This window comes from Delphinapterus leucas, chromosome 2 (assembly GCF_059928025.1).
Source record: "Delphinapterus leucas isolate spDelLeu-1000000601 "Yukka" chromosome 2, BTC_Dleu_Yukka2, whole genome shotgun sequence".
Taxonomy (NCBI): domain Eukaryota; kingdom Metazoa; phylum Chordata; class Mammalia; order Artiodactyla; family Monodontidae; genus Delphinapterus; species Delphinapterus leucas.
The window spans coordinates 36,780,148-37,051,733 of NC_143130.1; the positions used below are offsets into that span (position 1 = coordinate 36,780,148).

Genomic DNA, 271,586 nt, shown 5'->3' on the forward strand with positions numbered 1-271,586 from the left:
AAAAGCTGAGCATCCTCCAAATGCTTGTGGGTCCTGGAATCTGGGGGGTCCTCTTAAGAAAGAAATCAGGACTTAGGGTATGGCGTGGGGCACTTGGGTGGGTTCCTTCTAAATTTGCTGGAAAGGAAAGGCTGGGGAGGGAAACCTACCATAGGACCCAGCTCATTACCTCCCAAGGAGTCAAGAAAGAGAATCCCGATAACGGACCTAGTGACGGTCAAGGTCAGCTTTCTGAGAAAGGCCTGGAGAGAGAATGCATCGCTTCCCTAGCTTAGCCAGGTAAGCAAGGCTTCTGTCCCAGTGCAGAAAACATGGACACAGACTCCAGCAGCTTCTGTCTGACTATGGCCCCAAAGCCCAGACATGGATTCACGAAGTGGTGTGTGCTGCCTAGAATGACGACTGTCCCTGCCCGGTTGGTTCTCACATGGCACTGGCTGCAAGGGAGAAAGGAATATATCTCCTAGGAGGGCTCCATTTAAACAGGTGAGGGACTGAGTTGTAAGCTCCAAAAAAATGGGAGGGAATACAACAAACAGAGAAGGAGAGTAGAGGGCCCCAAGTCACAGAGTGAGTTAGTGGCGGAGTTGAGAGGAGACTCCACGTGCCCCAGGGACCTGCTATGGGCTCGTTCCACTAGTACTGCTTCCCCGGGCAGGGGAATATCTAGAGCAGTCATGCCTTCTTGCTCTGACCCTTGAGGACCTCAGTCTGTCCAGTTAGAGAGGTACAGAGCCCTCTCCCATGTATGGGAAGGATTCTAACTTACTGAACACCTGCCGTGTGCTAGGTACCTGTACTATTGTGACCTCACTTAAATCCTACCAGTCAGTAAGGAAGCATCAGAGAACGCATTTTCCTGATGAGGAAACTGACACCCAGGGAGGTTAAGACCCACGTGGGCAGTCACATACCTGGCGTGTCTGACTCTGGTTTCAACCCAAGGCCCCACGCCTTTTCCTCTCAGAGGGAATGCTAGGTCCTAGACCAGGATCTCTTTCTACAGCCACTGTCTCCTTACCAAATGCAAGCTCGTGTACCCCACGCACAGTGAGGCCAAACCAACCGAAATGTGGGAATTTGGAGCACAGAAATGTTTATTGCAGGGCTATGTAAGGAGACAGGTGGCTTGTGCCCCCCAAACCCAGAACTCCCCAAAGGGTTTCAGCAAAGCATTTTTAAAGGCAAGGTGAGGGAGGGGCGTGGTTGGTTATTGCAAACTTCTTGGTGTAGGAATCCCTTGTTCCTGCAGCTGTCCACCTAGGTCAGGTCACGATGTTCCTGTAAACCTCCAACAAGACAACTGTTATTCTCTGTTCTGCAACTTTGTATCTCTTTATGCATGAAAAAGTGTCATACTCTTAAAGGTCAGAGGTTTATCACGGGCTGTCCTGTATATTTCAGGCTACAGGCAACAATGTTAACTCGAAGCAAAAGCAGTAGAATACACAGGTTAAAGTAAAAGAAACAGATCCAATATTGGGTCAGATTTGTTCTTCCCTATTACACCCCAAGTTAAAAGAAGATTCTCAGGCTTAATAACCCTGAACCTTATCTCCCCGCGATTCTGCTCCAGACGCGGGAGTTTCTCCTGCATAGCCTCTCCTACCCCTGGACGCGAGTGGGGTTTTAACCCTGCGCACCGGCCACCCTAAGCCCTCTGAGTCCGGAGAACAGGCTCTGGGCGGCCCACTGCGGCTGCTCCATCCGAGTCCTGGGCTCCAGCGCCCTCACCCGGCTGCTGCCGCTGGACTTCGCGCGCCCGGGTTCCGCAGGCTCGGGTCTGCGTCTCCCAGAGCGGCCGCCAGAGCCCGCCCGGGTCCGGCCGGGGCGCGGGGCCCCCGCCCCACTTGGGCAGGCGGGGAGCTTCAGCGGGGGGCGGGTCGGTGGCGCGCGGGCGTCAGGGGCCCCGGGGAGGAGTCAGCCCGGCGCGGCCAGCTGAAGCGGCAGCTCGCTATAAAAGCCGCCGCTCTGGCCGGCGGCTGGGGAGCGCGGGCGAGCGCAGCGCGTTGCAACCCGGCTGAGCCTGGCGAGCGCAAGCGGCGCGGCTGGCGTCGGCGGCGGGGCGCTCGGGGCCGGAGGAGCTGAGCGCGGTCAGGGGCTGAGCCCCGCTTTCCCAGACGAACTACCACTCCGCTTGCTCACGTCCCGGGAGATCGCAGGGCCCGTCAGTGTGCCCCCGACCGCTCCGGCCGCTGCGCTTCTGGCCCGCGAGGCGTGCCACTGTCTTGGCTACCGACCGGGAGGTAAGAGGGCCGGGCTCGGCGCGCCAGGGCTGCGCGTACTGCCCAGCCTCAGAGGGGAGGGCAGACTGGGGGTTCAGCGCCTCCACCAGTGATAGGGAAAACGTTACCCGTCATTGGCTTCTGTTTGTCCACTCAGTGCTGTGCGGTCCGCCTCTGTCTGTCTGTCCACGTGTCTGTTGAGGGGCATACGTCCTTGTCTCTGTCCGCTGTGGGATTTCTCTGAGGTCGTGTGAGCCTTTGGAAGCAGCAGGTGCCAGGGGCTCCAGTGTCCCCGGAGCGCATCCAGCCGGGAGCAGATACCCGTTTTCCTTAGAGTTCCCCCGTTCTGAATGTCTCGGGGGGGCTTGCGCCCCAAACAGTGTCTTGCCGAGGAGGGACCGCTCCGAGGGTCAGGTCGCGGAGTCCAGCCCACAAGGAGCCGGCTCACACTGTGCATGAGTGGGCATGCATCTGGCAACAGGTCTGCGCCCTGCTGCTCGGCCTTCAGCACGGTCTTCCTTCTGGTGTTTCCCTCCGCCTCCCGCTGCCTACACGCTCGTGCACTCCCCGACGGCGCTAGGCACCCAGCATCGCTCTGGCACGCGACGGGTGGAGGCAATTGAACGTTAGATGACACGAGGGCCCCTACTGCTGTTTAGGCTGAGAGCCCCAACCTGCCATCGCTGCAAGAGGGTTCGGCGGTCCCTGGCAAGGGTCGTCGGCTCCAAGAAAGGTCATATTAGGTTGGGAAGAAAGTCAGGGACCTGGTGGAGCGCAGGCCAGGGCCGTGGCCAGGTCTCCAGCTCGCCGCTCTGGGAACCAGGGCCAGAGACATTCTGGAATGGACCCGGCCGGACGCATGTGCTCTTGAGAAAGGAGCTCAGTGCGCCGAGGTCCTCCGCCGCAGACTCGCTGTCCGCATTCTCAGAGACGGCCGCCGTTCCCCAAGGGTCCAACACTACTGCCGTCCCCGGCGCGCCGCCAGGAGCCGGATTTGAGGTCCTGAGTCCTGCTTCATGCAGCCAACGCTGCCCACAGGTGAGAACTCCCTTTTTAAACTAACCTTTTGATGTGTGAGCCAGTGCCTGGCTGCAGCCTGGGAGCGAGTCTCTGTCTCCATTCCGGCGGTCTGGAGCGTTTTCCCGGGCGCGCCCGGGGGCGGGAGCCGGCGGCTCTGCGTGCCCAGGCGCGGAGCCACCATGGACAGCTCCCAGCCGCTTCCTCCACTCCCAGCCTGTGGCCCTGGGTCTCCCGGGGAAGTCGCGCGGCTTTCCTCCCAGAGTCAGAGTAGGGGCACAGGGCAGGAGGAGAGGGACCACTAGTCTGCGGGAGCCCTCGGTGTCCGGTCCCAAGGCGACGTGAGCCACTCAAAAGGAAGATAAAGGGGGCCTGCGTGGTTTGTGATCGGCTGCTAGATCAGCCTGCAGCTGAGCTCTGTACAGGACCTCCGGCATGGTGCCGCTGGTGGGCTTCTCTGGCTTTTCAGCAGCCCCCCGGGGCCCTCCGAGGTGTTACGATTGTGCGACGCCTGAGCGTTCGACTGAGGCAGTGACATAACGCCAGACCTAATTAGGGACCTCCCTCAAACTGTTTTCTGCGCATGATATAGGGTCATGTTCCGTTTCATTAAATTATTTAGTAAATATGGTACTGGGAGGCGATATTAGTTTCACAGTTACAGTGACAGAATGGAGAAGAATCAGACAGAACACGTGCACAGAGAATGAGTTTGGAGGCACGTGCAAAAAGCAGCTCTTCTGTTTTCCAATCCTAATCATTTCCTCCCAGGTCCATAACACTTTTAAAGAAGCTTCCATTGGTTCCTCTTTAGCCCAGTAGAGGGTTTTTCGAGTTGGTTGCTTGGAAACAGGGTGGAGAGAACCTGTAGGGGTTAATCTGAGTAAATTAAACATCTCCCTTCTCTGATAAGAAATGACGTTGGCTGAGGCTCTTCTTTTTGTCATTTTCACCTACACAGAAGATGTATCTTCCTTCATTTTAAAATTGCAAGAAATTCAGAAGATCTGCTTCTGTTTGTGACTGGCGAAGGCCCATGGAGAGTAAAGACAATTAAGCATCTCTATTTATTTATTTTTGGAGCAGCATGTGTGACTTTTCAAAAGTCACTTAAGTTCTGTGTCTGTTTCCCCATCTGTAAACTGGGGACAACACAATCTACCTTGCAGAGTTGCTGATGGGAATTAAGTAGCACAGCGTAAAGCACGTATACCAGTGCCGAGCACAGAGAAATCTCTTAAAATGGTAGCGATTATAGGGATATTTTAAAGACGGTTGTGCACTGCTTTTGACTTACGTTCACCAGCCCTCTATTCTCTTTCCTAACCTAGTAATTGTTTGATAGGGACTCCAGCTCCGCTTTATATTCATGTTCGAGAACTTGTTGATGGAATTGGTGAAAGTGCTGAAGTTGATCACAATGCAAACAAACAAAACAAAACCAAAACTTGTTCACCAAAGAAAAATGGAAGAATTTTTGCATGAAACACATAAGTTGCCTGTTTTTCCCACCTGGACCACCTGGAGGAAAGATAAAGTAAGTAATTCTCAAAATCTTATCACAGCCCTCTGGTTGAGATGATCGATTCTTCCTGATTCTTCTCTCAAAAGAATGCAGGATCTTCCGAGGGGCCTTTTTTGTCCTCTTGAAGGTGAAGTTCCCTCGGGTACTGATGGAGATTGGCGTCCACAGCCCCATTTCTGGATTCCTGCAGGGTGAAGTGAGGGGTTGCTGCGCTAGGGCAGCACCTGGGCTAGGAAACCCCTGAGTGGTCGTTACCAGGCAGGAAGCGTATTCCCCTGTGCTTGAGCCTTGCTTGGCTGTGAGACCCTAACCAAGACACGCACTCACTCTGCCTGGTGCATTGCCACTTACTTGTTCTCAGATAGATTTGAAAATTTCCTCCAGCTCCACCTTCGGGGGTCTGTCTGGTAGAAATCCCTAATATGTGACACGCCACAGAAGTTTGGATAATGGAGTTGTAGTCGGTCCAATCTTACAGTTACATTTTTTTTTCCCCCACAAAATGTACGTGTGCATGTCTGTGTGTGTGTGTGTTTCTGCCAGTTTCACGTTCTGGGGCTCTTTAGATTTTCTATATTTTTTTTCTTTAGTCGATCAGAAGTAATCTTAGCTCCCTCCATCTGAAAGGAGTGGAACTGAAGGATGCAGTCCACAGATGCTGGGAATCTTTCTGTGACTTTTGTCTACCCGGTAATGTGAACGGAACAGGAGGACATGGGCCCTGGCTGACCTTTAAGTCCCGGTTCTCTTCTCTGGACTCCCATGCAGTTCCGGTTTCCAGCACACAAGACTTTCTGGTAGGAAAACTATTGAACTACAGAACAGTTTTGGAGTATAGGGGCCAAAGAGGGGAGGGACTGGTGTGAGAGGCAGAAAGGGGCTCTTCACAGATCCTGTGGCATTCTGCCTGTTGCAGCAGTGTCTGTGTGTCTGGGACGGACGGATCAAATGGCAAGAGTGGCATTCAGTGGGGAAGGCCGGCGGGATGACAGGGGTGAATTCAGTTACTCTCAGCCTCCTTTGAAGCCCGCCGCTTAAGTGACCCCCTTTTAGTACCTTCTGTGGTATTGACAGAGGAGCACAATTTGATAGGATAAAAACTTTTTGCACTTGTAGTTATAAATCAAACATTTTGCACTTGTAGTTATAAATCAAAAGAGAAATACAAGCGTGTGTGTTGGGTTCCTAAAAGGAACAAAGTTGTGTTTATGGGTTGCATTCACAAGAGCCTATATCCATGATCAATCTAGGCTACATCTCTCATTCCACACGACGGCAGATACCCAGATGGATCATCTCATCCGAGTAATGCATCAGTTGTCTCCTTTTGCTTGGCTTTTATCTTTACATGGAGGCAACTCAGTTTCCTCTGAACAGGGAACAGGGAAGGATCGCATTCTTACTCTTGTATCTGGTTAGGTTAGTAGGAGGTTAGGATGGTAATGGGTCGGAGGGAGACTTCTCAGTACTGAGTTCCCTTTTATTGTTTCGCCAGCTGATAGCTGGGCCCTGAGCCTCCTTTCCCAAAGGCCTGGCATGTGGATATTTCGTTAAATTGGATAGGACTCTGGTGCCTATCATAGTGACTCTCGTTATCTGCACTTCCAGGGGCCGTCCTAGTCTCTCTGGTAGGTTCCCTATCCTTCTTTTTCCTCTGTCTGCTTTGATGCGAGGCTTCGTTCAAACCTGGCTCTTCAGAAGAGAGGCTGCACGCAGAGAAATGTCATCAAATATACATTTGCTTTCTGCTTAGTTCCCTCGGTGCCGGGAAGCACACTTCCCCACCCGGAGGGAGAGGAACTGCTGCTCTCCCCTGCCCCTGTTATTTTCCAGGGCCCCTCTCTAGGCTCAGCTTGGTTCCAGGCATCCGAATCCATCCTTCACTTCCCACCCCCTGCAGGTGTGGGAGCCTTCGGTAGGGGAGGGTGAATGGGGCGCACAGGCAGCTGGCCTCCCCCACTGGCGCTTACTCAGAACAGGTTTCCTCTCTCTAGCTCCGGACAGCCTGGCTCCTTGCGTGGGGATATTGCTGAGGCATTATCTTTGAATCTTCTGCAAGGACAGCCACATGAGAGATCGAACTCGGGTTTAAAGTGCTTTGACCAGACAACTGCTTTTGAAAACCCTGTGTGTTTCTTTCCCTCAGCTGTCCATAAAAGAGCTTAGCCACGAGGCATTTTGTGTTACAGGGAAGGCACGTCTAGAAACTGGTCCTTCCGGCATGTAAGTATCTGTGCCAGACTTTTGCCTCTCCTGTTTCTAGGCATCACTGGAGGAGGGGGCAGGAGGGCTGCAGACTTCCCCAGGAAGCTGGGGACCTTTTCTGGGGTCAGGAGTTCATGCTGTTGGCCTGAGACTTTCTGGCTATAAGGCATGGACCCAGCCCATGGGACTGAGCAAAGTACAGTGGGCAGGACTTTTCAGACTTTCACAGGCAAACAAATCACAGGGGCGCTTGTTAAAATGCAAGTTCTGATCAGGTCGATCTGGGGTGGAGCCTGAGCATCTGCATTTCTCACAGGCTCCCAGGTGATGCTGCTGGTCTGTGGAGCTCCCTTTGGGTCGCCAGGGCTCACATCACTGCTGACCTTCTGTGATGCCAACTCAACTCTTTTTGGTATAATTTAAGGCCATTTCTGATGTCCGAGTAGATGGGGCCCAGCTGGCCTGTGTCCTCCTAATGACCTTCTAACGACCCTTCAAATTCTCGGAGATAATTATTGTCACTCCTAAGCTGTCTTATCAGTAGACTAAGTATCTGGAACCCCTTTGAGTTTCCCCTCTTCCTGGTCATAATAAATTCTCCAAAGCTCCCTGGACCGAGTTACTTTTAAGTGCAAGACCATTGTGCAAATGGTAATTTATCTTTGCCTGGCAGAGGCATTTGAATGTAATTTTGGTGGTATTAAGAGATCACTTGGGGAATTTCATCTCACTCTGGTTCCAGACACTGAGAATGCCTGTTTACATTTAAACAACTTCACTTGACTCTGAAGATCACAACTTTTGTTTTTTGGAACCTGAAAATGAAATTCAAGGCTCAATTGTCTTCCTCAGCTGCCCTCCCTGTAGGCTTCCTGTGGGGATGAGCTGGTAATCAGAGATGCCCCCTGCAGCCCAAGATGCAAGGGTGCAGTCGTACTCAGTCACCCACTGCCGCATCTGGAAGCCGGGAAGAAACTGAGTACAAGGTTTTGAGCATCTTCTACGGGGCAGGCCCTGCGTTAGCCACTGGGGAGACAGAGCTGAATAAATGGTCTCTGTCCTCCAGAGCTAACAGTCCCACGGCGGGGAGCAGACATCCATGTCAGCAGTTGCCATGCAGTGTGACCGAGGCGAGGACAGATGGGTCAGGAGGTGTGGTGGGCAGGGGGCCTGCCGGGGGAAGGCAAAGCCAGGGGACACCCCAGGAAGCTTCCCTGAGAAGGGGCATGAGAAGAGGTGCGTCTAGAAGGATTAGCAGTTTACAGGGATTTTTCTGGTGAAACCAATGTGGGGAGTGGAGTTCAGAAGGCATTCTACACAGAGAGGGGGCCATGGGGAAAGATCCAGAAGCATAGACAGGCTTAAACCTTTCACTTCTTGCAACCCCTCAGTTGCACAAAGCCCTGTACCTGAACTGCCCAGACCTTGGGCCACACCTGACCAAAGAGAGAGAGAGTCCTTCCGGGCAGCTTTTGTTTCTTGGGCCAGTGGTTTAAAATTAATTTAACCATATTTTTTCCATAAAATCTTACTAAATCCTAATGTACAAACCAGAGGAAATGTGACTGCGGCTGGGAGTAGGGGTTTGGTTTTTGTCTTGAGGTCCCCAAGGGATTCCACGGAGCTCTATGGGTTCCAAGGAACACAGTTTGGAAACCTCTGTCCTGGAGCATCTCCTTTTGCTCTTGGCAGTCACATTAAGACTGTTATCTTAGTCTTATCATGGTTTGTCTTGCTATATCTTCTTCACATTCTAGACATCTTGCTGGTTGTTGCGACAACAACTTTCAATGAAAAGAAACCAGAATTATCCCGTGTGACACTCTTAACGAACGTGGGGTATATGGGGTATGGGTGGGGAAGGAAACGTGGCAGGTGCTGTTTCAAAAAAAACTCCAGCCGTAGAGGACCACTGGAGGAGGACAATGGAGCTGTGAGCTTCTTGCAGAAATGGGCTTTTTATTTTCAACTTTTACTCAATCTTTTCTAATCTTACGAGGCATTTCAGATTCTCTAAAATCTGGCAAGAAAAAAAAAGCATATTTCTAGGGTATAAGACTCAACAAATTCTACCCAGGATCTTGCATCCCTTTTCATTGATGTAGCCAAGAGTGAGTTTTGAAAAGGGACTGTAAGCCAGAAATATAAGAATGGAAAAGTTCCACTGGCCCAGGGTGAGGCAGAAGGTTTCAGTTCGAGCTGGAGCTCCCGTGGGCATCTTACAAAGCTCTCTTAAAGGAGAAAATTGATACTCTAAATGGGACAACGCCCAAAGAGAGCCCCACCCCTCACTGATGGGTGCTGCCCGCCTTCAGAAAGGGATCTGAAGAGCTCCCTCTGTTCACAGAGCCAGCTCCAAAAACATCATTATATGACTGATTTAAGGTGATGAAAGTAAGGTATGTTCAGTCTGGAGAGCTCCACTGGGTATGTGAGGAACCCTGATGGAGGGAAGGGGCAAACGAGGGTTCCCTCCAGGACGGGCATCTGTAGTTGTCTGGGGCTTGTTTTGCTGCCAGACCAACAACGCATGGAACTGGGCAGTGTCCGGGAGGGCCGGAGAGCTGGTGGTCAGCAGCCTCTGTATCCAGGTGGCCTCATGTCCAGAGGTCTTGGTATCAGCCCCCATTGCCTTAGAAACTGGAACACCCGGAACTATGGCCTTGACTCCCAAACTGCGGGGATTCAGCTTCCCCTTGCTTCCTAGGGCGGGACTTAGGCTGGGACGGGTGACCAGAGACACTGGTTCCCTAGGTCCCACAGGACTGTCTGATGGGTGGCCAGTGATGAGCCTGAGCTGTCCACTTGGAGGCAGAGGCTGCTGCCCAGCTCTCACCATGCTGCATGCCCTCCTTCCCTCCACTCCCCTGAGGAGGCAGTGGTGCCTGCATGTGGGCAATGAGCACACTGATGCCCAGGTACAGAGCTGGTACCGGATGACATCTTGGGGGTCTGTCTAGCTCTTAGTCCAATGCATCACTCACCCGGGTGCCTTCTTTCCAGGGCTCTTGTCCGTGCTGAGTGGTGCGGGCCGTTATTCCCAGCTTGGTCTCCTTGAGTGCCCCAGATTGCTGGGTCTCCAGAGCCTCCCAGGGGACAGCGGGCATGCCAAACTGTTCTCCTTCCTGTAAAGAACAACGACAGTGAACCTCAAAAGGATTGAGCCGGGGAGCAGATTTAGGCAAACTGTTAAATTTTTTCGTTTTAAAAACAAACTGGTGGTTTATGACGAGCCTGTTTCAAAGCTGACTGTGTTACAGCCCCTGAGTAATTCACTCGTATGCTAATTTTCCAAAGGTTTGGGTTCAGGAAAACCTCAAACATAGTGGCTAAGTACTTTTCCTTTCCTTTAAAAATTGTGTTTATTTTGGGAGGAATTTAATCCATATGTTTCAGATCTATTTCCATGTTACTCAGCAAAAGGTTGTTATTTGCCCAACATTGCTAAGCCATGAGTGTGCTTGGGTTCTTTCTCTCTCCTTCCCACAGCCGTCCCCAGGCTCTACCCAATGGGTGCTCACAGCTGAGCCCCGGGCCTGTGGCTGGTCGATTCTGTAGCCTTTTATGAGACACAAGCAAATGTAGGTACTAGAGGTAAAAAGAAAAATCAGTAATACTGGTTCTGTCTTTATTTAACATTTCGATATTTGATCCGCGATAGATTTTTTGCATTAGTTTCAGTTTGTTAACTATTGCATTACAATATTAGCTATAGTGATGACTGAGTTCTCACCCTTCTCCCGACCGACCCCCTCTAGGGCTCCTTCCTGTTGGGAGGTCAAAGTCCTTACCATCGGTGCTGGTTCTGTTCTGATATTTTCTGACGCAGATATCGGTGCCAGAGACAGACAAACAAACTTTGGGGATGCTAAAGGCGCCTCCAGCTCTTAACCTACCTGTTGATCTGAACTAGGGGTGTAGAAGTCTTAGGGAAAGTGGAGAAGAGACGTATGTGGGTCCTCTTTAGACGTCCATGCGATCTGAAGGCGATATTTTCCCTTCTCCGTTCCTTAACTTCCTTTTTGGAGAGGGAAGGGATTGTGGTGTTCCCTTGTAGAATGTTTTGCCAGTTATGCTGGGCGGATGTGTCACCATGTCTGTGACTTCTTAAGAAGAAATTGAGTTTACCAGATTTCTTAATTCAGTACCTGGTAACAAAAGAGAAAGCAGTTGTGGGATTTGGGTTTCGGAACTTTCACATGCAAGGATTTCTTCTCATGTAAGTGATTTTGTAGAAATAGAAAGGCACAGCAATCTCGGTGGTGGTTCACAGCTTTGAAGAAGCTGGGAGTTTCCTTTGGCCACCTAACTGTGGGCCCTGCATACACCTGAGCTTTCCCAGGTGGCTGAGCTGAAATCTGTTTTCAGTTTTAAAATCGTTGGGCAATGTTGTTACAAATGGTAACATATAAACATATCCCAGGATTTTCTGAGAATGACCAGGTAGTGAAGTTCATTTTTCCTTTAAACATTCCCCACATACAGTTACTTTAAACAAGAAGCTATTTTTAACATGGAAAAAAGATGATGCTTCTATTGAATCTTGCCTAATAAGTATGAACTTGAGCTTCTGCTCTGCTGACGTTGCTTGAGGACATCACCTCTCCAAGGTCAAGGGGAACAGAGAGGGGTAGAGTCGCACTTTGAATGGGGAATGTCCGCTTCACAAAGGGCCCTTTGGTGGACTTTCTGGGAGACGTGGGGCAAGGCGAGGGTTTCCTCTCAGTGTGGAGCACGGGGCTGGCTCCCATCTCAGCCGCTCCCAGGATAAGACGGTCATCTCTTCATTCAGGGCTCACAGGCAGAGACTCTTTTATGTTCTGTTCTATTCCCAAGGACTAGCATATAGTAGGTACTCAAACGTGAATTAAATGTACAAATGCATGAGTCCTGCCTCTGAGTCCCAACCTGCGTCCCCCGCGCCCCTCCCTCTACCCCCCCCACCCCCCCCACACAAGCATGTGCTTTTCTCGGTGGAATAGAGTTGATGCTGAGTCTTGTGTATTCTGCTCTGGGAACGGAATGAACCCTGAGCCTGCCAATCACCTTCTCGGAGGTCTGTACTCTGGTGGCCCTGTGGTTATTCCCATCATGTTTATTCGTATCCGGTGCTTCTTGAGCGCTTACTAAGTTGAGGCACCGTGCAGAGAACTTTACATACATCACCTCAGTTAATCCTCCTGACAACTTTGAGGCAAGGCAAGGCCTCAGGTGGAGGAGACTCTGTGAGATCCACCTGAGGTCACTTGCCTGGATGTCATGGAGTTGACGCAGGTCTGTGTGAGTCCAGAAACCCATGCTCTGAATAATGACTCATGTTCCCTGATTCTTAAACTTGGAGAAAGCATGTTGAGGGGAATATCGTAATTCATAATAAAGCAGTTTGAGAATAATGGCAAACCAAACACACTTGTTGATTCGCCAATTCTTTCTGGGATTCAGAAATGACTCCGTGGCATCTCCCTGCCGTGGAGAAGCTCCCAGTTGAGGAGATGGACAGACAGGCATTCAGGTACCTACAGTCTGTGCTGTAAGGCAGGGGTGGACAATGTGGAAGCACTACAGATTGATGAGAAATAACTGCTGGGGAAAGAGACAAGGCATCATGGGGAACTGTTTTCTGATTGGGCCTTTTTTTTTAATTAAAAAAATGTTTTTCTTTTATTTTTGGCCACACCGTGCAGCATGCAGGATCCTAGCTCCCCGACCAGGGATCGAACCCGCTCCCCCTGCAGTGGAAGTGCAGTCTTAACCACTGGACAGCCAGGGAGGTTCTGAGGGGGCCTTGAAGGAGTGTCCAGTTTGCTGGCCAGAGAAGGGAGGGTTAGGAAGGCAGGAAGAGCCTTAACTAAATTTAGAGAATCTAGAAAGCAGATACTGGGGGGAAGGTCTAGGAGTTCCCTGTCAATGAGACTGTAAAAGTGGGGGCAGGTGGTGATGGTCCTTCAAAGCTGAGTCAGGACGTTTGGCCTTTCATGTAAGTGGCTTTGACGAGGGGAAGGGGTGTCGTCAGTAGTTGGACATTGGACCGTTGTTCCTGGTGGCAGGTGGCTTGGGTTGGGCTTGTGTTCCTCAGTCCTAAGGGTGGTCTTGGCAGGAAGTCCATTCCAGAATGCCGGTTCTCACTTGAGAATGTAGCTCCTAGGGCCCAGCAAAGGCAATAAGGAAACTGCACTGCCTACAGTGAATTATTGGTGCCCGGACAAGAGGGAGAACATTAAGTTGGAAATATTTCAGGGATCTCGTGGCCCGAGACCCTGCCAACGTGAGGGCTGGTCCTTCTGCAGGTAGGGCTCCAAGCCTTTGAGAAAAATGTCCTGAGACTCAGGAGTCTTCGGGATTATCCCTCCAGGCTGATGCACCCCTGCTTTCTGTATCCAGTCTCACTGTGGGGTCAGAGCGTTCTAGTCTTCATCCCGTGGCCTTTGTGCTGACTTTTTTGTAAGCACCTTCGTAATTCTTCACAAATTCTTGGGCAGATTCCTAACTGCTTTGTTTGACTGACCTGCAGCAGAAGTGGTGGAAGGAATGTGGGCGAAAGGGACAGAATTTTCACGGGAGGCCCACCTTGAGGAAGGAGAGAGCAGTCACTGTGAAAGATGTTAGTCCAGTTCAAATAGTCCAGCTTAAACTGGATGAAACAGATACTCTGAACGCTGTCTGGCCTGCAGGGGTGCCAGGGTGACCTTCCAACCTTCATCTCTCTCCTGCCCTGTAGCTGCAATTAGACATTCAGGTGATTTCAGTGAACTAAACCCATCCACAGATATTCTCTTAGCGTTGCTCCTGTACCCGGGACTGTATTTCGTCCTACAGCAAATCTAAGAGGGCCCATCGAATGACCAGAGGAGAGAGGGGTCATGAGGTCTGGGGCTCTGCCCTCTGACAGAAACATATTAGTTTAGATTCAGATCATCAATATCTCCAAGATGGTTCTAATCAGATGAACGGAGAGAAATATGAAGGAAGTATTTCAGGAAAGACTCCTTTAGATTTTGCTGACTACAGAATTAACTGTTTTTTATATTCCTTCCTCATCATGTTTTCAAGCTCTTTAGCTTATACTTCCCTTGATCAGAGGATGTTAGAGGTGGTGTCACGAGCTGAAAAGGGGCATGAGCTTTGGAGCCTCGCAGACCTAACTGCAAATCTGCCTCCGCCACTGATGAGCTCTGTGACCTTGGACAAGTTACTTCACCTCTCGGTGCCATCGTTGTTTATTCACCCCCTAAAACGGGATGAGTGTGTATTATTCTGAGAATAATCCATGGCAAATAATAGTGAAATAATACATGGCAAACTTCTCAGAGTTGTGACCTGGTGCATACGAGGTATATGGAGTGGCATTTCTCTTCCATTTGTCAACAGACTTGATTGAATTAGTAGGCATTTTAAGTGGAGAGGGCAGTGCTGTAACTTCTGGGGGCATTTTCAAACGTTCGGACTTCAGTAGACTCGGGGAAGTATCCAGTCCTGCAGCCACCATCTGAATGGCCCAGGCATGCGCTCCAGAGGTCGAGTGCAGAGGAAAAGATTGTGTGCCAAGTTCAGCATCCGTGGGGGCAGGGGACTGGGTCCTCCTGGCTCACCACTGCCTCTCCAGAACTGAGCTGGTGCTTGACACACATGTATGAATGAATGACATTTTAAACAAATTTAAAAAAATTTTATTGATGTATAGTTGATTTACAATGTTGTGTTAGTTTCAGGTGTACAGCAAAGTGTCACTTATGTTTATGTTCTTTTTCAGATTCTTTTCCATTATAGGTTATTATAAGATATTGAATATAGTTCCCTGTGGTATATAGTAGGTCCTTGTTGTTTATTTTATATATAGTAGTATATATCTGTTAATCCCAAACTCCTAACTTATCCCTCCCGCCTCTTTCCCTTTTGGTAACCATAAGTGAATGAATGATATTTAAGTTTTTTTAAAATTTTATTGAACTATAGTTGTTTACAATGTTGTGTTGATTTCCGCTGTACAGCAAAGTGACGGTTACACATATACATACATTCTTTTTCATATTTTTTTCATTATGGTTTATCACAGGATATTGAATATAGACCCCTGTGCTGTACAGGAGGACCTTGTTGTTTATCCATCCTATATATAATAGCTTGCATCTGCTAATCCCAAACTCCCAGTACTTCCCTCCCCTCCCCTCCTCCCTCTTGGCAACCACTAGTCTGTTCTTCTATGTCTTTGAGTCTGTTTCTGTTTTGTAGATATGTTCACTTGTGTTGTATTTTAGATTCCACGTATAAGTGATATATGGTGTTTGTCTTTTTCTTTCTGACTTACTTCACTTAGTATGATAATCTCTAGGTCCATCCGTGTTGCTGCAAATGGCATGATTTCATTCTTTTTACGGCTGAGTAATATTCCGTTGTATGTATGTACCACATCTTCTTTATCCATTCCTCTGTTGATGGACACTCAGGTTGCTTCCATGTCCTGGCTATTGTAAATAGTGCTGCAGTGAACATTGGGTGCATGTATCTTTTTGAATTATGGTTTTCTCTGGATATATGCCCAGGAGTGGGATTGCTGGGTCATATGGTAGCTCTATTTTTAGTTATTTTTAAAAATTAATTAATTAATTTTTGGCCGCGTTGGGTCTTCGTTGCTGCACGCAGGCTTTCTCTAGTTGTGGTGAGCAGGGGCCACTCTTCGTTGTGGTGCGTGGGCTTCTCGCTGCAGTGGCTTCTCATGTTGCGGAGCACGGGCTCTAGGTGCGCAGGCTTCAGTAGTTGTGGCACACGGGCTCAGTAGTTGTGGCACACGGGCTTAGTTGCTCCGTGGCCTGTGGGATCTTCCTGGGCCAGGGCTCGAACCCATGTCCCCTGAATTGGCAGGTGGATTCTTAACCACTGCGCCACCAGGGAAGTCCCTATTTTTAGTTTTTTAAGGAAACTCCATACTGTTCTCCATAGTGGCTGTATCAATATACATTCCCACCAACAGTGCAGGGGGGTTCCCTTTTCTCCACACCCTCTCCAGCATTTATTGTTTGTAGATTTTTTGATGATGGCCATTCTGACTGGTGTGATGTGGATGGACCTAGAGATTGTCATACAGAGTGAAGTAAGTCAGAAAGAGAAAAACAAATATATAATATTGCTTATATGTGGAATCTAGAAAAACAGTACACATGAACTTATTTGCAAAACAGAAATAGAGATACAGAGGTAGAGAACAAACGTATGGATACCAAGGGGGAAGGGGGGTGGGATGAACTGGGAGATTGGGATAGACATATTACGCTACTACGTATAAAATAGATAACGAATGAGAACCTACTGTAGAGCACAGGGAACTCTGCTCAGTGCTCTGTGGTGACCTAAATGGGAAAGAAATCCAAAAAGGAGGGGATATACATGTAGAGCTGATTCACTTTGCTGTACAGCAGAAACTAACACAACATTGTAAAGCAACTAACTATACGCCAGTTAAAAACAAAAAACAAAAAAGTCGACCAGTTTTTATTCTCAAAGGTCCTCTCAAAGCCTTTATAAACCACTGTGCAGCGTGGATCTCCAGGAGGGGAGTGGCCTACCCAGCACTTCCCGAGAGCGTTCTCCATAGAGGACTTGGTGAGACTCACATGCCGGGGAGCACGTGTTGGGGAAATTCTGGGCTCAATATTGATTAGTGGATGAGAATAAAAAACAAAGACTGAGTGTAATTGGGCCCCTCTGTCCCCAGATCCTTAATTGGTACTAATTACAGTTTTATGAACACAGGTGTTACCTTTGAATTTGAGCAGAAGGCTTTTGTCAAGTTATCTTTATAATCTTTATCATTTTATTTTGGGGACAAAATGTTGCCAAGGGGGTTCCTGGCTTGGGGGATTTGAACAATGGTCTAACCAGGGGTCAGAGACCCTTCAGAAGTTTATCTCTGCTTTTCTGCTAGTGGTGACTTTTCTCTGGTTTAACCACTGATGGTCTATTAGCTCTACTTCGCTTTTAAGAGGGGGTCCTACCTTGTTGTTCCAAACAGTTCCTAACCAGAAATTTCTCCCCCTTATTACCTGACACAAAGTAAGAGCACGTTTACAGACTTGCCGTAACTATATCCGTAGGGCTGTCTTTTCAACCACAAGTTTCTTCTTTGCTTACCTGGATTCATTCACTAGTTTCTTCATGCACTTAGCAATTCACTGGAATCAGCTCATACTACTCCAGATGCTGTACTAGGCCCTGGGGGATGCGGCAGTGAACAAAATGGGCCGAGTTCTGCCTTCGTGGAGATTGCAGTCTAGAGCAGTGCTGTCCCAAAAACAAATGTGTAAGGTGAGCCACATGTGGAATTCTAATTTTTCTAGCGGCCCCATCAACACAAAGTCCAAAGAAACAGGTGAAATTAATTTTAATACCATACTTTATCCCAACACATCCAAACTGTCGTCACTTCCGTGGCTAATCAATATAGAAAGTATCAAGGTAGTTTACAGTCTTCTTTTCATACCAGGTCTTTGAAACCGGTGTGATTTTACACTTATAGCGCATCGCCGTTGGGACCAGGTGTGTTTGAAGTGCTCGTTAGCCTCAGGTGGCCACTGTATTGAAGGTTTAGAGAGAGAGGTTTAGAGAGACCTATAAGGAAATGCGCATGCGTATGTGATTTCAAACCATGGTTGGTGATACGAAGCGAAGTTAAAAGGTACCAGGAGGGGCTTGCCTGGTGGCGCAGTGGTTGAGGGTCCGCCTGCCGCTGCAGGGGACACGGGTTCGTGCCCCGGTCCGGGAAGATCCCACATGCTGCGGAGCGGCTGGGCCCGTGAGCCATGGCCACTGAGCCTGCGCGTCCGGAGCCTGTGCTCCGCAACGGGAGAGGCCACAACAGTGAGAGGCCCGCGTACCGCAAAAAAAAAAAAAGGTACCAGGAGAGAAAACAGTCAGGGCATCTGGGGAGCTGGGTGGTGGAGGGGGGAATGGAAGGAGTTGGAGGGTGGGAGGAGAGTCTCTTTGAAAGAGCAACATTTAGGCAGAGCCTAGGAGGATGCTGTGGAGGTTTAGAGAGACCGAGAGTGGGGCAGGAATGCCTCAGGCAGCAGGAGTGCATCGAGGCCCTGGGATAAGACCTGAGAGAGGCCCAGTCTGCCTGGGGCAGGGAAGGAGAGGGGCAAGGCAAGACTGGAGTGGAAGGTAGGGGAGGGGGTTGGGGCAGAAGGAAGATCGTTGCAGCATCCTTCAAAGCACGTTCAAGACTGTGAACTTCGTTTAAATGCGATGGAGTCATTCAATGGTTTTAGGCAAGGGAGTTACATTGTCTGATACTTGTTTTTCAAAAGGGCCCTCTGGCTGCTCTCAGATGACTTCCTGTGGGTAGGGGGTGGCGGTGTGTGTTGCGGGGTGGGCAGCGGTTGGCAAAAGCAGGAAGAACACAGAGGAGGCTCTGGTGCTGGGCAAGGGGCGCAGAGATGGTGAGATGGCGGTGGAGGGAGAGCTGCGGGTGGATCCCGCTGGTGTTTAGGAGACAAGGTGGGCAGAACGGGATGGTGGTTTGGACATAGGGTGAGGGAGAGGGAGGTGTCTAGGGAAACTCCCAGGTTTGGGGGCTGAGTACCTGGGTGGGTGCTGGGAAGACTGGAGAAGGTTTGGGTTGGAGATACACATTCGCGACGCCAAGGGGCATGACCAAGCAAGAAACCTTGCATCTTTTCAATAGGGGTTATTCATTGCTTTCAAAAAATCAGTGACTTTTAAATGCTATGGAATGTTTAATGATTATCTCTGAGGGTAAGGTATGAAATTGCTTCTGTTCCATTTTGCAATTTATTATTGCAGTTATACACAGTTTGTACCAGAAAGTATTTCCATAAAGAGATGCGCTTTTCTCCCCCCACCACACTTTTAAAACACCTTGAAACAGACCTTAGCAAGGATTTTCAACAGAGATTTGGGTCAGCTTCTCTTTGCGGGTTACACTTAGCCCACAGAGTGCTTTGCAAATGGATAAGATCTGCGGCGAAATTCGGCGTCACTAATGTGTACCCTCAGTGGGTCCATTTTTCGTCTTGGATAGCTCTGATTGAGAACTTGAAACCCAAAGTTGTACTCAACAGGAGCCTGCCAGGAAATGAATGAGCAGGCTAAAGGTACTCTGGATGAAATGCTCTTATCACAGGACTTTTGGTGCGTGCTCTGTGTCCCACTTACATGGGTGATAAGTCAGCAGTGCTTTTATCAGTCTGACTTTTATCGAAACAGATACCAGGGCCTTGAAGCTTTGAGTCAGTGCCAGGTGAATCAATAAAACCAGGAGATATTGCGTTTGCTTAGCCAGTTTACTCAGCAAACACTTATTAATCAACCACTCTACACCAGACACGGAGCGCACAAAACACCATAATTCATTCCCCTACCTTACAATTCAAGGTGGGGTGGTCCTGTGAATAAAGGAGAACAGTAAGACATTCTATGTTCGTGCAAGGCACAGAGGGGGCAGAAAAGTGAGAGGACTCCATTATTCCTGGAGGACTTAATGCTCGATTTGAACCCTACGACATAGTGAGAATCTGTCCGTCAGTCAGAGAAGGGCTCTTTGGACACAGGGAGATCAGACAATGTGTTTCATGAAAGGAGCTACCAGCAGTTCAATACGGCGGGAGTGTTTGGACAAAGCCAAATGGGGCGAGAGATGAAGGTTTGGAGTGAGAGATGTCCAGAGAACGGTTCCTTTTGGATGATTTTGTAAAATATGTGAAATCTTTTCATGTAGTCCAATCTGTTGATCATCTCCTTCTGGATTTCTTCCGTCAGTGTACAATTCTAGAGTCTTCTGGTAGTCCTGTGGATTGATTTTTAAGCTCCTTGACCTGCATGGAATTTATTTCAGTTCGTGGTGCAAAGACAGATTCTAACTTAGTTTTCCCCTCAGTCAACTAACCTGTTATCCAAGCACAGTTTTCTTGAACAGGCTCTCCTTTATCCATTGGTTTGTACTGCCAGTGAAAGCTTAGCTGATCCAGTTACCAGTGTAGAAGATGGCAGAAATGTGATAAGGCTAGCGTGGCAGGAATTCAGCCAGACATTTGATCTGACCATCTGGGCGGACTTCAGAGATTCCATCTCAGTGGACCAGGCCTGGCTATGTCTCCAAAGCTCTGCAGGGACACGGCCAGCTCTGCCGGCTGTTCTGCTCTAAGAATTTAGCCAAATGGGGATCAGTCTGGTGGCACACTGGGCTGCTAGCCGGCGTGCAAGCTCTACATCTGGGCAGTCCCTGGGCAGCGCTGCCTGGGGAGAGGAGCTGGATAATTCCTCCTGGGGTTGGGTGGTCATCTCTGTGTCCCAGTGAGTCAAAGCCTGAGAGAGACCACTCACTGGGGTGCCCATGCTTACCCAGACCACGGAAGCCCTGGTCCAGAGGGATGCCAGCATCCTGGGTGCAGTCTCTTCCACGAAGTAGAAAGTTTTATGCAAAAATAGTGTAAGGAAATCTGTTCCTAGCCTATGTTGAAGAGGCAGCTGAAATCCCCTCACCGTCCTCTGGGTGCTCAGAGTATCTCTGTTATGACAGACCCCGTGAGTTATATGGTTGGATGTCCGTTCTCCCCCTCTGCCTGGGGGCTCACCTCTTACTTATTTATAGAGCCTCGGGGCCTACTGTAGGTTGTGACAGAGTCACTGCCTGTGACCTCTATAGAATGAATGAACGAATGAATGACTAATAAGTGAATGCAGCTGGCTTTTCCATGTCTTCCCACAGCTGGACTAGTTAACATTGGTGGTGGCAACTCCTTTCAAACTGTTGGTCTTTCTCTTTATTAAAGTCCTGGGAAAACCTTGACTGTAATGTCATCGTACTTCAGGACGTCTTCCTCATCCAAGGCTTTATTTTTCATTGAATACATGTGATAGTCACACTCTTGGGGTGTCTTTGCAAACCATATTTTCAAAAAACTTACTTTATATCCAAGTTAGAAAAGAGATTCATATTCTAAGAAGATTTGCCAAGTAATTAAGTTTCCTACTGTTTCTGACCCTATTGAAAAGATGTGTAGGGGCAAAGGCATTGAGTTTACCTCTCCTTTTAACTTTCCAAAAACCTGTTAGAAAGTGGAGCTGTTGGTCTAGAGGTTTGGGGGCCAATGGGGAAACAACTCAGCCTGGTGCACGGGGCCTTCCATGGCCGGACGGCACCTGCCAGCCAGCTGGCTCATCTGTGTCTCGATTCAACTGTCAGAATGGCTGGAGGCTGGCTGGTCTAGGATGTCCTTGCCCACATGCTTGGCGTTGGCTGACTTTCTTCTGAGGGAATAAGGGGCACTGGACCATGTATCTCTTATCATCCAGCAGGCTAGCCTGGGTGTGTTCTAAGGTGACTGATCCGGCTCTGAGAGACAGAGGGAAAGCATGCCTGGATCTCAAAACTCAATGGCATATCATCACTTCTGCTTCATTCTGAAGCAGGGCCAGCTCCTGTTCAAGGGGAGAAGATTTTGGTTCTACCTTGTGATGGGAGAAGCTACAAACCCATATTGCAAAGGACACAGATCTAGGGAGAAGAGCAAAGGGTGGGGGGAATGGGGCCATATTTGTAATCAATCCACGACACTTGCCTTGGATAGAATTGCTTCCTCCATAGTAATATTGCACTCGGATGTACTTATATGGTGACACCTTGCATGATTTCTCTCTGAGCCTTAATTGTGCAAACATGTCCTGGCACCTGCATTCATCTCAGCTGGCACCTGGGTCATCAGTTAACCTTTTGGGGATGTGTTGGCCATCCATCCATCCTCCAAGTACGGTAACAAGGACAGGCCAGCACCTGGGAGTGGGAGTACCCAGGAGGTAGGGGACCCTGTGGTGGGAAGGGGGCCATGCAACACAGGATCTTGGCTGCGTTTCCTGAAGGCTGGCTTGAGCCATCAGCTACTGCAGGGCAGGTCCCAGAGCCCGAAGGAAGCCCTGTTCACCCTTCCTGATGCCCTTGCCTTTAGCCGGGTGTGGGTAGGCAGGCTCTGCCGGCTGAGGTTCCAGCCCTTACCCACCCTGTCAGCAATGCAGCCCCCAGAGGACCTCCTCCAGGCCCTGCCCACACACCCGGATGTTGACAGGGGCACGGCTCCAGCACCAGCTTTCATGGATGGCCTCATCGCTTTTAAAATAATGACCGTGGGGTGTGGGCTGGCCAGAGTGGTGACATCGCTTTGCTGCGATCCTGGGTCAGTTCCTGCTGCTTTTCACCACATCTTTGAATGACTGAAATAAATCTACTGGTTGGGTACGTGTCCTGGAAGGTTTCTGGCATGTTGACACTTCCATCTTGTGATGTGAGCAGGAGAGCGATGGCTTTGAGGTCAGAGGTCCTGGGTTCAAGATTCTGTCACTGGCTTGCCGTGTGAACTTGGACCACCAGCTTCACTTTTCCAGGCCCGAGTTTTCTTATTTGTACAATGATGGATCCACCCCCGCTTTTGTAAAGGAACGGTGAGGTTGAACTGGGATCTTCCATCAGAGCCGCTGGGATGTGTGAACTGCACGAAGGTGCTGGAACGGGGGGGAAATGAGAGCTGAAATTCTCCCCCACTCTGCTCACGAAGCTGGGCGCCCTGGTAGGGGGGCTGTGTCTGCTCTGAGGAAGGGGGACGTTTCTCTTGGCACAGAGGTGCTCCCAACTTGCCGGAGTGCGTACCCTTGGGGCTGCATCAGCCCAGAGGCGTTGCCTCTTCCAGAAACTCACATAGATGCCCATGAGATGGCCCAGTCCTGCCTGTTTCCCCTCTGGATGTCTTCTCACTGGACCCAAGCTCACTGCTGTCAGGTAAAGGTTTTTCTCCCGAGAATACTTTTGGCTTTCAGTTGGTTACTATTTTAACAGACCTTTAAGATCCTAAACCTATAAATAGTAAGAAAGGGTCATTCCGGGGTCACAGATTAGGATCATGGAGATTGGAGTGGAGTGTTTCCATCCCTCCCACCTTGATTTTATCTTGAACGATACCTTGTGGGTATCTTCTCAATTACGAAATTCTGTTGAGTTTCCCCAGCCTTCCACCCACGAGAGCCAACATTCCGGTCACCTCTGAGACCTATGTGGTCCTGGCAGGAAGGAGAAAACCATCTGCACTTGTACTGGGTACAGACTTACCACACAGAATGGCTTCTCAAGGCCATTGTTCTCCACTGATGTTTCCCAGAGCCCTAAGAAGAGGGTGATTCCTGAGCCCCATTGTGAACTGCCCCTGCCCTGAGAGCTCATTCTGTATTTCCTCACATACCTTCCTCGCCCAGTGCAGAGGTGGATGACTTCACACAGCTATGAAATGACCAGGCAGGAGCGGCATCCTCCCCATAGATGTATGAACAGTATTCAGGTCAATTTTTTAAAGATAAATTTATTTATTTATTTTTGGCTGCGTTGGGTCTTCGTTGCTGCGCGCGGGCTTTCTCTAGTTGCGGCGAGCGGGGGCTACTCTTTGTTGCGGTGCGCAGGCTTCTCACTGCGGTGGCTTCTCTTGCTGTGGAGCACAGGCGTAGGCACGTGGGCTTCAGTAGTTGTGGCACACAGCCTCAGTAGTTGTGGCTCGCAGGCTCTAGAGCGCAGGCTCAGTAGATGTGGCGCACGGGCTTAGTTGTTCCGCGGCATGTGGGATCTTCCAGGACCAGGGCTCGAACCCGTGTCCCCTGCATTGGCAGGCGGATTCCCAACCACTGCGCCACCAGGGAGGTCCCTTCAATTCAATTTTGACCCAAACTTTTAGGCCAAATTGGATTAGGAAATGTGCAACCAAGAAGGTTTAATTTTAGGAGTTTATGTAAAAAAAACAAAAGCAAAACCAAAAAGAATCTTGCAAGAAGCAAATATAGTAATGGAAAATTCCCCGGGCCGGGAAGCAAGGCAATGAAGGTGGTGATAATGATGGTTATGGTTTTTTGAATACCTACTATCTTCCAGGCACTATGATCAATATTTGCGTTTCTTGCCTCATTTAGGTCTCCCAGCAGCTCCACGAGGTTGGGTCTGTGCTATGCAGACTACCTAGATGAGATAAAAGAGGCCTAGAGAAGTTAAGCAACTGGCCCAAAGACACACAGCGCATCTGTACGCGTGTGCGGTGCTGGGTGGATGGGGGGGCCTGCTGTTGGAGCTCAGGTCTCTTCTTTGCTTCTCACTCATTTTCTGTTGTGGGGAAGTGCCTCCCTTTGGCCCTCACACATCCCATCTGGAAAATGAATCTGTTGGACCCCAAGATCTCTCTTCAGCTCTGAACTACTCTGATCTCTATGACTTGCGTCTTAAGATAATGGTGCTTTGGGGATGCTCTGTTTGTAAATGATGTTGCTGCACCGCCAGAGAGCACGTGAGACAGCGTTGAGAGCGTAACGGTCATTTGATGGCGAGAGTTCTGGGATAAGGAGTACGAAGCCCAAGTTTCATTTTTGGCTTCCACACCAAGTGGCTGTGTGGCCTGAGACAGGTTGCTTCTGAGCCTCAGTTTCCCCACCTGTAGACAAGAAGGTGGAGTGGGATTTTCTCCAGGACCCTAAGAGCCCTGGAGGAGGATGCCAGCCCCTTTCCCCAGCTTCTCCAGACATCCGAGGGCAGATTTTCATACAGGATCAGACTTTTGAAGCATCTGTGTCTTTCCTAATGGATGACTGGGATTTCTTCACATTTCAAAACTTCTGGAAAGGACTCTGACATGAGAGCAAATGGATCTTCCTTTTGGGATAAAAACCAAGATCTTCCCTCTGGTGAGAACTAGCTGAGACAGATTTCTTGTCCTAGTACCTAAACCATGGGGCAAGCAGAAGGGCCGGGTAGAAAGAGTTTTGATGTTGCTTTTGTCATTGTCGGGAAAAGTTTTAGTTCCTCGCTAGCGTGGGAGGTAGCCCAGGCCTGAGTTTCTTGGAGAAACAATGCCAGAAGCAAGTCACATGGCTGAGCCATCGTTGCTGCCCCGCGAGTGTACGTTTGTCCCTGCAGGCGTTCAGCTGGTACGAAAACCCCAATTTCTGTGTCAATACCCATCCCGCCCCAGCTCCCACAACTGCATGAAAGCAGGAGAGGCAGACTGATACCTCTTACCTCAAGAGCCCAAAGAGCAAGCTTGGCACGCTGATAAAATCAGCTGAGAGATCCTATCACCCCGGGAAAAACCGGTCAGCTTCATCCTGACAAAACAGCTAAAGGCTGTTTGCATTCTGTATGAGTCAGGTCCAGAGCAAAGGAACATACAGATGATGGTTATGGGTGTTTTTAAAATCTGCCTCTTCCTGCCCGGCCCCGGACAATATTTACAAAGCAGACATGCAAACAAGAAGCCCTTCTTTTCGGGTTTAGATGGCCTCGTGAGCCAGGCTCTCCCCATGCTGGCGTCCTTGCCCAGCACCAAGGTAAGTGTTGAAAGAGCGCCTCTGCCAGCCCCCTGAGCCCGCCTGCTCTGTGTTGGTTACGGTGTGGTTGGTAAGTCCAGGGCAGCGTTGCTCTTCCTTGAATAAGACACAGACCCCTTTTCAGGAAAAGCATTCTCAAGGATGTCCAGTGTTGACCTAAATCACCTTTATTATTTTTGTTATTTAAATATGTACAAACGTAACACCAGGTGTAAATTCCTTCAGCTATAGATCTAAAACAAATTTACAAATGATATGCAAACAAAACTCTAACATGAATGAAATTCACATCGTCAACATTACCTCGATACGCTGCCTCTCGGTCTCTGACGCTGGGCTTCATAGGAAAAATGCTTTATCGCTAATGTCTCGTATTTCACTTGTTAGTGTCTTGATTTATTTGGTTTTGTGTATAAAGGACCATTGTTGGAGTTATCTTGTGTCATCCCCTGCCCCACCCCCACCCCCGCAATGTGGTAACACTGAACTCATTTGGAGCCACAAAGCCATTACTTTATTAAGCCAGTTTCATGCAAAAGGAAATCAATATCTAACATGGAAAAAAAATGTCACATACTGGTTAATGGATGGTCTTCATGGTGTGTTTACTGACTGCTAACGAACAATTGAACGTTGGCCTGGGCTAAGTCAAGGTCCAAGTAGCGCACCTGCTAGCAGCCTTCACAATATCCTACAATTTGGGGGAGACTGGCGTGCCCATACCAACGTGTGGTGTGAAGACTCACTTCTACCACTTATTCTAATTCGTGTGAAAACTTCTTAGAGGGCATCTAGACATCAGTTTGGTCATGTCTTGATCCCAGGTAATGCAAATGTTGGTGCTAAGACTGCGTGCAGCACTTCGTCATAATGATCCTGAACGTACTTACGTTGTAGAGCCCCTGAGACGATGTCCGTAGCGGTCTCTGAACCCCAATTTTGAAAAATATTCTTCTGGAGACAAGCCCATGGTACTCATAGAGGATAAAGAGATCCCCCCAACAGTGAAGGATGGTCCAAGAGAAGAGTTTTCTCCCAGGAACCAGGAAAGAGCAAATAGCATGAATTTACCCACTTGATCATTTATTCACTCCGTATTTTCTGGAGCTCCATCTTTTTCATATACCTAGCATAGGGGATATGAGAAAGGGCAGTGGTAAAATTAAGTACATCAGCTCCCTTAGACAGTGGCTTGGGAGGGTTTGAAGCTCTTTGGAACTGCTCTCTAAACTAGACTATAAGCCCCGGGAGAGAATTCACGTCTAAGCTGTAGAGTTATGGCACTTACTTTGCACAATCGTGTACTGTTTGATCGTATTTACTTTCCACTTCTCTTTGCAAATGATGTCTGGCCATTTCCAGGAATTGAATCCTAGAAAGAGTAAAAATTTGCCACCTTTAAGAAGTGTCGAGAATGTGCTGCGGCCTTCAAAGGCCACTCCCTGAAAAGTGATGTTAGCCTAAGTCCCCAGTCCCTTCAGAGGCTGCGTGGGATGAGATAATGACCATCCGGATGTCTAAGTTCTGGTGCGTTTGTTTAAAATAGAAGAGCCTCAGTTTACGATACAAGAAATAGCCCATGGAAGTGAATTGATGATCACTGAGTGACCATCAGAAACACAAAGTACCACGAGCTTTTGTGAGAGGTTTGGATTGTGGGGTGGACGTGTTCAGGGCAGCTTTAAAGAAGTGATCAACTGATCTGGGACCTTAATCTCATCTGCAAAACCCTTTCACAGCAGCACATGTGTTAGTGTTTGACTAAATAACTGCAAGCAGTTGCTGGGAATCTTGGTGGTGGAATCGTAGAATCCTGCCTACCGCAACTGATACGTTGAGTTCTTTCTTAATAGTCATATGGATGTACAGCATGGTGACTTTGTTGAGACCACCCTTAGTGTCTTATAATGCAAAAGAAGTCTTACAAATATAGCTTACAACTGTTTTACCTTTTGATTTGGGTAAGATTCGTTTTGGACTCTCCTGAAAAGCAGTTTACTATTGTTTTTGAATCATGTGTGCTCTTTGAACTTGTTCTTAAAATGGTTCATGACTTGGCTTCCTGGGAACTTGTCTGTTCCTTGTTCCTCCACCTACTTTCCTTGCCCATTCATCTACCCATCCGCTAGTCTCTCCATCTACCAAATCACTCACCAGTCCGTCCGTCCATCCACCCGTCCATCCATCCATCCACCCGTACACCCACCCATCCGTCTGGCCTTCTGTCCATCTGGCCACCTCTCCAACAGTCTATTCAATTATACTTGCCCCGTCCGTCTGCCTACTCAACCCGCCATCTACCCGTTCACCTATCTATCCATCAGCCTACAGCCTACCCGTCACCCAGACATCATCTTTGTTATTGATTTGTTAGAGCTGTCTTAACACTAATTACATGCTAGGCCCTGCAGTGGGCACCAGAATACTAGGATTAAAATCTCTTCCTTTAACCGGCTTATGCTCTAGTGGGGAAGGGAGACAGAAAAGCAAACAGATAATTCCAATTCCACATGAAAAATCCTTTAATAAAAGAATATGTTTGGTGGTTTAGAAGCCCAAAGCAGGTAGGAACTAATCAAGTCTGGGGAACTCAGGCAAGGAGAAGACATATGAGTTGGCCTTTGGAGGGTGAGTTGTCTCACCCAGAGTGAGAGCCTGTTGCCTGCTTCCCCATGCCATGGAGGATGCAAGCGCTCTAATTCCTTCTGAGTGTGTTGTTTCGCCCAGTGTGACTGATGTCCGGCAGGAATCCCAGAGCACAGCTCTGGAGGGCTAGATCAGTGGCATTTGCTCCACTCTCTCCTGGACATGGTCAAGTGTAGTACTGACATGAGCACTTGAGTCATGCCAGAGGCAACCTTGCTCAACCGACAGTGAAGAGTGTCTCACCCTGTATCACACTCTCTGGGAGCCTGATTTAAACGCGACCCACAGACACCTTGATCTCTCTGGCGTAATTTGTCCAGCTGCTTTGAGTGCCAGAGAATTCATGTCATTGTGCTTGAGGGCTCACAGTCGCATGGCTTTCACTTTGATTCCACATCCTCTGTTTTAACACAGGTTGTTTGTGGCCAACTTTGGCAAACCCCTTACGAGTGTATGTTGTTCAGCAGTGTTACGATTACCTGGGTGGCCAGTTCTGGGAACCACTTAGATGCTTTTCTCTTCAGGTCCATCTGAGGCTAATTTTTTTTTTTTTTTTTTGGCGGTACGCGGGGCTCTCACTGTTGTGGCCCCTCCGGTTGCGGAGCACAGGCTCAGAGGCCATGGCTCCCGGGCCCAGCCGCTCCACGGCACGTGGGATCTTCCCGGACCGGGGCACGAACCCGTGTCTCCTGCATCGGCAGGCGGACTCTCAACCACTGCACCACCAGGGAAGCCCCATCTGAGGCTAATTTTGATTCAAGGTTTCAAGGTCATTTTTTTCCTCTTACCACCCCCGTGCTAGTATTCCAAGCTGGTATAAAAGAACATTACTTTTGTAGACAGTTAGAGACGATTCAAATCCTAGCTCTGCCACTAGTCAAGTGCATGGCCACGTGTGAGTTACCTTTCCTTACTGAACCTCAGTTTTCTCACCTGTATAGTGAACCTAGTGACGCCCGCTTGTGGGCTTGTTATGAGGATTATGCGGGGTAAGGCACGTGAAGTGCAAAGCCCAGAGCATAGGAAAAATACTCAGAGAAGGGGACTTGCTTTTGTCCTCAGTTATTGTAGTTATTTCTAGGGACATTGGATATTTTCAAGTTGCGTTTTGAGAAATCTCATATTTTTCCACAGGCAGACTTGGCTCCCTGATCAGACTAACGAGCTTTACGGTAAACCATACTCATAAAAAACGTTAGGTCAGGTTTTGTTTAAGGCAGCAGGATAGCAAATTGCTGGGTCTAATTTATTAGGCTGAGAAAACACTGAAATGAATCGTGCAGTTAACAAACACTTAGCTTAGGCCAGGGGATAATCATGTGCGCTTTATCTTGAAAGGTTAACATGCCCTGTCGTGAAAAGGGATGGGCCAGAGGCCAAAAACAGCTCATATAAGACAGAGTTGAGCTCAGAGAAGCTTACACCAGAGCCAAGCTGAAACCCAGGAGGATGGGCTTCAAAAGAAATTCGCTGTTTTAACATCCCTACGTGTTTTTCCCTTTACAGCTCATGATGCGTTGTAATTTTATGAATGCTTTTGTCTCTTGGAAATAAAGGTGGAATATGAAGAATAAAAATGAGAGCCGATAATACCTATCCGCACTTGACTTTGAGCAAGTGACTTGACCCTTCTGTGGCCAGAAGCAGGTCACTTCTAGTTCCAGAGGGGTTAATAAAGTGGCAGCAATTTAGCACTTCCTTCAGAAGGTGGTTGTCAAGACTGAATGGGTGAATGCAGATGTTCTTAGGACAGCGGTTGGCACGTCCTGAGTGTTCTGTAAGCGTTAGCCACTATAATATCATTTGTGATAGGAGCAGTGGTACTGTTTTAAGAGTAGGCACCAGAGGCACCAGAAGGGTGAAGTAACTTGCCCAAGGTCAGACAGCAAGGGGCCCCCGTCTGGATTTGAACTTGGGCAGGTGATTTCAAAGCCAGCACTCTGAAGTATGCGTTTCAGAATAATTTTGCTATCTTACAAATATGAATTACAAATATCTTTCTCAAAGGCCAGTCTGATCGTTTTCTCTCTCACTTAAAACCCACTAGTCTCCTGGCTTCTCAAGGAGGGGAGGGTGTGTTTCATTTGCTGGAGTATCTCTAGGACCTGGCTTCTTACCTGGCAGCAGGAAAGGTTTACTGATCAAAGCTGAGACTCTGCCTCTCATCCCTAGCACCGTAAAGCCCACCGTCTCTGGCATGGCGGTCAGAGCAACTCAGGGCTTGGCCACTGTTGCCAACCCTGCCTGCTTCCCGCAGTTCCCTCTAGGCTCCAGCCAGGGCAGCATGCTGGCCCTCAACATAATCTCTGGTCATTTAGTCCTTTGCCTTTATTTATTTATTAACATCTTTATTGGAGTATAATTGCTTTACAGTGTTTAGTTAGTTTCTGCTTTGTAACAAAGTGAATCAGCTATACGTATACATATATCCCCGTATCCCCTCCCTCCCACCCTCCCTAAGTCCTTTGCCTTTAAAGGTCCTCTTCAAGTTCCATATGTCCCTGACAATCTCTTGTTTGTCCTTCAAAACCTGCTCAAGGTCACCACCTCTTACCTCAAGGCAGAGCATACGGGTGCCTTAGAAGATGTCCTCACCCACTGAGGCCCTTTGGTTGGACCTCAAAGGATTGGCTTTGGGCTTGTGAAGATGGGAAGGGTACCTGAGCCTGAGGGAACAGCATGGCAAAGGCACAGACCTGGAGTGACTTCCCTGGCGGTCCAGTGGTTAAGACTCAGCGCTTCCACTGCAGGGGCCGTGGGTTCGATCCCTGGTCAGGGAAGATTCCGCATGCCACGTGACCAAAAAAACCCCACAAAAAACCCCAAAATCCCAAAATGCACAGACCTGGAGAAATGCATGGTTCTGAGAGAGCCATCCAATACTTCCTCCAAATCATTATTTTGTCCAGTGTTAATTCTATGATTTTTCCCCTCCCAATGCAGATTTAAATTCTACCATTGCATTTTCAGTTTCCTTATAACCTTACAGGGTCCCCCTTTTACCTCTGTTTTCAGTAGCTGCCTTGCTTTTGCTCACCTTATAACCTTATCTTGGGTTTTTTGTTTCATGAAGCCCATGCGTTCCTTTTTTTTTTTGCTGTATGCGGGCCTGTCACCGTTGTGGCCTCTCCCGCTGTGGAGCACAGGCTCCGGACGCGCAGGCTCAGCGGCCATGGCTTACGGGCCCAGCCGCTCTGCGGCATGCGGGATCCTCCCGGACCGGGGCACGAACCCGTATCCCCTGCATCGGCAGGCGGACTCTCAACCACTGTGCCACCAGGGAAGCCCCCCTTTTTTTTTGGCTGTGTTGGGTCTTCGTTGCGGTGCACAGGTTTCTCATTGTGGTAGCTTCTCTTGTTGCAGAACACGGGCTCTAGGCTCACGAGCTTCAGTAGTTGCAGCATGCGGGCTCAGCAGTTGTGGCTTGCGGGCTCTAGAACACAGGCTCACTAGTTGTGGCGCACGGGCTTAGTTGCTCAGCACCATGTGGGATCTTCCCAGACCAGGGCTCGAACCCATGTCCCCTGCATTGGCAGGTGGATTCTTAACCACTGTGCCACCAGAGAAGTCCCCCCATGTGTTCTTAAAATTTGTTGAGGCTGTGAATTAGACACATTGTTAAGCTCATCCTTGTGTCTGGCCTCTGGTGAGATATTCATCTTCTTTTATGTTGGCAGAGTTTTTTCATAGGATCCTTTTAAATTTGTCTTGTTTTTCACTCATTTTTAACAATGGGAGGTTTATCTAGGCCTGAATAGCAGTGAGCTGTGCTTTGCCCGCACCTCTCATTGGGTATGGGGTGTGTCCAGTGACTCACAGGCTGCATGGAATGGGAGCATGGTGTGGGGGCAGCCTCCACCAGGGAAACTTCTCTCTGCAGGGGGGCTCCTACCCTAAGGGACCAGATTTCTGTATCCTGCTTTTGGTTTGGCCCAGCCTCCTTAGCAGGTACAATCTCTGATTGTCAGCCTCCCTTCTTTCTGGTGCTTATAGTACGTGTCTGTGTTCTACTTGTTGCATGCGTTCAGCCTCCAGGGCCCTCAGTCCTGTGGATTCTCAGGGTAGATGTTTGATGTGCGTGATCTTACTCAGACATTATACAGAGGTTTTAAAGAGAATGACAGTCATTTGCATGGGGGAAAAAAGGCAACTCTGGTGGCAGAATTCTAGGCTATGGGTGGGGGATAGGCAAAGACAATGGCATTGATTTTCTGTTTCCTTCTCCCCATATGCACACTCATGGGTCTGAACCAAGGGCCATAGGCCCTGCACAGTGGTGAGGTCTGCCTTATACCCTTCCTTTGATAACTGGCAGGTGGTCAGTGCAAGTGAACAGTTCCCCTACTCCTCTCCCTGAGCCCTGAGAAGGTCTTTCCAATGAGATTATAGTAGCAGTTCACTTGTTTGGGAGAACGAGGCAGAAAGGGGTTCAAGGAAATATCCAGATAATTCTTCTGCCTCCCTCAAGACTTCTGTGGCTTCGGAGCTTTCCTCTCCCTGGAAAATGGTCAGGGGTATCTGGTCTACCCTCTCCTGCCCCACGGAAGGGAAGATCCACCACCCACAGGCTCATGTGTAGCACTGACAAAAATACAGTGGGCAGATGTTGAGAGAGCTGGGTTCTTATCCAACCTCTGTCACTCACTAACTTCGTGACTATGGGCAACCCCCCCGCTCCAGCCTCTCTGCAACTCAGTTTCTTCATTTGTAAAGTGGGAATGATATGGCTGCCTGGTCCATCTCCCAGGGCTGCGGGGATAGCCAGAGGAGCTAAGGGATGGACAGAGCTGATCACTTCGCTCTGCTGTGGGCCGTCGTCTCTTGGACAACTCGGCTGCTCTCCATCCCTGAGCTGGGAGTTCAGGTAAAGACAGCATCTTCAAGCCAACCAAGAATGCTGCTGACTGAGCCTGGCCTTGAAGAACTCATGAATACGCCAGATGTTAGAATTCAGACTACATGTCAAGGAGGTTACCCCTCCTTCTTGCTCTGCCCTTCTCTAGTTGTGTAACCTTGGGAAAGAAACGTGGGGAAACATTGTACATCAAATTCTTTGATCATGAAAATAAGGCCACGAATACTTTCCAGATAGCTTGGTGATGAGGATGAAATCAGGTACTGCATGGAAAATGCACAGTGCAGTGCCTGGAATGGAGGAGAAACTCAATCTTCCCTCCCTCCTTCCTTCCCTCCCTCCCCCCTCCGTCCCTCCCTTCCTCCCCTCCTTTCTTCCTTCCTTCCTTCCTTCCCTCCTTCCTTCCTCCCTCCCTTCCTTCCTTCCTTCCTTCTTTCTCCTTAGCTATAAAAATGAGGAGTTATATATTCTCCAATTAAAGCAACTGAGTCTGTCCTGGTTTGAAAGTAAAAGACCATGTTTTATTAGTGAGCTATAACTCAGAAACCTCAAGAAATATGATTTTTTTTTTTTCCAAAAGGAGGGGAAAAATTCCAGATCTTTTCTGCTCTGGGAGCTCCAGGAGTTAAAGGAAAAATGATAAACATGTCAGAATGACTTCTTTATTTCTATTTATAATCTTTGCCATACAGCTCAGTGGAGAGTGAGGTGCTTTTTCCAGCATAGAAGCTTTCCTTGGCCAAGGAGAGGCAAGAATAAATACTTTTCCTGGGATGAGTCCATCCCTGGTGCCCTCTTTCCAATACTCTTCCAGATTGAAATTTATGCTTAAAATTCAAGTGAGTTAAGAGAGGATGTGACTTGCTAAAGCAAGTCTTTTCCATTTATATTCCATTCTTTTTCTTTTTTGGGGGGGGGTGGTGGTGGCCACATGACACGTGGGATCTTAGTTCCCTAACCAGGGTTCAAACACGTGCCCCCTGCAGTGGAATCTCAGTCTTAACCACTGGACCGCCAGGGAAGTCCCCTGTAAAGCAAGTCTTTTGCAATGCTGTTGTGCAGTGAAAAGTCAGTGCTATTTTTTTTTTTAAAGTGTGTTGTTTGCACATGGATTTTGGTACAAAGTATGCCTATGTTCGTCCTGAAGAATTGATCTGATCTAGCTGGCAGGAGAGAGAAAGTGAAAGAATCCTGCCGTACTTTCCCTTCTCAGCAGGAACCCTTAACCCTGAATGCTTCCCTTCTCCGTATCACCACTCAGTGGTGGTGAGGCAGGGTAGACCAGATAGCCCTCACCGTTCGTTCTCCTGGGAGGGGAAAGCTCTGAAGCCACAGAAGTCTTCAGGGAGGCAGGAGAGTTGTTTGGGTATTTCCCTGAACCCCTTTCTGCCTCATTCTCCAGAGGATCCCTGGAGGAGGCTGAAGTCCATGCCCACCGTCATGGTGGAACTGCCTCCCTCCTCCTAATCTGGTTTCTGCGTCACCTGGGCCAGCCGTCCCACTGCCCCACAGAGAAGCCAGGCTTCCCAGTCCAGTTCAAGCCGCAGCTCCTCTGAGATGCCTTCCCCGGTCACTCCAGATCTCAGAATGTCCTTTCCGGACTCCTTCACAGCCTCCACTGCAGGCAACGCTGAGACGTCCTCCAATGCTCTAACCTGGCCCCATCCGCCGGGTTTAAACTCTTCTCACTCTGTTTGTGTGAGGAAGGGAGGGTATGGGTCTTGGGAGAGGAGACGGGGGGAATTGGGGGAGAATGTCATGTCCTGTATCTGACCAGCCCCAATCACAGAAGAGTGACCAATTGATTAGGAACCTGCCACACACCCTGACTCCAGGAGAGGAATTACAAAGCAAGTGAAAGAGATGGCTTCCCCTCCCCATGACACATATTATTTATATGATTGAAGAGAGTAAGGAGAAATCTATGATTATATTTTTATGTTGGTAATATATACTCTGCCTACTTCCAGAAAAGAATGGAGCTGGCTGACAGTAAAGGGTTTACAATAGACCTATTTATGCAGAGACATAAATTGAAAGCCATACAAAAGGAAGGAAGAGCTAAAATTACGATGCATTAGCTAGTGTAATTATTATGAGTATATATAGCTTGGAACTGGGGATGTGGAAGGCCAGGGGGCAGGCTGCCCAGGAGCGTGTAGTATCTGCCGTTTGAGAGAGAAGAAGTGGAGGGAAACTGGTTTAAAGAATTGGATATTGCTTACAGGAAAATAGGATTTCCATAAATAACGCGTGAGCAGAGGCAGAGAGCATCGTGGGAACATTCAGGGGTCAGGTGTGGCTGGATAGGAGGATTTGGGTGACAGTTGCAAAGATGAGTGAGGGTTTTTTTTTTTTTTTTTTTTTGCCATACGCGGGCCTCTCACTGCTGTGGCCTCTCCCGTTGCGGAGCACAGGCTCCGGACGCGCAGGCTCAGCGGCCATGGCTCACGGGCCCAGCTGCTCCGTGGCATGTGGGATCTTCCTGGACCGGGGCACGAACCCGTGTCCCCTGCATCGGCAGGCGGACTCTCAACCACTGCACCACCAGGGAAGCCCGAGTGAGGTTTTTAATTTAAGAGGTTGTGGTGGTAAATTCTTTTTTTTTAAAGACAGAGTTTATTACTATTATTGTTTTTAATATTTATTTATTTGGTTGCGCTGGGTCTTAGTTGCGGCAGGCGGGCTCCTTAGTTGTGGCTCACAGGCTTCTTAGTTGTGGCTCTTGGGCTCCTTAGTTGCAGCATGCGAACTCTTAGTTGTGACACACATGTGGGATCTAGTTTCCTGACCGAGGATCGAACCCGGGCCCCCTGCATTGGGAGTGCGGAGTCTTAACCACTGCGCCACCAGGGAAGTCCCTGTGGTGGTAAATTCTGACTTTATTCTTAAACAGTTGTGTTGGGTCATCTTGGAAATAATTTTGGTGTTTCAGGGTCAATTTTCAGATAACGTTTAATTTTTCAGTGAGATCTATGACTTGCTTACATGCCCCACCTCTTGGGAAATATTCTGAGTAGAGTATATGAATTTCAGCAAGGAGGGACTGCCCATCGCAGTCACCCAGGGCCCCAAGCCGGTAGAAGGTCTGTCTCAATACGGACTTCAACAACCACCAGGCGGAGGGAAGGGAAGATGGTGACCACACACTGGTTCCTAAAACTTCACATGTGTGATGTACGTCACTTCTGCTCACATATGATTGGCCAAATGAACTCACATGACTAACTTCACAGGGGGCAGGAAAGCCCAAACTTACCCTGGGCCCAAGGAGGGGCAAATCAGAGTGTTTGTGGATGGTTTTGTTTGTTTGTTTGTTTTTGTTTTTATTTTTTAATTTTATTGGAGTATAGTTGATTTACAATGTGTTAGTTTCAGGTGTGCAGCAAAGTGATTCAGTTATATATATATATTCATTCTTTTTTAGATACTTTTCTCATGTAAGTTATCATAGAATATTGAGTAGAGTTCCCTGTGCTATACAGTAGGTCCTTGTTGGTTATCTATCTTATTATGTGGATGGTTTTAATGGGTAAAGTGCTTTATACTTGAAAGTACTTATTATTTGACCCCCAGACAAATATGAATGTTTCTATGCTTCAACCTGCTGTGTTTGTATCACAACAGAAACCCTGACCTGTAAGCTGGGGGGAGCATCTCCCTGACGTCAGAGTTTCTCAGCTATGTCCACAGGTCAGCCCATACATACAGCAAGGGATCCAAATGGAAGCCAGTATGCCCCTCACAAGCTGTTGCAGAGAGACTGAAGGAGTGTCGCCTCATGCCACCTCTTAGTGAGTTCTGGTGACTTCTGGAAGAGTTGTGTGAGAGGACTGGGTCAGGGGCTCAGAGAGAAGGAGAGCTGGGATTGATTAGTAATGTCTAACATGGGAACAGAAAGTGGGGAGTGGGAGCAATCGCCAGGCCTTTATCATTCTGGATCAGTTGTATCCCTCTGAGGGCTTCACAGTGGCTGGTGAAGACTGTTGCCTGCAGAGATTCACCAGAGGATGGCTTCCAAACTCCACTCCTTAGTGTGAATTCCAGAGCCGGTCCAGAGCTTATAAAGGATCATCCTATGTCTGCCCGGTCCCAATTTAAAATGCCTTTCTCTAATAGTTCAACCCCACGTGGGCATCTTCATTCCTCTTTGGTGACACTGGGTGGCACATCTTTCTAGAGACCCAGAGAGAAAGCCATTTTCTGAGTTTCCACAGGCTATCCAGAAAGGCTACTCTACAACTCAACCAGCCAGTTCTTTCCAAAAATACGCACTCCTATTTTTAAAAACAGAGGATTATATAATCCTTAAAGTGTCCTCGCCCATTTCCCCTCTTGCATAGATGCCATGGCTGTCACTGTATGGTTAGGATCTCAGGAAGCCACAGAGCAGCACAAGATTTGAACTCTGCAGCCTCGTAAGCCAGGAAGTTGATTCCACTCCTGGCAAGGTTGGGTACCATCTGGGGTGATGGTCACTCTTAGGGATGGTCCCAGATGTCTTGCTGGGTTCAGCTTGCCTATGATTGCTTTGTTCAGGAGGCCAGTGGCTGCAATTCAGAAATCGCTTTTCATCTGGGATCTTTGCCATACCCATTTATGTCTTGCTCCTGACAGGAATGGGAGCCCTGGTGTGGCTCCTCAAATTTATATTCACCAAGGCTATTGAAACACACCCTGTACATTCCCTCCTTATTGCTCTATAGCATTCATGACAAGAAATTGGGGCATGAATAATTGAGAATTATTGGCTAGATTTTTTCAGCCTATTATTTTATGGGGGAGAGAAAAGTATCTCCTCTGACACAGAGGGAGGGGCGGAGAATACATGGATATTTATTGAGCGCTTACTATGCACTAGACCTGTGCAAGGCACTTCTTTTACGTTATTCACTGAGCCTCACAACAGTCTCTGAGGTCATAGGTCTCGATTATCCTGTTTTGCAGACGAGGAAACTGAGGCTCAGTCAAGTTGAATGACTTGGTCAACTCGGTCACATTAGATCAGGGTCAGGATTCAAAGACAAGTCTGGGACCCCTGGGCTTCTGCAGGTAGCCTGAGAATTGGGTTGAGGGCGTCCCAAACTGCAGAGCATGGTGAGGGTGGGAAAGGGAAGCTTAATCAAGCCTTTCTCTTGCTCTTTTTTTTTTTTGCCACACCGCGCAGCTTGCAGCATCTTAGTTCCCCGACCAGGGATTGAACCCGTGTCCCCTGCAGTAGAAGCACGGAGTCTTAACCACTGGACCGCCAGGGAAGTCCCTCTTGCTCATTATTCATCCTTCATTCTCCCCTAAAGTCTCAGATCCTGCTCTGGACCTTTCCAGACATCTTTGGAGCTGTGCAAAAACATGCCACCTCTTCTTCTGCATGTGTGTATGTGTTTCTTCTTCCTGATTGATTTTCTTTTATTTAACCTGGAATTCTCTTGGGCAGTGGTATTCCGTGGTAGTGCTGTTACCCAGACTAGTTGGAGGAAAGTGGGCAGCCTGTTCCTTATAAATACCATGAGTCATGTGTCTCCCCAACTGCCAAAAATATTCATGAAGAACCCAAGTCCTTCTTCCTTTAGCTTGCATAAATTTCCCAGGGGCTGGTGGAACAGTGCATGCTTTGTATTCATAGACTCTCATGTTCTCCTGGGGTCTCTTTATCTTAGGAACCTGATTTTCAACTGGTTAAAGCTCTTTCCTCAGTCTACTCAAACCTCAGTTCTGATCACCAGATAGAGGGAGTGGTGGTGGATCGCAGCAAAGGATATGGAGTCAGGAGGCCTGGCTAGGCCACTTACCAGCCATGTGACCCTAAACAACTCCCTAAACTTTCTGAGCCTCGGTTTCCTCATCTGTAAAATGGGATGATAATTGTTACTAAAGGCATAGGCTATAGAAGCTGATGGCTCTGGACTTGATTCCCAGGGACTTGAAAACTAGGGAACTTTGGGCAAGTCCCTCACCCTTTCGCAAGCTCAGTTTTCCCATCCATAGAGTGGAGGTTACAGTAGTACCTAACCCATTGGGTTGTTGCACGCGGTAAACGAATCAAAACATGGGAACACTTAGGACAATAGTTGGCACTGGCAATGCTCAATGAATGTTGGATATGACCATTTTATTGTTATTATTACCTAGCTTACAAGGTTGCAGTGAAGTTCAAATAAGCTAATGGTTTGAAAGTATCTGATACAGAGTTTGGAATATAAGAGGTGCTTCAAAATAGTTAAATTAGGGAATTCCCAGGCGGTCCAGTGGTTAGGACTCGGTGCTTTCACTGCTATGGCCTGGGTTCAATGCCTGGTCAGGAAACTAAGATCCTGCAAGCCACACGGTGAGGCCAAAAAAGAAAAGTTAAATTAGGTCTTCATTATAAGGATGTGAAACCTTCAAGGAGGCAGCTGTCGGCAAGGACCTGTCCAATTTCCAGAGTTCTGTTCAGCCAACGTGTACTGGATGCCCGCTGTGCCCTGGGCTCTGTGCTAGTTGCTCAGAACTTAGAGATGAACTTCACCGATCCCCTGGCCCCTTGGAGCGCATCCTCTCACAGGGAAACAGCCATTGACTGTGTGATGTGAGGATGGAGGTGGCCAGAGCAAGGAAGACCATATTCTTCCCTGGCTTATTGTATTCAGGAAGTTTGGTTTCTATTTTATTCCTAGTGGTTTCATTGACTAGTGCTTTGAATGACCAGGAAGGGGAGCAGAGGCCAGTTTATAAAGGGTCATGCTAACAAGTTATGACCCATAAGCAACTGAGAGCCATGGAAAAAGTTGGAGCAGGAGAAAGGCATGGGCACATTTGCAGCTTAGAAAGATGACTGTGGCAGCCACATAGGTTGGATGGGAGAAGGTCGATAACGGTAGGGAGCCCCACTTGGAGGCTTTTTCCACCAACCAGGTAAAAATAACAGGGACCCAAAATAGGGAGACAGATTCAAGAGGTCTGTAAGAAATTAAGTTAACAGGTTTTATCCAAGAAGACAGGTTGACCAGGGTGCCACTTAATCAAAGTGTGAGATGGGGAAGTGGGAGGAAGTGAGGATGAGAGCTTGTGGGGAGAAGAGTAACACTTACATCCCTTTGGGTCTCCTTTCTTTCCATGGAATTTCCTCTCATGGGCTCCCTCTGACATGCCCGTGGGTCATGGAACACAGTTGGGGCTGAGAGGAGGCGGAGAACTAACTCGAGGTACAGCTCCGGGGTCCCCTGAAGGGGCCTCTGTCGGAAGTCCCCAGGTGGGATTAGAAGGGCTACAAGTCAGGAGGTCCTGATAGCTCTCGAACTTTCTAGAGACCACCATGTTGGAAGACTGATGTCTATTATTGAGCACAAGAAGAGTGACATCGCTGGTTTCCCTTTCCTCCTGGCTGTTGCAGCTTGAGACTCTGGTGCAGTGATCGGATGGTATTTCATCCTCAAGTTGAAAATAAACGGAAGTCTACCAACTTATCCAAATCTTCCCTGCCTCTGATATTTGGTGGGTTTGCTATAGCCCCTGAAGAAGCATCCAGTTGGCTTTGACAGATGCTCCCAGACACGGCTGAAAACTAGATGCTCCTTGTACTCGGCTACCCGGCTCCAAGGAGGTCCCTGATAAAGGTGTTTCCCTTCAGTCCCAAAGCCGAGCCCGTGCCTGGCTCCCCGCAGGCTCTCAAGGCATGGTGCCTGGCTGAGTATATGCGGCTCCTTGCTGCCCACCCCTTGGAGCCTCCACCTCTGAGCCCTTGCAGGAAGTGAGGGTGATTGATGTTTGTAATGGCCTCATGCTGTTTTGACGGTCTTCTCGTGTGTGCAGGCGCAGCTCTGTCCCTTTCCAAGCCAAACCCAGCCTGTGCCAGCCATCAGGCCTCTGAAACGGGGGCCAAGTTCCCCTTGGCGTGGGTATCATAAGCTCCCTTTTAGCTCCCGCTGACCGGTTCTCGTGGCGATTGTTTTGCACAAGCCCCTGTCTCTATCCTCAGCTTTCCACAGGAAGGACAGAAGAGATTGTGGACAAATCCAGAGCAGAAAGCTCTGACCCAGCATTAGCAGAGTCAACGCCACGTTTAAAGCAGTCACCTGCTCGGCCACGATGGCCATTACAAGGGGCTCCGTTTCTGCAGAAGGGAGCACGGCTGCTTGGCGAGCAGTTTGGTTTATTTCTTTCTGCCTTGTTGTTTGTGGTATAAAGTAAGGACGTTCCCAGTGTCCCTCCCCACAGTGTGGTGCCATTTGGTTTCTGTGCCTTGACTGACTTCCATCTGCCACCGCACAGAGCACCTCACTCTTCAGCTTTTCAAACAGATGGTCAGGAACCAGAGCCAAGTTTGGGAGATTGTCAAACCCAGAGAGAACATGGTGCCTGGGAGTCAGGGCACCAGAACCCAATCTTGGCTGGGCTACCAATCGATGGTGCGATCACCGGAAAATTGCTTACCCTCTCCGGGGCTCCACAATCTTGCATATGAAAGCAACAACGACGACGACGACAAAACACAAGCCTTTCTTGCACACATTTGAATGGGAGACAGCAGGATCCTGGGAAGGGAACTGGGGAAAGCAGTTTGTTTGAGTTCCTTGCTGAAGCGAGAGTATGCCTGTGTTTACGCCCCTGGGGAACGTCAGCCTGTGGGGTTTTCCAGACGTTTGTATGTGTTAATTCCCGCTGAGTTAAATATAAGTCATTCCATTGATGGCAGCCAACTTCAGACACTCTTGGGCTCCCCAGAGGATTGGCCGGTAGCAAAGCATCTACCTATAAGAGAGCCTTTGGAGAAGATGCCATGAGCCAGGGGAATCCAATCTTGGCATCCCAGGGCCAGGATTACTCAGGATAGGGAAGGAGACTCAGGACCCTGCTGGCAACAACAGAGGCCTCCTCGTGTGGCCCCTGCAGGACTTCTCAGTCCCAGGCTGACTCTCCAAGAGGCCCCCTTCCTCCCATGGGCCCTGGAGATTCCGTGCCATGCCCTCTTCTATAATCTGCACACGCCCACGCCATCACCTGGGGTCTCCTATTCTGAGACTAGACGTGAAGAGTCTCAGTTTTTCCATCTCGGCCCTTGTGGGATGCCCCTACTAAGACGTGTCTGGGTAAATCATAGCAGGCTTAATAATCATTAAGAGAGAGAGATGATAAGGATGTTCCGTGAGCTCTGTATTTGGACTGAGGTCAGATGAGGGAGCCTCCAGAGGGGAAATGATGGATACAAGAAAAGAGACAACTGACCCTCTTTCAACATATCCCAGGGGCGCGAGAAGCAGGGCAGGTGCGGGGATTCTCACGTGCCCCCGGGATGTATCCTGATCTCACAGATCGGGAAGGGCCCGGCTGTGAGTGGCAGAGTTGAAATTTAACTCCCAAAGTGCAGACTCCAAGACTCTAGTGTAGGCGTAACACAGATGAGGCTGACATGACCATGGACTTGGCATGTCCAAAGCATGGAACGCTCCCTCCTGTGAGGTCTTTCCTGTAGGCCTGGGGTAGCAATTATGTTTCGTCTTGCCTATGGACTCTAGGGAGGATTGTGATGGTGGGGTCCTTGGGAAAGGGTGTGGTGTTTGATTCGTGATGTCTGCCAGGCGGCCTGAGAAGGGAAAGGAGGGATGTTTGCTTCACCTCTGGCTGACTCTGGTCTAGCATCCCGGACAGCCCTGTCCACAACTCTGGCTCAGCCACCTCCTCCTGCTGGTGTTTTTTCCTCTCGCTCCCATTCACCTACTCTTGGCCTCTGCAGGCATGAGGCCTTTTCTTGTTTGGGCCTCAGATTCCCATCTCTTAAGCTTCAGGTTGACACTGCCGCCGGGCAAGGCACCTCTGTCTGACTCAGCTGGCATCCCTGCCATCTGCCCTCAAAGTTCTGTGTGTCAGTCTCAGCCTCTCCTCCTAAGACCCGAGTGGACATTCCCCAGCATCCTCTGCTCCAGGCCAGCAGCCTCTCCCCGTGGGCACTTGGGGCTGGCTGTGTCCCCAGCCACTACATCTGGAACTGCTGACTTCTGTTTGTGTTGGGGGCGGGTGAGGTCTCCGCACCAGTCTCCCCCTCCATCCTGTTCTGACATCAGCGGCCTGGCCAGCTTTCCTCGGCAGGGCGGCAGGCCCTCTTTTCCTGTCTCACTTCACTGATTTATGCTTCATTAAGAGTTTGAAAGACCATTACTGCATAGGAAGGACTCACTGTCTTGTTTTTTTTTTTTAATTAATTTATTTATTTTGTATTTTTGGCTGTGTTGGGTCTTCGTTTCTGCGCGAGGGCTTTCTCTGGTTGCGGCAAGCGGAGGCCGCTCTTCATCGCGGTGCGCGGGCCTCTCACTATCGCGGCCTCTCTTGTTGCGGGGCACAGGCTCTGGACGCGCAGGCTCAGTAGTTGTGCCTCACGGGCCTAGTTGCTCCGCGGCATGTGGGATCTTCCCAGACCAGGGCTCGAACCCGTGTCCCCTGCATCGGCAGGCAGATTCTCAACCACTGAGCCACCAGGGAAGCCCAGGACTCACTGTCTTTTATCTTTGATTCCTCTGACCCCTTTGAGCTGGGGGTGGGGGCAGTTCCTGTCTGGTAAGCAGACCACATGGGGCAGATGGAATCAGCTCACCTTTCTCCAGCTCAAAAAGTGACCTCCCTGGACCTGTGGGAGAAGGAGGTTGGTCCTACCTGTGGGCTCAGCTTTCATCCACTTGGGTTGGGACAAGTAGTGTTCTGGAACATTTTCCGAGTAGCCGTTACCAGGGAGTCTGAGTGACGTGGACACCTTGACCTCCATTTGGGTTTGTCCCCATCAGCTATAGGAGAAAAGAGCACCCCAGACTATTCACGTGGTTTATTTTATGGGCTGTCGTGACAAATCTGTGGTATGGGTTTGAGAGGCCTTGGTGTCCCCAGTTACAGATGAAGGCCGTCACTGAGTGTCTGCTCTGTACTGTGTGAGTACTGATGGTGTGGTGTGTGTCACCATGCTCTGTGTGTGTGTGTGTGTGTGTGTGTGTGTGTGTGTGTGAGCTCATTCAATGACTCTCACAACTAACTCATGGTGGCATTCCCTTCAATCTATGTTATAAGGAAACTGAGGCTCAGGGAGTTAAATGATGTCCCTAACGACTCATGCTAAGGGGACATACCTGAACCAGGATGAAAATGTAAAATTCCTAACTCGAAGGCCTGAGCCCTTTCTCCCACCCTCAGCAAAGCAGGCATTATTTTCTTCTCTTATTCTTGGAAATGTTAATAAGAATTTCCAGGACAGGGCTGGGCTGGGAAGGCCTCTGTCTGACCCGCTGTTTAAACCTCTCCAAGTGCTGAGAGCCAGCCAAGCCACAGCATAAATGGCCAGGGTTCAAACAAGTAAGCAAGGCCATCGCGCCTTCTCATTAACATCTGGGGAGGAAACAAAAGCAAGAGAACCCACGTCTCCATCCGCCATTGCACGTTGGAGCCAAGCCACAGGTGTCACTTGGGTCAAAGGTGGAGCAACAGGACACACGGCTGACCCTTCGGCTTTGAGGGTCAACCTGAAAGCCTCTCCCTGCACTTCAGAGCCTGCAGACCATCCTCCCCCAAAGCCCTGCAGCATTTCCCCCCTTCCTGACCCCGCAGGCCACCTGAGGGTGCATCCAAGCCTGTTATCGCCCAGGCCACTAAAACATCTGTGATAAAGGCAAGGACGACTTCCTCCCTGCTGCTGGGAAAGGCAGAGGCTCACCTCCTAGACTGTCCTGCCTGCAAGTGTGTAAGTCATCCCTTGGGAACTCCACAGTCTGCATGTCTTTCCTTTTCCCCAGGAATACCTTTCAGTCACTTTCATTCTTCTACAGTTAACCAAGCACCTTCCGTGAGCTCAGGCTCATGCATAGTAGGAGAATTAAAAGTATACATATGATCCCGCCTCCAAAGAGGGAACTCTGTTTTTTACTTAATAACACATTTTCTTCAGATGCTACAAATTTTGCATTATTTACAAAATTGATCTGCCATCAAGTCACCGGTGGGATGTGTTTGTCGTCTCCTTGGGTCGATGTCTGTGGGCGGCTCTTTACTCCCAGCATCTCCGCAGTCTTCCTGCTGCACAGTCAGCGTTGGCCAGCCTGGATTCTGTGGTGCTTCCCAGCCTTCCCTTAGGACTTTAGTATGGCCCGGTGAGCACCGGTGTGTGTGTGTGTGTGTGTGTGTGTGTGTTTGTGCTGTAACACTTCATGGTGAGAGGGAGAGTGGTCCCAGGTGATCTGTGTGTAAACTGAGTTGCTGCTTCATGTCCCAACTCATTACCTGCTCGGGGTGAGACTGCCAGAGGACTACGGCCTGACCTTGAGCTGTGGTCTCTTGCTTTCTGAATTATGTGGACCTCAAGTTACAGAACCTCTACCTTTGGCTAGTATTACTAAAGACATACTGTATGCCAGGGTGTGGGCTGGAGGTCACAGTCCCATGCAAAATCTAGCCAACAGAAATAATACCTTTGGGCTTTGTTATTATAATCGGAATGTATTTAAATGTGGCCTTCAGGCTCCAGGGTGCTCTCCTATTGGCCACAGTCCCTACCGCTCCTTATTGCCTCTCACCTAGTTTCCCTTCTTGTTTCTCACCTACCTGTTCCCGGATGGGTTTGAGTCTCCACCTCCTGATTAGCATAACATTCTCAGTTAGTCCTTTTAATAATTTGATGGAAAATATTTTGTAGATGAGAAAAACTGAGGCCTATCTGGAGGTTATGTACCTTGCCCAAAGTCCCACAGTAAGAAGCAGGACTGAAGGTGGGCTTGGTCTTCCTGCTGTCACATCCCTGCTCTTCCACACAGCTGTGCTGTTTCCAACCTGTTCATTCATCCATTAGACAGGCTGTTACTGCATATGCACAGTAGTAGTGGGCCAGGTCTGACCTGGAGACAGGGGGATGGAAAGACATGGCCCCAGTGATGAGTTTTTCCCATGACCTGAAACATATGATAAACTCAGTTCTCTGTAGCTGAGTGAGAGATGAGAGAGAGAGAGAGAGAGAGAGAATATGGCCCTGCCCCCCTAAGGCCGTCGCTGGAGAGAGGGCAATAAGATTAAGGAAACTGAATATAACAGAGACCATTGTATAGCCTGACGGTTTTCAGCCTGAAGACAGTGATCTGAGAAGAACTTTAAAAAACTCTCCTTAGAGTTTGGGATTGACATGTACTCACTGCTGTATTTAAAATAGATAACCAACAAGGACCTACTGTGTAGCACAGGGAACTCTGCTCAATATTATGTAACAACCTAATTGGGAAAAGAATTTGAAAAAGAATAGATACATGTATATGTATAATTGAATCACTTTGTTGTACAACTGATATTAATGTGACATTGTTGATCAACTATACTCCAATATAAAATTAAAAGTTAAAAAAAAAAAAAACTCTCCCTAGGCAAACCCCACTGAAACAACCAAACAAATTATAATGGGAAACATCACTTTGCCCACTGAGAATTAGGGAGGCTGCGTACACATACCTGAGACTTGGAGGGATTTTAGTAAGATATAGTGGAGGTCTCCCTCCATCCCCTCCACACAGCTGAATCTCTAAATCTCTAAGCTGGCAAAGTTCATTTACTGTCAGTTGACTGTTGGGCGTTTCTACAATAAATCTAAATGGTCCCCATCTCTTCTTCCCTGTCTTCAAAAGGTTTGAACAGAGGTCTACACCATCTCTGTGAGAATCCCAAATAGCTGGGACCTGTTGAGATGTTTGAATGTGAGGCATAAAGGAGAAAGGCATTACTGAAGGTTCTTAAAAAAGGATTTCGTGCAAAGAAAAAAGCACGTTGGTTTGCCCCAAGACTTCTTCAGAACACCGAGTACCAGAATCTAGAAATAAATGTTCTGGCCCAAGTATCAAACTGTCCAAAGTAAATAAGGCTTAAGTAATAAGTAAACAATTTGAATGATTCAGTCACTGAGCTTGATTTGAAAGACATATCTTGAACACTGGACCTTACTCTTTAAAGCAAACCTGTGCTAATCACTGGTAATGTGACTCCCCTTTTTGTATAGGCAAACATTTTCCTGAAAATGTACATATATTCTCCTTAGCTTATTGACAAATTTCACACACAGGGTTTCCTCAAAGCAGGGTGTAGCAGAATTGGATCTGCTAAAAAAAGTAACAGAAACTTTGAGATGACAGGTGATGGTTTTCTTCCTCTCACTTTCCCCAGCCTGGGTTGCAGGTTCCATAATTACAAATAAGCCTTTGGAGTAGGTGACACCAATGAGTGGGTCTCCGTGGGAGTGGTCTTTGGTAGACTCAAAAATGGCACCCATGTTTCAGTGCCAGGTGAACCTGTGTGAGCCGGGAATTGGGTAGGAATCTAGCATCTGGAATTACAGTCTGGTTCTTGCTTCTTGTTTTAATGGAGGGCAATGACCCAGCCTGCCCTTCTCCATCCACAGGAAGTGGTTTATGAAATTAAAGTGGAGAATGGCTGTGAGGAACCCACACTTTATGCCCCCAGAGGGATTCTCAAGCACAGCCCGTGGCTTCTTCTCTGCTCTCCCAGTGCCCTGCCTGCCCCGATGGATGCCTGACCCATCTTCCCAAGTGCCCTCAAACGTCCACCTTGAAATCCCTGTCATGGCCCATATCCCTGTCCTTCCCTCCGGTCTCAGAAGGACTTGTCCTTCCCACCTGGGCCCCTCCCTCCACCTCCTCTCATCAGGTGGGCTCCTGACATCTGAACACCCTCGTGGGATTCCTCATCCTTCTCCAGCTGCTGCCCTTTTTACGCCGATACATTTGGGAATGAGAGGCCTGCATCTGTCGCTGTCCATCCCACATCATCCAGTACCTCGTGACCTCCTGCTGTCCCACTTTCACCTTCACTGCCCCACTGAGATGCTTCTTTCAGAAGCCACCAATGTTTTTCATTCTTCTAGACCACCCTGCCAGGTGGGACCCATTTTAGATCAGCTGTTCCATGGAACCCTAGGAGTGACACACATGTCTCAGGTGTTTTGAGGAGAGGAGTGGCCAGCTGGCTGCCATCCCATTTCAACCGGGACACCTCTGTTCTTACCTGTAAGTACTGGGATTTTGTGACGAGCTTGTGCGAGTTGGGCGTTGCCCCTCACACTCACAAATAAAGTTTGAAAACCATGGTTGTGTCCACATGAAATGCTCCTCTCGTTTCCCCAGGTAGACCCACGTGGAAGACCCGCTCTGGGGCACTGCACTGCAGATGCAAGGGTTTCTGCAGGTTGACCAAACACCTCAAGGAGTATTAGGTTTTTGGAGGGAGTGTGGGAAGGCCGGCAGGCCAGCATTTCCTTTATGAAATTTCCTCAAATCCTACTGTGCGTGAATCCCCTCTCACACATCTCCAGGCTGTTATCTTTTATGAAGAGCCTCTTGTGAATGAATGCATCCTGACACAGCACAGCAGAAGGGATGTGTGTATGTGTGTGCCTGTGTGTGTGCATTCTTCCAGTGGGTAGCCAGGCTCCAGAGTCCTGGCCACTCCTGACCTGGTTTTAGTGTTCTGAGGGGATCTGGGACAGCTCTGCACAGAAGCCTATTTGTCTTACAGTCCCACGTGGGCCAGGTTTCCCGGTTTGGGCTGATGGCTGGTCACTTTCACATCCACCCATAAACTTTCTTTGTTCAACATTTCTGTTTGTCATTTGCTCCAGATTTGGTAATTTCGTTCTTTCATATTCATCTGTTGGCAACAAATCCCAGTTCAGTTTCCTGCAGTAATTACTGCAATCAGCGTGAAGCGTCAGCCCGTAACTAACTATGATCATGACACCTGTACTTAACAGTTTTTATGTCTTGTTAGTGTCACGGTGTTGGAGCAACATTGTAGGGAGGAAGTCCCTCCTCTTACTTGGGGACCTCCCTCAAGTGTCTTTCTGGTTCTAGAACCGTGATTTTTCTGACGTCCCCATTCTGTTCATGGCTGAGGCCAGTCTTGGGGGCCCTGGAACCTACCAGGACCAACCACTGTCCCCTCCCTCCTGCCTAAAGGGCAGTGTGGATAGGGAAGGGGCCCCATGGAGTTGCCCTATGGATGGATGTCTTTGGTTTCTTTGAGATTCCTTACCGTTTCTTTCTGCCATCTGTGAACTCTTTGGAAGGCTGTGTTAACTGGGAACAAAATTATCTTAATTATTTTTAGCTTCATTATGTAATCAAGACCCTATAGGCTGGGACTTCCCTGGCGGTCCAGTGGTTAAGACTTAGCCTTCCAGTGTAGGGGGTGCGGGTTCGATCCCTGGTCAGGGGAGCTAAGGTCCCACATGCCTCGTGGCCAAAAAACCAAAACATAAAAACAGAAGCAATATTGTAACAAATTCAATAAAGACTTTAAAAATGGTCCACACCAAAAAAGATCCTAAAAAAAAAAAGACCCTGTAGGCTGAGTCATGTTACTAGGTAGCAAGGTGGGGTGGATACTGATGACTGAGTTCAAGCCATGGTTTTGCCCCCTACTACTGTGTGACTAGGCTTGTCTGTTATCTTCTCTGAGGCTCGCTTTCCTCATCTGTAGAATGGGGGCAATGATGTCTGCCTTGTGTTTATTAAGTCATTCAACATTTATGAGTGTTTATGCATTTTTGTGTGTGTATACTAACCATGTGCGAGGCCCAGAACTGGGCCCTCATGGAGTTCATGTCCAGAGGGAAGTAAATCGAGAGGCAGTTACAATACAGGGGGGATTATGTACCATTAGGTTTGAGAATCACTAGGTCTAGAGGGCAGTGACCTCCTCTTCCAACCCAGAGGAATTGGGAGGTGTGAGAAATTGGAGGCCTTTGCTGATCTGTGTGCTTGGGAAAGAACTTTACATGCTTGGTCCAGGCAGGAGGTGGAAGGAACGTTTTGTGAAGGTGCTGAGGTTTAGGTAAGGTTGTGAATTACAAGGTGGAGCTCCACAAGGCACCATGGGGAGAGGCTCAGAAAAAGCATGAAGCAGCTGTGGGGGGGGGGGGGCGGCGGTGGGGAGTGGGTGGGAGAGGACAGAAAGCTTACGGGGATGCCTTTCTGGAAATATCCAAGGTTGCCAACCAATGAATGAAATGGCGGATTCAACTGATCACAGCATTTCCAAAACAATCAATACCTCTAGTCTTCTGGGGGTACTGGAGCGTGGGTGAGAGGTAAGTCGGGGGGAAGGATGTGTGTGGGGGTGTTGACTCAGGATCTATGAGAGGAGGCAGCTGTGGCCTGGGCTAATCACGCCACTTTGGGAACCAAGCAGCAGGTAATGGGTAGGAAAAGACCGACCTCCCTGAACGGGGGTCCCATGTAGAGGTAAAGAACGTACGCAGCTCTGAACACTCCATGCACTGATGGCTCCAAAGCCCAGGCGGGACTTTCTGGGCTCCCTGATCTCCCTGGTTCTTGATCGCTTTACAGAGACCTGCAGTTCTGGATGTCAAGAGGGTTTCATGCTGGGAAAGCTTGGTGGTGAGGGTCAGGTGTCCCCAGGTTGACCACCAGTTACAGCTTGCTTGTCCCTCCTCTCAGAGGGCCTCTGGGCACAGCTGCTGGCCACAGGACTCTTCCAAGGGCCGCAGTGCCAAATTTCCTCCTCCCTGGCCTTCCCCACTCCGCTCTGTATACAAACGGAGCTCCGGAGGAAAGGTGGTTTTAGAAACGGAGTGACCGCGAGGGTGACACAGGTAGAGAGAACCTGTTGCGAACATTTCCCATTGATTGTCATTCAGATGAGTCCTGTTAAGCATCACGCGCTCTGGCCCAAAGCGCCAGGAATGTGTTTGCAGAAGCAGCCCTGGATGCTGGGCGTACACCGGAGCGAGAAGCAGTCTTCCAAGTCGGCCTGCCTGTTTCGCAAAATCATGTTCAAAAACTTTGCCCTTTTCCGCATTTAGCAACATTTCAGTGGGTGTGACTTAGATAGTCATAGTCGTGAGTAATTCACTCTTTGATCTAAGTTGCCTGAAATGTACCATATCAGACACTCCTTGAGGTTTCTAAAGCATTGGTTTAAAATAATGCTTGGGGGGGTGGGTGGTTGGAAGGGTGCTTCTTATAGTAATGAAGCGTTGTTATTTTTCAAAAGAGGGATCTATTTGTGTTTTCAAAGTTTATGTTTTTTGGACCAAAAAATATTCTGAATCCTCACTGCAGAGAGAGAGAGCCTGGCATTCAGTGGGTTTGGCAATCCAGCTCCACCCTTCTGCCTGCCTTTCCTTATCCCACCTATGTATTAATTTTTTTTTTTTCCGGTCTTGTGAAGCTACTCTAAATTCCCTCAATTCACCATGCCTTTGCTCAAGCTGTTCCCTCTGCCTGGAATGTCTTTTTTCAAGGTGGCCCCCTGATAAAATCCTGCTTGTATTTCAAGGCCGAGGTCAAGAGTTCTGAGCAGCCCCATCCCTAAACAGAATGAATTGCTCCTTCTTCCGTGTCCCATAGGGTTCTTGTCACACCATCCGTCCTTGCGTTTGTCACTGTATGTAGGGGTTGGTGACGTTCTAGTCTGTCTCCTCCTTCGAGTGTCAGATGGGACTATGTTGGCAAACATTCACACGTTCATTCACTCATTCATTCATTCATTCACTAATCGTATCCTGAGTTTCTTCTAAATGCCAGCCCCTGTGCTGGGCTCCTGTGTTATAGAGAAGACTGAACCATTGACCCCACCCTCAAAGAGCTAGCAAACACACAGAGACAACCCTAGTACTTGTGGTACGCCTGGCGATACAGGCGGGCACCGAGGAGGAGAATTTAACACTGGACCTAGTGTTAGGGCTGTGGTGGGCGGTGTCAGGGAAGGCTTTGAGCAGAACGTGGCACCAGTGCTGAGTCTTGAAGAATGAGTAGGCGTTTCTAGGCAGAGAAATGCCTAGTGTCATTGGCACCTAGCCCAAGCGCAGACAGGGTGGGAGCTCAATCAGTATTGGCTCAACTGTGACATTTGTAACGTCCTGGGTCCGGGTGAAGGCCAGAGCCCTGCATGGCCAGCCTCACCTTCCAGGGGCAGCCAGTCTATGCTTGTCTGGCCCACAGAAAGGCCCAATTTGTCTCAAGCATGTGGAATCTACCAGGCTGTCTTTGGGGGTCTGAATCTACAGGGTGTCCACAAATTCTGGGAACAGATCATATTATTTTATTGCTTTATAGATGGGAGATATCGATGAAGACATTGTGCATGTTCCCTTGTCTTTCCAGGGTCTGTGGACACCCTGGATTTCTCTGGCATTCCCCCATCCCAAGGGACCTTGGGCGTGGTGCTACACCCTTCGCTGTCTCTCTTCTCTCTTCCTCTCTGCCTCACCCCTTGATCATGGCTAGTCTAGACAGATCAGAGCCTTGCCCCAACTGGAACCATGGAGTTTTTTTTTTTTTTTCGAAAAAACATAATAAATATCTAGGTGAAAATGGAAATATCTACATGTTTCTTTTTTTGTGTGTGTGGTACGCGGGCCTCTCACTGCCGTGGCCTCTCCTGCCGCGGAGCACAGGCTCCGGACGCGCAGGCTCAGTGGCCATGGCTCACGGGCCCAGCCGCTCCACGGCATGTGGGATCCTCCCGGACCGGGGCACAAACCCGCGTCCCCTGCATCGGCAGGCGGACTCCCAACCACTGTGCCACCAGGGAAGCCCTACGTGTTTATTTTTAAGTGTCCTTTTAAAATGTGAAGTCCCTTTGTTGGTTGGGAAACATCAAAATAGATCAATGTGTAACTTGGTCTGCTCATAAAAAGAGGCTCATACTTACTTACTATATTTAGAGAGGAGAGAGAAAAGTGATTTTTCACATTGAACTTTTCTCTATTTTTCTTTTTAAACCAAAGAGAGCTTGGAAAATTTCTCCACCTTCTCCACTGCTTGTGTATTTTCCTGGCTTCACAATGCTGGTGTGGTCTTTCGTTTCCTGAGCTGGAGAGTGAAAGATGCAGAGCTTTGTTTGACCTTGAGTTCTGCTACTCTCTTTTAAATGGAAAAAGCATCTTTTCGGGGCAGGTGTTAGTCATGAGCTGAAGGCAGGGTGCGGAAGAGCAGAAGAAGGACTTTCTCTGTGGGAAATGAAGGCAGTGGTGAAATAAAATGTTATTCTGACATCTACCTGTCTCTGCAAATTACCTGTTTTTTAAAAAAGTTTTTATTTTATATCGGAATATAGTTGATTAACAATGTCGTGATAGTTTCGGGTGTACAGCAGAGTGATTCAGTTACGCATACACGTGCATCTCTTCTTTCTCAAATTCTCCTCCCATTTAGGTTATTAAAGAATACTGAGCAGAGTTCCCTGTGCTATACAGTAGGTCCTTGTGTGTTGTCCATTTTAAATATAGCAGTGTGTACATGTCAATCCCAAACTCCCCGACTGTCCCTCCCCCGGCCCCGCCCTTCCCCGCTGGTAACCGTAAATTCATTCCCTAAGCCGGTGAGTCTGTTTCTGTTTTGTACAAAAGTTCATTTGTATCATTTTTTTTTTAGATTCCACATATAAGCGACATCATATAATATTTGTCTTTCTCTGTCTGACTTACTTCACTTAGTATGGTAATCTCCAGGTCCATCCAGGTTGCTACAAATGGCATGATTTCATTCTTTTTTATGGCTGAGTAATATTCCACTGTATATATGTACCACATCTTCTTTATCCATTCATCTGTCGGTGGGCATTTAGGTTGCTTCCGAGTCTTGGGTATTGTAAACAGTGCTGCAGTGAACATTGGGGTGTGTGTATCCTTTCGAACCATGTTTTTCTCTGGATATATGCCCAGGAGTGGGATTGCAGGATTATATGGTAGCTCTATTTTTAGATTTTTAAGGAACCTCCACACTGTTCTCCATAGTGGCTGCACCAATTTACATTCCCACCAACAGTGCAGGAGGGTTCCCTCTTCTCCACATCCTCTCCAGCATTTGTTGTTTATAGATTTTCTTGATGATGGCCTTTCTGACCGGTATGAGGTGATAACGTCATTGTAGTTTTGATTTGCATTTCTCTAATAATTAACGATGTTGAACATCTTTTCATGTGCTTCTTGGCCATCTAAATTAACTTTTTCATTCAATTACAATAAAAGCGTTAGTGAGCGTGGTGGAAATTTTACTGAAGTTTTCGTGGGGAAGGAGGGTTTTATGACACATACTTCATAAAAAACAGCTTGAAAACCGTTCTCCAACATGTCTGGGTTCCATAGTTCCTGCTTCCTCATTATCCCACCCTTTTAAGCCTTTTTCTCTTTCCTCCTGGATATTCTGCCAGCCAATCCCCTTCCCACCTCCCCCATCAAATCCAAAGGCCCCTCTCCTGTATCATGAAGAAAAATTTGGTCTGGTGTCAAATTCCATGCCCAGATGTTCATTTCCCAACCAACAGGGTTTTTAGCAAAAGGCCGTTACAAGAACCGTAGCAGTAGGAAGTTTCAGATAATCTTTTTATAACAAGTCAGAACAATAAGGTAGTACTGGAAGGACTATGCAGAGAAGTCCTAGGAGGATTTCTGAGCCCCTGGCTGCGCTGAGCCCTATTCTAGAAAGGTTATTTCCAATTTCTCCCAACCCCCAGCTCCCATCCTGCAGAGCTGGCCTAGGAATCACCCTCCCCTTCTTTGGGGACAGACCCAGCCCAGCGGTCTCTTTCTATCTGCGATCCTCAGCTGAACGTGGCCTAGGGCAGTGGTCCCCAACCTTTATGGCACCAGGGACCGGTTTCATGGAAGACAGTTTTCCCACAGACGGGGCGTTGGGGGATGGTTTTGGGATGATTCAAGCGCATTACATTTATTGGCACTATTTCTATTATTATTACATTGTAATATATAATGAAGTAATTATACAACGCACCATAATGCTGACAGGAGGCAGAGCTCAGGCAGTAATGGGAGCGGCTGTAAATACAGATGAAGCTTCCCTCGCTCCCCCGCCACTCACCTCCTGCTGTGCGGCCCAGTTCCTAACAGGCCACAGACTGATACTGGTCTGTGGCCCAGGGCTTGGGGACCCCTGGTCTAAGGGATGTGTCTGGCCCTAGCTGGGTCCCGCAGCCTGAGGCGCAGGTGTAGATGCTAAGACCTCAGAGCAGTGCCAGGCCCTCCTGACAGCCTGGGTCCTCAGGGAATCTGTGGCTGTTCATAGAAACAGCAGAACTTTCACCAGATACTTCAAGATGCTGCCGGTTGTGAGAGAATGTTGCCGTACCAGATTCCATGCTCGACAGAATGATAGATAGATGTGCAAATGGAATGGACCGAGAGACATGAGAGGGGTATAGATAACCAGTGGTATCGTCTAGAAACAGGGAAGCAGAGGGTTTCCCAGGTTCCTGGGGAAGAGGCATTCAAAACGGCAAGACTTGAAAAAATCCTCTATACCAAGACTTGAAAGCACTTCTCTATACCAGCCCGGTACAGGGCGCATCCCAGGTACCGTCTCTGTCTATCCTCACAGCTTCCCGGAGAGGTCGCTGGAGCCTAGAAAACTAAGGGTTGCCCAAGGTCATGCAGTCAAAACTCAGATGGAACGGCAGAGTTCACAGTCCTACCCACCCACCCCACCCCCCGCCATATTGTCTCCAAGAGGTTGCCCCTGGTTGGCTGGAAATCTTGTGCCAGATACTACCTGATAATGTTTTCCTTCTTTCCCACCTGCCTTCCATCAGGAGGAAGTGCCTCGATATTCCAGAGCATCTAAACTGAGCATTCTTGCATTTATCTCGGGGACATCATTAGTGCTCATTTCATTTCATTTAAGATGCCAGCCGGCGGGAGCAAGGTTGCCCCAGCTGAGCTCATGGTATAGACACAGAGAGTTGCTCATGGGAACCCACCCCACCTGGAGGTTTCACCTTGCACCTTGTGCAGACTGTGGTCTTCGTGGCCCTTCGCTGTGCCCTGCATCCGGGCATGCCAACTTCTCTGTGTCTAGGTGAGAAGACTCTTTCTCGCACCAAACTCTACAAGTGAGTTTTCCCTTCTGTCGCCTCCCACTGTTTCCAGGGCGTCCTCTGTGCTGCAGCACCCTCAGGTTTCTACTCTGCTCTTCCCTGCTCTGCCCCGGACTCTCTGCTTGTCCACACCCTCCTCAGGTTCAAGACCAGGCCAGTGCCACCTCCCCTCATGCCCAGATGCATTTGGTTGGACTGACTTCCTGGGCACATGCCCTGGACCCTCTAAGTAGCCTTCTTTCTTTCTTCTGCATTTCTCCATGGTTCTCACCTACCTCACTAGTCAGGAGGTCCTTTAGGGCAGAATCCCCACGTAGCTTATCCTGGTATCCCTAGGATGCATACCAATGTCCTATTCGATGGGAACCTGTTTTTCCACAGCTCTTTAAAATTCACAGAGGACTCCCACCTCCTTTCTTTGGACATGGGGCAGGAATTCCCATTTTACAGAGGAATACCCTGAGGTTCAGAAAGGTTGGGCAACTTGCTTTAAGTGACTCAGTAAGTAAAGGCCAGAGCGAAGGTTGGATTCTGGGCCTGCCTGGCTCCAGCACGCGTGCTCCCTGCTTCTCCCTGCTCTCTCGGGGCATCAGAAGTGGTGTGTGCATCTTTGGTGGCCAGGTATTGGGGCTCCGGTTAAGAGTGCCTGGCACTCAGGAGCTGAGACATCTTGGTTTGCAGCTGAGCCCTCGGAGCGGGGAGGGAGTGGAGGCTGCAGTGGAGGCTGTCCAAGTGGGAGGAGGCGGAGGGGAGCAGTTGATGGGCGGTGGGGGCAGCCACACCCACTCACACCCACTCAGGTAAGAGGCGTCCTGCCCAGGGGCCCAGATGCCATTTCTCCTCAGTCAGCAGGAACCGCATTCCACAGCACAGGAACGCTCTGTTCAAAGGAGGCCCCGTCAGGAGCCAAGGCTCCTCTGTGTGTGTGTGTGCGCGCGCGCGCGCGCGCGCGTGCGTGTGTGTTCTCTGGAGGCCAGACTTAAGAATGAGTTAAAGGGACTTCCCCAGCGGTCCAGTGGTTAAGACTCTGCACTTCCACTGCAGGGGGCGCGGGTTCCATCCCTGGTCGGGGAGCTAAGATCCCACATGCTGCGCAGCACGGCCAAAAAATTTAAAAAAAAAAAAAAAAAAACTGATAAAGAAAGAGTGAGTTAAAGAGACAAAGAAGGAAAGAAGGGAAGCTTGTCCCTAACTGAGGGTGAGATAAGTATGGAGCTGGAGGATATGAGCGTCTGAAAAAGTCAAGTGCAAAATCACCAGCGGCTCTCTGCACTGCTTCCCATCCCACATCTTTGCCCCAAGCTGGGCCTGCAGGGGGCCAGCACCTTCTTAGGCTGCAGAGCCGGCCAGACCAGCCGGCCTCCCTGGGCAGCAGAGGGCTGTTCCGCAAGGAGTCAGGCTGCTGCAGCCTGTGCGGGGCCGGGAGGGCGGCCGGGGGAGGAACGCTGGCCTTCACGGCTTCTGCAGCGTCTACGTGGGATGGAGAAATCAGAGCTTGCCCGTGGGGTGCTCAGGCTGCTCCAGATCACCAGCCTGGGGCTGAGCAAAGGGGGACAAGGATGTAAACTGTAAAAAGAGGGGCGGTGATGGGTCCCAGGTTACGTAGCTGGTAAGGGTGGGGTCTGGATTTGAAGCTGAGTCTTTTGGAATTTCCTCCTCCCAAGGGTTTCCCAGGCCAGCAGGGAAGAGAAAATCGTAAACACTCAGTTCTGGTAGAAGGTGGAAAGTAGGAAGGCGGGGTTCAGAGCTCAGAGAGACTTCAGAGGGGGTGAGAGGCTGGCCCCCAGAAGGCTGGTGTTTCCCAGGGCCCTTGAAGCGGAGGGGATGCCAGGCAGAGCCTCTGGGACCAGCCAGACCTATCCCGACCCTCCTCCGGGACCAGATCCCTCCAGGCACGTTGTCTGTGCGCCGTGCCTTTGTGCTGCCTCTGAGACTGTGGAAAGACAGCCATTTCCAAATATTTGTTTGGGTTTTCTGGAAGCTCCTTGAAGTGGAAATGGAATACCTACCTGGTGGCTCTGAAACAGGCTCCCCCATCAGCAGGCCTGGCTCTGACATCAGTCCCTGAGGCAGCAGACAGGCCTGAGCCCTGGGGAGCTGCACGGGCCATACAGCCGGGATTGCTGGCGGCACCAGCCTGAGGCATGGGGGCCCTGGGCCCTGCAGCCCCTGAATATTTGCCCAGGTGCCCTGGACAGAGCAGCTGGGGACATGGGGGTCTGGCTGCCTGAGAGGGAGCTCCAGGGGGTGCAGGCCAGGAAGCCAGAGGTGTTTTAGGTTACATTAGAAATTGCAGCAGGCTTCCTGGAGTGGACTGAGTCCAGTGGTCAAGAAACAGGCAGGCTTGGAGGCGGCCTGGCTCCCCACCGCGTGGCCACCGTGCCTCAACTCCATTAGCTGACAAAGCCACTCTCTGTCCTCACCAGCCACAAGTGGAGGAAGACGCAGATTTTGGAATCATTCAAGCTGCTAGCCCAGAGCATGGAGTCGTGGCCAAGGGTGGCTTGAGGGCCCCTCCCTTCTCTTACAAGAAGCGGGGGGAGACTGTGCCCGACGTGAAGGGGCAGCAGCAGTTCAGTGCCAGCTGATGGTTGCCATGTGGGAATTTGGACCCGAGTTGCCAGATCTTCAGATCTTCCAGGAAAGCTGAAAATCTAGAAATTCATGTGAAATTTCTCAATTTTTGAAATTCTTAAAGATGCTATGCAGGCTGAGCCAGACTTGGTCCCTCGGCTGCCAATTAGTGACCTCTGCTCTTGGCCTTTAGAATCCAAGGACTGCCTAAGCAAATGGTCCCCATACAGGTGATGGGATGGAGGTGGGATGGCGAGAAGGTTTGAAGAGGGGACCCAAAGTCCACAGGCAAGCAAGGCATAATCCTGCCCCCACTCCCCAAAAAGGGCAAGGAACTGCTCCAATTCTTCTTGGTTCTCACCTGCCGTCTTGGTGCAAATATAAGGGCAGGAGGAGAGGGGTATGATTTCCAGAACTTGGACCTTGTTTCTCTCTCAGGCATTTCCAGTTGCACTTGGCCTGACGTCATTCTGCTGGCTTAGCTGATAAAGTTTGCCCACGAGGAGGGTCTTTCTCCCACTCTGCTCCCCTCTCTGTCCACAGCTTCCCCCTCCCCCATAAGTCCTTGTGGCCACCAGAGCCCTCCCACTAGGAGGTCTGGCCCGTGATGAAGCTGGGAGGCTGGTGGCCAGCCAATCAGAGCAGTTGGCAGTATTGGTGGGAATTAATGACAGTTTAGCATAGGGGAAGACAGCACAAAATTTAGGATCAGACAGATCTGGATTCAACTCACAACTCTTTCTCCAACTAGTTCTGTGACTTTGAGACTGTTATCCAACCTTCCTGCAACTCTCTTCCATCATCTGTAAAATGGGGATAGTAATTTCTCCCTGGAGGAGATTAAATACAAAGGTTATGGAAAGTGCCTAGCACGGTACCTGGCACATATATTAAGAGCTAATCTATAGCTGTCATTGATCTCCGACTCTTCTTTTTTTTTTTTTTTTGTGGTACGCGGGCCTCCCACCGCCGTGGCCTCCCCCCGTCGCGGAGCACAGGCTCCGGACGCGCAGGCCCAGCGGCCATGGCTCACGGGCCCAGCCGCCCCGTGGCACGTGGGACCGCCCCCCCGGACCGGGGCACGAACCCGCATCCCCTGCATCGGCAGGCGGACCCCCAACCACTGCGCCACCAGGGAAGCCCCGACTCTTCTTGATTTGAATTTCTAACAGAAGATACAGTGCCAGGCTCTAAGCACCCAACTTATAAACACACTCTTGGAACAGAAACAAGTTGGATACCATCTGCCCATGTTTTGTAGATGTATTTCCATTTCATCTTTTACTTTCATCTCCTCTAAACAAAACCATGGTGGACCGAAAGGTAATAAATTATGTATAAAGTAGCCTTCCAGTTTTCTTCTCTTCCTGCTTGGCCTCGCTCCACCCACCGGTCTCTGGTGTTCATGACTCGTCAGCCCACAAATATTTATTGAGCACACATCTTGCTCCCTGCTCTCCTGGGACCCACAGCCAGTGAGGGCGGCAGGTAGGCAGATGGATGATTGTAGCCAGCATGGGGTTAGAGGGAAGCTCGTGGTGCTGGAGGGGCCGGGGGCAGGGAGGACGTCTGGTGATATCTGTAGTGAGGCTTCAGAAAGGATCAGAGCTGTGGAGGCAGGAACGGAGAGGAGACGGAGGCCCGAGACCTGCAGAGGGAGCATGGGGAGAAGGTACTGGATACTGAGATGCCAGGGATGAGGCAATGCGAAGAGCCGGGAGGAGCGCCCGTTTCTGTTTAGATGGCTGGGTAGATGCCACCAACTGAGGGTGAGGGCGGCAGAGAAAAAATGTTGCCCTGAGAAGTGTCAAGTTAGACTGTGCAAGGTGGCCTTTGAGGTGTTGGTGGGACATTAGGTAGAGCAATCCTGTAAGTGATAATAGTGAACCTGCCATGAGCCAGAATACAAAGTGTCTTCAATGCTCTCTCTTATTTAATCTCCACGATGGCCCCGGGGGGCCAGATTCACTTTTCCGGTGAATATATATTGAGACTCAGAAATGTTAGGTAATTGGGATTGACATATATACACTACTATGTATAAAATAGATTAACTAATGAGAACCTACTGTATAGCACAGGGAACTCTACTCAGTGCTCTGTGGTGACCTAAATGGGAAGGAAATCCAAAAATGAGTGGATAAATGTACACGTATAGCTGATTCACTTTGCTGTACAGCAACTATACTGTAACTATAACAGTAGTTATAACTGTAACAGCAACTATACTGCAATTAAAATTTATTTTAAAAAGTGTTCATGGCTAGTGTAAAATCAGTGATGGCTTTCACTTTTTCCTTAAAAATGGGTATGTTTTTAAAAAATCTAAAATTCTATATAGTCCCCCATCAAGTACACTATGGTTTTTGTTTTGGTCTCTCAAGATCTAAAAACACTTAAACTACCAACTTGTAAAACAATTCTTCCTCATAGAGATCTATTTTCTTAAGAACAGCTTATAATAAATATGTTTTAGATTAAAAAAACAAAAAAGAAATGTTAGGTAACCAACTGGTCCAAGGTCACACAGTGAGCCAGTAGCGTGAGTCTGTCTCAGACAGCCAGTCTTCCCACCCATTTGTTCATGCATTTGTTCAACTGCCGTTTATTGAGCACCTACTATGAGGCTGGCACACTTTTGGTGCTTTGGATTTATCAGTCAAGAATATCTTCCCTTATGTGGGTCCTCTTCTACTGCACATGCTGACTCTGCTCAGAGGCGGCTGGGTGTGCAAGACGGTGTTTCGGGGCTGGAAGAGCAGGCGGGTGCTGTCAGCACACCAGGGACAGCTGATCCTGCAGAGACTCTTGCCCTGGGTGCTTTCACCTGGCTCCCAGCAGCCCTGCCAGGGCTCAGGAGAGAGGCCTGCCACTCACTAGGGAGAAAAGCTACGATGACGGTGGCCCGACACGTGGGAAAGTAGGAGACCTCCCCTTATTTTACAGAGAGGGAAACTGAGGTAGGGAGGAACCAGGCATGGCCCAAGGCCTCCCAGGGAATCAGGGACAGAGCAGATGAGAGCACAGCCCTGTGTTTGCCTGGCTTCCCCTCGTTCAGGTCATTGACTTGGGGCCTGCCCTGGGGGAGCCGGCCTCACACACTCACCTCCCAGGAAGGCAGGGCCCCAAGGCTCCCACCAGTAGGCACTGGGGCAGGTCCGAACAGCCCGAGCTGGCCTCCCTGGGACCCACGCCCAACTCAGGAGCAGCTGGTCAGTGGGCGTGGACTTCCTGCTCACGTGACCCCTGCCACTCGTGTGCCCCCCTCCCCTTCCTGGGGATGAGCTGCAGCTGCCTGAGACCCCAGGCGGCCTGTGCCCCTTCCCTTATGGCTCAGGGTGTCCCGGGGAGAAGAGCCGGCAGTGAAACAAGCCGAATGCCAGGACGCAGGGGCAGGAGGGGGTGGAAACAGCTGCAGGCCCCTCTTCCACATTTAACCAGGCGACTGCTTTGCCCTGCTCCTTCCTCTTTTTGGGTGGCCACTGCCTCCACGTGGGAGTGTGATCCTGACGGCCACTCCCAGGATGACTCATGGGCTGTGGCGGCCCAGAGAAGAACGCCTGCTCCTGTCAGTGGAGGCTTTTTTAAGCCAGTTGAACCTGAGCAGCTGCTCCATAGGGGACTGGGGCTGAGGCCAAACGGGGCTGCCCCTCGTTTCCTGTATCCCCACCTCCCCTTCAGGGCCTCCCAGCTCCAGGGAGCCTACATGATGACAGCAGAGAGCAAGGGATGCCAGAGGCCGCTCTGGGAACGCAGCGAGGCTGGGGCGGAGAGCCGGGCCGGGCAGGCCCTGGGTGAGAGAGCAGGGGAGGTGCCAGACCCAGCGCCCAGAGCCCCAGAACCATCACATATCACAACCAATTTCTGTTCATTCTCTAAAAAGAATGTCCAAATCAGCTAGTCCACAGTGTCCCAAATATGAACGATTTGTGAAATGATTTCAAACATGGACAAATTTGAAGAAATTTTTTGACGTAATGAGTGATTTGACACTGATTTATTAGAGGATGGAGCTACTATTTGAAGAGGAATACGTTTAAGACATATATTAAGCAGGACGTCACTGGCGGTCCAGTGGTTAAGACTCCGCGCTTCCACTGCAAGGGCCACATGTTCAAACCCTGGTTGGGGAACTAAGATTCCACATGCCGCATGGCCCCCCCAAAAAAAGAAAAATAAAGGACATATATTAAGCAAATGTTGTGCTACAGCTAGTATATAATCACGTCATAAAGAAAAAAAACCTCAGGGATATATAAATGAGTAAAGGTTGGAAATGCTGACTGCCGCCTCCTTCTTCATTTTGGTTTTCTGGTCTTTCCCTCCCCTCCTTCCCCTGGTCTCCATCCAGGGAAGACAGGTGTCTGAATGTTTCTGTGAATTTGACTTTGGTTTAGTGGGACCAGGGTAGCACTTATTACAGCCTTCAAGAGTTCCATGGTGACTTGGGCTGTCACCTGGGATGGGGCAGCTGAGCCATCATCAGATAGAAAGTCCTGTTGGTGAGGTAGATAGAGTCACCGGGCGGGGCTGGATTAGAGCCAGGGAAGTGGGAGAAGGTTGTGATCCTGGACGCTCGTGTAGACGCTGATGACTGGGGAAACCAGCAGACGTTCCAGGGCTGGCCCCTCCTGCCTGCACCGTCCGGATCTGGGTGAGCCCTTCTAAAACACTTCATCCCACCCACCCCGGCGACAGCTCAGTCTGACCCTGTCCTGGGTGGGCATGCCCTTGGCTACACACCCATCCCACCCCGAAACCACTGCTGGAGGGTAATGGACAGGTGTTTCCTCTCCCCACCCACTGAGTCTGCACCTCCATACAAACCTTGTGCTTTGGGCCAGACCAGGTGGAACCAGAAGGATGGGCCTCGGAAAGGACAGCTGATGGAGCAGTTTTTGCCTGACGCTTTTGCTGGATCAGTGCATGCCTCCCCCACCCAGCAAGTAACGCACACAGTGGGTGTGGGACCCGCATTCACTCAGTCTCTCAGCCTGCCAGGAGCACCCTTCCCCTGCTTCCTCAGGCAGGTCACATGCATCTTGCAGGTCTGAGTATCCTGAGGCTCTCCCTGCCCACCCCCTTCCCAACCTACATTTACTTCTCCTCTTGTCCTCCTTCGTAGCATCCCGTGTTTTCACTGAACGTAACTCATTATGTTGTTCGCCATTGCGCGTTTGGTTTTGTGACTCTTTGATAAATGTTGGTCACCCCAATAGATTGTAAACTTCAAGAGGATGAGGAACAAGGTGGTTTTCTTGAGTATTGATTTCCCAATGCCTGGCTCAGAGCTGGACTGTTGAATGAATGAACGAATGAATGAATGATAGACTTTGGAGTGAGACGAGTCAAGATTTGAATCTTGATTCAGCTATTTCCTAGGTGAGGGGCCATGAGCCTCTTTCTGAGCGTCACCTCTCTCTGCACCGGTCAACAGAGGCAAAATTGTTCCCCGCGCTGTGCGGTTGAAAGGATTATGATACTGCGTGTAAATCCTGTAGACCGAGCCCAGCTTCATAGTATGAGTCTTATAATAATAATAATCGATAATAATAATGATAGTTCTGGTGTTTAATGAGTGCTCATATGTGTCCCATGATTTACAAGCACGCTCTAAGTTAGAGCATTCTCATCCCTATTTTTAAAAAAAATTTATTTATTTTTGGCTGCGTTGGGTCTTCGTTGGTGAACGCAGGCTTTCTCTACCTGTGGCGAGCAGGGGCTGCTCTTCGTTGCGGTGTGCGGGTTTCTCATTGCTGTGGCTTCTCTTGTTGCGGAGCACGGGCTGTAGGCATGTGGGCTTCAGTGGTTGCCGCTCGAGGGCTCAGTAGTTGCGGCACACGGGCCCTAGAGAACCTGGGCTTCAGTAGTTGTGGCTCTCGGGCTCTAGAGCGCAGGCTCAGTAGTTGTGGCACACGGGCTTGGTTGCCCCACGGCATGTGGGATCTTCCCGGACCAGGGATCGAACCCGTGTCCCCTGCATTGGCAGACGGATTCTTAACCACTGCGCCACCAGGGAAGTCCCCTCATCACCATTTTATAGATTAGAATATTGAGACCCAGAGAGGCTGACTTGTCCAAGGCCACATGGAGAGCAAGTGACAGTGCCTAGGGTTTTTCTTTTTCTAACAGCTTTATTGAGATTCTAATTTACGTACCATAAAATTCACTCTTTTGAAATATACAATTCAGTACTATTGACGATATTGACAGAGCTGCGTAACCATCATCACCACCACTATCTATTATTTTCAATTCTTAAATTTTTTGGCCATGTAGCATGTGGGATCTTAGTTCCCCGACCAGAGATCGAACCCGTGCCCCCTGCATTGGAAGCGTGGAGCCTTAACAACTGGACCACCAGGGAAGTCCCTCCACCACTATCTATTTTTTAAACACCTGATCACCGCAGTTAGCAGAGACCCCACCTGTTAGCATTCACTTTCCATTCTGCTTCCCCGGCCCCTGGCACCCAGAGACAGCATCTACTCTGTCTCCGTGGACTTGCCTATTCCGGACATTTAATATGTATTTCACATATTGTATGACATCCCATAATAAGTGGCCTTCTGTGTCTGGCTTCTCTCACTGAGTGTAATGTTTTCAAGGTTTATCTGTGTTGTAGCATAGATCAGTATTCCTTTCTTTTTATGGCTGAATAATAGTCCGTTGTATGGATAGACCACATCTTGTTTATCCGTTCATCAGTTGATGGATATTTGGGTTGTGTCACTCCTTGGCTGTTGTGAATAACATTGCTATGAACATTCCTGTGTAAGTCTTTGTGTGGAATATATTTTCATTTCCCTTAGGGATATACCTAGGAGTGGAATGGCTGGATCAGCGGGTAACTCTACGATTAACCATTTGAGGAACAAGTAGACTATTTCTCCAAGCTGCCTTACCATTTGACATTCCCAGCAGCTATGAGTGAGGGAGCACACAGACTTAAACCTAGCCTGTGCTTTGACTGCTGGGTGGATTACCCTGAGTGGTGCCTTATCCTGCGCTAATCGTGGTTGTGGGTCAGGGGCCTTTGGAGCAGCTATTCATGTGCCTGGCCAGCTGGACCAGCAAAACCGATGTTCAAATAGGATGTGTCCAAACTCGTCTTCTCCTTGGGGCCGTGGTGTTCATGGATTCTGAGAGCAGCGTATTTGGCAAATGCGTGATGGCAACAACCAACACACAAGCTAACAATTATTGAGCATGTACTGTGTTCCACACAACGAGCTGACTATTTCATGCAACTACCCTGGCTGGCAAAGTCTCTGTTTGGTGACCATCGGCAGCTTGGAGATCAGCTCATCTTTTTTTTCAGACACTCAGATGGAAATGAGGGAGGCTTGCCTACCGGAGGTTCTGATGCCATTGGCTGGGGAAGGATTTGTGGGGGCAAGCTTAAAATCTGAAAGATCACAGGCAGCTGAAATGAAAAGGAAGTTTCCTAAGCATGAGTGTGAAGCCCTGTTTCTTGGTTCAACTCAGCTACAAATATTAAACCTAACGATTATCCTTGTTCTGGTGAAATGATTGGGCAGGGGGATGGGGCTACAGGTAATTCCCATTTTCTGGCTGTGTATCCAAAGCCCTGAAGGCATTTTTTAAAAGATCGATTCCTGGGTCATATCCCAGTCGTATAGAATCAAGATCTCCAGGAAAGGGCTCGAGTATTTGTATATTTTAAAGTGCCCCAGGTGGTAATTATGTAGCTTTTGTGAGCCAGTGACTAGTGAACTTCAGACTCTGTGCAAATAAAAATACTACGAGTAAAGCTAACCTGAGCCAACAGAGGCTTCCTAGGGTGAGGTGGAGCCTGGGTGCTCCAGCATCCCCAGCAGCAACTCAGGACCACTTTATGAGGGGCCAGAGAGCTAAGAAGCCACGGCGGGTGGCAATCAGGTTTGTCGCACCGTGAGACCCGGGAGTAGGACCCTCAGCATCAGATAGGTTCTCCCCTTCCTCTCCAGCAAGATGCCTTTGATCGTGCACTGCAGTTGGTGGCTGCGTGATGATCCTGGTTGCCAGGGGCAGCGGCCAGCAATGCTACTGAGAAGACAGGTCCTACCTACTCCATGTGCTCAGAAGACCCACTCAGAGGCCGTCTTCTCCCAGCGTGGCAAAACCGTGGGCTTGTTCAGAATGCTACAGAGTGACAGGATGCCAAGGCAGGATGATCGCCGGCCAGGCGGCAGATGCTAAGCAGCCTGTCTGCCCAGACAAGAGGGACCCGAAGCAGCAAGTGCGTATCACGAGCTGCAGAGACACACGAGTCTTCCTGGGATGCCCTCCGTGACTTTCCTGAGATGGTGATGCCACAACGCAGAGCTCTCCAGCCTGTGTCCCCACCTCCTGCTGGGACAAAGGGGACTTGATTCCCAAGAGGGGGCCGTAGAGCTCTCCAAATGTTGAACAGGATGATCTTCAGGCCTTTGAGAAGGAGATGACCGCGATCAAAGAGAAAGTGGATTATTTAGCAGCAAGTTTGGGAAAAGCCTCCGAGAGAGCCCTGCAGGATACTACAGGGTCTGGGAGGGCTGATGGGAAGATCTCTGATTCTGGCCTCCACAAGCCACGTGAGTTCCTTCTACTCTGGCCTCGACACCTGGCCTCTGCCAGCTGCTTTCCTCTAGAGAAACCACGCATAACAGGGGCTGGATCCATGTATAGGCTGTGGTTCTGGGAAAGGCGCCCATGAGAGATTCGGTTCCCGGGCAGCCGCCCCTCAGCTCTTCCTGCCCTGTGCTCAACACCTTGGTTTGGCCTCACACAACCTGCATGACACCTTGTAACACATTAACAGGCCTGTTGGCTCAGGAACAGCTGGTGGGGAGCCTCAGCCTGCCAAGACCTAAGCCCACGGGGCTGTTTCTCCCGGGCCCCAACTCACGCGGTGGCTGGCATTTCCAGGGAGAGAGATGAAGTTCACATCCCCCGAGCTGTGGAGAATCTCTCCTGGGGTTACTCTTTCAATGCACATCAGCAGGAAAGGAAGGAAACCACCTCCTGATGTTCCTAGGGAGGGTCCCAGACTCCTCCTTGAGTCCCAACAGCCTGGGGCCGCTGGGAGCCCCGAGCAGGTGGTGGGCCTGGCTGGCAGCCAGGTGCTGGCGGCTGGACCGCCGGCCCCGCGTGCACCAGGCGGGGACTTCAAATCCTCTGACGGCTTTGCTGGCCCAAAGGGCACAGCCTGCCCGTGGATGGGAAGGGGGGCCTGGGCAGAAGGAAGGGCTGGAGGAAGCGGTTGAACAGAATCACGGCTCCCAGCCTCTGAAAGCAAGGCCAGCCCTGCAGTGTGGGCTGCAGCCACCTAAGAGGGGCCCAAGCGAACTTTGCAGGGTCGCCCCAGCTGAAGCGTGCTCTCAGGGCTCTCCCAGTCGATGTGTCTCCTGATGAGTTCACACCCTCAACCCTGTGGCTTCAGGGACTTTTTAGAACTGCATCTGCAGCCCACACCGCTCTCCTGATCTCCGGACCCACCCACGCAGCTGCCTGGTGCACATCGATGCTTGGACGTGAGGGCATCTCAAATCCAGCAGGCCCTTCCAGCCAGCGGAGAAACCTGCTCCCCATTCTTTTGGCGGGGGGCCCACCCTCCCTCCACCCTCCCTCCACCCTCCCTCCACCCCAGCTACAAACCCCTGAGTCATCTTGATATCCTCCCTCTAGCTCACCCTCTTCACGCAACAGGATGAATTACCGGCTCTGCCGGTGCCCAGCGTCCGTGCACACAGGAGCGAGATGAATGTGGAGGAAGAAGGTCATAAAGGATGTGTAGGGTGTCTCTTAGTTTGCAAGTCATGTTTGGTTAAGGGGAGTGAGCAACAGAGAGAGAGAGAGAAAGTGTATCAGGAAGCAAGGTGTCAATTAGGCTCACCGGGAAGTCCTCGAAGTCAGGCAGAATGGAAATAGGCGGAAGTAAGCAAGATATATGAATAGGTGGGGGGACTTCCCTGGCGGTCCAGTGGTTAAAACCCCATGCTTCCACTGCAGGGGGCGCGGGATCTAGCCCTGGTCGGGGAACTAAGATCCCACATGCGGTGCTGCACGGCCAAAAAAAAAAAGTAAAAAAAAAAAAAGGTGGGAAGGGCTTCCAGGCAGGAGGGACTGAGCGAGCAAAGACACAGAGGGAGATGCAGTCAAGGACCCTCTGTGGGACACTGTGGGACCCACGAGGCTGCAGATTCATTGACACAAAGTGTGATGAGTTAGGTTAGGGCCGCGCTCCGCTAAGCCATCGAAAGTTTGTAGGTCGTGTTGGGGTGGCGGATGGGGCAGGACCGGCTGCTTCTGAGCAAGACGGACACGTCATAAATATGTGTTCAGGGACGATTCTGGCGGCAAGATGGGCCGGGGAGAGAGGGGCCTGTTGTGGCTGGGCAGAGCGTGGACTGTGTCAGGGTCGGGATCGGCAGAGCGTGGACTGTGTCAGGGTCGGGATCGGCAGAGCGTGGACTGTGTCAGGGTCGGGATCGGCAGGGGTGGTAAGGGCGGGGGAGTTTTGGTGAGCATTGGGGGGGGAGTGATTCGAAGAGAGTGGGGCATCTTCTTCCTTTTTTTAATTTTATTTTTTCAAATTAATTATCATTGGAGTGTAGTTGCCTTACAATGCTGTGTTAGTTTCTGCTGTGAGGCAAAGTGCATCAGCTCTACGTGTACATGTATCCCCTCTTTTTTAGATCTCCCTCCCATTTAGGTCACCACAGAGCACTGAATAGAGTTCCCTGTGCTATACAGTAGGTTCTGGGGCAGCTTCTTTATCGGTGTCTTCTTTGCAGTCCTCCAAGGAGATAGACAGGTGCTGAAGGGTAGGGTGAGGAGAAGCCATATTTTTAGGAACTTTGCTGATACTAAGGGGGAAGGGAGAGCGGGGGCGGGGAGGGAGGCCCACAGCACCTCAGTGGGGCCACGGTACAGTGCCTCAGCCCAGCTTTCCTCCTGGTCTGTCTGTTCACCTCTTCACTCATCAGGGCTCTGGGGTTGCCAGTGACAGAAACCCAACTTGAAGTAACTTGCACCAAAAGATTCTAGGTAGCGTTGAAAGAGCAAATGGTAAAAAGAGTAGTAGGGGGGTCAGATCTCAGGGACGACTTGGAGCAGTGCTGAAATGCTTTCGAGACCTTGACCTGTCCCCCCTCATTGCCTTTTGGGTCCCTCAGGGTGGACTGATAGGGGACCAGGTCACTGCCAGGCCTGTTGCCTTGTATTGAATAGCTTCCCCCATAGCAGCAAGACTGTCCTCCATCTCGATTTCTAGCCCCAAGTCCACAATCCCAGGGAAGCGACCTGTTGGGTGGCTTGAGTCAGGTGCTGACCTGTGGACCAGTCAGCTGGGGCCAGCACTGGAGAGGTGTCATAGGAGTCCCTGTAGTGACCACATGGAAGAGGGAGGGCCAGGCTTTGCAAGAGAGGAGGTGGGCAGACAACCGTGGGGTCTAGCACCCCTTCACAAAAAAACAGGGAGAAATAAGAGAGGATACAGAAGGCAATGAGATGGGCCAGTGATTGGCTGACCGACTTAATCCCTGTCTGGATGAGGTTCTTTTTCAAGTTAAGACATTTGTTCATGGATCTGTTGGTTCATTGATTCTGTTATTCGTCCAACAAGCATTGACTGAATCCTTATTCTGTGCCAGACCCTGGACCAGGCATATAGAGGTGAAAAAAAATAAGATTCCCTTCCCTCCAGTAGCTCACATTTTAGCATGGGAGAGACATGTGATAAATTCTATAATAATAATAATAAATAAGTACTAAACAGAGATGGGAAATAAGGAAGAAAGTAGTGATTCATTCCTCTTGGAAATCCAATAAAGGCTCCAGGAAGAGGTGAACTTTAGTTGCCCTTGATGGGCGGGGTAGGGATTCTCCAGGCAGTGATGCAGAAGGAGTGCTATGAGGAAAGGCACAGACCGTGAGAGTGTGTAGGGCATTGGGGGGGGGGGGTCATCTGGTGGTTTAGGATCGCCAGAGTGTAGGTTAGAGGGTTGGAGATGGAAAGTGGCAAGAGGTAAGGTTGGCTAGGCGCCTAGGGACCACTTCTCGAGGGGCCTGAGACATCACAGGTTTCGGAAGGGTGTGAACTACAAGATGCTGTAAGACTATTCTGACAGCAGAGCGGGGGACGGATCAGAAGGAGGAAGAGACTGGAGACGGCAGGCTGGTGAGGAGGCCCCCGTGAGTGTCCAGGAAGGCAATACAGAGGTCTCATGCTCGTGATTGGAGAGGGGAGAAGCGGAAGGAGGTCACTGCAGAACTTCACCGTGGGCGGGATGAGTCCACGAGCAATGCGGGGAGGAGACAAAGTTTGCTGGGGAAGAAGCGCCAGTCTGAGAGTTCCCTGTTATCCTCCTGAGGAACAATCGGCTCCTTATAATAACGGAGCAGCCGGAAAAAAGGCAATGGCTTGCAAGCCAGACAGTTTGTACCCTAGAAGAGACGTGTCACTTACTGATGATGTGAATTTGGACAAATGGCTTAACCTCTGGGATATGGGGGGGGGCTAGATAGTGAGTAAATAGCCCAATGTCTGGCACATAGGAGGCGCTCAACAGGTGTCATTCGAATCAGAATCGGAACCTTTTGGGAATCGATGGCTGGTTTCAATATTGTGTTTTGGAAATTGGAGAGGTACAAATGACAACTAATAGCAGTTAATGGAATGAGTTGAGTCTCGAGGACAGCGATTCATTTTCGTGGCACGAGAAACGTTCTGACTGGCCATTTCCTCTGGTACCATCTTCCTTTGTACTGAAGCATATTTTTAAAAACTCTTTGGTCCCCATTCAAAGAAGGGTCTGACTCCTCTGCTTTCATGTCACGACACACTCTGAGGGATGCTCTCACCCCCTTCCTTTTTCCCTTTTATGCCAGGGGCCCTGGAGAAGAGACAAACAAGGTGGTGCTTATCTCGTTTGAAATCCTCAGAGAGAAAGAAGACAAAGCATGTGCTGTGCTAAGTGTCTGGAAGCTGTTTATTTGATTTTCGGCTTGTTTTTGTTCCAAAGTGAATTGAATTGTAGACACATGAGAGCAGCTCCTAATAGGTGCCGAAATAGCCAAGTGGTGGAATGCCCCCAACACCCCTCACTCACGTGTGCAGCCTCCATTAATCCTGCTCAGCTCGCTCCTATCCGGTCTTGGGATATGGAGTGAGTCGGGGGCATCACATCCTCTATCCTAACAAAGTCGTAGCTACCGGAGAAGGGATTGTGTAGCCACATAAGAGAGTCAATAAGAATAGGGTAGAGGGCTTCCCTGGTGGTGCAGTGGTTGAGAGTCCGCCTGCCGATTCAGGGGACGTGGGTTCGTGCCCCGGTCCGGGAAGATCCCACATGCCGCGGAGCGGCTGGGCCCGTGAGCCATGGCCGCTGGGCCTGCGCGTCCGGATCCTGTGCTCCGCAACGGGAGAGGCCACAACAGTGAGAGGCCCGCGTACCACAAAAATAAATAAATTAAAAAAAAAAAAAGAATAGGGTAGAAATCCATGCAGAAAAATGTGTTGTCTCTGAAAGTACTAATGCCCATTTAAGACCTTAAGAGAGCAAGGCCAGATCACTCTTTTATGGGCTGAAGAACTAAGACTCTTCTATTGCAAGTAACAGAAACCAAGTTGAGTTAAATTCAGCAAAAATGAAAAAAAAGCAGAAGGTTGGATATATTCTAAGGACACAGAGGTTGTCTCCTAGAATTAAAAAAAAAAGGCAGATATAAAGTCAAGCCTCTGGCAGGGACTGGAAGCAAGAGAAAAGGAATCGGCCAAGCTTTGGTCAGTTGTCCCCCCGGCCCCGGTCCAATCAGTCTGGCCTAGGATCCAGGACTTTTATTGAACAAGCATGGCTCCAGGAGGGCCCACCCTGTGAAATGGGATCACGGAGGGTCTGGAGCACAGAGTAGAGACCTTGGCTCAAGACAGAGATTTGGAAGCCTCAGAACATGGGGGTCTTAAAATATGATGAAGTGATGTACTCCACGTATGGTGTTGAATGATTCTGCAGCATTCATTTAGGAGTCTACTTTTAACGTAACAGGGATACATGAACTAACAGCTGTTTATCATTTCAAAAGATATTGTACCCCAGTGCTTCGTATTCAAACATCCATATTATAAATTGCTGCTGATAAATATTTTATAGATGATGTAAGATAAAATTGTACATCAAAAAAAAAAAAAAAAAGAACATGGGGGTCTTTGAAACTCTGAGAAAGTAATTGACCCAATTTACATGGTGTGGATCTCACTGTAAGAGGTAAGACTACTTAGGAAAGAGATTGCAATGGAGAGTGTCGATTAGAGACAGCAACATAAACTCTATGGGGAAGCACTGTTCCCTCATCTCTGGGCCCCTACCCTCACCTCCCCAACTCAAGGACAGCAGTGTACACGTAACAGGGGCTGGATACATGTAGAGGTTGAATCATATGAAACTACTATTTCTAAGTTCAAAATGGTTGAACAGCAACGATTTCATATTGTTCAACTAAATACACGATGCACGTATGTTGAATTGCACGGGGACCTGGCTTTGAATCTTCATTATGGGACCTTGGGCAAATCATGGGCTCCATGGTTTTGAAGGTCCTTCCTTGCTCCAAGGTGCTGGAAATACAACTTCCAGATTTAATCCTAGGGGCAAACTGACAGTCAGAGGCAGGAAAAAGCTGGAGTCAGAGAGCTCTGGGTTCACATCCCAGCCAGGCACCACCCCAGCTTCTGCAGGCCCTCGGTGAGTCAGGCAGGCCTGCCCCGAGTTGATAATGCCACCTCCTATCTGAGCCAGCACTCTCCCATTTAATGGTGAAAAGCAGGGAATAACTTTTTCCAGCTGAAGCCTCTGGAAGATCTTAGGCAGCACAGCCAAGTTGGGCTGAACCCAGGCCAGCATCCTGGACCACAGCTCAGCTCAGCTCAGCAGAGGAAGCCAGAGCTTGAGGTGGAGGCTTTGTGAGCTGCCTGGTAGCTATTCCTGGCTGTGAACCAGGTGTGGGCGGTAGCCCCCAGGAGATCAAGGGCCTGGGGAACGCTTCAGGCTCTGTGCAGTCCCTCCCCTTGAATCCCATCTTCAATAGCGTCTGTCGGGCAGGAAGCCCGGGGCTGACATGCACGCATGCCCGGTGTCCTGACTTCTCAGGGCAAGACTTTCTCAAAAGCATTCCTTGAGCATCCGCTGTTTTCAGCAAATATGAATCAGTTGCTGTTCTGCCCTTTCCAAGAGCGAGAGCACGGCCGGTAATGGAAGGTAACTTTTATAGCGTGCTAACTGCATAGCAGGGGCTCTCCTACGCTCTTTGTGGACATTATCTCTTTCAATTTTCTCCAAATCTCCCTTAGATGGAAGATACTAACAGCTTTGTGTGCTGGAGAGGAATCTTAGCCTACAGTGTTGAAGGGAGGTTGTTTTAAAAAGTTGAATGGGGAAGGGAAAATCAGGGAGAGGAAAAATAAATCCACAGGATACTATCATAAAATATTGAGCCACTACTAGGTTAAAAAGAACCTACAGAAATTTCCCAGAATTGCAGAGCCTTTTAGCGGCAGGGTTAAGATTCAAACTCACATCTGAAAATCAGAGCTCCTTCTCAGCAACACAGAGTAACATTTAGAACACTTACTATTTGTGCCACGGGCTCTGCCCGTCCCTTTGCATGTCTTGTCGCAGCCGTTTGAGGAAGTTTCCATTATTACCAGCATCTTACAGATGACGAAGCCTGGAGAACAGGGAACTACCAAAACGTGCCAAATTTCACATAGTTGCTAAGTGACGAAGTGGGGATTTGACCCAAGGACACCTGCCTCTTGTGTATCTTACTGGGTTTGAGGACAGTGGCAAACGTAGCATCGTCTGGCTGTGTTATAGTAGCAAAGTTGTTCCTCCTTTTTTCTCCCAAGCTCCATTTCACTTGGGGTTCCCTAGAACAGAAATATTAAAGCAATTATGGGGACTTCCCTGGTGGCGCAGTGGTTAAGAATCCGCCTGCCAATGCAGGGGACGCGGGTTCGATTCCTGGTCCGGGAAGATCCCACATGCTGCGGAGCAGCTAAGCCCGTGCGGCACAACTACTGAGCCTGCGCTCTAGAGCCTGTGAGCCACAACTACTGAGCCTGTGTGCCACAACTACTGAAGCCCTCGCGCCTAGAGCCTGTGCTCCACAACAAGAGAAGCCACCGCAGTGAGAAACCTGCGCATCGCCACAAAGAGTAGCTCCCACTCATCGCAACTAGAGGAAGCCCGCGCCCAGCAACAAAGACCCAATGCAGCCAAAAGCAAATAAATAAATTTATAAAAAATAAATAAATAAGTAAATTCTTAAAGCAATTATGTAGTGTAGTATACTCATGCGATCGATTACCCCTCAGCAGTCCTAAGAAGTGAACTATCGATACAAGTAACAGTATGGATGAATCCCGGAAGCGTGCGGAGGAAAAGAAGCTTGACATAAAAGACTACATATTAGATAATTCCATCTATATGATGTTCTAGAGCAGGCAAAACGAATCTATGGTATGATTCTGATATTACTCAGCTAGACTAGTGGTTGCCTCTTGCAAGAGGGAATTAACTGGGAAAGGGCGTGAGAGAACTTTCTAGGGTAATGGTAATGTTCTATACCTTGGTAGGTGCTTGGGTTACACAGGTACATGCATTTGTCAAAACTCAGCCAACGTACACTGGAGGCTTGTGTGTTTCATTACATGTAAACTTTACCTCAACAGATTTTTAAAAATGAAATGAATATTGAAAGTTAATAAAAAGCATGCTGAAGCGGTTAGATGGAAAGGTACTGGTGCTTACAATTTGCTTGGAAATGCAACAAAAAAATAAGGTTGATTTCTGGATGGATAGATAGTTATGTGATAAAGCAGATACAGCAGAATGTCACTGGTAGCGTCTAGGTCACGGGTATGTTGGTGTTTGCTGTGAAATTCTTTCAACTTGGCTGTATGCTTGAAATTTTTCATAGTAAAGTGTTGGGGGAAGCAGTAATGTGGAGCCCTGGGGTCCCCTAGTGGTGAAGCAGGGGGTCCCCAGAGCTCAGAGCTGTTCCAGGAGCATCTCCCAGCAGGCACCGTCCATCCTTATTCACGTCTGTTACAGCCCTTGTGCGGGACCCAGTTCTGAATAAGCACGAAAATACACATTTCCCTGGCTCTTCCTTTACAGAAAATAAAAAACGGAGGCCCGGAGGAGCCTTGCTCAGAGTCTCCCAGGATAGCCAGGACTGCTGATTTCTAGTCACTTCAGGTTTGTCAGAGCCCCTTTTCCCCCCCAAGATCACAGGCTTTTGTTTCATAGCCCAAGGCTGCAAATCACACCTGTGTGCAGGAATACAGGTAACTGATCCCAGGCGCAAGGAGCAAGTGGCACACAGGGCAGTAAAACAAACCTCGGTTGGGACTCTGCCTGGTGTTGTTTCCTATAGGTGTATTTGAAGTAGTAGGAAACCAGAGTGGTTTCTACAAATAAATAACCCGGGAAAAGACAAGCCCCTCAGATCAAAGGCGGACTCTGGCCTAAACTTGAACCAGAATCGAGCATGCTCTTTCGACTCTGATCTGGCGGGCAGAGAGAGGAGTGGAGAAAGTCTATCTGCTGTGCAAACATTCTCTGTCTCTGCCCTTCCTGGGTTTGTGTGAGCCTGAGAACGGGAGTGGGGAGGAAGGCTGCACTCTCTGAACTTCTGCCAGGCCCTGCCTCATGACATTCCAGCCCGGCTTCCAGACACAGCAGGTGCCAGCACATTGGCTCCTTGTTGTGTCCGAACCCAGGGGGCTCCCCCGTGGGCCACACGCTGGTCTCAGGGCTCTCACGTCAGCCTTCTGGCGCCCCCGGTGCTTTGAGGAACCTTTCACAGTCTACCTCCTTTGTCCTGAGTTTGGTAGCCCTACTGGTTAATATTAGTGCTCCTGGGGGAAAAGGGAGATGGAAAGAGATGCACGGAAAACAGCAAGTCTGACTCCGCGTGGCTAACACGCTTTCAGGTGATGCTGACAACGCTAGTTCCTGGACCACACTCTGCGCGGCACTACCAGTGGTCCCAGTGCCCCCCTGCAGGAAGCTTATGGACAGTAAGCAAACTCACAAGCAAATATATGATTATAAACTGTGGCAAGTGAAGAGAGGACACTGTGAAAGGTACTGTCCGAGAGGACCTTCTTCAGATGGGAAGAAGCTGTCAGGAAGCGCATCTCTAAGAACAGGGCTTTTCATCGATGGTTGTACTGCAAATAGTTGCGATTTCTGTGTGCTCGTGAGAGGAGGTGAACTCAGGGTCTTTGTAGTCTGCCATCTTGGCTGACTCCGTCTGGGCTTTAACTGAGACCCGAGGATGGCTGGAGTGGAGGAAAGCATTCCAGGGACAGCATGTGAAAAGGTCCTGGGGCAGGAAGGAGCTTGATATCTTCAGAGGAGATTATAAAGGGGCCAACGTGGCAGAAGTGGAGACTGGTGTGAGAGGATGCTGGAGAGGAGGCCAGGCTGGGTGAGGAGTTCTGACTTCATTCTACATGTGATGGGAGCCGTTAGAGGGTTTGAAGCAAAAATGTGCCGTGATCTGGCAGACTGACTGGTCTGTGGAAGATGGATTGGGGTGGGGATGGGGGGTAGGCCACTAGATGGTTCTTATGGAATCCTACAGGAAAGTCCTAGACCATGGTGGTGGCAGTGACTTTCTTTTTTCCTAATGTGGGTCACCTTTCCAAGGGACACGCATGTTTGGGGGACCTGCTACAATTGGAGAAAGGAAGTCCCTTTCCCCAACAAAGTAATTTGAGGCCTCATTGATTACAATGGACATCTTATGAGAGCAAAAAGACTTGTAAGAACTAATCTCCATCTTGCCCTTCCCTTTTTGTTCCTTATTAGTCAGGATTGTGTCTATAGCAAATGTCAAAGACACAACTCAAATTGGCTTAAACAAAAAGGAACGGTATTGGCTCAGGTAGTTGAAAAGTCCAGGGACAGCACTAGCTTCAGGCAGAGTTGGGTCTGGGTACTCAAGTGTCATCTCTCTCCACCTCTAGGCTCTGCCTTCCAATGTACAAGCTTCATTGTCAGGCAGGCTCTCCCAGCACAGAGGCCAAGATGGCCCCAGCGATTCCAGGCTTGCCAGCCATGGTAGGACGAGAACCAGCTGTCCCAATAGTTCCATGCCCTCTTTCTTTGTCTTGGGTCACGTGACCATCCCTGAACCAATCACAGCAGCCAGGGAAAGGAACATATTCATTGGCCAGGCTGGGTCACACATCTACCTCGGGAGCCAAGGTGGGTGAGTCAGCCCCACTTGAACCAGGGGGACTGAGATTGAGGGAGGATATAGCTCTCTATGCTGTACAGTAGGTCCTTTTTAAGTCAATCCCCCCGACTGGATAATTGATGAAGCACTGAGCCATGTGGGCCCTGCTGTGATGAGAGGCGCGGTTTCTCTCATCACCCCCGCCCCAGCTGTGTGGTTCCCTGCCATCCTCTGTCCTCCCCATTAAGCTCCAGTGCCTGGATTCCTGCTCCCGCCTGGCATGCTTCCCCTGCTGGGTCCCTCTGCCTGGATGTCCTCACAGCACCCCTGCCCTGTCCTTTCAGGTCTCTGCTCGTGTGGCACCTTCTCAGTGAGAACTTCCCTGACTGTCCATATATAGCAGCTTCTCCCCACATTATCTGTGAGACTTTTCTCTATAGCTCTTAACATCATCGGACACATACAGGGTGTGTTTATTTGCTCTTCATTCCTTCTCTACTCCCACCCCACCGCCACCACTAGACTAAGCTCTAACCTAACCCAGGGCAGGGTCTTTGCCTGAGTTGTTTCCTCTGTGGCCCAGTGCCTAGAACCAGCATACAGTAGGCACTCAATAAATATGTGTGGAATTAATCCAACTCCAGCAGAGTCCTCCGGGTTGCACTCCCATTCTTGCCCGTCCCTCCCCTCCGTCCCTGCCAGCAGCATCTTTATAAAATACATGTTTTCCCCTGGCTCCTCCACTCTGCCAGGGGCCCCCCAGGCTTTTAGGATAAAGACCAAACTCCTTAACTTCACACCGAAGGTGCTTCAGGAACCGGATCCTGCGCTCTGCCCGTCTCTGCCGTTCCTCGGCACTGGCTGCACCCTCACTCTTATTTTGCAGGGGAAAATGCTCTTTGAAATAAAGCTATTTGTGGGAATGAGACGGCACCCCTTAGTGTGGAGGATGGGTCAGAGGGGGCCAGCAGAAGACCCCAGGAGGTGGTGAGGAAGGGGCTGGAGCATTTCACAGGAATCTTTCTGGAGCCTCAGACACAAGTGGGCACATATAGGGCAACTTCAGGCCAGGAGAAGTGCCAAGTCAACTGCCGATGCTAGTATTTTCAGTTACAAGAACACAACGGATGCAGTGTTTATTGCTACAATCACCTACCCACTAGCAGACCACACAAAATGAGCGGGGAAGGTGTGTAGCCAATGGTTCGACTTGGGCAGCTCCAGGTTCTGACTCAGTCCCGGGAGAGGCTTCCCTCTGAGCATCGCTGAACTCTGTGATCAGGCTGCTCTGAGCATCACTTGAGTTTTCAGCTGCCAGCCGCGGGGGGCACAGGGCTCTGATGGCTGGGCTTCACGGCGTTTGCCCAGGACAGGGCGCAAGGGGTAAAAGCCCCGTAGCCGGGCAGCATCCCGGGCTCCCTAACAAGCTTTCCTTTGGCAAGGAGAGGAGTGCCAGCCAGCGGGGCTGCTGTGCCCTCTACGGATCACGCCCCGCAAAGCCAGAGTTGAGACCCAGGTCAACTTGTCCTTGAAGTCAGGTGACAGCTTCTGTCCCCAAAGACCTACTTGCATCCACTGATGTGTAAGGAGGCTAAAGAGGTTGAGGACGCTGGAGTGGACAGGTGGAACATACCCTGTCTCTCCAGATGAGGCTCGCTTATCTGTGGACCCATCTGATGCACTGGGAAGACCTGAGAGATGCTCAAAGGCAGGGAAGGGCAGTGAGGCTCCTGGGAGAGCAGTCCTGTACTGGGAGAAAGCATCATGCTCCCTGTAGACTCAATGTTGGGACCAAAGGAACAGGGTAGAGGGGACCCAGCTGCCCTAGCAGAGGGCTCTGCCCAGACCTGTGTACACTGAAAGAACCTAATACGTACCTTGGAAGCCTGGGCAGCTGGCTGTGGGAGCGTGACAGGGTGGACTCTTCCTCTCTGTGCGATGAGACGGGCAGCTCCCGTGGTGGGGACTCGCCCCAGCGCCCTGCACCAAGTTGGCAGCAGTGGGCTCGCCTCCCCTGCGGCAGGGGGGTAGGGGAGCGGTGCAGGGCTCAGCCGGCGGGGGGCAGAGATGTTGCTTGTTGCTCAGCTCAGCCCCGAGCTGAGTGGCTGGGGCATCCCGGGGCAGACAGGACTGATCTGTGGATGCGTGTAGGTGGCCAGGAGGAGTCTCAGACACCCTGGAGGAAAGAGGAACCAAGCAAGGGGCCGGACTTCCCCTGTGAATAAGGAGGCTCGGGGGTGTCAGGTGTCTAACGCCTGGGACTAAGGGTAGGGGATGCCGGGACGCTTGGATTACCTTGGAGAGTAGGCAGTGCCCTCTCCAGAGAGCGCTGGGGTTGGTGGAAGGGGCCAGGACCCTTCGCTGCAGCCTCTGGTCACCTCAGACAGCGGCAGAGGCAGGCTGGCCTTGGACTTGGTGAGTCTGGGAAGATGCACCCACATCAGTCATCTGACTTCCCCTCTTCCTTCGTGATCTTGGGGGAGAAAACCAGTTTTAAGAGGGAAGTTACTCTTTTTTCCTCAATTGAGGACTTGAAAGATTTTTTAAAAAAGAGTTATGATTTAAAAACTTATCAGCTTGTTAAATGCCTCCAGTTTCTGCTTCCATACTCCCACCTGTTTTTTTTAGAGAGCATTGGACACAGAGCCGAAAAGTTGCAGAGCAGGCAAATAGCCAAGTGGGTTGTTCCTCCAGCGATCGTTGGGCAAACCCATTCGCTCATTGTCTACGTCCACTGGGCAGCCTCCGTGTGTTGGGCTGCAGGAAAAGACAAATGGGTTTACATAGAGGCTGCCCCCAAGGAGCCTTCCGCCCAGTGTGGAAAACGTTGAGGAGCTCCAAAGAGAGAAGGAGATAGTTCAAAGAAAGATTTGATCATTAAGCTGTGAATGCAGAGGAAGAAGCAATTGCTATAGACTTTAGGGCCAGAGGGAATTCCTCAGGGGATTAGAAATGGAATCTTAAAACAAACTGCCAATTTCCAAAGGTCACACGTGGCAGCTGGGAGGACCGTGGCAGAGAAAGAATGTTTATATCAAGGAAGCAACAGAGCATGCGTGAGTCCATTGGGGGGCCAGTAGGGGGTTCGTGTAACAGTCTGGGACCAAGAATGGATCTGCTTTCTGGGTACTGTTTCCTTCTCCCCATTCACCACCTTTTTAACAGCCCCCTCACCCCACAGGTGTCGTGTCTTCATCCGTGGAATTCCCCAGAGAAGTGGTCATTTAATACTGGGGTGTGTCCACAAGTCATCTTTTATTTATTTATTTCTAGCTCCCTCCTCTTCCCTTTTGGGAGCTCTGGGTTTTTTTTGTTTTGTTTTGTTTTTTTTGCGGTACGCGGGCCTCTCACCGTTGTGGCCTCTCCCGTTGCGGAGCACAGGCTCCGGACGCACAGGCCCAGCGGCCATGGCTCACGGGCCTGGGAGCTCTGTTTTGCTTCAATGTTAGGCAAAGGCCAAGCCCTCGTGGAATAAAACAAGGAACCAAATTGCCAACCGAAAGGACTTCCTCCCACCTTCCCCCTCCACCCTGTCTGTACTCTTTCTAATAAGAAAGCTTCCTATTTCAGGACCCAAGACTCTGGCCTGCTGTGTCTGCCACCCTTCACATTATCCAGGCAGGACTTTTTGCCCAGAGCCCAGGGTGGGGCTTCCATTAAGTCATATTTGTGTTTCTTCCCCCACTACAAAAACACATTGCGCCACTGGGCGCGAGTTCCCTATGTAAAGTCCTCTAGGTCAAGCTTTTGAGGAAGCATCTCTTGTTTTGCGGCACCTCTCAGGGGATGGCATAGTGCTACAAATCTGTCCGTGAAAGAGGTTAAAAATCCCATTTAGTGAGCGAGGCTGGCGATCGGCTGCCTCAGGCAGTGAACAGAAACCAGACAGGGATGATGGTGATAAACTGACATTATGGCACCTTACGGCCCAGCGGACCACTCACTGTGTCACACACATGGCATGCATCTTTCCATCCCATCCAGGAGTCCTAGAAGGCAGCTGGAAGCATTCCCCCGTTTTACAGCTGAGGAAACAGAGCCTTGGACTGTTAAATGGATGGACAAGTTCATACATGGCTCTTTTTAAAAAAATTTTTTTAAATTATTTATTTACTTATTATGTCTGCACCAGGTCTTAGTTGTGGCACAAGGCATGCAGGATCTTTAGTTGCAGCATGCGGACTTCTTAGTTGCGGCATGTGAACTCTTAGGTGCGGCATGCGTGCGGGATCTAGTTCCCCGACCAGGGATGGAACCAGGGCCCCCTGCATTGGGGGTGCAGAGTCTTACCCACTGGACTGCCGGGGAAGTCCCCACACATGGCTCTTAAGTGGGAGATCTGAGACTTAAACTTGGATCTTGTGACACAGCCTGCATGCTTAGCCAATGAGCCGTCAAGTATTCATGAGTGACACTTAACTGGTGGTTGACAAGTGTCTCTGGACTGAATTGACCCTCTGAACTAGTGGCTCTCAAACTTGAGCAACGTCAGAATCACTGGAGGGCTTGTTACAACACAGGTGGCTGAGCCCACCCCCAGCGGTTGAGTCAGTAAGTCAGTAGGTCTGGAGTGGGACTGAGAATCTGAGTTTCTAAAAGGTGGAGTCAGGGACGCCACCATAAGAACCATTGCTCCTAACCGTCTCGAAGCTCTAGTTTGATCTTAAACCACTCTGAGTATTGAGGCTCTAAATCGCAAGTTTCTACAGTGATGGAAATGTTCCAGATCTGCGTGCCCAACATGGTAGCCACGAGCTACCAATGGCGATGGAGCTCTTAAAATGTGCCTAGTGTGACCGAGGCACTGAGTTTTTAATTGTGTCTGATTTGAATTAAATGTAAATGTCCATAGCCACGAGTGACTAGCAGCTACTGTGTTGGACAGCATAGCTCTAAACAAAAGGGCAAGTTAGATATGTCATTGTTGCTAAACTGTTTACTCCAGTGTTTAACCTCAAGTGAGTCAATGAGAGACTCTTCCTTAGGAAACATCTGGTTTGCGGGGAGGGTCGGGCTCATCATTTAGACCGCGATACCTGATGCATAGGGCGATGGGACCGGGGGATCTCTTTGGGGGCAGGGTTCTTACCTTCCTTTTCCACCAGGACCAGCACAGTGCCCACTCGTGAGATGCTAAGACCACGTGTGTTGCATGAACAGGAGGGAAGACTGGTTTCAGAGCTGCCTTCCTCCCAGCTGTAATGGGTGAAGGCTTTGACGCTCCCAGCCCCGGTAGCTGATTCAGTGATGAGATGAGAGATTTGGATTTGATGGCACAGCAGGACCTGACAGGATTTGTTCAAATATGCTTGGGGATGGGAGTGGTCCGTGATGGTGAATTTCTCATATCACAGGGAACTGCAGTGTCTCTCCTCCTTGGCTTTGCAGGTGGCTCCCCACTGGGGATTTCCCCTATCAAAGGAGGTATTTTGTTTGAGGAAGATAATTTAAGACTCTATGGAAGTATAAAGTGTTCCTGAGGCTATCCAAACTGTGACTTAAACCCTCAGTTGAAATAGGGGCAGGAACAGATGGGCCCAGTCTTCCCCCCCTTTCCCTTTCCTCCCAGGCAAGCAGGGTGGCAGGGAAGGCGACATATGTCTCATATTTTGGAGCCAGAGGGCAATTTTCCTATCCATTTGCTGCTCCTGATCATGAGCAACAGTCTTCTGCACTGTGGGCCTCAGTTTGCCCATCTGTAAAATGGGGAGGGTGGGATTGCATGAGATCCTTGCTACTCAGAGCATGGCCCACCGCCCAGCAGCAGCAGCCTCACCTGAGAGCTGGTTGGAAATGCAGAATCAGACCCCACCCCAGACCTGTGGGATGGGAATCTGCATTTTAACAAGTTCCCCCACGTGGTTCAGGTGCACAGCCAAGGGCTGGCTGGAAAGGGTCTCCGATTCCCATCAACTCCTGCGTTCTGTGAGCCTGACGCTAACTGGCAAGTGGCTTAGTCTTGAGGAATTAGAAGCCCAGTTTCTGGAGAAGAGACCAGGTTTTGGAATGTCCCTGGCCTTTGGGGAAGGTTTTTGATCTTTGCAGCAATGAGAGAGGTCGGGGCAGGTATGTTTCCAAAAGAAAGGAGTAGCTCATGCCAGCAGAGCACGTATCACGGGGTACCCTGGGAGACGCTCTGATTTGCAGAAGCCAAGGGTCTTCTAAATGCTTCTCTCTGAGGAGGCGGGTGGGGGTCCCTGTCCCTGGGGTCCCCAGCGTAGCAGCCTCACACTGAGAAAGGGCTCAGGGCTGCCAGGGTTCTCCTGTGTTTCTCTGTGATCCAGAAGGATACTTGGGCTGCCCTGTCTCCTGCCTCCTCCTTCCCCCTGGGGATGCTGCGTCAGGACCAGGTGACCAGAGAGGTGCCTTTCTCTTCTGGGGGGAGCTGGGCCTGGGCTGGGATGTGTGGCCGGCAGACCAGGGAGTTGGCTGCCCACTGCTTGGTTCAGGAGAGGAGTGGGGGGGCCCTGCTAGGGAATGTTATGGAGGGGGTTCTGCAATTCATCAGGGGAGCTTTCTGTCGAGAGGGAACGAGCTCCTGGGACTCTGCCTTTCTGTTTCCATGGTTTCTGGTAGCCACTGAGGTGGACCTGTGGTTTCCTATCCAGAGAAGGATCTGAGTCGAGCCTGTGCAGGTGACCCAGCCTGCACCAGCCCCGTTGGGCCCTCCAGGAACCATGGCACAGATTTTAGGGCCTGTGAACAAGAAACCTAGGTCATAGTGAAAGGGAACATCAGTGCTTTCCTGACCACAAGAGAGCTGGAGGGAGATTCTTGACACCTTCCCCAAACTTCGCCCCGGTTTGCTGTCAGGATCATTAATCTGTCCACACGGCTCAAATCAAACATTACCTCCTCCCACTGTGCCCAGCCTGGAGGTAGGTGGGGGTAGTGTTATTGTTCCTTTTTTTTGAAGCGTGGACTCTGGAGCCGGACCTCCTGGGTTCAAATCCTGGATGGGCCCCCTGCTGGCTCTGTGACCCTCAGCAGAATCCCAGGCCCCACCACGCACCTACCGAATCAGAATCTGCGTTCTAGCCTGCTCTCCAGGGGATGTCTGCGTGCAGTAAAGTTGGAGAAGTGCTAGCTGGGTTCTCTCTCACAATCCTACCAGCTCCTACATTCTCTTAGTTTGCGATGACATTGCAAATCATTTAATCTTTAGGAATTGGAAGCACAGTTTCCGAAGGAGAGAGCAGGCTTTGAACTTTGCCTCCTGCTAGCTGTGTACCCTGGCTACCAAAAGAAAAGTGACACTCTTTGTGCCTCAGTTTCCCCATCCATAAACTAGGGATTAATAACAACACCTAGCTACGAAAGACTAAATTAGCCAGTAGACGAAAAGTGCATAAAGCAGCGCCTGACACCTAGAAAAGGCTGTGTTAGTGTTTGCTATGATTATCATTATTGGCATTGCTGGTGAGAAAGCCATCAGCTTCAGACAGATTAACGAATTTACTCAAGGATGCCGTGTTAGCTTCCTGGGGCTACCGTAACAGAGTACCGCAGGCTGGGTGGCTTAAACTACAGAAATGTATTTTCTCAGTGTTTTGGAGGCCAGAAGTCCAAGATCAAAGTTTCAGCGGGTTTGACTTCTGAGGCCTCTCTCCTTGGCTTGTAGGTGGCATCTTCCTCCAGCATCCTCACATGGTCTTTCCTCCGTGTGTCTGTGTCCTGCTCTCCTCTTCTTATAAGGACACCAGTCATACTGCATTAGGACTCACCCACATAACTTCATTTTACCTTCATTTCCTCTGTCAAGGCCCCTTCTCCAGATACAGTCCCAGGCTGAGGGACTGGGGGTTAAGACTTCAGCATATGACTCTTGAGGGAACACAGTTCAGCCCGTAACAGGTTCAACCATAAAGTGGCATAAAAGTCAGTCAAACTGTGTCCGAGAGAATTCAAGAGGGTGTGGTTGTCCCAAAGCCCCCTCTGTCTCAGCAGGAGACAGAGTGGCCTATATACACGTGTGCCATCATAAGGGAAGTGTCCAGATCCATTAGGCTGAAATCAAATCTTTCCCCTGACCTCCGCTCGGTGAGGCAAAGAGGGAATGTCCAGACTGTTCTGTCTGGACAGTGGTACCATCTCTTTTATCTCCCTTTGCCCAGGAAGTGAGCAGCTGGTCATTTTGGAATATGGTGCCTAGTGTTCTTGTCTCTCTCTCCTCTTGACAGTAGGATATTCCGGGCTTGGGGGTGGGGGGCAGGATTCATATCTGATTCTTTTCTGTACCACTCACAGGACATAATCTGGAGACCAAGATAGATGAGCTGATGTTTTTAGAGCCAGCCGATCTCAGCTGAGCCTCATAACAGTAACTCCTGGTTATGGGTAGTATTATTGTTCCCATTTAAAAAATGAGAAGGCTAAGGCCCAGAGAGTTTGAGTGACTTGTCTAAGGTCACACAGCTGGTGAGGGCCGGAGTTGGAACTCTAACCAGGTTCTCAGCTCCATCTCCCAGGCTCTTTCACCCATCGTGCGGTGCATCTTTCAGAACAGCAGCTCCCGCAGCTTGAGCACTGACCACTGGTCAGGCCCAGAGCTTTGCGATCTTTGCATAGAGCATCTCGTTTGATCCTCACAATGACCTTGGAATTTAAGATGCATTATTTCAGTTTTTTTAAAAAATTAATTTATTTTTGGCTGTGTCCGGTGCTCGCTGCTGCGCATGGGCTTTCCCTAGTTGCGTTCAGTTGTTGTGGCACGTGGGCTCAGTAGTTGCGGCGCACGGGCTTAGCTGCTCGGCAGCATGTGGGATCTTCCCGGACCAGGGCTCGAACCCGTGTCCCCTGCATTAGCAGGTGGATTCTTAACCACTGCGCCACCAGGGAAGTCCCAATTATTTCAGTTTTACGGATTAAAATGCGAGGCCCGAGTGGTCACACGGTTTTCCCCGATGTGAACTGCATGGCTGGGATAGAAGACTCTGGAGCCTGCGCTCCTGGTCACCACAGTGTCCTGCTTGGCTGAGCCGGGCCTCGTCTAGGTTTGCATGAAATGAGAATTGCCTTAGTGCGGGTGTGACAGGGAGAGTGACGGCTGTCACTGTGCTGTCTCCTACCCCAAACTGGCTTCCGGATCACCCTGCAGTCCATCTCACCCGCGGCCTCAGACCTTATACTGACCCTCCCCACTACCCCCTACTCCCTTTCTTTCTTTCTTTTTTTTTTTCCACATCTTTAATGGAGTATAAGTGCTTTACAGTGCTGTGTTAGTTTCTGCTGTATAATAAAGTGAATCGGCTATATGTATACATATATCCCTGTATCCCCTCCCTCTTGCGTCTCCCTCCCACCCTCCCTATCCCACCCCTCTAGGTGGACCCCAGGCTTATCTCCCTGTGCTATGGGGCTTCTTCCCACTAGCTATCTCTTTTACATTTGGTATTTAATGATAATCCCTGAAGAAAGTTCTGGCTTCTGCAGGCTCTGCAGGCATCAAGAACCCGCATCCCCCTGGGGTCAGGGATGCCAGGGGGCATGTACTTGCTAACGCTGCTGCCCCAGAGATGTAGGGGCCTCTCTGGAGGCTTGAATAACACCAGCGCTCCTTTCTCTCTGCAGGTGACAGGTCCTACCCCAGGGCAGCTGAAGGAAGAGCAAAGCCCCAGCCCCTGGTGTGTGATGGCAGCAGCGAGGAGACCCGGAGACAGAGGGTAGCAGGCGACGCCTCTCGTCCCTGCTTTTCCTCCTGCCCCTCCACGCCCCTGTGAGGCCTGGCAGACACGGCATGGAGCTGCAGCTGGACGGGAAGGTGCTGAGCTCCTAGAAAACGTTAGCTTGTTCTCGTGAAGCCTCGTGGAGTATCCCGCAGTGCCGGCCCTTCCTCTTCCAAATGGCTCTGCCAGAGGGGTTCACCGCACCCTGTAAGGAAGAGGCCAGCTCAGGACCATTGGAACCCAGCAAGGGCAGCCTTCAGCCAGCCTCCAGCCAGCCTCCAGCCAGCAGCTTCCTGCGGAGCCTTCTAGCATTGTTAGCCAACCGTGCACTCTTCAGAGGCCTTCAGCAGCTGGGAACCCTTTCAAGACTGTATGTTGCCAGCTGGAGAAGCTGAATCCTAACTCGTGTTGCCAGAGAGCTTTTAGTGGCCAGCTGAGAAAGCTGTCCTCTCCTGGTGAAGAATTCCCAAGTGAAATTTGAGAAGCCTTGGGATTCACAGCAACAGAATGTTTCTCGAGGTTTCTGTACTCAGGCCCTGGAAGCCACTCACGGAGGACCACCCCCAGCAATGTGGGGTCGCGACCTCTTTGGAGCAGGGGGACCTCTCTGTATCCAGTGGTACTCAGATATAGCAGGTCTCTCTCTTGAATGTTGGGGAAATGAGGCTTTGAGCATTATCCTGCCAGTGGGAATCGTTTTTACATCCATCCCGAAAGTGATAACTTTTTTGTCTCTGAAATGGTCAGAAGATGTCAGGGCCACAGATTCCCCGTACTCCAACCTTCCACTCTGCACACGGGAAGTCGAGGCCCAGAGAAGGGAATGTCTGGATGAGGGTCACCCGGCAGTTAAGGCGGGAGGGGTGCCCGCACCCAGATTGCCCCCCGCGCCCGGGTACCTCCACCCTGGGTGCCGGCCGCGTTCCTCTGCCAGCTCACGGCCCAAAGTTTGGGTTCCCTTCATGGAGCCCCAGGATGATTTGGGGCTTCTCAGCAGCAAAGAGCAAACTACCTTTGGTTTTTCTAAACAGATGGAGACTCGAGAGCTGGGCTCTGACTTTCCCCAAGGGCCACAAAACACTCCTGTCCCGGTGTCCCCTTCTTTTTATTGCAAAGAGCATGAAAGCAGACACTCCTCTTCTGGGGGCCATGGGAAAGGCGCCATTCCCAGATGCGGTGACGCCTGACATCAGCGGCCCTGCAGAGGCGACTAGAATGGGTCCTGTTGTTCTCGGCATATCAGGCCAGGGCCAGGCAGGGTGCCCGCCAGGAGGACACTGCGGGCATTGACGCTGCGAGTATGGTTTCCTCCCTCCCCCGGCCTCCCCGGCGCACCTGTGCGGGAAGGACCAGGCACAGGGCCAGGGTGCTCTGTTTCAGACCCTCTTGCCGAGCTCACACAAAGTGCTTCACCAGGAGCTGAAAGGTCAGGGATGATCAGATTTGTCCCTGAGCTCGTTCAAAGGGAGGAGCCTGTGTGGGATGAGAGAGATTTCTTTCTCAGTGTGGGAGAATATCTGTTTGTTTCCAGGCATGACTACAGTCATGCTCTGGGGAGGACCTGGGGACGTGGGCATGGAAGCTGGAGCTGGTCGCTCCCCAAGCCCCTCCTAAGCACTCTTGTACGGCACACAGGACTTGAAGACAGAGATGTTTCTCCAAGGGCATTATATTATGAAAGGGGAATTGGCATTATATTATGAAAGGGGAACTTTTTTTTAAAGTTCCTATCTTGAGGTTTATCTAGACAGGTTCCCGTATTCACCTTCTATCTGAGTACAAGGGGGAGAAAAGTGGCTTTCATAAAATAGGAATGTAATAAAATTCATTTAATTCTGTCACACATAAAAATAAATCCACAGTCTAGGGCTGTTTCAGCTCTCCACAGGGTCAGAGCCTAGGCTCTTACTCTCTGCGTTGCCATCTTCAGCACATGGCTCCCATTACATGGCCAAAGATAGCTGCTGAAGATCCAGGCATCACATCCATATTCCAGCCAGCAGGAAAGAGGGAAGAAAGCCTTCCTGCTTTCCCTAAGGACGTATCCTGGAATTCACACACTGTACTTTTACTATATTGGCCAGAACTTAATTCCGAGATCACAACTAACGTAAGAGAGACTGGAGAAGGTAGCCTTTATTCTAGGTGGCTGTGTGCCCAGATAAAAACCCAGGGGTTCTTTTCCAGGGAAAAATGGATATTAGGAGACAATTAGCTATCTCTGCCCTGCCTTCCTCTTGGATGGGTAATATTAGAAGGGTTTATAACACACAGGCATCATATTTAGGATCTCAATATTATCATCAAGACTTGTTTTAGAAGCACAGACTTGTATTAGAAATCAGCTATAGTCCACATCCTCATTTTTCAGATTAGGAAACTGAATCCCAGAGAGGTTAATCAGATCAGCTGAGATCACACAGCAAGTTGGTGGCATCTATTTTCCAGCTCATGTTCAGTGGGAATATTTTTTGTTTTTCTCTGTTTTTAACTTAAGGGGAAAAAAAAGCCCTTCATTCTGGAGGGTAGTGAGCTCGAGCGCCAAGGATGAAATTCCATCCATCACCGGGTCTCTGAGCTGCAGGACACAGGCGGGACAGTGACAGGGCTTTCATGCCCTGATCTGCCCAGCCCTGAGTCATGGCAGCTGAGGACTTTGCATTGGCCGGCTGGAGTATGACCACACTGGCACGGCCTCTGCGTGTGCGTGTGGCCCTGTCTCTGTGTGTGTGTCTGCCCCACAAACCGACTCCAGCCTGGGGAGGCTGCAGGTCTGACTCAGTGTGCTTTTTTATTTCAGGGAGCGCTCTGCCAGAATGAGAGCGGCTCACGGTCCGGACGTCTCCTTTAAGGTGCTGCTGACAATCGGCTGGTTCACCCTGGCCCGCTTTCCTGGTGCCGCATCCACAGGTGAGCCACTGCAGAGCAGTTGGATCTCTGCATCTCCACGAGGAAGGCCAGGAGAAGGAGCCGCAGGGTGGGGTCAGGGTGGCTGGGCTCTGGCCTGCCCCTGCTAACTCGCTGATCCTGGGCAAGTCTTATCCTGGTCTTCAGTTTCGTCATCCACAAAATGAGGGGGTTAGACTAGGCTCAGGGGTTACAAACTCAGTGTCTACAGGAACCAGGCACATGACACAAAGCAGTGAAGCTGGCCAGGTAGAGATGTGGTCACCTGGGGAGTTCACGCCCCTCTTCAGGGACACCCACTTCTCAGTCCCGGCCAATTGCTACCACATGGGGAGGCGGGGCCCCTGTTGCAAGACCTATTGAATTTTTAAGAGGAGTCAGAAATCTAGACTTTCATGTAAAAGCTCTCTACTTGTTAAAGGATGGCAACCAATTGAAATTTTACCAAACGCTCAGGGCGGTGGTGGAGCAGAGCAAAAAACACATATCTGCCAGCTGGCCTGCCGCCTCCGAGCCACCTGATCTCAGTGTTCCCTTCCTGCTTTGCTGTCATAAGATCTGGGTGCATTAAAGCACCTTGTTAGCCGTGATGCTCTAGGTGAGGTTTAGATCTCTCTTTCTGATCTCGATATCTTCAACTTTTTCTTTGAGTGATTTTGAATTAAAATCCAGAAGCACTAGGCAAGTTTGCGTGGGCTACAAAAAAAGCAAAATCAAATACACCAAGCTTGGGGTAGAAGTTGAGAGATGGGGACCATTTAAAAATTTTGAATAGAGGTTGAGTAATAATACCATCACCGTGGATTGCTTTAAAAAAAAAGGCTATTATTATCACTTGAGCTGAATGCTTTTCTACAATAAGGATAAAGGACCTTACATTGTATTATATCTTGTTTTTCTCAACCCACTGGTGCAAGGAAGTCACCTCTAATCATAAGTAGTGAAATCCCTTCAATGTGATTCCTTGTAGAATCTTTTTGGTCCTTAGGGGACATAGCAAGCAAGCAGTATTTTCATTCTCAGTGCAACAATTGTCAATATTGCCTGAATTCATTCATTTCGTCCTTCCATCATTTATCCAGCTAATAACCACCAAGGGGGCACTGACCCTGTGCCAGGAACTGGGTTTAGGGTTCTCTTCTAAGGTGAATCACCTTGCGGCCTTGGGGAGGTCTCTGGGTATTTCCTCTTACATCCTGGGTCTCTCTCTTCTGTTTGACTATAAACCATTTGGAAAGGAGACTGTGCCTTTGATTCCCTCTTGCTTTTCTCTGACGTCAGAGGGATGCAGAAGCCAACCCCCTGCCATTCATGCTCCTAGTAGGGCTTGCATCCTCTCTGAATCCCACTTCCTGCAGCCCCTCCTGCAAAGGGTGGCTGCTGTGGTGATATCTCAGCAAAGGCCTTGACGGTTGCCAGCTACTCACTGATTCCTACAAATGAAGAGCCACTGAAACCAACTTTTACCAAGAGCAAAATCTCCAGCTCCAGCGAAGGGGCGTTCATCCACGGCCAGTCTTGTAACTGCTGTGCTTATGCTGTGGGGTCAGAGCTGCTGGAGCTCTGGGAATTGTGCTCCTGATGACAGGAGAGCCTACAAGTGTCAGGCTGACCGCTTCCAAACCCGGATGCAAAGACTGATGCAAACGCGTGCAGTTGGAGAATAAAGGGGCAGTTGGGATTCTCCTAGGAGATGTGGGTGGTGAGACCCTGGGCTTGGTCCCGTGGAGTTGGAACGATTCCTTCTCGGCACGCTTACGGCTCCATGCCTGGATCTCTGGGCTCACCAGTCGACACATGCATTCCCCGCATGGCTGAGGAGTCACCACCTTGGAAGCAGACACTCCAGGTCCAGGACTAGGTGGAGGGCAGCCCAGGGCCTCTGATTGACCTCTGCTGAAAGCCAGCCAAGCACTTGACCCATCTGAAGGCAAACCCAGGGATGGGCATTGGCCCTCAGAAGCCCCTCAGCTGGACGGAGGCTCCAGAGCCCTCGTGATCATCCTTGGCTACTGAGGGCCCAGGCAGAGGCCCCCAGCCCCCACCACTACCTCGGCCCATCCTGGCAGCTTGCTGGCAACCCTGCTCTTACATTAAAATGAAAAATCCACGGATGAGTAAATGCCACATTTTTTCATTGTTTTGCCACTATTTGAGTCCCATGGGGTTTACAGAATCTTGGAAGAGCTGCTTTAGCAAAACTCCAAAAAAAAGTGAAATTCTCTTCCTAATGAAAACGATCCAAAACCTGAGTTAGGGCTGACAGTGAGGCAGATGGGGCATAAAGGAGGATGTTATGGAGCATGGGAGGGGACGGTGGGGAGACTCAGGAAACACGCACCAGGTGCCTGCCCTGTGCCTTGCAGAGAAGAGAAGGGCCAGCCGCTGCTTTCAGGTGGGCCGGGTCGATGATGTGATGGGGGCTTCCGGAGTCCACATCTGGCAATGCTGAGTAGATAAAGGAGCAGCGCCCTTCCAGTTCTCTTGAAATATATAAACATGGAATCTTACCCTAGAGACAGCCGCATCGAAATCGAGTCACATTGAGAACTGACATGCTAGTAATTGTACTGAAGCCAGAATTCCTTCTGGGGTCCCACCCAATGTCGTGGATATTGTCCACTGCACCCACCTGGCTCAAGAGACATGGCTTCCCTTAGTGGCCCTTGCTCGGTGCCCAAGGGTGGAATTTGCATCCATTCCTTCCAGTACCTTCCCCAGGGTCTTCACCATCTGAAACCTTGCCCCCGCCATGGGTTTACTACACCTCACCTTCCTTCTCCATCCCGCTCCAGTTATTTAAAATCTACTATTTGGGCTTCCCTGGTGGTGCAGTGGTTGAGAGTCTGCCTGCCGATGCAGGGGACACAGGTTCGTGCCCCGGTCCGGGAGGATCCCACATGCTGCGGAGCGGCTGGGCCCGTGAGCCATGGCCGCTGAGCCTGCGCGTCTGGAGCCTGTGCTCCGCAACGGGAGAGGCCACAACAGTGAGAGGCCCGCGTACTGCAAAAAAAAAAAAAAAAAACAACTACTATTTCATGCTTGCTCACAACTTTCTAGTGAGAGAAAAAAAGGAGGGCATTGGGGCTCCATCTCTGAGGCAAGCCATTCTCATTTTGTTTTGCCTGTTGTCTCTTCCTGTTCCTTTCCCTCTGGGTTTTTCCCTGCTGTCCAGGGAGATTTTCCCAGTTTCTGAGACAGTCCTCCTCTGTTCACCATACATGGTACCCCACTGGGGTACAGAGCCTTCTTAGCCATAGGAGGAGAGACTCCTCCCACTGCTTCTACTTGCGTCGGGGAGAAGTCTGCAACACCCACCATGGGGGCTTTGAGTTCAACTAAACATTCAGACTCATGAGGCTACCACAGGCCATGCCTGGCATCAGGATAACTTCAAAGGGCCTAGGACAGAAACACTGCCCACCATCAGAGCAGCGTCAGGCGTTTCTCTTCCGTGAGAGTGGTCTTGGAAGCATTCTACAAGCCTCCAGAAGCTATCTTCTTTTGTTCCCCAGATGACAGCTCCTTAGATGAGAGGGAACAAGACTGTCATTGGACAGGTGTGAGTATTGCCCCGTCAGAGCTAGTATCTCTTATAGCAACTCCATAGATGTAACTTTCAGAGTTGCTGTGTGGGATTTGCCCAATTACGAGAGTCCCTGCACTCAGGGAAGCCTCCAAGCAAGACATCTCCACCAGGATCATTATAAATTTTGCATAGTTCCTCCCAGTTTAGATGCCATTTACTAATCAGGGGTCACTTTTGTTATAAGATGTTGCTTGGTAACATGCTTTATAGAATACCATCTTTCTCAGGCTTCCGGGGAAACAGAGAAAATTAACTAAAAGTCAAATTCTCAGGCAGAAGGGGAAAAGGCTTTGCCAACTTTTTAAACAATGCTTTCCAGGGGAAAGGATGCCTTGGAATACAAGTAATCTGGGTAAATCATTGCCTAACTTTAGATCTTGGAATGTCTTGAGGAGTCATCTGGTCTACCCTTCATTCTATAAAGGGAAAAACTGAGTCCAGAAGAGGGAAGTGACTTGTTCACAGATAAAGGATGAACTAATGAAGGACATTCGACTAAATCCCAGGCCTCCTGGCTCCTATATCAGGGGTTCTCTTTGCTTTCTAGGGCCCTGCTTTGAGCTCTAGTAGGGAGAAGGCAAGGGCCATGAAAATGCATGATAGACTCCCCACCCCACCCTGCTTGTGGTCTGTGGCAGTCCTTGCTTGGGGACGTTGGTGGGTGGTAGCAGTGACATCTCTCTGTCCTTTGCAGTGGCAGCTGAGTGCCCTGATCAGTGGCCTGAGCTGCAGCCCTGGAACCCTGGCCATGACCCAGACTACTACGTGCACATAGGCCAGGGCAGAGCACTGCTGCTTATCGCTTCTGCCACGGTCCATTCCATCCGCATCTCAGAGGGAGGTAAGCCAGTCTCCCTCCCCTGCCCCACCTCTCTCTGGTCCGCTGCCTCAGAGCCTAGCAGATGGGATGCAGGTTGCCATAACTGTAGATGGACAGAACAAATGTCACATGCCTTGGGTTCATGTCAGAGCATCTGGTTGTTTGAGCCCTGAGAAGTGGCTTGTCAGAGGTCCAATCTTAGTGAAAGAAGCATTTATAGAGGAAACTTCTTATTGGTGCTCTGAGCATTCCTGCTTATCTGACCTTCAGATGCTTGCTCATTGAATGCAGCACATGGAGCGATAGCAGTAAACCAAGCAGGCGTTATTTACACATCACAAGGCATAGAGAAAAGCAACCACCGTAAGCACAGCGAGCATAGAAGTATTGGAAAGACACACCTCTTTGCCTGCCTGAGGGATGACATGAGGGGCTTAGGAGGTCTGCCCTTGACTCTGCTATAATCTCACCACTAAGACTTGTCTTCCTAAACCTCACTCCATTCCTGCCTCTTCAGGAAAGCTAGTCATTAAAGACCAAGATGAGGCAATTGTTTTGCGTACCCGGCACATCCTGATTGACAACGGAGGAGAGCTGCATGCTGGGAGTGCCCTCTGCCCTTTCCAGGGCAATTTCAGCATCATTTTGTATGGAAGGTGGGTAGACAGCTTCCATGGGTCACATGATACTCTTGGATCTGACGGGAAGGAGGTTTTTCATGGAAGAGAGGGAGGCAAGACAGCAAGGCTTTAGTGCAAGAAAGGAATTATCATTAGGTCCTGCCAGATGGTAATCATGAACGAGACAGACAGTGGCGATTCGGGTGAGTTGGAGGAGTGCGTGAGGCATTTTATTTATTGTGGCTCGGGTCCGGACTTAAGTTACAGAAACCCCTGCCAGCCTTTCTGCTGCTTTCTAATCATGTCATGGCTGAGGGAGTCTCTGTGAATGTTTATTAATAGCTTATGATGGACAAGATAAAGAAAAATTCCGTGCAGTATTTGCCTCTGGTGTGCTCCCTCTTTAAGCAATTGAGAGTTCTCAGAATCAGTAACCAAGAGTACACACGGGTATGCAGTCCAGGTGATCCCACATCTGATATGGACCAAAATATGACATACTTAGAACTGGAAAGAAGTGCCAACATATTAACTATTGATAAGTATTTCTGCTTGGCCTGTTGGACACATTTTGGTCTGGTGGGGGACAACCTTGGTTGCCAATGCTATGTCTACTGACCTCGAGCAATCACCAGGTGTAACTGGGTCCAAGGTGGCCACAGTGGGAGTCAAGAGCAGTGCAGTCCCCTCTGGGCTTAGCATCCAGTAAAGAGAGGTGTCGGCCGACCATGGAGAGCTGTTCTGTCTTGTAGGGCTGATGAAGACGTTCAGCCAGACCCTTACTTTGGCCTCAAGTACATCGGCGTCGACAGAGGAGGTACCCTTGAGTTGCATGGACAGAAGAAGCTCTCTTGGACATTTCTGAACAAGACTCTTCACCCCGGTGGCATGCAAGAGGGAGGTTATTTTTTCGAAAGGAGCTGGGGTCACCGTGGAGTCATTGTTCATGTCATTGACCCCAAATCAGGGACAGTCATCCATTCTGACCGGTAAGGCTTGCCCTCACGTGAACACATTCATTCATTCAACGTACACTTACTGAGCATGCGTCCTAGCCAGACGCTGCTCAGGATGCTGGGGGCACAGCAGTGAGTGAAACAGACAGAAATCCAAGCTGAATTGAACAGGAACAGGCATGTTTGCACACACACACACACGTGTAAGCACAGCATAGTTTCAGGCTGTGATCATCGGTAATTAGGGGGAAGAGACATAGTGAGAGGGTAGAGGGTAACTAGAGGAGACCGCTTTGCATCACGCGGTCTGGAAAGGCCAGTGTAAACAAGCAGCATTTGAGCTGAGGACCGCTGGGTAAGGCTGAGTCAGGGAAAGAGTTTTCAAGACAGAGCGACAAGTGCAAAGGGCCAGAGGTGAGAAAGGGCGTGATGTTCTCACAGGGAGGAAGGGCCAGCAGAGATATGGGAGGGCAGAGGGATGGAAACGAGATGCCATAATGTCAGAGTTTTAGGCAGGGGTGGGTGTGGAGGCCTTGGAGGCCCAGTGAGGAGGTGGGTTTTATTCTTAGTGGGATGCAAAGCCACCGAAGGGCTTTAAGAAGGGTACGATCTGATTTAAAGGAACTGGCTGCTGTGTAGAGAGTGGATTGTTTGTGGAGGGCAAAAGTAAAGCCAGCAGAGGTGGTTAGGAGGCTTCTGCATGGTCAAGGCGAGCAAGGTCGCCGGCGAGGACTCAGGTAGAAGCAGTGGCAACAGAAGTGGATGAACTTGAGAGATATTTCGGAGGCAGATAGGGCAAGTCTCCCGCTCCCTGTCCCTTGCCCTGGCTCAGGTATCCTGGCAGATTCTGCAGAGGGGGCTCTCCCGGGGGCTCTTGCCCTGGCCTTGCAGAGGCTGTCTCAGGCCACTCAGAGAGGAAGATCCACTAGGAAGGGCACAGCTGGAATAGGCAAGCAGAGACAGCTTTCCTGGTCCTGCTGGAGGATGGGCATATGGAACTCCTCAGAAACAGGGCATGAGCTGTGAGCGTCCACAGGAAGGCAGCAGGGAATCAGCTGTGATATGGGACAGGGAGGGCAGAAGCACGCAGGACAGCCAACCTTGCCCTCTGGTGGATATTAGTAACAATAATACGATCACTGGACTTTGTGCAAAACCCTGTGTTAAGCACTTTATCTGCCGAATATAACTGAATCTTCAGAACCCCTGTCAGGCGGCTTCTGTTGTTACACAGGTGAGAACGCTAAGGTTGGGTGGAGCTAAATTTGCTCGGAGTCACAAAGCTGGGGAGTGTTGGAGCTGCGATTCAAACCCAGATCTGCTCAGGCCCTAAACCACTATATTGTCCCCACGGGGGCTGACAGCCACCTGCTTGGCCTGGGACGGAGCAATCCTCAGACCACGGTTAACGAAACCAGGCTGAGCTGATGGACACAAAACCTGTCAGAGAGCCTCTACCTTCACAGGAGAGAGAACAGTCTCCTCAGTTGTGTTCTGACTCCTTGATGCTGCTGCTTTTTTGTTTTGAATTTTATTATATTATATTATATTGATTTTTTAATTATTATTAATTTTTATTGGAGTAGAGTTGCTTTACAGTGTTGTGTTAGTTTCTGCCGTGCAGCAAAGCGAATCAGTCACAGGTATACATATATCCACACTTTTTTAGATTTCCTTCCCACTTAGGTCACTACAGAGCACTGAGTAGAGTTCCCTGTGCTATACGGTAGGTTCTCATTAGCTATCTATTTTATACATAGTAGTGTATATATGTCCCAATCTCGCAGTTCATCCCACCACCCCCCTTCCCCACCTTGGTAACCATAAGTTTGTCCTCTACATCTGTGACTCTATTTCTGTTTTGCAAATAAGTTCATCTCTACCATTTTTCTATATTCCACATGTAAGTGATATTATACGATATTTGTTTTTCTCTTTCTGACTTACTTCACCCTGTGTGACAGTCTCTAGGTCCATCCACGTCTCTGCAAATGGCACTATTTTGCTCCTTTCTGTGGCTGAGTAATATTCCGTTGTATGTAGGTGCCACATCTTCTTTATCCATTCCTCTGTCGATGGACACTTAGGTTGCTTCCACGTCCTGGCTATTGTGAATAGTGCTGCAGTGAACATCAGGGTGCATGCATCCTTTTGAATTCTGGTTTTCTCCGGATGTGGCACTGCTTCTTAAGTAGTACAGCATGGTTACTTGCAGCAGCCAACCTGAAGTTGAATTCATTACTGAAGTGCTTAATGAGATGTTATCCCAATAGCTGATGTGGAGGTTCCAAAGACAGGATACCTGCTCCTTCCTAATCTCCTTCGGGTAAAGTATGAGTCAGTGGGCTCAGGAATCTGAGAGCTGAATGTGTGTGAGTAAGGGTATTAATAAACCCTGAACACACACAGAAACGCAGGCTGTGGTCACCTGAGACCTGGCTACCTGGAGGTTACCTGCAGAAACAAGAACTTAGGTCGGCTCTTGAACGGTAGGAAGTATTTGATTGGCTGGATGGAAGGAAGTATTTGATTGGCTGGAGGTAAGGATGAATGAGTGAAGGCAGGAGTGGGCATGGGGTATGACCATGGGACCCTGAGCTCTACTACGCTCATAGCAGACAATTCCTGGGGCGGGGCACTGGAGAAGGAGGGGGCCTAGGTGGGGTCAGACCAGGTTATGAGAACAATTAAAAACCAGTTTGAGGACTCAGGAGCATCCATACATTCCCCCCACACTCCCCGTACCACCACTGTTTTCCTTTTCCCAAATCTTGGCTATTCATGCTGGTTTATTTTTCTAGACTCGTTTTAGAATTATTTTGCTCGTGAAGTTCTAAGACAGATTCTTTCGGAATTTCCGTTGTCATTGTACAAAATGTTTATACTTAACAAGTACACTTTATACTTAGAGTTGAGATCATTACACAACTGGGTCTTTCCTTTGTAAATTCTTGTCACCTGGGATACAGGTTTTTTGAGATCTATATTTCATAGCTATTGTACGTGGATGAGGGTGGGTTATCTTTGCCAAGTCTGAGATGATCGATTCTTGCTGTAATGAAAGCTTTTTTCTTTAAAAATCATAGCCCTTGAGATCTTTGGGTGGCGTGTGAGTTGTCATACCACAGGTAGGTGCGTAGAGTTCTCTTTTTGGGCCGCTGTTAGGACTATTAAAATCCCCTCTCTCTGCCCTTTTTAGGTTTGACACCTATAGATCCAAGAAAGAGAGTGAACGTCTGGCCCAGTATTTAAACACAGTGCCCGACGGCAGGATCCTTTCTGTTGCCGTGAATGATGAAGGCTCTCGAAACTTGGACGACGTGGCCAGGAAGGCGATGACCAGATTGGGCAGCAAACACTTCCTACACCTTGGATTTAGGTATCGCCCGTCACTTCCACCTCCCCAGGGCTCCAGAACACTGAAGCATCGCTACCCGAGGCTGACTTTACCTAACTTCCTTGCTCGTTTCCCCAGGCGACATCACCCTCAGTGGTGACCCTGGGGGGTGCAGACATGTGATCCATCCGCATTGGACACGTTAGGGCTTGTTCTTAAAGGGAGCCTGGTTTTCCTTGTAAGCATATTCCACTCTTCAGGCTCCACAGGTCTCTGTGTATATGAACTCATTCATTCAATCGGCCACTTACAAAATATTAATTGAGCATCTACTGTGTGTAAAAGCCGTGCCTCAGATGTACAGCTAATGGTCATTTTCCCTTTCTTTAGCAACGGGGTCAGAACACGCCTGGGGGGATTGGCAGACATCTGTTTAGAGACCACATAAAGTGCGTCTGCCCAGCCAAGCCCCCCCGGCAGAAGGGGCCCTTTGATGTGCTCCAGGGCGTGTTTTGTTTGCCTTGGATTGCAGCGTCATGCCTGACTTTGGCATGCGCACCTGTTGGCACCAAGAGGAAGCCATTTACCCCACAGTAGCCACGCCTTTTAATCGTGTTGAATCAGATCTCAGTTCAGTGGAAAGTTGAGATCATCTGTCCCGTAGCTATTGGAGATAGGGATGCACCTCCCTCCAGCTCTGTAGACCGTGGGCAAAATGGGGGCAGGCCAGAGCCTTTTCTGGGCTCTGAGCAAAGCAATTTTACTGCCTGGGCAGAGGTCCCCTGGGCAGGGACAGGACTCCGGGTTCAAGGGTGCTTTTTCTGACTGCCCGTGGGCTGCTCCTTCTGGAAGGGTTTGGGCAGGAAACTCAAGCAGCCAAAGAATGACAGTGACACTTTAGAACTGTTAAAACTCCTTTGTTAACCAAAACCAAGGGTGCTGCTGTTTCACTGTGTTATAAGCCAAAAGGCCAGTTAGTTAATTTCCAATGACAGGCAGAACCACAAAGGGACTGGCTACGTAGGGCTTCAGCGGAAGAAGGTCCAAGATCTAGCATCCGACTTGGCCTGAATTTGAGTCTGGGCTGCACCTCCTGCTAGGTGACTGCACAAGTGACTCACCATCTCTTTGCAGGCTTCCCGTGTCTGTACAATGGGATATTTGAGGAGCCAGCTCAAAGGGCTCTGGGGAGGGTAACTGTGATAATACGAGCAAGATATCTGCCACTGTGTGTAGCGCAGAATAAGAACTCAATAAACGTTAGCTACTATTCTCTCCTTATAAACAAGAGCCACGGAGGGATGGGTGCTAATTCTATAAGTGAAGAAGATAGGTAGGCAGGGATTACATTTTTACCCTTCATTTGTATAGACCCACTTTGAATGACAAACTCAAAGCACCTAAAATCAGTAGAAGATCTGAGACTTGGACCCATCATTTGTTCATTCACCCAGGAAGGGACAGTTGAGCAAATATTGCCATAAGGCACTAGGGCTGGACTAGCTGTACTGAGCTCTCATGGTAAGTTCTGACCTGTCTCTGGAAGTACTGAGCTCTCGCCGGGAGGCAGACATTAAATGGGAATTGATGATGGGGCGTGAAAGAACAAGAACAGGAGGGGTGAGAGGTGAAGCTGCCAAGGTGGACAAAGGAGGGCCTCTTGCTTTGGGCCAAGGAGCTTGCTTTTTATGCAGATGGGCAGGCACTGAAAGATTTTAAGCAAGGGTGGCACAGTCAAATCCCCAACCTCGATGAAGACTTACTTTCCAAGATAAGAGATCAAAACAAAAATAATCAAAGTTATTGAGGACCAAGACCTACTGACATCTCACAGTAAGCGAGAGGCTGGGTTAGGTATTGGGGGAAGACAAAAACGGATAAGAAAACCTTCCCACCCTAGAGCAGGGCACGCTTCAATGGAGAAAAGAGGAGTGTATAACTTTCCAAAGTGGTACCCCTTCTTTTTCTCCTTTGCTTCTCATTAGGAAGAAGAGGTATTTCTTTCCTTCCCAAGGCCCAATGCCGATTCCTGGTACTCAGTCACATCTGCCTGTGGCATTTTCCTCGAGATTAACTCATGAGAGAAATAAGCTTTCTCCCTTGGAGCATGTTTCCTTGTTTTCCTAAAGGAATCAGAGCACTTGCTTCACAACCTAATTGAGCCTGGCAGGTGGTACGTAGGTCTGTGGGCTTGTTTGTTATTTGTGATTCATACCCTGTCGACTGCCAGAATGGAGTTGCAGAGGTTCACAGTCCCCAAACATCAGGCCAGCCAAGTGGTTCGGAAGGCCAGGGCTTGCAGAGAAAGACTCTTTTTCTTCTGGAGAAAGGGAAGCCCAGCCTGGAAACTAATTTCCCCAAACAGCCTCTGTGTGACACTCTGCATCAACTCTACCTCCAGTACAGGCTCAGATGTGTGAAGAACTTTTTTGTTGTTTTTTTTTTCAGACACCCTTGGAGTTTCCTAACTGTGAAAGGAAATCCCTCTTCTTCTGTTGAAGACCACATTGAATATCACGGTAATAAATGGCGAGAGGCCAAATTCCCTCCAGTGTCTCTCTGACCAAGAGACTCAGGGGCTTTTTGAACCACGCTGCACCCTCAGAACATGGCTGATCCACCACCCAACACCCTGTTGAGTGACTAGCTGCTTAATGGCCAAGTTACATGAGTGGCAGAAGTCCACACTGATTTAAGGCCAATCACTAAGATAATATTTACATTTGCAAAGAAATTGTCATTGGTTTAATCCAAAACAAGTGACACAGGAAAGACGAGAACTGGGACAGAACCAGCAAGGGTAATATTTTTAGCTAAAAAGACGCTTTGGGGGCTTCCCTGGTGGCGCAGGGGTTGAGAGTCCGCCTGCCGATGCAGGGGACACGGGTTCGTGCCCCGGTCCGGGAAGACCCACATGCCGCAGAGCGGCTGGGCCCGTGAGCCATGGCCGCTGGGCCTGCACGTCCAGAGCCTGTGCTCCACAACGGGAGAGAGCACAATGGTGAGAGACCCACGTACCGCCAAAAAAAAGACACTTTGGGAAATTCCCTGGCGGTCCAGTTGTTAGGACTCCACGCTTTTACTGCCGAGGGCCTGGGTTCGATCCCTGGTCGGGGAACTAAGATCCCACAAGCCTTGCCGTGTGGCCAAAAAAAAGAAAAAGATGCTTTGGATGGGCTGTTACCACATAGCACCAGCCTCCTCTGCCCAGGGACGGTTTCGGAAGGTACTGCCGGTTCTAATCCTGGAGAGGAATTCACATGAGAAACCATGGGGTTCCAAAGTATAGTACTGTTGGAACACTGCAGTTAAACTTGCAAAACTGAAGCAAAAGAAGGAACAATAAATAATCTGCTCTGGAAAGATTGGCCTGAAATTTTTGTTTTTTAACAAAATGACTCAAGATCCATGTGTGTAGGGGGCTTTCTCTGCATTCGCATCACATCCTTCTGAATTTGGGGGTCGGTCTGGTTGCTGACGCCTCTGATCTCCTCTTTGACAGGACACCACGGCTCTGCTGCTGCCCGGGTATTCAAACTCTTCCGGACAGAGCATGGCGAGCTTTTCAATGTCTCTTCATCCAGCGAGTGGGTTCAAGGTGAGGAGTTTGGGACACCTTGGTAAAATTTCACAGGGGGCTAAAAGGCCAGGGCTTTGAAGAACGAGGACTTTTCTTTTGCACCAATAGGACCACTTGACTCTGGCAGTGTCGACTTAGTTTGCAACTGAGAGCTGTCTTTAATTAATCACGTCTCCGTGGTGAATAGCCCAGGGGGAAGTTTCTTCTCAGGGAATACCTCTTCTGTGCCAGGCGCTGGCACTGAACAGAGAACACGGACAGGAGGAGTAGGAACCAGGCTTCAAGGAGCCCACACACACGGGGACGGGGGCACGGAAAGAAGCAATCCTCACTGCCATCCTTGGATAATGGGCTCATGGATGGATTTCATCTTTCTCCTTTTGGCAGTAGTGAAGAGTATCTATTGCTTTTATAAAATAAGATAGTCAATAAGAGGCACTTTTAGGGCTTCCCTGGTGGCGCAGTGGTTGAAAGTCCGCCTGCCGATGCAGGGGACACAGGTTCGTGCCCCGGTCCGGGAAGATCCCACATGCCGCGGAGCGGCTGGGCCCGTGAGCCATGGCCGCTGAGCCTGCGCGTCCAGAGCCTGTGCTCCGCAACGGTAGAGGCCACAACGGTGAGAGGCCCGCGTACCAAAAAAAAGAGGCACTTTTAATAAAAAGGTGGAAGAGGTGGGGGAAGTTGACAGATGGTTTAGAAGCCTCTGGGTACCCAGCCTGGTGAGAACCTGGACAGATGGTATTCCATTCCCATTGTGCCAAGGCTGCTTGGGGGCTACACGGAGTGTGGCTGGCTCTCCTGCGCCCTTGCTCGTCTGACCCTGCTCTTTGCTTTCTTCCCAGATGTGGAATGGACAGAGTGGTTTGAACATGACCAAGTGTCTTACACTAAAGGTGGGGAGAAAATTTCAGACCTCCGGGCCACTCACCCAGGGAAAATCTGCAATCGCCCCATTGATATACAGGTAACCAAATAGTTATAAAGGCTTTGTCTCGAAGAAGACTCTGTAGATCACAGACTCTCGTGCCATTTGAGTGGTGTGAGTCTCACGGCCCTCCTGTGACGTTGGTAAAGCCAGAGACTGTTCTCATTTTAGAGACTGACATGGAAGCTGTGTATCTGCTCCAGGCTTCCCCACCAGTGAGTTTCAAAGCTAGGCCTCAGATTCTCTCCTGGGTTCTACTGCTGAGTTCCTTTTCCTTCTCCCCAGCTGCTTCTTCAGCCACAGCTGAGGGTGCCCAGCGTGGGGTTGGGTTTGCCCTACTCAGCTTCACTCCTCCGTTGGTCTCCTTTGGGGCCTCGAGTGCACAGGATCTGGCCGGGACTTGGGTGCCGGCGGAGCCTGGCCCAGGTGGAGAACACGTACAGCCTTGTTCTCCACTCAGTTAATGAAAGCCGGCATTTGCAGAACGGATGGTGTTTGCTCGGGATCTTCACTTGGAGTTAACTCTGTCCAAGGCGGACCTAGACTTTCTCAGCTGGCTCCATCATGAAAGTGTGGGGTGAATAGGCAGCCCTCACAATTCAGTGGCTCAGCTGGTAAGCTTCCGAGCTCAAAGGACCAGAAGAAAGACAGAGACATGTGCAAGGAAATGGAGTTTATTTCCTTATGCCTGGTCTTCTTCCAAAACAAGGTTTGGGGCCACTTAACTGTTTGATAGAGAATTAGGAGTCATTTGAGAAAGACCATCCCTGCCCATTTTATCCTCTTTCAGCCAATACAAATAGCAACATTTGTACACCACCTTCTTTCAGATTATCTAACCGCAGGTCCCAGGTCATCTGACTGCCTCCACCCCTCCACCCCCTGACCCCCACCCTGAGGCAGTACTTCTGCCCTCTGCCTTGCATCGTAGAGGGACTCTGGGACAAGGGACCAGTTTTCCAAGAGAGGACACTCTGTTCTGCGGTTAGCAAAGGCCAGGGAAACCTTTCTCATTGTTTGGCTAAGGCTCTCCGTTCACATGGCTCCAGCGTTACTGAGAAGGATTTACCCAGATTCAGTTACACGTTGGAGATTCTTCTTGGGTCCAACAGAATCAAAAAGTGCTGACCCCCCCAAAGCACATACTTCCCAGATTTAATTTTAATCTTCTCTTGCAACCCTGGATGTTCCAGCTCTCATTCTGAAAGAGCCATCATTTTATTCCTCCAGTTCACTTGGCTACAGGAAGTCCAGTCTTGTACCAGCACTCCCTCCCCAAGTATTTCTGGAAATCCTCGAGGAATGCTTCCATGCTCTGCAAATCCCTCTTGGTGTTTGCTCTGCCAGCTGCCTGGCTCCAGATCACTGTTGTTTAGAAGACCACTTCTCCATGCTAGGAAAATAGCTTTTCTTAGGCGTTTCTAGTTCTCAGTAACTTTGCTCCCAGCACAGATACGGGCTCTTCCCTGAGAGTGTCAAAGCACAATTAATCCCAGGCTAACACAGTGAATGAAACTTTACTAAAGGCTTGGAGATAGCAGAAGAGACTGGAGAAAGTATACATATTTTTCCATATGTTACATGTATAATCATATGTGACTGCTCACCAGCTCCATAATCCAAGACCTTCCACGGGGACCCAACCCCAGACTCTGTAACCACCAGTCTGCCGCCATATTGCAGGGCCCAGTTGCCTTCCAACAAAAGGAGTATCCTTGACAATGAATTCCCCGAGTTCAAGGTCTCAACTATTCGAGGTCCAGAGAAGAATAAAAGACCCAACAACAGTTTTCCCCATTACCCAGAAGCTTGGGCCAGCCTTCCCGCAAAAGTGCATTCTTTGACAATATTTTGCTGAGCATTATAACCCCTTATTAGGTCAAAACTCTCAATTCCAGAATAAAATCTTGGCTTTTTCTTGGCAAAACAAAGGTTCCTTGAGGCAGTCATCTAAAAACATGTCATGTGCCTCCAAAAGTGAATCAAAGCTCCACCCCTAAAGGAAAGGAGGAAGTGCTGCATTCTGGAAATGCCAGGTTCATCCCTTTTCTCCTCACCGTCAACCTTTAATCAGTAGTGACCCCAGACTTAGCCAGAACATCTCTTTCTAGTCATAAAAGACAATGAGGTAGAATATATTCTGGGCTTTTCTGAAGTCAGAAAAGCAAAGCCAGGCTTGTCCTATGTTTACCACAGGTGAGAAAAGCAAGATTACATCCTCTTTATAAATAGAGTGTCAGACATGTCAGCCAGGAGCTAAATGCCCTAGTTAATTAACCCACCAGAGAGACTGAAACAAAACTGAAATGCCCATGTGCCCATTTTTGCCACTATGGGAAATAACAGGTTACTGTGGTCACTGGCCACCTCTGACCACCGTGCAGGCCCCGGTGCACCTGAAGACTCTCCAGGGCTGTGGCCACCCCACACAAGGGATCCCCCAGATACTTGCTCTACCCTGACGTGGTCAAATCCTCTGGAGGGGGAGGGGGTGTTAAGGACATTTGTCACCTAGGCAGGATGGCGAGTTGGAAAGAAAGAGGAAATAGGACTCACACAGTTGACCTCAACTCAAGGAAATTTTTTCCAGATCTGATAGCTTGTGATTCTGCAGAATCAAAACCAAAACCACAGTCCCCTGTTCCCATGTCATCACCCTTCTTGAGGTTCTCCTGGGTTGAAATCTCCTCTCCTCCCACCTTCTCCCTTAAAACCCACCCGCCCTTCAAGGCCAGTGGAACCTACTGGACTCACACATCCTTGGGGCTGAGACCATACTGGGCAGTCCCCTCTTCTCCCTCATCCCCGGCACAGTGGCTGGAGGTCAGTCTGGTGGTTGGAAGATGTATTTTGAAACCAGATGGCTCCTAGTTTGCATCCAGCTCCGTCACTTGTGAGCTATGGCTTATCAGCAGTGACAGGACTACGGTTAGACGTGTGAGGTGCCCAAGGCACAAAATTTAAGGTGGCACTCACTCCCAGGTGCCGACTCTGCACTCGCATGACCCTGAGAGTGAGTGCTGCCTTAAATCTTGCACCCTGGGTCATCCTCGCTAGCAATCCTGGCCATAGATATCAGTCAAGTTATTTAATTTAGTGTCTCAATTTCCTCATAAGCAAAAATGGAGATAAGAATTGTGTCCCTCATGGGATTATTTTGTGGATTTAATGCAACAATGCATAGTGAGTGAGTGCCCATAATTTTTTTATTATTTTAAAATTATTTTCCTATGTTATTGTTTATTATGATATTGCTAGTTATTTTATAATTATTATCACGAGTAACAATCACATCGTGTCTACTTAAAGTGAAGATCGAGGTTCACTGGACAGTGGTAAAGCCCTTTTTACTCTTCTTATCCAAAGCTAAGGTCGTTCTTACGGTTAGAAAAAGGAAAACAAGAAAAGCAGCAAGACTGAGTAGAGGTTTCCCGAAATGTTTACCGGATGTTGCACCTTAAAAAACGTCCAGCTCCATTGGATGATGTTTTCAGGCTCAGTTCTCAATATTAAGGGGTGTCTTAACTGAAAAACATGCTGGCCTCAGGGGAAGAGATCCGGGGGTCAGAGGCATGGGCTTGACATTCAGGTGACCTTGAACTTGCTTCTAAACCCCTCTGGGCCTTAGTGTTTTCCTCTAAGAGCAAGTCCGCAATGCCTGCCTCTCTGCTGCGGAGGCCACCCCAGATAATGGCTGTGAGTGTGTTGCTTGCATGAAAGGGCTGAATTTTCATTCTGGCTGGACTCACGTCTCCATAGCTCTCCTTCCAAGCCAAGGGCAGCGGCTATCTGCTGGGTTCAAAGCAGGGTTTCCTAAAAGTTCCCCCCCACCCCGCCTTTTTCGATTGACTAAATTTTACCTTCCTATTTGCCCAGCCCTGGTCCCTTTGGTTTCTGTGCCAAAGAGGATAACAGCTGCAGCCCTTGCTCTAAATTGCAAGTCTCTGATGACAGCCACAGTCATGATGCAGACATACCCCGGCCCTGGGATGAGCCCCAGCTGGCAGGGATCATGCCCTTCTCTGAACCCACTCCCTAAATTCTCTACCTGGCCTTGAAGCTTCTCGCCCATCAGCTCTCAACAGCTGAGACTGTGCTCTGTGCCAGGCCCTGGGCTGGATGCTGGGATCAGGGAGGGAGGCAAAACCTGGCCTTTCCAGAACCCACCAGCCACTGGAAGGAGACAGACACTGAACCGAGGGCAGTAGGCAGTAGTGCCTGAGGGCAGCAGTGGGAGGGGCTGCGAAGCACCAGCCGTATAGTTGGATGCGTCCAGATTCAAACGGGCAAGTTACCCAACCTCTCTGAGCGTCAGTTTCCTAATCTGTAAAACCAGCAACAATCTCATAGGCCTCATAGCCAAGAAGAGGGAATGAAATAATGTATGTAGCCCCATAACTCCAAGAGGGGTTCTCAAACATGACTTCCCATTGGAGTCACCTGGGCAGCCGTTAAACGTCCTGATGCCCAGGCTGCCCCCTGGACACAATCAAATCTGAGACTCCACAGATGGGGCCTGGGCATGAGTGTTTTTAAAGACTCCCCACAGGACGTGGAGCCACATTTAGGCACCAGTGGATTGATCATAGTGAGTCTTCAATAAATGTTGGCCACTCTGGATGGTGCTGGTGGTGGTGAGTGGGACAAGTTGTAAGAAAGCAGCCAGCACAGCTCCTAAAAGAGTGTGTGCTGGCTGTAAATGCTCCAGAAAATGTTCACCAGGGCAGTCAGTCACTGGTTTGGATACCAAATACGGCAGGACCCCAGGCAAGATGTTTATCCATCCTGTGACTTCATGCTGTCTTTCTTATACAAAATCGAGACGGGGAAACGTCAGAATAATAACCTAAGGCCATTGTAAATAAGTTTTGCAGCAGGAACAATTTTAGACTCGTGCGTATATGTTTATAACATTAATCATCACTTTCCTTCTTTACAAAAAGAAATGACTTTGCTCTGTAATTTCCATGCTGTTCCCAGGCCACTACAGTGGATGGAGTTAACCTCACCACCGAGGTTGTCTACAAAAGAGGCCAGGATTATAGGTTTGTGTGCTATGACCAGGGCCAAGACTGCCAGAGCTACCGTGTGCGGTTCCTCTGTGGGAAGCCTGGTAAGCACCTCCTTGCTGGGGACAGAAATGCAACCGTGGCTCGGTTCCTTGAGCTGCCAGCTATGCATTGGGAGTTTTGATGGCTGGCTCAGCTGCCTCTGGGCATCTCAGTGACCCCGTGCTCCTACCAAGCTCGCGATGGAGAGCACTTCTGTGACACAGGAGCTGTGGGAGGGTCCTCGGAGTTGGCAGGAGCCATCAGAGCCCCACCCTGCCCACATGCCTTTCAGGAAGGGGAAGGGCCTGGTCCAAGAAAACCAGGGTGCAGTGGACAGAGCTGACCTTCCTGCAGCCCTCCCCTGCATAGACACGCAGCTCATGGCCTCTTTGGGTGATATTATTTTAAACCCGGTTCTCGAGGTGCTCGTTAGAAGGGATTGGAAATGGTCGGTTTGTTCTCAGGGGCACTTGGCCATCTCCCGAAGGCAGTCATTAGGGATGGAAGTTCTTTGGAGGGGAGGCTTACAGCTACTGAAAATAATAGTTGAGAGGGACTATATTTGTTTCACATCTTTTGCAAAACGGGTGTGGTGAGGCAGCCACATTTAACTCCAGCTAAGGAGTTAGTGGAAAATTCCCGTGCCCAGAGCTAATGAATGGCTCTTTTCTGGTAGGGTTTTTGTTGACTTCAAAAAACCTGTACCAAGACTTGGATGGGGTGAGCCTGGCGATTTGGGTTTTGGATAGGCAAACCTGGCATTTACTGATTTAGGGAGGGGAAGGGAAGAGGTGGGGAGTCAGAAGTTTGCCAGGAGCAGAGCTTTATCTCTCAGTCTCTCCTGTTTTGGGTTACAGTGAGGCCGAAACTCACTGTCACCATCGACACCAACGTGAACAGCACCATCCTGAATCTGGAAGACAATGTACAGTCATGGAAGCCCGGAGATATCCTGGTCATTGCCAGTACTGATTACTCCATGTACCAGGCAGAAGAGTTCCAGGTGCTCCCCTGCAAAGCCTGTGCCTCCAAGCAGGTCAAAGTAGCAGGTAGGACATTTCCTCACCCCTCCCTAGGCCTGATGAAGCTGAAAATTGTTAGGCTTAAAGTTGACTGAAATCAAAACAAATTTGTGTCAGTCAGCTATTGCCATAATAATGCTGCATGACAAAAAAAATCCTTAAAATTTCATGGCAAGCATTTATTTCTTACTCATGCATCTACAGGCAGTCTAGGGTTCAGCTTCTCCACACTAAACTTGGCTCCAGGCTGAGAGTTGGGTTCAGGTCAGCTCCATGTGAGTCTCATTCTTCCCAGGACGTACTCTTCTCACAGGGGAGAAGTGGACCGAAACGTGGGAGGACTCTTAAGGCCTTGCGGTCAGAACTAGCACCCTTTGACACCCACTTTCCATTGACCAAAACAGATCACATGGTCCAACTCAACATGAATGGGGAACTCTGTTTTTCCCATTAAGATAGAAGGGAGGGAATGAACATTTGCTAGGCAATAATTAACCTACCACAAAATTTTAAATCTCTTCTTTCTGTAGCTTTCACATTTTCCTTTTTCTTCTCCTAAATCTTGACTTCGATGCCCTGTCATTTATGTTGTGTGAGGTTACTGGAATTACAGATCGTTAGAGGTAAAAGAGACCTCAAGTATAGTCCAGGTCAATTATTCTTAGTTGGGGGAGTTATGTATCAGTTAGAATTCTTTGTTGTAAGCAACAGAATCCAACTTGACTATCTTAAACAAAAAAACGAATTCATTGAGGCTATTCAATTTAGAGAACTAAGTGAAAGCTGCCTGGCCAAGGTGCAATAAAGGACCAGGAACAGGGCAGCTTCAGGCGTCTGGGTAGCAGGAACGAATGGGAAGCATCCTTAAGACATCACTGTTTGCACATCCTGGGACATGGTGCTCAAAAGTTACCTTCCAGGGAGATGGCACTGATTGGGCTGGTGTCTCATGTGCTCACCCTCTGGCTAGGGCACCTTCAATGACTGTCCTTCTAAGACTGCATTGTATGGACAGAGTCGCTCCCCAAAGGAAAATTGGGATGTATTACCAGAGAAAGGAGAATCAATACTGGGCGTTAAAAATGTCAGCTGCTATGTGTGGAGTCTAAAAAAAAGGTACAAATGAACTTATCTACAAAACAAAGAGAGTTACAGATATAGAAAACAAACTTATGGTTACCAGGGGGTAAAGGGGGGTAGGGATAAATTGGAAGATTGGAATTAACATATACACACTACTATATATAAAATGGATAACTAATAAAGATCTACTGTATAGCACAGGGAACTCTATTGATACTCTGTAATGGCCTATATGGGAAAAGAATCTAAAAAAGAATAGATATATGTGTATGCATAACTGAATCACTTTGCTGTACACCTGAAACTAACACAACACTGTAAATCAACTATACCCCAATAAAAATTAAAGAAAAACAATATTGGCTGCCACAGAACCATTGCACCTGGAGAAGTATTAGAATTTGGGGGTAGAAGGAAGACTATGAATTGAGAAAGCGTTACCAATATATTCAGAGTATCTATTATTTTGGAAATAAAACTACAAAAGGTAAAATTCAACAGAATCTTTTTGGCTAGTGGAAGTGTGCTTGAGAAAGAATTTGGGGGCACAAAGGTTTAAAAAAGTGAGAACGTGTGATGGAGTCCAATGCCATTATTTTATTCATGGGGATGGGGACCCTGGAGGGCATGTAGCTGAGGCAGTCCACAGATGCTGCAGCTGTGATCCTGGGGCACCAACTCTAGACTCAGAACTGCAAAAGGAAGGCTGTAACCGTTTCCAGAGATTGTGATGTGGTGGGTGTGGCGAGAGACAGGGAAGGGGGTAGCAGTTTGTGGGCAGAGGCTGAGATGACCAAACGTTTGTTCCTTGACAAGGTAACAGAATGATATCTTAAATGATAATTTGTTTGAAACCCCTACCTTCTTCAAAAAAGGTTTCGGGGTCTCTTAGAATGAACACAAGTCCAGGTAGATCTTCCTCCAGGGGGGGGAAAAAAGAAACCAGAGTGAAAGATACATGTCTAAGTAATGAAAGACTGATGGATGGAGAATAAAGTCAGCAGAAAGGGGGGTGGGAAATGAAGTTAGCAGAAGCTACTGAAATAGACCATAAAATGTATCTCTGAGCTTCCTGGCAGCCAGAGCAGAGAAAGGAACTTCACAACTTACTTAACTAACATTGTCTAATACAAGGAAGGGGACCAGAAGCCAAGAGAGGCAACTTTCCCTTAGCTCTGGGCTACTGGGGAATCTGTCATAGGGGCTTTCATGTGATGGCTACTGCACAGCAACGTGAACCGTCACCCTGGAAACTGTTTGATGCAAAGATGCTCTCTGTGTGTGGCTATTTACGGTTTGATTTATCACGTTAGACGGAGGGTCATGCTGTTTGTCACATTTTCTGAAGACATTTTGAGGAAGACTTTTTTTTTTTTTTTTTGGTAAAATAGTTTAAAGAGGATTCACATTCTAGGAATGGCAGTGATTAGCCAAAGGACGTTAGACAATTACGTAACTTCCCTTTGCCCCTGTTTTCTCATGTATAAGATGGAGATAATGATCACAACTACTTCAAAGGGCTGTTGTGAAGATTAAAGGAGTTAAAGAGAGAGATACTTAAAGTAGTGCCTGGAGCGTGATAAGTGCTCCATTAGTGTTAGCTGTTACTAATAGTAGTATTAACGCAATAGTTTAGCAACTAAACTTAAGGATGGAAAGGAGGGAAGGGGCATGAGCCACAGGCCAGTGGTTGGAACCTGTGTATTTTATAGCTTATCGATTCTGCTCTTTGGGGACATGCAGCTTAAAGGAAGTTATAGAGGGAGAGGAGCAAGCCATTTCTGTCATTATTAGTAACAGACACACAAGGTCTGCCAGGCCTGCAGTTGTCTACGTGTCCTGATGCTTCTGGGTGTGGAGGCTCTTCCTGTGAATGTGTATGCCCCACCCTCCCTCCACCCTCAGGCTGGACAGGCATCCTCACTCCTCCATCACAAGGACACCTGCAGGGAGGTGGCAAGGAGCAGGTCATCATGTATTCAACAAACAAAGAGCACATAGTCTATGCCAGGCAATGCTCCAGGCTTTGGGAAGCCATGGTGAACCACATAGACAAGTTCTCTGCCCTTAGGCAGCTGTGAAAATGGATATCCAGCAAAGAATCATCCCAATAAAAACGAAATCCCAAATGTGAGAAAGGCCGTGGAAGAGGAAGATGGGGGATCGATGGGAGCATTGGAAACGGGGGTTTGACAAAGGCGCGGAAGACTCCCCAGAGGAATTAATGATTGAGCAGAGAGGTAACCAGGAAAGAGGGGAGGGGCAGCAAAGACCCTGTGCTGGGAAGAGCAGGCAATGCTCCAATTCCAGAAGAAGACCCAGGTAGCTTGACAGGGAAACGGGGGGCTGGAGGAAGCGGAGACCCCAAATGGCACCTTGGGGCTTTCTTCTGAGTACAATGGCTTATTAGACTTCCTAGACCCCCACTTACAGGACAGCACCAAGCGAAGCAATTCCTAGTGATTGTTGGACCCTTGGGTCTTCACTGGGTGTCTTCTGTGTCTCCTGAGGACAATACATGTGGACAGCCCTTCTGGGATGCCAGGTGTCCTCTGGGACTCTTGTCAGGAGTGGCATTCAGACCGTTTGAGGGGATGTCACTGCTCACTGTTTTTTGTTTTTGTTTTTGTTTCTTTTTGCGGTACGCAGGCCTCTCTCTGTTGTGGCCTCTCCCGTTGCGGAGCACAGCCTCCGGACGCGCAGGCTCAGCGGCCATGGCTCACGGGCCCAGCCTAAGTGACCCATGGAGCTGAGGCTGCCCTTGTGGCTTCTGGGAGAGTGAAAGCTTGCCTTTAAGGCCTTGCCTGCAGGGAGGTAGGAGGAGGGGCACCCCTGGGAGGGGCACTTTGTTCACACCGGCCCTCATCTGCACCTCATTGTTGAGCACCCTAGGCCTGGAGGGGAAATTTCATCTTGGGCAGGTCCTAATAGGGCAGTAGTGTGTGCCAAGAGCGACCCTGAGAATGAGGAAGCCGTGCGATCCTGGGGCACGCCCGCCCCGCCCAACGGCGTGGTTTGGGTGTGAATGATGGCGCGTTGCTGCAGGTGGCAATGTTTGGCCAACAGTTCCAGGGGCTTCATGAGGGCTGTGCAGGCTGGACAGAGGGTGAGATGGGGCTGCTCTGGGCCCTGAGTACCAAGGGAGGGAAGGGTAAGTGGAGGAGATGATGCATCCCTCTCAGGACCCTCCAAACGCCCTTGGTTTAGGACTGCCTGTGTCTGTATCTCCAGCAGCTCCCCAACCCTGCCGAGCCCCTCCCTCCGTAAAGTTACTAGGCTCAGAGTGGACCATCTTGCTCAGAAGCTTTAGGGCTTACATGAAAACAGCGCCTCCTGGTGGACAGCATCGGAAAAGCCCCAGGGAGGGGTATCTGTGAGGGGGGTGTGTGTGTGTGTGTGTGTGTGTGTGTGTGTGTGTGTGTGTGTGTGTGTCTTTCTGTTTGTCTGGCTGTCCTAGGGAGGCTCACATTTCTCCTCTTCAGCTCCAAGCCCATTCTCTGGCCCTCCATCCCCCACTGACATGGAGCAAGGACTCCACCTGCTTTGTTCTTTTCCAAAACTGTGCCCCCATCCAATTACCAATTCGTGTTCTCCTGCCCAGGCTGGCTTGCAGAGAGGGACACAGCCCTCCTGGATCCTCCTTCCTCACTGCCCCCAAATTCCAGTAAACAGGCCTTTTTGCATAACGATTTTCTGACGAGAAACAGATGGGGGTAACAAAGTCATGAAAATGTGTGAATCATCTAAAAAAATATTTCAAGGTTTTGCCAACCACAGTGTGATTTTCAACACCTCCCGACATGGCAATTAGAAATCTCCTCTTTATGATTCTTAAGCTGAATCTTATGTAATGGTTTAAAATAAATACATCCTTCGTCAGTAAAAAAAAAAAAAAAAAAAAAAAAAAAAGAAGAAAGAAATCCCCTCAATTTTCTACCCTATTTTCATTCTCAACTTCCCACTTTGTTTATAAGCCCCCCATCACACACTTTGAAGTACTACTACTAATTAGTATTAACATTGTTTGAGTTTCCCGTGTTATGCTAAAGCACTTTACGTACACCAACTTGCGTACTCTTCATGACAACCTGGCAAGGCGGGTGCCACTGTTTTCTCCATGACATAGGTGAGGAAACTGATATCCATGGACATTAAACGTCTAGACTCACGCTTTCCAATATGGTAGTCAGCAGCCACATGGGGCTGTATACATTTAATTGAAACTAATAAAAATTCCATTCCTCAGTCCTGCAGGGCAGATTTCAAGAGTCCACTGGCCACATGTGGCTAGTGGCTACCATATCGGACAGCACGGAATAGAGCATTTCTATCATCTCAGAACTTTCTAGTGAGGGCTGCTGGTATAGACCAAGCAAGTCTACTTGGTCGATCTGAGCCAGGATTCAAACTCAGAGCTCTCTGGCTCGAAGGTGATACGTTCTGCTTCATCCTTCCTCCAGGAGGGACCCTGTTCCCGACATCTTCTCTCAAAGATGACTGGACTGGAGGAGGGATCTGGGAGCTCTGTAGTTTAAATTTGCCTTTCTGGGACCCTCCAGCCTAAGTCCCTCTGGGCTTGTCCTCGTGGTCTGAGAAGGGCAGACCCCACTGCCCCCTCCTGCAGAAACCCTGGGCCCTGTTGGGTCTGAGCCACATGTACAGGGGTCTGTTTCTCCCACTGGAAGATCCTTGATGTTTTACCCTTCTCGACCCCAGAGTGTTTAGTGCCACGCTTGCCCTGTAGAGAGGGCTCGGAAGAGGGCGGACTGTGGAACCGGGCCTGTCGTAAGATGAGTACTTGGAAGGGTCGATGTTTTATTCCTGTGTGGGGCAACTGTGCAGAGCCCTTCTGCATCCCGTGCCTTCCCCACCCCTCATCTGTGCTCATGGCCCTTGTGGATTATTCGGGACAAATCTGGCTTGGTCTGCTTTCTCCTGGTTGGCCTTCCTGTATCAGAGCCTGGAGACAGAAGGGAGGGGTGAAGGCCGCGTGGGAGAATTCCACAGACAGGGTGGGATGCTGGGAAAGCGGGGTGCACAGCTTCCCTGGGATAGTGGCCTGGGAGTGGGCTGTAAATGCAGCAGCGGGACAGATAAACTGGCTGTAAGGTTTGTAAAATCCTGATAGGGAGCTCCACATAGGGGAAGGAGGCGGTGGGACCGGAATATTCTTTCAGCTCTCAGTCTGTCTTACTGAGTCTGCTCCCAGAAGTCTAGTCAGCACAGTTGTCCATCTACCTGGAAGTCACCCCTACCCCCTGGCTGCTTTTCCCCGTGGAACAAAGAAAGCTGTCGAACCTGTTATCTTCCATCCCCATCATTATAGGCGTGAAGCTAGCGGTGGGAGCCCTGGGTTCCAGCCTTCACTTGGGGACAGCTGCATGTGTCACTTCTGTCACACTAGCCCCCTGCTATGCCCTCGGGGCTGTTCCAGGCACATTCCATGGATTAACTCATTTCACAACCATAGCTACCTTTCGAGATATGTGCTATTGTTATCTCCATTTTATAGATAAAGGGTCTGAGGTTCAGGAGCTTAAATAATGCGTTCAGGGACTCACGGCTATGATCTGAGTCAGAATCCCACCCGGACAGCCTGGCTGCAGAGCCACAGTCCTCCGCATTTGTCCCACCTCTCCAGTTGTGTTGAGACTGAATCCCCGAGGAAGGCCCTCTGGCCACCCACAGGAACAGAAGCCTCTGGTCAGCACCCTGCCTGGACACCACTTTTTTTTTTTGCCGCGTCGCCTGGCATGTGGGATTTTAGTCCCCGACCAGGGATCGAACCCGCGCGCCCTGCATCGGAAGCTCAGTGTCTTAAACACTGGAGCCTCCAGGGAAGTCCCTGGACACCATATTTTACAGGGGGGATGCTGACAAATTGAGAGGAGACTCCTGAACTCTGAAATGCATACACTTTGAGGGGTGGTTGGAAATCTGGAGGTGCATGGCCTAGAGATGAGGAGGCTTGGCCTGGTTTCCTGGCCACCCCCCCAGCACCGGGGAGACCCCAAGATGCAAAGGCTATGCTGAGGGTAGTCAGGGGAGACTCCACTGAGAAGGAGCCATCAGAGCTGGACCTTGAGGGACAAGGTGATTTGCTCCATGGACAAATGGAGGAGGCTGTCCCAACTAGAGAGAGCAGCTTCGATAAAAGCTCTGAGATGTAAACGAGCAGAAGCTTGCTCAGGGAATGATGGGGTGCTCGGGTCTGGCTGGAGCAGAAGGGGACGTGTGGGAGTGATGGCGGGTAAGCCCACAAGAGTGTGGGTTTTACTCTGTCCATCCTGCGGGCGGCTAGGCGGCTGCTGTGCCCCCCGGAGCTGCATGGGAAGCTCCTTTCCCGCGCCTCTGGCTGGTAGGACGGAGCTTGCTGCCCCCTGTAGCCTCTTCTGTAACGTGCTGAGCCCTGGGTGGCGGGGCTCGGGGGGACATCCTTTTGGGAAGCAGGCTCTATGCTGTGCCTCTCGGGACCAGACCCTCAGGCCCCCATCACTTGCTTTGGCAAGTTCACCTCTGAACTGCCTCTAGGGCACTGGCAGGCAGTGCTTGCTTCTGCACCCCAAGAACGGCCCCGGGTGGCTTTGCTCGGTTGAGGAAGCCTTTGGAAGTTTTTCTGGGTGTTGCCAGGAGAGCTGTTCATTGGGGGGTCCACTAGTGAAGAGGCCTGGGTCCACCGTGCCCAGAGGCATGAGGCCCGGAAGACCAGGAGCCTGCAAGTACTTGGGGAAAGATGCCCAGCTCTGGGAAAAAAGAAGGGTCCATTTCTACTGACCCACTTACCTGCAGGGAGTGTTCTGAGCTGGGTGGTTCGGGAGACTAGGGAAAGGGGGGGGGTGCGTGTGCCTCCAAGCACAGCCTGCCTATCAGGGGATCCTGCGTGGGGAAGCAGCGGCCGGGCTCCAGGACCTCAGCTGTGCTTTAGTCACTGGGAGGGACCCAAGCAGAGCATGACCTTGGAGCAGACACAGGAGGCTCCTGAGCTGGAGGCCGCCTGCTGACTACCCCCTGGCAGCAGGTCCTCCCCGAGAGAGAGGGAAGGCACTGCACCCCCAGTGGCTGTCATGAGAGATCACTGCTGCCTGGATGCAGGTGACATGCTCAGCCCTCAAAGTCAGAGTCAAGGGTCCACGGAGAGTAAAGAGGTGCTGGAAAGACAGGTGTCACGTTTCATGTGCTTATGGCGAAGGTCCAGGCTCATGGCACTCACTGGGTCCCAGAGCCAGAGCCTGGTGGTGAAGAGAAAGTGCCCCCAGCACCAGTCATAAGGGCTTGAAAGGGCATCCTTTCCCGGGAGCCGTGTCCCCCCATTCTCGCCCTGTCTCCACCAGGCCGGCCCTGAGCACCGTCTGCCTTCCATTTCCTCAAATGTGAAGTTAGGGAGCTGGTGGCCTAAGTGACGACAGAAAGTCATTCTGGGTCCTTCCGGGTCTGACTGTCTATCCTTAGATGCAATTACGATCAATGCTCAGTGTATCAGTCGCTGGACCTTGGGCGTTCAGAGCTGGCGCGCGTGGGAGTCTCTTTCCTTATCAGCGTCGGACGGTGCTCGGGGTGCAGCTTTCTGTCCAGCTGGGGTCACTCAGAACCCAGGGCAAAGCTCTTTCTGCAGAAGACCCTAACCTCCCCCCAACCCGAGGGCCTCGTAACTGGCTGCTTGTAAAGGCCCCAGAGCCAATGGGCAGAGGACGAGCCAGGGGTGGGAGAGAGGCTCCTGCGTGGGTGCTAGAGGCGACTCTGCTTCTGGACCTTAAAACTGGACAGACTCGTGGCCCTGTGACCCAAACCAGAAGCCACAGTGGGATGTGCTGGAGGATGAGGCACCGGTATTCTGCAGCACTAACTTGTTTTAAACTCTTTCTACTGGTTGATGTCAGGACCCTGAATGAGACTGAAGGCCTGACAGCCCCCTATCCGTGGCATCCCTTTGATAGGGGACACAGACCTTCGGCTCAGGGGATAACAGTAAATTCCAGTAAATAGACTCTTTGAAAAGTTAATTTTTTTTTTATTACCTGAGACTTTTTAAAAGAGGGACTCTGTTATAGACTGACTAACAGCCCTCAAAGGTGTCCACGTGCTAATCTTTGGCAACTGGGAATGTGTTACCTTATGTGGCAAAAGAGACTTTGCAGATGTGATTAAGGCTCACGAGATGGGGGGTGAACCCGGATTATCTGGGTGGGTTCAGTGGACTCAAAACGGTCCTTAGGCTTCCCTGGTGGCGCAGTGGTTGAGAGTCTGCCTGCCGATGCAGGGGACACGGGTTCGTGCCCCGGTCCGGGAAGATCCCACATGCCGCGGAGCGGCTGGGCCCGTGAGCCATGGCCGCTGAGCCTGCGCGTCCGGAGCCTGTGCTCCGCAACGGGAGAGGCCACAACAGTGAGAGGCCCGCATACCACAAAAAAAAAAAAAAAAAAGGGTCCTTAAAAGGAGGGGTACAGGAGGGTCAGAGTCAGATGTGATGACATAGCAGATTGGAGGAAGGGGCCACCAACCGAGGAGTGCTGGCAGCTGCAAGGGTCTGCAAAAGGCCAGGAACTGGTTCTCCCCTGGAGCCCCTGACGGGACCAGCCCTGGCAACTCCCTGACTGCTGACCCGGTGAAATGGATTTTGGACTTCTGACCTCCAGGACTATCAGAATAGAAATTTCTGTTGTTTTAAGCCACTAAGTTTGTGGTAAGTTGTTACAGCAGCCAGAGGAGGCAAATACCAATTCCAAAGGGAATATTTTCTCAGCTTTGCCGTGCACCCGTCTCACATCTTAAACTGAGATGCTTCAAAGAAACCACTATCTCCCTGAGTCTGCAGAATTCCAGAACAACAAACATCCTTTAAAATGCTGCAGAGCCACCCACGGGATGTAACCTGGGTGAAGGGGTGGGCAGGGAAGCCAGCCTTCCCCGGGGATGAGAGAGCAGGGTGAGGTCACCATCAGTGCGTGCTGCTCAGGGCTTTTATAACCACAGCCTTTGCACGTGGGAACCAGTGGTGTCACGGGGCTGAGCCGTGCCCTGCTGCTCAAGTCAAGTGAAAGCCAAGTGGTTCAGGCTGCGAATCGACATGAGAGGTTGTTGCTCTCTCTACAATTACATCCTCAAAAAGAAGAGAAAGCACCTACGAGGCAGGTCTCAGGGACCAGCTGAATCTAGAGGCAGCCTGAGGTCTCTTTATTCCAGAGAAGAGTTTGGGATTGCTGTGGAGGCGACTATCAAAGACAGTTCCAAAGTTCCAAACTCCTGTCACCCTGCACCTTTCTTGTTTTCTTTTTTTGCGGTACGCGGGCCACTCACTGTTGTGGCCTCTCCCGTTGCGGAGCACAGGCTCCGGACGCGCAGGCTCAGCGGCCATGGCTCACGGGCCCAGCCGCTCTGCGGCATGTGGGATCTTCCCGGACCGGGGCACGAACCCGTGTCCCCTGCATCGGCAGGCGGACTCTCAACCACTGCGCCACCAGGGAAGCCCATGATTGTTAGTTTTTAAAGATAGGAAGGCCTAATTGTAAAGCAGCTATACTCCAAAAACAAAAACAAAAAACAAACAAACAAAAAACTTCAAAAATAATTATAACATCAAGAAAAAAAATAAAGATAGGAAGGCCTAGATGAGTCTCAAAACAGAACATGAACCCAAATGAGGGATGAAATGAAGCTACTAGAAGGGGAGGGCTCTTAAGATTCAAGGCTCTTGAGCTTATGGGAAGGGCTGGGGCTGAGGTCAGTGGTACAAGAGAGAGAGCATCCTCTCCTCCAAGGCCAGCGAGAGGGAGGGAGGGAGTTCGTGGTGAGGTCAACACAGAGTGGGGTGCAAGCTCTCTTTCATTGTTCTATATGCTACCATAGTGGCATCCAGAGCCCGGCAGTGCTGGACACAGAAGCTCCAATCTAGTTCTTTCCGGAAAATTCAGTTGTAGACACACACTCTACAGGAGGTTGAGGAAAGTAGAACATAGATTTGCTGACTTCAGCAGAATATGGATTTGCACTGCTTTAAAGCATTGGCTCTAAAGAGAGGGTTTGCTTTGTCTGTAAGACTCCCAACGGGTAGGCGGTCCAGGGCGTGAGCTCTGTGGGGTCATCCAGAGACTGGGTTTCTTCTCTCACGTTGCTCTGCCACCTCCAGGGTGTGTTCACACCCACATGGGCGAGGCTGGCCCACCTACAGCGTCCATATCCCAGCCCTATGTCAGAGCAGGGGCCACCTGAAGGGTGCACACACTCCTTCTGCTATCCTCTGACCACACTGACCTGCAGGGAGGCTGGGAAATGTGGCTGTCCCGGGGAGCCTTGTGTCTAGCTAAAATAGAAGATTCTAGTACGGACAAGCAAGAAGAGGGGACAGAAATGGAGGGACAAATAGTCATTTTTGCATGAGCTTCAGACATAAGCATGCATGGCTGTGAATCCTGCCTCTTCATTCAGGCAAGTCATTTCACCTCCCTGGGCTTCATTCTTCTATAAAATGGGACTCGGGGCCATGGGGACCACCATGCACCATGTAAGCAGCGGAAGCACCTGGCAGGGCCCTGGAAGTCAGTGGGCACACGCAGTACCTCTGATTTCCCACTTTCCCTCCTTTCTGCCCTAGGGAAACCAATGTACCTGCACATTGGGGAGGAGGTAGATGGTGTGGACATGCGGGCCGAGGTTGGGCTCCTGAGCCGGAATATCGTGGTGATGGGGGAGATGGAGGATGAATGCTACCCCTACAGCAACCACATCTGCAACTTCTTTGACTTCGACACCTTTGGGGGCCACATCAAGGTATGAGTCTGCCTGGCTGAGGCCATCAACCCAACCAGGAGGATTCCAGCGATGCCAGCCTATAGGCAGGGATTCTTGGTAGGGAAGGGGATGGAGGGGCAAAAGGTAGGACCAAGGGAAGGGTACCTTTCTGGAAATTGGAGGGGTCTTATGTATTATCCCTCTGTGGGCAATTCCATATGTCCATACTTGGGAACAAGAGAGATGACAGAGGAACGTCTCTTACCCTGCAGTCACATGGCACGTGTCACACTGCCTTCCTGATTTTCAACTTTCAATCATAGCTTCTGTTCCCTTTCTTCATTGTTTAACCCTGGCCACTTCCTAAAAGAACGGGCATTTAACTCACAAAAACTTGCATTTGCAATAGATCCATTAAAATACAGATAAGATGGGGACTTCCCTGGCGGTCCAGTGGTTAAGACTCTGTGCTCCCACCACAAGGGACGTGGGTTTGATCCCTGGTTGGGGAGCTAGGATCCCGCATGTTTCACAGCGCGGCCAAAGAAAAAAACAAAAACAAAAAACCGGAGAAGATGATAAGCAGGGGAGAAGAACTAGAAGTTCTAGCGTTACATTTACCTGTGAGTTTCCTGGTGGAGACTCAAGACCAAGACAGATATGATGAGCTGCAGAGTTCTCATTGCGCAGTGAAGGAAAGTGGTATCAATTCGTTGGAGCTCATGTTTTCCTAGCATTCAACTCAAAGAGGAATTCCTTTTGCATCTCTCTGTGAGGTGCCTTTATCTGGCATATTAAATACCGTACGACACCCCAATGTTCTCCACGAGGCCATTCCTTCCAATGATGTGAGATTAAAGCTGGTAGAATAACAATATTACCTTGGTGTTTTGTAAAGACAGTTCTTTAGAAGTTAAAATCATATGCTTTAAGGATGAGACTTTCTGGTAATCTAACTGAAAGGAATAATTGAGTGAAATTTACAGAGTTCATAATGGGGGCCCTACTGGCATAGGCAAGACCATTTTTTCTGTCATACGGGCCTAATATAAGATTTCTAGCATCCCTGGCCCCTGCTCATTAAATGCTAGCAGTGCTTCCCAGTCATTGCAACCTCCAAAAACTCTTCTCCGTGTTTCCAGTCAGTTTCAAGGGATGAGATGGGGACAGAGGTGGTGCTATAATCTTTAGCTGAGAAACTCATTAGGGAGACTAAAGCAGAAATAGCAGGTTTATGTTACACAAGCTGCTGCAACCCCATTTCCCATGTTGAGAGTAATCCCTAAGTGATCAGAGCACTCCTTCCCACTTTGCCCAAACTAGGCCTCAGAATCATTCTTAACACAGTTCTCCCGGGCAGCCACTACTGGAGTTGGCATTCCAGCTGACACCTAGTTTTGGAAGGCATGGTTAGCATGTCCTTAAGTCATCCTTCTCTAGTAGAAGTTAGCTGAACTCAGCTTGGGACAGGAATCATTTTTGAACTGTGCTTTTATGGTGAGCTCCTGGAGTGTAGACACTGAGTGTGATCAGGTGGTTCCTTTGGAATGTGTAGGAATGGCTCTGGGTATACTATGATGTGAGCATGTGAAGCATCCCACAACTCACACTGACAAAGACCCCGAGCTCAGCATCCCCTTCTTACAGCCAGGAGAGGGCCTCAGATGGTGGACCAAGCACGGGCTCTTAATGCCCCAAGGTCCAGCCTGTCCTGGATTCCTCAACCGTCCTAGGGCATGCTGTTTTCCAGTCTCCCCCAGATTACCTCAGGGTTATCCCTTCCTCATAACACTCAGTGGCTTAGGAGGCAGGAAAAGAGGGTTGAGGCAAGCCCCAGCCGCCGCACGGTCCCACTGCACCTCTTGATTCCAAGCAGTTCATTGCCTTGCAACATTCCTGTGTTATTGCAGCAGCCTGTCTCCCTTGAGATGGGAAGAGTCAGGCATCTTAACCCATTTGCAGAGAATGTCTTTGATTCACTGAGTACCCGAGGTGGGGATCAGCAAAGCACACTGAAGACAACACGTGTGCATTTCTGGAGTGTGGGCAGCAGCGAGGGGTGTCAGGGAGCATCTCATGGATTCCTTCTGACTCTGGGCTCTCCTCTCCCAGTTTGCACTGGGGTTCAAGGCCGCACACCTGGAGGGCGTGGAGCTGAAGAACATGGGCCAGCAGCTGGTGGGTCAGTACCCAATTCACTTCCACCTGGCGGGCGATGTGGATGAAAAGGGAGGCTACGACCCGCCCACGTATGTCAAGGACCTCTCCATCCACCACACGTTCTCTCGCTGCGTCACTGTCCACGGCTCCAATGGCTTGTTGGTGAGCACATTCTTCCCGGGGAAGCCAGGGATCCAGAGCCCCTTCACCCTCTCATCCCTTCCCTGCATGCCGGTCTGCTCACTGCTGGGCCCAGGGACCGTTAGCAATGGCAGTATGCTTAGATCTAGTCGCTTGGTCCAGGGCCATTGGGGGTTGAACCATCCTTAGCTCAGATTTTAGAACAGTATCAATTGAGAACAGGTCACTGACCAAAGAAGAAGGAGAAAATAGGGGTGTATCTTTGCCAAAGGCACCAAGCTACAGAGATGGGTGAGCAATTAGTGGTCACTGGGAGTCTAGCTCTTGCTGCACCTTGGTTTCCCCACGGATCATTCCAAGACTGTGTGCCACGGCAAATCTGTTAACTGCAGACGAGGCAGGGGTCACGCCAAGACGCTGTACTGTGGCATCTGCCTGGGTGGCAGCAGTGGCCCTTTCCCTTTTCTTCTGTTGAACCAAGTGTCATCAGAGCAAGCGCTCCTGGGAGAAACGCCTTCATTAGTAAATTGGTGTGTGTGTGTGTGTGTGTGTGTGTGTGGCTTGTCTTGATTTGCACAGATAATTTTTACACTAAATTGATCCTTCTTTAAATGAATTCAACTTATATCCTCCATAAATTTTTCAAGCTGGACATTACCAAATGGCACCCTGCACGCCGAATCCAGTTTGTGTTTGGTTTGGTTTAGAGAAGCATTTGATAATTTTACACGAAATGGAACTTTCTTTCAATGCACTAAGCTCATATCCTCTATGAACTTTTAAGCTGGATGTCACGAAACAGCACCCAGCAAACTGAACCTGGTGGCCAGACGTGCTTTGCTTGCCTTAAGTGTTTCAAGAACCATTTGAATTAGTTTTCATCATTTAGAAATGTAGAGATTTCACATAAAACTCTGGATTCTTGGCTCCTCTTGAAAAGTAGTTGGAATTGGCAACACGAGACCCGCATTCCCGCCTGGCAACAATGGATTCAGGCAAAGTCGTAGCTGGGCTTACGCTCTCTGGTTTACGCCATGCCCACCACTTCCTAGTACCCTACGGTGAATGCCCCAGTCAGGGCCACTCATCTCGTTGCCTGTTGGCCTCCGTGGGCATTTGAGTCTGTGACCCCTGCTTTAATCCAAACATAAGGAGCCTCCCACCACGCATGCGGGGATAGGAAGATGAGGACGCCTGTCAGTGTGTGGCGGGTGAAGCCCCTCTCAGTTCTTTTCAGTGTGCTCTTACAAAGGAATGCCTGCTGTTGCTGTATTTTCAATGCTCTGACTTAAAACCCACCGAGTATAAAGAAGAGAGCACTGGTTTGGGGGCACAGTCTAGAAGGGCCCGCTCCACAGGTCATGGGCTGTGGACCTCGGGCAAGTCGCTTACCCTCTCTCAACCTCAGCTCCCTCCTCCATCAGGTTGGGGACATAACACGGAACACATCGGGCTCTGAGGGGCCAGCGCCACGAGGGAGACCCAAGACCCGGGACCCTGCCCGCTGGGCTCACGTGCAAATGTTGGCTAGGAACCAGGGCCGGTTCCCCCAGCAGCGGGGTAGAGGGTTGCAGCTGGAGTAGTTGCTGGGAGACATGGGATTAGTTTTCGGGTCCAAGGAAGAGGCAAAGGAAGATGTTTTCTGGCAAAAGCAGAAAGATAACAGGATTTCGAATAAATTTGGAAGGTTAGGGATGCAGTAGAAGACACAGGATGAACTTGGGCTCTGGAGCCAGACACTGTGGCTTCCCATCTGGCTGCCACTTCCTAGCTGTGTGACCTGGGTCAGGTCGTCTCCATGCCTCTGTTTCCTCACATCTGTAAGATGGGGAGCAAAGGACATGGACATGCCGCGCCGAGGGGCCTGGCCCAGGTTGGGCCCTGGAAGCAGGCGTCCGGTGGTCCCGTTCACACGGGCGTGTGCCGAGTGAAGGCACCGAAGGCAGTTGGAGACTGAGCTGAGGACGCGTGCCGAAAAGAACAACATAGAGTTGGTGAGGAAACCTCACAGGGCTGAGCCTTAGGAGCTTGACCTGCTTTAAGCATCTGTTCTAAAGTTTTGTCCTTAAGTTTAACTTAAATTCGACTATGTCTAACGTTCCTCGAGAGAAAAATATGAAGATGACAAGAAGTCTGTAACTCCAGATCCGGGTTGATTTGAGCGGAAGCTGTTCTGAATCTCTGGGCAATCACATACGTGCGCACACACACACGCGCACACACAAACACACACATACTTGCCCTGTGGACATATGGCTGTGCTTTCCCACCCACTTGCTGTGTGATGATCTCGGGCAAGCTACTTACTCACTTAGGTCTTCAGTTTCCTCATGTGCGCTGTGCAGAACAGGATGGCAATCCCCCATGCCTGTTCGGTTAGAAACTATATATGCGATACTTTGGGCCGTCTTAGTAATACAGACCTTCCTCTGAGCAGTGATCCCAGGTCTCAGCCTCAGGAACGGGCTCATGTAGGGGGAGGCAGGGCAAGAAAAGTGCTGTGGGTGGAGCCAGAGGGCCCTCATCGGGGCAGCGCTGAAAGGGAGCATCTCTGTGCACATGCAGGCTGGGGAGAGGTGGGGAAAGTTAGCACAGGCCAGGCGTCCAAGTTCATGGATATGGGCAACGGACGGAGAGCGGTGTGGGGGGCATGGAAGGCAGGGGGCGAGGAGTGGCCGCGGAACTGGTGCCTCCGGAGCATCCAGGTGGGTGAGTTGCACCCACGGCAGAGATAGATTTTTGGAGCCAGAGCTTTGGACAACTCAGGACCCGAAGACCCCGCCTACCAAAGCCTTCCTCCTGTCTGGCCGCCAGGGATGCCAGTCACCAGACTGGGAGGGCGCATCCATCAGCTCCCTGGGTGTCATCCAGACGCCAGGTGGCCCAGGTGCTTTGCACAGGCCTTGCCGAGGTGCCAGCACAGCCTTACCTCGGTGGCCACACGGGGCTCCAACCACACCCCGCTCAGGCCCGCGCCTGGCAGCCAAGCTGGCGCTTAGGGTTTGGAGCGTTCAGATCTCTGTGGCCTGAATCAAGGGGAAACCAAACAGCCATGGCTTAGAATCTCGACGACGTACGGGCCTCTACATCTCTGAGCCAAAGAGGCAGCAGGATAACGGAGGGCATTCTGTGCCTTTCTCTGAGAGCCGCACCCCTGGACGGGAGTTGGGGTTTTATGGATTAGCACCTCACCCTATAAAGGCTCCATCACTGGGGCAGACAGTTCCAGGTTCAGAAAGGCTGCCTTGGGAGCTGCACTCCCTCCACCAGGATTTCACATTTGCTTCCTTCGTTTTGGCTCTAAGGATTTACCCACGGCTATGTTTAGAAAGATGTTTTTAGCTGATGCGATGAAAGGAGGCCAACAGCAGACAAAGACTGTATTCTCATTTAGAGAGCAGAGGCCACTCAGTAACATTGTGAATGCCTTTTCCCTCACGCCATCCCCAATCCGGAGGTGCCCTAGACCCCAGACAGGCAGTCACTGGCTTGTTGGAAAAAGGGGTTCCTACGTGTGCCCAGCTGGGAGGTGCTGCCCACCTCGCCACTGCTAGACACGCACTGGTACCCCCATCCTCAGAGAACAGCTTCCCTCATCCCCACCTCCTCCTGGGGCGGCCCACCTTTGGTCTTTCCCTTTCTTCACCACCAACTTTTGGAAGGAGTGGTCTGAACTTAAGATTTCTGCCAGCATCTGTTACCCAACAAAAAATGTGGGCTTCGCAACTTTTGTTCCCCTGAGCCCTGGTGACGGCTCTCAGTAATGTAACTCCACACACTAGCGCTCAGCTCCTGCCCTGCAAGCCCACTGCCCCCCGCTCCCTCCTCATCCGACTCTTACCCCTTCCCGTGGTGACAGTGATCGCCGTCAACTAGCGAGGTTAAAAGGATAGAGTCGTAGCAACCTGTGTTCTAATCCTGCCAGTGTGAACTTGACTGATGGATACTTTCTGAGCCTCAGTGTCCTCCTGTGTAAAGTGAGGGTGATGATAGAACCCGTCTCAAAGGCTTTGGGGGAACCTTAAAGCAGACAATGCCTGTGACATACTTAGCACTGATATTAAATAGTACCGTCACTGTGCCCCTTTCCCTGTGTTCTGTGTAAACCTCACTGGTTCCGTGAGATAGTGGTAGGTATCTCTCCCAGCACACAGAGTAAACCCAATAATTAAATGACCTTGGCAAACGCTGAGTATGTGTCTTTCCTCCCCATTTTAGGGATTCACCGTGCATGCTAGCATTGTCAGGGTTGCAGTGAAAATGCATTTAATGCTGGTGATCCTAGCAATGTCAAAACTCATTTCACCGCGGAGCCCTTTACTCACACAACCTTCGCCTTTCACAGTTAGTGTTCTACAGAGCAGAGCCTGGGAAACGCCTTTCCTGATGCTGACACTGTTGACGGTGTCCTTCTTGAAACCGGGGGGCTTTGCACCAGCATCCGGGATGCTGGCAGATGGGGGGCAAAGCCTGCCTTCAAAGGAAGGGGCTACTGCACATTATCTGCGGGGTGGACAGCTGTGGGTGTAAGATAGGCTCACGCTACATCTTACTGTGTGTTTCTGAGCTCTGAGGCAGGACACGGGGGTCACCGAAGTGTTCCTTCCTGGAAGACAATGAATCCATTCCAGTTCTCTTGAGAAAGGTAAAAGAGACTCCGGTATGGATTCTGCCTGTTTTCTCCTCTTTTCCTTTTTTACAGCAGAGTGGATGGGAGAAGTAAACATGTCCTGTCTTTCTTTCTCACCTCATTCACTGCTCCAGATGTGTTACCTTTGCTATAAAGGCCTCCAGTAGCAACCAGGATGTCCTCAACAGGCTGCCACATTGACTATGCAGGGGGCGCCCTACATGGATTGCAGCCAGTCCTCAAGCCCTCCAGCCTTAGGGAGACACCTTCCCTTTGGCTTTCCACTAAAGAGGAGTGGAGCTCCTTTACCTCTTTGGTGGGAAACTCAGTGCCCTCTGTTCCGGTCTCAGAGCTCTGGGGATTGTGGGCAAGGCTTCTGCTTTCCCTGGTTTCCCCTTTTGCCAGTTTCTTGAATTCGGTCTCACTCATTTCTTGCTTCATGAGCTGCTCTCATCTCTCCTTCCCTCCTGAGCCCAAATGAGGAACCCAGACTCCTGGGCTTGTTTCCCCACAAAGTTTCACTGGCCAGGGCTTCCGCTGGCAGAGTGGGAAAGAGATGGGAAGGAGGTAGGGGTGCGTCATAGGTCAGCACAGAAATCAACTGGAAATGGAGAAACAGGTCCCTCTTCTTAAACCCTCCCCTCCCCTCCCCTCCCCTCTACCTGGCTGCGGGGGTCCTTCCTTCTCCTCCCCCACTGCTCCTGGGCTGCCTTAAAAGCTCATTCTCGGGACTTCCCTGGCAGTCCAGTGGTTAGGACTCTGCGCATGAGTTAGATCCCTGGTTGGGGAACTAAGATCCCACATGCCATGCTGCAGGGCAAAACAACAAAAAACACATTCTTCTCCTTATTAGGCAGAGTGATTGGGTTCTCCGTTTCCTTTCCCAGCTTCTATTTGCATATTCAGAAACTCATTAACACACCCTGCAAAGCAAATTACCACCTACCCCAAGGCTCTTTTCTTTACCAGCTCAAAGAAAAAAAAAAGAAAAGAAAAATAGAAAAGAAAAGTAAACAGCAGAAGCTCAGAAATTACAGTCTCTCTTTTAATAGGATCCTATTTGTAGCCAGGTTTCTCACTAAGATGAATTATATCATACCCACCCTAGAAGGCAGAATCAGACATATAGTTCATTTCTGTGTGTATTTGTTTTAAACAGTACTTTCTTTTTCGTACTGTGTACAGGTTTCAGGGGGAAGTCATCACTTGGGGTGACTCTATGCCCTGATTTGCAAAGAACAGTTCCATTTTGCGCCTGCTATCCCAGATTAACGACCAACGGTACCCCCTTTCACTCTCGATAATGTCCTGCTTCAGACAATAAATTAAATGGTCACCCTAACTGAAGCAGTTCCTGAGAGCTGGGGAGTTTCATCCTTCACAATGTCATGCCTAGACTCCACCTAACAACAGCTGAAGACTTAAAACAGCTCTCAGGAATCGTTTTCATGATTGTCAGTCATAAGGGAATATGTCCAGAAGAACAAAGGGAAAATACAGTTTGTGCAAGAGAATGGCAGGGAGCTTACACACCGCTTCTGGATAGCATGCAGTGGGCACCCGTAAGTCCATACGTATGTGCCTGTTTATCCAGCTACTTACTATCTACCTGTCTATGTGTCGTCTCTCTCTGTCTGTCCATCTCAAGCTATGTCACAGTGTAAGTATCTAATTCTGGGAAATGTTCTAAGGAAGAACAATCGTACAATGTCAGAGCTGGAAGGGATTTCAGAAGTCCCCCTAAGGACACTCAGGCAAATGACACCACAAGTTTGTGATGAAACCAAACTTGAACTTGTGTCTTCTACTCCCAGCCCAGGGCTTTCTTCGACCTTATCATGCTTCTCTCTGGACTCTGTATGCCACCTCACCCCACTACTAACGAGAAGCAAGAAATGCAACACAAGATGGGAGGTTTCTTTTCTGGTGCTGTTGAGAATTGATTAGGACACAGGTTTTGGATCAGACAGATGGAGAAGCAAGTCTCAATCCGTCCTTGCAAGAGAAGTGACTCGGGCAACTTTCTAAGTCTCGGTGCCGTCAGTAGAAAGGGAATAGTAGTTTCGATAAGGATTAAGTGAGATAATGTATGTAAAACATTTCACAGTAAACAGTAGTTATTTTTATTCCTTTCCAAAAGGGTTTTTCTCTCCAGAGCACACCTCAAGGGGCCTGGAGGGAATTTCTTATTCAGGCATTTGTTAGAATAAGAATGTACCCAATTCATTACTCACTTGCATTCAAAGAGGACACCCCAAGTGTGATCCAGATGGTGGGCACCTGGGTGCCTAGGATTTAAGAGGAGCTATGGGCCCGGGTCTGAACACTGTTCCATGTCCCTCCTCTGGGCCTGAGCGTCCTCCTCTGTAACGTGAAGGCATTGAACTTGCTCTCGATGCCCACGTTGTCTTGCCTGTTCCTCCCATGCTTGTCTTTCCAGGCGATTTGCGACAAACTTTCCTAGCTCACTAGGAGGAAAGGAAGCAGTCCCATTGCATGACCTTGGTATTGACTAAAATGCTTATTGGTGCACCGAGTAGCATTCAAGATCACGCCCTTGCCTATTACCAAAGATTAAGGAAGCGATCCTCGTTTGAGAAAACGAAGAGCTTGCCTGGAATAGGGCAGTTGTGCCTGTGCTCCGTCCTCATGGGTGAATGGACACAGTCAGAAAACTGGGGTTCCAGCCCTGGCTTTGCACACGTGGGCTGTGTGACCTTGGGCAAATCACTCAACCTTTCTGAGTCTCATTTTCCTCATCTCTGAAAAAAAATTAGTACAGGATTGTGTAAGATTTCAGCAAGATTAAAAGATATAAGAGCCCAGGCCAGTGCTGGGACATAAAGGGTCCTAGTTCTGGATGCTTCTAGAGCATGTCTGCCTGGGACTTGGGGAGTAGGTAAGATTTGCCATAGAAAAGGCTCTGGAGGGAATTGGGGTGTTTACCCTTGATTAGTGCTTCTCAGGGACAATTTTGTCACCTCCCTTCCCCAATGAATGCCTGGAGACGTTTTTGGTTGTCACAGCTGAGAAGGTCCTGCTGGCATCTAGTGGGTAGGGGCCAGGGATGTTGCTAAACTTCCTACAATGTACAGGATGCCCCTCGAAATGGTAACAGTGCCAACGGGGGAGTTGTTTGGGGATGATGTGTGAATTTTCCAGGGCCTGGTGCAGCAGTGGGTACTTACTAGGTGTGGGTAGAATGGTGTCATAGGGGAGCAGCAGCGTCCCTGGTTGGGTGACATCACTGGGCAGTCAGGTCCCCGGGGGTGGGCATGAGGATGGAAGATCTCAGACCGCTAGTGAGGTGTTTCTCACCATCCTCATGCCCCGCTGTGGACAGGGCACCTTGGGAGGTAGCGAGCAGCTCACCTGTGGGGTGTTCAAGTGAAGCACGATGCCCGTTTGTCAGGGATGCTCGTGAACAGAGTCCTGCTTGAGAAAGGGAGCTAAGGCTCAGGCCAGAGGCCCTCTACCCACCTTCTCGTTCTCAGATTGATGAGTTCATAGACATTCAGACCCGGAAGGGGCCTTGGAGATCCCGGACTTGGACTCCTCCATTGTGTGGTGGGGAAAGTGTGTTGGTGAGAGGTTGGCAGACTTGTCTGAGAGCCTGTGATGCTTGTGGGCACAGCTAAGACCGTACTCCGCGTCTCTCCATGTCTTCAAGTGGTTTCTCCACTTGGCCCACTGACGCTGTGATTCCAAGAAGAATATTGAAGAGCTGGAGTTTGCAGCATTTTCTGGTTTTCTGCAAGTGTGGCTCGTTGTGGTTGCAGGCTTCAAAGCTGGCTTGCATCCACGGGAGACGGCACAGTGAGGAACCAGTCTTACTAAGAAGCCCCCCTGGCCTGGCTCAGACGGAGCTCTCCCTACCCCCCTTTCTGGTGGGACCTCTTGGTGAAAGCCTCCACGTAAAGTCCTCGTGAGCAGTGTACTCGCCGTGTCCTCACCAGATTCGGCTCACAAGGCCTCGTCCCCGGTCTCCAGCCAGGCCCACCTCTAGCAGTTTGTTCTTCTCCCCACCCCATGAAGGCTCAGTTGCAACACCTCCAGCTGGAAAGGACTTCAAAGTCACGGCTCTGTCGTACCCATGTCAGGCCCATCTCCAAACCCCCAGATCCCCTCTCAGCCTGGTGCCTGGCTTAGGCTGTTTAATGTTTGTCGAATGGATGAATGAGCACATGAGTAACGACGCTGGGCGAACTGTCGCTCTGTCTTGACCCCTGCAGGTCAAGGACATTGTGGGCTATAATTCTTTGGGCCACTGCTTCTTCACGGAAGATGGGCCAGAGGAACGCAACACTTTTGAGCACTGCCTCGGCCTCCTTGTCAAGTCTGGAACCCTCCTCCCCTCCGACCGCGACAGCAAGATGTGCAAGATGATCACGGAAGACTCCTACCCAGGGTACATCCCCAAGCCCAGGCAGGACTGCAAGTAAGCACCTCCCTCTCCCTGCCCTGCACCGCGCCGGGCCTTTGTGCATGTGCTCACACGACTTCCCAGCCCAGGATCTGACTTCTCACTCCTGGGTTCCCGAGTGGCTTAGACCTCACAGCCCTTAACCACCCAAGGCTCTCAGCTGCTCAGACAGAGGGCAGGAGTGTGTTTTCGACTTCTCCCTTCTCAGTGTGCCTCACGGGCATCGTTTTTGGCCAAAGATAACCACTGTTCTCGGGCTTTTCCTGAGGCCACACGGTGCTCCTTTGAGGAGAGGAAGCGGGCTGCCACCTCGGAGCCCACAGCGTGTACACGTGGGCACCAGCTGCACTGGTCTGTTTCTTGACATGAGAGAGTCAGAGACAGAGAGAGAGAGAGAGAGAGAGAGAGAGAGAGAGAGCAAGAGAGGGAGAGCTTCCCGTACAGTCAACCTTCTGGGTCCAGGGCCTCTCCCTCAGAGAGAGCCATTTTTATGGGTTCTCCTGACTTATATTTCTTCTAGGGTCCATCTCAGATTTAACCCACAAACGTGCTTATACCTTCAAGAGCCATGCCCCATTCAAATTCTGAACGTGTTAAAGGCATAAATGCACCCCAGTTTAATGAGAAAACTGGGTTTCAGATGAACAAATCAGGGGGCATCTCAAATCACTGATAAGAGGCTCATCAAAGCAATGTTAGAGTCCCTGACATGGGCCACCCCTCCGCCCCGGGCAGCAAGATGGGAGCCAGTAGCCCTCTGTCTGACGCCATTCAATCTCTGCCCCCCGCCCACAGTGCTGTATCCACCTTCTGGATGGCCAATCCCAACAACAACCTCATAAACTGTGCTGCTGCGGGATCCGAGGTGAGCGGAAACATCCCTTTTTTGGGCGGGGCTGGGGGAGAGGAGACGGCCGGGGCCAACCCTGAAAGATGTGTGCCCTGAGCCCCCAGTCTAGGTATCCACGCAGTCAGGCTTAGCGTGAAGAGGGAAGAGCCAGCTTGGGAGGCAGATGGACTTGCTTTTAAGTGATGCCTCTGGCCCTTCGTCACACTGGTGATCATAGCTAACGAGTAAGCAGTAGCATTATTAGATGCCTGGTACATCAGTGCTCTAAGCTCAGATTTTTTAATTGTGTTTTTCAGACTTTATTTTTTGTGTGTGGTATGTACACAAGCTCATTTACTTTTATTTATTTATTTTTGGCCATGCCACGCAGCATGCGGGATCTTAGTTCCCCATCCAGGGATTGAACCTGTGCCCCCTGCTTTGGGAGCATGGAGTCTTAACCCCTGGACTTCCAGGGATGTCCCATAAGCTCCAATAATTTAATTCTTGTGTCAACCCTATGAGGTTTGTACTATGGTGGGGAGGAAAGTTAGGCAGGGACATGCACAGGATACAAACACGGTATTCTGTCTACACAGCCCTGCCCTTACCCACCCCTCCGTGCTGCTTACCTTCCTGGGGAGCAGGTCAGGTGCCGTCTCTGGGCCTCAGCTTCCATATCTGCAGAATGAAAGGGTAAAGCCAAGGACACTCAGGAAACCCTCCCATTATGTGTCAGGAAGGGGAGATTAACCCTGGCAGTGACTCTGAAATCCAGCCATTTGGCGCCCATGGCTGATACAGTAGGACCACAGAAGGGTTTTAATAATCAGGATGGACGCCCACCCCCCAAAATATATCCGCCTCAAACTTCTCGCTGTTTCCCGCGGGTGTGTCTGGGAATGGGCGTTGGGGCCATTTGGGTGATAGCGCTAGGCCCACCCCTAGTTTGGGCCATCCAACAAGAAGCTCCCTGGTGCTGAATTCTGTGGCTTTCCCCCCATGTCCTCCTCCACCAGGAAACTGGATTTTGGTTCATTTTTCACCACGTACCGACGGGCCCCTCGGCCGGAATGTACTCCCCAGGTTATTCAGAGCACATCCCACTGGGAAAGTTCCTTAACAACCGAGCACACTCCAACTACCGGGTAAGTCCTTCCAGGCCTGCCCGCCCGCCCGCCCGCTGGTCCTTCTTCCCAGGCCTGCACGTGATGAGAGCCGGAAGAGCCACAGCTCCTCCTGGCAGCCCCAGAGCTGGGCCCCTGAGTTCGATTTCGCAGCTCACTTGGTGGGGATGGGAGCGGTGGTGACTCCGAAAAGCCAGGCCTGATCTGTGAGCTAGGGAAGGTCAGGACCTGGTTCTGCAGGAAGATGAAGGTAGCGTTAGCATCCTCTCCTCTGGTCGCTTTTTCTTTCTGGGAAGCGGGTCCTCCATCCATGCAGTGCTAGGGAGGCAGGTGGAAAACAGACATTTCTGTCATCTTCGTTTGCTCATCAGTAGTTCTGTGTGTCCAGCACCAAGCGAGGTGCTGGGGAAAGGGACTGGGCTCTCGGGTGTGTCAAGGGCCCCCAGTTGAGGACAGCATCCAGACCAGAGTCATGGGCACGTGGGAATGGAGCTGGGAAGCAAGGCTGAGACCAGAGATGCCGTGCTGGGGACAGAGGTGGTCTTGGGGACGCAGGGGCAGTGTGCAGGTAGAGGCCCGAATGTCAAGGCTGTTCTTCTGGTCCGCTCCCTAGTGGTACAGATGAAGAAACAGAGGGTCCTAGAGGAGAATGGATGCATTCAGGGTCGAAACCAAAGAGACTCAACTAGGGAGAAGCCCGTGAAGATGAGAAATAATTTCAGAATAGACCTGTGTATACAGCTAGGAGGTGGGGTGTGCCTGGGAGAGCCGTCTCCGTACAGAGCAGGTGCAGAGGCTCTGGGGGCTGTGGGAAGCAGGGGGCAGTACTCCTTGTCGAGATCCCTTCGTTGAGAAGCCTTCCTATGAGCCGCAGGTAGGCCACGCAGTACCCGGATGTTTGGAGAGGTTGGAAAGGGCAGGAACGCGTGAGGGAGGATGGTTTCCAACAGGGAACTAGGCAAGGACTCCTGGCCACAGATGGAGGGAGGGGCCCTCGGGGGTGGCAGGGTGGGAAAGGAGCAAAGAGGATCCTCGAGCCGGATGGATTCTGCTGCCTGGATTCTGGATGGGTTCTGAGCCAAGGAGGAGCCCCGCGCGTGGTGTTCACACCTGGTGAGCCCTGACTCCGTGCCACTGTGTAAGGGTCCTGCTCCCAGACTCTTCACATGGCTTCTCTTATTTGGTCCTCACAGCAGGAATTCAATGTTATCATCCCATCTTACACAGACTGCAACTGAGGCCCGAGATTTACCCGAGGTCCTAGCTCATGAGAGAACAACCGGGAATCAAGTCCCACTTCTCTTGACTCACATCACCACTGCTTAATTAGAAGTCAGTTGAAGATCACAATAGCCAGTGTCCAGTTCTGTAAAGAAGAGATAAGGAGTCCAAGCCTCCCTAGGAGGCCAAGGGAATCCAGCCCTGAAGGCGGACTGAATGGGGCCTCACTGGGCAGCCTCACCCCCACTCACCCATGGCTGACAAAGTGGACACCTTTGGAGCCAAATAAGAAAGCGAGGTTCTTTCCTTGGGTCAGGCGACAGCCAAGACAAGACTGGGGAAGGCTCCCAGACCCCTGCCCCAAGGTAAAGACGGGACTTAAGTTCGGCATCTTCTTTGCATCACTGCAGACACATTTCCCAAGAAATCATATCTGTCATCCTTAATTTGGGGCCTGGGCTTATAACTGCCCAATGCAGTGTGAGTTTGGGGCATGGACTTCGCCGTGTGGCCTTGGACAAGATACTTAACCCCTCTAAACCTCAGGGTCCTCATCTGTGCCTCCAAGAGGACACCTTATTCCAGATTTGACTTGAGCAATGCAGAGCAATGCAGGTTCTTCACCTCCCTCGTTGCAGACCCCCTACTTCTATTAACGCGTCCTGAGAGCGAAGCTGGTTTCACTGGAGCATTCGAGAGTACGCAGTGAGGCTGGGTGTGAGAAGATGCCTGCAATCTGCTGTCCGAGCTCATGTGTCCCTGAATGTCCCCTCTCCCCAGGCTGGCATGATCATAGACAACGGAGTCAAAACTACCCAGGCCTCTGCCAAGGACAAGCGGCCCTTCCTCTCCATTATCTCCGCCAGGTAATTCTATGGGCACGTTCTATGTGCTGCGCATGGAGCTCGTTGCTGGGTGTACCATGGTGAACATCTGAGCAGGGCCAAATCTGAGTCAGGGCTGAGGCTTCAGCAGCTGAAGGGAAAAGAAATTCTGAGAGGTTTCTAAAAAAATCAGCAAAATCCAATACCTGCTTTTTGATAAGTTGACAGGACTGGCCAGGGCCCCAGCAGGTTGGACCAGGATAAAAAGGTGAAGAGAAAAGAAGGGAGGAATTTCGCTATCAATTTAATAGGAAGGAACATTCAGATTGTACCTATAAGTACATCTGGAGCTCAGCCCAAGGCCAGGAGCTACTTTTAAGAGATGCTGTCAAAACCTCAAGGTAGTTAGGAAAATCAGTACCCTTTAAGGAGACCAAGTGCTTGGTCTGTGTCAAAAGTGGGTAACACCGGGGGCTTCCCTGGTGGCACAGTGGTTGAGAGTCCGCCTGCCGATGCAGGGGACGCGGGTTCGTGCCCCGGTCAGGGAAGATCCCACATGCCGCGGAGCGGCTGGGCCCGTGAGCCATGGCCGCTGAGCCTGCGCATCCGGAGCCTGTGCTCCGCAACGGGAGAGGCCACAACAGTGAGCGGCCCGCGTAACGCAAAAAAATAAATAAATAAATAAAAGTGGGTAACACCAATGACATGATCATGTCCATGGAAGACATGACGTGGAAGACATCAGGAGCATCCAGGCTCAGTGCTCCATTTGGTGGCTAAGATGTAGAAGCCCAGGAAAGGCACCAGGTCAAGGTTACCCCCAGGGGAGTAGAGAGCTGGGCACCTCAGACTCCCCTTCCCGGCCACAGGGCTGTGTTACATGCCAGGTTTGGGACTGGCTGTCTGAACTTCCTTCTGTGATTTGACCCCTCCTTGGGGCGGCGGGGCTCCCCAGTGGTGATGATAACAAGAGAAGTGACATGTCTGTAGGATGCTTGGGGCTGGACCCTGGGGAAAAGACCTCTGACTTCCTCAGCAAGCTCAGGAAGTTCCCTGCAGAGCCCAGGGGGTGCGAGTCGGTTGTTGTTTAGCCCGAGTCTTCCGGGCACCATAAGCAGAGAGAAACTCACTGCCCAGAAGGCAGTCAGTTCAGTGGTCCCCCCAACACGGCCACCTGTGCCCCCCCGTGCTGTGTTCCAGATACAGCCCCCACCAGGACGCCGACCCGCTGAAGCCCCGGGAGCCGGCCATCATCAAGCACTTTACTGCCTACAAGAACCAGGACCATGGGGCCTGGCTGCGTGGTGGGGACGTGTGGCTGGACAGCTGCCGGTGAGTATGGCGTTGGCACAGCGTGGGACGATGCTCCTCCCCCGGGCAGGGGACAGACATGAGCAAGACAGAGAGAGGAATCCAGACATACCGATGTTTGACCTTCTGGTCGCCCACCCAGGCAGAAGCATGGAATGGCAGTGGGCAGTGACCCAGAGAACCCCCTAGAAGCAGCATGTGGCTTCAGCCCACCATGCCAGGGGCTGTGGGGCATGACTTGCCCCCAAATAGTCACTGGGCTTGGCTGTAAGTCACATAACTTGTCATATAACCAGTCAGCGAAAGGAAGGAAGGAAGGAGGAAGGAAACCGACACTTTCTAGGCACCTACTGTGTGCTGGATCCTTGGTTGCGTTTATTTCTTACCATGTTTCTTGGAGATATAAATTCTCATCTCCATCTTAGACAATGAGGCTCAGTTGAATGAATTTTCCGAAAGGTGAATAGTTGAACTGGGACTTCAAATACCAGCACATCAGACTCCAAGGCGCAAAGGAAAAAGACAAGGAACACCGAGTTCTGATATAAGGTCCCCATGGAGAGCCACGGCCCACACTGGACAAGAGCCAGAGGGACCGGCAACTGAGTTGGGACTTCCTCTAAAGGAGTAGCATGAAATGTTCTCCTCAACTCCCTTTACTGTTAAAAAATGGGAATCAGAAACTCTACATGGGAAATAAGTGTATTTCTCCATTTTATCATGGCCAATTAAAGGAGAAGTGAAGGGAGACTTGCTTGTGAAAGGAGCAAGAGGAAGTGAGAGTGTGTGAGGAGAGAAACAGATTTCACACACACGCTCACACGCTCACACGTGTAAAGGCTTCTCAGGAAAGCAGAGGCCTGGGCAAGACAGACACTGACCCATGGATGGACCCCAGAGAGAGCCAGACACACACAGGGATGGAAAGGGAATGTCGCTGGCAGAGAAACGGGGGCGGGTTTTTTTGTGGGGTCAGAGAAGAGAGGAAGGGAAAGAAGAGGATTTTGAGAGTTTTGAGGAGAGGGGAAAGGGAAGAAGAGAGCCTCTTCTGGGCTTCTGAAGGGCATTTAGGGTATCAGACGGGAGGCAGGCTTGCTCTCATTGGCTCTAGAGAGCAGAAGTTGCAGATCTGGGCAGATTTCCACTCAGTAGCAGGAAGAACTTTCCCGCAACACAAGACGCTAGTCAATGAGAAAAGCTGCTCATCCCTAGAATAGAGGCCCAAGGACACTTGAGAGAGAAATTAGGCAAGAGGTGAGTGAAAGAGGAAACAGATGGGGGTCAAAGCTAAAATTCTCTGCGGTGTTCTGCCTCCAATGAATGTCTAGATTCTGGCTTGCTGGAAGTTCAGGTCCCCGTAGAGGGAGTGGATGCCAGACTTGGGGCCGAAAGACAAATTGTGAAGCGCTCCCCTGCCAGCGGGGGTGGATCTTCTAACCCTTCCCCAGCCTCCTTCCAAGGTAGCCCAGAATCTGGCTGGTGCAGAGGTTGTCGTCCCATGAGTGGGCACAGCCAGGGGCTGAGAGAAGATGGGGATCCCTTGAGAAGCTTTGAGCCTTTGGCCATGGTGTCCATTTCTTAGGAAGGTCGCTCCAGCAAACCACTCCATGGGTGGAGGCACTCCTAGAAGTGGGAGGGACAACTAATAAGACGGCAGTAGTCCAGAGGAGAAGGAATTACAGTGAGAACTTAGGTGAAAATGCGCTTCGGGAGAGTGAACAGGCTTGGGTGGACGGTAACTGTTTTGCTTTATGTGTGTTAAGTTTGAGATGCTTTTGAGATACCCCCGTGGAAATACACCAAAGTCTGGAAGTGCAGGGGGGAAGGGTGGCTGATTTTAGAGTCACCAGCAGACTGGTAGGGGTGGAGGCTGTGAGTCTTCATGCCGTCCCCAGGGGCACAGTGCAGAATAAGAGGACCTTGGGCAGAGCACTGGGGGACAGCGGTGGTAAGGAAAAACCATGAAGAGCCTGGGAAACAAAAATCAGGGAGTCCTGGGAGAGAACTAGAGAGCACAGGGCCCTGGAAGATGGGCCTTGAACGGTGAATTTGAACTGGATGGGCTTCAGACAGGGAGAAGTGCACGCGTCCCGGAGGACGGGGAACAGGGTACGCAGAAGCAAACCGGGAACTAGGGAGACTTCAGGTGGCCGGGACCCTCCCTGGAGCAGAGGGAAAGTGCATTCACTTGGGCCTGAAGCATGAGGGCAAGGATTTGGCTTAGGTTTATGGAGGCTATGAAGCCACCAGAGTTTCGGAAGCAGAGAGTCGCACTTCGAGGGGATGTTCACCCCTGGGACAAAGGAAGTGAAGGCAGCCGCCATATTTGGACCCACGGTCCACGGCAGTGCAGACCCAAGGCTCGGCTCAGATTCTGTGGGACCCCTTATCACTCACAACCAGACTTCCTCCAGAAGTGTGCTCCTCCTGGCCTGCAAAATGGACAACGGCCAAAGGGAGCTGACGAGATCGCTGCAGTGTAATTGCAAACTTACTTCTCAGGGCCAACGTCCGCCTGACTTCTGGGAGACTTAGAAATCAGCTATTAGGGTCCTTCCTGCTGTGGCTGAAACAGTGATGAGGATGGCTACGGGCAATGGAACTGCATCCATGTACCCCCACCGTTACCCAGGGCGGGCTGGTCCTGAGGGTAGCAAGACCTTCCACGTCCCTTTGGTCCAGTATCCCACTGAGCCCTGGAATCACAGGTGGGGGTGGGGTGGAGAGGGAGGCCCATGGAGTCCAGTCTGAACGCTGCTAATGCAACGTGGCACCAAACGCTGAGAGCCCCTGCATTCACTCTTTTCTCTTTGGAGTCAGACACTGTGTGGGTGGGGATCTAGGCGATCCCATTACGCAGAATGTGTAAGCCTGCTCCCTCAGCAAACCCGGTGCTTATGCAAAGACCCCTCCCCTACACAGGATCCACGGTATGACACCAGGGCAGGGAGGAGTCCTTCCCTCCACGACTTCACTGACTGTCTGCTCTTGTCCCCAGGTTTGCTGACAATGGCATTGGCCTGACCCTGGCCAGGTAAGGGCCAATCATTGCCCTTGGCACCCTGTGGGTTGCTGTCTCTGGACATCTCATTCCAGACATCTTCTCTCTACAGTGGTGGGACCTTCCCGTATGATGATGGCTCCAAGCAGGAGATCAAGAACAGCTTGTTTGTTGGCGAGAGTGGCAATGTGGGGACAGAGATGATGGACAACAGGATCTGGGGCCCAGGTGGCTTGGACCACAGCGGAAGGACCCTCCCCATAGGCCAGTAGGTTTGCAAGCATGGCAGCTTCTTTGTTCTGCGTGGCTTAACCTAAACGACAGCAGTGGAAGGAAAGATGCTAGGATGTGATTTCTACCTGTTGACTATGAATTCCTCTGTCCTCTACTGGTCAGAGAAGTCACTGAAACAACTGAGATTAACCAGCAGGGGGGTGAAATCTAGAATCAGAGAGAGAAGTCAAAAAACTGTGTTGAATATGAGTCAACAGGGAGACACAGCTGTCAAAACATAAAACGTTGTTCTGAGCTACGTTAACGGGAATTTAGCGTCCAGGATGGGCGACCATGGCTTCCTCTCTCCTCGGACAGCACCCACACTTGGAACATCTCGTCCGCCTCTGATGGTGGCAGAGTGATAGTCACACTCAGATCGGGATCTTCAACCAGAGGCTGGGACCAGACTTGGGGGAACAGCCCAGGAGATGCTGTCACACATTCTCAGGGCTGCTGTGCGCATACAGGATGAAACTCACTCTGTGTTAGGGTTAGAAGTGGTTTTGTGCAGGAAGGAGTTTTCTAGCAGTCAGCTTTGTTAAACAGAATAGCATGCCTGTCCTGGAGGGTCACAGGCTCTCTGTTGCTGGATGATAAGCAGGTGGTTGGAGAGGGAGGGGGTGACTTGGAGAGCTGACACACCAACGGAGCAAAGGGACTTGGTTAATTCCTCGGAAAGCTGCAGCTTGGGTCAGTGGTGAGGAAGTCTCTCCTTCTGATGGTGTTTCTGTTCAGACAGGAATTCAAGCCAGAGAGCCACAAGCAGCAGCGGGCTAAGATTAGCCCTTTCTGCCCCTCTGAGCTTTTTCCTCTTTCTCTAGGAATATGTCCTTCCTGCCTCTACAGGTAGGACATAGGCCTAAACTCCCAGGCCTAGTGGGATGGGTATCTTTGAAAAGAGTTTGCAGAGAGAACCACAGTCTCCTTTGGCATGAGTGATCCAGAAGCCCTTGTTCCTGTCTAGCCTAAGTGGTGTAGCAGTCCCTTCAGATCATTTTTATGAGCAACGCTGGGTTTGCATATTTGGGTTTCTTTGCTGAGGGTTACCAGCCTCCCCAGGGCCAGAATGTTCTGACGACTTCCAGAGGTGAGTTTGTTTATGGAGGCCTGACAGCTTTGTCAGACTCAGGCAGGTCCCTCAAACTGCATTTGTAAGCAGGAGCCCAGGACCCCACGGTCCTGATCGTGAGGGATTCATCCTGTATGGGCCTGGGTCGGGGTCCAAGGGTAAAGTAAGCACACAGTTTAAATATAGAGCTAGTGAGAACGGGCTGTCCCTAAGATACCTTAAATGGAAAAATGCATGGAGCCACTCCATGAGATCCAGGATTCAAGGCGATGACATTAATCAATTACAAATATAAAAATACAGAAATACCAGAAGCCCTTGGCACACCGTGTGCTGCAGGCACATTGCCGAGACTGGTGCTACCAGGCCCTTAGGGAGCCGTATCTGGTGAGGGGAGCTCAGCGCTGAAGTAGGGACCAGCTGGAATGTGACTTCTCCCCATAGATTGCCCTTTTCTGCTTTCTTGTCCCTCTTTCTGCCCTTTCTTCTTTATGTTCACCATGGAAGGAGAAGGCCCTGACCCAGAAGTAGAGATACCAGTAAAAGCATAAACACTGGGCTTGAAGAATGAGCAAGCCTAGCTTTGGGGCCAGGCCCAAAAAGGATCGGCCCAGCCAGCCCCTCCTAGGCCCTTGTTTCCCACATCCTGCTCAGGAGTCCGTGGCAAAGGAGAGAGGCATCTCGAGCACCCTGTCCCCTTGCTGGGCCGAAGGCAGAATTTCCAAGTCCCCAGTTCTCCTCCAGCCCCTCCTATAGCTCCAGCTCCAAGCCTTTTGCCTCTTCCTCCATCTTTCCCTGCCTCTGGGGTATCAGGCCCTTCTAGGGGTCCCCTGGCAGTTCACAGTCTTGCCCTCCCAAGGGGGCCTGCCCTCCCTTCTAGGGATGCTTGAAACATCACCAGGCAGGTATTTTTCCATTTCATTATCACCTTCCATTCTGTGTCCTTCCTCTCCCTAGTTTCCCAAACCCAGCATACTGCCAATCGAAAGGCTTACCCACAGAGAGGAAGCTCATCTGGGTCTTAATCTAATTAAATTGTTACAGCAACTGAGACCAAGGCGATAATGAGTAAATGGCTCTACTCTCCCAAGGGACATGATACTGGCTCTCTCCGGTAATATTTATTTATCCAATGCCTCTTCATAGGATGGGAATATGTGGGGAAATGTTTGTTTTTTGGTTTTTTTTGCGGTACGCGGGCCTCTCACTGTTGTGGCCTCTCCCGTTGCGGAGCACAGGCTCCGGACGCGCAGGCTCAGCGGCCATGCCTCACGGGCCCATCTGCTCCACAGCATGTGGGATCTTCCCGGACTGGGGCACGAACCCATGTCCCCTGCATCGGCAGGCAGACTCTCAACCACTGCGCCACCAGGGAAGCCCTGGGGAAATGTTTGTATAGAGGACCGTCTCTCAAACCCCAAGCCAGCAGCTAGACATCCATCTCTCCATCCATCCATCCATCCATCTAATAATTCATCCAGTAATCATTTATTGATATTTACTGTGTCCATAAATGCTCTCTCAGTGAATTAATTAATGCATCAATAATGTTGTTAGAGGGGGAGTTTTGGGGGTGGGAATCAGGAATGGTTTACCCAGAAGGTCTCTTACCATCCACCTCGGAGGGTGTAAACAATGTTGAGGCACAACATGGCAATCAGCCTGACATCTGGCTTGCTTAACTCCATAGGAATTTCCCGATCCGAGGAATTCAGTTCTACGACGGCCCCATCAACATCCAGAACTGCACTTTCCGCAAGTTTGCAGCCCTGGAGGGCCGGCACACCAGCGCCCTGGCCTTCCGCCTGAACAATGCCTGGCAGAGCTGCCCCCATAACAACGTAACCGGCATTGCCTTTGAGGACGTCCCGGTGAGTCCTCGAGGCACCAGGGCGAGCTCCCGGCAAACCCAGACCTTGGGCGGTGATTCACAAGTCCCTGCGGGGCCTGGAGTCTGAGCCGTTGCCACCACCGCAGGGGTTGAACATTCTTCTCCAAGCAGGCTGGGCCACGTCCCAGGTCTGTCTGCATCCAAACTGGAAAAGTACAAGTGTAGTTTGCCCCACAGGTCAAGTCTGGGTAAATGCCCCCTTGCCCTCACCCTGTTCAGAACCCACCCAAGCCTCAGAAGGAACTTTCCACTGCCCTCAAGGTTCTGAGGCTCTGGTCCTCCAAGGCTCTTGGGTTCGACCTACCGAGTCTGGTGACCGGGCCACTTCAGTTAGCACAATTCATCTAAAAAAAAAAAAAAAAAAAAAAAAAAAACCCAGCAATTCCCAAAGGAATCGTTGCTGAAGATGTTCTGTTTAATTTCTCCCGGAGAGTGGAACATAAACAGGGCCCTCCTAGCCCTAGGCAGACAACAAGTTAGGAGCCGGGGTGAGGAGGTCAGGACAAAGGGCTGCGCTTTGAGACGAGGCGGGTCCGGGGCTCCTGGTGCCTTTGCTCTGGGTTACAGCTTGCCCAGACCTCCCTTCCTCCTCCAGCCCTCTGCTCCTGCCCTTTCCCTGTCTGCCCAGTTCCTAGCAGCCTGAGGGAAAAGATGTGAGACTCAAGTTACTGAACTTCCTTACTCAGGCCACCGAGGGCCTGAAAGAGGTCAGTCATGGAAATCTCCAAGGGCTCATGTTGAAAGACTGACTTCCTGAAACACACCGCACACTCTCACACATGTTCTCTCTCCCGCATATCCACGCGACATGTGTGTGTGCGTTTATTATACATGTATATGTACTTTCTCATACATTCACTGCCACTCAGCCTCATTCCCTCTCCACATACACACCCTCAGACACACACCATCCACGCACACACGTGTGCACACACACGCGCTCACGCACACACACGTACACGCATTCACACCCACTCGCGCGCGCACACACACACTGTCACACGCACACACTCCTGTAGCTGCCTCCCCATCCCTGCAGTGTTTTGAGCCACGTATTAGAGCTCTCTCCAGGGTCACATGCAGCAGCCAACCCTCCAGTGCGCAGAGGCCAGAATAACGTGCTGGGTCTGAGAGCTGAGGCACAGTGGACGTTTGGCTGTTTCTCTGGCTCCGTCCGAGAGCTCAGCCATGCGCTGTCGTGTGCTGCCCCGGAGCATCTTTGCTTTGGCTGGTTTGTAATGTCTGGAAATCGGAAACTTCGCCCTGGCCTGACAACAGCTGCTACTTCCCTTCACCTTCTGGTCCAGCCTCACATTCCTGGGCTGTGTTTAGATTACTTCCAGAGTGTTCTTCGGAGAGCCTGGGCCTTGGTTCAACCAGCTGGATATGGACGGGGACAAGACGTCAGTGTTCCATGACGTGGATGGCTCCGTGTCCGAGTACCCTGGGTCCTACCTCACCAAGGACGACAACTGGCTGGTCCGGCACCCAGACTGCATCAACGTTCCGGACTGGAGAGGCGCCATCTGCAGCGGGCGCTACGCACAGGTGGGGATGCAGGGCATACCCCCTCAGTGTCACCAGTCACTCACTCATGGGACAAGCACTGAGTGAGAGCCTACTGCATGCCTGCCTCGGTGCCAGGCCACAAAGGGACATAGGTTTCTTCTTCATTCTTCTTTCTTTCTTTTTATTTTTTTCTGGTAACCCAGTAGGATTTTCAAAAAGTCCAAGTGAAAACACTTTGTAAGCAGAATGCTTAGAAAAAGAAGTCAGACTTTGGCACCTAGTAACTGTGTGACCTTGGGCAAGTTACCTAAACTCTTGGAGTGTCAATTTCCTCATCTGTAAAATCAGGATAATAGTTGAACCCTTTTAATGAGCACGTAGAGTGCTTTACCAGCCCTCTCCACCAGAAATACAGTGCAAGCCGTCCGGGTGATCTTAAATGTTCTAGTAGCCACGTTGAAAAGGCAAAAGAAATGGCTGAAATCTATTTTAATAATAGACTTTGTTAAACTCAATATATTCAAAATACTGTCATCTCAACATGTAATCCGTATAAAAAAATCATTAACGAGGCACTTTACATTCATATGTTTTTCCTGTTCTAAGTCTTCGAAACTCCCTGCATATTTTATACTTACAGCCCACTCAATTTGGATTCAAATTTTCTACAATTAAAGTAAAAGCTAGTCCTACCAAAACAATAAAGCTATGTTTAATTATTTAGCTGGAAAACTATTTTACCCCACTTTTGGTTGGAAATTTAAATTAATTAAAATGAGATTTAAAGTTTGGGTCCTCAGCCACACCGGCCACATTTGCAGTGCCCAGTGGCCACATGGGACAGCAGGCTGAGTCAGTGCCTGGAATGTGAAAATATGAGTTACTGTAGCATTGTTACTGGTGTTATGTGGAAGGAGAGCTGAGGACTAGATGAGCAAGGGGAGAGAGCCCCCGAGGAAACGAAGAGCTGTCAGATCAGGAGGGAAGCGCATGAGCCCAGTGACCCCCGAAGGGGCAGGAAAACGTAGGAATGAGGAATCCTCACAACCATCCCGCCGGCAGGCATTCCTCTCACCGCTGTGGGCGGCAGCATCCCGAGCATTAGGGAAGAGAGAAAGGTGGACTTCCCTGGTGGTCCAGTGGTTGAGACTCCATGCTTTCACTGCAGGGGACCTGGGTTCGATCCCTCAGGGAACTGAAATCCCACAAGCCCCGAGGCACGGCCCCCCCGCAAAAAAAGAGAAAAGAGCTAAAAGTGATTTCGGGTCTGGGGAGGGACGGGGCAGGGGGCTAGTGCCAGTGAAGGGGAAGGGCCATGGGGGGCAAGGTGGGCCCCTGGAGGCGGGGCCGTGCTGGGAGCGGGTGCCAGCGGAGGCGGGAGGGATCGTTAGCAGGAGGGGGGCACAGAGGAAGGCAGGGGCCCGGGGCAGGGAGGTCCAGGGTATTTCTTTCCGCAGTAGAAGGGGAGGTCATGCAGTGAGAGGGCAGAGAGCAGGCCTGAGCTGGGTGGCCCGCAGAGGGTGATCAGGTTGGGAAGAGGTGCCGTGGAGACTGGAAGATGCTGACAGAGGCGTGCGGAAGGAGTGCCAGGTGGTGCTGCAAACCCAGTGGAGACTGTAGACGGAGCATGGAAGGGGCACCGTTCTTCCTGGCTGCAGGACTTTCTCAGCCCTGCTCCAGAGCCCTGCAGAGGAGGCGGACCCGTGGAATGATCCAGGCCGAGGCATCTGCTGCATGGGTGGGCAGGGCAAGGGATTTGATGCTACGGGAGCGAGTGGTTGACCTGATGGTCTAGGGCAGGTAAGAAGGGAAGTAGAGTCAGAAGGAGCTGACAGATTGGGGTCATGACCTGAATAACTAAAGGCTGACCAAACCCTTAAGGCTTGCAGGCACACTGCGGGCCTTATAGCATCCCTGATTCAAGGGCGAGACATCCCATGTGGAGCCTTGATCCTGAGCTTCCCTCCCACCCTTTCTTTCTGATACATCGCTTATTTTCTGCCAAAAGGGGCTAATTGTTAGTTAGAGCTTGCAGGTTACCATACCTGGCTACTGGTGAATTATTATTAATAATCTCCTCCCTCCACTTTGCAGCTTACAAAAGGCTTTACTATACCTTTAAATTCTTATACCCATGACACCGCCATACTAGGGCAGGGTTGAAGTTTCTCTTCCCATTTTATATGTGATACAACTAGAGGGGAAGATAACCCCTTTCCAAGGGCACATTATTGCATCTTGATGCGATGGTCTCTCTTGGCCACAGCTACGGGGATGTCACCTAATGAAATGGGACAGGTCCTAAAACAGGACACAGTGTTTTATTTATTTTAACGAATGTTTTATTGAAGTAGAGTTGATTTCCAGTGCTGTGCCAATCTCTGCTGTACAGCAAAGTGACTCAGTTATACACATACAGACATTCTTTTTTCTTATATTCTTTTCCATTATGGTTTATCCCAGGATATTGACTATAGTTCCCCGTGCTATACAGTAGGACCTTGTTGTTTATCTATTCTAAATATAATAGTTTGCGTCTGCCAACCCCAAACTCCCAGTCCATCCCTCTCCCTCCCTCCCTTCCCCTTGGCAACCACAGGTCTGTTCTCTATCAGGACACAGTCTTTTAAACCAAGGGTGGCCCAAATCATCCAGGCTCTTTTGTTTTGTCCCTTGGACTCAGTGGCTGACAGTCTTGCTTTCATATTTGTCTCTGAAATGAGATGCCATTCATCCCCCGGTGTGCAATGATAGCCACATGGACTGGCCACACAGGCCAGACACTGAGAATCAGAGGGAGAAGTAGGCAACACATCAGGCTCTTTCTCAAATACAGACAGGACAGCAGCCGGTTAAAGGGGAGTTGCATTTGCAGCAGAAGTGTCATAAAACTCTCTCCCTTCCTCCTCTTTCCTGATACCCCTCCTTTTCCAAAGTTCGCTGACTGTTAAGCAGACTCCCCTCAAGTTGCCACTGGTCTCTCCTCTACACTTTTTTTGAAGATGTACAGAAAGCGTTAGCTGGATTGCACAGTACGGCTCAGGCTGCATTCACCAGCAGAAAGATGCCCCCTTATTTGGCCTTCTTTCATTCAAGCTTTCTAAAAAGGGCTCTGTGAAGAGAAAGTCCTTTTGCAAGTGTAGTCTGTAGTCAGATGCTAACCAGACGCTCTTGGAGTAATCCCTTGTCATTGCCTCATTGTGTGTTTCCTCTCTGGGCTTTAAAAGATGTACATTCAGGCCTACAAGACCAGTAATCTGCGAATGAAGATCATCAAGAATGACTTCCCCAGCCACCCTCTCTACCTGGAGGGGGCTCTGACCAGGAGCACCCACTACCAGCAGTACCAGCCCGTCATCACCCTGCGGAAGGGCTACACCATCCACTGGGACCAGACAGCCCCTGCCGAGCTCACCATCTGGCTCATCAACTTCAACAAGTGAGTGGGTGCCTGGCCAGGAGCAGTGTGACATGGGGACAGCTGCTCTGGCTGAGCTCAAAGCATCAGTGATAACGATGCCTCGTTGCAAAGCCCTGGGCTTCCCGCTCGCAGACCCTCAGGCTCGCCCACGTCATCCCTGCCCGAGGATGGATCTAGACGTGACATCACTCAGTGGTTAAGAATCAGAAGACCTGGGTTGAGCCCCCGTTCTGGGCGTGGGTGACCCCGGGCAGGGCACCTCACCCCTGGGAACCTTAGTTCCTTCATCTAGGAGATGGGGATAGTCTTACTCTGCAGAGCTGCAATGGGGATCGAGTGGGACAGTGTTTGGCAGGCGTTTCACCCAGGACCTGGCTTTACGAAGGGCTCAGTACATGGTCAAAAATCCCTGGTGGCTCTTGTTACCATTTTATGGGGGGGGGGAAGGGGGCGGGAACAAGGCTCTGCGAGGTAGAGGGATTAAGCTGAGGGCATCTGGAGAGAGCTTCATGTATTTACATTCACGTATTTTCTATGCACGTCGTTAACTTGCCACAGTAGTCCCGTGAGACAGACAGACATCAGTTGCAGAAAATGTTACCCGAAGAGCTGAAATGCGCCCCACAGTCAGGCTGGACCAGGAAGGGGCTGAACCCAGGTCTTACAGATCCTGGCTCTTTCACTCCAGCCCTATTGAAAGAACGTTCATTTTTCTTTCCCCCAGCCAACGATCCACATAGAGCACCCAATGCAGGCCCTGGGGACGCCCCACCGACCCCTCTCATTCACTGCAGTCACCGTTTCTCCCTCTCTCCTTGAACACTTTGTGACACAGTCATTACCAACAGCAAGCATTCTTTCAAAAATTCCCACTGGAAAGTGGAAGTGCCATTTGGTGGAGAACGCTTTGGCCTCTGGCCAAGGCACACGAGGAGGCCCTGTGGCCTGGACATCCTCGCTTGTAACCTGACTGCACTTCCGATTCTAGGGGCGACTGGATTCGAGTGGGGCTCTGCTACCCCCGGGGCACCACCTTTTCTATCCTCTCGGATGTTCACAATCGCCTGCTGAAGCAAACGTCCAAGACGGGCATCTTCGTGAGGACGTTGCAGATGGACAAAGTGGAGCAGAGCTACCCTGGCAAGAGCCACTATTACTGGGACGAGGACTCTGGGTGAGGAGCCCCCTCTTGGCTGCAGGAAAGTGGTCATTCTCATGCTGTCCCCCGGCCTTTCCAATAATCCTCAGACCTGCCATGCAGTTGGTGCTGGTTAACGCAGGATCCTTTCCTAGGCACTTCCATTCTCAGACAGTTTGTGCCATCCACCAATGACATTTTTAAAGCTGTGACGCTTTGGGAGTAAAGTAAGCACTCTATTAATATACACATGGATTGTAGTGAATATACCTGTTTCAGGGGGAAAAAAAAGGGAAAGGAGTGAATCTTAGAACTGAGAAAATGTGGTACAGGACCTCAATTCCGTACAACTCAGTCGGAGCACATGCTAGCATCCCTAATTTAGGGATGGGCAGGGACTTCCCCGGTGGCCCAGTGGTTGAGACTCCCCGCTTCCACTGCAGGGGACACAGGTTTGAGCCCTGGTTGGGGAACTAAGATCCCGTGTGCCGCGCAGTGCGGCCAAAAAAAAAAAAAAAAAAAAAAATTAGAGATGGTCAAAGAAGGTACAGGATAAATAGGAATGCCTTGCTCCAGGGACACCGCACAAACTTGGCGCGGCTAGTTTTGAGCTCACACCTATCTGTAACCAAAATCCTCCCCCTTTTGCTGAACTGCACTAGGTTCTATTCAGCAGGGATCTAATGGGGACAGAGTACTGTCCCCGGAGACAGTGAGCTATTTGGTCGCCTCCCCTGAAAAGAGTATTCTAACATCTGCAGAATGCCAGCACGTCTCCAAAGCGGTGAAGCTGTTGCTAGCCAGCCCTCCGGGGACTAAGGGTAAAGGACTGTTTTATGGCCATTTTTTCCATTCTTGTAGTGAAATCAAGGGTAATGAGATAGATAGAAGATGCTTAGACATATCTATAAAGGTAGGGCTTTATCGGTTTGATTAAAGGAAAATTCAAATTTGAAAGTCAGAAGCGTAAGTAAAAATGTTGGGGGGCTTCCCTGGTGGCGCAGTGGTTGAGAGTCCGCCTGCCGATGCAGGAGACGCAGGTTCGTGCCCCGGTCCGGAAGGATCCCACATGCCGCGCAGCGGCTGGGCCCGTGAGCCATGGCCGCTGAGCCTGCGCTCCGCAACGGGAGAGGCCACAGCAGTGAGAGGCCCGCGTACCGCAAAAAAAATAAAATAAAAAAATAATAATGTTGGGGTTGGGGAAGCAGCAAGTAGCACCCCTTTTCCCACATTAGTTCTAAGCCAGTGGTGGAGCAGGCACGACAGCAGGTGAGGAAGGAACTGTCTGTCCTACTGATGATGGAGCTGCTGGGGAACAGATCTTCCCAATGCTGTCCCCGAGTGCACCTACCCAGTCCCAGGCAGCCCTGAGCAACCGAGGCCCCCCACTCAGAGCCCAACTCCCAAAACTTAGGGTGCAGGGGGAGCAGACCAGAGTCCGCCTCTCTACGGGCTGACCTATGTACCCCCATCCAGCAACCACACGAGTCACTCCACTTCCCCTGGGAAGACATCAGTGAGGGGATGGGCCGGGGCCAGGAGTGTTTAGAAAAACCCTTCCATGTGAAAACCAGAGGGGGAATTAAATATCCTTCATACAACAGCAGAAACGATCAATATTATGATTTTAAAAATGGTAATAAGGTGAAAGTCTTCATAGCACCACCTGTGCATGATTTCTTCTTTTATCGATAGGATCGTGAGAATTGGGATGTTGCAAAGGTGTGAATTTTTCAAACGGAAACGGCCACTGAACAAGTTGAACCTTTTTGATCAACACATTTAAAAATTTGCGATTTTCCCCCTTTAAGCAGATTTTGCTGCTTAATTCAACCGTTTTGTTGGTGGCTTAGTTAATCATACCTATTGATTATTATGCTGCGCTTTAATTCAATGGTAGCCTTAGGGACTGTGGGCTGGGTTACAGGATGTCTGTTGCCTGTGTAAGAGCCCAGAGTCTTGGGCTTTGTGAATTCTTGGGCTGTTTTCATGATCTTTCTGCCTTACAAATGTGTTGCTCTTTCTTACTCACATTCAGAGCACCTGCTTTCAATGGCTACCTTCTATTCTGCTGTGGCCTAGGACACTTGATAAGCAGCTTGTTATAATTGGGGGTAAAATAAAAAGTAAGTAGGCTACAAGTGAAGGGGTCCCAAAGTGTGAAATATATTTCACACCCTGAGTCACCTCTGTAAATCCTTCAAGGTTAAAAAAAAACCACTCGGGTGATTTCATCTGCGTCCTGGAGTTTGCCAGATGCCACCTAAGCGAGGTATTGCTAAACTATACGTAAGTGTAGGATTCAGGTGCACGGCCATCAGTAGGGCTGCTCTGAAATACTACCTGGTCACAGCCAGGATTTGAGCCCAGGCTTACTGACGCCAGGGCTTCCCAGTCCAGCTGACTAGGACACATCCATGTCGAAGGTGAGGATTAGGGAGGGCAGCTGCTGTCTGGAAAATAAGGAGTGGGAGCTAGATGGTCTTCTAGTGCCCTCCAGTTTGGATAATTTGATATACCATGACAGCGGGGAAACCTGAACACTGATAGTCTTGTGCAGAAGCCCTAGGAACAGAGGCTCTGGGTCTCTTTCCAGGGTTTTGCTCATGACCTTGTCCCCTGGGGTGGTTTCTGACCTTGTGTGGGAGCCTCTGGTGGAGAAATGATGACAGGCAGCACTGAACGGGCTTTCTCCTAAGCAGCTCAAAGCTTCCCCCGCCCCATGCAGAGCAGGGAATGCAGAGGAAGAAGCTCTGTTCTCAGCCGGGGCAAGAGATCCCCCAGCAGCTCTTCCATACGAACACTATATTCTATTCAAGGGTTGCTTGATGTCAAGAAACGTAAAACCACTCAAGTGAACTCAAACAAAGTGGAGGTGTTCCTGAGAGGGAAGCAGGGCATCTTCAGGAAGTCATCCCAGCTGGGCTTCCTGGGCTCCTGTGCTGAAAACAGCCAAGCCCTAGGGACCAGATGGCCCGCCCAGTTCTGCTTCCCACTTTCTCCTCACATTCACACACGTTCCCTTGGTGAGCATTTTCCTCACCAGGCACAGGGTTGGGATGGAAAATCCCAGCTCTGTCCCCTTTGTGCTGTGTGGTCCTGGCAAGTCACTTCACTTCTCTGAGCCATTGGGATCTGAGAAATTGGGATGATAACAGTGCCTGCTGGACTGGATTGTCTGAGGATTAAATGAGATAATATGTCAGTTTACAGCATGTGCATAGCATGGCATAGAGTACGTGCTCAGAAAATGAAAAGTGTCAGTGTTAGCTTTTTCTTCAATGCATTTGTTTTTAATTTCTCCAACCACATAAAACCTTGTGGTAGGACTTCCCAGGTAGCGTAGTGGTTAAGAATCCACCTGCCAATGCAGGGTACACGGGTTCGAGCCCTGGTCCGGGAAGATCCCACATGCCACAGAGTAACTAAGCCCATGAGCCACAGCTACTGAGCCTGGGCCCTAAAGCCCATGAACCACAACTACCGAGCCCGCGTGCTGCAACTACTGAAACCCGCGTGCCTAGAGCCCGTGCTCCGCAAGAGAAGCCACCGCAATGAGAAGCCCACGCACCACAATAAAGAGTAGCCCCTGCTCGCCGCAACTAGAGAAAGCCCCCGCGCAGCAACGAAGACCCAACGCAGCCAAAAAAAAAAAAAAATTAAAAACAAACCCCAAAAAACCTTGCGGTAGACACATCCATTTTGTAGGGCCCACCGGCTGTAATCACTGTGGCCAGCACGTAGTTCTGGGTAAATGCCTTTGGGGGAGGAGGGTGTGGACACCAAAGGGAACCACCCGCTCTGCTCCTGTGCACAGGCTGCTTTTCCTGAAGCTGAAAGCTCAGAACGAGAGAGAGAAGTTCGCCTTCTGCTCTGTGAAAGGCTGTGAGAGAATAAAGATTAAAGCTCTGATCCCAAAGAACGCCGGCGTCAGCAACTGCGCGGCCACAGCCTACCCCAAGTTCGCGGAGAGGGCCGTCGTGGACGTGCCGATGCCCAAGAAGCTCTTTGCTTCTCAGCTGGTGAGTGGCCGACAGCGAGCCCGGGCCCTCCGAGGGGGCCCAGACCCCATCAGCGTCCTCTCCAGACATCTTCTCCGCTCCTTAGACCGTCTCCCGTGACCGGGGGTCGGGGGCAGTGAGGGGGAAGACCACCCATCGGGCCGTACACTTGACTCCACAAACCTGACAGCCACACTGGGTTTTGTTTATTTTCCAGACGACCAAGGACCACTTCCTGGAGGTGAAGATGGAAAGTGCCAAGCAGCGCTTCTTCCACCTAATGAACGACTTTGCCTACATCGAAGTAAGCAACCCTCACCCCTGCCCAGAGGGGCTTTGCTCACTGAGACGTGGTGTTAGTTTCCTAGGGCTCTTGTCACAAATGACCGCAAACCCGGTGGCTTAAAACAACAGAAACTTATCCTCTCGCAGTTCACAAGCCAGAAGTCCCAAGTCAAGGTGCTGGCAGGGTTGGTTCCCCCTGGAGGCTCTGAGGGAGGGTCCGTTCCAGGCCTCTTCTAGCCTCTGGTGCTGCCGGCAGCCCTGGATGTTCCTTGGCTGTAGCGGCGTCCCTCCAACCTCTGCCTCTGTCTCACATGGTCTCTCCCCCATGTGTCTGAGCCTTACACCTCCCTCTGCCTGTAGTCCTTATAAGGACATCTGCCACTGGATTTAGGGCCCATCTGAAATCCAGGATGACCTCATCTCAAGATCCTTAACTTAATTACCTCTGCAAAGGCCCTAGTTCCAAATAAGGTCACTTTCACAGGTTGCAGTAGACGTATCTTTGGGGGAGGCCGTCATTCAGCCCACTACAGAGGTTTGCAAGGAACTGACTGAAGTGAGCTTTATGCTTTGAAGAGCCGCACCGGTGACCTCTGTCTTCAGAGTCTGCGTGGGAACCCCCCGGGGCAGGAGAACCTCGGGGCTCTGCTGCCTTTGGGACCCCCTGCATCACACTGTGTGCTGCTTGTTGTCTGCAGGTGGATGGGAAGAAGTACCCGAGCTCGGAGGATGGCATCCAGGTGGTGGTAATTGACGGGAGACAAGGGCACGTGTTGAGCCAAGCCAGCTTCAGGACCGCCATCCTGCAGGGCATCCCGTGGCAGCTCTTCAATTACGTGCTGGCCATCCCCGACAAGTGAGTGTGCGTCTCTGCGTCGGGAACTGGCCGATGGCGCCGCAGACCCCTGCCAGAGTCCCCCTCCCTGTCCCTGAGACCTTCAGCACAGTCCGGTCTGAGAAGGCTTGGGGAGTGTCCACGGTCTGCCCACACATCATGGGTGCTGGCTGGGAAGCTTCCCTGCCTGGTGCCTCTCCCTTTGGGGCCAGGGCCATGGTGAATGTAGGTCAGGCTGAGGCGGACGGTCTACCCAGCTACAAATGGGAAGCCTGCCCTGGCCCTGTGCCCCCATCATGACCCACTCTCGCGGCATGAGCTCATCCCCTCCCATACTTTCAATATGATCCAAATGCTGGTGGCTTTTGGGAATCTCCAGCCCAGATCTCCCTCTGAAACACCAGATACTTTTAATCCAACTGCAACTTGGACCATGCCACCTGGATGTCTCCTATGGAACTGAATTCTCATCATTTCTTTTCTTTTCTTTTTTTTTTTTAACCCCCAAAACCAGTCACTCCCCTTTTCCACGTTTCGGTGAAACCATCATCTTCCGTCCGGGCAGCTAGATGAGAGTCTGGGCATCGTGCTGGGGCTCTTGTCTTTCTTCTGTTTCGCCACCACCACGCCCTATAACCACATCCTGTCAACCCTACCTGCATCGTTGCTCTCCTGCTAGGTATCCTGCGGCATCCTCTGCATCGCTGCTCTGTCTGGGGCCTCCCTGTCTGCCACCCACACCGTCGGCAGTCACCCAGCAGGCTCCCTTGTCCAGCCTCCCCCTCGCGAATCCACCCACCATACTGGGGGGTTGAGCTTCTTAAATACATGTACCTCCTGTCCCCTTCCTAGAAATCTTTGGTAATTCCCCTTCCACCTTCCAAATCTAACTCACATATCACCTCTTTGGTGAGGTCTCTTCCAATCCAACCAAAAAGTTCTACCTACCCCCCGCACCCACAGGACCAGTGGACATATCTACTCCCGCATCTAGGGTATGGACTTCTTGATGTGGGGACCATATCTAATTCATATTTACATTCCTAGTATAATGGGTGGAGAATTCACTCCAAAGCCACAACCTGGCATAGCAGACAGTCTAAGCGCTTAACGTGGTACCTGTCATATAGGAGGTGCTTGGTAAATATTTATTGACGAAAACAAATGTACTACTTCCCAGATGCCGCATGATGGGCATGACTTGAACTAGACTCTTATGTGAGATTCCAAAGAATGGGGCTTTGCTTAACCACCTTTTGTCTCCACTCTCTTCCCCCATCACAAGCTTCTTTAGCCTGACATTTTCACGTGCAGATTCATACAGAAGGACCAGATTTGCCAGTTTGGGGAAACACATGATCACTTAGAGATTTTTAGTTTTCGTGCCTTTTGGGGCCAAAGGACTTTTTCTGGAAATGAAACAGGATGCAGAAGCCTGGAATAAGAAACTGAAATGCGGAGCTGCTCTGTTTAGAAGCAGGGGTGAGAGGCGTGGGACTACCCCATGCAGGGCTGCTTTCAGCCCGTGCTGCGGCCCTGGTGCACCTTGCCAAGTACCTGGTGTGAGCCGTGCCCTGGGTTGGCACTGGGTACCCAGATAGGAATTGGGCACCACCAGACCCCGCTCTGACCTCTGGGAAAGCGGCAGTGGATGGGGCAAGGCAGGTCCTGCCCCACTGTCACCGCAGGCCCAAGCCAGGCCGCCCCCCCCTTCCACCCACTCCACAGGGCCAGCCTTGCCCCAGGGTCCCAGGGCAAGAAGGAGGCCACTGCTCGCACCCAAACCTTCAGGGATGGTTCCCAGGGGCTGTCTCTGCCCAGCCACCCCGTGGGGACCTCCGTACTGACAGGTCAGGGGCTTGGAGGGCATGAGATGCCCATACGAGACAGAGAGGGACACCTGAAGTGTGCAGGCAGCTTCTGGGTGCTGTCAGGAGGCTGGGCGCACGAGAAGCTCTGTCTCCCTGTCCCGCCCCTGGGAGCCCCGTCTGGAGGGCATGACCTTTGTTTGAGTCCAGCCCAGCAAGAAGGCTTAACTGAGCCAAAGGGATGTTAGCTTTTCTTCTGAACAGGAACAGAGCCTGAATCCAAAGTTGAGGATGTGTTTGCGATGCTCCCTGTCTCCTTAACAGGCACAAATCCCTCTGCTTTCCTGAAGAGCCAGACGCAGTCCCCAGCTCGCTTCCCCTCTGTTCCTACTGCACCCAAGCTCTTTGCCTTTTAAGAGCTTGCCTTCTGCTCCCAATGGGACCCAAATGGGGGTAACAACAGCTTCCAGCATCCTATATAGTTCTTCCATGTCTGGACTGTGGTCTGTGGTTACAGGATTCCTCTGAGCTGCAAACTAGAAGCCCCAGTCGGGCCTCTGCCCCTGTTTCTATTCCTGGGGGAGGTGTGCACTTCCTGCCGTCTGGTCCAGCAGGCTGAGTCTGCCACCACGACGGCGGCTGTTTTCCCAGCACTTTGGCCTGAATGCAACCAGGGCAGGGGAATAGAGACTCTTTGCTCCCAAGCTGGGCTTTTGCAAGTCAGGACCTTCAGGCTGGGCATGCCCATTGCTCCAGGCCTCTGCCTCCGCCCAGGCACCAGGCACGGCTTCCCCTTTGGCAGGTCCTCTCAGATACTTGGTAACTATTTGCCTCCGTCACCCGCTTTGTAAAATGGAACGGTAACACCGTCCTGCCTGAGCGGAAGGGAGGATGTGAACCTAAGGGGTTAACCCTCCTCCGAGCACAGGGTGACTCCCTACTCTGGCTTCTCCCAGCACCATGTCTCCATCTTGTCCTGCTCAAACAGGGTTTGCATATTTAAGTGAAGAGATGCGTGCTGCGGTCGTTTGTGTGCCCGGCCCCGTCGTAGGTGCTGGCCCCCAGATGGGGTGCTCTGCGTACCTGCTCTGTCCTCTGTGGGGACAGACAGGGAGCAGCAGGGAGCTGAGAGCAGGCGCAGAGAAGGCCACGGGCACCAACCGCAGCCAGATGTGTGGGAGGGCGTTCAGGATGTGGGTCATCACATGGAAAGAGCCGGTCAGCTCGGCACGCGGGAGGGGCTGCCCTTCCCCAGTCCCTGGCAGGCCTCTGGGCACTGCTAGCTCGAGTCCCACCAGGCACAGTCCAGCATCCCTCCCAGGGAACCCCCGCATCCAGCTTGTCGTCGAGTCCTCTCATCCATCCCTTCTTGCTCAGCTCCATAGTTCTCATGGCATCGAAGGGAAGATACGTCTCCAGAGGCCCGTGGACTCGAGTGCTGGAAAAGCTCGGGGCAGACAGGGGCCTCAAACTGAAAGGTAAGGGGTGTAGACGGGGCCTTACCCTGACCGTGAATCCAGATGCCCAGTGTGCAGGCTGCTGCTACGCACTGCTGAGACCAGACCACTTTCCCCCCAAACCTGGGTGGGGTCTCAGAATCCTCAACACAACTAGTGGTCTGCAGCTGTGTGTGGGCAAGAGGCCACCTTGTCCCCATTCCTGCCCCGCAGCAACAGCATTCCAACTTGTGACCGGACACCGGAAGGAAATTGCTCGAGCTGCTCACCTGTCGACTCAGCAGGTGGCCCTTTTTTTTTCCCACAAAAGTATCAGCAGAAAAGTGGCTCAGTTTGACCCTCCTACCCAGTTCCTGCTACTCCAATCGGCCAGGGGCCCTACGTCTTCTGCAGCTTCCCAGCTCATGGCCAGCATTTGTACAGCCCTTTGCAGTTGGCAAAGCTCTCATTTGAGAATCTCACTTGAGAATCAAGGCCACACAGCTCTTCTGCCATAAAGCCTGGCACAGACCCCTTAGGGAAGACGCCAGCCAGGACAGAAATGTCAGCATTTTATTATCGTCACTGCAGACTGTGATGGGAGAGTCCTGGGGGAGGTCGAGAGGCGAGGCCAAGCAACCCTCCAGATAGATAATAATGATAATGTCCGTTGTAGTTACCATGTAATGCTCAGCCTTGCACCTTGCTGAACATCCAATAACGATCTCAGTTATTCATTAATAACCTGTGTGACAGGTACTGTTATTTCCACACAAGGTGAAGAAACAGAATTAGTTAAGTAATTTAAGGTTAGAATTTGGATCCTTATTTTTTCGAATCCAAAGCCAGCCATCCTTAGTGGCCATGCCATCCTGACTGCAAAACACATCAAAGCTAGCAGCCTATCTGTCACCTGGGACGCTTATCCCAGGCAGCTCTCAGAGAAAAATCAGTAACAGTGAAAGTCCTTCAAACGAGCCAAAAGAGAACACAAGGAAAATAGAAGCATCTTCTCCAGCCTGGTCCTGAAAGCATTTGGGGGCCTCTGTCCTTTAAATTCAGACCCTGTTGCCAAAAGTTGATGAACATAAAGGTGACATAAGTCAAGGGATACTTTCCCAGTGGTGATGGGTATGTGCTGCCTGCCAGGCTGGGCCGTTCCTGAGTGTAGACATGGATCCCCAAGTCCCTCGGACGGGGTCGAGCTCTGAGCTGTGAGCCAGAGGGCCCTGCATGGGGCTCGGGAGTCTAGAGTTCTGGTCTGGGCTGCACCATCTACTAGGTGCCCTTGGGCAAATTCCTCCACTTCTCAGAAATCCCTTCTAAAGCCACAGAATGTTGGAGCTGGGGCAGAAATCTCGTAGATGCATGCCATTATTTGACAGGGACACGGGGCTTCAGAGACGGGCACAGACTCGCTGCTAATTGTAGGGTCAGCTCAAAGGTGGCTGGGGTTCCTGGGAGGTCTCCTGTGGGAACCAGAGAGCACTCTGCACAGGGGGCTGGGAGGCTCAGGTGAGACCCTGTGTGCCCCATACAAACCAATGCCAGGTACCACCAGTAACCAGCCACAAAGCTCTTCCTGGGGGGTGGACAGTCCAGTGTGGCTAGAGGAGGGGGTGCCTGGTACGGGCAGGGGAATGGCGATGGGGAAGCCTGGAAGGTGGTGGCATACAGCCATGCTCTCGTGAAGTTTCTGCTCATGTGACGTCACTGCTTTTCAGAGAAAATGGTATTCGTTGGCTTCAAGGGCAGCTTCCGGCCCACCTGGGTGACTCTGGACACCGAGGACCACCATGCCAAAATCTTCCAAGTTGTGCCCGTCCCCGTGGTGAGGAAGAAGAAGCTGTGAGGACCGCTGCCACCTCAGTGCTGCCCTACAGTGGACTCTGACGGTGGACTCCCGGCAGCCGCCTGGGGCAGCCTGGCCGGTCCCCCAGCCCCTGTCCAGCAGCTGCCAGGGAAGGCCACGTGTCAGCCCTGATGGGCCAAGGGGAGGGTATCAGAGACCCCTGGTGCTGTCACCTGCCCTCACTCAAGTGTCTACCTGCAGCCCCAGGGGCAGTGTTGCTGATGCTGGAAACCTTCTCTTTCCTGCAGCCTCTTGGGTGCTTCTCTCCTATCTGTGCCTCTGCGGTGGGGTGGGGTGTGTGTGTGTGTGTGTGTGTGTGAGGACCGTACGAGGAGACCTGCGCTGCGCTGGCAGCAAAAGTCCACTTTGGCGGGAGCTCTGCCCCAGCTGGGAGGCAGCCTGGAGGGGGTGCTGGGTTGTCCACAGATCCCCATGCTCTCCAGCACGCACATTAGGGTGGTCGGTGTAGGAGGAAGAGCCCTGGTCCTAAGGAAATCTTCATTCCTGTAAGCAAGAACCGACCTCCGCGGGATTCGGAGCTGGCGTGTAGACCGGGATTCCGTCTTCCGTTCACCAAGATGGAACCGGCTACCCTCGGAGAAAGGCGAGCCTGCCTCCGGAGGGGTTCAACCTCTCAGGAGGCTTTGGCACCCAGGTTGGGAGTTGGACTAGGTGACTTTTAAAGGTCCTTTCAGTTCTGAGATGCCAGAACTGCGATGCTGTGGCTTTTCACATTGTGCCCGGAGCCCAGCAATAGGTGAGAACGTTCCTTCCAGCCAACATCCATGATGCTGGGTGCTCCGGGCGTACAGGAGGGAGCGGTGAGAAGCATTGCCTAAGGCAAGGGGCTCGCAGTCTGGTGGAACAGGTGGTTGGGCGTGTGTACCTCTGATGCCAAGCGGAGACAGCCAAGAGAGGTAAAGAGGAGGCCAGAGGCAGTTCCCGGAGGGAAAGAGCTTACGCGCTCGGGTGGTCAGGAAGCTTCCTGCAGTAACGAAGGGCAGGGGCATTTGGGTGGGCGGAGATGAGGCAGCCTCTGGAGTGGTTCCTGCCCACATCTGCCGAAGATGGGTGACTTCAAGGTCGCCCTTTGCCCTCGACTTGCTGGCCACCCGTAATAGAGAAGCGGGCATCAGAGGGGGTGATGGGCTGAGCTCATTATGGCCAGAGCACTGGGTCAGCTGGTCCACCAACCACTCCAAGAGGGGGTGGAGTCAAGTCGAGAAAGGGGAGCTCCTGCATCGGGGGCCCTGAGAGCCCTCGCGGAGCCCCACACGGACACACTCACACCTCAGTGAGCCTGGGGTTTCAGAGCCGGAAAGGACCTTAGGAAAACACCTAGTCCAAAGCCTTCATTGTATGGATGGGACACATGAGACCCCAAGCTGGGGAAGAACCACACGGCCAGGGCAGGGCCAGGACGGGAGCCCCACTGTCCGCACTTACTGCCACACCACACTGCCTCAACAGCCGGCCTGAGTGGCCTCGCGAAACGGGGGCAAGTCCCCTTGAAGGGAAAAAAGATCAGAATAGAAGAGAGAGTTGGCCGATGACTGTTTCTCTCCTGGTCCTCTGCTCGCACAAGGGCGCCCTCCTCTGGGCTGTGGAGGTCCTGCAGCCTCCGCTTGGCTCAAACTACCTGCCCTGCCGAGCCGGCGCCCAGCAGCTGGGGTCACTGCACTGGTGCTACCTGCTTCTGTAGGTCTGCAGGCGCGCCCAGCAGACACGTTTTCGGTGAGCCAGCTAGGCGGCTCCGGGATCTGAAGAGCTTTGGGTCCACCCCAGGCCCTCTCAGTCACTGCCTAATAACCTGCTCTCTCCCTTGCCCACCTTGGAGAGCGCCAGGAGAGCTTCCAGAGAAAGAAAACTCTATCTGTGGCTTATACTCCCTCATGAGACACCAGGGTCGCTCTGGGTCTCCTCCCCTTTCCTGCCCCGACCACAAATTCTTTCCTTCCTTGGCACCATCTGCCCAGCTGCAGCCAATGAGACTCGGCCAAAGGTTCACTGCCCTGGTTGAGCCAGTTGCCAAAGAGGTCTCCCCCACTAGACAGGTCTTTCGCTGCTAGGACGTGACAGTGGGGCTCTGCCGCTTAAGACTTGGCAGCTTCAAAGGCCCGGGTCCCAGGAAGGACCTCTTCCAGGCAGGTCAGAGGCCATGGGGAGGAGAGTTCAATGACCTCGTGTTCTTCTTGTCTCTAGTTCTGTTGAGTTTTCCTAAACTCTTAATGCAAGGGTCTCATACTGTGAACCACTTAGGATGTGATCACTTCAGATGGCCAGGAATGTTGACTGTCTTTGGTTCAGTTCATGGAAAAAAAAAATATCTATTTGAAAATCCTCAGAGTTGTACATATGTCTAACAGTGCAGATCTGTGCATAAAACTTTCCTTCCTAAACCATTCACCAAGAGCCCGTGTCTGGGCATGTTCTTGGTAGCACAAATTTTCTTACTGCTTAGAAAATTGTTCTTGTTGTTCTGTTTGTAAGCCTCAAAATGAGTTAGGCCTTTAAAAAACAACAACAAAAAAAACACTCCTCTGAAATGCTTGTCTTTTTCCTGTTGCCGAAATAGCTGGTCCTTTTTCGGGAATTAGATGTATACAGTGTTTTGTCTGTAAACATTTCTTGTAGGCGTCACCATGAACAAAGATATATTTTCTATTTATTTATTCTGTGTGCACTTCGAGAAGTCATTGTCAGAGAAATGAAGAATTGTCTTAAATGTCATGTTTGGGGGTGTCCTTTGGACCACTTGAAAGGGGTGTGCCCAGGGCCTTCTGCTTGCAGCAGGGGATATCAGCTCTGGTTTGGAAGATCTTGCTGTACCATAGTAAACATACAAAGGATATCATCCACCTGTCTGCTTGTTTTGTTTTCCATTAAAGTGGGCCTCATTTTAAGCCAGAGAGCTACAGAAAATAAGACTGAGGAAATCTCCCTTTGCATCTGCCTCTCACTTCCAAGAACTATTCATGCATCAGAGTCCTACCTTGTCCTGCCCGAAGGGGGCGCCCACGAGAGCAGGTGGAGATGGTCCTAGGAGAGTGACTATGTCGTTCATGTGGCCGGCCGCATCCAGGATGGACTACGTCCTTCTTACTCCTAAGCCATCAGTAAGCTGTCAGGGCAGCACCCTCTCCGAGGGGAAGCCAGGGGTCAGCAGTCTGGACTCGAAGCCAGACTGTTTCTTCCTCATGGGCAGAGTTTGGTCAGAGGCCAAACACGGTATCTGAGAAGAATGTGGAGACTGAGGTGGAGAAATAGGTCCAAATCAAGCTGCCAGACAACAGGGGCAGAAGCACCTGGGCAGAGGTGAGAGGGGCTCGGGGGGCCTGGAGAGGAGAAAGTGAGAAGCTTAGAACGGGGTGAAATGGGAGGGTCTTAGAGCTGTGCTCTCCAGTAAGGCAGCCACTGGCCACATGAGGTCACCTACATTGAAATTAAGTAAAATGAAATACAAATAAAAAGTCAGTTCCTTGGCTGCACTAGCCACATTTGAAGCGCTCAATAGTGCACGTCTAGTGGCTACCATACGGGACAGGGAAGATGTAAAATATTTCCATCAACAAAGCAAGTTCTTCTCTTAATGATTTCCAGGAAGCTTCTGGGGCTCATACACTGGACTTTTAAAAAAATCCATGCTCCTAATATATGTGTGTGTGTGTGTGTGTGTGTGTGTGTTCAGTCCACTTAAAGCGGCTGGCACCAGATTGGTGCTATCAAATTGTCAATAAACAAATGCAGTCGTCTCTCGGTAACCACAGGGGATTGGCTCCAAGACCTCCATGGATACCAAAATCCGAGGATACTCAAATCCCTTACAGTCTGCCCTCTGTTTCTGTGGGTTCTGCATCCGGGAATTCAACCAGCCTCTGATTGTGTAGTATTTTCCATCCGCGGCTGGTTGAATCTGCGAACACAGAACCTGCGGATATGGAGGGCCAGCTTGTCCACCTGACAGAGCCGCCTGAGCATCCTAGGTCAGTGTGCAGTGGAAGGCACACGGCCCCTGCCCTCAAGAAACTTCACCTGGAGGGAGAGATCACATTTGTACATTCATTCAACAGCTATTGTTGGGCACTTGCTCTGTGCCGGCGCAGCACAGAGGAGCATAAAGGAGCGCCGTGGGGACCCTGTAATCCTCACGCCCAGCGAGTGGTGTGGCAGAGCTCCGAGTGCAGGGAGGAATTATCAGCTGGAGTGGTCAGGGGTCAGGGAGCAGAGGTGGGACTGGAGTCAGCTTGGGACACAGGGTCAGACGAGGGATGGGGCCTTTTCATAAGAGGCACAGCCTGTGCGCAGGGAAAGTAACCAGAGGTGTGGACTTGAGGACAGCCGGGCATAAACCAGAGAGCAATCCTGAGAGGGAAGATGGGTTGGCCAGACATTGGGCAGGTTTTAGGGACCCCTGGATTTGACTGTGGGAGGGGGTCCCTCGTGACGCCTCCACCAGCAGTTTCGCTGCTTGAGTGAGTGCACAGCCCACTGGTTCAGTCGGCGAAGTCAAAAAGGCATTTGGGAGGATTGGGAGACCAGGCTCAAAGGAAGTGTTGGTTGAGCAACAGGAGACTGTAGCCAGCTCAGCACACGGAGCAAGAGATAGCCCAGAGTGGAGAGAGAGGATGGACTTGGGGGCCCCTCCCACACTTGTCTCTTCAACAGTCACCAGACGCCCAGGGGAGTCACTGCCAGGCTGTTACGTGACAAGGGGAGCACACCTAGCCCCTGTCTGCATGGAGACAGCCATAAAAATATGGAAGCAACCTAAGTGTCCATTGACAGAGGAATGGATAAAGAAGATGTGGTACATATATACAATGGAATATTACTCAGCCATAAAAAAGAATGAAGTAATGCCACTTGCAGCAACATGGATGCACCTAGAGATTGTCATACTAAGTGAAGTAAGTCAGAAAGAGAAAGACAAATAGCATATGCTATCACTTACATGTGGAATCTAAAAAAATAGCACAAACGAACTTATTTACAAAACAGAATCAGACTCATAGACATAGAAAACAAATTTATGGTTACCAAAGGGGAAGCGGCAGAGGGATAAATTGGGAGTGTGGGATTAACAGAGGCACAGTACTATATATAAAATAAACAACAAGGGCTTACTGTATAGCACAGGGAACTGTATTCAATACCTTGTAACAAGCTATAATGGGAAAGAATTGAAAAAGAATATAGATATATATATGTATAAACAAATCACTTAGCTGTACACCTGAAACAAGCACAGTATTGTAAATCAACCATACTTTAAAAAAAGAAAAGAGAGGAAGGTAGGAAATTCAGAAGAGTGGAGTATGCTCTGGGGGTTCCCCTCTCTTACGGGCTCATCCCTAAGCAAGTGAGGGGGGCCGACAGAACCCCTCATGGGGAGACCGGGAGTATCTGCAGTAGGAAGAGACTGACAGTTTACTTCTCAGTGCTTACTGAGCCCCTAGACTCACAGGCCACCCGACCACTGCCAGAGCTGGGGATGAGAATTCTCTGGTGTCTTACTTCCCTGTCATTTGGGAGAGGAGAGGCTGAAGGTGCCTCTGCCCTCGTCCTGGGGTGACAGAAGGTGGATGCAGGCTGGAGCTGCCCAAGGTTCCCAGGAGAACAGCCTCTGGGTAAATGCCCCTCCACCCGCTGGCTGGGTAAGGATGCATGAGGTTTCCATGCATCAAGAGCACATCATGGAGGGACTTCCCTGGCGGTCCAGTGGTTAAGACTCCGAGCTTCCACGGCAGGGGGTGTGGGTTCAATCCCTGGTTAGGGAACTAATATCCCACAAGCCGTGCAGCCAAAAAATGAATTAAAAAAAAATTTTTTTTTTTTTTAAAGAGCACATGTGGAGCTCAGCACAAGTAAGCTAGGTTGAAGGGACCCTGCCCCAAACAGCTGTCTGCTCAGGTGAAGGGATACCTGGCAGAAAGAGGCTATGGGGCATCTCCAAAGGCAGGAGCTGAAAAAGGAAGAGGCGCCACCCGTATTCAGCTGGGAAATGTATTGCTCAGATCCAAGTGGGTAAGGGAGTATTTGGGAAGAAACCAGAAGACATCCCGTGCCAAAGAGCCATAACACCTGCCATAACAGAGAGCACTTAAGGACAGTTTGCAATAGCACAAATTACTGAAGACTTTTTACCCCTTTTCCTCTAATCCCCCCCCTCTGTGCCCCAAACCGGTAGGAGCCAGCAGGAATGGGGAATGATGGGAGAAGTGGAGTGGGAAGCAAGGCGGAAGCAGAGAAAAAGAAAAGGCCCACTTCTCCACCCCCATCTCCCCTGCAGGGGCTCAGACAGGGCCCAAGCAGGTGGAGAGCAGGTAAACTCGCTTTAGGGGCAGGAAGAGAGAGCCCTGGTTTTTAGCCTTTGCTGATGTCCATGGTGTAAATACTCTCATCGGCCAATTTCCAGCTACAGTGGTTTCATAGCCAGATCCCAAGATTCCTATTTAACCACTGGTTCTGCAAGCTGGTACCTGCTGGCTTCAGCAAAGGAGTTGAAGGCGGCGCTGAGAAAAAATACAGCTCTGCTAGTTTGTATCCTTCAAAATCATCTCCTTCAACAAAACAATTACAAGGAGTGGAAGGGAAGAGTATAAGGTTTATACTCCCCTGGAAAGTATCATGTCGACTCCCTTAGAAGAAGGAAGCTGCTCAAACAGAGTTTTGCTTGTTTATAGCTCTTAAACAGATCTTTTTTTCCCCTTCCGACTCTAGAGGGAAAACACTACACCAGGCTGAATAATACTACAATGTTGGGTATGGAGAACCTCTCCTAAGCAAAACCCCAAAGGCGAAATCACCAAGATTCGTTCATAGGATGACATAAAATTATTAAAATTTAAAATTGTAAATAAATAAATTGAGGAAATGAGTTTAAAAAGACCAAAAAACCCAACTGCCACTTTTGAAGAGCCTGGAGCAAAAGCAGGAGGTCGGGAGCAAAAGCAGGGGGCTGTGCATGCGCCCTGAACACACCACCACCTAAGGGGTGGGCAAAACACCTAAGCTACCCCCCTGGCCTGACCCCTGGACACACCCCTACCCTCACCCCATATAAGGAAAAAGCTTGCCCCCTCTCGGGGAGCGAGCAAACAAGGGAACCTGCTGTTTGTTCTCACTCCCCAGCCGCAGCAGGGCCCCAATAAAGCCTTGCCTGAGTTTTTTGTCTGGCCTCTGATCAATTTCTACTGTTTGGGGAAGGCCAAGAACCCTGGTTGGTAACACATGTTTGCAAGGCCAGGATTATGGCTGGATTATGCTTCTTGTTGGGGGTCCCTGAACTTTATTCACATAATTTGCAAATGGTCCCTTCATTAAAGGATTGGTACGATGCCATCTGCTTTCTACTGGGACTCCGCCGATATTTTATATATGAGACACTCTTACAAAGCAGTAAAGGGAGGGTGGGGAACACCAAAAGAAAACAGGAAGGTGTCAATTCACAGAAAAAGTATATAAATGGGAAATAAATATATGTATTTAAAAATTCAGCCTCACAGCAGTGTAAAGCAACTATTCCAATTGAAAGAAAGAAAGAAAGAAAGAAAGAAAGAAAGAAAGAAAGAAAGAAAGAAAGAAAGAAAGAGAAAGAAAGGAAGAAACTTTAGTCCGAGGTGGGGGGGAAATAAAAAAATAAAAGAGTCTCTAGTTAGAAAAAAAAAATTCAGCCTCATTGGTAATTATAAGATGCAAACTGAAACAACAGGGAGATAATATTAATCACCTATCAAACTGAAAATATTGCAAAGAATGCTACAAGGCAAGAAAAAACAGACATTCTTAGATGAGGACAGAAAAATAATTTGGTGCATCTTTTCCATAAAGCAATTCTGTATTATGTAAAAGTGAATTGAAAATATGTGCAGACTTTGGCTCCAAAATTCTGCCCAAGAATTTATCTCAAGAAAGAGCTGGGACTTCCTTGGTGGCACAGTCGTTAAGAATCCACCTGCCAACGCAGGGGACATGGGTTCAATCCCTGGTTCGGGAAGATCCCACGTACCACGGAGCAACTAAGCCCATGCACCACAACTACTGAGCCCACAAGCCACAACTATTGAACCCGCGCGCCTAGAACCCATGCTCTGCAACAAGAGAAGCCACAGCAATGAGAAGTCCATGCACTGCAGCAAACAACAGCCCCCTCTTGCTGCAACTAGAGAAAGCCCGCGCACAGCAATGAAGACCCAACGCAGCCAAAAATCAGCCAATAAAATTAATTGATTGATTTTTTTAAAAAAGAAAGAGCTTACAGCAGTGCACAGCATTTGTGACAAGGATATTCACTGCAGCATTTTATATGATAATGAAAACTTTGAAACAATCTAAATAGTCAGCAATCAGACTGGCTGCATCGAGATACAGTCCCTTTCCCAAAATGAAGATTAAAAATGACTGTTGAAATGTTGATAATTATGAATGCTGGGTGATAAGGAACAGAATTCATTATACCACTCACTCTAGTTGCATGTTTGTGTGTACATTTAAAATACTTCCTCAATAAAAAACTTCTGAAAGTTGGAGATAACTATTTAGAAAGTACTTAGCATTACGGATCAAGAGCCTTAAAAACAGTCCTTTTCATTGACCTATTAATTATTTATCTGGGAATGTAGCCTAAGGAAACAAAGCTTAGGTATAAAGATAATCTTTATGGCATTATTTATAATCATTTGACACGTTCAAAGAACCTAAACGTTTGACTCCATGGGAGTGACTAAATAAATTACGGTCTCATTCGATGAACTATTACACCTCACTGAAATAATATTGACAAAGAGCTTGTAATAACAAACTGTGCATTTGCAAAGTCAGTTGCAAAATCATTGTGGGTTCTGTAAGTCACAGAATATTACAGGCTCAAAGACCTTGGAGCTCAATTGGCCTGGCATTCTGCACGTGAGAGATGTTCTCAGACACACACACACACACACACACACACACCCCTCCAAGCCCTGCTACCTCCACCAAGCCCACACTCGCGTTCCTTCTGATGGTGCCAGTGCCACAGCCTCCAGGCTGGTCCCCCAGCCTTCGTACCTCCTCCTCCCTCCCCATCTCCCTCCTTCCTGATCTTGCCTCTCAAAAGCCCAAGGAACTAGTTTGCGATAGCAAAGGCCTCCTCGGCGGCCGCTTCCCTTGGTTAAATTCCCTTGGTGAGAGTTGTCTGGTGCATCTGAGGTACAGGAGAGGTGATCCATTCTAGCCCGGGGCATACATTGATTTAAAATTAGAAGTAGGGGCTTCCCTGGTGGCGCAGTGGTTGACAGTCTGCCTGCCGATGCAGGGGACATAGGTTCGTGCCCCGTTCTGGGAAGATCCCACATGCCACGGAGCAGCTAGGCCCGTGAGCCATGGCTGCTGAGCCTGCGCATCCGGAGCCTGTGCTCCGCAACGGGAGAGGCCGCAGCAGTGAGAGGCCCGCGTACCGAAAAATAAACAAACAAACAAGTAAATAAATAAATAAAATTATACCGAAAAATAAACAAACAAACAAGTAAATAAATAAATAAAATTAGAAGTAGGAGCCCAAAGGCAGAAAACACCATCTTTGCCCAAGAGAATTTAAAGGAGGAGCAAAGATCTTAGGGCATTTGGAAAGAAGCTTCTCTACTAGGGGTTCAGGGACCTCCTTGGTGCTGGAATGAATTCCTCTAGTTCAGTTTCTTCCAGACCTTGGTATGTGGATTCCAGGCCTGGCAGAACTTGTCACCCCTGTTTATAGAAGTGGTGAGGCCCAGGGACATCAAATTGGCACTCAAGGTCATCCAACGTGGGCTGCAGCAGGAGGCTGGGATCAAAGGGGCCTCCGTGTTTCCAGGCCCATCACTGAAGCCTCACTCCCCACAAGGAAGAATGCCGGTTGGCAGGCCCAGCAGATGCAAAGCAGGCCAGATGTCCCTGGAATTCCTGACATTCCAGGAGGGAAGCCCTCCTTGCAGCCCCAACTCCAGGCCTCAGATTTGTGGGCTCAGAAACTTCACCCTGGCAACTTCGGCAGACTGCTCTGAGTGTGCACTAAGATCAAAAAATCCTGCAAGGTGGGCTGCTCAGGTCCAGGGTTTGACAGAACTTGAGTGATGGGCTCATTGATAGGCTTCAATCAATTCAACAAAATCTAGGGAGAGTTTACCACGTGGCCCCAGCTGCCAGCTCAGATTTCCCCAGATGCTGGGCCGAGTGAAGAGGGCCCCGGAGTTTCTGGCTTATGACACTTGGATGAGACCTGAAATCTGCCCCCCGGAAATTTCCTTGTCCTACCAAACAGCACAGTCAGCCTGCAGTCCATCCTGGACTAGGGCAGCTCTGCCCCTAGTCATTTTCAGGGTGACGCCACGTGACCTATGCGTGAAGGTCCTCAACAATGCAAGCATCTGGGAGTGCGGTGCCAAGGAGGTGGGAGCAGTGGATGTTCCCGCCTGAACAGAAGCAGACCCACTCTGCTCTTGCATACGCTGCACTGGGCAGATGGCCATTCTTCCGGAACAATCTCTGCAGCCCATGCAGACTTCTATCCCATCCCCCTCCTTGGGCTGTGGTGCTCCAGTGAACAGAGCACTGCCTCCAGAGGGGAAGGATGCCATTCCTTCCTTGCTAGCAATGACCTTGGGCCAGAGGCTTAACCCTACGAGTCTCTGTTTAATCATCTAAAAAAACAAACAAGGGCTTCCCTGGTGGCACAGCGGTTAAGAATCCGCCTGCCAATGCAGGGGACACGGGTTTGAGCCCTGGTCCAGGAAGATCCCACATGCCACGGAGCAACTAAGCCCGTGCGCCATAACTACTGAGCCCGTGCTCCGCGACAAGAGAGGCCACCACAATGAGAAGTCCATGCACCCTGCTCGCCACAGCTAGAGAAAGCCCAGGTGCAGCAACAAAGACCCAACACAGCCAAAAATATAAGGAAATAAAATGAATAAATTTATAAAAAAGAAAAATACAATAACAGTTAACACATATAGAATGCTGTGTTAAGCACTTCACGTGGATTCACGCATTTAACCCTCACAACACGTCTATGAGGCAGGAGCTTTTATTAGTGCCCATAGCCTTAAGCAAGGAGCTTAGATGATGTGCCCAAGATGATACAGCTCCTAAAACGCAGGACCTGGCAGTGCAACTCCAAAGCTGTGCTCTAACGGGCCTCACACTAACAGCTAACAAATTGCAACCTTGCAGGGCTATGGAGAGTAAATGAAATAAAGTATGTAAAGAGCCTGCACACAGTGGATGCTCAATAAACGGAAAGGGACATTGAGTATCTTTTAATGCCATTTGTAAACACCAGGAGGGCAGGGGCTTTACTGCCTTGTTCGCCTTCACCCCCATCACCGGCTCAATTCCTGGATCTTGTAGGTGCTCAGTAGGTACATACGTGGCGAGCGGGTGTGCAATGAGGCCAGGTGGACAGGAGCAGCCGTCTTCCCAGGCAGAGCCCCACGACCTGAGTTCAAATGCTGGCTTTGACGCTTCCTAGTGGCGCGACCGCGGAAGAAATACTTCACTTCTCTGTGCTTCAGCTTCCCTGTGTGTAAAATGGGGATGATGCTATAGTATCGACTGCACAGGGTTGCTAGGAGGATGACGTAAATTAATTTCCGTAGAACAGGACACACGGAGCAGATAATCTTTTAGGTTTCAAACAGAAATCCAGAGAGAGAGGCATATGCAGATGTTCACAAATATTTGGCAAGCACAGATTGAGTGATCTGTTCATTAAAATAATAGCTGAAGAATTCTGCCCGAAGGGTGGGTGGCAAAATCAGAGCTTCAAGCAATGCGGATGCCGCGAAGCATGCCGGTCTCTGCTGCCCCCTAGTGGGCATGTCCCTTAACTTTTTTTAAATTAATGAATAAATGAAAATGTATGTATTTCTTTTGGTTTCTTCGTTTTTCTTTTCATTTTATATTGGCGTATAGCTGATTAATAATTTTGTGATAGTTTCAGGTGCACAGCCATACATATACATGTATCCATTCTCCCCCAGACTCCCCTTCCATCCAGGCCGCCACATAACACTGAGCTGAGTTCCCTGTGCTATACAGTAGGTCCTCGTTGGTTATCCGTTTTAAATATAGCAGTGTGTACATGTCAATCCCAAACTCCCTAACTATCCCTTCCTTCCCCCCTTCCCGCCTGGTAACCATTAGTTCATTCTCTAAGTCTGTATGTCTGTTTCTGTTCTGTAAATAAGTTCATTTGTATCGTTTTAGATTCCGCATATAGGGGATATCATGATATTTCTCTTTCTCTGACTTACTTCACTCAATATGACAGTCTCTAGGTCCATCCATGTTGCTGCAAATGGCATGATTTCATTCTTTTTTATGGCTGAGTAATATTCCATTGTATATATGTACCACATCTTCTTTATGCATTCCTTTGTCAATGGACATGTCGATGGTGTCCCTTAATTTTTGACTTGATTTTCTTTCACAGGAAGATGCTAATGGTCTCTTCAGGGGGACCCCTGCTCTAGAGGGTTCTGGCCAAATCACTTTCCCCAGCTGTGCCTTGGTTCTCTGGACGGTGAGGTGGAAAGAATGAACATTTCTAATTTCTACTTCGCCTGATAGGGGTTTTATGAAACAGGCAGAGCACTGGCTGCTTCTGTGATCAGAGGCAAACCCCCTCCCCCTCCCGTTTCACCTGTGAACAGGAACCGCCCACACCTCCAAGGCAGAGCAGGTGCGAGGTTCACACAAGGTGGATAATAATGGGAGGCTGGTGGAAGCTCTCAAGTCCAAAACGTGTTTGTTGTAGTCATTACCATCCACATCTTCCTCCTCCGCTCCCCAGGTGAGTTCAGCCAGGCCTGTTCTTCGGGACTTTCCTCCCAGACGTGCACCCTCAAGGACCCCCAAGTGAAGAGCCCAAGCTTTGGCTACTGTAAAGGCCCCTCCGCTTCAAGCCCTGGCCTCACCCAGCCTGGTCAACAAGGTACCTCGCAGCAGCATCACAGGAAAACATTTTTTTCATCAGCTTTCAGTCAAAGGGTTAATTTTTATGTTCAATAAGGAGCACACGCATTACAAAAACTGGAGATGAAAAAAAAAATTGGAGTGGGCAAAGATGCCCTCCTTGAGCAAACTTGAGTCAGGTTCCTCTGAAGCCTCATCTCAACTAGGCCTCAACCTTGGCCTGCTGAGCCCTGTTTAGCAAAGAATCCTCCCAGGTCAGGTTAATCCTCCCCCGCCTTGAAAACTCAGCCTTGGGCCAGTCTTTGGTAAGAATCCAGTGAGGCCAGGTTAGCAAGCATCCCCCTACTCTTGACAGCAAATCTAATTTTCCATCCACTGACCCTCTCACTCTGCTCTTTGACTAACTGCATTCAGAGTTGAATTCAATCTCTTTCCCCTTTTGCAACAGTGGTAAATAAAATCTTCCTTGCCAATTTTAACAAGTGTCTAGTACAAAATTTTTCTTTAACACAGTCCACCAAGAGACTGAGAAGCATGCAAATTAAAATAAATTAACATTTTATACCTCGAACTACGCCTGGCATGTAGGTGATCAATAAATATTTGTGAATGAATAAATACATTAATGAATTAAAAATAATGCCCAATTCTAGTGAGTTTTTGGCAGAATCGATGGGTCTGCTCATATACTGCTGGTGACCGTGCAAACTGATATAATCCTTTTGGAAGTAAAATGACAACGTATAATAAAAACGTGTCCTTTGTTCCAGTAATCTTGAAAACAATACTAAAGGAGTCATCTTAAGGCAGAAGAGAAACTAATTTCAATGAAATTGACAATTGTGGGTCACTAAAAAGAACCCAAATATTCAACAATATAGGAAGAGGTCAAGAGAGTGGCGATACAGCACAGAACGAGGGTCCTGACATCTTTGCTTTGTTTCATGCCCTGTTTAGACAGATAAAAACAGAGAATAAAAAAAGTTAGAGTGGGGAGATCAGACCAGTTGCAGAAACTTCTTCAAAGCAGCTCTAGTGAAAAGGTCATAAGGATCTAGAGCTCCCAGAATCCAGGAATAAGCAGAATAATCAAGACCCAGGAGGTCAGAAACTCAGGGCAAGTCCAGAAATTTCACCAACAGAAGCTCTGAAACCTTCACTCTAGTTGTCCCACTGTTGATGACTCAGCTACCAAATCATTCAATCTCTGGCCGAGAGGATCTGATTTGCCAACCAGGTGTGTGCCCAGGGTAAGGTCTGCACCTCTGGTCCAAGTGACTGTGACCATCCAAGGTGGGTGGGATAGGGGAGTAGGGTCACTCCTGCGAACAGGGAAGCCTTGGGATGAAGCAGACACTCCTGGAAGGGGATGCGGATGAGACACAGATTAGACTCATGCCCTTGTAAGTAGCAGAGCCACGTCTGACACTGCAGTCTGGCCCAACTTTCTCTGCAGGAAAAGGATGGGACTGTTACACAGCCAGTGAAATGTTAAATATGAAGACCATATAGCAACAGGGAAACGTCATTATGATACAAGGCTAAGTGGAAAAAGCCAAAAATAAAATTCTGCTTCTGCTATGATGACAACTATGTGATTACAAAGTTCAGAGATAATAACCTGAAAGGAAGCTTGGTCAAATGAACAAGGCTTGAATAGCTGGGAGGCTGCATAGGTGGGTGAATTTCTTTCTTTCATGGAGATCTTGTAACATCTGTACAATAAGGCTTTCAAGTCTTATTCTGAAAGCACAAACCTGGTAAGTCAGGGAATATTAACTCTTAAAACATGAAGAGGGCTTCCCTGGTGGCACAGTGGTTGAGAGTCCGCCTGCCGATGCAGGGGACACGGGTTCGTGCTCCGGTCCGGGAAGATCCCACACGCCGCGGAGCGGCTGGGCCCGTGAGCCATGGCCGCTGAGCCTGCGCGTCCGGAGCCTGTGCTCCGCAACGGGAGAGGCCACAACAGTGAGAGGCCCGCGTACCGCAAAAAAAAACCCAAAAAGAAACCATGAAGAAATACTACTTAAAGACCACTGGTTTAAGACCTTAGATTCGACCCCATACCTGCATAGCCTCACTGTCTCACCCTCATCTTTGCTCTGACTGCTCCTGTCTTTAACATTTTCATGTTTTCATCATGTTTCTTTTTTTAACGTTAACTTGATTTTTTAAATACACAACTAAATATTATTTCTCTTTACTGAGTTTTGTGATGCCCCTTACGTCACGTGCCTGTAGTGAGTGCTTCACTGCCCATGCCTAGCCCTGCCCTGGCCAAAAGCAGCATTTGGCATGGCCTTTCCTCCTTCTACAGGGGCGGGAGAAACATGGTTATTAGGTAGAGAGGAACACTCCAGGCTGACCCTCCCAGAGGGCAGCCAGGGCTCCGAGGTCCATTGCTAATCAGAGGGACTCTCCGAAGGCTGGACAGGAAACCTTCTAGGAAGAGTGTTACCCACTCCCACCCCCGACCCCACCAAGGTCTAGGACATTTGGTAAAAATCACAGGACGGCACAGCCTACTCATCAAGCAAGGCCACACAGCCTGAGCCCCCTCCCTTTCCTGTTAGGTTATAGAAAAGCTGAGAAAAAGCAATACTCAGGCCTTGAACTGCAGCTCCAGGAAAACAAACAATGCTCAGATAAGGAGGGAAGGGAGTCAGGAGAATTCACCAAAGATAGATGGTCTAGGCCAAGGTCTGGGAAAGGCTATGTCTACAAAGCATGAACAAGAGGGGAAAAAACAAAGACGTGGTATCTATCCAAACATGCTACAACTAGAAAACAACCACCACAAAAGAATATATGTACAAATACAGAAAAATATTCTATTCTGGGAAAAAATATAACACAAGGTGTAAATCAACTATACTTCAATAAAAGTTAAGAAAATGAATAAAAAGAAAACATGAAAAAAAATGAGATACAAAAACAAAGTTGGCAGTTTCTTGAAGAAAAGCAAACAAACAAAATCCACAAGGTACAGCGTCTCCATTTGGACTTCCTGAATTCACAGAATTTAACAAAAACTTGGTTTCTAATAAAAACAGCTCAATAAAAACAGATTAAAAACAGAACGAGATTTTTAAAAAAACTCATTTCAGGGGCTTCCCTGGTGGCACAGTGGTTGAGAGTCCGCCTGCCGATGCAAGGGACACGGGTTCATGCCCCGGTCCGGGAAGATCCCACATGCTGTGGAGCGGCTGGGCCCGTGAGCCATGGCCGCTGAGCCTGCGCGTCCGGAGCCTGTGCTCCGCAACGGGAGAGGCCACAGCAGTGAGAGGTCCGCGTACCACAAAAAAAAAAAAAAAAAAAAAAACTCATTTCAGAGCTAAGAAAAAAACTGGTGCCCAAAACACCAACACAAAACTGAAAATAAGTTAACAATAGAAGATAATTTTTCTTTCACATCATGGGGAAAAAACCACCTAAATTGCAGTTGGAAATGACACACCATATTCTACGAGAATAACAAAAGATTTTGAAAAATCTTTTTAGCAAAATTACTGACTGATAGGAATGAGGCAGGATCCCCAGGATCTGATCGAAAAAGCAGTCGCTTCTAAGAGGAAAGATAAGACTGGCCTCAGACCGCTCCAATGGAGCAATGGATGTGTTACACAACTTGTCAGTGTACAAGTAACACTCTTAAAGAAGAATCAGGAGACGGAAGGAAGTTTGAGAATTCCTCCACCTTGATGAGGGATTAATACATACTAAGTTGGTTTAATTTAAAAAGAGGGGGCTTCCCTGGTGGCGCAGTGGTTGAGAGTCCACCTGCAGCTGCAGGGGACACGGGTTCGTGCCCCGGTCCGGGAAGATCCCACATGCCGCGGAGCGGCTGGGCCCGTGAGCCATGGCCGCTGAGCCTGTGCTCCGCAATGGGAGAAGCCACAACGGTGAGAGGCCCGTGTACCACAAAAAGAAAAATAAATAAAAAGAAAAAGAGGTTTAACATTATAAAGGAAACAAGTACTAAAAACCACAACCTAAAGTATCAAAAACTAGGGGGGTGGAAGGATGTCTAATTATTAAGTTCTCATGTTTCATAGTTTACAGTCAAAGATGTCATGTGAATGTATTAAATCAAGAGGCATGAAAACAAACATGAAAAAGTAAAAACCCTGGTGGTCCAGTGGTTAAGACTCCACGCTCCCAGTGCAGGGGGCATGGGTTCGATCCCTGGTCGGGGAACTAAGATCCCACATGCCGCGCAGCACAGACAAAAAAATAAAAAAATTTAAAAAGTAAGAATGAATTTATATATGTGCATGTGTATATGTATTATACACCCCCCGCCCCTCCCTTAAACATGACATTTCTCTTGTTCATGAATCTGCAGATTGGGCGTGGCTTTTCTGCTTCCTGCATGGCTGGGACGTCTTGAAGGCTGGAAGCATTTGAAGGCTCACTTGCTCACCTGTCTGCGCCTGGGCTGGGATGACTCCTAGCTGGGGCTGGTACAGGTGGGGCTCTCTGAGCATCTCTCTCTCTGTGTGGCTCCTATATGTGGCCTCTCCACTAGGGTGGCTTCAGGGTAGCCAATGAAGATGTGGTTTTCACGTCTATTAAATTGGCAAGTGTAATGCCCAGTGCTGGCCAGGATTTGAGGTCTACTGTTAGCAAAGCTAAGTTAACAAAACCACATTGGAGGGTCATTTGGCAGTCTACATGGGAAGGTTAAAATTTGCTTCTTCTAGCAATTCCACTGCTAGGAATTTGCCCCTCAGATATAAACACAAGTTTACCAAAATAGTTGGTAATATCTGTTAAAATGTCCAGTGCAGCACTGTGCCTACTAGTGAGACCCTGAAAGCTCAACGTGCATCAGCAGGGACTGTGCAGGGGAACCGTGGGTCAGACCTCACCACCACCCAGCTCGTCCTGCGCCACCTTCAAGCAAGGCCCGAACTACTGAAAGACCCTCCCAACTTGCCCCTCACACCAACCACTGCCCGCTTCCAATCAATTCCTGGTGTAGCCAGTGCAAATCAGATTACCACTTGAATCCACCCCACAGCTAAAATCCTTCAGTCCTCCAGAATCTCTACCAGACCCTGTGCACCCCACACAGATGCTACAGTTCCAGCTTTCATCCTCATTACCGGAACGTACAAGGTCTAGGGCTTCCCGGGGGAATGGGGGGGAGGATAGCCAGGGAGACAGGAGTCAGGACAGCAGGCATTGGCTTTATCGCCTGGTAAGGTAGTTCTGTACCTTAACAGCTGGCTTGCAGAGGTGGATTTTCTAAGTGAATGGGCCCCTCTTACATAGGAATCTTCCAAATAAATCTTCACTTTCATAATTCTTATTCATAAAGGTGTACTGTTTCTTTAAGAGATCCCAGAGACTTGTATAAGCTCTCGACCCCCATAAAACCTCCATAACTCACCTGTCCAGCCTGGTCCTGTGCTGTGCCCCAGCCTCTTCATTGGCCTTCCCGCTGTCCCTCCTCTGTTCCGTCTAACCACAGGGCCTTTGCATGGACTGTTTCCTCTGCCTAGGTTACTCCCTCCTCCTGCCTCAGAGAGGTCCCCTCTGACTATCCCAAGATTCCTCCACTTCTTGGCACTGTACTTCTTACCTATTTCAACGGTTGCCATTTCACTTTGTATAGGATTGGTATTTGTCTTTCCCCAGCAAATCACTGTTTCACGATGGCAGGGGCTGTATCCACGCTGTTGCTGGCATCTAGTGGTGCCCAGCATGCGACAGCTTAGTCAATACAGGCTGATGTGGCTGCATATCCCATAGGAAGCAATGAGACAGACGTGTACACTGTGACACGGAAAGCCAGCTAAGTGGAAACACAAGGCCCTGGGCAGGGTGGAGGGTGTGCGCCCTTCTGTTTAATGAAGACAAGCATCCAGTCAGGACGGCTGCCCTGTAATACGAGGCCAGCGCGACGACAGATGACAGAAACCCAACAAATCGCCCAAGTAAAAACTGAAAAAACCCAGGGACAGGGCTGGTTTCAGACGAGGCTGGATGCAGGGGCTTAGGCGATACCACCAGGACTCGGCTCTCTCCCTGCTTCTCCCCACTTCATCCTCAGACAGCCCTCCCCTGGAGGGGGCAAGAGGGTGGCAGCAGCTCCAGCCTCACTTCCCTGGGTTCAGATTGTATGAGAAACACAGAACGCCTCTTCCTGAGGTGGCTCAAGCAAACTCACCCTGGGATTAATTCCTCCCTGGAGTGGGGGGCCTGCAGGGCAAACATCCCCCTACAGTACAGAACAGAAAACAAAGAGGGTGTGGATCACTGTGGGGAGGTCTGAGTAGTTACCAAAAGAAGGGGAAATAGAGGATGTAAGGCCAAAACAAATACATATCACTGTAAACCAGTAAGTGTACCTTTCTTTTTTTTTTTTTGAAAACAAATTAACAGTAGCTTCCACTGGGACAAGGCAGTGGTAGCAGGGGAGGCCAAGGCTTTTTGCTTTGTACCATTCTTTAACGATGACGTTTTCTAACCGTGTGCATGCTGTTTTTAATTTGTTAAAATCACAATGGAAGCCTTTTTGAACAAATGATTTTAGTTCTTAAAAATGACACCTGTGTATAAATTCCGTAACTCTTAGAGTAGGCTCTGACGTATCACAGCAACATCAGACAGTAACAGGTAGCACATCATGTTAGTACCATACAAAAACACCACAATTTTAGGCACTTTATCAAAGAAAAATGTTTAGAAGTGAATGAGGTTATTGAGTCTTCTGCTACGCTCTGCAAAGAACTCTGCTCATGCCCGATTTACACCCTCGAAAATCATCACATTAAATGGAACACACCAGCATTACTCTTTCCTAAATAAAGTTCTATTCTGACAGAACCCCTGGACTTACAGACTACATAAAACCTGACAGATACCAAGAGTTCTCTATAACTGACAAGAGGGATTCAAGTCCAAGAAACTCAAAGTGAGTACTTAGGATTCCCAAGTTGCGTTATTTTCTGTTCTCTGCATTTTCTGCACAGATTTGGGATTTACGCATCCTGGTGTCCTGATTGTATATTTAGATACGTGCAGTGCTCCTGTGGAGCGTTTCTAATCTCACAGTAATGAAGCGATGTCTGTGGCATGGAGAGCCTGATTCAATTTAGTCAGGAGTCTTAAGTTTGTCTGATGAGAACCTGGTATCCTTTCAGTTAACAGAAATAAAAAGCATGGATACAGCAGGCTGCCGGATAAGAGCAGGTGCAGCGAAGGGAGCGGTGCCACAGTCCGGCCAGAGACTCCCCACATTTATGGGAAAAAGCGACATCGCCAGGTTTCCATTTAAAGTGATTTTATAGTAATCGTGAATTTGTCAGTGTCCCATGTTAATTACAAAACCTCTGTCTTCTGACTTGAAGCCTTTTAAACAGTAATTCTTACACTGACCAGAAACTGGTCACGTGGCAGACCTTTGCCAGCAGAGAACTCATGGCTGTGTGGTTTCCCACGCCCACCCCCGGCCCACGCGCCCTGGCTGAGCTCCCCGCGCTCCTCTGCAGAGCCCACAGCTGCCCCGCTACAGCTCTTCCCTTTTACTCCCAGCTCGATTGCCTTCCTTCGAAGCCCGAGGTTTCGGCTCTCCCCCCTCCTTCTTTTTGCCTTTCTCTTGCTTGGTTTTATTTTTCTCTTTGCTTCCTCTTCCTTTGCCAGGGTACACCTGTCCCTCCAGAGTTACATCGGCACACCTGTCTTGACTGACCAAGAAGTCCTTGATCTCCCAGGCGTAGCTGCCGTCACGCAGCATGAAGATGGCACGGTCTGACCCCACGATGAACCTTGACAGAGAGACGGGACCACAGTCAGCTCACCGCTAGTACAGGGCTAATGGGTCAGAGAGGCCCTGTGGCACTTAACCGAGAAATCTTTTTTCAAATTCTACATGAATACAGAACCAAACATTCTATTTTCGAAGGCCTGACAGTCACTGTTTGAAAATACTAGCTGGCTGAACTATTTAACACCTCGGCTCAGATCAAAACAAAGGAGAACCTGCGGGGAGGGGGTGTGATGTAGAAGTGGCTGCTCGCGTGAAGGGTGGGATTAGGAAGAAGGCCTTGGGAGGCTGCAGACGGGGCTCAGGGCCTCTGCCGGGGCAGCAGCAGGGAGGCTGCCATTTGGGTCCGTTTTACATTCTGAAGGGCCCAGCTAAGTTTCCATCTGACAGAAGGCCTCTGCTGATAAAGGCTGAAAAACACCAGTTTAGATCAGGTCATAAGAGGCCCATGAAGGGCTCAGGAGGATGCTCGGCTACTGGACAGAAATCCTAACCCTGGAAGTTAAAGCAAGCATCCAAGTACGTCCACACTCACCAGGCCCCAAGGAGCAGGGAGGAACAGAATGGAGCCTGGGTGGATGGATGGACCACTAGTGTGGCCAGTGGGCACAATCCTTCTGTTCCCGAGGGGCTACACCTACGACACCACCCTTCCATTTGTAACGCCCCACCACTTCAGAGATCGGTGAGAGCTCTGGACCAGTAACCACCACAGCACTGATTTGTTCCCCTAAGTGTCTACTTAAGCTAACAAAAGCATTCTGCCGGGATTCCCTGGTGGCCCAGTGGTTGAGAGTCCGCCTGCTGATGCAGGGGACACGGGTTCGTGCCCCGGTCCGGGAAGATCCCACATGCCGCGGAGCGGCTGGGCCCGTGAGCCATGGCCACTGGGCCTGCGCGTCCAGAGCCTGTGCTCCGCAACAGGAGAGGTCACAGCAGTGAGAGGCCCGCGTACCGCAAAAAACACACAACAAACAAACAAACAAAAAAAGCATTCTGCCATCCTAGACACTCTCTGAGTACTCCTTCATTTCTTTTACATTTCCCGAACTAAGATATTTGAAGACCCTAAATTTCAGAACTGTTTTTGGGGAAGAAAAAGGAAATTCCTTAAAATTGCATCTTAGGAGTATATTGACCTCTGACAACTGGGCTCCTTCACTTTAAAGTAACAGTCTGCTCCAAGCTTATGTGTAAACATAGCTACACAGAAAAGCATTCTCTGAGGCGCAGAGACTTCTAAAGGAAGAGGCACACTACTGTCAAACTGTAACTAATTTGCCCCCCGCAGAGGCTAAGCTATACAGCTTCTTACTCAGATAAAAGAAAAGTTAAAGACCCAAAGATAAATAGCTTTAGGATCAAATGAGATATGAAAACAAACAAATAAATAAATTTACTGGCTTTGACCAAAAATGAATGCTCTTCTTCAAAGACAAAAGAAAAGGTAAATAAATAAATGTAAAAGAAGACAGACTAGATAGGAAAGGTCCAGAGCCCTTATAAGTACTGCCAGGAAGGATATGCCATTACACAGACACAGAAAAAGCTCCAGCACAGCCCCCATCTTCTCGGCAAGGCTGTCGCTGCTTTACCTCTGGACGTCGTAGTTGGCGTTGAAAAGACTGCCCTGCCAGAGGCTCGTGATTTCCTCCGTCTCCTTCTCCGTGGGGCTTCCTGATACAGTGACAAACATCATGAGAGTCTTGCCCTTCTTTGTCATCTTCAATATGCTCTCAGGCTTGCCCGGGTCTATCTGTGAGAAGTCTATAGGTGCAGAGGGTCTTTTGTGCTCTGGGAGATCTCCTTCTTCTATGTCGTCATCTTTCTATAAGGATGGAGGGAAAAAAGCATCAAAGTATGCATTTCAACTGGCAAAGGCAAGAACATCTGCGTATGATGTCAGGTGCAGGTTTATGATCTAAATAATAACAGAAAGAAGTAAACCCAGGGGATTCCCTCCTCCACTTGACTTTCAAGCAAAGTCTAAATTTCAGGCAGCACTCATCACTCCAGGTCACCAGTCACAGAGAACCCCACGTGATGCGTTTCTAAAGTTTTTTCACCCTCAAAGAATCTACCCAATATGGTAGACTATAAGAACGGCCACATTCGGGTTTGGTCATACAATTAACTACTACACAGTGATGAAGAAAAACAAATACTGATACAGGCAACCAATCTCAAAAATACTAGATTGAGTGACAGAGCCGGGCACAAAAATCAGACACGTTATACAATTCATTTGTTTGAAATTCAAGAACAGGTAAAATTAATCCAGGACGACAGAACTGAGAACAGTGGCTGCCTCTCGGGGAGAGGGTTACAAGGTGGGACTGACTGAGAAGGGACACAAGGGTACTTTCTGGGGTGTGGGAATGCTCTGTATTTTCACAGGGCTGTGGATAACTTAACAGATGTATCCATTTGTCAGAACTCATGAATTTTCACTGAATACTGAAAATCTGCACTTCATGTACACCAATTCCACCTAAAAAATAAGAACCATAAACAAATATTCAGTTCTAGGTAGTAGGTTTGGTTGTTGCAATGGTGTAAGCTAGCAATTCTGAACCACAATCTGAATTCTAGGCTTGAGCAAAGGAGTAACTGTATTGAGGCTAATGAGAACCAGGTTCTTCCCTTTGGGGAAGGGAGCTACAAATACAGAAGGGGGAAGAATGCACCTGAGGTATTGGGCTGGCATTGGAGGCAGCAGAAGGAACTTATGATTTTTGATAGACAGATAGATAATAATATTTAAAAGAACCAGGATTCCGCAGAGAAAAGGCTAATTCCAGCAAAGAAAACAGAAGATGAGTCTGGAATATCTTCTTGTATCAGAAAGTGAGAAAGTGCTCGGAGAATTATGGGATGTGTCAGAATGACACAGAAGCCAACATGAAACAGAGCTCATGGGCCTAATCTGGAATAATTTGAAAATCAAAATGACAGAATGATTTATAACTCCCAAAAAAAGTAAGAACCACTGAATCCAGACCCATATAAACAAGTGAGTTAATTGCTAATGGTAGAATGCCAACCAATAAATAGAAGATAAATGAATTAAAACCACGTAAAAGAACCTGTGTTCATTGGAGAAAAGGCTACTCCCAGCAGCAAAAAGAAATGCAGGGACTTCCCTGGTGGCGCAGTGGTTAAGAACCCGCCTGCCAATGCAGGGGACACGGGTTCGAGCCCTGGTCCAGGAAGATCCCTCATGCCACGGAGCAACTAAGCCCGTGCGCCACAACTACTGAGCCTGCACTCTAGAGCCCGCAGGCCACAACTACTGAAGCCCTTGCGCCTAGAGCCCGTGCTCTGCAACAAGAGAAGTCACCACAATGAGAAGTCCGCACACCGCAACGAAGAGTAGCCCCCGCTTGCCACAACTAGAGAAAGCCCGCGCGCAGCAACAAACACCTAACGCAGCCGAAAAAGAAAAAAGAAAGGAAGTGCAGTACTGCTTGATGTTATCACATGGATGATCCCTGACAACATTATGTAAGTGAAAGGAGCCAGACACAAAAGACTACATACACATTGTATGATTCTACTTATATGAAATGTCCAGAGCAGACAAATCTATGGAGACAGAAAGTAGATTAGAGGTTGCCTAGGGCTGGCTGGAGGGCTGGGAGGAACTCAGGGAGGGGTGACCGAGACTACGGAGTTCCTTTTTGGGGTGATGCAAATGTTCTAAAATTGTGGTGATGGCTGCACAACTCTTTGAATATTCTAAAAACCACTGAAATGTTCACTTTAAATGTGAACTATATGGCATGTGAACTATATCTCAATAAAGCTGTTATCAAAAAAAAAAAAAATCACACGAAAAAACCCAACCTAAAATGAAACAAAAAGCCCCTATATACTACTTAGGCCTCTTGACAAATCATTGAAGGGCCAAGGCTTAGTTAAGACACCAACAATACTGTACTGTAGTAAACATATTTTTAATAAAAGATGAGAATGAAAGAATTCTGAAGCAGTGTTATCAGACCTAGGATCTGACTTCAGCTCCACCTAACTAACCTGTGTGGCCTTGGACAAGACTCCATAATCCTCGAGGCACGTTTCCTCATCAGTAAGAGGAAAAGCAGAACTAGGTGACCTCCAAGGCCCTAGCAGCATGGGGCCAGCCTTTTCCTCAGCTCTGCCACCCTCTCAGCTGACCCACTTCTTCCTCATTTTGCTCTGAAAGAGCTGCTGGTGACCTGTAGGCAGGAGCATGGGCTGCACTGTCACAGGGACCTGGGCTCGGCTCCAGGTCCCAGCCCTATGGCTGTGTGGCCTTCGAGAAGTGGAAAATCACTTTCCTCACCTATAATGGGGGCGGAGGATAATGACGGCATCTCCCTCCTAAGCTTGTTTGGGGGATTTAATGGCACAAAGGCAAGTAAATACTTAATACATGTTGCCTAGTACCACCTGGCCCTCTGTAACCTGGCCTCCAGCCAACTATGGAAATCACCCTCTCAAAGTACACAGGAGCTCCCGGTGGCCAAATTCACAGGCTGTTTCTGACTGTATTCTCTTCTATTTCTCCATAACATCTGTTACGGTTGCCTTAAAATACTTCGAGACGTCTAGTTGGTTCAATTACCTAGAATATTTTTATTTTTCAAGCTGATCCTACTAATGGTCATGACATTAACTCAGTAGGTCACAAGCACCATTTCTTTTCCATGAAAATATAATTAAATAATCATTAGTCTAATGCCTACAGCAAAGGTAAGGATCGTTTCAAGAACCTTTAATTTCCATTTTATATGTTTGAGGGTGAGTTTCGGTTAAAAAAGGAAAAGAAAACCAGTACACTAGATGCAAGCAATTGTCCAGGTCTATTCTTAGTTCCACCGCTTCCCTGAGTAAGCTTACCTGTTCTATCACTTTCTCTAAACTGAAAGCAATCAAACGCTTACCCCCAAGCAGGGCTGGGTGGGGGACGACCAAGCGGCCCTCCCCACACCCTACCCAGGCTTGCCGCCAGGCCAGTCTTGCATTTCTGACCGGCCTCACCACTTCTCCACTGCTGTTTGTCAAATTTAATAGCTACAGAGCTGAACTCCCTTTTCCTGTAAATCCTTTTCTTCCTCCCAGGGTCCTTGATAATAATACCAGCTACCATCTACTGTGTAGCTACTGTGTCTCGGGCATTTGTTATTTCCCACCACAGGACATTTCTGCAAGATCCCCATTGAATAGAGAAGTGGATGAGGCTCAGAGAAGGTAAGTAACTTACTCGAGGTCACAGGCTTGAAGGGGTTGATGCTGAAGTACAAACTCACAGTCTGGCTCTGGATCCCTCCCCACCTGCCCCTCTGTAGCACCTGGTTACGGTAATATAAGAAGGAATCACCTTCGGTCTTCCTATACCAACCAGGGCTCAGCAGTAGTTGCAACGCGGTGGAAGTGGAAGGAGTTCTCCCCTTCCTGCCCCACTCCACACCTGAGGCAGGCCTCTCACTGCGGGGATGATGTTCACACTAGCAGAGGAGTGGGGGAAGAATTCAGGGATTGCCACCAGGGGAGGAAGCACTGCTTCCTTCAAAAAAGCAACCAGAGATGGATCTGCTCTCCCACAGAAAAAGATGACTGCTACTGGGGAAGGGCGCTCACGCTTGCAGAGTGTCTGCAAACATTAGCTCATTTCATCTGCAAGGAACCCTGCGAAGTGGGATGTTATCTGGCTTTACGGATAAGGAAAATGAGGATCACACAGTTACCAAGGGTTAAGGCTGAGTTCAAAACCTCTGTCCTTTCACTACATTATCCTTGTCACCTTCCTGGTTATGCAGTCAATCAACTGCCAAGTCGAGTTAAGAGCATAAAATCTCTCACATTTCTTTCTCCCTTCTAATCCATTACTGCAGCTTCTGGCTTAACCCAGGTCCTCCTCGTCCCCCTTCGTTTGCACTCTGTTCACCAATCTGTATGGCAGTGTAGTAAAATGGTTAAAAGAACAAAATTTAAAGTCAAGTGACCGAATGTGAAATTAAGCTAATTTGCTGTGTGACTTTGGGCAAGTTACTTAACCTCTCTGTGCCTCAATATCATCTAGAAAACAGAGGTAAGTACCACCCTCCACAAACAGGTAAGAGGATTAAATGAGATAAGAAGGTTTAGCCTTGTTAGCTAATGAACACTCAATAAACATTAGGCTGTCTCTGCCTTCAGAGTCTCTCCCTGCCCATCCATCTTAAACTTTGCTGACCAATTAATTTTCCTGAATTTTAGCCCTAATCATGATATTCCACTATTCAAAAACATTTGGACAGCTGAAACAACCACTCTAGGGCATACTCTGAAGCCTTTTAAAAATATTACAAGGACTATGCAGTAACCTGCGGAAATGCTTAATATATAGCAAAAGAAAAAAAGAACAGCAGAAAATTCTATTGATGCTATGCTTTCAGCTGTAAAAACTATGTCTGAATACAGAAGGGGAACCAAAAGACTACACACACGTTTTGGGATGAAGTTATGGATGATTAAACATGCCAGTATTATAACATTTGGGTAACACAACTTTTCAAACTCATCAGGGACTACATTTTTCCTTCTAAATAAAGTCCAAACCCCACAGGATTCAAGGCCTAGCAGGGCCTGGTTCTCACTAACCTTTCCATCCTTACCTCTCACTATGTGGCTTCAGAAAGTCTGTTCCAGCCAACCTGACCAATTTATTATATCAGCGTAGCTAATAGTTAGAGCTGCACTATTCTAGGTTCTTTCCAAGTTTTCTCAGTTAATCCTCACAACAACTCTGAGGTGGGTACTAACACCTCTATTTTGCAGGTGAGGAAACTAAAGTCCAGAGAGGCTCTTTACGAGTCCAGATTTCCAGGCTGAAGTGGTTTGAACCCAGGGAGTCTAACTCCACAGCCTGGGCTATTAATATTTACAGCATTGGGCTTCCCTGGTGGCGCAGTGGTTGAGAGTCCGCCTGCCGATGCAGGGGACGCGGGTTCGTGCCCCGGTCCGGGAAGATCCCACATGCCGCGGAGCGGCTGGGCCCGTGAGCCATGGCCGCTGAGCCTGCGCGTCCGGAGCCTGTGTTCCGCAGGCGGTGAGGCCACAACAGTGAGAGGCCCACGTACCGCCAAAAAAAATATATATATATATATATATTTACAGCATTCTGCCCAGTCCCCTCACGTCCCATCCACCTCAGCTCATGCTGCTCGGTTAGTAATGCCATTCTCCCACATTCCCTGGTCTACCTAAAACACCATTTCCTTCCTGAAACCCTTTGAGGTTCCCACAGCACTTTCTTTTTATAGCACTCAGCCATTTCTACTGTGTACTGCAGTTATTTTTACTGTTAACTGCTATTCCTTATGGCTGGATCCCCTGTACACCTCTGCAGCACCCTTTTTTGTCTTGCTCAGGGTCTGAGTGTTTCCAGGCTAGGATTTCTGCACGAGATGCGATTCTCACTTTGGTGGATCAAAAACTGCACTTGCCAGAGTCCAAAAAAGAGACTGGGAGATTGCAAGCGAGATGGAAAGTGGGGAAGGAACTGCTCCACCAAGTTCCTTTTTCCTTAGTGGTTGGCAAACACCCAGATCGACCCTGAGCTTTCCTTCAGCTGCAGGTCAACATGAAAACTGCTTTCTTCCAGTCAAATGCATCAGATGGTACTTTAAACTCATGTCTGAAAGCCTCTATCCAATACAAACACACACAGATAACCACAAAATAACAAAACATCAGTGTTGAAAGAAATCATCCAGTAAAATTTCATTCTGCACATAAGGAACCAGAGGTCTAGAGTGGAGACCCACTTGCCCAAGGTTACACAGTGAACAGAACCCAAGCTTCTGACTCTAGATCGCCAGCTGTGCAAATGAACCAGGACAAGACACCCACCTCTGGAAGCGAAAGAGGCAGCAACGTGGTTTTGGTTAGTCAACCCTACCTAAAAAGGTTATTACCCACTCCCTGTAATTACACACTCCAGTGCATTCAAGTAACAAATCAGAAAACTGACTCTCACAAAAACAAATCATTGCTCCCTTAAGCGAAAAATGTGAGCTCCATGAGAGAGCGCCACTAGCCTCTGCTACCGCCTCCCACCCCCCTCCCCCCTCAAATTAAAGCCACTCACAAAATTACAAAAACTCGCAGCAGGGACATATAACCAAAATGGGCACTCTGAATTCCTGCTAATTTAGAACACGGGAGAACTATGAAAGCTGAAACGGCCCTCTTGAAAGAATCCTCACCATGCCCCTCTCCCATCCACTCGCCCCATTCTTCAGGAGTGTAATGGAAAAGGTCTCCCTCCCCATTAGCAGGGCGCACTGACCACGGGGAGCAACGCGGCGGCGACCGGGGCACTGAAGGTAAAGCAGGGCTGAATAGGGAGAGGCTGACCCGTGACTGGAGTGGCCCGGGGAATGGTGGAAGAGGACACTGGGATGAATGTCCTGGGACGGGGGTCAGCAGGGTGATCGGGGGTCAGAGGAGGCACTGAAGATTAGCGGTGGCTGGAGTGGGTCGTGGCATGCGTAGAGAGGAGGTTAGTGGGTAGGAAGATTCCGAGACTGAGGTCTAAAGGGTCCCAAAACGGAGGAGGTGAGAGGTCACTGGGAAGGGGCCCGGCACAGAGAAGAGCCTGGAGGGTGTGCGCGCGCCGCGGACCTCCCACTGTTCCAAAAGACGAGCCATGTCCGCGTCATTGTAGTCGCGAATATCCTTCTTCTTCTTCCGGAGAGGTGGGGTGGCCTCGCCGGGCGTCTCGGCTGGGCCCTCAGCGGCGAAGGCCCTCAGCGGCAGCAGCAGGAGTAGCAGCAGTTCAGAGGCACAGAGAAGGACCACGGCGGCACGGGCCCAGCCGGAGGCCGCCATCTTCGTCGCGCCGCGCCGCGCCGCCGCGAGGACCGGACCTGCGCGAGCCGCCGGCCCCGCCCCAGGCCACCACTTTCCCGGGCCCGCCCTCTGCCGTCGCCCGCGTGGGACACGCCTCCAGCCCCGCCTCCACAGGCTGGAGGCCCCAGTGGTTCCGCCTCCCTGCCCTCGGCAGCCTACCAGGCCCCGCCCCGGCCTATTTCCTCCAGCCCTCACCTCCTGAAGCCCCGCCTCCTCCGCCATCTTGGCCCCGCCCCGCCCCACGGGTTTCTCCGGATGGTCCGGCTGAGGCTTTCACCCGGGGCTGGTTCGGACCCGAGTGCTCGCCTTCATTTTCCGCCAGAGGCCGACGTTTTTCTCTCTAACGCGCAGGCCAGGTCCAAAAATTCCCTCAGGGCCTCTAGGAATCCTCAAACAGCGCCTCACGAGGCCTCAGGTTTTCGCCTGTGAAATGAATTAGAGCTGGAACTTCTAGGAGCTGCCTTTGCTCTAAAGCAGGTTTCACGAGGTCACACGTTTCCTCCCAGTCTCCTGCAATTTCCTTTGAAAACAGTCTGTTGAAAAAGAGTGAGTGGCAGGTAGAGCAACTTTCTCAGGAGATCGTGAATAGATCGGGCCCAGGGCTTTGCTGCTCAGCAGAGAGTTCAATTCGTCTCTCAATATTACTGTCATCTCTTGAACTTGACAGAGCTTTTTAAAAAAATCATTACTTCTCATCTGTAAAACAGCTTCAGTATCTCTTCTGATTTTAACCTAATACTGTCGGCTCTGTTTAATCCTTTCCAAGGTTGAATCATTCTGTTTTTTGATTCTTACTTAAAAAGATTCAGCGCAGAGGTGCTTTAAAATTCCACGGATTTTAAATGGCTGATCTGCTGAGTTCTTCTAAATTTTTAATTGGATAAATAAGACACGATTCACTTACTGAAGCTGTAGAATATTCGACCATTGTACAAAAACATTCTGCTCTGTTCCACACCAGCCACAATTCTGCTTCACACCAAACAGTTATCAGTCTGTCGAATACTGTATACATTTTTCTATACATTTACAAACATCAAAGTGTCTCTAGAAATGGTTTTGTTGCATTTATAGGTGTGTTTATGGCAGCACACTACAAATCGGTATGCGTATTAACTGTTTAAGGGTTTTCCACTTACCAGTATGACGTGATGAACTTTCATTCTTTATACTGCAGTATAGTATGTTTGGGTATTAATATGCCAATAGTTTATTTCCTTATTACCCTACTGATGGGCATTTACTACCAATTCTTCTGCTATTACCAAAAGAAAAGAAAAAAAAAGCCATAATAAACCTCTTTATTCATGCCTTGTGTTATGGGCTGAATTGTGCCCCCCTGAATTTCATATGTTGAAGTCCTAACTCCTCAGGACCTCAGAATGTGACTGTATTTGTAGACAGGATCTTTAAAGAGGTAATTAAGTTAAAATGTTGTTAGGGTGGACCCTGATCCAATACGACTGGTGTCCTTGTAAAAGAAGAGGAAATTTGGACACAGTCATGTATAGAGAGGAGACCACGTGAAGACACAGGGAGAAGATGGCCATTTACAAGCCGAGGAGAGAGGTCTCAGAAGAAACCAACCCTGCTGACACCTTGATCTGGGACTTCTACCCTCCAGAACAGTGAGAAAATAAATTTCTGTTGTTTAAGCCACCTGGTCTCTACTTTGTTTTGGCAGCCCTTAGCAAGCTAATATATCTTGCTTGGATAGGATTATAGGCTACATATAAGAGAAAACTGAATTTGTAAAAAAGTGGCTTAAACAAGACAAGAGAGTGTTGTTGTTACCGTTTGATTTTTCTTTCACAGAAACAGTTGGATACTAAGCATCTAGGGCTGGTATTTTGGCTCTTTGGTCATCTGGCACCTAGTCTCTCATCCTGTTCCATCATACTGGCCTGTGGCTTCCATCCTCAAGGTCACAAGTTCCTAAATAGCTTCTGGAGCCCTAGCCATCAAGGTGACATTCATCCAGAGGAAGGAGGAAGGAAGGAAAGCCAGTAGGAGCACACCTTTTAATGGAGTCAGCTTCTTTTGTTTTTGTTTTTTTGTTTTCTGCGGTACGTGGGCCTCTCACTGTTGCGGCCTCTCCCGTCGCGGAGCACAGGCTCCAGACGCGCAGGCTCAGTGGCCATGGCTCACGGGCCCAGCCGCTCCGCGGCATGCGGGATCCTCCCGGACCGGGGCACGAATCCGTGTCCCCTGCATCGGCAGGCGGACTCTCAACCACTGCGCCACCAGGGAAACCCGAGTCAGCTTCTTTTAAGCAGCCTACTTGGATGTTCCACACAGCGCTTCTGTTTACATCTCATGGGCTGGAACCTAGCCTTCTCAGGGAGGCTGTCTTCTGGCTGTCTACATTGTCACTCCAAATAAAACTGGGATTCTGTTATTAAGGGAAAAGAGGAAGTGGACGTTGAACAGGTAACTATTAGTTAACAATGTCTGCCTCACCTCCAAGCTTAGGACCATTGAAGTTTAAAGCTCTCCCACTGTAGGGTGGCTGATATCGTGCATACATCTGTATGTATACACGCTGTGCCATTTCCTATTGACATTGAGCAGAAACAACTCATAAGAAAAAAATAGTTTTTTTCTTTTCTTTTCTGAAATCATAGGGGAAATGTCATAAGTTTTCTCCCCAGAGCGCATTGCTCCACCCAGTGGCTCAGTGCCCTGTCCTGGTGCAGTCATGCTAAAAAACATGCACAGCTGTGGCCGATCATGCGCTCTGCTGGGAGGGGTCACCCTGGTCATTTTGCCAGCTGCCAAGTTAAGGTGCAAAAGTGCTGGGATTCCTGGTCCGTAGTATCTAGTGATACAGAGAAAAAAAAAAAAAGGCGTTTAGTGTTTTACAGAAATTGTTGGAGTTGTGTAAGACAAAATTCCAGGGCTCCTTTCATCTAAGGAGGAAATCAATTCAGTTTATTATCCAGTGATGTGCAAACATCTGGATTGATTGCATTTTCACCAATTTGAGGTTTGGAACTTGATTCAGTTCAACCCTGCGAGAGTGTATTTTTACTAAGGGTCTACTGTCAATCAAGAACCATGTGGGGGCACTGATGGAAAGATTACTATAAGAAAGTCCCTGCACTAAAGAGCCTGCAAGCTAGCAGGGGACATAAACAATACACAGTAAGTATAATGCAGATTGCAGGAGGTCAGGACCTGACGGGATAATACGATGATAATAATATCCTTATTCTAAACAAGAGGAAACCCTGGTTTTGGAACGGCATCATTTGTCTGAGGTCACACAGCTTGTGAAGTGGCAGGCAAGAATCCCAGCCCAGGTCTACTGGATGACGAGGTGTATCTCTCTCCCAGCGTAGCACCATCTCCATCTGGGTTAATCGTCAAGGCACTCAGGAGAGTTTAACTGGAGGCCAGATGGAAGACCCGTTGAAAAGGAGTCTGGAGGCGGGAATGCTCAGATGGGATAAGAGTGTGAACCTGATCTGAGGCCGTGTAGTAGGGCAGGAGAGGAGGGGACAGAAGTGAAAGAGATTGTGTGGTCATGGCTTAAATGCGGCCACCATTGCCCCGGGGTTTAATACTAACCGTACCTCTAAGTGGTTCAGTGACTGCAGATGGTAAAATCAAGCCCCCATCTACTCTCCATCTTAGGTGGCCTCAGCTGGGCTCCTCCTGGCTTGTGTCACACCACAGCACACAAGGATGTCTAGCAATATCTGTAATCAAGCAGGGATGATATTCAAACTATTGAAAAACTGGAATGGCACAGTTTCCAGCTATTCAGGACCGAGAAGGTACCCTGTACCCTGAAGGGTACAGCTCGGTTCTGGAGGCTCTGGGGTGCCAAATATTAACCATTTAAAGACTGAATAATGGGGAATCATGGGAAGAGGGTCCTGAGGTTGGGGCTGAGACAGGGGAGGCCATGACCATTTATCATTCTTTACTTTAGTACTTTTTACCTCGGTGCAAGAAGAGTCCCCACGTACCTCCTGAGCTTTATATTTACTCACATGTAGCAACTAACTGATTATCTTTTGACTACAATTACAGATTTCCAGGAGAGGATGTGATTGGCCCAGGCTGGGGTGGGTGTCTGTTCCTGGTCACCATCATTACTTATGAACAGGAGAGCAGGACTCGTATCATTAAATTTAACACTTAAAACTTGTGTTTGCAAGAGGGAAAGGGGGGGTGGGGTGGGAGGAATTGGGAGACTGGGATTGACACATATTATATTATTGACACTAGGTATAAGATAGACAGCTGATGGGAACATACCTATAGCACAGGGAACTCTAGTAATGCACTGTGGTGACCTAAATGGGAGGGAAATCCAGAAGGGAGGGGATATCCGTATGTGTATGGCTGATTCATTTTGTTGTGCAGTGGAGGCTAACACAACATTGTAAAGCAACCATACTCCAAAAACAAACAAACAAACAAAAAAACTTGTGTTTGGGCTTCCCTGGTGGTGCAGTGGTTGAGAGTCCGCCTGCCGATGCAGGGGCCGCGGGTTCGTGCCCTGGTCCGGGAGGATCCCACATGCCGCGGAACAGCTGGGCCCGTGAGCCACGGCCGCTGAGCCTGCGCGTCCGGAGGCTGTGCTCCGCAATGGGAGAGGCCACAACAGTGAGAGGCCCGCGTACCGCAAAAAAACAAAAAAAACAAAAACAAAAAAAACACTTGTGTTTGCGAAACACCGTGAAGAAAAGTTAAAAGGCAAATGGTAAACTGGGAGGAAAACTCCAACATGGCAGAGACAAAAATAGCTTACAAATCAGTAAGAAAAAGATGAACTCCTTGATTGAAAAATGGGAAAGGAGATGAATAATATTTTTATTTCTCCAAAATAAATGAACCTATTTATACATAAAAAAGTGCAGAAGTGATACTGCACAAGATATCAAAGAAATGCAAATTCAAATAAGATATAATTTTTTGCCTATCAGTGGGGCCAGAATAAAAATAAAGATACTGTACATCGTTGGCAAGGCTCAGTAAAAAAGCATTCTCATTCACTTATGGGGATGGGGAGTTTCTGCATGAAAATTACGTGAAATGTATCAAAACTCTAAAAAAATGCTAATTCCACTGCCAACAATGATTCTGAGGAAATAGACAATGAAAATAATAGAAATGGTAATAATACAGAGCACTTACTATGTGGCAGGCACTCTTCTGAATGCTGTACGTGTATTTCTTCATTTACACATTGTAACAATCCTATGTAACACTCTCCATAAGAGGAGGAAACAGGAACCACCCTAAATGTCCAACCATAGTAGGCTGTAAAATGCACATTTACAATGCAAAACAATGCAGTCATTAAATATGACGTCATAGATGTATATTTGTTGATAGTAAAGATGTTTATTTTATATTATTAAATGACAAAATGTTATAACATGGTATTAAAATGATATAGATATGTATATGTATGTATGGGAAAATAGCTGCAAACATGTACATCGTGGCTGCCTCTGAGCATGGGATTTCAAATCAATTGTATTTTAAAAGGGGGTAGGGGGCTTCCCTGGTGGTGCAGTGGTTGAGAGTCTGCCTGCTGATGCAGGGGACACGGGTTCGTGCCCCGGTCCGGGAAGATCCCACATGCCGCGGAGCGGCTGGGCCCGTGAGCCATGGCTGCTGAGCCTGCGCGTCCGGCGCCTGTGCTCCGCAACGGGAGAGGCCACAACAGTGAGAGGCCCGCGTGCCACAAAAAAAATTTTAAAAAAAAGAGGTGGGGGACCCACATAAATGCACCGATGCTCCTAAAATACTGATTGATACTGTTCTCTTCACCAACATGTAAGAAAAAAAAGTCTAGTTTCAACTGAAATTCTCAGAATAATACACTTAATTCAAATTGTCTATAATACTGCAATTGCCTGGAAAATTTAGGGAAGTGATTTGAATTCCTCTCCTAAGAGGAAAAGGTAGGAATTTTATCTGTGTTATCTGAAACATCACCTATACGTTGCAGCACAGATATATGCAATTACGTTTAGAGAACTCACAATCTCTGTTTCCAAAGAATTAGCTTCCTGGACCCTCCAAAACAAGCTGGTAAGAGAAATGGGGTGAACACACTTGCTAAGCAAAGGTCAAGCATGCAACCTTAGAGCTGTGAGCGGTAGATCACGATCACACACAGGCCGCGCCCCTGCTGTGGGTTCATGAATGTCCATGACTCTGTCCATTACTGAGTAAGAGCTGCGGGCAACAGGATTTTGGTTCAATGAAAGGATGCCTTCCTTGCAGAGAACTGCAAATGAATTAATTCATTAATTTATTACTTCCACAGACATTTATTGACAACCACGCAATGCACTGGGTGTGGGGAAGAGATGAATAGATCAAGTCCTGTCCTTAAAGAGATGACAGGGTGGTGGGGAGAGAGTTAAGCTGACAGCTACAAATACACTATGCTCATGGCCACAATGAAGCTGGGCACACAGCACAGTAGGCACAAGGGAACAGAAATGCCTGAGTATGTCTCAGGGTCAGGGAGGCTCCATGTAAAGGATCTGGGGAGCCTAGATCTCAGTACTTATTTTTTCTCCCCTACAGAATTCTGGAAAATGGAAACTACATCCAAAGATCATTAACCAGTAGGGAAATGGGGTAGAGAATTTATCTGTGAAAGCAACCTTCACCTCCATGTAGGGATCCCTGGTAAACTAGATCGCAGAAAGTTCCAGATCTCCCAGATCTTCAGACCTGAAGGCTCAGGTGTGCCTGCCATGCTATGACTGGCCCTACACACAGGCCTCTCTCACACACTCAGCTTCAGGTGAACAGAGACAGCACGGAGGGAGGGAGGGTGGAAGGTGTGGGGGGAGAGGGTGGTATCTGGGAGTGATGGATGAGATCCTGCCCAGGTGCTCTTATTGTATGGAAAAAAAATACACCAGAAAGAGGACATGCTGGGTTAGGAGAGTGACCTGTCACACAGTGACCCTGCTCCTTAAATAAGCTGTGGTCCAGTGTATGTCAGACCATCATTCATCACCTGTGGGGATGAGTGAATCAGGGAGAAGGAGGGTTAGGGGCAAATTTTTCCAGATATAAATTTCTCTCCTTTATAAAAGACATTGAAAGGAAGATATTAAGGATGATGCTTGGCCACGTGTAAGAAAGAATGCCTGAGAATGAACTGGCCCACCTAAGAGCACAAAAACAAAACAGCGACACTGCTGCAAAGGAAAGGTACATTAGGGCAGAGAATGCCCCTTACTGACCACTAGGTGGCACTGTAGACCAGACACAGCTTGGTTGTTAGTCTGCTAAAATCTGGAGTGCAGTGTGAAAGTTGGGTATCAAAACCCAATAGGGCTAGATACATACAATGGAAAATTATTCAGTCTTAAAAGGGAAAAAAATTCGGACACACGTGACAGTACCAGTGAACCACGAAGACATTATTCTAAGTGAAATAAGTCAGACAGAAAAGGACAAATATTATATGATTCCACTTATATAAGTTACTTAGAATAGTCACATTTATAGTGATAGAAAGCAGAATGGTGGCTTCCAGGGGAATGAGGAGTTATTGTTTAGTGGGTACAGAATTTCAATTTGAGAAGATGAAAGGTTTCTGGAGATGGATGGTGGTGATGATTGCACAACAATGTGAACGCACTTAATACCACGGACCTGTGGCTAGGTTCACAAAAATGGCCAAATGGTAAATTCTATGTTATGAATATTTTACCACACACACACACACGAAAATCAGAGGCTCATACTGTTGTCTTATACCTGCTTAAAAGTCCAGGTGGAGGATGCACCTACTGGAATACGCAAAGAAGGAAGGACAGGATTTTTCCCTAATCTGGCCTTTGTCATTTCCACCTTTGCTCCCCAAATCCTCAGTCAGCTCTCTATTTGCATCTTGTTCATTCATTTATTTATTAAATGCCTACTACGTGTTGGCCCTGAGCTGGGCACTGAGAATACATTCTCCAGTGGCCAAGCCATTTTCTGTACAGCCCCCAGCTTCCTCCTGTCTGTTCCATTCACCTTCCGCCAGCCAGTCCTTCAGCCCACAACTTTGCACCTTGCTTCTGTCAATTTTCACTTTAATGGAAAATACTTTGCACGGTACCTTTGGCTCATATTTCAATTTTAAAAGAGGATTAGAAGAAGTACCGGGTGGCGTTTTCTACAGAAACAGCCCTTACTGCTGTGAGTCTAGGGGTAGATGCTGCCTTCCTCTGTTAATCCAGTTAGACGAAAATATGCTTCAGCAACAAACAACCCTCAAATCTCAGTGGCTTCACAGTGAGTTTACTTTTTGCTCATGTTACATGTTCCACACAGTCAGTAGAGGGTCTGCTCCACGGTCACCTAGGCTTATGGAGGCTCCATCATCTTTCAGCTGCACCACCTAGAACAGTCTCCCGAGCAGCTGCAGCAGGGGAGGAGAGTGGAGAATTACAGATTGGCTTTCCACAGCCTCCGTCCGAGATAACGCACATCACCACCACTTACATTTCATTGCTCAGAACTGATGACATGGCCCTGCCTAATTGCAACTGGACTATCTGGTGAGTACCACTCTCTCGACTCTAGTTTCTTGACTCTGTGCTCTCACTAGACCAATAGTGAAGTTGTGATGACCTGTTTTCCCTGTTGCTCTCTCTGGACTCTACTCTTCAGAGCGGGTAGAGCCCTCACATTACTTATTTTCTAACAGGGCCTGGCACACGGTAGGTGCCCAGTGTTTGTAGAGTGGATGAAAGATGGCACAAAGTAAAGGTGACCTAGAGGAAGGTGGAGTCAGTATCTGGAAAGGATTAGTTTAGGAAGAGAGGCCATATCTGAAAAATGAAGGAGGTAGGGCCAAGAAACCAATCCTATCCGATTTTAAAAACTAAACCAAACGTCACTGAATATAGCGAGACATTTTATGTGTCACACAGCTCATTGTTGGGGTACAAGATTTCCAGCAACACCAACCATAGAAAGTGCCTATGTAGAAGAAAAGGAAGAGGTCAGGGGCGGCACCAAGTGGCTTTGGAAAAAAAATTCCCTGATCCCAGAGCAGTTTCATGAATAAACTAGGCATGGAGGGAAGGGTCTGACTTTCTCATAAGTTTTCAGAGCTAAGTCGGACTAGGATGCTATTCCTGGGTTACCATGGAAAGACCTTGACTTATCCAACAGTTTTTCTCTGGTAGAAAAATAAAAGGGATTAATCGTACAGGAATTGCTACTAGTTTAGAAAATCGGCAGTTTTATTGGCCTTGGTTTGCAAAATAAGCGGGTTCATTTAGATTTTAGAAGATATATAAGGACCCTTTAAGTTACTGATATAAGCAGGGTGACTATCCATTTAGGTTTGGATCTGTTGTTACCGGTTAATTTATTAGTAACATGTCTCACAGTCACTCTCGAAACTGTTTCGGGTTGGACAATAAATTGCAAGGTCATCCTAGTTACAAGTGACATTTACAACTGGTTGAAAAAAGGTGACACCAGGTCTGAGGAAGGGGCAGAAGAACAAACCTTTCCGTTGGCTGAACACACCCAGCTTGTGCTGGACTGGGCACCTAGACGTGTTTCAGGACTAAGAGGTGGGGGGACCCCTGGGTGGGGGGAATGGGGGAAGCCTAGATGCTTCAACCACTTCCTGAAGAGTAAGGACTGGGTAAAATGAAAATGAGGTTGGCGGTTGGCTCCCTGCTCGTGCATTTGCTCTCTTCTTAACCTTAGGAAGGCACTTAAGGCATCTGAGCATCACTTTCCTTATCTGTAAAATGGGAATAATAATGTTCACCTTCAAAGGCTGTTTCTCTTATTTCACTGTGGCCACTATTATTCCATTATACAGCTGGAGACACAGAAGTTATGAGAGGGCAAACTGTGCCGGTGAAGGCTCATAAGTCTAAGAGCTACATTTATAAGTCCAGTACTCAGGCGGTCAGTCCACAGTATCTGATTTCGAAAGGAGAAAACGGATACTTGGAGAGATAACTTGCAAAAGGTCACACAACTCATAAATGGCTGGGGGAAGACTGACCCCAGGAAGTCTGGTTCAAAGTTCGCGCTCTAACTATACAAGGGCTATTTAGTTAAAGGGCGGAAGCGGGAAGCGTCTAGCCCGGCTCTGCGGGCTCCATCTCCAGGTCTCTTTTCCCATCCCGCACAGCCCCTCCAGAATCCCACCGTGGAAGAGGATCAAACACGACAAAGGGCGGGGGAGAGCTTGGCAAACCGGTCGACGTCCCGCAAAAAGCGATGACCGGACCCCAGCAAACCTCTAGGGGATGGTATCGAGCGTCCTCCTCCCTTCGGTCCAGAACACAGGCCACCTTTTAGACTTGCTCCCTGGGCGGGGAGGAAGCGCGGAGCCCCCCGGTTGGGCTGAGAGTTTACGTATGGCCAACTGGCGGCTGTGGCCCGGTCTTCCAAGAGTGTGCGCCGAGCCCCCAGCCGGCGGGCCTGCCTCCGGTCCGCTCCCCCCGACTCTCCGCCGGGGACCACCGGCCGGGCGCCGCCGGCGTCCGCGTTGGGCTGGGGCGTCCCCCCGCTGCCACCCAGCTTCCCGGGGGAGGAGCAGCGCATCGCGCAAGCATCCGGGAGCGGCGGAGGGGGCGGGAGGAAGGGCGAGAGGAGGAAGCGGGATTTAAACGAAAGGCGGTGACGCCACACAAAAGATTTCTATAGGCTCCAGGGAGGTTACGGCCGAGGCGGCGGCAGCGGCGGTGGCGAGCTGGGAGGCGAGGCGCGGCCGGGAAGAGGAAAAGCCTCCAGCAGCCCCGGAGGGCGAGCGGGCGGTGGCGCACCCACGGCCGCGCTCAGAGGTGAAGCCGCACGGGGAGAGGAAGCGGGTGTTTTCCCCTCTGCTTTTCGGCCCCCGCCCTTCCTTTCAGTTTCTCCCGGCTCGCTCGGAAGTTGGAGGTTGACAAAAATGGCAGGAGCCGGGGCCCGGGCGAGTTGCCGCAGCGCCGCGGGGACCTTCTGAGTTGGCCGGGCCGCCGGGGAGACGCGCGCGGCGACGTCCGATGCGCAGGGCCCGGGGTCTCGGGAGAGCTCAGCCGCTGCGGGCCCAAGGCGAGGCGGAGGCGACGGGGATGGACTCGCGCCGACAGCCGGCGGCGGGCCGCGGGGCGCGCGGTCCGGGAGGGCGTGCCGCCTCGGCGCCGAGCCGCGCTCTGTGAACCGGCGAGGCGGGAAGGGGCCGCCGCGGCTCCCGGCACGCCCGGGCGCGGCGGGCGGGCGAGAGCGCGAGCGGGGCGGCCGCTGAGCGCAATCAGTGCAGGCTCCCGCCCGACTCTGACTCGGCCGCGCCAGCATCGGCCACACCCTCGGCCCTGCCGCCGCCGCCGGCGCCGCTTCCCGAGAGCGGGAGGCAGGAGATGCCCACGGGGTGGCCGCGCGTCCCAGAGGGCCAGCCCCGGCCGCCGTCGCGGGGAAGTGCAGCCTGGCGGTGTCTGGGCGCCTGAAGCCCACGTGCGCCGCCGAGCCCGAGGTGGCTGACAGCAGAGCCCGCCTGAGACGCCGCCCGCGCCCCTCCCCGAGGAAAGGATTTTGATTTCAAAGGAAGGAAGGAAGGACAACTCCCAGCTTCCCTCTCCCGCCCCCCTCCCCCCCCTCCCCCCGCTCGGGCGGTCGGACCGGGCCATGCCCAGGAAGGCGGCGGCGGCGGCGGCAGCCCAGCAGAAGGGACTTTCCTGGCAGTCCGGCGACGAGGAGCGCGGTCTGTGAGTTTGCTCTGCCCCGGTTCATGGTTCCTGCAAGCCCTCCAAGAGGCCGAACGCTGCGCCCCCTCCCCGCGCCCCGAAGAGCCTCCTGCGTTCTCTGGCCCCCGGGCCCGCTCCGCGCCGCCCGGGCTCCGGCCGCCGCAGCCCAGTGCCCTCTGCCCGCGGCGGTGGATGGCATGATGGTGCGGGGAAGGCACCGCGGCCTTGGCCAGCTGAGTCGCGACGGCCGCGGGGGCGGCGGCATCGGCAGCGGCGGTGGTAGCAGGCTCCCCAGCGGCATGCCAGTGCCCCCCGGGCGCGATGGCTAGCGGCAGCGCTGGGAAGCCCACTGGCGAGGCGGCTTCTCCGGCTCCAGCGAGCGCCGTCGGCGGGGCTTGCTCGCAGCCCCGGAAGAGGCTGGTGTCTGTCTGCGACCACTGCAAGGGCAAGATGCAGCTGGTGGCCGACCTGCTGCTGCTGTCGAGCGAGGCGCGGCCCGTGCTCTTCGAGGGCCCCGCCTCCGCTTGTGCCGGCGCCGAGTCCTTCGAGCAATGCCGGGACACCATCATCGCGCGCACCAAGGGGCTCTCCATCCTCACCCACGACGTGCAGAGCCAGCTCAACATGGGCCGCTTCGGGGAAGCGGGGGACAGCCTGGTGGAGCTGGGAGACCTGGTGGTGTCCTTGACCGAGTGCTCCGCCCACGCGGCCTATCTGGCGGCTGTGGCCACGCCGGGCGCGCAGCCTGCGCAGCCGGGCCTGGTGGACCGCTACCGCGTGACACGCTGCCGCCACGAGGTGGAGCAGGGCTGCGCAGTGCTGCGCGCCACCCCGCTCGCCGACCTGACCCCGCAGCTGCTGCTGGAGGTGTCGCAGGGCCTGTCGCGCAACCTCAAGTTCCTGACGGACGCGTGCGCCCTGGCCAGCGACAAGTCCCGGGACCGCTTTTCGCGCGAGCAGTTCAAGCTTGGCGTCAAGTGCATGAGCACGAGTGCGTCGGCGCTGCTGGCCTGCGTGCGCGAGGTGAAGGCGGCGCCCAGCGAGCTGGCTCGGAGCCGCTGCGCGCTTTTCAGCGGGCCGTTGGTGCAGGCGGTTAGCGCACTGGTGGGCTTCGCCACCGAGCCGCAGTTCCTGGGTCGCGCGGCGGCCGTGAGCGCCGAGGGCAAGGCGGTGCAGACCGCCATCCTCGGCGGCGCCATGAGTGTGGTGTCGGCCTGCGTACTCCTGACCCAGTGCCTCAGGGATCTGGCGCAGCACCCCGACGGGGGCGCCAAGATGTCGGACCACAGGGAGAGGCTGAGGAACTCGGCCTGCGCCGTGTCTGAAGGCTGCACCCTGCTATCTCAGGCTTTAAGGGAGAGGTCTTCGCCCAGGACTTTACCGCCAGTGAATTCCAATTCTGTGAATTAGCACCCTCCCACCCTCATCCCATTCTTCCACCCCCCTCCCAGGCTAAAGGAAGATACTTATTCTCTGCCCCTCTCCATTTATACCAAAGAAATCAAAAGTGAACTCCCCCACCCCATGTTAAATGCTCGAGAGGAATCTTCCAGAAGGCAGGGCCATGCAGACCATTTACACACGCACTCGGAGGGCCCCCGGTGCCCAGCAGCCCACACCAGGAGATGGAAGATGTGTCATCTGCTGGTTGCGGTATTACCCCTGCCCCCTACCCCGGCTCCCCTTCCGGAATTCCTCCACTAAATTTTATTATTAATTGGGCAGGAAGGAGGTCATGGGTTCATTTCTTTTTTGGTCTTTTTTTTCTTCCCCCCCCCAATTAAGAGAAAGGTTACCTCAGTTTTCTCTCCTTAGACATGGATGTAGCTACCTTTTTTGTATGTTGTTATTTTTTTAAGCAGTCGTGATGGGTTAGGCGTATACTTGGTGTGGAAAGAGTATGACTTTGCCATGTGATTTGCAAATGGGGGGAAAAGCTACTGTGAGTGTGTGTTTTATTTTTTAATTTACACTATAGAATGATTCCCCCCACCATGTCAAGTTTTTACCTTGCATGTACTGGAGTATTTATTTCATCTATTAATAAAATGTTATGTTTCTCAGATGGCTTTTTGCAAGTATTGTTGATTTTCAATCATTGTAATGTTGCAGGCTGCATGTCATCCATGGAAAGGTGCCCTGGAAAGTTTGCTTGGGAGCAATGAGGTGGGTTCCCAACCTTCAGCCCTTTCTGCTTTTTCGTCAAGAGTTAACTTCTTTGAGCAGCCTAGAATTCAAGAAGAGAGAACTGTGTGTAACACTCTCCTTGTAGAGGCAGGGGACACATTTATGGTTGGACTATGTATAGTGCTAGAGTGGGGTTTTTTTTCCTGTTTCTCCTGGAAAGTAGTTTTGCTTCCTTTGTCCCCTCTGATTTTTCTGTCCTAATGAACAGGGTTCAGACTGACTGCAGTCTGATTTGTATTCCGCCTGTCTTTTTCAGGGTAAGCCTCTTCCTAATCCTGTGTGGAATGCCAGCCTTCCCAGGTCAGAGAATCTGTGTATGGACCTGCAAAAGTACTGTACATCAAGCGAGAGTAAGACAGGTGTGTTCAGACAAGATCCAGTTGCTCATGATTTTAGGAGAAAAAAACAACACAAAAATGTAGTGTTCTAGACTGTTGTAATAGAGGGAGAGGTATTCTGGAAAGTGTGAGAAGAGCTTTCTAGACCCACAGCATGTTTGCAGGCAAAGGCTTATTTTTGTGACCTTGATCTGCTAATGCCCCGGTTGATTGTATGATGGAAGGATGCTTTGTTCAGTGAAATTTGGAGTTATTTTAAGGTAGTTGGTCCCTTCTGCAGACAATTTTAAGAAAAATCTTTTGGGGGAGGGGCTGTATGGTTTTGCTGACCCTAGCTGAGTTTTGAACATTTTCCCACTGAAAAAATAACAAATGTATTTGCCGTGCTTATCCTGAGAGAGCCACATGGATAAAACTCATACATGCTTTAAATTTGCTCCATTTACATTTTTCTTGGGATTTGTCGTGCCTAAGCCTTTGCAGTTCGCACAGATCTGAAAAGAAAGGTTTTTCAACAGTGATGTGTTGGGGAGGAAAGTTGTAGTGACTGTTTTTACTTGGATGGTTGTATTTATTACATGAACATCATGTTCAGCCTATAGAACCTCTTAAACCTGTGTTGGGTTTACTACAGCTGTTGAGCTCTGAAGTTTGAAAAAGGCTTCCAAGTGGTCGAGTGTATACACTCTTAAGAACGGTCAAGGGAGCAGTTGTTTTGCTCTCTTAGGTGCCGGTAGATTTAAATTTCTGAAGTCTTTAAAAGATGAAAATGATCTTGCATGTTTATTCCTCTCCCCCTGCCCTTCTTTAGTCTGGATCAGTCAGGTTCAGGAAGTATTTGAGGGAAGGAAACCTACCTAACCCGTGTGCCAATGACAATCCTGCTTGCATATAAGAATTTTTACTTATTTTTATCCATTGAGTTTGCATAAGTAATGCTGAAGTTTATAACTGTATGGTTCCTTTAGCCTTTGCAGATCACAAAGAGTCAACTGAAAGGAACAAAGTAAAATACAGTCAGAGCCAGAAATCTGCAAATTTGGTATCTGATTAGGAAAAAAAGAATTGCCAATTGTTTCTTGGACTCATTCCTTGCAGAAGCAATTTTCAGGACAGTGCAAGCCAAAAGAATCACTTTTCCTATCTACTTGGATGCAGTTAACTAGCTAGTCACCAAATTAATCTTGAAACTTCTCTTCCTCTTAGCTAAGTGGTAGTTGCTTTTAACATTTCTGTATATTAAAAGTTTTTTTTACTTGCAGTCAAAATCTCTGTCCTCTGAAGTTAAAAGGTTCAGTGATGTGTTGACCTCTTTTTTCCTCCTTCTGTCTCTAAGATAAAGCTTAGGATTTTTCATCCAGCAGGTGGCTTGAAGTGAATTCTGCTTGTGTGTTTCCAGCAGGCTTCAGGAAAGCAGAGTGAGCAGCGCACAGCGTTTCTGTGTGTATCACTCACTTAGCTGGGCACACACAGCTCTTTGACATTTTAACTTTTCTCCCAGTGTACCAGGTGGCTAAACTTGTTTTTGAAATAGCCCTGATTTTGCAAAAGGAACATCTCAGACCTATTTCATTGGGTTTAATAAGGGCAGCAGAGATACTGTTTCCAGGAATAAAATCAGAGTGGCCTGATTTTTTTTGGTTGTTGTTGTTAAATTAAACCACACGGGTTAATTTAAGACATCTATCCTTGGGCTCTTCTGACTTCCGAGGGCAAGTTTTCTTACACAGGCTTAATGGGCACCATCCTGACTAGGGATGTTGAAAAGCTTCCTCTGAATGGTCATAAGAGAAGGAAATCATGGCTGTGTGTTCTTGGAACAAAAGCCGTTATTTATGACAGTCCACCAAAGTCAATGGGACAAAAGGCTTTCAAACACAAGGCTTAGCTAGAAAAAGCACAGCTCTGTCTTGGCTGTTTAAGCTTGGCCTTCTTCTGTTACTCATTCTGGGTTGATTTTAGGAAATGCAAAAATTATGTATGTCTCTGTGTGTGTGTCTGTATGTGTGTATGTTCCTCCCCCATCCTCATCTCCACCCCATTTTTTTTTTTGTTTTTTTAATTTCGGCTCATGTTTCTCAAAAAATATCTAAAGAGTTTATAATTCTGGAAACATCACTTACACCTGATTGGTTATTTTACAAATACTTTTTTTTTTAAAGCTGGCATAGGGATCTAAAATATTTGACAGTTTGAAACAGCTAATTTTAACAGAAACACCTGTTTTTTTCGGAATGAATGTGACTATGGTAACATGCCAGTCAGGCAGAGGATTTGAAAAACGCCTGCCAAAGCCCCTCCTGAGCTTTGCTTGGTAAACAGCAGTTAGAGAAGAAATCTCTGAAGCCTTAGTGGTACTTTAACCTGTGAGGCAGTGCACTGGCTCCTTGGTGCCTAGGTTTCCAACTCCTGGAAGAGCCATGAAGGAGGCCATCTCTGGGTTTCCAGTGTGGACACAGATATTTGTGTTCCCTCCAGGCAAATTCTTGTCTTGATGAAAAAAAAATACATTTTTTTGCATGAGTATGCGTGAAATGAATTGGCTTATTTTACTGAAGTAGGGTTTTTCTTTAGGGTCGTTTGGGTAGGTGAGTTGTCTGGTTCCACCTTAGTGGCAGAGGCTCAAAGATTGAACTGTTCCGATAGTACAGGGGAAAATTGTGTTACTTGTATCTATGATTGGAATTGATTTAATTGAACTGTAAAGCCCCTTCAGGTCATGGGCTGTCATGCCTCTCACATGTGTAGTTATTTTAAATGAATGTGTGTACAAGATGCCTGCAGCAAGTGTACTAGGTAAGTAGTAAAATTGTTTCTGGAAATGGAAGTTATAATGGGCATTCATTCAGCAAGTGTTGATTGGGTGCCAGCCACTGTACCAGGCCCTGGGGTCCAGATGTGAGGGGGTCATGGTTCCTCCCCTTGCAAAGACTCGGTGCTGCCCCAGACTTGGTCAGTGGGCTGGCAGTAGCATCCACAGTGTAATCCTGGACCCTACCTCAGGCCTATTTCTATCAGAAACACAGGGTGTGGGGCAATCTGAGTGTCATCCAGCCCTCCCAGGTGATTCGTCTGCAGAACCACTGGCCTGCAGGGCCTGCTGGTTTCTTTGTACTCCCTGCTGCCTCTGTAAGACCAGAGTGCTTCTGTGTCAAGAGACAGCAGCATTTCTGCAAGTTGCTTGTTTGCTCAGGTGTTTTTTTTTTTTCTCCTGGATATTTTGAGCCCTTTTCTTCAGTTAGAAAAGATAATTTAGTCTCTCCTGCCAATTTGGAATTGGCAGGTTTTTCTTTTGTGTGTGTGTGTGTGTGTGTGTTTATAAGTACAGTGTCCTCCTTCTCTTACCTCCTTTTTGAGATGAACTGAAGTCATAATAGTAAACTGGCAACTTAGCTTCCGATGTTTTTGCAATGCTGTTGACTCTTGTCCTAGAAAACTGAAACTAGCAGACAACCTAATTAAAAACCAACGCTTTAGCTCTTTGGCTACCCAAGAAAGAGCACTTTGCTGTTGAGTTTGTAAAGTACTCTGTTCAGATCCAAATGAAGCATACAGACTTATTTGCTTATAGCAAAGCTCATTGTAGGGATAACCAAAGTTTGTAATATACTCAGGAAATATGTCTTGTAAGGCCAACCGTGCACCAAGAATTAGGATGGTCTTTTAGAGCCTCCATACTCACGAGGGTGGTTCCGGGAGCTGGCATTGGCATCGCCTAGGAACTTGGTAGATAGCAGAATCTTGGCCCCATGCCAGACCTACCCGATAGAATTTGCTTTGGCAAGATCTCCCTGTGATTTCTGGGCACACTTCACTTTGAGAAGCACTGTTTGAGGAGGTGCTGTGAAGTAGTTGTGACCAAATCATCGCTTTACTCTTTACTGTGGGAACTTAGGCGTTTATTATGTTTATCTTTTCCGTTTATAAAGCGTGTTCATGTATGTTACATAATTGCGTCCTTAGAGCAGTCTTGTGAAGTAGGCAGGTCTTACTCACTGTGCATGTCATCTAAACATTTATGCTTCTGTTTTCCCATTGTAAAAAATATTTATGATGAATTCCCATGAAGTGCAAGACCTTGTGATGAGCTCCATAGACTAGACCTATCCACTTATAAGATCATCAAAAGTATTATCTGAAACACTTTATGTTAAAGTCTGTTTCCCCTAATGATCTTGCTTTTACCCTTCGGGTAACTTGACACAGCAACTGTATTGTGATATCCTCAAGGATGGCCCGAATAAAGAGCATAGCCCTGTCTTCTAAGTCTTCTGTTATTCTATGTGGCAAACCTATCCAGGTTCTTGGAAACATTGGATGTCTTAAGTTCTTCACAATGTCAGACTTCCGGGAAGCGTTTAAATGCTAATTTAGATTTGTTAGCATAGTTTAAAAATGAATCCATGTACTAATTTCAAACTTTTCTAAGTATTCACTAATAACATACATGTATCCTGATTTATGCTGAAGTGGGACACAGAGAGGGAGCTTTAAAAAAAAAAATCCTGTTCCGGGAAGGGAAATATATATGCTATGCATGCAAGGTTAACGAGCATATTGCCCTGAAAAACTTCTGCCACAATATTGCAATGCAATGCGTCGCCTCAGTGTTAATATTTAATAGTTTCTGACTTTTTTCTAATTTGCCTAAGTTTTAGATGACACTCAAGATACTGATCAAGTGAAAAATCACAAATTGGTAGCCTCGGGTCTAGGAGACCTGGATTGATGTCAGACCTCTAGAAATCAGTAGAGAGATATTGTAGGAAACCTAGGTCAGTTTAGTGCTTACTGATGCCCTTTCCATTTTGACTTTTTTTGATGACCATCAGCTTCCTGTTCTAAAATGAATAGGTAAGTCATTCCAGTCCTTCAGATAGAATTTTGGTATAAAAATTTTCCTGGGCTTCCCTGGTGGCGCAGTGGTTGAGAGTCCGCCTGCTGATGCAGGGGACACGGGTTCGTGCCCCGGTCCGGGAAGATCCCACATGCCGCGGAGCGGCTGGTCCCGTGAGCCATGGCCGCTGAGCCTGCGTGTCCGGAGCCTGTGCTCCGCGACGGGAGAGGCCACAGCAGTGAGAGGCCTGCGTACCGAAAAAAAAAAAAAATTTTTTTTCCTTAAAAGTTTCCTTGGAGGCTGGGTTTTACTTAAATATTCCTTCTTTGGTAAGTTCCATGATAAAGATAGTTCTAAAACATGAATATGATTCTAGTTTTATTATCACTTGGAACTTAATTCTTAAGGTGTGTGGGCATTTTGTGTCAGTTAATGCTATGGAAAGTTGTCCATAGAACCGACAAAAATAGATCATGTGATATTATTTCACCTGTCTTGATGGAGTCATATACTCCATACCAATTTCCGTGATACCTTCTCTAAATTTAAGTGGAGTCTGTGCAATGGACATTGCATAGATGAGACCAGAGACCAAACATAGTCCCATGGAGATGGCTTTAAATCCAATGTGGCTCAGCCACAATGCTCTGATAATTCTGGAAAAAATAGAAGTTTTTCCACCTAGATTACTCACATGCCTGAAGTGGAACTGAATGGATATGAAATATGAGATAATTTGAAACATGCATCCTTGCAGGTGGCTCAAGTGTTCCAGTTCCTTCGTCCTTCTCTTTCTGGAGCTCAACTCACACCTTCTTGCCCACCATGGTTTTTAGAAACAGGCAATTCTTGACTTCTCTAGGACTTCTTGCTTCATCCTGGACAACCACAGAACACCTGATAGAGCCGCACTAATAACAGATGAGGGTGTGAGACCATTGTCACATAGGGTCAAGCTGTCGATGGTGACCCTCTCATTAGCTGGGTCTAGAATAGTGTCAGGTTTAGCAAGTCTGATGGTAAAACGTTCCTGATTCAGTAGACATTGACTCAGCATCTGGGACAGTGTTTAGGCACATTCTTTATATTACCTTAAGAGGAATGACTCAAAGCCACACAATGTTAGAAACAGACCCAGAAGCCCCATCCTTTGTCATTCTTAGTAGAAGCTATTTGTGTTGTGGTTTGTCTTCTAATAGAGATGTTTTCCAAGGACACCATCCTTTTGTGTTACCTCTATGTGACTGCAAAAGACAGACCCGAGAAAGCATGGCTTTCGGAGGACTCATTGTTTGACTGAGAATTATTATGTAGGTGCTGCCGTGATTCACCAGAGCATCTTCCCTTTCAGAGACAGTAAATGGTTTTGGTATCCCGGGGGTTGATTCCTTCCTGGGCATCTGAGGGTTATTCACTTTAAATGCTCCCAGAAAAGGTTTTAAATACATATTAAAAATGAGAGGCCTTTTGATCTTCTACCACGTAAGCATGTTCATGAAATTCCATATAGTGTGCATGTCTATGGATTGTTAAATCTCAGGGCTGAGAGACTTCAGATGCTTCTAACCTCCTAATACTTTGAGAAGTGAATTCTGCAGTGTCCATTGGGAATTCATTTAGATTTTTTGAAGCACTTCCTAATTGCCTAACCTAGATTGTTCCTCCTACGCCGTTTTGACCCATTTTTTTTCCGGCTGAAAAGAGAATGGCTTACAAACTCCTCACAGAGGACAGGACATTAATTGGTGCCTCAGGGGGGTATCAAGATACTGGGAGCCTTTCCCTGGACATTTCTTAAGACTGATTCCGTACTGACATTTCTTAAGACTGATTCCGTACTGACATTTCTTAAGACTGATCCCGTACTGGGAGCTGGGAATATGGAGATGAGCTTAAAATGTAGTACAAGTGATAGAAAGGGAGAACAAATTACATGAGACTGGGATAAGCATCATAATTAATGTTAATGAGGATCCTGTAGTCTAGGTCTTTGGCTGTTTGGGACCTTTGTAGTTCCTAGAGTTGATCAAATTAGATATATTGTCGTGGCGACGGGGGAATGATGTTGGCATCAGAACTGGTCCTTCCTACTCTCAGGTGCCAGGTGACTGAATATAATTTAAGTGGGAATTTCACTGAATTTATTTTTGGTAGTTTTCACCAAAAACTACCAAAACTGGAGGGTAGTTTTCAGTTAGAGATTGCAGGTGCCTTCAAGAGTGGGCTTTATTCCAAGGCTTAAGCATCCTTTTCTTTTTCTGCTCATTAATTTTGAGTAGTGTTGATGCAGGATGTAGGGCTATTCCTGGACTAGCTCTGCTGTACCGGAAGCAGAACAGCTTTTTCTCTCTTCATTCAAGCTGCTGGCCTGGCCTTGGATCAGGAGCCCTGGGTGGGGCCGCTGGGACCAGCTTACCTGCAGAGGAGTCCTGGGCCTGGCTGCGCATCACCTTTGGGGATCACCTAGAGCTCAGATGGGGTACCTGAAGCTGTGTGTGGCAGGGAGTGGGGGCTGGCTGATAGACTTGGGAGTCTTCCAAGGCAAGAACCGGGACTTTTTCATCTCTGTCATCCCTAGCAGGTGGCCAGCGTACTCAATAAATGTTTGTTCAATGAAAGAAAAGCAACAGCCGACATTTTTTGAGCCCCTGTGTACGCTAGGAACTTTACGTTGTGTCTCTTTAAAGCAACCCTTTGAGGTGTGAAGAGTTGTTCTCATTTTACACGTGAGGATGCTGGACTGAAACCACTTGCCCAGAGTCCCAAAGCTAGGAAGTAGTGGCATAAGGGTAAAAATCAAGGTCTGTCTGATGGAGCCTAGCATCCTTCGCCACTTGGCTACAGTGAATGAATGAATTTCTAGGATGGAGTCCCTCTGCCTTTTGAGGTTGAAAGGCTCCCCTCCATTTTTTTTTTAAACTGTACGAATGACAATTTTTGCGGGTTTCCTCCTGAGCCTTTGGTCTGAGCCCTTCCTGGGCCTTTTGCAGTGGGCCCTAGATGCCCACAGCTCCCTCATAAAGCCACAGACTTTCTACCTGCTGCCTGATCCTGGTGTCCTAGAGAATGCTTGAAGATCGACCTCTGGTTTGTCAAGTAACCTCCACTTGGATTTCTAGAATGCAAATATCTTTGTTATTTGCCCAGTTGCAACACTCTGTGGTTTCCCCATTGACTTTAGGATCAAAGCCAAACTCCTAATTGAGGGATTTCTAGCTAGTCTGGTCCCTCATAGCTCCCCGCATACTGCATTCCACCCGTGATGGCACCTGCACTGTCCCTCCCATTGCCATGCTTTCTTTTTCACCTGAGCTTTTTGCACAGCTGTGTCTTCTTGGACAGCTCATCCTGCACCCAGCTTTTCTCCCCACCTCCCCTGACTCTATCCTGGGTGGCAGTCCCTCCCATGGGTCCGTGTAGTACCCCTTACTTCCTTTATATGAGTACTTACCAAGTTCTTGTAACCCTCTGTTTACTTACCCACATTCCCAGTCTGTATCCTCATGGGGCAGGGGGGGAGAGTCATCTTTTTGTCTCCAGTGACTAATGGAGTTGCCTAACACATAGTAGGCCCTAATAAACATTTCTGCATGAACAAATATAGTGTTCATGACTCATATCAAGCTTTTAGAGGGGAAGAGCCCAGAAGGAAAAGGTATCATTAGCCTTGCCCTTTGTCTAGGTCCCCTTAAGTTAGTTACCGAGTTCATCCACATTCTCCCTTCTAGTACCCTCAGTTTCTGTTCCTTTCCCCCAGTCCAGGTCCTCATTGGCCTCCATCTGGACGATGCTGCAGAACGAATCTCACTGGAGATTGGCTACAGCTTGGACCGCGCAGCCAAATTGTGCCTGCTTTTCCTCATCTCCCTGCCCATCATTCATGCCTTTGGTGCAGCAAATTTACACCCGAAACTGCACCTTCAAGTAGCCAATAGCTCAACACATTTCTTGAGTACCAACGGTGTGCCACTGGACGGTTCCCACAGTGAATAGGACCAGGCCTTACTCAGGCTGTGGCCTTCATCTACCACCCCCAACTCAAGCCACTGTTCTAGCATAAGGAATCTCAGGCCATCCCACGCACGCTTATTCCTAGCTCTGTGCTTTTGCTTTTGTTGGCCTCTCTGTGAAATGTCTTTCCCATCCTTCTGAACAGTTACTGACCCCTTGAGTGCAGACTGCTTCCAGGGTCCTAAGATTGGTACTCTTGAGTGCTGTATGGGTTGGCCCAGACATATCTGGCCTTCTGGAGACCCCCCCAGGGATTTGGGTGGATTCCAAAGGGGTGCTTGAGAGGCCCTGGCTGGACCAAACTCTTCTCTCTCTTACCGCAGAGCCTTAGCTAAGTTTGGGCTCTGGTTTGTGAGTGGCAGCCGTGGGTGCCGACCTGGTGAGGATTCTTGGAAGCCTCCTCAGGGTGGTGCTGGGTCCAGTGGGGATGTGGAAATGAGGCACCGCCTGGAGAAGTGAGTTTGTTGTTTTTTTTTTCCCCCACAAATGGACTTAGAACCATATTCCCTGGGGAGCCCTTGAAGCCAGCGTGAGAATTGACTGAGGGAGCGCGTTCTGGCTTTCAATCCCATAATTGTTATAATACAAAAATTACTCACGGCTTTCCATAATCAGGTTTGGGCTATAATAGTGTACTTAAGTAGAGCTCTGGGGTGAGCAGACGCTCAGCAGCCTTCTCTGTCTACATCTTTCCTGCCCAGGCTCTTGTGAACGGAGAAAAAAAAGCTGAAGCCTTAGGGAGGAAAAAGGAGGTGCTGCCCTGCCCCAAAGGCCCCTGGAAATGGGGGCCACTAAAAGCCTCAAGGGCCTCAATGTCAGCAGCAAACTGGCACTTGGGCCTTGGGGTTGAATTGCTATTTTATACCTGCCCTTTGGGTAGCTACATTAAATTTGATGTTTTTTGCATTTGATTGTTGACACTAGCTAAAAAATATAAAATGATGGCTGTCATATCAAAATTAAAGGAATTGCTTAAAACAAAGACATTACATCTACCTACCTAACTTTTCCAGCATTGACATTCCAGTTTCAGTGGCATAATAAGCAGGTAGGGTTACCATGACCACAGTGAATTGCCATGACAGTTTCCACAAAAACTGAACTGAGTTGCTCGTGTCCCCTTTCTGGTGACATGACATGGATCATAAGAGCATCGGGCATGGCTGGACACTGAGGTGTGCCCGGAAGCCTTGCTTTTGTCACAAGCTGAGCGGCTGTGGTGTGGAGCCATGGTGTGAGGGTCACCAAGTGACCCTGCTTCTCTCAGACGGTGGGGTCAACTTTGAAAAACATGCTGAGAAGACTAAGTGAAAAGAAGAACGATTTTAATGGCCCCACTTCAAGCACACACACAAAATTACCAGAGGGCTCAGGCACAACCTAGGGTCCTGTTCCCCCAGCCAAAGGAGGAATCACGATTCACAGTATGAAAGCGTGACTGTGATCGGGGAAGTCTGTGCTTTCTGTCTTTGCACCGCCCTGCCCACTCCCCAGACACTCCAAATATTTCCTATCCTAGGATGCCTGCATCCTGATCCTTAGAGATTAGCTCCTAGCAGCAGAGCCAGGCCCACGGACCTTCTCAGAACAACCCCGCCTTTAATTTCTTGGAGGGAAGCTCTTCTCAGCTCACTGCCTGACTACCTAACACATGACTGCCTCTCTTTCTATCAAGCGGGTCCTTCTAATATGCCAGGCGCCTCTCCACTGCCAGCCTGGATGTGCTTGAGTCATGTCAGCCAGCAGCTCCCAGAAACCTACCCTGGGGTCAGGCATCGATGATACAAAAGTAAGACTCACTCCCTATGCTCAAAGAAGAATGAATGCTTCTAGAACATAACTTGCATTTTGGTAGCAATCCCTGATTCTCTCAAATCCTGCAAGGCTCAGAGGAATAAATCTGAGGTGGTGTTTTTGGGGGCAAAACTATTGGAAAGGAAATCTGGACTCAGCAACCCTTGAATTGCTCAACTGACATCGCTCTGCCCTCCCTTTATACTTACAAACTCATCTCTGAGCATCGATTTCAGGGCCTGACCCCCTCCCCCTGCCAAAACGGAGGATGTCATAATTGGTTCCCAGACAATCCACCAACTCATAACTGAAAGTGATAAAAAAAAATGATTGAGATTGTACTTGGTGACTTGTCCCCTAGGAGAGATGTCCTTTGTCCCTTTAGTGGTGGCGTCTTCCTGGGGTGGTGGTGGGGAGTCGGACTGAGCATAACTTCTGTCTTTATAAATGGGCCTTACTTATGGACATTCTTATCAACGTGCTCTGACCTGGTCATTGTTTTCAATATTGAAGATTGAGGAAATATGTGAATTATGCCATGGATGAAATAGCTAAGCTTTGAGGCCTACATAGAACAGGGGCATGGGAAGAAACAGGAATTTGAGAATTGTAATAATTTAATGCTGAAGGTTACAGCAATGCTTAGACATTTCAACTTCTGGTACCATTTGGAAGGCTTTGGATGTTGCATAATGTCCTGAGGAATACAGAGTTGACCTTAATTGTCACCTAGATCAGTGGTTGCAAGATGCTGGTTGAGGAGCAGAGCCTGCCTGTGACAAAGATTTCACCAGTCTGAGCAAAACGGAAAAAGAGGACAGTGAAGTGTAAGGTTCCTAATAGGACTTTCATTGACTTTTCTTTATTCTGAGATTATATCCCTCCTTTGTCTTTATTGTCAAAATGTCATCTTATGAAAATAATGGTGGTAGTTGCAATTTTAAAAAATATTCTTGCATTGCGAAATTGGCCATTAACCTTATTCTGGTCCGCCCATCATTAAAAAAATATATATTGTGTGCTCAAAAATCTCAAAAGTCTGAGAACCACTGACCTTGACTGCCCATGCAATATTTTGAGTTCTAGGGTTTTTCTTTAGTAACATGTTTGAGTTAGTGCAATCATTTTTGAAAAAGTATATGCAAAAACACTTTCAAAGGTAAACCCAAGCAAAGAAGCACTTCTGAAGAGCCACGACATACCTTGTTATAACAAAACAACTACTTAATTTTATTAATACATTTATTGTCAGTTAACCAACTTGAGGAAATACGACTATATTACTCAAGACCAAGGGAACCAGGCCACTGGTTCTCAAACTTGGGCATGCAACAGAGTCACCTGGGGGGCTTGTTACACATGAGTTGTTGGACCCCGCCCCCAGAGCTTCTGAATCAGTAGGTTCGGGATGGCGCCTGAAAATCTGCACCCATAACGAGTTCCAGGGTGATGGTGATCTTGCGCTTGGATCCACATTTTGAGAACCACTGGAGCAGGCCCCTGATTCTCAGCCTCAGCTGCACGTTGGATTCACTCGGGGAGTTAAAAAAAAAATAATGATGCCTGGATCCTACCCGCAGAGACTCTGATTTAATTGTTCGAGATACCTCGGGTACTGGGATTCTTAAAAGGGTCCAAGTGATTGGCCAAGTTTGAGAACCACTGGACTAGGTAACAGGTGTAACTCTGAAAATCTTTGTGACTTAACCACAAAAGTTTACTTCTCATCCTATGCATCCAAAGAGGATGTAGAGAAGAGGGAAGTGTTCTGATTCACACAGTCTCTCAAGTACCCGGGCTAGTGTGGTCTACACCACTGGGAACTAATGATCTCTGTCCCTGCAGCAGAGAAAGAAGTAGGCTGCTAGTTCCTTGGTGATTCAGCCAAAGAGTGACACAAAGTGGCTGAGCAGAAGTCATCATGTGCCCTAATTGTAAGAGATCTGGGAATATAGAGGAGCACATGGCATTTGGGAAGGAGTAAGTTTCTCTGGTGCGTTGGTAGTTCCCTGGTAGAGTGAGACCTGATGCACATACTCTTCTAAAAGCTGGCTTCTCAATTGTTACTTTTACAGTGACTTTTTTTCTGTCATAAAATGCTTACTTACTGTAGACAATTTAGAAGACACCAGAAAATCTAAGGAAAAGAAATCCCTACAGCCCGCTACCTAGGGATAACCACTCTTTGTTTCTGGTGTGTATCGTTCCAAGAATTTTTTTCTATACACATTCTTTAACACGGTTAATTGTTTTAAAAAAATTATTTTGTAACTGTTCTTTTAACTTAGCATTTTCCCTTTTTTGTGTGTGTGTGGTACGCGGGCCTCTCACTGTTGTGGCCTCTCCCATTGCGGAGCACAGGTTATGGACGCGCAGGCTCAGCGGCCATGGCTCACGGGCCCAGCCGCTCCGTGGCATGTGGGATCTTCCCGGACCGGGGCATGAACCGGTGTCCCCTGCATCGGCAGGTGGACTCTCAACCACTGCGCCACCAGGGAAGCCCTCCCATTTTTAAAAAATTAAGTTAAATATGATTTAAATACACTATCAATGCTATTGCATGGCCATGCTACCATATAATTGGTCATTCCCTCATAGTTAGATATTTTGGTTATATTTTGTCAGTAGTGTAGTACTTGCAGGTAGTACTTGCATGGACATCTTTATGAATGACTTCTTGTCCTTCATCCTTCTGGTCACTTGGATAGATTTCTAGAACTAAATGAACAGCTTTATTTTAATGATCTGTTACTGTACAGAAACTGTCTCTACACTTAGCAACATGTATTTAGTCAGTGCAAGGCATTGGCGGAGAAATTATTGAACTTGCTTCCTGCCTTCAAGTAGCTCAGAATCTAGGTAGAGATACAACCAGCTCTGATCTTAAAGAGAAGGAGAACTGTAGTTATCTCTACAAGTGGTTTCCAAAAAACCTTCCTTCTCGGGGCACGTGAACACCTAGAAGAAGAATTCAGGGCTCCCTGGGAGTCAAAGACAAGGGTTCTAATCAGGACTTGCCTTCACAAGACTACGTGACCTTGGGTGAGTTGTCTTTTCTAGGCTTTGGTTTTCTCATCTTTAAATGAGGTCATTGGATTAGGTTACTTCTAGAGATGCTGTTTTATGCCCCTTAAATAGTTGAATGGTGTGGGTAAGCATGAGTGTATACTTTCCTTTTTTAGGTGTCTAATTATGTCTAACAATCTGGGACAGTTTCCATGGGACTAGCTGGAAGGCATTGAAGTTGCCCAGGGTCCATTTCTGACTTGGGCTGTCTAGCATGACACCTTTGTACAAACCAAATTACTGATGAAGGAGCAGGGTCCAGGCTTCTTGCAAAGAGGAGCTGATAAATGAAGAGCTTTTAAAAGGAGGAGCTTTTTAATGGAGGAGCAATTTAGTTGGCATTGGAAATGGCTATCAATGGTAACAATATAGCTCTTACCAGCTGTGTGTGAGGTATATCCAAACTCATTACATACATTATTTCATTTAAATCTTCTAAAGCTCTGGGAGGTAAGTGGTTTTTTTCCACATAAGGAACTTGAAGCTCAAACAGGAGACTTGAACTGCTTTAGGGTGTTGTCCCAGGGAAAGTGAGGTCATGGCCAAATGCAAAGAAAAGCAAAATAAGCTAATTTTGGTGTTTTGAGTCTGAAGGCTTAGGTCAAGGTCTAATAAGGGTATTTTATGAGATTTCTTTAGAAAGATAATTGTGTTAATAAGAGCTTTAACCTTGGTGTTGTGTTTATAAAGTAAAAACCTCCCCCGCTCCCCTACCACCTCCTCTTAACACCAGTACATTTTTTTTCTTCCGTCACAAACTTGTATCTTTTCCCTCCTGCAGTTTTTTGTTTTCATGGGGGTGGTTTAGGATGAGACAAATGAGGCCTTGACCCACAAAAATCACTGGTAAAAGTTTGGAATCTCAAGTACATTTTGCCTATGGAAAATGTACAAAAACAACTGCTAGGGATCCTGGGGCAACCTTACACTCTTGTTCCCCCAAATGTGACTGAGCTGTAGTAGAGGAGCCCTTCCCTGTGTTGACAGCAAAGAACTATGGAAATGGAAATGGCCAGGTTGCAGGGAGGAACAGTGATTCTGGCCAGGCCCCAAGTTTGGGAATGGCAGAAATTTGTCTTTGGCATCATCTTGCTCGTCCCTCAGTATCTTTTGCCCCATATTCCCTAATTTCTTAATAATAACCAATCTGTCTATGATACTTACTATATTCTAGGCTCAGTTCTAAGCATTTATATATAATAACTCATTTAATCTTCATGATAACCCTATGGTCATCATTCCCATTTTATGGATGAGGAAACCGAGCTCCAGAGAGTTCAAGTAGCTTTCCCAAGATCTCAGTTGGCCAGTGATGAAGTTGGTATTTGAACCTGAGCAGTGTGGTTCCAGAATCCACAGTCTTAAAAATGCTGCTACCCAAAGTCATTCAGGGCAAGCCCCATCCGGCCCAGTCCTACCCCTCTGAATGGCCTGTGTTCCTGAATTAACCACAGCCTCCAGCTCCCGATCAAAACCCTGAGTCCCTTCTTATAGCAGGTTGCAAATCTGCCACTGGTATGTGAGTGATGAACGCAGAGACTTCAACTTCACAGAAGAGCTTCTATTTATTTATTTATTAACAACGTTTAATTTAAAAAAAATTTTTTTTAAGATTTATTTTTATTTGGTTGCCCTGGGTCTTAGTTGTGGCATGTGGGCTTGTTAGTTGCAGCACGTGGGCTCCTTAGTTGTGGCAGGCGGGCTCCTTAGTTGTGGCACGTGAACTCTTACTTGCGGCATGCATGTGGGATCTGGTTCCCTGACCAGGGATTGAACCCAGGCCCCCTGCATTGGGAGTGTGGAGTCTTAACCACTGTGCCATCTTCACTTTCCACTGAACATCTGAACCACTGAAACATCTTCACTTTTACCTCCCAGTTTTCATAGGGGCTTCATCGTTTGCAAGGATGCAGGGCAAAGGAAGCAAAAAGTATGAGGGAGGTTTTGCACATACAGCGTTAATAAATTAAAGATATCAGGGCTTCCCACAAGCCCATAGAACATAATAGCTATTTATTAAGCTCTTGCCTCGTGCTAGGCTCTTTATTCTCATTCTACACAACACGTCTATGAAATATGCACATTGTTATCACCATCTTTCAGATGAGCAGAATCTCAGAGACTTTAGGCAACTTGTCCAAGATCACACAGCAAGTGAATAGCAGAGCCAGAATTGTCCTGACGCCGGTGTTTGCATACTTAAGGACCCTTTCACTGTCCTTTTTCTGGCTTGTGGATGTTAATTACATTCTGCCAGGAGCATCTGTGCAGGATCAAAATTCTGTTTTGACTCCTATTGTTTGCATGCAAATTACGGCTTGCTGCTGTTGATTTGCTTCCTTTCAAGCTCAGTGCTGTGACTGCAACCGGGACAGAGTTTTTCGCTGGCTTCCTTGGCAGCTGCCCTGCCAGCATTGCCTCATTCGAGTCCTACTGCCGCCTGACCCGGGAGGGAGGGCTGAGAAGTGCCCAGCCCAGTTCCGCAGGCCAGGAACTGCCTGGGCAGTGACTCCAGCTTCGGTTCCCTGAAAAAGCGGGCTTTTCTCAGAGAGGCTTTACCCAAGAGGAAGGAAAAATTTGGCAATTGAGCTTCAGCTGCCCTTAAACCCTGTGATTTTAGTCCCTGTCATTTAGTGAATTCCACACATTACTCAGCTTCTCCATTGTGTAGCTGGAGGAAATACTCATGCTGTGTCATCTTTAGTCGTCAGTGGGCAGTTTTCTCCCAGTTTTGTGTAGTTTGAGGTTTCAGGACCAGATTGGGTGTCTGGGTACAAAAACAGTTCAGAAACTGTTTTCTCTCCAGCCCCTTTCAAGGAGTAGCCCCTGAATGGTTTGGGCAAGTAAGTAGGGATGTCCGACGCTCAGGGGAGGGAGGGATTAGATGAGGCTAAGGTCAAGTTCTCACCAGGAAGGTTAAAGAAATCTGAGTTGGTGCTTCTGGGAAGAATGAACAAAATTCTGGGCTTTCTCGCCTACTTGGAATGTAGGCAGCAAACACAGGAGGTGGGGAGACAATGAGGAAACCGTTTGGCTGGAGAATTGGTTCATTAGGGAGCACAGGGTGGACTAAGTTGGAAGGGACCTCGTGGCCTGGTTTTATAAAGAGGACGGACTTGGGTGCCCTGCAGAGGGACTGGGTTTTATCCCGGACTCGATGGTGGTGCGGGCACTGCAGGTTTGAAAAGGAAGGGTCATGGTGAAAGCAGGGATGTAGAACAATCACGTTGGAAGTTGCTGGAGGGAGAGACAGGAAGCTGGGAGGCTAGCAAGGCAGTGATTTCATTCATAACAGGTCCGAGGGGCTGAGGCCCCGGCGGGGGAAGTGGCTGTGAAGTAGGAAGCGAGGAGACAAACGCCAGTCACATGGAAGAGTCCACAGAGCCGGACTGTGGTGAAGGCAGGGGAAACAGGACTCAGATGCCTTCCAGCGGCTGCTTTGAAATCATTCAAAGAAAGGAGGTTTTGATTTAGAGGGGAATGTGCAGCTTTTTCTTCTTTCAAGTAAACTTTAAAATTCAAATCTAACATCTATCCGTGAAAAGTACACATCCCGTGAGTATACACCTTGATGAATCTGCACAGTGAACACGCTTGTGCAACCAGCATCCAGATCGGGACTCTGAGCATAGCCAGCACCCCAGCACCCTTCCCTCTGTGCCCCCTGCCTTTCCCTCTCCCCTTCTGCCGAGGAGGCCACCATTCTGACTTCCCGTATCTTCAATTACGTTTGTCTATCGCTCCATAGTTGTGAAATCCATTTATATGGTTGCATATAGTTATCGTCCAATATTACAGTCCCAATATTCCACTCTATAAATTTAGCACAGGGACTTCCCTGGTGGCGCTGTGGTTAAGAATCCACCTGCCAACGCAGGGGACATGGGTTCCATCCCTGGTCCGGGAAGATCCCACACGCCTCGGAGCAACTAAGCCCGTGCGCCACAACTACTGAGCCTGCTTTCTGGAGCCCGAGAGCCGCAACTACTGAAGCCCATGTGCTGCAACTACTGAAACCCGTGCACCTAAAGCCCGTGCTCTGCAACAAGAGAAGCCACCGCAATGAGAAGCCTGCGCACCGCAATGAAGAGCAGCCCCCGCTCGCCACAACTAGAGAAAGCCGGCGCACAGCAACGAAGACCCAACACAGCCAAAAAAATAATAATAAAAATTAAAAAAAAATAAATTTAGCACAATGCAGTTAGCTCATCTACTGTTGCTATGTCGACGTCTGAGTTGTTCCCTGTTCAGAGCTATCAGGCCTAGGGCTTTTAGGAGCAGCCTTGTTTGTGTCTTTTGTGCACACAAACACATGACTTGCTGGGTCATAGGGCGTATACGTGTGCAGTTTACATAGATGCTGCCAAACACGTGCTTGGGTTTTGGCAGCTTGAATTTTAAGTGGCAGCTATAAAACAAGTTGGAAGGTGGCATTAAAGCTGCAGATTAGAGATGAGTTCAAATGTAGTGTCATGAGAGAAAGCCATAGCAACATCTTACTTTGGAGATGCAGCTCAAAGCCACTTTTGTCCTTGAGCAGCATATTGGAGCTGTCAGGAGAGGGGACCACACCCATCCCAGCAAAGAACTGCCAACAGTCCTTTTAGGTTTCCTAGACTCTAAGCTATGAGTATCCCTAGGCCAAGTTTCTTTGCCCACCCCACCACCCGTCACCTCTGGAATATACGCAAAAAAAATTTTTTTTAACTTTTTGTTTTTCCTGAAAAGTTGGACTTTTCCCTGGGTTTATGACATGTGCTCCATTGTACTAATCCATTCCTCACAGTTCCATCTCTCAATTTGCATAATTGCTGTAATTTTAACATTTTGGAAATCGTGCCGTGGGGGAGGGATGTGAAGAGATCAGACAGTTTCTGCTACAGCTTAGCTGATGACTGACTGATCAGGGTGCCCACAGATCAGTGCGATGACACGGAGAGCTGGGGAGTGCAGAACAAGCTCTGGAAGAAACAGGGTCCAGCAGGAGATGTCTTCTGTCTCCAGGGAAGCTTTTGCTTTCAGACCAGGAAAGGAATTTTCAAACTCCTTTGCATCTTAGGGAAAAAAAAACAAGGAGTTGTGTTCTGTACAACTAAATACTTATGTAGCCCAGATGTTAGCTGGAGGCCTCCCTACCCCACGAGAGCTCTGTAAAATTAGCTCAAACCTCCACCAATTCCATGATCCACGAAAGTCAAAATCCCTCCCTAAGATTGCTCCTAAGTCTTGAGGAACCGAAGCTCTCAGGGCCACGTTGTCCTCTAAAGTTTTGTTATCCGAGCTGGATCTGGAGACAGGCTGCATCGACGTCACCTGAGAGCTTGTTATGAATGTGGCCTCAGTTCCAACCCTAAGGTTTAGACCTGATTCAGAACCTGCTTTTCCACAAGGTCCCCAGGTAATTTGTGTGCATGGTACAGTTTGAGAAGCCTGGCTATAGGGGAAGAGAAGGGGCTCTGGAGCCTAACAGATCTGGGTTCAAATCCTACCTCTGCCATTCACTGTTAGGCGACCTTGACCTTGAGCCTGTCACTGAGTTTCAGCCTCCTCCTGAAGGAAAGGGAGGAGCATGATGATTCCACCCCCAATGCCACAGCATATGTAATTCACTGGATTGCCAGTTGTGCACAAAGCCTGGCACATGGAGATTCTCCAGAAACATTCTCCCCGCTTCCCAGAATCACCGGGCCCCAGAAGCCATGGAATCCCTTCATTCTCCCACATCACAAGGCTTCTAGTGGAAATGTTTTGGAATATGACCCAGAGATGCCCTCTTCCCTGACTTCAGCAAGGCATGCGTTTAAATTGTTCTGGAGATGGTGACAGACGTGCAAAGCTGCTCACACACTCCTGCTTCCCCAGCTAGCTTGTCTTGGTATCTAAGATTGGAGAAGGGAAAAAGCTTTTCTTCCCTTAATCTATGGATGGGTTAATCCCAGTACTAGCATCAGCATATGAATGCAGGTTGTCATGCTTCTAATTTCCGCCGTGTTTAAAATGTTCCAATAATATCACATGTTATAGTGAGGCTAGTGGCCTATCCAGAGAGGAGTGCCTAAGGCAGGAGAGGTGAGGCCTTAGAGAATGACTTTGGTCTCTTGGTTCCAGGCAACAGAAACCAAGCTTGAACGAGTTTGTACAAAAGGGGGTTGGCTCATGGTCTCTAAGAAGGGGCTGAGTCCAAAAGCAGATGGGTAACTAGGCCTCAGGAATGATCCAATCTTGGAGCCTCGAATGTTAAGGAACTTTCTCTCCATTGTACGCTCTGCATCTTTTGGTATGTTGGTGTCATTTTCTTTTTTAATTTTGGCTGCACCACTCGGCTTGTGGGATCTTAGTTCCCCAATCAGGTATTGAACCGGGGACCATGGCAGTGAAAGCGCTGAGTCCTAACCACTGGACCACCAGGGAAGTCCCGTTGTCATTTTCACTGAGCCCTGGATTTTACCACATGGTGAGAAACATGACCACCATTTACAGTCCACATAGTGGGAAACATGTTCTATATCCATGTATGAATAAATATCTATATCTATGTCTATATTTATATCTCTACCCATGACAGTATAAAGTTGTTCTTCAAACCAAAAAATGAAACAAGCCTGGCAATTAGAAGTGCAGAGGGCAGCCCTTCCTTTGAGAGAAATCGGTTTACCTTTCATCTGTTCATTTGGGATTTGTCCCCAAGTTGCCCATGGCTCAGATGTCTCTCAATGCCATTAGAAAGTAACCAACCCAATGAAAGGGTGAAGAATAGTTTGTAAATTTGGGGTTGTGATCTCTTAAAATGAAGAAGGGTGATGGTACCGAGACAAGGGCCACCTGTGCAGTCTAGAGAAAGGAGACCTGGGGAGTTGGCAAAAAGAAAGTTTGGAATTTGAAAGTGACAAAACCAAAAGCTATAATCTCTTCAACTTCAGTCAGCGAGAGCAGCACGGATAGTTTGATCCTGACACCTCCAATGGTAATTTATTTTTGCTTTTAAAAATATTTTATTTATTTACTTTTTTTTTTTTTTTTCATTTTTGGCTGTGTCGGGTCTTAGTTGCGGCACATGGGATCTTTGTTATGGCCTGCGGGGTTTTTCATTGCAGCGCGTGGGCTCTTCATTGCCGTGCACCGGCTTCTCTCTAGCTGCTGCATGTGACCTTAGTTGCCCCGTGGCATGTGGGATCTTAGTTCCCCGACCAGGGATCGAACCAGCGTCCCCTGCATTGCAAGGCAGATTCTTTACCACTGGACCACCAGGGAAGTCCTGGGAATTTATACTTAAGGAAAAAGAGCACGTAAGGGCTGAAGAGGCAAGTGGACCTTGGGAAGCCATTCCAATATTTGCACTTTTACTAAAATGCAACACTAAATTAGGAGAATGTCAGTAACATTTGGCACACGTCATAATCAGCAATGATAAGTGTTACATAAGTAATTCCCATTGATTTTTCCTTACTTGGTAGAAACTTTTCAGGATTTCTTTCCTCCCTGGTTTTAACAAGGTGCTTGTAAATTCATTGTGTTTAGCTGCTGAAAATATGTATATTATGCCAGCACCAATGGCAGTCTTCATACCCTTGACTGTTTAATACCTCTTTGTTTTTGAGGTATGGGGTTGTTGAATTCTGTCTGCTAGTTCTCACTGAGACTCAAAGATCTTTTCCAGGGAATTCCCTGATGGTCCAGTGGTTAGGACTCTGCTTTCATTTCGGAGGGCACGGGTTCAATCCCTGGTTGGGGAACTAAGTTCCTGCAATCCGCACAGCACAGCCAAAAAAAAAAAAACAAAAGGTCTTTCCAGGTCTTTTCTCCCAGCAGGTGAAGTCCCTGGGGAATATAGTTAAAATGCAGATTCTGGGACTTCCCTGGTGGCACAGTGGTTAATAATATGCCTGCCAATGCAGGGGACACGGGTTTGATCCCTGGTCCGGGAGGATCCCCCATGCTGCGGAGCAACTAAGTCCGTGCGCCACAACTACTGAACCTGCGCTCTAGGGCCTGCGAGCCACAACTGCTGAGCCCATGTGCCACAACTACTGAAGCCTGCATGCCTAGAGCATGTGCTCCGTAACAAGGGAAGCCACTGCAATGAGAAGGCCGTGCACTGCAATGAAGAGTAGCCCCCGCTTGATGCAACTAGAGAAAGCCTGAGCTCAGCAACAAAGACCCAACGCAACCCAAAATAAATAAATCAAAAAAATTAATTCTTGGGCTTCCCTGGTGGCGCAGTGGTTGAGAATCTGCCTGCTAATGCAGGGGACACGGGTTCGAGCCCTGGTCTGGGAGGATCCCACACGCCGTGGAGCAACTAGGCCCGTGATCCACAACTACTGAGCCTGCGCGTCTGGAGCCTGTGCTCCGCAACAAGAGAGGCCGCGATAGTGAGAGGCCCGCGCACCGCGATGAAGAGTGGCCCCCGCTTGCCACAACTAGAGAAAGCCCTCGCACAGAAACGAAGACCCAACACAGCAAAAATAAATTAATTAATTAATAAACTCCTACCGCCAACATCTTCTTAAAAAAAAAAATTCTTAAAAAAAAAAAAGTAGATTCTGACTCAGCAGGTGTGGGGTGGGGCTGAGATCCAGGTAACACAGGGGCAGCTGGTGCAGGGACCACTCTGAGCACCTAGGCAGGGCTCCAGCATGACACTTTCCTTTCCTTAGTCTGCTTTCTCTCTCCCCATCCTTCAGCAGAAGCCTCTACTTCTTTGCCATCTGCTTCAATTCTCTTCCTAGCCCCCACATTCTTGTCTTCCAGTTATCCCCAACAGGGCCATCTTGCTTGAATCAAATTTCACTCAAATTTGCCCAAAAGTGTATTCAGGAATAAAGTCAGAACAACTAGAGTTTCTCACCATTGAGAATAAGGAGTGAAGAAGGGAAAGTCTGGGAGTAACTGGACATAGAACACAGCTCTTAGGAAAGGAGAGTCAGCAAGAAATAGGTGTGGTCCTAGGGTCAGGGGATCTCAAGTGGTCCAACTGCTTAAGGACTGGGAGGGTCTGAAAAATGAAATTCTAATCGTGTGATTGTGACTCAGCTTGTGGTATGAACTTCTTGCACTCACCCATAACTGCTCTCTTCTCCTTGGTACTCACTCCCCCCCAACCCCACACAGTTACATGGAGCCAGGTGGCAAGTTCTGGCCATCGGTGTGTGAGTGGAAGTGATGTGCACGCATCACACCCTGCTACTGGCGTGAGACCCTCAAATGTTCTCCTCCCCTGCTTCATTGACGAGAAGGCCACCTTGTCCCAGTGGTGCAGAACAGGACGATAAACCTTTGTTAGCCTATTTTGCTGAGTCATCACTGGCCCAGTGAACAAGAATTAAACCATTGCTTGTTGTTGCTGTTAGACATGGGTGGCGTTTGTTACTGCAGCAAAAGTGGGCTTAGCCTGACTAATACCCGTCACAGTAAGAGAGGAAAGGGAAACTAGTGGGGGGCACAGAAGCTCTCCCTAGGCATAGATTTAGATCAAAGATAAAATGTGGAAGTGGGACGACCTGCAGAAATAGAACTGGGGAGGAGCAGAGGATAGGGGAAATGCTGAACTCATCAGAAGGGGCTTTTTAAGGCTCTGCCTAGATTGTGAGGAAGAATAAGACAAGGAAAAGCTCATTGCATAGAGGAAATGATGTAAAATGGTCAGGGGACAAAGAGGAAGCAAAACCACTCAACTCCTACTTTGATTCCATTTTCCACAGCAGGGGGAATCATCTTTAATCTAAAAAGGATGCAACAAGCGGCACGCAACGGAAATGATGTTTATGACGTTAGACCACGAGCTTTGTCTTGCCATCATCTAGCTAACAGTGTACTGGCGTAGTGGTCTTACTCAAGAATATTTGTTGAATGAATGAATAAAGGTATCTGATGGCGTAGGCAAAGAGTGTCTAACTACTGTAATTGGATTCAAGTCTTTGGGCTCAGATGCATTAAATTCCAATGGCTTGAGGGGAAGTGCAGCTGTGAAAGCAGAAGCAGTGTTAGTAATCTTACAGAAATCAAAGGCAGTGGGAAAGGGAGGGGTCACATTAGAAATTAGAAATGGTCAACGTAGCTCTGAGTTCTTTTAATAAAGGGAGAAGAAAAGGGGGAATCTGGAAACTCTTAACAGTCAATTACTGTTAACTTCTGGTGCCTTTCTAAAAGGGTCTATAAAATCGATGGCTTATGAATAACTGGGAAATAAAATAGATATTACTGAGAGGCTACATGTGTTTAGAAATTAGAATAGTTTATTTTTATTGAGGGCTTGCTTTGTGTCAACGGTGTATACTGTGTGGATTATTTGAGTCAGCGTTCATCATAAGCCATGTGTGGGGTCACCCTTGGTCACCCAGTTTTACAGTTGAGGACATTGGTCATAAAGAAGACCAGGGTCCACAACTGCTCTAACTCCAAAGATAGCACTCTTTTTTTTTTTTTGCTGTATGCGGGCCTCTCACTGTTGTGGCCTCTCCCGCCGCGGAGCACAGGCTCCGGACGCGCAGGCTCAGCGGCCATGGCTCACGGGCCCAGCCGCTCCGCGGCATGTGGGATCTTCCCGGACCGGGGCACGAACCCGTGTCCCCTGCGTCGGCAGGCGAACTCTCAACCACTGCGCCACCAGCGAAGCCCGAAGATAGCACTCTTTACCATGATGTCACCACCCTTCATTTGTCCAAACTCACCTCATTTCCTCGGGCTCCCCATCTGGTAGAGGAGCCTTTGGGGGAGGGGAGAAGACTGGGTAGAGGGTGAAAGTAAGTTAAAGTTTCTCCACCTGTGGCCACGGTGACCACTGTAGATGCTGCCCTAGACCTACTGAATCAGAGAGGCCCAGGAATCGGCGTCTGTATCCAGTCTCCCTCTTGACCAGGATGTTCAGAACTGCTGGAAGAGGATGGGAAAGGCCGTCCTCTCAGATCCATTTGTGTGAAAGGGGAAAAAAGGAAAATATGTTAGCTTCAAGTAGCCAGTTTCCCTCTTGTTGAGTATTGTCCGTCTGTTTTCTTCCCTGTAGCCTTTTTCCATTAAGGGGAAAGCATAGGGCTTATTTGCCCAGAGGGAGGAGAGGACAGATACATAGCAGTTCATGGGGCAGGGAAGGAAGAGTGGGTAATTACTGTCAAGCAGAAATGGAGCATAAAAGCCCTTTGGTGCTCAGAGGAGAGAAAGATGGGCAAAAAGGTGAAATGCAAGTGTCCTGCCAGTGGCTCCCCCTCCCTCCCCATCCAAAAATACGACGAGGGTCTAATCCTTGAATAGCATGGTGGAGAGGGGGCAGGTAGACACAGACACGGGTTTGAGAGAATCCCAAAGCTATTTGCAGCTTCCCAGGCCATGACCTGGACAATCCCAAGCCCTTTAAGACCCACTCCTAGTTCCCCAAAGCCAATGACATATTAACATCTGGTCACGTATAAGATGTATAGCAAGCGTTCCAGAAGCCTCAGTGCAGTTCTAAGCTTTAAAAACTTCAGAAGTATACATTTAACAAACGTATCAAAGAGATGTAATGATTTACAGATGTAATGATTTAAATTTCATTTACACTTAAGGAATTTGTGAATTTGGAACAATACATTTTAAAGTTAGAAATTAGAAAAAAAAAAAAAGAGAGAGATCGGTCCTTCCTGCAGCTGGTAAGCATTGACTGAAACAAAAAATTTTAAATGCATTGTTCCAAATTCACAAAACTAAAAAGGTTTAAAGGAAACTTAATTAAAAATTCAGATTATTTTTTGGGGGGAGAGGGGTACCTTTGCAGCATTTACACTTCTGATACGATAAAAGCTTAGCACTGCGCTAAGACTTTGGGAACACTGTGTCAGAAGGCAGCTTCTCATCTTTCATCCTGAAGTTATGTTGCAGTCTGTGTCTGGAGGGAGCTTCAGGGCTGGTTGCTGTGCGTTGCTTATCAGTGATCCACCAGGACCCTGAACTTTAAAATTCTATCATTACCGCCAAAGCCTCATACGTATTTGGGCTTTTTGTTTCTCTGGCTTTTTTGTTTTATAAATTTTGGGTTGTTTTGTAACTTCTTATAAGAACTCTGAGTGCTAGGTAAACCTATTCCCATAGTGAGGCAAAGGACCTTTTGGGTTTGTTTCTTAACCGAGGAAGCTTTACAAAAAATACAACGAACCCCTGTCACCCAACTTCTATCTCTATGATCACTTTTCCTTTTTCAGTTTTTTGCTAAAGTGTTCAAAGCTAATCCTAAATGTGAGATAAGTGTAGTTTTGTTGGGCTTAAGAAGACAGCTTCCACTGGGGAAATAGAATCAAATAGCATAAGGATAATTGGCAGGGAGAGAGAGACAGAGACAGGGACAGAAAGAGCAAGGGAGGGAGAGAGGAAGACGGCAGAGACTGAAATAGAAGAGCATCTAGAATGAGATCACTATATTTATCCCTGTGCTCCTCTCCTGCCCCATTTCCAGTTTTCTCTACTTCCCACCTACTTTGTTCTTTGCTTTGAAACATCAATGGCCTGGGTGACCAGAGGCATCTCTAAGCAGAGGGCTTTCTATTAGAGTAAAACAAAAGGGAGTCTGCACCCTTTCCCACCTCCTCTTCCTCCCTCCCTCCTGTCCGCCTCCCCTGCAAGTTCACAGTCTCACTGCCAGTCCTTCAGAGGACTGGGTGGCTTCCTTCTCCTTTTCTGCACAGAAGGAACTTGACTCTTAGTCCTGGAATGCAGCCATTTTTCCTTTGCTAGCAAGGCTTGGGAACACGGAGGGAAAGGAAGGGATAGAGAGAAAGGGATCTGTTACTCCTTAGGGACACCTCACCCTAGAACAGCATTTCCCCCAGACTCTCGTTCTATAAATGTCTAGAATTTTGAGTAATGAAACTAGGATTTCCACAAATAAAGATCCTCAAATTAGTGTGGGGCATATTTATAATAAATATTAGCCTATTAAAAACTCTGAGACGATTTACAATGATAATAACTTGATTTAATTCTGCCTTTTCCACTTTAGTAGCAGAACTTTTTTTAGATTACCTATTAATATCTCATGGGATACTAGCATTGTATAACATGCAGTTTGGGGAAGGCTGAATGTCCTGAAATTATTCCTTCTACTCTGAAATCACAGGACGGGATATATTGCCTCTCCTAGCTTGTTGAGGGATAGCTCATTCCGTTTGGAGGGTCAGGGGTGATGGAATATCAGAAAAGAGAGTCAGAGCAACTAAGGGGGTGGCGGGGTCAGGCTAGCAGGAGAACACATGGTTCCCGAGGGCCATTGTGGCTACTGGCTAATGCCGGCAAAGTTATCAGACAAAACAGAAAGAAGGGGTTACCTGGGTCCTGGGTGGCAGCTCTAGAGCTCATGTAAGATCCTTTAGAGACCTGAGATAGGGCCATGCAGACCATTATTGGTGGTTTAGGGCACAGGTTTCTCAGCAAGGGTGACCTCAGACCTGCTTCTAGAGCAAAGACAAAACGTCATTCCTGAAAAAGGAATACAAAGACCACCAGCCCAAGGGAGTTACTCATTGGCCCAGGAGTTAGAAAAGCAAAAAGAAAAAGAATCCAACAGTTATATATGTACATAATAATTATTTTTACAACAAGCATCATCTTTAAAGAACTATCTCTTTACCTTTGCCAAATGTTTTAAAAGTAAAGGCAATCTCAAAAGACAGCTCAACGTTTAAGTGATTTCATTGCTCACCTTTAGTACTTTCAAACTATGTCTTTCCCATAGATCTGAACTTTGATTCATCCTCAGAATTTTGTAAACACCACTCTGTTCCTCGCTATATAATTTGTTTTCTTTTAAAAGCCTAGATTCTAAAAAAAAAAAAGAATAGATAAATAAATAAAGCCTAGATTCTTACAGAAAAATTAAGAAAAAGTTGAAAACCTATTAAACTTTTAATTTTGAAATAATTATAAGTTCACAGGGAGTTGCTAAAATAGCATATAAACTACCGTGTATCCTTCACGCAGCTTCCCCCAATGGTGACATCTTTTATAACTACAGTACATTATCAAAACAGGACATCAACATTGCTACAATGCTGTTAACTAGACTGCACACCTTATTCAGTCACCAGTTTTTATATGCATTTGTGTGTGTGTGCAGTTCTTTGCAATTTAGATTAGACTCCAATGTTTTACAAACCCTTTCCTTCCTTTGAGCCCTGTAATCGTTGCTTGAGTTCAGATCTCAGTGTTTCTCGCATGGAGGATTCCAATTATCCCAGCATCCTCTACACTTCCCAGTACTCTCTCTCATCTATCATATACTCTCCTGGCAGAATTATCTTTCCAAACTATAAACCCCATTTATCTCCCTGCTTTAAAGCTTTCAAGAACTCCCCTGTTCTTCCAAAGATAAAATCTAAACTGATTTCTGATTTTGCCCTTGGATGTCTCTCCCTGGCTCCATCTCTCTCTCACTCATGATCTGCACTCCAGTCTCACTCCTTGCTGCATTCTCACTAGGTCTGTGCCTTTGCACAGGCTGTTCCTCCATCCTGGAGTGCCCTTCTTGCCTTTGTGCATCTGAAAAATTCCAACTGCTCCATCAAGATTTGCTCAAATGGTACCTCTTTCTGCAAACCTTCCTCTTCTTTGCTCCCATAACTTGCTTTTCTTGCCTCTTAATTCAGCACTTCTTGCATAGCTGTTATACTCATGTAGGCATATGTCAAGAATATATTCAAGCCATAGACTCCTGACTATAAAAAGTGGCTTAAACTAGTGGGGATTATTTTTTCATAATAAGACATGCAGAAGCAGGCAGTTCACGGATGGGAAGTACATGCAACAATGTCGTCAGGAATGCAGAGACTTTCTAAATGACTCCACTATCCCCAGAGTCTGGCTGGTCCCCTCTTCCTCACAAGGTGGCTGCTGCATCTTGCCTACATTCCAGACAGGAAGCAAAAAAGTTCCGTCTATATCTTTTCATACAATGTCAAGTGCTTTTCCAGAACACTGTTCAACAGACTTTTGTTTATATTTCATTGACCTTAACTGTATTACATAGCCATTTCTAGCCAGAAGGAAGGGTAGATGAGTGAGTATTTAGCTCCCCAATCTCTATAGCAGAGGAAGGCAAAGGGAGAAAAGAGTTGGAATTAGGTGTATAGTGAGTCAGCCTACAAAACAGTACCCCCAGTAGACTAAGGACCATCTCCCAGAAGACAGGAATATTCTATTAATTTTTGTCCTGAATCCCTAGTGCCTAGAACAGTATTTGCCCTTGGAATACACTTATTCGAACTCTCACAAGTATTTGAATGAACACATGCATGAAACATACCAAGGATTAAGGAAAACATTTAAGAGTTGTTATTATTATTATTATTTTTAATCAGGCAAAGAAGGTTGTTTCCCATCCAGCAATCTAATGCAATGCAATGCACAGGTATACAGGCACGAAGAGGTAAGGATTTGTGCTATAAGGAAGAGTTCCAGCAGCAGTCAGGGCATAAAGTCTCAGGTCCATTCTCTGCCTTTCTCTGTAGGTTACTGTGTCTTACTAGTGGGAGGAAAAAGGAGGGCAGATTATAGGGCAAAGCCAACACTGTTTTGGAGTATCCAGTGAGGGTTAGAAGCATGGAAGAGAAAGGAGGAGAGTAAACTCAGAGAGGGGGAGCAAACCTAGGAATTGGCATGAAACACTGGAAATTTCTTTCTCTACATTTTAATTCCCTTTAGTTACCCAAGCTCTTCAGTAAAATGAACCTTGCATATACAGCCCTATGAGGTGGTGCTATGGGGGCTGCTGGGGTGAGTCTCTAAGGGAAGGTTGGGGTTCCCACCTCAACCTCCAGAAAGCCAGCATGGTAGTAGTAACACTGCATGGACATGGATAAGCCTGAACTTGCTGGGGCTGGACCAACTGAAGAGAGTGGTGGCCAACAGCACTGACAGAAGCAGGACGGTGCACCCTCTGCCAAAAGGATGACTAAGGACCAGACCTGGGACTTATGGCAAACCCTATCATCCCAAAATATACTCAAGAAGGGAGTCTCTGGCATGGGGAGTAGGGGTGGAAAGAGGGATGCTAGAATTCAGCTCTGCATCGTGACCTTCAGCAAGTTATCATCCTTTCTAAACCCCACAGGGCCTATATCCTAGGGTTATTGTGAGGAGTAGATGAGAAAATGCATGAGAGACACTTAGAATATATTTTGTGCTCAATAGTTACAACTACTGTCTTGGAAATATCTTAGAAAGTTCTATTCCTGTTCTTACGCTCATTATAAACAAGGGGAAACTGAATGAAAAAGGTGTAAAGGTACAGCAAAATATTGCCACAGTACTCTAGGATAGCTCTGTATTAGCCCTTAACATATTATTCAAAAATTATTTTTGTATCGGTTTCCACCACTAAGACCATTATGTGGAGGTAGAGGGCTGGCTAAGCCATCTGGTATACCCGATACACACAGCACAGTGCACAGCACACAGAATTGTCCAACAAAAGTTTGTGGAACTGCATTGTCACACAGCTAACCTCTTCACACTGCCTCTCTTACTGTCGTGACCTCTCCCCAACCTCCACCCTCCCTTCTGGCCATTTGGAGTGTCCTGGGAGCCCTGGAGCTGGCGTTTTCATTAAACAAGGACTTCCAAGGGACAACCACCCTTTCCCTTCCTGTCCATTCTTGGGCAAGCCAGAAATTCTCAGTTCACAACAGGAAACCAATAGCTTTGTGCTATCAGAAGACATTTCCTTCACAGCACAAAACGTCTGAGTAATAATTTTGAGCCAGGCTTCACCCATTTCCTGTGGAAGGAGGCAAATTTGCCTATCCCTGTCCTGCAGAGCCCTTACATTCCAGTCCTGCAGTGATGCAATGCCTTCTGCACTGGGAAGATGGGCCGCTCTTTTCCCTTTGCCACACCAGATCCAGCATCCTGTCTAGCTCATTTGGGACGGTTTTTCAACGTTCATGCAAAACAGTCACTGTGACTAATTTGTCCTGCTGCCTGAGTATGCTTCATAGGCAGCTTTGGGAGTAAAAACTGGTGGAAAGAAAGTCATCGCTGGGACTTCCCTGGTGGCACAGTGGTTAAGAATCAGCCTGCCAATGGAGGGGACACGGGTTCGAGCCCTGGTCTGGGAAGATACCACATGCCGCGGAGCAGCTAAGCCCGTGCGCCACAGCTACTGAGCAGGCGCTCTAGAGCCCGAGAACCACAACTGTGGAGCCTGTGTGCCACAACCACTGAAGCCCGTGCGCCTAGAGCCCATGCTCCGCAGCAAGAGAAGCCACTGCAATGACAAGCCTGCACACCGCAACGAAGAGTAGCCCCCGCTCACGGCAACTAGAGAAAGCCCACGCACAGCAACAAAGACCCAACACAGCCAAAAATAAATAAATAAAATAAATAAATAATAAAAAAAGAATAAAGGAAAGAAAGTCATTGCTTTCTCTGAAAGTCAAGATCCAGTTTGGCAACCAGGAATTCACAGATGTTGGAGGCCATAAAACGTCTGTGGAACTGATTCTCAGTAGCTCCCTTATTACTGATTTGGTCTGTAGGGGAAAGTGACCCTTAGACTGTGGGGTAGAAATGAGCTTTGTTCATCCCACTGTCTCGGGGCAGGGGTTAGAGCACCTGGCACAGATGACACTGTATAGTCTAAAACCGCTAAAAGAGAAGACTCTAGTCCTCCTTCGTGATCACATTAGATCTTTTAATATTAAGGCTGGAAGAGTTGAGACATTCTTGTTCAGTTGCCCCCATTTTACAAAAGGGAACACTGAGGCCTGAAAAGGAAGATCACCTCCCCAAAGCTGCAGAGCAAATCAGTGGCCAAACCAGGTTAGAATTCAGGTTTCTTCATTTTCAGGACCATGGCATCCCCAAAGATGAATATTTTGAATCCCTTTCTTCGAATACTGTCTTACAAACTGTCTTATGTGGACACCAGGGCTCACGTACAAGGTAACAGAACTCTGCGTGTTTCTAAAAGGAAAAGCCAGCAGGAGCTCCCAGGTTCTAGAGAGAATTTAGACCAACCTCTTGCTTCCCACATCATCTTAGGCAGGAAGCAAAGGAGCAGTGGTATAGCTCTGGGCTTCTTCTGAGCATCCCTCACTGGAGATATTTAATGTTTCCTAGGAAGTGCTAATGACAAGGGTAGTTATCAGTGAGCTCACCTGGTAGATGGTGACCCTGTCAGCCTCTGTCAGAAGGCAGTTAAAGCATCCCTCCTTTCCTGATAGCAGTGGTTCACCACATTGATGGAGGCTCAAGTTGGAAAGACAGAGCAGGAGTGTCGAGCAGCCCATTTATTTGTGCTAAAATCAGCATTGGAAACATTAAGCACAGATGGCAAGGATGCAGAACCTGTAGAAATCAGTTGACTTAAAGAAGCACATTGGGCAGTGCAAAAGCCAAGGCTAAAAGTCCATGATAAGTTCCCTGAAGCAAAAAGGGGATGTCTCCGGCTTCCCTGGTGGCGCAGTGGTTGGGAGTCCGCCTGCTGATGCAGGGGACACAGGTTCGTGCCCCGGTCCGGGAAGATCCCACATGCCGCGGAGTGGCTGGGCCCGTGAGCCATGGCCGCTGAGCCTGCGTGTCTGGAGCCTGTGCTCCGCAGCAGGAGAGGCCACAACAGTGAGAGGCCCGCATACCGCCAAAAAAAAAAGGGGATGTCCCACACCTGGTGGGACAGTGATGGTGTAGAACGCACAGGCTATCATATGGACTAGATCAGAACCATTCTTCCCAGACTGGTTACAGGTTCTCACCGGTCCCCTAGGGGAAGAAGCTTGTGCCATGGTTGGATATAGGTATGTACATACATTTTCTCTAGTTTTCAATTCATACAGTGGGCCTCACCATTGTCTTTCTTTATTTTTTGGCCGCGCTGCAAGGCATGTGGGATCTTAGTTCCCCAACCAGGGATTGAACCTGTGCCCCCTGCAGTGGGCTTCAGCATTTTCAACATGTGCTTTTGCCTTTACATAAAGTGCAGAGATAAACGCCCATCCAGGTATTATTATTGATAAATACTTTATCAAGCAGGTTCCCAAGAGGGAACGAATGGAACACTCAAATTTGGATAATTTGAGGAGGATTTGATAAAGGGAGAGATTATATAGGGGTGGAGGTTAGGGGAGTGGTGCAGTGATCTGGGGCTTGTACAGCTCAAAGGGTCAAGGAAAGGGATCAGTCACAGGAATTGGAGGGAGAGGGTCTTATACAGAAGATGCTTTGAGAGGAGCAATGACTTTTGGTCAAGAGACACAGTCAATTGCAGGCAAGTTCAAAGGGAGAAACCTGGAGTACAAATACACTGACCTTACTCTCTTCCTGGGGTCTCCCACTGGCCAAACCCAGCAGGAAGGTAGAGGACCAGGGGACGTATTGATGCAGTGCATACAACTCAGCTTCCTGGGCACAGATGAGGGTGGGGAATGGTGAAGGTCAGATCAGAAGGGCCAACAGGGACTTCCCTAGTGGCACAGTGGGTAAGACTCCATGCTCCCAATGCAGGGGGCCTGGGCTCGATCCCCGGTCAGGGAACTAGATCCCACAGGCATGCCACAATTGAGTTCGCATGCCACAATTAAGGAGCCAACCTACCACAACTAAGGAGCCCATGTGCCACAACTAGGGAGACCACCTGCCACAACTAAGACCCAGTGCAACTAAAGCAATAAATTTAAAAAAATAAAATTAAAAAAAAAAGCTAACAAGAGGCCTCTGGCATAATCACTTGGACTGGACAGTCTCTAGCTGACACTGGCTATTAGCTGTGACATCTGCCATGCCTACAAGTCTTTTAGCGAGATTTGTGCAAGAAGGATGAGGCCAGACATGTTTCCCTTATTTTCAGTGAGGACCTTGGACCCAAATCCCTCTGTGGACCCTGGGGCCCTGGCAAGCTACCCAGGCCCACATGTGAGCCACAGAACTCTCCTGGCTCCTCTGCTCTAAGCCAGAAGTAAATAAAGGCTGAGTAGCCTCTTCGGCCGCTTTCCCCAAGGCCCACACCCTAATCTTGGCCCTTGATATCCAGGGGTGAGAAGAGGCAAGGCAGAACAAGGAGGAACGTCTCATTAAGGGGAAGAGAGTGTTTCATTTCTTCCTAAAGTTTGGAGCAGCTGGCCTAAGCCGCCCACTGCTGTTCTTTCCTGGGGTGGGACCCCTCCCAGGTGGGAGACAGCCCCAGGCCTGTCACACTCCAGGTGCACCAGAGTCAACTTCTCCAGCATGGAAAGCCCAAGAGAAAGACCAGGTCATTACAGAAAGTTAAAAAAAAAAAAAAAAGATTGAGCTAGTTTTATAAATTATAAAAGTAATACATGCTTGTGGTAAAATTTTCGAAATGAAAAATACAGAATGGTCTAAAACAGAAAGAAAACGTTTGCCTCTCCATCCTCCCGTGCCCAAGGCCCACTCACCATCCTCATTTCTTAGAGTTTAAAACTGTCCTAGGTTCTTATGTTTCCTTCTGTAACTTTATATATGATTTAAAATTTTTTGAACATTGGCAGGATCATGTTATGCATGCTCTCCTGCATATTGTTTTGTTTCATTTTAGGCACCCGACCAATATCTAGGCTCCTGTTAGGCTGCTAGAACTATAGTCACTTTCTTTCTTTTTAACTTAATTAATTAATTGATTGATTGATTGATTTTGGCTGCGCGGGGTCTTCGTTGCAGCGCGTGGGCTCTCTAGTTGCGGCGTGCGGGCTTAGTTGCGGCATGTGGGATCTTAGTTCCCTGACCAGGGATCGAACCCAGGCCCCCTGCATTGGGAGCGTGGAGTCTTAACCACTGTGCCACCAGGGAAGTCCCCCTATAGTCACTTTCCGAAGATGGTCCAGTCTTGGTGAGGTCAGGACTGCTGTGGTCCCCACTTCCTCATGTAGTCATCCACTAGCACCTTCTTCCTCTAGCTGACCTCCGTGGGTCTTTATTCTTTGGAACTGAAGAAAGCCCCGTTGATAGAAATTCTTATGAATCTTCCATCATCAGGTACAATCCATTTGCTTACCTACTCAATCCACAAGCTTGAATGTTTGCTATGGTTCAAACACTCTTCTAGACAAGGGGACTATGGAGTTAAATAAAGCATAGTCCCTGCTCTGGGCTTTGTCTGAGGAGGGAACCAGACAAGTACGGGTGACTCTAATCCAGTGTGATAGATGCCTTGATAGTTGCCCTGAGTGGTCTATCACTATCTTAGTGATAGTGAATAAGATAATATGAAAAACCAGACGTTGGGCACCTTATCTAGGTTGGGGAGGAAATCAAGGAAGGCTTACTGGTAGAGGTGATTCTCTGAGTTTTCTCTTAAAAAAGTAAGTAAGAATCAGCTGCAAGAGGGAAGTGGTGGAAGGGGCAGCCCTGATAAAGGGGTCAGCAGGAGCACAGGCCTGGAAGCAAGAAGCAAACCTATTGATGTTGGAACATAGTGTGCTAACTCGAAAATAGCAAAAATGAGTGAGAGAGGTAGGCAGGGGCCAGATCACAGTGGATGTTATAGGTCATGGTAAAGAATCTGCATTCTAACTAGTAGGTAATGAGGGAGATATTTAAGGATTTTCTGCAAAATAAATAAATAAATAAATAAATAAACTAAACGTAATGGTCAATATATTAGTCAAGGCAGACTTAGGTTATCCTATAGTAACAAATTAACCCTGACCAAGTCCCAGTAAGGTAACACGACAAAGGTTTACTTTCTGTTCTTGCCACTTGTCCAGAAAAGATCACCTGGGGGCTCTGTGCCATACAGTCACTCGGGGATCTAGGTAAAAAGAGGCACCGTTGTCTCATAGCAGCACTATTTGGAACATGGTGGTCACATTGACAGGGGAAGAACAACTAGGCTTTTCAATGCCTGGAGCTGGAGCTGACTCGCATTCCTTTGACTCCCATTTTAAGAATTAAAACTAGTCACATAACGCTGCCCCCTCAACTGCTGAGAAATCACAGAGGAGCAAATGGAACAAGGAGGAGGAGCCACCAATTCTGCCACAAAGAGAATCTGGAATTCCTAAAACACGGTGATCAGAATACATGGAAGATGGATTTCAATGGTTTAAACCCAGTGGGGGAGGAATTTGTGGCAATAACCCAGGAAAAAGATGGCGATGTCCTAAATGAGGGAGGCGGTAGGAGGGATGGAGAAGAAGGGAACGAATAAGGAAATATTTAGAAGGTACAATTGACAAAACGTGGCATGTGATTTAATGTGCAGAGGTAAAGGAATTGAGGGTGACCTGCGGGTTTCGGTCCTGGGTAACTGGGATGGGAGTGAGGCCATTCCACGATGCTAGGGAACACTGAGAGGGGGCCAGCTGGTGGGAAGATGAGTTCAGTTTTGGGTATGTGGAGTTTGTGGTACCACTGGGATGTCTGGTGGGAGGCGGGCTTTCTAGCAAAATTGGATATATGGTTCCAAAGCTCAGAAGAGAGGCCTAAAGAGGAGCTACCTAGATGTTGGAATCATGAGTATAAGAACTGGTATAGGGACTTCCCTGGTAGTCCAGTGGGTAAGACTCCATGCTCCCAATGCAGGGGGCCTGGGTTTGATCCCTGGTTGGGGAACTAGATCCTGCCTGCATGCCGCAACTAAGCAGTCCACGTGCCGTAACTAAAGATCTGGCATGTCGCAAAGAAGATCCCACGTGCCACAACTAAGACCCGGCACAGCCAAAAAAAGAAAAAAAGAACTGCAATACACGACAGTGGGTGAAAACTACGTACGCACTGAGGATTTACTACGTTGCTGATCTGCGTACTTTGTATGTATTATTTTATGCAAACTTAAACAGTCCTAAAAGGTATGCATTATTATTATCCTCATTTTAGAGTTGAGATAACTGAGTCAGAGAGGTTAAGTAGCCTTCGCAAAATCACCCAGCACAGCAGAGCTAGGATTCACACCCTGGCATGTCAAACCCCAGAACTTGGACCCTGGGCTTCCCGAAGGGAAGGAGATTGATCTCGGTTGTAGTTGACAAATAGAGGACAAAGAAAGGCTTTTCAGATTGGGGCAATTGCATCAATAAAGGCCAGGAGCTGGGAAGGAGAGTGGCAGGGGCGGTGAGCTGGGGATGTCTGACTGAGGCTGCAGTTGAAGCTTTATCTTGATTTTAGGCACATAGCACTGCTTGGCCTGAAACTCTGAACAGGGCCTCCCCTCCTCCAGCCATGAGCTTTTCTCATCATATTTATAAGGCATGGTTTAACATCTCTATCTTGAGGGCATGTGCCAGGCAGTCTGTTAGGTGTTAGAAATGCAAAGAATGAGGTAAGATACCTAGTCAGGTGTCCTGCCTTGTATTTGAATCTAAATGCCAAAGTTTGTGTTCCCTGCCTCTCATGTAATTGGTTTGAGCCTGCATGGGGGTGCGCTACGTGATACAGTCACCCTCAGTCCAGCGAGTGCTAAGAGCAGGCCAGCTACAAACTCAATGGCTGGCAGCAGACATTCTCTGCAGGATGTATGGGAGGGACTTTTAGGTTTGGAATTAGGAGATGTGGCTCCCACGGGACACTCTACTCCTCAGTAATCATGTGACCTTGAACAAGTGAGCTAATTTCTCTGCCTCTCTACCTTTGAATTGGGCATAATCGCACTTACCTAAAAAGTACCGTTGTTGAGTATTGGATGGGATGGGTGACAACCAAAGCAGGGTGCAAAGAAGCCAGGGGAATCGGTTAAAGTCGTTGTCCTGCTCTTCTAATTCCGTACACAGGCCTCATGTGGGCTACTTGAGACCTTTTACTTCTCTGGGTTCTCAAATCAACACTCTGTCCGCCCAGCTGATGGTCATGCCTCCTAGTGCATGTAGAGAGAGGTGTGAGTTACAGTTTATAAACTCACTGTAGTACCACTGAAAACTTTAACTGGAGACTGTTAAAAAATGATGTTAGAAGACAATTTCGGTGATACAAACGAACTTTATCTAAATTTCGTGAAGCAGTCACCATACGGAAAACTGCAAAATGGGGCAGAGGGTAGGAAGCTTTTACAGGATAAAGAATAAAGAACAAGGAAGAGAAAAATAGAAAATATCTCATTGGCTGGGGCCACACAGTCCACCTTGTTCGGGATGAGAAGGAAGAAGGAAATAAGCAAACAGTCCAGAGCTGGCTTGGCGTCTGGGGACTGGCTGACTGGATAGCCTGCGTTTCTGGTCAAGCGGAGCATTTACAGGGACACGGAAGTCACCTAACTTTCGGTTTGCTGAAGTGGCACCCCAGGCAGGAGCGGCTCCAGCTTGGTGGTAGAAATTTATTTCAACAGGGTGATGCTCAGAGCCTGCCACGATTTACCCAGAATCACATGTCCAGGAAGTAGACCAGGACTAAGCCCCCATCTGTCTGATGTCCAGCCTTTTTTAAAACAACTGAGGTATAGTTGATGTACAATTGATGTCTAGCCTTATCCTTTCTATGCCTCATCTACCTTGGCTTCCAAGTCCTCAGTTTCTTTTTCCTTTTCAGAGACAAATGTGTTCTGCTGGCTCTAAATTTCATCTCCCCTTGCTGACCCAGATCTGCTAAGTAAGTCTTCAAACTCCTTGGTCAGATATTTAAGACCTTTCAAACATCTACCCTCAATTGCCTTTTCTCCCACCGTCACCTGCTATTTCCAGGTACACACCCTCTTCTTTCAGGCTCAATTCTCGGTATATCCAGGGACAGTGGCCAAGGCTGGCTTCCAAGGTGGCCCCTGGTGCTGGGATGGTATACTTCCTGCCAGTGCCCTTCAGGGAAGAGCTGTGTGCATGGGCTGCCCATGTCAACTGCCCACAATCTGGGATAGTGACCATTTTCATCTCAGAATAGAGAGGCATGTACTCCAGGCAGCTTTGCAGACCACCCATAGGCATATGAGACAGTCTCTGAGGACCCTCTGGCAGCTCAGCCAGAGGACAGGGTTGGGGTAAGCTCTGGACTGAGATTCAGAAGTGTCCCTAGGATTTGTTAATAGTGCAGCAGAATAACAGAGCTGACAGGCCCCTCAGACTCTCTTGGTCCAACATCCTTATTTTGTTTTCGGCAAAAAGGAAAACCAGAGAAGTAAGAGCCTGTTGTTTTTCAAAAGTTATTTTTGAAAGTCCGTTTATTTTTGCATTTATGAAATTGATCCTATTTGGAAATGACCTTCCTGGCCCATACCTGCCTTGGTGTTTTGTGTCAGTTAATTCCTTGGAACATTGAAACTCTTTTCTGATCTCAGAGGCTGGAGACAGACAATTCGGTCTAGACACAGCTGCATTGTCTGTGTGGGAAGCTGAACTCAGTTCTCTCTACCCTGAGGCTTATGTTCTGGCTCAGTTAGCGGCCTTTACCATCGCCAGGGTCTTCAGCTGTCTTTGGTCAGGTGAATCCTTACATGTAAGCACCTCCTAACAAGCCACCTAAGGAAGATCCTTCATGAAAACAAGTTGGGCAAATGAAGTGTTTAACTAATAACTAAACAGAACCTGTTTTTCTTGGACATTTCTCCATAAAGAATTTAAAAAGGACACCAATCTGACAAGCGCTCCTGTAGCAATGCCTCTTTTGGGGATATGTGCATCTCTATTCTGAGATGAAAACGGTCACTGTCACAGGTTGTGGGCAGTTTACAGGGGCAGCCCATCCCCACAACCCTTTCTGAAGGGTACTGGCAGAGAATCCACGAGGACAGCCAGTGGAGAACAAGATAGCTTTTAGAATAAATAGCTTATTTTTAGAATAAATAGCTTAATTAAAGCTTGAATTTCAAACACATTTATTGACTTTCAGGAGGTGAGAAATTTAAGGTACCTCTTAAAGACCCAAGAAACCCATCTTCCTGTCGTTTCCTATGAATCTAGTCCATGGAGCATGGATTACCAGATGCCCTATTTTCCATTTCAGCAGGTACTTGAATTTGATGCCTGGTTATGCTTTTTCTTTAAATAGATGATTTTTAAAAGATTGGCTAAATTATTAAACAGGATTTAAAACATTACATCTGGTACTGTCCCCATATTGTTTTCTGGTGGTAGACTGTCAAGGAGAAACCATGATACAATTTACAAAAATTTGCTTTGAAGACAAACTAGCCAATAAGAAGTATGCATCTCTTGGAGTTTGATGGGAGATTCTCTGGATGGGCTCCATCAGAGGCTCTGTGGTTACAACGCAGGGTTTGTCCCTGCCCCCGAGCTCCTAACATATGTGGTGTTGGCCAGAAGGCCTGCAAAGGAGGCGTCTGCCAGCTGAGTTTCTTTTCTGTGAAAATGAAAAGGGAAACAAGTGCTCTTGTCAAGCAGACACGCTTATTACTGATGCCAGTAAGTAGGGGTTAAAGGGGGGTTAGCTGTCTGGACAATAAACAGTTTAAGATCATGTCAGAATGTAATAGTTTTGAGGAAAGGCCAAGCAAATAATAGGAATAATGGTGTTGCTTTAAGATTGTTTATAACCTCTCTTAGTTTTTTTTTTTAATGACAGGAAAGTAGAAAATAAAAAGTATGGCTTTAGGCATACCCCCCCCCCCCACACACACAAACAAACTCACAAAGAATAACAAATAAAAATCTCGGAACAGATGGAAGAGTGTGGAGTATGTGCAAAGGTCCAGGGGTGGAGGTAACATTGTGGGTTTGAGGGAGTGAGATTGAGGCTGGAGTCTCGCTCAAGATAAGCCTGGTGGGGCTGGTAGACCACACTATGGCAGCATCTTATAGACCATGGTAAGACGTTTGAGTTTTATCTTGGACCAATGGGAAGCCTTTGAAGAGGTACCAAGCAGGCTGCATGTGGGTGTAAAACAATCAGAATTTTCAAAATTTGCATTTTGAAAAGATGTCTCTAGCTGCAGAATGGGGAATGGACTTGGGATTGGAGGGGTGGGCAGGAACGAGAGGATACATGAAGTACCATTTTTAGAGGGACTCCCTGGCGGTCATGTGGTTAGGACTCCGCACGTCCACTGCAGGGGACATGGGTTCAATCCTTGGTTAGGACACTAAGATCCTGCATGCCATGCCCCAAAAAAGAACCATTTAGAGGCTCCTGAAAAATTCCAGCCAGAGGTCATGCTGGTCTGGCTCAGGAAGACATAGTGTGAATTACTTAATCTGTTCCTTGCAGCTGGATTCTTTGGTTGTTTCCATTTATTTTGTCTTGCTTTTGCCTTGTTCTCTGTTATAACCGACTGCAAAACCGACATGAGCGTTCTTACACACATATCGTGGTAATCTTTGGTCTGTGTAATAGTAGGGCAAATTCCTAGCTGCAGGACATGCATGCATGTGTTTCACAAATAAGTGAAATGTGGTAGCTATTGCAAAAGCGCCATTCCAAAATGTTGCATCAATTTATGCACTTGCGATAGGAGTACCAATGTTCTCACACCCTTGCTAGCATTTGTATTTTCCCCAATCTGAAGGATGAAAAGTGGCATCTCTTTTAAAACATTTTCCTTTTTTAAAAAAAATTACAAATGAGGTTGAGCGCTTTTGTATGCTAATTTGGTCATTTGTATCTATTTTTCTGTGAAGTATCTCTTCACACCCTTTGCCTTTTCAGTCAGATTGATGAGCTTTTTAAAAATTGATTTGCGGGCTTCCCCAGTGGCGCAGTGGTTGGGAGTCTGCCTGCCGATGCAGGGGACACGGGTTCGTGCTCCGGTCCGGGAGGATCCCGCATGCCGCGGAGCGGCTGGGCCCGTGAGCCATGGCCGCTGAGCCTGCGCGTCCGGAGCCTGTGCTCCGCAGCGGGAGAGGCCATAGCAGTTTGGTCCGCATAACGCAAAAAAAAAAAAAAAAAAAAAAATTGATTTGCATTCATACTTCATAAATGAAAAAAAATTAGTCTCTATTTCATATGTGCTCCAAATATTTCACCCAGTTTGTTATATATTTTGTTTTATTGGTAATTTTCTTTTTGTTATATGAAAAGTCACACATTTTTACAAAATGATATGAACCAGTTTATTTTTTTCTTTCTTTATGGCTCTGGACTTAGTAGGTGTTCATCACTTCGAGAATATAAGACAATTCCCAATACTTTATTTTAAATCTTACGGTTTATTTTTTGCTTAGAGCTTTGATCTATTAATTATTTATTTTGATATAAAGAGTAAAGTAGGGATTCAGCTTAATTCTCCCCAAAGACTTAGTTATCTCTACAATATTTTTTGAATAATTTCTAATTTCCCCATTAATTTGAAATACCAATTTTATTGTAAATTAAATTCTATGTGTAAAGTCTATTTATGAGCCATTTGTTCTAGTCTTTAGTAAAAAACAAATATATATATATATATATATATAAAATTATTATAGCTTGTTAATATATCTTAGGGATAGTTCTTTCTCTTCCCTCTACCAGTCTGTTACTCTTCTTTTTCAGAGATTACCTGGGTTATTCTGTATGAATATTTTTCCAGATACATTTTACTTCTTAAGTTTTGAAATAATCTTTTTGATATTGCATTTGGAAACTCATGACCACAGATATAGCTCTAAGAAAAGAATAGATATTTTCAATCAAAGAGCAAGATGTGTCTTTCCATTTACTTGTATTTTATTTCATTATATAGGTTCTGCACAGTTCCTGCCTAGTTTATTACCAGGTACTTTATCTTTTTAGCTGGTATTGTACATGGGAGATTTTCTCCCATTATAGTTTATTATTGGTTATTATTTCCACAGAAAACTACTAATTTTTATGTCTCAATTGTGTAACTAGTCATCAAATTCTATTTTTTAAAGAAGTATTTATTTATTTGGCTGCATCGGGTCTTAGTTGTGGCATGTGGGATCTTTTGTTGTGGCACGCGGGCTCTTTGTTGCAGCGTGGGCTTCTCTCTAGTTGTGGTGCACGGGCTCCAGAGTACGCAGGCTCAGTAGTTGCAGTGCGCAGGCTTAGTTGCCCTGCAGCATGTGGGATCTTAGTTCCTCAACCAGGGATCGAGCCTGCATCCCCTGCATTGGAAGGCAGATTCTTAACCACTGGACCACCAGGGAAGTCCCATCAAATTCTATTTTTTAAAATTAATTTTCTTATTAAGATATGGTTCACATACTACAAAATTTACCCTTTTAAAGTGTATAATTAATTCAATACACTTTAATATCCATAAAGTTGTGCAGCTATCACCACGATCTAATTCCAGAACATTTTCATCACTCCAGAATGAAACTCAGTATGCATTAGCTGTCACTCCATACCCACCCTTCCATCCTCCCCAACCCCTGGCAACCACTAATCTACTTTCTGTCTCTGTGTCTGTACTGGACATAATAGAATCATACAACATGTGACCCTTTAAAAAAATTTTTTTAACAGCTTTATTGGAGTATAATTACTTTACAATGGTGTGTTAGTTTCTGCTTTATAACAAAGTGAATCATCTATACATATACGTATATCCCCATATCCCCTTCCTCTTGCGTCTCCCTCCCACCCTCCCTATCCCACCCTTCTAGGTGGTCACAAAGCACCGAGCTGATCTCCCTGTGCTATGCGGCTGCTTCCCACTAGCTATCTACTTTACAATTGGTAGTGTATATATGACCATGCCACTCTCTCACTTCGTCCCAGCTTACCCTTCCCCCTCCCCATGTCCTCAAGTCCATTCTCTACGTCTGCATCTTTATTCCTGTCCTGCCCCTAGGTTCTTCAGAGCCTATTTTTTTTTTAGATTCCATATATATGTGTTAGCATGCAGTATTTGTTTTTCTCTTTCTGACTTACTTCACTCTGTATGACAGACTCTAGGTCCATCCACCTCACTAAAAGTAACTCAATTTCATTTCTTTTTATGGCTGAGTAATATTCCATTGTACATATGTGCCACATCTTCTTTATCCATTCATCTGTTGATGGACACTTAGGTTGCCTCCGTGTCCTGGCTATTGTAAATAGAGCTGCAATGAACATTTTGGTACATGACTCTTTTTGAATTATGGTTTTCTCAGGGTATATGCCCAGTAGTGGGATTGCTGGGTCATATGGTAGTTCTATTTGTAGTTTTTTAAGGAACCTCCATACTGTTCTCCATAGTGGCTGTATCAATTTACATTCCCACCAGCAGTGCAAGAGGGTTCCCTTTTCTCCACACCCTCTCCAGCATTTATTGTTTGTAGATTTTTTGATAATGGCCATTCTGACTGGTGTGAGGTGATACCTCACTTTAGTTTTGATTTGCATTTCTCTAGTGATTAGTGACAACATGTGACCTTTTGTGTCTGGCTTCTTTCACTTAGCATAATATTTTCGAGGTTCATCCATGTTGTGGCATAAATCAGTATTTCATTCCTTTTTTATGACTGAATAAATAGTCATAAACAGACTGAATAATAGTCTGTTGTGTGGATTGACCACTTTGTTTATCCATTCATCTGTTGAAGGAAATTTGGATTGTTCTCACTTTTTAGCTATTATGAATGATGCTGCTATGAAGATCTGTGTCCAGATTTTTGTGTGGACATGTGTTTTCATTTCCCTTGGGTACATACCTAGAGTGGAATTGCTGGATCTTCTAGTAACTCTGAGTTTCACTTTTTGAGGAACTGCCAAACTGATTTCCAAAGTGGCTGCACCATTTTACAGTCCCACCAGCAGTGTATGAAGGTTCCAGTTTTCCACATTTTTGCCAGCACTTTTTATCGCCTGTCTTTTTGACTAGAGTGGGTGTGAAATGGCATCTCACTGTGGTTTTGATTCTCATTTCTGTAATGACTAATAATGTTGAATATCTTTTCATGTACTTAACTGCTATTTGTAGAAGTGTATATTCAGATCCTTTGCCCAGTTTTTAATTGGGTTATTTGTCATTTTATTATTGAGTTTAAGAGTTCTGGGCTTCCCTGGTGGCGCAGTGGTTGAGAGTCCACCTGCCGATGCAGGAGACGCGGGTTCCTGCCCTGGTCCGGGAAGATCCCGCATGCCACGGAGCGGCTGGGCCCGTGAGCCATGGCCGCTGAGCCTGCGCGTCCGGAGCCTGTGCTCCGCAACGGGAGAGGCCACAACAGTGAGAGGCCCGCGTACTGCAAAAAAAAAAAAGAGTTCTTTATATATAATAGATACAAGTCCCTTACTAGATATAGCATTTACAATACATACATGTGTCCCAAGCTAAGTCAACTAGAATCCACCTTGGAACTTTCCTACTAAAACTGTGGGGCGAGACATTCTTTCTTTTTTTGCTACTCACCAACTTAATTAATTTATTTTGGCCACGCCATGCCTTTCAGGATCTTAGTTCCCTCACCAGGGATTGAACCCGGGCCCTTGGCAGTGAAAGCGTGGAGTCCTAACCATGGGACCTCCAGACAATTCCCTCTTACAAACTTTAAATATGAATTAAGTGAGAGCTTCTTGCAGTCATCTTTTCTAGCTACAAGGAGAAACCCACATGTAGTTGGAGAGAATGAGGCCGACATGAAGAGAGTAGAGGTAAGTCATGGCAAACTAGTCAGTTCTGACCTGTTTAAGCTCTGGTTTCCAGCCAGGCCTAAAGCAAAGATGCACCTGGACTTTTCACATATGTGAGTCAATTAAAAAAAAAATTCCTTTTATGTTTTTTTCTTACAATACTGAGTTGGGTTTTACCTCTTGCAATCCAAAGTCTAGGAAATCTAAGCATTTCTGTTCTACTAAGGGTTATTTTTGTTTTAAAAAATCAAGAATGTATATTGGAGTGTGTCAAGTGCCTACTGGGGTAGTCTTATGCTTTCTCTCCTTTGATCTGTTAATATAATGTATTATATTAATAGATTTCCTAATACTGACTAGATATTTATTCCAAGGATGGGTCCACTTGGTCATTTAAAATTATTCTTCTAATGTACTGCTAAAACATATTTGCTGATTTAAAAAAAAAGCTTTAAGTCAATATCTGTAAGTACATTTTGTCAATGGGGAGGGATTGGAAAACTGATGGATCATGATTCATATCCAGGTGGCTGAAAATTTTTGTTTGTCCTGTTAATATTTCAAAATCGGGGGGTTATGCATAAAAATCCAGCTCTTCTTGAAAAACCAGGTCGATTCTGTGAACCTGAGTCTCTGTATGGAAAAGACTGTCTGGGGATTGGAGTGGTGGCCACCTTAAAAGTGGACATCCTCTCCAATCCCTGCAGGACCCAGCACTCACAAGTGTGCGCTCCGTATTTTCAGTCAGTCAGTGTCACACATTTTAGTCATCTGTCTGGTCTGTGAAGTCATTTGAATTTGTGACTCCTCCGTTTTCTTTTTGTTCTGTCCTTTTCAGGTATTCATGGCTCTGGAACGGAATGATGTGTTCTTTGGAAGGATGACAGAATTCACCTGTGCAAATATTGGGCGTTGGTGCTTATTATTAGTACCTCTTTTATTCTTTCCAGAACTTTTTCCGCTTCCCAAATTGTCTGAGCCTGTTGGCCTACCCATCATAGCTACAGTCAGAGAATAGCTCACTGTGTCCTCTGCCTTCCTGCGGCCTGAGGGCACAACGTGGGGAGGGAGATGTCAGTTTGTGGGCAGCCTTGCCCCAAGGCCTGGACTTGACTTTGATCTGAAATGTTCACTGGACCTTTCCAGGGCTCACTCAGCAAGCAGGAGGGTGTGCATCTGTTTCCTGGCGGTGGGAGACCCATCTTTGACCTTCACGTCATTTTCCCAACTCAGCTCTGTGCCTGGAGACTGTTCTGGCAGCCTTAGACCTCTTTCCAGCTCCACTGGCTGCCCAGGTGGTAAGTCAGGGCTCCTACTGGCAAGGGTTTTGCACATTTTCCCCAGGCTATGCAATCACCGGCTTAGGTGAACTTCACTCCAAGTTGGAGGATATTAGTGAGAATTCCCAAGCTTCTCTGCAACCCACCCAGCTTTCTCTCTTTCCCCACCAGCTTGGAAGGCAGAGGAGAGAAGTTGGGATTTATGCCTAATTGCTCCAGCATCTTCCATTTTTTCCCCTTTGTCATCATTTTTGGAAGTTTGAGGTTTCCAAAGTTAAGGAAACTGAGTTTGTGGAAGTTAGTGTAAAGGCAACAAATGATCATAAATGCTCTTCATGGCAGAGTTGCTCCCTGCATTGGTCTGGAATCAGTGAAGGAACGTTGACTTGTAATCTATAGCGATGACTTTTAGTCATCCTGTAACCACCTGAAACAATTTGTTTAGATAAAACAAATTGTCCAGACAAAGTGTTTTGTAAAAAAATGACTCAATTGTATAGATTCATGCCTGCTTGAGAAAGGACTCATGAGTCTCTGCGAATGGAACAGAGATGAAGGAATCTTGGATATTTACGAGATTGGACCCAGATCTTATGCTTCTGTGGCCACTATAGCCAGAAAGTACAGTTCAGGGACCGGTGACTGCAGGGAATTATAGTGGACATCCACTGCTTTTGTCTGCTCAGCCCTTTTCTTCGTCGTATGCTAACAGAACTTGACCTCCTGCCCAAAAAGTTGGACACATGATCCAAGCCAGGGAAAACACAGTCCTCTTATGGGATTTTTCAAATGGGATCTGGAAGAGAGAAGCCTGATTTTCTGAGTGCTGTGGTCAATGTGAAAAGTGAATCAGAAGGGAATGAAACCAACATGAGAAGCCACGAGGGGAGAAAAAGAGTTCAGGGTTCCACTGATTTCTGAAGCTGGCTCCACCCTGCCTTTCCCATGATTTGACTATTGACTTGATAGATTCCAACTTTACTAAGCTCATTTGAATTGGGTTTGGAGAATCTGTAGAGTCCTGACTAACGGACTGCTCCTTGGGGACAGATGTGAGGGGTTGCATGTAATCACAGATTTCTACATTGACTCCACACCTCTGAGTCCTAAAGGATTTAAGTCATTGCTTTGTCATGGAAGATGTTAGAACAGATTCTCTGAGTTAGAATTGCAGTGTGACTCCTATTGCTTTAGTGAGCATGGTTTTTATTTTTGGTATCTGAATTTAAAAGCTGGTAATTCAGGTGGATGCTTGAGAGAACAAGGGAGCAGATGAAGGAAGGACCCATTCGGAGTTCCCTTGCAGAGGAGGATCCCGACACGTATGAAGGGTTGGCGGTGTGAGGGTGCTGTGACTAGCAAGAGTGCTGAGGAGCTAGTCTGCTTCTCCTCAAAGCCTTTGCAAACCGTCCATGGGGACCCAAGCCAGTCCTGGTCCTCGTGTTTGGTTGAGGAATCCCTCAAGGTCACTCGGGCTTGATCACCTTGCCTTTTTTTTCCTTGCCTTGTGTATCTTTACTTGCCATTCCCCTAGATCTTAAGCCGCGTGGACGGTAGAAGCTCATTTATTGAGCTTATCACCAACAGCACTGAGTCACATGACTGGGCAGGGAAGTGTGGATGTGGCACCACCTGACAAATACCGTTTTTTGTGGTTTTTTTGGGTGCGCCACACGGCCTGTGGGAACTTAGTCCCCTGACCAGGGATCGAACCCGCGTCCCCTGTATCGGAAGCGTGGAGTCTTAACCACTGCACCGCCAGGGAAGTCCCACAAATACCCTTTTACTAGAGGGGATCTGGGAAGAGATTTCTTCCACTGCCCGATTCTCCTGACCCAGGAGTGGCATATGACCCTTTAGCTATTGGTAGGGAAGTAGTCATTAACCAGTAGGATGGTCTAACCAATTTGGGGAAGGTAGAGTCATGCAGTCCCTCTTCTTTATTATTTGCATTTTTAAAAAGTTTTTATTTATTTATTTGCTTATTTTATTTATTTATTTTTGGCCGCGTTGGGTCTTTCTTGTGCGCGGGCTTTTCCCTAGTTGCAGCGAGCAGGGGCTACTCTTCGTTGCGGTGCGCGGGCTTCTCGTTGCGGTGGCTTCTCTTGTTGCAGAGCACAGGCTCTAGGCGCGCGGGCTTCAGTAGTTGTGGCACTCGGGTCCTAGCTGTTCCGCGGCATGTGGGATCTTCCCGGACCAGGGCTCGAACCTGATTGGCAGGCAGATTCTTAACCGCCGTGCCACCAGGGAAGTCCCTATTATTTATATTTATTTCTACCTTATCTCATTCTAAAAGTACGCAATAAAAATAGTAACAGACACCATGTTTGAACATCCACTATATGCTTGGCCCTTTATATGTATATTACTGCTCCTCATTATGGTCTTGAAGAGTTGTTTTGCAGTTGAAGAAACTGAGGCTGAAAAGTGTGAAAGCTTACCCGAAGTCTCATTGTAGGAAGTGGCAGAGCAGGGATTTGAACTCAAGTGGTCTGATTCCTAATCAGTGTTCTTTGTACTCATCCAATGGCTCTCTCCTTTGGGGAGCTTTCAAATAACCCCAGTGCTGGGGCCCCACCCCAGACCAATACAACAGATTCTCTGGGAGGTGGGAGCAGGCACTGATAGGTTTTTCAAGCTCTCCATATGATTCCAGTGGGCTAGCTGGGTGGAGAGCCATTGCGTTATGCCATGCTATCCTCCCTCAGTGCCATTTCCAGTTTCTCAGAGTCATCCTCATCTTTTCTCTTTTCCTCACACGCCACATCCAACCCCTGAGCATGTCCCGTTGGCCTTACCTTCAAACATGTGCCTAGAATTGCATCCTGCCGGCAGTTTCCACTGCTACCCTCCCATATGCATCTTCTGGCTGGACCATTCAATTGCCTCCTCTCTGATCTTCCTGCTTTTGTCTTTGCCTTCCTCCAGGCCATTGTCAACACAACAGCCAGAATGGTTCTTGTAATATATGTCAGATCATGCCATTCCTTGCTCAAAGCCCTCTGATGGCTCCCTTCTCTTCAGAGTAAAACCCAAAGTCTTTTCCAGAGTCTACAACATCCTTTCTGATCTGGCTCGGCTACTCTCTGACCTCAAGTCCTACCGATTCTCCTCCTCACTTATTTCCCTGCAGCTAAATTGGATTCTTAGCTGGTGCTGAAATACGCCAACTGTTTTCTGTGATAGCGCCTTTGCACTCATTCTTTCCTCTGCTCAGATCAGTCTTCCTCCAGATAGCCTTGATGCTCACTGATTCAGTCCTCTCGTGCCTTTGCTCAAATGTCCCTTATCCGAGAGGCCTTCCTAGACCACCCACCTAGGATAGTTGCCTCTTACCACCTCCTTCACTCTGCATCCCCTCCCCCTTCCGCATGACACCTGACACTACCTAATGCATTTATTATTATTTGTTGCTCTGACTTTCCTCACTAGAATGTCAGTTCCATGAAAGCAAGGACTTGGTTTTGCTCATTGGCCCATCCCCAGCCCCTGAAAGTGTACCTGTTCAATGAATATTTGTACAACGCATGAAAAACAATAGAATGCAACATTTTCTAACGCAAGAAATTAGAAGAGGAGATAAGACTAAGAAAATAAAGCTGTGGGTGAAGATAATGTCCAGAATATGTTCCTTATATCTTGTATATTTTGCTCGAAGGTTGAATGCAAATTTGACTTTTGGTCTCATAATCAACCAATGCAAAAAGGAAAACAGCATTAAATATCCTTAAGAAACCCAGAAGGCTACACAGGTGGACCCCAGATATTCCTAATACTAAGATCTAAGACAAATGACCAATGCAATCCTCATCAAAGGGATACAGTATGAGAAAGTGGACAACAGACGTCCAGTAAATACAGGGAACTTCACACATTCTCTGAGCTAGAATTTCAGTGTGACTCCTGTTGCTTGTTTGAGGGAAATGCTCTACTTGTTGTTGACAGTACTGAGATATTTACATTAAATCTTTATCTAGCTTTTTCTAGCCGCTATTTTTTCAAGATTCCCATGATGTCCAGGCCTTTGTCCAATTAATCACCAAGCCCTTCTGAGCATCATGACGATGCCCTATCTTACTGCCAGAGGATCTTGGATCCTCCCCAGCGTGACCAACTGTCCTGGTTTTTCTGAAACAGAAGGGGTTACGGAGATGTGGGACTTTGGTGCTAAAAGCAGAAAGCCCGGGCAAACTGGGACAAGTTGGTCAGCCTGCCTCTTTGTCTCCAGACTGTTGTCTGTGTGCTTCTCTTGTGAGGAATTCACAGAGTTAAAGAGTGGGTTGCTTTGATCTCTGTGATGCAAGGTATGTGATGTAGGTAGGCACAGTTGTTGTTTTCTTTTTCTGACCTAGAAATTAATAAAAAGAGCAGAGTTTGAAATGTGGGATAACATTCCAGAACTCATGATCAAGAGTTCAAGGAAGGCGGGCTTACCTGGTGGCGCAGTGGTCGAGAGTCCGCCTGCCGATGCACGGGACGCGGGTTCATGCCCCGGTCCGGGAAGATCCCACATGCCACGGAGCGGCTGGGCCCGTGAGCCATGGTCGCTGAGCCTGCGCGTCCAGAGCCTGCTGCTCCGTAACGGGAGAGGCCACAACAGTGAGAGGCCCGCGTACAGCAAAAAAAAAAAAAAAAAAAAAAGAGTTCAGGGAAGTGGGGCTGTGAGTCATTCTCAAGAAGCCCCAGCCAACCCCACAGAGGCCTCTGAAGCTAGGAGGACCCTTCAGAGTTGTGAGTTGGGGTCAGTGACATACCTCTGCATCTAACAGTCATCGGATATGAGGAGCTCGAGGAAGGGAGTATGGCCTTGGACAAGGCAGCGGTCATCAGCAGAGCCTCTTTCAGAAGAGGGCCGACCACTGGCAGCATGTCCAGCAGCTGGGGGACTCGGTCCATCTGTCTTTAAGGGGCATCTGGGCTGCCTGTCTCAGCCTCCACTGCTTATCTTGTTATTTTTACTTTTCTTGTTAGTTGTCTTTTTATTTTACTGCCTAGAGGATCAAGCACTTTCTGTGCCACGGATGGCTCTCTCCTCCAACCCCTATTCATCCAGCCTTGGGGTGTTTGTATGTCCGCTGCAGATTTGATCCTCTTCCATCCTGGGAGTGCTTTTTCACAGGTTAAACACAATTTGGCCCTATCTGAACTGTAGATTGCAAGAAAAAAAAAAAGGGGGCATTATTGGCATGTAAATTTATTGACTCATTCATTTGTTCCTTCATAAATATTTATTGAGCACCTACAGTGTGCCCAGGCATGGTTCCCAGAGTTGCAGATACAGTACTCAAAACTTACATTCTAGAGGGAAAGGCAGACAGCAAATGAACACACAAATATATAATATAGTGATAGATAAGGAGACATTAAGTGGGAAAAAAGTCAAATCAGGTTAAAGAGAGAATGGGGGAAGTAAGGAAGGGAATATTCTTTTAAATAGGGACCTTTTCTGATAAAGTGACATTTAAGCAGAGACCAGAAGGAAATGAAGGTGTAATAAGTACGGGTCTCTGGGATAAGGGTGCTCTAGGCAGAGGTCACAGCATAGGCGAAGGTCCTGAAAGCTTGGCCTGTTCAAGGAGCGACAGAAACATCAGTATGGCTGGAGTGGAGGGAGGGAGGGATGGAGGGAGACACAGCAGGAGATTAGGTCACACAGGTAGCCAGGGTCAGATCAGGTGAGGCCCCACAGATTCTCATAAGAAGTTTTGTTTTTCACCCTGATCAGGATGTGAGCCATCGCTGAGTTTGAGGACGCAAGTGAGATGATCTGACATGGGTTTTAGAAGGAGTGGAACGTAGGGGGACCAGACTGGAGGCAGGGATGGCAGTCCAGGAAGACAGGAGACCCATCTGGGATGACGAATGCATCACATATAGAGCCCCAGGGCTGGATAGTCAGTATCGACTAGAGAGTCAGTATCGGTGGTAAAGGGGTCGGGACTGAGCCCTACAGCTCTCCAGCATGTAGAGGCTTGATTCACTGGATGGAATGCTGCTAAGAGCTCACCTTTCCCAAGGTACTACTGCTCATGTGGTATTTCCCAGATTAAAGCAATGTTTTTTGTCATTTCATTGAAATTTGGGGGAGTAGGAAAATTAAACACAAACTCAAATCTTGTTTTTTTTTTCTCATTAATTGTCTGTTTTATACATAGTAGTATACATATGTCAATCCCAATCTCCATTTCATCCCACGCCCCACTTCCTCTCTTGGTATCCATACGTTTGTTCTCTATGTCTGTGTCTCTATTTCTGCTTTGCAAATAAGATCATCTATACCATTTTTTTAGATTCCACATATATGTGTTAATATACAATATTTATTTTTCTCTTTCTGGCTTACTTCACTCTGTATGACAGTCTCTAGGTCCATCCACATCTCTGCAAATGACAAAATTTCGTTCCTTTTTATGACTGAGTAATATTCCATTGTGTATATGTACCACATCTTTGTTCATTCCTTGGTCCTTCTTTTTATTGAAGTATAGTCAATTTACAATGTTAGTTTCTGTGTACAGCAAAGTCATTCAGTTGTACATATATATATATATGTTCTTTTTCATATTCTTCTGCATTATGGTTTATTACAGGATATTGAATATATTTCCCTGCGCTATACAGTAGGACCTTGTTGTTTATCCATCCTATATGTAATAGTTTGCATCTGCTAATCCCAAACTCCCAGTCCATCTTCCCCCACCCGCCTCCCCCTTGGCAACCGCAATCAAATCTTGGTCTTGACTGGGATGGTTAAATAAGATTGAAGTGAATTGAATTACTTATTTTGAAGAAGGAAGTCAATGTACTGGGCTTTTCTTCTTTTCTTCAGACCCTTCCAAGGATTCTACATGTCGGTTTCAAGGCTAGTCCCTCCCACAGCAATGCCTGCCTTTCCATTTGGAGCGTTTACAGACTCTACCATTCCTTCATCCTTCTGGCTGCACTTGTTCATGGAGTGGCTGTTTTCCTTTGCTGCGAACTACCTGTGTTCAATAACTCTGTTGTCCTCATCTTCACATCCCTCATGGCTGGAGGCCAGTTTCCCGTCCTCCGTGGACTCTCATTTTCTGTGAAACGTAAAATTTTCTATTCCTGAACATAATTTTTTACTTTATTAAAATACCGTCTAATCCAGTTTTTGGCAGAGGACTCTCTGGGCTGTATTTATTGGCAATATTATTATCTACTTAAGCAAAGGAGAAAGAAATCAGAGCTATTTAATGAGGTCCAAAGCCAAGGCAGTCCCTGGAGTTCCCTTTGGTCTCTGCCTTTTCAAATTACAATCGAAACTATTATTGTGTGTAAAGAGAAACAGAACACAGGATCCCTTTGAAGAAGGGAATTGCTGTGTTTCTTTTGGGATGTTGATCAGCGGCTGTCATGTGGGAGTCAAGAGCTCCCCTGTGTCCTGTCAGGTGTTAAGTTCAGCCCCTGAAGTATTTGGAAGAGTTTGTCTCTGTTTGGAAGCCATAACTAGCCTAACTCATCCTAAGTCTGGGGCCAAGAGTCACGTTTCTCCAGATCACCCCCTCCTACAAGATTTCTTTGCAAAGAAGTGTTCCCATAAGTTTCAATTTATTCTGTTTGGTCAAACTGCGTAGCTCCCCGGCAGGTTAAGAAAGGGGGAGAACAGAGCTTCAGGACATGCATGGGGAAATTATAACATTAGACTTTGGGAAAGTGACTGAAACCCTCCATATACATATACATATACGTTACTTTATATTTTTGTAAAGCTCACCAGTGCTCTCCTGCCCTCACATTAGGAAATATATTGGTGTCCATTTAAGACAAAAACTGTCTGCCTTCTTGGAGAGTGAGTGGCATGTTTCATAAGAAGTCATGATTGGGACTTCCCTGGTGGTCCAGTGGTAAAGAATCTGCCTCCCAACGCAGGGGACGTGGGTTCAATCCCTGGTTGGGAAACTAAGATCCCACATGCCGCAGGGCAACTAAGCCCGCGTGCCACAACTACTGAGCTGGCGCGCCTCAAATAGAGAGAGAAAACCCACACGCCACAACTAGAGAGAAGCCCACGCACTGCAAAGAAGGGCCCGCATGCCTCAATGAAGATCCTGCGTGCCACAACTAAGACCCGACGCAGCCATAAAAAAAAAAAGAAGAAGTGATGATTTCTTTGGAGGAAACACCTTGATGAGATGAGGTGGAGAAAGACACAGCCCCCTGAGCACAGCCTGGGTGGCAGGGATGAGTTGAAGGAAGCACCGAATTGCTCTGCCTGATCATGTGGGAGAAATTTGGGTTTCCTAAGTTATCCCCAGAAAGAGAGAAGAGCAGGGGGGCTTATGTATACCTGCAGGATTCCTTTGTCTTGTTCTCTGCTTGAATGTACTTGGCACATACTAGATGCTCAATAAAATGTTTGCTGACTCAACGGAAAGAAGGGGGGGATGTGAAGAACTCTTGGGGAAGGCCCTAATTGACTTCTCATAATTTAGGGTCTGGGAGCTCAAGCCATTCAACTTGAATATCAGAGGAATGAGGGACCCAGAAAAGTTGGAAAAGACTGGAATTGGAAACCTTTGGCTTACATTCATTTTACAGATATGAAAGCTAAGCTCAGAGAAATTAAATGATCTGCCTAAAATTATTATGAAATTTGAGTAGGAGCATTAGGGTCTGACCCAAATCACCCTTCTCTGAGTTTTGTCCTGATTATTTGTTGCACAGGTGGTCACATTTTGTCTGTCCCTTCCTAGGCTCTACTTTTTTTTCTTTTCCATTACGGTTTATTACAGGATATGGAATATAGTTCCCTGTGCTACACAGTAGGACCTTGTTGTTTATCCATTCTATATATAATAGTTTGCATCTGCTAATCCCAAACTCTCAATCCATCACTCCCCCACCCCCTTCCCCCCAACAACCACAAGTCTGTTCTCCATGTCTGTGTGCCTGTTTCTGTTTTGTATACGTTCATTTGTGCTGTATTTTAGATTCCACTTATAATGATATCATATGGTATTTGTCTTTCTCTTTCTGACTTGTTTCACTCAGTATGATCATCTCTAAGTCCATCCATGTTGCTGCAAATGGCGTTATTTCATTCTTTTCTATGGCTGAGTAGTTTTCTATTGTATATATGTACCACATCTTCTTTATCCATTTATCTGTTGATGGACATTTAGGTTGTTTCCATGTCTTGGCTATTGTAAATAGTGCTGCAGTGAACATAGGGGTGCATGTATCTTTTTGAATTATAGTTTTGTTGGGATATATGTCCAGGAATGGAACTGCTGGATCATATGGCAACTCTATTTTTAGTTTTTTGAGGAGCCTCCATATTGTTCTCCATAGTGGCTGTGCTAGTTTGAATTCCCACCAACAGTGTAGGAGGTCTAACCATTTCTTTCGGGGCCATAGTCTCACTTAATTGAAGAGTAAAAGGAAATGGAACCATGCGGTGGGTTCCAAAGTGACTGAACTATTGTGAAGGCTCTGTTCTCCAAGAAAACTGTATGTTTTAGAAGGGAATAAGGTATCAATAAAGTCAAGTGGCCATGTATTGCCCAATGATCTATTTCAAGGGGACTCTTGGCATGAGATATAGATCCACACCAGCCCCTGCTATGGTTCATTCGTCTCCCTAATAGTCTCTCAGTCTCAGTGACTGTTAGTGAATAATAGGTGTTATTTTCATGCCTGGTAAGTGATTCCACCAGATCTCAGGGCCGTGTCCTACCAGGAGAAAGGGACCAACGTGCTTCTCAAAAAGTACATTCACTGGGGCAGTGGATGAGAAATGAGAGGAGTGAAAGTTAGCTGTGATTAGGAAGTTGCTCAGAGATATGGCCCAGAAATTATAAGGATGGAAGGATGTTGACTTGTGCAGGTGTCCCATTAGCCTCCGGCTGGGTTCTTGCTGGGTGAGGGAGCAGAGGTGGCAGACGCTTGGACTGGTACGGATTTGGGGCTCAGCAGTTCCTGATGAGCGAGCCGGCTGTGTGGCTGAGGACAGGGCTCCAGCAGACTAAGGAAAGAGGTGACGCCTAGTGGGAGCTCTCGGGGCCTCACGGTCTTGGTGGGAGAGCTGGTGGGAGAGCGGGGAGAGCTCAAGAGGAGGGAGAGAGTGGCCTGGATTCAACCTGAGAGAAAAGAGACAAAGTCGGCGAAAGGGAGCAATTGAAGGGCGTGATGCTGGAGGGTGGGCACCGGAGAAGAGGCAGGAGGGAGGGATGGGGAGACTGGCACAGAGAGCGAGGAATTCTGAAGTGGAAGAGGGGAGACGGTTGGAACGCTGCCGGATGGAACCCCGTGGTGGATGCATTCAGATGGCAGGACGGCCAGGCAGCACCGTGGGACCACCCAGCCAGGCACTGGCCAGTGTTCAGATCCGCAGTGCATCCAGACAGCACTGTGGATTTCAGCGGCTTTTCCCATACCCTAAGGTAGCCTGAGTGGGGTGCAGAGAATAAACGTGGTTAGAAGGTCAGAGACGCTGGGACAAGATGGCAACAGGGTCCGTTTGCAGGGGCTTTTCGTGCGTGGTGCAGCCACCCCTACCATGTCTGGCCTTCCTCTAGGGCCTGTTCTTTGTATTGACAGAGATGAGCATGGAGGAGCCTCCAGAGACTTTTTTTTTTTTTTTTTTTGGACTTGCCGAGCGGCACGTGAGATGTCAGTTCCCCGACCAGGGATTGGACCCACACCCACTGCAGTGGAAACGTGGGGTCTTAACCACTCGACTGCCAGGGAAGTCCCTCCAGAGACTCTTAAGATCGAGTACCCAAGGAACAGATACGGCCAAGCTGGATGATTCTTGTTCTCCAGACCTTTTGGCCAGTCATCAAACTGTCAGGAATAAAAAGATCATGGACTCCAACGGGCCTCCTTTAATGGATTTTTTTTTTTTAGGAGAGGATCAGATGCTTCACACAGCAAGAAAGAATGTTTAAGGTTGTTTGCAGGTGGAAAGAGATTTGCATTTGGGCACTTAAGGGCACTCTTACAGAAACATTCACACACGTATGTTCCACCAAATTTTTGTTTGATGCTGACGTGGCATCTGAGGAGGGTTTCCTGCATCATCAGGTTTCCCAGGTGTCCTGTGAGTGTTGCCCTTCAGCTTTGCAGGGCTACTCTTTTTTTTTTTTTGCGGTACGCGGGCCTCTCACTGTTGTGGCCTCTCCCGTTGTGGAGCACAGGCTCCGGACGCGCAGGCTCAGTGGCCATGGCTCACGGCTCCGCGGCACGTGGGATCTTCCCAGACCGGGACACGAACTCGTGTCCCCTGCATCGGCAGGCGGACTCTCAACCGCTGCGCCACCAGGGAAGCCCGGGGCTACTCTGTAATGTGATATCTGTCTTAGCTTGGGTTCCAGCAGAAGTCGATCCCGAGACAAGGATTTTGGTGCGGGCATTTTATTTGGGAGGTGAAGAGAGGGGCGTGGGGAAGTGAAACCGTGAAGGGAAGAAAGCCAGTGAAAGGTGCTTTCTCAAGCCCATTGCCACCAAGAATGACCAAGACTGAATCCAGCAGGATACTCTGGAAGCCAATGTAGAAACACACCTCAGAGTTATCCCCTCTACCGGGGGCGAGGGAGCTGGGGTATTTATGCCCCAGCTCTCCTCACTCATTAGTTGAGGGTTATCTGAGGGGCAGGAGGGTGTACATGAATTCCCCTTGTTCTTCCATGCTGCTGCCATGTTGGTCACAAAGGCCGCAGTTGACGAGAGAAAGCCCCTAGGCGAAAAATGCAGGGCTGGTACTTGGAAGTCAGCAGGTGGTGTCCACGGAAGTGGTTAGGGTGAAGGTCCCACCAACCTCTGCTAGGATAGCCAAAGAAAATAGCTGGCACCTTCCTTTCCCACAGGCTGTGGGGAGTCCTGTGGGAAAGTCTCGAGACCCTGGGGAGTCTCGAGGGTCCTGGCTGGGAGGGGGGATTTGTATCCTGTCAGTCACTTCTCACACCTGATGTACTTTCATGACTCTGTTTGCCAAGTCTCCTGCAATGGGTGTTGTAGCTGCTGTTGTCTTTGATTCGCTTTATCAGACTTATGGGACAGCTCCTTCCCCTGCATCCTTCAAGCCACGGATGACACCTGTGTCTACAAGAGCCATTCACAAAAGATGTGGGGATAATAGATGGGACCAGAGGACAGCACAGAAGAAGCAGTAACTGCCCCACCATGCCCCTGCACCCCAGACCCCCCCACAACCATTTAACCCTCTAGATTCTGGACCGCTAGCCCATAGCCGGGATCCATTCTCCGCAGGGATGGTTCTCTATCTTTCCTCTTCTCTACAGCTCGGGGCCCCCCTAGGCCCTGTCTCTTGCCTGAGGGAACAACCCCAAATTCCTGTTGGTAGGTTATGCAGCTCAGTTTCTCTCTAGGCTCACCTTTTGTAGCTGAAGGAGACCCATCAAAGTGTTTTTATAAACAACAAGAATCACCTTCTCCTTATAAAACACATAAACAAAAATGGCTGAGATTGCAGCTGGCTTTTAAGGCCGAGTTTTCCTCCCCTGCTACAAGTGGCATGTTGCCGGGTGGTGGGTACATTTTATCAATAATACTACTGCTAAAAAAAAAATAATAATAATACTATTGCTATCCCTGGTCAACTACACCACGAAAGGCATCATCCTTCACTTTCCATTTTTCTTTTACTTTGAGGGTTAAGTGGGTTATCATGGGAGCTACTTAAGTAAATGCTGAGGCACGGTTTCTGTTTGCACAGTGCATGGCTTTTATCCTCATTCTTTTAACATTTTCTGAGCTTCCACTCAACGCCAGGGACATTGACAGGTGCTGGTATACAAATGCGAAAAGACATCGTCACCATCCTTCAGAGCCTACAGACCAAGGCCAAGAAGAGACACACGCCATATAGGAATGGCCGCTAAAACAGAGGTATGCGCAAATTCATTTGGAGTTAGAAGACCCAGTTCTGAGACGTAGGTCTGCTTCTTGCTAACCTGGAAACCCTGGAGAAGTCATGCACCTTCTTTGAGACTGGGGAAAGTCTTTGCCAGAGAGGCGAAAGTTTATGCTTGACAGCCAACAGGGTAGGACCCGGAACGCAGGTGTACCAAGGACTGGTTCACCGCCCCTTTCACTGGACCATGTGGCCTCTCACTGCTTGGACGTTCAAGAGAGCTCCAAAAGGAGGAAGAGATCATTGCATGTCTGAACTTCCCACTATGTATGGAAGGCTTATGTATGATAAAAGTTAAAAGCACCAATTTTCTTAAGCACCATTTTTTATGACTATCACTCTGATGAATAAACCAGAGACTTGTTCGAGAAACCCTTTTCCACTAACTGGGGAACTCATTAGACCAAAGATAATAGCGACAGCTCTGTGCCAGCACATCTGTGGGATGTGGAAGAGAACAGAGAAACCTGTTAGAAGGATGATTCTTGTCCCACAGCAGGTTTTTCCTAATTCTTCAAGCTTATGAATAATTCACCAAACAGCCTGAACTTGCTGTAGAGACAATTTTTTAAAAACCTCCACTCTTTGCCTTCAGTTGCTCTATGACAAATTTCTCATTCCTTTTCCTTAGTGGCATATCAGGCAGATCTGATGCTTTGGTATAAAACTTCATGACCACATTAAATTGAATGCCCACTCCCCTCCTTGCCCAGCCTGGCTCCAGCCTGAGGGACCTGGAGTGGATGGGATTGGGCTTCTCTTTTACACACCTCTGCTCCCTCTTCGGGGTCACCTTCTCCTCCAGTGCATTGAGGATTGATGCTACTAGGGCCGTCTCTCTGTTGATGGCTGTTTCTCCATCATGGCTGTCTGGGTAGCAGGTGCTCAGATGATGGCTCTGTGGGGCCCATGTGTGAGTCTTGAGGAAGGTCCTTTTGGAAGGGGCCTCTGACCTTCACAATTCCCTGATGTAGGAGATCCATTCTGGCCTGGCCCGACCTCTTTTTACTCCCCTAAGCTCCGACCTTGATGATCTATCCAGAGATTCCCACTGATGAGGTTCTTCTACCTGCTGGCCATCCCTTCTGAATGACATACAAGCAAGAAGACAGTCTTGACTGCTTTTGTTGTGTCTACCCCTCTGTGGGAAATCCATGTATCCTTGACCCTCCAGATTGTGGGAATTCAAACGGCCACTCCCCACCCACTTTCCATCTGCCATTCCTCTCCAGTTCTCTTTCCCTCCCACCCCAATAGGCATGGAAGCATGTCACCACTACTCTGACTAAGCAACCATTCAATGGGAAGAAGATGTTAATTTCCACCTTTTCAAGCCCCCCAGGGCACTATGTGTGGTGCTCTGGGGCCACCCAACATTTGGCACTGGGAGTGGAAAACCCCCAGAACTTCCCAAATAGTTCGGTGACTTCTGATTCCAACCAATTTTCCAGTTTCCTTCCCTGTCCCCGGGTTGTTGTCTGCTTGATAGATAGAGTGGGGGGAGGGTGGGTGATGGGACCCAGCTTCCTCTTAGTCATCTCTGCAGGGGGGATGATAATTATTTGAATTGCAAACTGTTTTTCCTCAGCAGAATTTCTCAGTTGCAATAAAAATAAAGTTCCACGGAACATCCTACTACAATTAAGGTAATTAAACATTCTCACTATATCAAACAAATGTATGAATTAATTCAGAGTAACGCACCGATGAAGCAAATGAAGCTTCAGCCTCAGGTGCTCTTCCTCCCATGGACCCCTTCCAAGGCCCTAGGAGGAGCCCTGGAAATGTGTTCGCCTGGTCGTATGTGTTTACACAATTTAAGCAAATATGACATTTTTAACCAAATTTGGGTAGAACGACTGTCTCTTTCCACTTTATCTTCCTCTCTATTCATTTCCCCTTGTGTCACTTGGTGTTGGAGTGACAGGTCTACTTGGGATCTGTAATCGACTTAGAGATACATCTAGTTTGGGTTTGGTGGGATACATTTTTGTGATTCACAGTCCTTCCAAGTAGAGTTAAATCGGTTGCTCCCCACCCTGTGTAGAAGAATAGCTTTTAGGAACACTCGTTGTCTGATTCATCAACACCATGTTGTCACCAAGTGTAGGGCCAGGGGTTGTCCCCCATGTGAATATGCCCTACAGCCACCAGCACAGGACGTATCCGTGTATCAGTAGAGAAACAAAGTTTGAAATACACTCAGACTTGGCCCAGATTGTTTTCCACATGCAGCTGTAAAATACAGTCAATTCCAAGGGATCTGCCCAAATCAGGAAAATAAATTCCGGTTTAAACTTATGATAAAAGCAGCATTGATTAACGAAGATGAACTTTTCTCATATACAAAAGAAACTGGACCAAGAGGTTTTCCCAGATTTTACAATTCTAAAACTCTATGTGGTATTGTTTTATTATTTATTTATTTATTTTTGGCTGCATTGGGTCTTCGTTGCTGTGCGCGGGCTTTTCTCTAGTTGCGGCGAGCGGGGGCTACTCTTCTTTTTGGTGCGTGGGCTTAATATTGCGGTGGCTTCTCTTGTGGAGCATGGGCTCTAGGCTCAAGGGCTTCAGTAGTTGTGGCATGTGGTCTCAGTAGTTGTGGCGCACGGGGCTTAGTTGCTCCGCGGCATGTGGGATCCTCCCAGACCAGGGCTCGAACCTGTGTCCCCTGCATTGGCAGGCGGACTCCTAAACACTGCGCCACCAGGGAAGTCCTGATATTGCTAATAATGGATTGTGAAGCTGAAAAAAACTTTTATAACCCATTAACAGTAATAAACAATTTTGATCAGCCATGCCAGAGGAAAGACTGAATTTGTTTTCTATTCTTGCTACAGAAAAGGATACTAAAACTGGTCATCATATGAAGAAGATACCAAAGAGCGTGCAGCCAAAGACGTAGGGAAAAAAGTATTAAAGAGGGGTGTCAGGTAGTTAATGAGTGAAAACTGTTATTTTTTTCGGTGTTGTGAATTTGTTGCATTTTTGCCCTTTAAACAGTGATGATTTGTTTTGATTCCCACTCCTCCCCCCATTTGAAAAGGTCACTTTCATATCTAGTTTTGTTTTGGTGATTTCATATTCTTTCTCTTTTTTTTTTTTTTGGTTTGCTGTACGCGGGCCTTTCACTGTTGTGGCCTCTCCCGTTGCAGAGCACAGGCTCTGGACGCGCAGGCTCAGCGGCCATGGCTCACGGGCCCAGCCGCTCCGCGGCATGTGGGATCTTCCTGGACCGGGGCACGAACCCGTGTCCCCTGCGTCGGCAGGCGGACTCTCAACCACTGCGCCACCAGGGAAGCCCCATATTCTTTCTCTTAATGATGGTTCCTTAATTTTAGCTTCAGGTGTCACGAGCCTGGATCAGCCTTGGTTATCTACTATGTGTTTGGTGTTGCAAGACATTGCTGGAGGTGCCAGACTTGGTCCTTGCATACAAGGGTTTTACAGTCTTGTTAAAATAGTCGTTTTCCATGTCTGAAGAGTCTTATAGTGAAATGGAGTCTCCTCCTTGCTACAGGTAGGAGTATCGTTGGTTGGAACTCTTTCAGCTTTGACTCAAAACACTGCCTAATCTTTGACCTACACTCCTGGAAATTATCCTAAACAAATAATTTGTAAGGAGAAGAAGCTCCACCTTCATCATCATTTTACTATGTAAAATCTGTGAGGCATCTTAAGTATCCAACCTTCATGGAATTATTTAGAAAATGATGGTGCCTGCATCTTCATCTTCTCTTCCAAGTTGGGCAATCAACTTGGAAAAAATGCTTACACAGTTGTCCCATATATATCCTCAGGGGATTGGTTCCAGGATCCCTGTGGATACCAAAATCCACAGATAATTAAATCCCTTATATAAAATGTCATAGGGACTTCCCTGGTGGCGCAGTGGTTAAGAATCTGCCTGCCAATGCAGGGGACACGGGTTTGATCCCTGGCCGGGGGAGACCCCACATGGCGCGGAGTAACTAAGCCCATTTGTCACAACTACTGAGCCTGTGCTCTAGAGCCCGCAAGCCACAACTACTGAGCCCGCATGCCACAACTACTGAAACCCCTGTGCCCAGAGTCTGTGCTCCACAACAAGAGAAGCCACCGTAATGAGAAGCCTGCACACCGCAAAGAACAGTAGCCCCTGCTCGCCACAACTGGAGAAAGCCCGCGCGCAGCAACGAAGACCCAACGCAGCCAAAAAAAAAAAAAAAGTCATAGTAGTTGCATATCACCTAGGTACATCCTCCCATATACTTTAATACCTAATACAATATAAACGCTAGGTAAATGGTTGTAAATACAATGTAAATGCTATGTAAATAGTTACCAGTGCAGGGCAAAATCAAGTTTTGCTCTTTGGACCTTTCTGGAATTTTTTTCTTTTCAAATATTTTCGATCCTTGGTTGGTTGAATCTGCAGATGCGAAACCCATGGATACGGAGGACTGACTGTATCCCATATTGAGTAAACATATATTACGAAATGATTTGCATACCGTGACAACAATGTGTGAAAACGTCTGCGTTCGGACAGTGACTGGAAGGGAACAGGAGAGCGGTTGTTACATCAAAGTGATAGGACTATGGGGGATTTTGTTTTCTCTTTGCTTTTTCTTCAGTGCAGCCATGCTGTTTTTTACATTTGTTTTCCAAGGGAAGAGAATCCAAATGCCCTGGGTGCCTGCTGTCTGGGCTCTTCCCATTTGACTCTGTTCTTTCCATTGCACATTCTGATCTCCCCAACCATGCCCACAGGAGCACACTCGTGTGCACACACACACACATACACACACATTCTAATACTCACATGCACTTTCTAGCCACTTTAGTCTCTCCAGGCCCTGGCATCTACAGTGCTGGCTCCAGAAATTTAAAAAACCCTCACACCTACCCTCCCACCCTGCAAGGGCTGACTTTTCTGGCCTGAGCTGAACCGTGTCCTACTGGGCATGGCCCAGGTCTTCCTAGAACAATGAGAATGCAGGCTGCCCTTTTCAGGAGTTGCCCCTACTTCCATTATTGTTCTTCCAGAAACTTCTGCCTAACTCTGCCTCATTGCCTACATAGCACCTGTACATGCTAGAAATGCTTTTCTGTGTCTAAGTTTCTAGAAGGCTCCATTCATTTCTTCAGGTTACTATAAAGATGACCAGCATATCTGGTATCATCCCAGCATATTCCTTAAAATGATGGCTTCATAGCTGGAGGGAAATCAGCTAAAAACATACCTTGCTGCTTGCTTGCTAGGTGACCCGGGCAAATCACTTCCCCTCAGTTTCTTCTCTTGAAACACGGAAAGAGCTGGGCCAGACAACTTGTAAGATTCCTTCTGGCTCTGATTCCATCACTTACGACCCGTGAATACTTCTTATTAGTTCCGTTTTGGGATCGGCTGCCATGCTGTGCCATGTGATGACGGATGACCCTCCGGAGAAGGTTTCGGATGCTATCGGGACAGCAGTTTGGGGCAGATCGGTGGAGTGTGTATTCCTGCCTCATAAAGTGCGTGGCTCCAGGGCAGCCATTTTCTATACAAGAAGTTATTCTTCATTCTGTTTCTTGAGTGCAGAGCAGAGTAACAAAGCTAGAGTTCTTCTTGTGGATAAAAATCACATGCTTAATGGAACAACTCAGGGCTCTTGTGATGAAGGGGCAGACTTCAGGATGGAGGCAGGGATGGTGAGACAGGGAAAGGAGACTCCTCTTCCTCTTGCTGAGCAATGAAGAGAACCCAAAGCGTGACATCAGGGAGCCTATGGGAAAACTGTTAAAGATATTGGGGAAGATGTGGGCTTAGTGAAACTTGCAGTTGATGAAAGGGTGCCTTTTGCTGATGCGATTATGGTTCTAGAAACAACGTTAAGAAAATGGAAGATTTTCTTTAAGGAACTGACTTTTCCTTTATTTTGTGGTCAGTGCAGTCCATTGAGCTGGGTACACAAAGTCAGCCTCTGACAGAGACAAAAGAAAAGGTGGTGACAGGGGCCTCAGGGAGAACGCAATTGTGATTACCTGAAAGGTGGGCACCCAGGTGATGGGACAGTTGAGGGCGAGTCTGGGACAGCCTACAGTTAAATGACATTGGACAACTTCAGTAGGTGATATTTTCCCCCTCTGGAAAAACCAAAATGAACTTTTTGGCCAACCCAATATTTAAGGTGAGGGCAGGTCTTGATCATGGCTCTTAAGAGGATCTGTCTTGGCTCAGGACCAGGAAGGCAAGTACCCTGGTTTATGGGAAAGGAGGAGCCAATGCTTTGGGAGAACTTATCTCTCCTTCTTCCCCAGATGGAGTCAATGTAGCTTATTGATTAATTTATTTATTAGTCTTTTTATTGTATGTATTTAAAAATATTTATTTATTTATTTGGTTGCACTGGGTCTTAGCTATGGCAGGTGGGCTCCTTAGTTGTAGCATGCAACTTCCCCAGTTGTGGCATGTGAACTCTTAGTTGCGGCATACATGTGGGATCCAGTTCCCTGACCAGAGATCGAACCTGGGCCCCCTGCATTGGGAGTGCAGAGTCTTATCTACTGTGCCACCAGGGAAGTCCCTATTTATTAGTCTTTATTGAGCCAGGCTTTATGCTTGAATGTTGGGGATATAGAAATGAAGTGTCCTTCAAGAAGCTCTTGAGAACACTGTGAGAGTTCTGTGAGGTCATAGCATGAGGTACATGCAAGAAGGTAAGGCAAGACTCATTGTCCCTGAGGGGAGAGACAGCACAAGTGAGCCCAGGTGAGCCCAGATGAGCCCAGGTGAGAGATGCCCCCAAGGAGGTACCACTTGCTAATGCACACATGCTTTCCACTGGGAACAACTGAGTTGCCCAGGACACACACATGACGAGACTCAAGAACAGGACCAGTCACTGGTAGAATTAAAATTCAAACCCAGGTTAGTATGTAGCAGTTATGACATGCTACACGTTCAATGCTAAATTTTTCAGAATGGATGTAGAAAATCCCTGCCCAGTGAGCTCACAAAATTAAATTTAAGGAGCTTTCACATTGAGTTACTCGCACTATCGACCAAATGTTCAACAGCTTCACTGGGGAGAAAGCGTGAAGAAATGGGCTTGTGTTCTAATGAGAAAAGCATTCAGGTTAACTGTAGGATGAAGACTTATTATTAAGTAACTAGAAGGTTTGCAGACTTTGTTCCAGGAGATCTGGGAGGATGGAATAAAGAACTCTCAGGGGTACCAGCCTCGCTTGTGGCAGGAAACTAGATTAAATGGCTTCTAACTTGACAGTTTAACAGGGATCACTGTGGCCTTGAGTTCCTTTTCCACATTGTGGGCTCAGGAGATGGAGGCTCATGAATTAAGGGTCTTTGCCACCGAGCCCCAAAAGATGAGGTCTGGACAAGAGTAGTGCAACGGAAACCACCTACTGAAGGGCCTGCAGTAAGCTGGGGTTAGTTAGAATCTTCTCTGTCTCCCAGACACCACGGTGCCATCTGTTTGAAGTTAAGAACCAGAAAACTAAGCTATGATGATAGAAATCAGAACTGAGGTGAGGACTCGGGGGATGCATTGGAAGTGGGGAGGGGGCACGTGATGGAATTTTCTGGGACCGAGGACGTGTTCTTTATCTCCATGGGGATA

General features: G+C 48.7%; 4 protein-coding genes and 2 long non-coding RNA genes across 20 annotated transcripts; 3 read left to right on the forward strand and 3 right to left on the reverse strand.

The window, feature by feature from the left end:
* The first annotated feature begins 1,954 nt into the window (after positions 1-1,954).
* Positions 1,955-163,816, forward strand: CEMIP (cell migration inducing hyaluronidase 1). 15 transcript variants are annotated; one of them, XM_089906688.1, is made up of 31 exons: positions 62,610-62,915; positions 87,065-88,585; positions 89,960-90,069; positions 93,582-93,626; positions 94,350-94,496; positions 94,993-95,131; positions 95,848-96,084; positions 99,251-99,430; positions 101,837-101,907; positions 102,891-102,986; positions 103,811-103,932; positions 108,874-109,006; positions 109,802-109,993; positions 121,638-121,813; positions 123,887-124,096; positions 132,938-133,143; positions 133,924-133,993; positions 134,977-135,105; positions 137,086-137,171; positions 138,330-138,461; positions 141,439-141,474; positions 141,554-141,709; positions 144,477-144,657; positions 146,010-146,225; positions 149,414-149,625; positions 150,596-150,781; positions 154,563-154,767; positions 154,964-155,050; positions 155,730-155,887; positions 159,052-159,152; positions 160,835-163,816. In XM_089906688.1, the coding sequence occupies exons 3-31, from the start codon at positions 89,976-89,978 to the stop codon at positions 160,960-160,962; spliced, it is 4,131 nt and encodes a 1,376-aa protein (XP_089762814.1). In that variant the 5' UTR covers positions 62,610-62,915; positions 87,065-88,585; positions 89,960-89,975; the 3' UTR covers positions 160,963-163,816. The 15 variants fall into 15 exon arrangements, with proteins under 15 accessions (XP_089762817.1, XP_089762822.1, XP_089762824.1 ...); XM_089906689.1 differs by having other exon boundaries at positions 87,065-88,457; XM_089906690.1 differs by having other exon boundaries at positions 87,065-87,795.
* Positions 2,253-49,758, forward strand: LOC149749986 (uncharacterized). The gene is made up of 4 exons (XM_089906703.1): positions 2,253-3,263; positions 4,588-4,779; positions 5,358-5,564; positions 47,214-49,758. The coding sequence occupies exons 1-4, from the start codon at positions 2,856-2,858 to the stop codon at positions 47,346-47,348; spliced, it is 942 nt and encodes a 313-aa protein (XP_089762829.1). The 5' UTR covers positions 2,253-2,855; the 3' UTR covers positions 47,349-49,758.
* On the reverse strand, positions 60,382-68,380 carry LOC149749987 (uncharacterized). Its single transcript, XR_016391969.1, has 2 exons — positions 67,152-68,380; positions 60,382-65,687 (listed from the first exon to the last, which is right to left on the reverse strand). It is a non-coding gene; the product is annotated as an uncharacterized LOC149749987 (long non-coding RNA).
* On the reverse strand, positions 78,332-82,858 carry LOC149749988 (uncharacterized). Its single transcript, XR_016391968.1, has 4 exons — positions 82,584-82,858; positions 80,110-80,251; positions 79,790-79,967; positions 78,332-79,670 (listed from the first exon to the last, which is right to left on the reverse strand). It is a non-coding gene; the product is annotated as an uncharacterized LOC149749988 (long non-coding RNA).
* A 15,395-nt stretch (positions 163,817-179,211) lies between the features above and the next one.
* MESD (mesoderm development LRP chaperone) lies at positions 179,212-190,571 on the reverse strand. The gene is made up of 3 exons (XM_022554527.3): positions 190,313-190,571; positions 183,259-183,491; positions 179,212-181,664 (listed from the first exon to the last, which is right to left on the reverse strand). The coding sequence occupies exons 1-3, from the start codon at positions 190,517-190,519 to the stop codon at positions 181,406-181,408; spliced, it is 699 nt and encodes a 232-aa protein (XP_022410235.1). The 5' UTR covers positions 190,520-190,571; the 3' UTR covers positions 179,212-181,405.
* A 10,528-nt stretch (positions 190,572-201,099) lies between these two features.
* Positions 201,100-204,278, forward strand: TLNRD1 (talin rod domain containing 1). The gene has a single exon (XM_022554540.3). The coding sequence runs from the start codon at positions 202,537-202,539 to the stop codon at positions 203,623-203,625; it is 1,089 nt and encodes a 362-aa protein (XP_022410248.1). The 5' UTR covers positions 201,100-202,536; the 3' UTR covers positions 203,626-204,278.
* Positions 204,279-271,586: the final 67,308 nt, after the last annotated feature.

Bases quoted from the DNA above. Each gene is read 5' to 3' on its own strand.
- CEMIP (XM_089906691.1), top strand. From the start codon at position 89,976: ATGAGAGCGGCTCACGGTCCGGACGTCTCCTTTAAGGTGCTGCTGACA. The intron at 135,106-137,085 runs GTAAGTCCTTCC...CCCTCTCCCCAG, and splicing joins GAGCACACTCCAACTACCGG to GCTGGCATGATCATAGACAA. The intron at 155,051-155,729 runs GTAAGCAACCCT...TGTTGTCTGCAG, and splicing joins ACGACTTTGCCTACATCGAA to GTGGATGGGAAGAAGTACCC.
- LOC149749986 (XM_089906703.1), top strand. From the start codon at position 2,856: ATGACACGAGGGCCCCTACTGCTGTTTAGGCTGAGAGCCCCAACCTGC. The intron at 3,264-4,587 runs GTGAGAACTCCC...ATTGTTTGATAG, and splicing joins GCAGCCAACGCTGCCCACAG to GGACTCCAGCTCCGCTTTAT. The intron at 4,780-5,357 runs GTAAGTAATTCT...TTTTTTCTTTAG, and splicing joins CCACCTGGAGGAAAGATAAA to TCGATCAGAAGTAATCTTAG.
- MESD (XM_022554527.3), bottom strand. From the start codon at position 190,519: ATGGCGGCCTCCGGCTGGGCCCGTGCCGCCGTGGTCCTTCTCTGTGCC. The intron at 183,492-190,312 runs GTCCGCGGCGCG...CCATCCTTATAG, and splicing joins GTCTTTTGGAACAGTGGGAG to AAAGATGACGACATAGAAGA. The intron at 181,665-183,258 runs GTAAAGCAGCGA...CTCTCTGTCAAG, and splicing joins GCCAACTACGACGTCCAGAG to GTTCATCGTGGGGTCAGACC.
- TLNRD1 (XM_022554540.3), top strand. From the start codon at position 202,537: ATGGCTAGCGGCAGCGCTGGGAAGCCCACTGGCGAGGCGGCTTCTCCG.